General features: G+C 43.8%; 1 protein-coding gene across 5 annotated transcripts; it reads right to left on the reverse strand.

Moving 5' to 3' along the window:
• Positions 1–3,011: 3,011 nt before the first annotated feature.
• On the reverse strand, positions 3,012–205,519 carry nrp1a (neuropilin 1a). Of its 5 annotated transcripts, none has more exons than XM_080212130.1 (18): positions 205,282–205,519; positions 204,660–205,073; positions 202,101–202,275; positions 153,367–153,548; positions 138,601–138,828; positions 100,740–100,895; positions 89,663–89,829; positions 75,682–75,840; positions 60,001–60,145; positions 56,402–56,733; positions 54,341–54,485; positions 48,815–48,907; positions 46,009–46,068; positions 14,336–14,506; positions 11,675–11,946; positions 10,470–10,566; positions 9,028–9,081; positions 3,012–6,104 (listed from the first exon to the last, which is right to left on the reverse strand). In XM_080212130.1, exons 2-18 carry the CDS (start codon positions 204,727–204,729, stop codon positions 5,818–5,820), a joined length of 2,793 nt encoding a protein of 930 aa, XP_080068256.1. In that variant the 5' UTR covers positions 204,730–205,073; positions 205,282–205,519; the 3' UTR covers positions 3,012–5,817. The 5 variants fall into 5 exon arrangements, with proteins under 5 accessions (XP_080068256.1, XP_080068272.1, XP_080068247.1 ...); XM_080212146.1 differs by having other exon boundaries at positions 48,836–48,907; positions 204,660–205,076; XM_080212121.1 differs by having other exon boundaries at positions 204,660–205,076.
• Positions 205,520–288,358: the final 82,839 nt, after the last annotated feature.

The following is a 288,358-nucleotide window of genomic DNA, read 5'->3' on the forward strand; positions in this document are numbered from 1 at the left end:
TCATAGCCCTGATTGTTGTGATGTGCCAAGTGCTAATCCGGATACTTTTTAAAGGATGTGAGGCAACTCTCCCTCCCAAGCACAGCATTCCTGACCATCACTGCCCTCTTGGTTAAAAAAAAGATTTTCCTCACATCCCCCCTAAATCTTCTGCCCCTCACCTTGAACCTATGTCCCCTCGTGACTGACCCTTCAACTAAGGGGAATAGCTTACTTATTAGTGTCGCAAGTAGGTTTATATTAACATTGCGATGAAGTTTTTGTGAAAATCCCCTCGTCGCCACACACTGGTGCCCGTTCTGGTACACTGAGAGAGAATTTAGCATGGCCAATGCACCTAACCAGCACATCTTTCGGACTGTGGGAGGAAACCGGAGTCACCCAAGCTGCAAATCGAACCTGGGTCCCTGTCGCTGTGAGGCAGCAGTGCTAATCACTGTGTCACCGTGCCACCCGAACAGTTGTTCCTTATCCACTCTGACCTTGTCTCTCATAATCTTGTACACTTCGGTCAGATTGCCCCTCAGTCTTCTCTGCTCTAACAAAAGCAATCCTCGGATGCTCAGTTTTGAACTGCTGGATCTGTTCTCAATCTCATCCCCTCTGCACAGTTGCAGTGCCACACGTGATGAAGGGTGTCCTCAGCATTAAAACTGGGTTGGATCTCCGCAGGGATTATGTGGTGGTGATTCTTAACAATATTATCATGGATTGTGTGTTTTTACAGCAGATAGGACCGAGGTTAAAAAAAGTTCCTTACTTTCAGCTGGTTCTCTCACCACCTGCACTGGCCTCAGTCTGGCAGATATGTCCTTCAGAAGTCAATCAGTTTGATAAGTAAAGGTGTTACTGGGTCAAACTTGGTAATGGTTATTGCAACCCCCATCCAGAATATAGTCTGTGCCCTTACTACTTACAGTACCTCTTTTAAATGGTGTACAACAGGGGGGGGAGGGTACGGATTCATCAGCTGAGATGGGGTGGGAGAGGGGCATGGGCGATGGGTGAATCAGTAGGAGGTTTCCTTGCTCATGTTTGACCAATCACCAATGAGAGAGAGTTCATGAGATCATTGCTGAGAACTCTTGGAGGGCCGAAGGGCCTGTTTCCTGTGCTGTACTGTTCTTTGTTCTCTTAAGACAACTCTCTCCCAACAGCCTATTGTGCTGGTGTGACAAAACATAGTAAGAAGCCTGACAACACCAGGTTTAAGTCTTACCGATTTATTTGATAGTAAACTCACAAGCTTTCAGGGTTTGCCCCTTCGTCCGGTGAGCAGGTAAACTGTGTTTACCCCAGTCCAACGCCAGCATCTCCACATAGTGACAAAACATAGTCAAGGATGTTGGTGGGAGTGTCTGGGACATTGGCTGTATGATTCAGTGAGTATGACTATACAAGATTGCTGCTTGACTAGTCTGTGGGAAAACTCCCCCAATTTTGGGGCAAGTTTCCGGATGATAGTGAGGAGGACTTTGCAGGATAGACTGGGCAGGCTTTGCCTTTGTTACATACAATGTTTAAGCAGGCAGTGAGTAGTCTGTCTGGTTTTATTCTTATTTGATTTTTTTCATGGTGGCTTGTTACAACTGAATGGCTTCTTAAATTATGTCAGAGGGCAGTTAAGAGTTCATTGATGTGGGTCTTGAATTACATATAGGCCAGACTGAGTAGGGATGACAGATTTGTGATTCAGGTTTTTAAGATCATGCTTCTTTTAAATTCATGGGATATGGGCATCGCTGGCTGGTTTAGCATTTATTGCCCAAACTTAATTGCCCCTTAAACTCAACGGTTCAGAGGACATATAAGAGTTAACCACACTACTATGGATCTGAAGTTACATGTAAGCTAGACTGGTAAGGATGGCAGATTTCCTTCCTTAAAGGGCATTAGTGAGCCAGCAGGGTTTTTATGACAATTGACAGTGGTTTCATGGCCACCATTTAAACTTTTAATTCCAGCTTTCTTTAGTGAATTCAAATTTCACTATCTGCCATGATGGGATTTGAATCTCACTCTGCTTCCCAATAAGTGCAATAACCCAGTGGCTTCAATTACTGATTTAGCATTTTATGACAGGCTTATTTAAATTCCCAGTCACCACGATGGGATCTGAACTCCTGGGATGATTAGTCGAGGGCCTCTGGATTACTAGTCTAAGTCGCACAACCACAATGTTACAGCAACCACAAATATTGCACACATTCAATGTGATTCTGATTAATTTGGGACTTTTTTTACGCTGGACATGCTGCAATGTGGATATATACATTGTGAACTACTTGTACCTAGCTTAGATTTGGGAACTTCTTGTTTTACCTGGATCTTCGTTTTTTTTATTCATTTGTGGGATACGGGGGTTGCTGGCTGGCCAGCATTTTATTGCCCATCCCTAGTTGCCCTTGGAGGGCAGTTGGAATTAATCACACTGCTGTGGTTCTGGAGCCACATGTAGGCCAGATCAGGTAAGGGCGGCAGATTTCCTTCCCTAAAGGACATTAGTAAACCAGACGTATTTTTCCGACAATGGCTTGATGGTCATCAGTAGATTTTTAATTCCAGATATATTGTTTTTTTACGAGGCTGCCGTTGCCTACATACTACCCTCTGCATTACTTTTTTTCCTCAATATTAAGCGCAATGTTTGGCTGCGTGTCTTCTCGAGCTGCTATTAAAATTCTTCTTGCATAAATTCATGGCAGCAAGCTCATAGTCAGCTGCCAATTCGCTTGTCAGCAATGGCCATTTGGAAGAAGCTGCCTAAACATAGTGAATGACTCCACTACTGTGTAGCAGAAGGGATAACCAATGGAAACAGCTGATGGTGTAATGGCCTCATTGTATTGGCAGTTAGCATTCTGCTCCTCCGCTTGACAATCTGGGCAAACAAACACTTTGTCAGCTGGGAATAACATTCCAGGAAATGCCCTCCAACTTATTCTACTTTCTGATTGTTCGAGATGTGCAGGATTGTTGTCGAAAGAGAAGAAATAAAAAAGCAGGCAGGCCATTGTGAAAACCCTTCTGTTTAATACACAGCATAGAAATATATACATATCACAGATCTTCCTTCGATAAAATACAAACAAATATGAAAATTACAAAGAAAGAGAGGATGCTTCAACTTTTTTGTAAGGTGGTTTCAACTGTTTTACACCCAAACTTTCTCAGGAGTGCGTCTCCATATTTTCATTCAGACTGCCCAGACATTTTTGCCCAAACTTGAGTAGAAAAGGCTTATGGTGTGGGAACATCACTGTGGACCTTTACTTCAAAACTCATTGTTGGAATGTCTACTAAGATACAGAATGGCTTTGAGCTTTCAAATCAGTGCTAACTTACTGTAAGTCTTACATTCCATGGGACATTGAATTAAGTGCATTCCATTTCGGCATTTTATATGCAAATTATTTTGAGGTTGTAGTTACAAATGAAATATAAATGGATGTCTGAATTTTGCTAAATCGATGGAAATCCTTGGAGCCATTTCCTGTCCATTCACATAATAGTATCTCCCATTAATTTAATGTTCCTTGCTAACTTTCTGCTGAGCACAATCAGCTTAGGCAGGATTTTGCCCCCGGCCTACTTTTAAGCCACAGGGTCATGCGCTAGAAGCCTACACATGCTGAGCTCCCAGTTTCAGTGATACCATTCTAGGCTATTGCAAGATGGAGAAGAAGCAGTTTCCCACAGGGACCTTTATGACTACATTACGGAGGCTGGTTTAGCCCTGTCTCCGAATTGTGTTTTTTTGCTTTCACTCACTGAATTGCGAAAGAGGGAGAGACAGCGAGGAAACTGTATTGAGTCCCAGCTCTCTTGCCATAGATCAGTCGGGTAAGCCACCAATGGTGGGCCAGACGAAAGGGGCAGCAAATCTACCATGTTCCACAAAGGTCCCTAAACTGTTTTACAAATCCTACAGAATGCTACCTGAATACTGCTTTCAGTCATAAATAATAAATTATTCAGTTTTCCCATTTTCAAAACTTGACGCCATACATCTCACTCTGGATCATGCCTTCCGCCTAGGATAAGCTAACAGTATAAAGCGACTTATAACCTTAAAAACCTTCCTTAGCAACACACCAGGAATTTTGTTATAAATTCCTGTTGCAGAAATGCTGTCTGCAATCACACAAAACAAACTGAGTTATTCATTTGAATCTGCAGTGCTCCATAATAACGAGTTTAAAAATACACAATATTCACAAATGCATTTTCAGATTCCTTCAACATTGGTTGAGAAATGGAACATTGAAAATCTAATTGATTTACGTGCTGATTTTGGGTTCATTACAGCTCCCCTGTTTATTGATAATTGGGATGTGGAGATGCTGGTGTTGGGGTAAGCACAGTAAGAAGTCTCACAACACCAGGTTAAAAGTCCAACAGGTTTATTTGGCAGCAAACGCTACCAAACATTTGCTACCAAATAAACCTGTTGGACTTTAACTTGGTGTTGTGAGACTTCTTACTGCAGATAATTGGTACAGCGACATCTCCCGTTGCTTATCTATTTAAGTTGGGACTTGGGTGCTAATGTCACATACCATGAACTCTGACCCTGCTGGACTATCAGGAAATGCTGAATAAACAGGAATTGCCAATGTTGGGAATTCGCAAGGTCGTTAATGGTTCATTCAGGATATTATGGGACACTGCAGCTCACGAGTAGACTGTACTCCGAGCTCCCCCCACAACAAACCACAAATAGAGTACTGTAGGAAAAGATTAAATTTAATTGAATCTTTGGAAGGCAGTAGTCATAGATTTGAGTACAAGATACAACACAACAGTGTGAATTGTCTAGGCTTTCTGTGTCTCAAGAATACAAACATTTTTGAGTTAAGGCTTTTTTTTCTCTTCATTTTTCAAAGCAACAACTTACTCAAGCAATAACGCCAATAAAAAACTTTTAGGAAAAAACGATGCAGAAGAGAAACTCTCACAGCGATACAAAACCTGAAACAATACCATACAAGAAACATGTCGACCATATAATTCTAAATATCTTTTAATAATTCTCCAATAACAAAACTTTTTTTTTCCTTTTTTGTTTAAAACTGATATTGCATAAACAGAAATAATGTCAAATCAAATCTGTCTCTAACACTGTTCTCCCAGCTCACTCTTCTAACAGAGAAGGAAAAAAAAATCAACTTCATATAGCGCGTATTTCAGTGCAAGCAATTGTTAATCCATGCCACAGGTCTGAAGCCAGTCACAATGTTATCAGCATACAGACAAGTTGCCCTCTGTAGCATGTTATCAAATCATATCATTTATCCTTGTTATAAAGGTCACGGCCCCCTCAGTGTCCAATGTGGCTTTATGCTAATTGCTCTCCAAGCAGGAAGGGGGGGGGAAATCAAAATACTGTATACTCAAAGTATAAAATCTGGACTAATATACAAAAACATAGGTTTTTAAAGCCCTTTGGAAACATATTTTATGAAGCTAAGTCATTATACAAATAGAATGATACAAATTTATAACTCTTTACAGAAAAACGATAAATACTTGTAAAATGATCTCACTTGGTCTCAACACCAGCATTTGTTTATTTAAAACTTTAATTTAAAAATTAAAAAGCATACTGTACATAATTCATTTTTTTTACATAGCATCCCATTTGATTGCTTTAACAGTTGCTCCTGAGAAAAGCTTGGCTCAGTCACAGACCAGCATTATCCAGAGCTCTTCTTGTCTTTCCTAAGACAAACAATTACAAAAAAAAACCTCAAAAGATTTCCACAGTTTCAGGTATTCTTCCGCAGTCATTTAAAACCCCTCGAGAGTGCTTCGTCCTCATGCCTCGGAGTATGTGTTCTGTGAGTTCAGTTTGTCCTTTTTCAGTTTTACTCCATCCACAAGTTCGAAGTTGTAGCTCTCGAGGGCAGATAGGTTCCTGTCGGCCAGAGCGCTGTGCCAACAGGCACAGTACAGGACAACCCCGCAGATGGCCCCCAGGATAACTCCCAGTGCGCTCATAGCGATGATGGTAATGAGGATAGGGTCAAGGGTCTTCAGTACATTTCCAGGACCTGCAGAATTCTCATAGAAGGTTTTGTCAGTGGCCTCCTTGGGTTCCACAGCTGAAGTGAAAAAAAAACAAATACACTCGTAACCTTTTCGAAGCAGAAGTCTTTTGGGTTATTCAGAATTTGGATGGCATGGGAATGATGGATGGCGTGGCGTGGAAAAGGCTTGGGAGAGAAGGGGATGGTGTGCGATGGGAATGGCATGGGATGGGAGGGAATGGTGTGAGATGGGAGGAATGGGAGGGTTGGAGAGATGATGCAAATTTGACTGCAAATATTTTGTAAATCTCCTCCAGTGATACGGAACTAAATGGTCAAACCTCTGGAGTACAGCAATTCATCAGAGATGCAGTTCCCTTTATTTTTCTCTGCTCTTTTGTCGAGATAATTTGAAGGTGTTGGAAAACTTGGTATCAGTAACAAACTCAGCAGGGTCAGGTACAGCACAGGCTGGATACAGGGTCAGATACAGCACAGGCTGGGTACAGGGTCAGGTACAGCACAGGCTGGATACAGGGTCAGGTACAGCACAGGCTGGGTACAGGGTCAGGTACAGCACAGGCTGGATACAGGGTCAGATACAGCACCGGCTGGATACAGGGTCAGGTACAGCACAGGCTGGATACAGGGTCAGGTACAGCACAGGCTGGATACAGGGTCAGGTACAGCACAGGCTGGATACAGGGTCAGATACAGCACCGGCTGGATACAGGGTCAGGTACAGCACAGGCTGGATACAGGGTCAGGTACAGCACAGGCTGGATACAGGGTCAGGTACAGCACAGGCTGGATACAGGGTCAGATACAGCACAGGCTGGATACAGGGACAGGTACAGCACAGGCTGGATACAGGGTCAGGTACAGCACAGGCTGGATACACAGGTACAGCACAGGCTGGATACAGGGTCAGGTACAGCACAGGCTGGGTACAGGGTCAGGTACAGCACAGGCTGGATACAGGGTCAGGTACAGCACAGGCTGGGTACAGGGTCAGGTACAGCACAGGCTGGATACAGGGTCAGGTACAGCACAGGCTGGATACAGGGTCAGATACAGCACAGGCTGGATACAGGGTCAGATACAGCACAGGCTGGATACAGGGTCAGGTACAGCACAGGCTGGATACAGGGTCAGGTACAGCACAGGCTGGATACAGGGTCAGATACAGCACAGGTTGGATACAGGGTCAGGTACAGCACAGGCTGGATACAGGGTCAGGTACAGCACAGGCTGGATACAGGGTCAGGTACAGCACAGGCTGGATACAGGGTCAGATACAGCACAGGCTGGATACAGGGTCAGATACAGCACAGGTTGGATACAGGGTCAGATACAGCACAGGCTGGATACAGGGTCAGGTACAGCACAGGCTGGATACAGGGTCAGATACAGCACAGGCTGGATACAGGGTCAGGTACAGCACAGGCTGGACGCAGAGTGAAATCCCACCTGCTCCACAAATCTGCTTTAAACTCTAACCACAAAAGAGATGCCTATTGCTGCATCACTGAAGCAGGTTCCATTTCCCACACCAACCTCACTATTTGAGCAGGATGCATGTTAAAATTTGATAAAGCCAGTTTTGAGTGCAGGCCCACAACCATCCACTTGAGAGTTCCAAAGCTCATTTCCTGAATGCTCCTTACGGACAGAGCCACGTTGGGGTGGATTTCAAATAGACCATGATATTTCCCAGTCTCTGGATGTAGTGACAATGTAAATCAATGACGTTTCCTCTACTCAACACCTCCATCCCAGCGAAATGATAAATATAGGAACATTTAAGGCACTGAGTCTATCCCACCATCTTTTTCAATTTGTTCAGCAATGTTCAAAGGGAAATCTATTAAAACACTGAAGGAAAATTGCTCATGTTTGTTTACGATGCCTATTGCACATAATATTAAGATAAGACCCTCCCCACAGCAGCAGGCCCCAGCCATGTTAAAATGGTGTGTAACTGCCGCAGTCAATTGCTGATAGAAGCATAACTTGTCTTATTGCAAACTACTTTCACAACATGTATATTAACTTCAAGCATTTTCCACATTTCTTTTTCTTGAGGACGTATTAAAATTGCAACATCCAAAAAGAATCCAGCCTTTGAACAAAGTTGTGTGAAATGGAGTTGGAGATTTGGTATACTCAAACAGATTGGCAGAACAAGCTTGAGGGGCAAAAGGGCCTGCAATTCTTCCTATGATTCTTTGAAGGAATGATTGAGCACGTCCTTCTATTTCTGGTGGCATGGCATGGTGGTACAGTGGTAAGCACTGCTGCCTCACAGTGCCAGAGTCCCGGGTTCAATTCCCAGCTTGGGTCACTGTCTGTGTGTGGAATTTGCACATTCTCCCCATGTCTGCGTGGGTTTGCTCCAGGTGCTCCGCTTTCCTCCCACAATCTGAAAGATGTGCTGGTTAGGTGCATTGACCCGAACAGGTGCCGGAGTGTGGCGACTAGGGGAATTTTACAGTAACTTCATTGTAGTGTCAATGTAGGTCTTACTTGTGACTAATAAATAAACTTTTACTTATTCTTCTGTCAGGATTGCTCTAATTACTGCTTTCCCAGCCTCCTCTCCAAAAGTGGAAATGCTATTCCCAGGATAGGTGCTGGGTCATTAAGTGGGGACAGAATTTGTACACGCTTAACAGGAATCCTAATGACTTGGATTTCCCTTCTATGTACCCAGCACAATTGATTCTTTATTGCTAGTTGCAATGTTTCTCTACCCAATTGACTAACTTGCCCGAAGCTCTGAGACGTAGTGTTGGATTTTTTTTCCAGGATTAATTTCCTGTAACTAATGTTATGGTTGACAAGCTTAAAAAAATGTAGCTGGCCAAGTGTTGAGGGACATTTAAAGCCATTTTCTAAGCACCAGCACAGATCTTCATCTTGCAGTGCCTGTGGCTTCGGGTAATAAACATGGCAATGCTCCGTTTCACTTGCTCCAGCAACTGATAAAGGGACTTACCAGTGGGAAAGATTGATGTGGAACCAACCAGATCTGGAAAGGCATCACTGGGAGCTATAGAAAGTTAAAAATACCACATCAGCACAAGCAAGGTCTGCTGAAAGTTTCATGCCCTGAATTTCTTCCCGGCAAGAACACTGTATAAAGATTGCTAATCATATTTCAGCACAAATTATGATATTGAAAAAGGTCCCAGTAGCACTGCTTTCTAGTAGCTAATGGAGCAGCAGTTGGGTTTTTTATGCAGTCCAAGGACAGTCTACCTAATCACCAACTCAGCTCCGTCAATTGAATGTCCTGCATAAATACCCACTGATCTGCAAAGGTCAGCGTCAAAACTTCTCAATATTCGTCCAGACTCACATCTAAACCAGTCAAGTCTGACCTACTGTCCTCCATTCTTATGTTCTTCATCCTCATAGCTGAGGATTACTGACTTCCAAGCCGCATTCATCCCTATCATCTTTCAATCCTGATCCCAGCCAGATACCTTGATGAGGTTAATCAACAACTTCAAAGCACTATTCTCAGTTTTCTGGATCAAGCAGAGTGGGTCGCTCCCCCTCCCCCTTTAGGTCAGACGTTAAGTTGTGATACTGTCGCTATGTCAGGCGGCAGGAGTTCCTCATAGTAATGTGAATGAGGAATGGTGGGAGTACGGTGGGCACTGTTACACATGACAGTCATTTAACATGGGAAGCGATGGCCTATTGGTTTTATCGCTAGCTTATTAATCCAGTGTTCTGGGGACCTGGGTTTGAATCCCGCAATTGTGGAATATCTGGAATTAAGAATCTACTGATGACCATGAAACCATTGCCAATTGTCGGAAAAACCCATCTGGTTCACTAATGTCTGTTAGGGAAGGAAACTTGCCGTTCTTACCCAGTCTGGCCTATATGTGATTCCTGAGCCATAGCAATGTGGTTGATTCTCAACTGCCCTCTGAAATGACCTACCAATCCATTTAGTTTAAGGGCAACTAGGTATGGGCAATAAAAGCTGGTCCAGCCAGCGACACCCATGTCCCACAAATGAATTTTAAAAAAATGCCACAGTACTTCAGACTAATCAGGGAAGGAGAAACTCCAAGTAGAACTTTTCCTTCTATTATGTACAGACAATACTGAAGGCTATTGTTGCTGATAAATGAAGTGAGTCTATGAGATTACATTTAATGAAGCCTGGAGTATACTCCTTGACCCACCACTGACCCTGACCCTCTCGTGCAGTGGGCAGATTATTGGAAAATCATTGCCCAGCATGTTCCTTGTGTTGTAATGAATGAACGAATGGAAAACTGCAGACCAGGCGCACTGATTTGCCATTAAGCTGCCCAGTCAGTGCAGGGCTCTGACAGCGGTGAATGGCCTGGCTGGAGTTTGCCTTAGTGAGCACTAAGGTATGTAGACCAGTGGAACAAAATGTTGCAGGAAACTTACCCATGCAATCACCTGCATTGTGGGTGCTCTGTATCTCCACATCGTGCACTGCCACATCTCCCCGCATTCCTTTTCCAACCATTACTTCCAAGCCCACCTTTCGAAACAAAAGGTTTTCCATTAACCACCTGAGCAACACATGTGTCACAGTCACCTTGTCATAAATTCTTTCTAAAACCAAACAGTCAAATTCAAACATCATTGTATGTGATCATGGAGAACTCCAGCAAAATGTTACTCTCATTCTGGAAAGTGAGCAAGTCGAAAAACCTGGGCAGCATTTTAATATTCCAGCTTCTGTTATTCAAATCTGAACAGGCTGTGTTCTGACAGGCTGATTCCTGGAACTTCCCTGTTGGGATCACATATCCCCCTGCTCTTTCCAATTCACCTTAGTAAGTGGTTAGTCACAGTCCAAAAACAGGACCATCGACATCTCTCTCCATTGAAGAGAGAGAGAGATAATTGCTTATAACATGAAGGGCATCACTCCACAAGTGTGGGGCAAGGCAGGGAGGCAGGGTCTCCATGAATTACCACAGCCTTTTAGAACCATAAAATCCCAGCAGTGCAGAAGGAGGCCATTCAGCCCATCCAGTCTGCACCGACTCTCCAAAATAGGATCCCACCCAAGCCCTTTCTCGTAAACCCATATGTTTACCTGGCTCATCCCCCTAACTTACACATCTTGGGACACCAAAGAGCAATTTAGCATGGTCAATCCACTTAACCTGCACATCTTTGGACTGTGGGAGTAAACTGGAGGAAACCCATGCAGACGTGGGGAGAAAGTATAAACGCCACACTGTCTTTTAACTTAATTCTTTTTCATTCGTATTTTGCACTTCTGTTTTAAAAGTTAGCAACATAGTACTGACTTTGGAATTTAGTCCATGTATCTAAACCCTGTGTAAGAAAAATAAATTCTTTTCTAATCCTTGTTAATTTTCCACTTGTAAATCACATTTTTAAATGAAATAACCTTCTGATATCTACACTTCAGTGTTTGATCTGGATCATGTTCCCTCTCAATCAGGATTATTCCAGTGACGGCAAGTTTGTTTTCCTGATAGTCTCCTCATAACTTAAGAGTTTTGACCTATACACGTCCGCACTTGGTGACGTGTTGGCTGCGTCATTCAAACATATTTAAATATATATATTTAAAATTATTGCTTTATGCTTTAACAAGCACTTGAAGTTACCTGATAGATGCCTAATGATTGAGGAAGGAGGACTCGACCTTCTTGCCAATGGTTGCCCTGTGGTCCATTCATGGTCCAAAGGACCTCAGGTTTGAAATTACCAAATAGCTTTCTCTGAATCACATTGAGACTGCTGCCGTGGGTTCCCCGGATTTGGTACCAAAAGACCAGGCAACGGCCGGAATCAGAAGGTAGCAATGAAGGGCTCCACAGTTGTGCAACTTGTCCTTCTCTTTGTCCAAATATTTCAGTATAAATAAAATGGTCTTTTCCTGCAAAGAATTAATATTTTTATTAATTCTTTCAAACGTCCGCCATGCAGAAGAGAAAAAATATTTCCACTGTACCAGCTATCCTATCTGTTACTGTGTCCACACCCATTTAAAGTCTTGACCTGATGTTGTAGCTAACTCCTTGATCTTCAAAATTCCAGGGCACTGGACATTTATTGATCTCAAGATGTTCACTATTCAAAACCAGATGAATTTTGCTATTGTCTTCCCAGTTGAGATCAGGGGCTGGGATTCTCCGATCTTGCCTGTGCCCACCCTGTTGCAAATGAGAACGGAGAACTTGGCACTGCAGCCAAAACTCCATTCACTTCAGTGGCACCGGAGAATCCAGCTGAGGATAAAGACGGAGATTTGTCGGTGAAGATAAAGCAGTGATTAAAGCTGACACCTTCATCGGTGTGAAGCAGCCAGTCACATTTCACAACGTTTATTTGTCACAAGTAGGCTTACATTAACACTGCAATGAAGTTAGAGTGAAAATCCCCCAGTTGTCACACTTGGCACCTGTTTGGGTACACCGAGGGAGAATTTAGCATAGCCAATACACCTTACCAGCACGTCTTTTGGACTGTGGGAGGAAACTGGAGCATCCGGAGGAAACCCACTCAGACACAGGGAGAACGTGCAGACTCCACACAGACAGTGATCCAAGCCGGGAATCGAACCTGGTCCCCGGCACTGTGAAGCAGCAGTGCTAACCACTGTGCCACCGTGCCACCCACTGAACCACTGATGCACTGATGTGGCCCAAGATAACGACCTTTACAATGCTGAAAATGCTAAGAAATACAATTCACTGAGCAATTGGAATGCTGCAGTTATCTGGATTTTGCAAAAGAGAATGTTTTCATGATATGTTGTGTCTCATGTAACGTTCTTTACAGATTGTGAAGAGAAACAGGTATCTTAAAAGTTCCCCAAAGCTCAAGCTTATTTGGGCATTCTTGTGAAGCAGCAGCCAGCAAGTTGCATTCATATAGTTAACATAGCAAACATATTAACACAGTAAAAATATCCTAAAGTGCTTCACAGGAATGTTACGGTTAGGGTTAATCTGACACCGAGCCGCAAAAAGAGATGTTTGACTAGAGTCCAAAAGCTTGGTCAAAGTGCTGGTTTTAAGGAGTATCTTAAAGGGGGAAAATGAGATAGAGAGACAGAGAGGTTTCATGTGTGAATTCCAGAGCTTGGGGTCTAGGCAGCTGAAACCATGCCTGCCTAGTGATGCAGCAATTAAAACCCGGAATGTGCAAGAGGCTAGAATTGGGGCGGTACAGAGACACAGTAATTAACTCTGCTATCTCTCAGCACTAGGGACCCGGGTTCAATTCCCAGCTTGGGTCCCTGTCTGTGTGGAATCTGCATGTTCTCCCTGTGTCTGTGTGGGTTTGGTCCGGTTTCCGCCCACAGTTGTGTTGGTTAGTACTAAATTATCCCTCAGTTTAGCCGAACAGGCACCAGAATGTGGTGACTAGGGGATTTTCACAGTAACTTCACTGCAGTGAGAATGTAAGCCTACTTGTGATTAATAAATAATTAGAGGAGCACAGATGTATTGCATGTTGTAGGGCTGAGTCATAGGCCCTGATTTTACTGGTGTGGCTGCCTGAGGCTTGTAAGATCGTGCCTGAGGCCACAGGGAATGCCGTTTTGTGAGCCTTGCCCGCCCTGGTTTTGGGGCCGTGCCGGTAACATCAGGATCATTGAGTCATTGAGGTTTCCAGCATGGAACCATGGAACCAGGGGGTGCAAACCATGCAGAGGTCCATTGAGCTTAGGTGGGATTTTCTGGTTTTGGAGTGAGCAAGACCAGGATATCCTGCCTTTGGTGTGAATAAGGTCACAGATTGCAGAACTTGGATGATTCCAAGTTTATGTTGGGTTGGAAGGTGGGAAGCCAAGTAGTACAGGATTAGAATAATCAAGTCGAGAGGTGACAAGAGAGGCATGGATGAGGGTTGCAGCAGCAAATAAGCTAATGTTTCTTCAGAAGGAACACTCCAAATGCAGACAATAAAATTACAACAAAACTTACTCCAACTTATAACTCAAAGAAAAGGTTTAATAAAGAAACTTCATTACTTCAAACTTGGAGCCTCGCCCAATCCAGGTTCCCCACAATTCCCAACAGGTTCTTATTTATAGGAAATCAGCTGATGGTCACATCATTCTGTAATTGGTTCCACGGTTTACTGGATCAGCTGACCCTCACAGCTTGTTACTATTGGCCACATTACAAGATTGTCACCGGTTAGATTGTAACAGCTGAGAGAGCGCTGAACATAAACCCGAGAGGAGTTTTGTGATAGTGAAATAAAATGGCATTAGATGGAACATGGCGGACAGAACGTCACCCCACAGGCCTTACCCATTGTGTAATTTCCTGCCGGCCCTGTACTGGCGGATTCCCCTTTTGCCGAATGCACTTTCCACTGAAATTCTGAGGATTTGTTGGGGTGCCATTCGCAGAAACTCTTCAGGACAACACTCCCAAACTTACAGTTGAAACCGGGTGTCTCATTGAAGGGGTCGAAGTCACCTGCAATACAGACAGTTCATGCAGTTGAAGGAGGTAGGTATCAGTGTATAGGGTCACACTATGAAGAGAACGCAGGCTATTTGATACCTGATCTGCAGCCAATGTTATATAGCTTCCCGAGGATCCTAGCAAGCATCGGTATGATTTCATTCACACAGCTCAGTCGAGAATGAGCAAGATTTCTGCCTACTCACAGTGAGGAGGGCTGCGTGTCTTTAATGTCAAGTGTAGCCATGGCAACCACAAATAGATCTGTAGCCCGATTTCAACATTATAGGTTTTTCGTTGCCACGATGTTGTCTTTCCCTGAAAGTTTTAACTTGCCTTTTCCTTCTGTTGAGGCAGCCTATCCGGATGACGTGAGTGAGATTTTCCCTCCATGGCTACAGATGTTGAGACGGGACAGGCTGATTGTAATAGCGAGTGCATGGAGGGCTTGTTGTGACAGGCTGGAATATCGTATCACACACAAGGACGTCCACAGTCAATTCATGATACAGTTGCAGTTATCCAAGAATTAATGTGTTCTACGCCCAGTGACAAAGCAAGAAAGTGTGAGGTGATACATTTTGGTAGGAAGAATGAACCCAAGCAAAATGGTCCAATTCTAAAGGAGTACAAGAACAGCCCTGAGGGGTGCTTGTACACAAATCTTTGAAGGCAGGAGGATTGGCTAACAACACAGTTAATAAAGCATGTTGGATCCTGGACTTCACCAGTCACAAGAGGACTGAGTCTTAATTTCCCAAAAACAAGTGGATTCAGATCAGACCAGAGATGAAAACTCAAAAAATCAGAAGCACAAACTGAAGCCATCTTTTTCTGATTTTAATGGTGGCGGAACAAGGGGACGGGAAAACCAAATGATTTGCAGTAGAGGGATTGGTCATTTAAATGTCTGTAATAAGGCAGAAGTCCTTTCACCAAATTCCCTTTATTTACAATTCCAACTGCAGTGCACAGAGGAACTGACAGTCCCGGTTAAATACAAGAAAAAGACTCCCTGACTGGCCCATCAATTAACTCCTTAATCAGGGAGTTCATATTCCAAGAGGCTAACCTCAATGGCCTAATTAGAATATCATAATGAGGTGGCAAGCCCTCATTTTAACAACTGTTCTGATTTTACTTCATGGTGCTGGCTTTGCCAAACTTCAAGATGGCAGATGAAAGGAGGCAGGAGGGGCTGATTTCATGAGGTAGGTGCTTTTGCTTATGGACTAGCTGGACCAGGAATGCTCCCCCTCACCCCATTCCCACCCAATCCGGAAAACACCCTCCCTGCTCTGGCTGCCTCCCTCGCTACTCTATCATCCGGCATCCCCAACAACCATTGCGCGGCGGGGGGGCAAGTGGCATAGTGGTATTGTTGCTGGACTAGTAATCCAGAGACCCAGATTCAAATCCCACCATGGCAGATGGTGAAATTTGAATTTGATGTTAAAAAATCTATAATTAAAAGTCTACTGATGAACATGCAACCTTTGCCAATTGCAATAAAAGCCCATCTGGTTTATTAATGTCCTTTAGGGAAGGAAATCTGTTGTCCTTACCTGGACTAGCGTGACTCCAGAGCCACAGTAATGTGGTTGACCCTCAACTATCCTCAGGGATGGTCAGTAAGTGCTGGCCCAGCCAGCAACACCCACGTCCCATGAATGAATTTCAAAAATCCAACCCCTGACCACCACTGGATGACCTTCACCTCCCACCGCTCCATCTATGGCAAGAACACGTCCCTGGGAATGGAAACAACTACTAAACGACCATCTCTGTGGTTGAGGAACTCCTCCCCTCTGCAAGGAAAATACTCCCCACAACCCCGTGATTGGACCATTCTTCCGCCATCTCTCCCACCAGCACCCTCACACTCCTAAACCGACCTATCCGCTGGCCAGCCCCGCGCTGTCGGAGTTCTCCCCTGACTGACCTCCAGCCTAGCAATATATGTGTGGGTAATAAACGGATCAAATTTAAAGATGGTCTGGCCAGCAGGACATTTAGGAAAACCACATTTCTGCCCAGGCTTCCTCTCCAGTTCCGAGCCAAAATCATGGAGTTCAAAAGCCAGGAGGTTATGGGAAATCCAACTGAAACTCCAGTTTGGCTCCAGGTGGAAATGGTTGCCAATTCTGGCTGCCAGGCTTTAAGAAGGAAATGAAACTACAGAAGATATTTACTAGAATGAATTCGGAGATGGGGGATTACAGTTACGTGAAGCTGGGGTTCTTTTTCGAGCAGAGAAGGCCAAGAGGAGATTTCATGGATTCATTTCGAATCATGAAGAGTTAGGTAGAGCAAATAAAGTGAAACTATTTCCAGTGGCTGAAGGGTTAGTGACCAGAAGACACGGATTTAAGGAGATTAGCAAAACAAAACAGAGGCGATAATGCAAAAAACTTTTTAAAGCAGCATGTTGTTAGGATTTAGAACACATTGCCTGATGCGATGTGGATACATGTTCAACAGTAACCTTTGACACCATTTGAGTAGACTATTCCAATTCTCTTCCCTTGCCTAGTGGTGCACTAAGGCGGACTTTTGCTTGTTTCCATCACTAATAATTCTCAGAGCAAGTAGCTAGTCTGTCACCAGATGTCTATAATTTGAGGGGTGCCACTCCACATCAAGTACAGCTATCCAGGACACTCTCCCGCTCATAGCACCAGCCATTGGCGTGTTGAGAAGAGTTTGCAGGCTGACACGCAACATGCTTAGCTGTACTATGAATGCACCTTCCTTGACCATCGAGTCATGGGGTAAGATTCAAACCTGCTGCTTCTGGCTCAGAGGTAGGGACACTACGCATTGCGTCACAAGACCTTCTTGGGTACACTGCAGTACTATCAATGGACCGGATTTTCCAATCTTGCCCATGGCTGGAATTCTCCAGTCCCGCTGCAGTGAACAAAGATCTGGCTGAGCACCAAATTCTCTGTTCTTGCTGGCACCGGCAGTGAGGCTGTAAAATTCTGCCAAATATCTGACACAGAAAAAAACTGAAGGGCCCTGAGGACAGTGGGGCTCTCTTTGAAAGAGCCAGCACAGGTTTGTTGGCCCCAATGGCCTCCTTCTGAGCTATACTATTCAATGAGTCCATATTGTACAATCAACAAAATTCTTCAAAGATAACTTAACGAAAAATGAAATGAGGCCAGGGAATTATTACATTTTTCTTTAACTATTTATGAAATTGCCTCTTGGGGGTGATGATTAACTTAGCTTCAAATGCCACTGATGTTAATTCATTCCAGATTCTAATAACCATTCGTGTGAAACAAAATCATCTGCAAACCTCCCCCTTAATGCTTTTAATGCTGAGCTTACATTTATCTGGCCCCATTATTGATTTACTGATCAGCGATAAAAATATCTTTCACTTTTTATGTTCAAGCCCTGTCAAAACTTTGATTAGATCTCCCTTGGCCTTCTCTCCTTTGGTGATTACAGCTCCTCACAATCTCTCTGGGCTGTCGGTGTTAACAGTGAAAGGATCGCTTGACAGTTTCCTGTAGTGCAGACTCATAAATCTGGGCCAATTTGCTGAGGGATCTCTAGGAAAATAGTGCCTATGAAGAGCTGGATGAGAATTCCTTTGCCCAGTCTGTATAACAATATTATGCATGTTGGTGAAGAAGACTTTCACTCTTCAGTGTTACTTGCACAAACTTTTAAATTTAGGGATGGGTTTACTGATTTTTTTCCTTTGATTTTACACCTGGTGAAACTGTAGACATAAAAGTCTCGCTGATGGTGGATTGGAAAGAATCACAGTCATAGAGATAAACAGCATGGAAACAGGCCCTTCAGCCCAACTCATCGATGTTAACCAAGTTTCCTAAACTGACCTAGTCCTATTTGCCTGCCTTTGGCCCATATCCCTCTAAACCTCCGATCCATGTACCTGTACGTGTAAAGGAGTCGGGAAAACAGAAGGGAGAATGCCCTCCGCCAGCTGCAGAATGCCACCAGCCAGGTGCAGAATTCCCTCTGCCAGGTGAAGAATGCCCCTTGCTAGGTGCAGATGCTACCAGTCAGGTGTAGAATGCCCCCCACCAGTGTGCAGATGCTATTAGCTCAGGTGCAGAATGCCCCCAGCCAGGTAGAGAATGCCCCCAGCCAGGTGGAGTATACCCCCAGCCAGGTAGAGAATGCCCCCAGCCAGGTGGAGTATACCCCCAGCCAGGTGGAGTATACCCCCAGCCAGGTAGAGAATGCCCCCAGCCAGGTGGAGTATACCCCCAGCCAGGTAGAGAATGCCCCCAGCCAGGTGGAGTATACCCCCAGCCAGGTAGAGAATGCCCCCAGCCAGGTGGAGTATACCCCCAGCCAGGTAGAGAATGCCCCCAGCCAGGTGGAGTATACGCCTTGCCAGGTGCAGACAATACCAGCCTCCCTGGAAAAAGTTTGGTGGTGAAAGGAGCTAGACGCTCCATGACACATAGAATGGTTACAGCACAGAAGGAGGCCATTCGGCCTGTCATGAATGTGCCAGCTCACTATTACAGCAATTCAGCTGTTTTCACTGTCCTCCACCTTGTCTCCAGAACCTCAAAACTCTTTCTTCCTCAGGTAACGAGATTTTCCAGCATTTCTGTTGTTGTTATATGTATGTGTATGTATGTTGTCTTCTATTGCAGGGTCAAACTTCTGTCAGGCAAATGATCCAGTTATCACAAACTAATTCAAGAATATTTTTTAAGCATTCTATTGCATAATTAACAATAAACATAGAAATATAGAAAATAGGAGCAGGAGGAGGCCATTTGGCCGCCATTCATCATGATCATGGCTGATCGTCCAACTCAATAGCCTAGTCCTGCTTTCTCCCTATAACCCTTGATCCCATTCGCCCCAAGTGCAAAATCCAACCGCCTCTTGAATACATTCAATGTTTTGGCATCAACTACTTCCTGTGGTAATGAATTCCACAGGCTCACCAGTCTTTGGGTGAAGAAATGTCTCCCTCATCTCTATCCTAAATGGTCTACCCTGAATCCTCAGACTGTGACCCCCGGTTCTGGACTCCCCCACCCTCAGGAACATCCTCTCTGCATCTATCCTGTCTAGTCCTGTTAGAATTTTATAAATCTCTATGAGATCCCTCCCCCTCATTTGTCTGAACTCCAGTGAAAACAATCCTAATCTAGTCAACCTCTCTTCAAACAGTAGTCCTGCCACCCCGGAATCAGCCTGGTAAACCTTTGTTGCACTCCCTCGCGAGCGAGAACATCCTAAAGAAATGTATCGGGGGTTTCTGCTTGGTTCCATTGGTTATTTCAGCACTCAATATCTGAGGTTGGGATATTTTAAGCACAAACTGCATTCCATGCAACTCCTGTTTGTGCTTCCCATTCCCCTAATTTTTTAAATATCTCGCTAGAGACAGGGCCTGCCCACAAAACTGGTCACATGCCATGAGTGAACCAGCATTGAGAGTTGCCACTGATTAGTCTCATTTCCAGGCCTCGGTGGAAGTTTCCAAAAATTAAGCTGGGTTCTTTCAGGGACAGGAACATTATACATTTGGAAAGGCTTTGAATGACTTTTTTTATAAAAGTATTTACCTAGGGAACCGATTAGTGAAAGCCAATCTAACTAAAATTAGTATATTTAAAAAAAAGTAATGTTCAGTCCTCTGAAATCAGGTCACTCACACGGTGTTGGATTGGCACAGTGATTTAAGATGCCATTTCCTTGCAATAGACCCATTTTCAGCCGCATTAAGTTGAAGCATTTTATAAAAGTGACATTTTAAAATGTTGCCTGATTGCTTTAGATCATGACGTGTATGGCACAAAATACATTTAAATCTGAGTGAGGACCTGGGGGGGGGGGCGAAGAGGGGAGAAACGTCAGAGCAGACGGGATTTGTGTCCCCCTCCGCCCACCTGGTCAAGCCATGTGCAGGGAAGGCCAGAATTTGACCCCAGGCCAGGGGAAGGGTTTCCCCTCCATCCCAATGGAGCTCCACCTGAGATTTTGTTCCATTGTTTTCACTACGGTGAAGCCTGCTGAGGGAGTCTATGTTTGAGTTGGTTGCTGAGATTTCAGCTCTCTGAAATGCTGGCCCTCTGATTGGGCCTGTAACATTGAAAGGTCACCCACCATCTTTGACTGGATGGTTAAGGAGGCAGCCAAGAAGGATACCACCTTGGAGGAAGATTGCTGAGCTGGTCTTACTGCTGGCAAGTATGGATTCAGGACATCCATTTGGTTGCGAGTCCTGTAACACGTGGGAAAAACAAGACTGATCCAAAGAATTGCTACTCCAATGCTCTCAATCCCCTGATGTTAGTATAGATGCACACTTGAGTGAAAATACACCCAGCTTTTCTTCTTTCGGAGGGTCAAGAATACTCTTCCTCCAAAGGCATTGGAAGCAGAGGGCGGAATCTTATGACGTTCATGCTGATGGGATTTTCTGGTCCTGCTACAGTGACCGGTGATTTGGCTAGGCGCCAAATTCTTCACCCCTGCTGCACCGACAGCAGGGCGTGAATGGCCGTTAGGATTCTTTTTGAATATTTTTAAGGCAAAGCTAGATAGATTCTTGATTAGTAAGAGGGTGAAAGGTTATCGGGGGCAGAGTGGGGATGTGGAGTTCAGATTACAATCAAATCAACCGTGCGCTAATTGAATGGTAGGGCAGGCTCGAAGGGATGATTGGCCTACTCCTGCCCTTAGTTTGTATGTACGTCGGTTTACTGAGTCCGTGGGGAACAGAAAGGTGCCAGGGCCTTGCTTTAATATGGAGGAAGCAGATGGTGTTACACCTGGGCACCGACACACGTTGGAGTTCATTTTTTTGCCATTAGCTTTAATGTCAGGCACAGAGTTGATTAGGGATCACTGTCTGTGTTTCTATCGCCTTCACAGCAGCAGCTCTGATAGAGAAAAATGTGAGACTTAGGAGACTGACTCAAGCCAAGTATCCTGCAGTGATTGCACTGCGGTACAATTAAAAAGAATGGATTAAGAAAGGATATGGGATTAACCCAGTTTCTTTTTACCCGTGCTTCCATGGAATGTGGGAATTACTGGTGAGACCAGTATTTGTTGCCCATCCCTATTTGCCGTTGAACTGAGTAGCTTGCTAGCCACTTTAGAAAGCAATTAAGTGTCAAGCACATTTTGTTTGGGTCTGGAGTCAGGTCTAGGCTGGACCAGGCAAGGATGGCAGATTTCTTGCCCCGAAGACATTAGTGAATCAGATAGGGTTTTTTTCAAAATAAGTTTCACTGTCGCCATTACTGAAACAAGCTTTCAATTCTAGATTTATTCGTTGAATTTAAATTCCACCAGCTCTCAGGGTGGGGTTTAAACCCTGGGAATGCTAACGTCTCCAGAGCATTAGCCTGGCCTGCTTGATTACCAGGCCAGTGGCGTTACCCCGACATCACTATTTCACCCTGTGTCGTGTTCAGTGAGCTGGTGTAGGCGTGAAGGGCTGAATGGCCTCCTTCTGTGCTGCAAATTCTACTGAGGTACTCTATCAGTTGGGCCAGTAACCGGAAAAATATGTAGGCTCAATGACTGGAGTGTGCACCAGGGAGGCCTGGACCTCTCTGAGGCTTGGCTCTTATTTAAGTAGAGTTGGTGAGCTGATCACCAAAATGAGACATTTTGGTGTGCGGCCGACTGGATTTGTGCCAGCGCAAATTCCAACAGCAATTCCAACAGGCGGGAGCAGAGAGAGTCACTATTGAGTTGGGTGAGGGGTGGGGTGAGGCATTGGTGGAGGAGATGCTTGGTGATGGTTAAAGCTGGAGCAGTCTTACCCCAGATTTGCTTCTTTGTGGAATACCGATCACTATAATTAATTGTAAATAATTGCTGCACCTCACTTTGAAGCCCACCACTTACACTCATGGAATTGCAGCGGGCAGGACACAAACCATTGCAACGGTCTGTTGACCTCGGGCAGGATTTTCCGATATTGAAGCTCGTGCAGCTGGAAAATCCTAACTCATCCACGTCAACCAGTTTTGCTCAACTGAATTATTCCTATTTGCCTGCATTTGACCCATTTCCTTCTGAACCTTTTCTATCCGTGTATCTGTCCAATTGTATTTTAAATGTTGTAATTGTGCCCGCCTCTACCACCTCCTCTGGCAATTCATTCCACAGTAAGGAGTCTGACAACACCAGGTTTAAGGGTTGTTGTCAGACTTCTTACTGTGTTTACCCCAGTCCAACGCCGGCATCTCCACATCAATTCATTCCACATACACACCACTATCTGTGTGAAAAAATTGCCTCTTGGGTCCCTTTTAAATCTTTCCCCTCTCACCTTAAACCTATACCCTCTAGTTTTGGACTCCCCTACCCTGGGGAAAAGACCTTGGCTACTCACCTTATCTATGCCCCTCATGATTTTACAAACCTCTATAAGATCACCCCTCATCCCCCTACGCTCCAGGGATATTAACCTCCTGGCCAGCAAGCTTTGGGGAGCAGAGTATATGATTCTTGCAATAAATTGTGAGACAGACACAACAGGACCTGAATGTAGCTGCATCCACGAAGATCTTGCTTGGTTTAAGGGATGCCTCAGCTGCCTATTAAACCAGCGACAGGGTAGGTGCTGAGGGGGCAAGAAATCAGTGAGTGATAAGTCTATTGCCCTGTGCATTAATCCCTGTACCCATCTACCCACTACTCTCCTAGTTTTTGTTGGGTTGTGGGAGTTACTCGCAATCAGCCCCTTACCCTTCATCACATCCATTCCAGCCAGACAGTGCCCTTTATCTCAAGATAATTAATGTACTTCACTTGATGGAATATTGCTCCTCCAGAAAGCTGCTGTTCAAATTACCAGAAATTTCTGGAAACTTATGCCATAAGAGATATATTTAACTTAAAAAGCATTAAATTATTTCCATCAGAAGCTGCCAACTGCAAAACAATTTAGTGTGCATTCACCTCCAAATTCAACCCATTAAAAAGTGAAGGATCTCTGATATCATCTGTACTTTAATAGATTTTTCCCCTTAAACAAGTAATAGATTATTTTTAATGCACCATTAATACAATATAAAAGTTGACTTGCATCAAAATCAATTTGAAAGTTGGATATTTCTTCGTATTTTATTTTAAATGTCATTCATTTCCAGTGAGATATATATATATATAAAATATACGCCAATGCTATAATTAAGAAAGTCTGACAACGTCTCAATTTTCTCAGAGGTTAAGGAAATTTGGCATATCCGCTACGATTCTCACCGATTTTTACAGATCCCCATAGGAAGCATCCATTCTGGATGTATCACAGCTTGGTATGGCTCCTGCTTTGGCCAAGACCGCAAACAATTACAAAGGGTTGTGACGTAACCCAGTACATCAGGCAAACCAACCTCTCATCCATTGACTCTGCCTACACTCCCAGCTGCCTCGGAAAAACAGTCAGCATAATCAAGGGCCACACTCACCCTGGATATATTCTTCTCCACCTTCTTCCGTTGGGAAAAAGATACAAAAATCTGAGATCACCTATCAGCTGACTCGAGAATAGCTTCTTCCCCACTGAACCATGAATAGGTCTCCCAAATATTAAGCTGATCTTTCTCTACACCCTAGCTATGACTGTAACACTATGTCCTGCATTCTCTCCATATGCTTTGTCTTCACAGTGTGGAAGAAACAATACTTTTCACATTATATCAATACATATAATAATAATAAATCAAATCAAATTAAGTATATTAGGGACAGTCCAATATCTTAGAAATAGAACATAGAACACAGAACACTACAGCACTAACAGGCTCTTCAGCCCACAAGTATTGTATCCCTACCTACCAGGCCTATCTATAACCCCCAATCCCATTAAATCTGTAAGCAGAGTCTTTTTAGGGCATAAGATGAAATGACAAATGGAAAGTAGTCAGTTGGAAGACTAATCCTGTTACAGGAATTGGCAATTCCTCTCACTTGGCTGTAATACTGTAAAGGAAGTGTCCCAATGGGGTTGGGTGGTCCGTGCTGAGCAAAGTATGGGAATCTTCATGGTACTCTTTAGATTTTAACCGAATAAACTTATGCAGCGCACAATCCCTAAACCTTGGCTAATGCCTAACTGCTCCCACTCTCACAGGACACAGGGTAAGCAGGGAGAGAGTCTCTACAACTTGCCTTTCAGACATTGCTGTGTGGGGGATCTGCTGAAAATACTGATACATTCCTGGCCAAGCCCTGGCCTAACTTCCCAAAAAACAACCATTAGTTACCCAAAAGATAACAATGGTGTCACGGCGAACGTTGTTTTTATTGGTACACTGTGCGGCTAAGTCAACAAACATAGAAATCTGATGACAGAAAGACAGAAAGCTAGTGACCTCCTCACCCCTGAGATCCCACTGGGGAGCCATCAAGTCGCTGGACCGTAATTTGTAAACTTATGCCCTATCTGGTGAAAGTGTGCACCTCGTATCAGGTAAATGGGAACATGGTATGAACTTCTCAATGGCTTGATTTGGACATTCCTAAACAAGCTGTCTTGTGTCAGAAAAACATGCCGCATACTTATTTTACATCAAATATTCCACACTGAACAACAAAGTAGCAGATTCAAGGTTTTCCCTTTATTTCTATTTGTATCCCAAATTCTCTTTTTTAAAAAAGTTTTTACTCCATCCTTAAAGTTACAAAGGCAATGCTCAGAGTGGACCAGGCAAATCCAGATACATTCCTTGCTCACTCCAAATTCAAATTCAAAATCCAACTGAATCCAATTCACAATCCCCATAAGAGAAACAAACAAGATCCAAACTGACAAGATAAGGCACCTTGGGCTTGATCCAATCAATGCTTGATCATAGGTTGAGAATGTTCATTTTTTGATTTGATTTATTATTGACACATATATTGGGACACGGTGAAAAGTATTGTTTCCTGGGTGCAATACATAGAATCATAGAATCCCTGCAGTGCAGAAAGAGGCCATTCGGCCCATTGAGTCTGCACTGACCACAATCCCACCAAGGCCCTATTTTTGTAACCCCATATATTTACTCTGCTAATCCCCCCCGATACTGGGGTAAATTTAACAATGGCCAATCAACTCAATCCACACATCTTTAGACTGTAGGGAGAAACTGGAGCACCCAGAGGAAACTCATACAGACATGGGGAGAATGTGCCAAATCCACATGGACGGTGACCCAAGGCCGGAGTAGGAAAGGACATGGTGCAGGATATAAAGAGTTTAAAAGAGTTAGAGTACTGTTTTAAAAGCATAGAACAAGAGTAAAACATAGATTAAGAGGGTATACTATGGGGCAGCTTGCAAGAAGTGGCCACGCTCCTGCGCCATCTTGGATTATGCATTTTTGATACTTAAGAAATGCCAATTGTGTTTGTAGGGCAGTGGAAGTGGAGGGCTCTTTAAGATGTTGCTGACTGCCTTAAATAGAGGACAGAGGGAATATCACACAAACTTGTCTGCCTGTGTGCATCACAGATGCTAATTTCTATATTTACATCCTTTGGCACAAAGGATATTTCCAACTCCTGATCATAATTGCCATCAACACCTTGAAGAAAATTACCATGAAAAATGTGTAATTCATATTCAAAAATACCTACTAATTAAAAAATGAGACTTTTTTCACCAAATGTGTTGAGGATTGCATATGTGTTGTTTGAGCGACCATAGGGGCGGGGTGGCACAGTGGTTAGCACTGCTGCCCCTCACAGCGCCAAGAACCCGGCTTTGATTCCTGGCTTGGGTGATTGTCTGTGTGACGTTTGCACATTCTTCTTGTGTCTGTGTGGGTTTCCTCCGGGTGCTCCAGTTTCCTCCCACACTCCAAAGATGTGCCGGTTAGGTGGATTGGCCATGCTAAATTGACCCTTAGTGTACCCGAACAGGCGCCGGAGTGTGGCGACTAGGGGATTTTCAGTGTATCTTCACTGCAGTGTTAATGTAAGCCTACTTGTGACACTAGTAAACTTTAAAAAATGCCATCCTCGTCCTTGGGGAAGTGCAGCCCTCTCTCCCTGTACACTTGGGGGCAGTGGAGAGCTGGAATACAAGTCACTTGTCTAAGGCTCCTGGTAAAAGAATGTGAATCAACTCTAGTCTGCACTTGCACATTTCAATAAGTGGTTGTTTCTAGACATATGGGGTAGACTACTTTGCACTGCTGGTGAGCCTTGTCGAATTGTAAAAGTGCCTTCAGTATTGCTTTCATCTCACCAACCACACAGTTGCTGCTTCCATCACAACAGCACCTAATAGCAAAGATTTGAAAAATAACTTGCAGCTCTGAAAAGAGGGTTTCTTGAACACAAGGATTCACGGAACCGCAGCTATTCTGATTTTCACTTCAGAAAGTGGAGTTCAGGCAGTCGCTGCCCTCCTGTCATGAACAGATAGCCTTTGTACTTGTTGGTTCAAGCAGCTTTCTGCGACTCGCAAACAAAAAAGCCTCTTGACCATGGCCTGACCCAAGATTGGAAGCAGAATCCTTGGGACATGCTGCAATGCTTTGAAACTAACTCCCGCCCCCGCCCTCAAAGAAAAGGTCACTTCTGGCCAACACTCGGGTCATCCGCAGCTTGGTCAATGACTCGCTTTCATTTAGCAGATGGTTTGAGAGGTTTAAAGGCAGCCAGTTCTTATTTTATCTGATTGTAAACTGAGGGTCTATGTCTCTGCCAGAAGTGATGAAAAGTACACGATTGTCACGGAATGAGCTTTTTTGGCACTCCAATGTAATAACTAGAATCACATTTTGCACTGGACTGTTCCAGGAACCAAGCTGAAACTCCCTCGAGGTACACTGATACCCCTTTCATGACTTTACCTCAGTTATTAAAGGGGTAGTGGATGCTGGGTCTGTCACTGTGAGTTTGACTCAATATTCCATTGTTTTATAACCCTGAAAGAGATCTTGCCAGGGGCAATGGTCTATCCTTCAAAATAATCTCATTTACACCTCTCACTATTTACAAGGTTATAGAACATTAGGACAGGACTGCAGCTCCTCTCTGAAGCACTTTTCATCCATCTTGGGACAGTAAGGAAACAATTTACCATGGCCAACCCACCCAACCTGCACATCTTCAAACTGTGGAAGGAAACCAGAGCACCCGAAAGAAACCCGGGCAGACACGGGGAGAATGTGCAAACTCCACACAGACAGTGACCCAAGCCGGGAATTGAACCTGTCTCTCTGGCACCGTGAAGCAGCAGTGCTAACCACTGTACCACTTCTAACAAGCTGATCTTTTAACATTTAGTTCGATTCTATCTGGACCCTGAAGTTTAACAGAGGAAGGCTGTTTTTTATTTTCCTCAGCCATGGAACTGTCAGATAAAGTGGAGACTCCAGCTGCTGGGTTCACTTTGAATTCAATAGGATGCCCATTTACTTCAATGTTTGCATTTCAACACCGGTTTTTATTTTCCTTTATTCCTCCGAGGAAGGTGACTTGCTAGATGTCAAGGTCCTGAATTTCTTGAATGGAGGTTCCTTTAAGAGATTCCTCCTTCTGTCTTGTAAGCACAGATTTTCTGGAGTGGCAGACCCTGACCACTGTAAAGTGGCCTACCTTGCCACGCCCAAGGCACTTCACAGTTTAGATAGGGCATTCTTCGCACCTCTGGGCCTCCTTCCAGTTACAGTGAGGACATTGGAAAAATGATGGTTGGTGCTTTTCAGGGTTGGTGACTGTTCAGGGTTAGTGTCTGTTCAGGGTTGGTGTCTGTTCAGGGTTGGTTTCTGTTCAGGGTTGGTTTCTGTTCAGGGTTGGTGTCTGATCCAATCTTTGAATCATCTGGTCAGTTGTACAGCTTTACTTAAAGTTAAATCTTTCTGAGATTGTCAAAAAAAGATAGGTTTTCATCCAAAACACCATCTCTGAGCAGGTCATCTTTTAATGTTCCACATTCACAATTGTCAGTTAGGCAGTACAACTCATTGATGAGTCAATCTCTTCACCCTATTTTTTAACTGTGTTGTTTATATTTTGTGTTCTTTATTGCAATTTTTTTTACGGAGACTGAATTCTGAGTTAAATGTTTTAGTGACATTCTTGTAGGCGGATGACTCTTCGTTTACTACCTGTCTAGCCAGCACATCATCTGCGATGCTCCAAACAGCATAGAAAAGTGTTCGCTTGATTGCTGTTATTATTACAAACAGGACCTGAAGCTCTCGATACTTTGGAATGATTCTGGTTGCAGCCATTACTCACTGGGTCAAGGTTCCATTTTCCCATGCTGCTTGTCACTGACCTGCCTGCATTATTTGGTCATATCTGCTGTGATTGCAGGTTGGCTTCAATGTCCCTCAGTCGCTGCTCTGAATGTTTGCTGGGATCTCCTGAAGTTTTCTCCAATGTTTTGATTCGCTGTAGCTCACGGTTGCCACCATCTGTTATTGTGAGTTTGACTCAAAATTCCTTGACTTGTTACTCTAGAGAGATCTTGCTGGAGGCAATGGTCTTCATTCGACATACCTTTATTTACATCACCTACTATTTCCAAAATAATGGAACAACAGGACATAGCTAGAGCTCCTCTCTGAGGTGCTTCTGACCTATCTTCCCCAATGGCCATCACTGTGACATAGCTCTTTATCCGCACGCTCAGTGACTATCAGTACAGATAACCCTTTACATCTTTTGATTATTATTATTAGATATACATCCTCCTACATTGGGTTCACTGGCTTTCAGTACATTGTCAGCTTTACAGATATGACTTTACTGGAATGGATGAAACTTTACAACGCAAGGGAGTTACTGAAGGAGTTGGGATGGGCAATCTGTTCCTTCCATTGTAAGGGCTGAAATGACATATATAAGTGTGCGCATTTAAAATGTCTCTCTCTTAAAAGACATTAATCTATTTGAAGGTATTTATTACTAATGCTGCACAGCACAATCTCAAATGTCTGCTAGGATCGACTTGTATTTTTTATTAAGCTTTTCAATGAACTTTCTTCAGCAGCGAAGAAAACATCAGGAGCCTAACCATCAGTCCAGCCTGTACCTTGACCTTATCATGCTGCCTATTAGGCTCCAAACTCGCAAAACAAATGTAGCGAGTGTATTTATTAAACTTTCCAAATAACAAGAGGAACGTGACATTTTCAACTTGATTGAATCTGCTGATAGAACTTTGAAGCAAATGTAATAACATAAAGCATTATGCTTCCTTTCCACATAAAAAATTGTATCTCTTAATACAAACTCAGCACTGCAGCTCCTTGGTGCGGTTGGCAAGGGCCTCAGAAAATTGATCTTTTAAAGATGTAACTCTGCTGGGAAAGGAGTGACGAATACGTGGTGTTCCCATGTGTAGTAAATCACATACTGAAGTATATTTGTTGCTTTTTGAAATATCAAACATAACCTTTTGTTATCCTTCTTTACAGTACATTACAGTGCAGGAGAAGGCCATTCAGCCTATCATGTCTGTGCCACTCCCTTTTAAAAATTATTTATCCAATCAGCTTCCTCCACCTTTTTGGATCCAGAACATTCCAGGTCCTGACAACTCTTGTGTTGGAAGCATTCTCTTCATCTTCCTGACAGATATTTTGCCCCATCAATGGCCTTCATTTTATGGCCTGTCAGGCAGCAAGGTGGCACAGTGGTTAGCACTGCTGCCTCACAGTGCCAGGGATCCGGGTTCGATTCCTGGTCAGGGTCACTTTCTCCGTGGAGTCTGCACATTCTCCCCATGTCTGTGTGGGTTTCCTCTGGGTACTCCACTTCCCTCCCACAGTCTGAAAGACATGCTGGCTAGATGCATTGGCCATGCTAAATTCTCCCTCAATGTACCCGAACAGGGTCTGGAGTGTGGTGACTGGGGGATTTTCACAGTAACTTCATTGCAGTGTTAAAGTAAGCCTACTTGTGACTAATAAGTAAACTCTTACATACTTTATGATGGTTATTAAGACTATTTTCGAGAGAGACAGTAGATTTTCTCCAATCTAGTTCATCAAAACCTCGCATCAGCTTGAAAACCTCAATCACTTCTTCACCAACTATTTTCCAAGAACAGTCCTAACATTTCCAACCTGTCCTCATATCTGAAATCCCTCATTCCTGTGAACATCCTGGCAAATCTCTGCAGAGGCCTTTACATCTTTCCTCAAACTTGGTGCTCAAAATTGTTCACAACACTCCACTTGAAGCCTAACTGGTGATTTACAAAGTTTTAAGAAGGTGTCTTATGTTCTATATTTTGTGCCAGTCTTGGTGGTTGAAACTTCATGACCCAATTTCTTTCATTCTAAAACTCCTAAATCAAGGAAGAAAATCAACCTTCTACTCATTTATTATCCAGATCTTTCTTTCCTGTTTAGGAGTTGGGTAGTGGTAATGTCATTGGACTAGTAATCAAGGGCTAAAGGAAATTACCGCGGATGCTGGAGCCTGAATCAAAAACAGAAAATGCTGGAAAATCTCAGTAGGTCTGACAGCATCTGTGGAGTGAGAATAGAGCCAACATTCTGAGTCTGGGCGATCCTTCATCAGAGCTGGGTCTGAGCTCTGATGAAGGGTCACCCAAACTCAGAATGTTAACTCTATCCTTTCTCCACAGATGTTGTCAGACCTGCTGAGATTTTCCAAGCATTTTCTGTTTTTGTGTTAGCAATCCAGAATTCCAAGCTAATGTGCTGGGGACTTGGGTTCAAGTTTTACCATGGGAACTGGTTGATTTAAATTTAATTACTAAATCTGGAATTGAAAGCTAGGCTCAGCAATGGTGACCATGAAACTGTAAAAGCCCAACTGGCTCATGAATGCCCTTTGAGGAAGGAAATCTGCCCTCTTTAGCTGGTCTGGCCTACAAGTGGCTCCAGCTCCATAGCAATGTGGTTGAATCTTAATTGCCCTCTGAAATGGCCTAGCAAGCCACTCAGTTTAAGAGCAATTAGGAACAGGTGATAAATACAGGCTGTGCCAAGAATGCTCACATCTCATCTGCCAATTTTTTGTCTAGTTACCTACCTCATCTTTATCACTTGCAAACTCTTAATATCCTCCTCACAACTTGCTTTCCTGCCAATCTTTGCATTGTCAGCAAATATAGTTGGTCCCTTCATCCAAGTCACTGATCTTGTGGCATTCCACTTATTACACTCTGCCAAGTTGAAAGCAACCCATTTATCCAGATTCTGTTTCCTGTTAGTCTGCCAATCCTCTATCCACACTAACATATTGCTCCAACACTTTGAGTCCTTATTTTGGGTAGTAACCTTTTATGTGGCATCTTATCAAATGCCTTTTAGAAATGCACTTCAATTATTGGGGGTTCCTCTTTATCCACTCTGGATTAAACTGGATGTTTTCTCTTTCTTTCAGTAAGCACAGTTATGTTACCAGTCCCATCCAGGAACACAATACATGTCCCTACTAATTCTAGCGCAGAAGCCAACTAATAAAATGCCATGGTGGTGATACTCAGGTTTAAGTGAATGGAATACAATTGAAGAGATTTACAAGTGGGACAGAAGTATCCAATTCATTTTGGATGACAACTTTCAAGTAAGTACATTTCTTCAAATCAGCTGGGTGGCACTGTAACATAGTGGTTAGCACTGCTGTTTCATATTGCCAGGAACCTGGGTTCGATTCCCGGCTTGGGTCATTGTCTGTGTGGAGTTTCTATGTTCTCCCCATGTCTGCATGAATTTCCTCTGGGTGCACTGGTTTCGTCCCACGTTCTGAAAGATGTGCTGGTTAGGTGCATTGGCCGAAACAGGTGCTGGGCTGTGGTGACCAGGGGGATTTCACAGTAACTTCATTGCAATGTTAATGTAAGTCTTATTTCTGATTAAATAAACTTTAATTTACTTTTTAATCAGTAAAACTGGGCAGAACCTTCCATTCTGGAGTCTAAGTTTGGTGGCAGGAATGTAAGTGGACGTGATTTCCACTGGGGCGGGACGGGGTTGGTTGGTACGGTTGATTACTCGCAATCTTGCCCCGTTAAATATGTATTCGCGAGGAGGTCGCTGATCCTCACAGCTGGGGCAAACAGGAAGTCGCTATCCCTGCCGCTATCACATGGGTTGAAGGTTCTGGCACCATTTTTCAAGAGCAAGCGGACAGCTTGCACTATCTCTCCCATCTTTGCCTGGGCCACTGCTCTACTCTTCCCCACTAGCCCTTCCTCCTTCCCTTGGTCATCCTCCAAGCAACTGACACTGCCACCACCCACCCGGTCTCAAGCACAGGCTGGCATTTACAGAGACTGCTGAAATAGGACAATATAGCGGAAACTCGCTGTTAATCATGACAGAAGTCACCCTTGCCAGGAGCAGTTGTAAAAGTGAACGTTCTAATTTCTTGCTGGTGGGGAACTGAATTTGAAGGGGGAGCTTAATTCCATGGAGGCGACCTTTTAATGAGCACACATGACATGCTGTTGCATGTAGAAGTGACTCTATTCCTCAGTAACTATTTAAACTTGTCTGTAAAGGCTTAATTGCTAAATCTCACCCCGCCATTGGAAAACAGATTTTACGTTTTAATTTATTTATTAGTATCACAATTGGCTTACATTAACACGGCAATGAAGTTACTGCGAAAATCCCCTGGTCGCCACACTTCAGCACCTGTTCGGGTACACTGAGGAAGAATTTAGCATGGCCAATCCACCTAACCAGCACGTCTTTTGGCATGTGGAGAGAAAACTGAAGCACCCAGAGGAAACCAATGCAGACACGGGGAGAACGTGCAGACTCCACACAGATGGTGATCCAAGCTGGGAATTGAACCTGGGTCCCTGGCGCTGTAAGGCAGCAGTGCTAACCACTGTGCCTCTGTGCTGCCCCTATGGCCATTCAAACAAAACATATGCAGTCTTCAGCACATTGGTGAAAAAAGTCTCATTTTTTAATTAGTAGGTATTTTTGAATATGAATTACACATTTTTCATGGTAATTTTCTTCAAGGTGTTGATGGCAATTATGATCAGGAGTTGGAAAAATCCTTTGTGCCAAAGGATGTAAATGTAGAAATTAGCATCTGTGATACACACAGGCAGACAGGTTTGTGTGATATTCCCTCTGTCCTCTATTTAAGTAACATCTTAAAAAGCCCTCCACTTCCGCTGTCTTACAAACACGATTGGCATTTCTTAAGTATCAAAAATGCATAATCTAAGATAGTGCAGGAGCAAGGCACTTCTTGTTAGCTGTCCCCAGCCTATTGTCTAATTCTATCTTTTACTCTCATTCTATGCTTTTAAAATTGTACTCAAACTCCTTTTATTCTGCACCCTCTCCTTTCCTACTCTATGAATGATATGCTTTATCTATATAGCACGCAAGAAACAATACTGTTCACTATATCCAAGCCAGGAATCTACCTAGGTCTCTGGCACTGTGAGGCAGTAGTGCTAACCACTGTGCCACCATGCCACCAATTTTGGGCCTTCTGCTAAATTAAGTTCCCTCCAGTTCCAGTTTTATAAGGAAATTTGGAAGATATGGAAAACCTGGGCAAATGCAGCTGAATTCCTTCAAATGAAGGAGGAGACGCTCTTTATCAATTAATACTGAACAGGAATGGATTAAATTAGGGTGTTCTTTCAATTGGTGTCATCAATATCAACGCATGTCATGGGTAGCATTTAATCTTTGCAAAGTTACAGAGCTGATCAAGAAGAGAACAATGAGTTAAAACAAAGAGATGGAAATGGTGATAAGTGCTACTTTTAAACCAGATAGTGGTAGCAGCTCATTGTGAAGTGCATTCTTGTGAGCGTTCTACTATTACTATGTCAATGTTTACTTTTCATCCCAAGGTCACCTGTGCTGTACCCTTGCCAGACCTTTACAAACAAATTCTTCGACAATGAACTGAGTTGGCTCGAATTACTGGCTGCATTCCGTCACGAGGGCCAGAAACGTGAGCAACACACACCATGAAAGGGATCCATTGGAGAAGCTTGTGTAAATCATTCAAACGGCACATAAAATGGCACAGGAAGGAAACACAGGCAGACACACATCCAGCATTGTACAATCAATGGTATGGTGCAATGAATAATGTAAAGCGCTGGATGATTCTGCCCTTCTTTACACACTCAGGTGTTGTATTTGGTGGTGAGCTATGTGCAGCCAGTATTTGAGATATAAAAATACAACAAGCTTCACTGTGAATAGAAACAATCTCATGATATCTTATATCATACGTAAGGATGGATGAATGATTTGCTGTATAGGAACCACATGACGAACTGGACTGGAATCCATAACCTGCAGCTCTCCCGAGATAAGGACTGTAATATTTTGGTATCCATTATAATCAACCGCTTGACAGAAGGGCCCAGTAAAGGGGGTGGCTGGGTGGATCCCTGATATCTTCTCCTCATGTCAGTAATCGGTTAAGGGAGCAGTTGAGTTCTCTGGACTCGTGACCCCCTCCCTCTGGCCTTGTGAGCTTGTCCCACCAGTCATGGAGGTGTCATGGAGGTTGTGGATGGGTGCTTCCTGCCACTCATAGAATACACTCAGAGTATGGCAGGCAATCCTGGTCGCCACATTATAAAAAGGATATCGAGACACTGGCGAAGATGCAGAGAGGATTTAACGAGGATGATACCAGAAAAGTGAGGGTGCACATATCTGGAAAGAACTCACCAGCTGGGTCTCTTCTCTCTTAAAATTACAAAAGCTTTTGGCAGAATGGATAGAGAGACAATGTTTCCCCTGGTGGGGAAGAGCCATACACGGATAGAGACCATCAATATAAAATAGTAATAAAGCAATCCAACAGGGAATTCAGAAGAAATTTCTTCACCCAAGAGTCTGGAACCCACTATCACTGCGAGCGGTTGAAAAGCGGAATTCTTCAACCTTCCCATGGTCTCTTCCTCACGGTATGAGGAAGTATGCCATTGGCCGGTGGTGGGATCTCTTGGGCCCTGGCTACCAGTTTACCATTGACTGCAACCCAATCTGCCGGGAACTACTCGGAAACCCACATTGGCAGGACCAGCAGATCCTGTTGTTGGAAAGTTCCAGCTGAAGTGTATTGCATGGGTATACTTAAGGGGAAGTTAGACAAGCATACGAGGGAGAAGGGGATAAGTGGTTACACTGGAAGCATGTAGAAGGAGGATCAAGTGGAATGTAACTGGTTGGGCTGACCAGACTGTTTCTATGTGATATATCCCAAGTAATACAATGCAGCACAGTCTAGGCTAGTGCAATACCAGTTGAAGCAATGCTGTTTGTCTTAACAACAGATTCAAACATGTGAAAGTTGCCCTCACCATGCTCGACAGCACGCATTGCTTTCTACAGTCTGACAACATTCAAACAGTGGCCCATATTTTCTAGCTCTTTGTGCTGGCAGGGTCGTCTCGTCCTGGTGATTGCCACCCCTGCTGTTTGTTTCTAGGTGGCGGAGGACGCAGGACATGTAAAACCCAACAGACTTTGGCAGGGCTGGAGGATCCTACCGCTGGTGAATAGCAGGCCACCCCTGCCCCAGAACATATGCCAGAGGGGCAGCTGGAAAATCCGGCGTATTGTGTTTGTGTTTCTTCATCCTTGTTGCATTTAAACAATGATATTCTATTATTTTGCGCTCTTTGGGCAAGTTCTCCCAGACTCAGCGGGCTGAATGGCTTCCTTCTGTGCTGTACTATTCCATGATTCTATGATTAATAAGCCTACAGTGAAGAAATGGGCTGCACCACCGAATGGAACTGAAAGCTAACAGAGCCCCACAGAGCTCTCTCCAGCATTTGGGACGTGAGTGTCGGATGATGTTTAGGAATCGTAAGGAATCCTGCCATGATTTATAAACAAGGTTTCGAAAATGCCACAGTGATTTAACAGCTGAAAATGATTATCTTAGATAACGGTTTTCTATCACTGAGCAACAGCTGCTGAAGATGCTTCTAGTGTTGATGGGGAACAAAGATTCGAGTTCAGTGTGCATTTAATCAGTCCAATCTGTTTGAAAGACTCCATGGGCGATTATACTACTGCTGGCCCAACTTACCAGTTTGATGTGAGAGATAAGAGCGAGTCTGACGCTCTTCTCCTGCCTCTCAACAGGTCGTAAAGAGGAACATTCCTTCCCCCATTATTCCTGAGAGGAGATACTGTCCCGGTTATTTTCAGTAAGAGGAATTGCATACTCCGCCGCCAGACCTTATCTGGGTGCAAGGAAGAGGAAGCCAGATGACCTGCTCCTAATTCTTATGTTCTAACTGTGGCAACTGTATCAATTCAGGGTCACAATGTCACCTCTTCCCTATATCAAAAACCTAACTTTTCAGGTTACACCCATCGGCCCTGCTTCAATTCATTCCCTGTCTCGGTTGCGTACAAAGCCTAACTTTTATACACAACATTATAATCACTCCCTCCTACTTCAGAGCTGTAACCTTTTTTTTCCCCTTTATTCATTTTAAGGGAAATGAGCATTGTTGGCTGGTTCATTTATTGCCCGTCCCTAAATACCCTCCATTTCTGAGAGCCAGCCACATTGCTGTAGCTTTGCAGTTACAGACTAGGTAAAGATGGCAGATTTCATTCCTTCCTGGGCATTAGTAAACCAGAGAGGTTTTTACAACAACTGGTTTCATGGTCACCTTAATTCCAGATTTTTACTGAACTCAAATTTCATCAGCTACCAAGGTAGGATTTGAACCCAGAGCCCTGGATCTTGTCTTAGGTCTCTGGATTGTAAGTCTAGTGACTATACCACTACACCATTGCCTCGCTTACAAACCTGAATCATTTGCTGAGCCTCTCCTTCCTGCTCCCATTCTAATCACTTTCCTACTGATTTTGTTTTTTTATTATTGTGTAGGAGGGGAAAAGCCACAGAGGGAGCAAAGAAAAACAAACTGGCTATTTTTGTTGACTGCCCTCCCAGGACCAATGGAAACAAATATTCCACCTCTTTGAGAGGGAAGATGCAGTAGGGATGGCACACTCAGCAAATTCAGTGCTGCTGACTGAGATGGCAAGATGAATGATAGGAATGGCAAGCTTATTGATAAATCAGCAGGAAAGAAATGTGTTCCCATTATTTTTTAGTCAAAGCTAAAAGCTAATTGCATACTGCCTTTCCATTTAATATAGACTTGACAGGAAGTGAATGATAGTTTGGGAGGTTTTTTTTACATCAATAGAGTCAATGTAAAGTCGGTTGGATTGTAAAACAGGGACAGTTTCTGGTTGGGTGTGTTAGTTTAACATTACTCCATGGCATTGCTTTAGATATATATATCTGCAGGTAGCATTGTAATTACAATAAATTTTTTTTAATTCATTCTTGGAACATGGGCATCGCTGGCTGGGCCTGCATTTATTGCCCATCCCTAGTTGCCCTTGAATCAAGTGGCTTGCTAGGCCTTTTCACAGGGCAGTTGAGAGTCAACCACATTGCTGTGGCTCTGGAGTCACATGTAGGCCAAACAAAGTAAGGACAGCAGCTTTCCTTCTCTAAAAATACATTAATAAACCAGATGGGGTTTTCTGACAATTGACAATGATTTCATGGTCATCAGCAAATTCTTAATTCCAGATTTTTTAAAAAATTGAATTCAAAGGCCACCATTTGTCATGGTGGGATCTGAACCCAAATGCCCAGAACATTTGCTGAGTTTCTGAATTGATGATCTAGTGATAATACCAGTAAGTCATTACCTCCCCCTGCAATTCAGGAGCAGAATTTGATGTATGCAATGAGCGAGTTAGCCTACTGGCTGAAATGCTGGGAGTCTTCTCTCAGGAAAGGCTACCACATAACTGAGTACTGGCAGATTTTATATGGAATCAAGGATGGTGAGCTTGGAAGTTCTGCCCACCAAGAGTTGCCAGCCAATTAGAGGCTGACAACTCTTCATTGCTCAGCAGCACCACTGGGAGATAGTGGCTGTTGCTGGTAATGCATCCATCTGAGGCCCAGGATCATTGAGGAATGCAGGTAATAGGTGAATACTGGTGGGAGTTGGGTAATGGGGGAGAGGGGTTTAGGGACCAGCAGAAAGGGAAAATGAGTGTCTCTCAGGATCCACACTCCCACCCCGCAACCCTCTCCCACATTCCCAATGCTGGGTCTCTTGATCAGGCATTGCATGCTTGATGGACAATGGACAACCCCCACCTTCCCCTTTTGAAGCCCATAGGTAATCCTAGACAGGTTTGCATTTCAGGTTTTGTATAGCACGTTAATGCCAGCAGTGGTGGGATGAAGTCTTTAAGTGAATATTAATTGTCCACTTAAGGGCTTCAAATGGTGGCAGGAGGGTAGGCCGTCCACAGGCCTTCCTGCCACAGACTTCATTGTGGTGGATGCAGGAAGGCGGTGGAGTCCCCATCTGTCACTCTGAACCTCCCCCAAATCCCCCGACTAAAGGCTGTGCTGTCACCAAACCTGCCACAAGAAACACCCCATGTGTTTGTATGAACAGTGGTACCTGGGCATGTGGCCCTAGGGTGACTTAACTCTGTGACTTAGCACTGTGACCCTCTAGAAACTGACTGATGCCTCTGGTAATACAGCAAAGAGAGGAATCTGATATCAGATAATGAAGATTTGCATAATAATAACTGTCAGTAACTGCTATCCTGAAGTCCTTGAGCTTCTCTTTTCAGGCTGACAGTACAGAGAGAAAGCATGAAAGAGATTCCACAGAAAACATTGGCAAGTAATCCACGTATTAGAAAATGTGAGTTTTCCAAAGACCACTCTTATATTGTTCCAAGGATTTTGACTTCAATTGACTTAACTTTGTGCAGTGATCATACTTCATATCTACTGCACTGATATTCACACTATTCAATGCAACTGAATGGGGATCCAGATAGTGAGATACATATAAATGTAAAACCTAAGAGCAGAGATCAGCCATTTGGATCCTTGTCCCTGCTCCGCCATTCAATAAGATCATGGCTGATCCCTCAAATCTACTTTCTTGTCTGCTCCCTATACACTTTGACCTCCTTGTCAATCAAGGATTATCTACATCAGCCTTAAAAATATTCAATGACCCACCTAGCATCCACTGCTTCCTGGGGGAGAGAATTCCTCAGACAACGTTCCAAGAGAAAAAAAATCCTCATCTTCATCTTTATTTTTATCTCTCCCACTAGGGAAAACATTCTTTCAGCATCCATCCTGTCAAGTCCCCTCAGCATCTTATGTTTCAAAAAGAACACCTCTCATTCTTCTTCTAAATTCCAACGGATACAGATCCAACTTGTTAAATCTTTTCTCCTAAGATATTCCTCCCATCCCAGGAATCAGTTAAGTGAACCTTCTTTGAACTGCTTCTAATGTAATTATGTTTTTTCTTAAGTAAGGAGATCAAAACTGTTTACAGTACTTTAGATATGGTCTCACCAGTGATCTTTACAATTGTAACAAAGCTTCCCCACTTTTATATTCCATTCCCCTTGCAATGAACAACCACATTTAAGTTGTCTTCTACAGTGAAGACAGGCACACCTGTATTTCCTTATTTTCCATTATTAATTGCCCAGACTGGATTTTTAGAGTGCCAAAACTCATTTCAGTTACTCTTTTCCTTTTTAAATACCTGTCAAACCTCTTACTCTCTGTTTTTGTAATTCCTGATGTGGAGATGCTGGTGTTGGACTGGGGTAAACACAGTAAGAAGTCTGACAACACCAGGTTTAAGTCCAACCGATTTATTTGATAGTAAACTCACAAGCTTACTCCATTACAAGAGAACTCCATTCACCTGACGAAGGGGCAAACCCCAAAAGCTTGTGAGTTTATGATCAAATAAATCGGTTGGACTTAAACCTGGTGTTGTCAGACTTCTTACTTTGTAATTCCTGCCAACTTTCGCTCATACTCTAAATTTCTCCCATCTCCTTTTGTGGTCACTCTTTGCTGGTTTACATATTCTGTCCAATCTTCTGATCTGCCACCAATCTTGGCATAACTATATGCTTTTTCTTTCAATCTGACTCTTTCTTTAATTCCTAATTCCACTGATGGTGCGTTCTTCCCTGAAAGTCTTTCTTCCTCACTGGACTGTATCTTTGCTGAGTGTTAGAAATATCTCCTTAAGTGTCTTCCACTGCATCTCTACTGAAGCATTCTTCAACCTAATTTCCCAACTCACTTTAGCCAGCTCTGTCCTCATACTCTCACAGTTGTCTTTATTTAAATTTAAAACACTTGTTTTAAACCCACATTTCTCTCCATCAGATTGAATGCGGAAATCGATCATGTTATGATGACTGAAAGGATCCTTCACCATGAGGTTATATTGCTACTGTATAATTTTGTATGGAATTGATGAACTTGGGTCTGATTCTCCTCCATTGCTGATCAGTGTGTTATAGTTGTTACGTACACTGCAATTCAAATAGACCTATTGTTACAGTGAAATTTGAAGGATGATTGCTGTTATTTTCATTGCAGAGTTGTGGGAACACCAGTAACTCCAGCTTCCTTAACTCACATCATGCAAGCAATTTTAGCTGACAAACTGCTGAACTGTATCATCACCGGCCTCTCTTGACATTACTTGATATTCAACACAAACGCACACTCACTATAGCCCGTCACTTATCCAGGGCAAGAGCCCATAGCTCCTTAGGAGGTGGCAACAAATTGGTTGCCTTCCGAAAACATTGGTGCCTGTTGCTGTTATTCATCTTTGAGCAGTGCAGATCAGGACTATGTGAAATAGGCTCACCGTTCGAGTTGTATTGTTACTGAAGATACACAATGTCCATAGTCACATTTGTCTGAAAGCTTTCTATTGATTCCTCGGGCTGGCTGTCATTTTTGTGATGGAGAACAGCAACGACAGCCTTTTGTTGCATTGGACAAGGTGAGTTGTAGTGATTCAGCTCAATGGCAAAAAATTGTCGGTGCATCTGATGCTCAGCCGTTTAAATTGGCAGCTCAGGTAAGATTTATTTCTCATTAAAGCTAACACTTCAGGACTGCTGACAGTGACAAAAACACAACCCTAGTATTGCTCTGTGACCAGTTTAATTGTGGTTCACAGAGTCAGAAATGTGTATTAATATCAAATTAGAAAGATAGCATCTCTACACTGCTGATGGAGGCCATTCAGCCCATCGACTCTGCATTGAATCTCCAAAGGAGTATCTTACCCAGGCCCATCCTGTTCCCATGACCCCCGGAATTTACTATGACTACTCCACCAAACCTACTCATCTTTGGACAAAAGGGGGCAATTTAGCCAATCCACCTAAAATGCACAACCCTGCACTGTGGGGGGGAAACCAGGCACCCAGAGGAAACCCACACAGACATGGAGAGAACATGCAAACTCCAAACAGCCGATCACCCAAGGCCAGAGTCGAACCCAGGTCCCTGGTGCTCGTGGTGCTAACCACTGTGCTACACATAAATATAGATCTGAAAATGTCTGCAAGTTCTTGACTGCTGTGACCATGGTGCAGTTTAATTTGGATGATTCACTGTTGCTTTGAGTACAAGCAGTTCCATTCATTAAATCTGGGTATTTTTATAGCTTATCATTCTATTGCAGTATTTATTTAAAAAATACCCTAGTTAGTGTATTCTTCCATGACACACTACAGTGTCAAAACACACAGATTAGGAAGCAACCATGCAAGTTCTTGCAGACATTTATTGCGTTGGGGCTCGCAGAACTGATCTCTCTGTGGAGTTGCTCAAATTATACCCCTCATGCCAGAGGTCAGCTTTGAGTCTTTTCAGGGGAGCGTTTCCGATGACAGCTTTATATTTTGGAATTATATTTCTTGCCACCTGCAGAGACACCAACTGCCTTGGAATTTATCCTAATGTTGCACTACTTGTATTAGAAGCTTGCAGTTCTGGTCTGCATTTGGCGAAATCAGTGGTAGATATTATACATAGCTTCAGAAGATGTGAAATTTCACACAATTTGCACACAGCCACTCCCTCTGTTTTGGATAAACTGGGTAAAGGTAACACCCAAAACTAGGGAAACAGTGCATAACATGGACATTGCTTAACCACATAAGACCTTTATCATCTGTGTGGTTACTCAAATTAAAATGAGGTTGCGGGAAGTGCCATAGAAACTATTTTGGACGTAAAATAAATTCTGAAATTTCCAAATCTGGGTTTCTCTTTAACCATGTTGTCTAATACCAGGGTCACCAACTGCTCTGGGTTATCTGTGGCTGTGCTGGTGTTATGAACTGGCAGCATCAGAGCGGGTTGCATGGTGCTGTCACCCCCCCCATCCCATACCCACAGTTTGCGACCCCCTGCCTCCCACTTGCGGATCAGCAGCCTCCACTCCCACCCTTATCAGTTCACCAGCACCGTCGCTGCCCCCCCATCATTCTCCCCCACCACTGAATCACCAGCACCTCCCCAATTTTTACAGGTTTGGCAGCATCTGCCACCACCCCCACCTCCCGTGCCCCCCTCCCAGTCGAAACATTCCGTGTTGGTCACCTTGCTTGGTACTTCCTCGGAGAACTCTAACAAATGAGCCATTTCTCTTTCACAACGCCATGTTGACTCTGCCCGATTGGGTTAAGATTTTCAATGTGCCCTGCAATGACCTCCTTAAAAAAAGATTCCAGCATTTTCCCTGTGACAAACGTTAAGCTCACCCGGCCTGTAGTTTCCCTATTTCTGTCTCCCTCCTTTCTTGACTAGAGGAGTTACACTCACTTTTTTTCAGTCTGAGCCTTCCATAATCTAGGAGAATTTTGGAAAATTAAAATCTACTGTCTCAGCATCCGCTTCTTTGAAGACTCGCAAATGGAGTCCATCAGGATCTGTGGCTGTTGCTGTTTTTGCAAAGCCAGCAGTGGAACCCTTCGCCTTTGGGCAGCAGCTTCTCTATTTCCATCTTCAATCGCGTAACTTCCTCTCACCCGAAGCTGCTGCTAGGGTGAATGCTATTAGACTGGCTGTCAACTTGTTGGGTCACACCAGTGCTGTGGATTGCTGGCACACAAAGCTGCACCCAGCTGGCAGCAACCCCACAGTCAAAAAGGCCAGGTTCACTAGGAATCGGCAGTTGAGAAGACTTGTGTGCTTTTTAAAAACGGAATCTTTCCAGGCAGGGTCCGTAAATAATCCTACAGGCCTACTTTGGGCTTGCACTGGCTGCGTGAGGTCACTGCGCTGCTGACTAGTGGTGCCGAGTGCAGCACAGGACCAACATGCAGCAGCTAAAGGAGCACTGCCTCCATTTAAATTCAATGGCTGGAATTTTACCACCTCGCCTGCCCCGAGGCTGCAGAACAGAATTCTCCGTTGGCCTAGCGGGATTTTACGAGCCTCGCCCGAGCAAAGTCATAATTAAAGGCACATAGACCCATTTCATTTGGAATAATAATACTCTGCACCAAAGAACTAATGATCACTGCAATGTCTTTAAGAGCTTCAAAAATAGGTTGAAATTTGAAGCTCACAACAGCTTCATTAGCAGTCCCTGCAAATGCAAGATCCTGTTTTTTGAATCACTCAACATAGAATCCCTTCAGGAGGCCATTTGGCCCATTAAGTTTGCACCAACCACAATCCCACACAGACCCTATTCCTGTAACTCCACATATTTACCCTGCTAATCCCCCTGACACTAGGGTCAATTTATCACGGCCAATCAACCTAACTCGCCCAGTTTTTGGGCTGTGGGAGGAAACGAGAGCACCCGGAGGAAACCCACGCAGGCGTGGGGAGAATGTGCAAACTCTACGCAGACAGTGACCCAAGGCCAGGATTGAACCTGGGTCCCCGGTGCTGTGAGGCAGCAGTGCTAACTGCTGTGCTGCGCACCGCCCGAATTGTGTTTCTCTTCATTCTGTTAGACACCCTTCCCATTCACTAACACTCAGCAACAACAGCCTGACGCACTGACAAACGGTTCACTGGCTTTTTCACTGCCCTGAGGTTCACAGGTGAGCCAAAAGTATAAGAAATAGCCGAACTTTGCTCAACAGCAAATTAACATAGAACACTACAGCACAAACAGGCCCTTCAGTCCACAAGTTGCGCCGATCATGTCCCTACCTACCAGGCCTATCTATAACCCTCAATCCCATTAAATCCCATGTACTCATCCAGAAGCCTCTTAAAAGACCCCAACGAGTTCGCCTCCACCACCACCGACGGCAGCCGATTCCACTCACTCACCACCCTCTCAGTGAAAAACTTACCCCTGACATCTAACTTACCCCTAACAATAGACCGTTCGGCAGCCACTGATATTGGATATGTTCAGAAATGTTTCTGTATGTAGATATCAGATAAATCAGCCAGACCAACATTATGTGAAATTATTGTAAAGATTGAATTCAATACAATCTGTTTATCTGTTTGCGCCAACGTGACGTAAAGTCCACATATCACATGGATGTAAATGTGTCAATCGACAGCTTTCAGGGAGAGTGACATTTCCACACACTGACATGTGCTCTCAGGCAGTAAGAACAGCAAAGATTTAGTCTTCCATAATTTCTCTTCCTTGAAGCCTGGCTAAGGACACGTGAAAGTCGTGTAATATTTTAATAGCAAGTTTGAGTTTCCGACTGGAGTTGAATCTGTTACCATAGTAACATGAATCTCGTTATTCTACCAGCAGAGCTCTTCAGGTCTTCTGCTCCTTCCTACGTCTATAAATAGATCTGTGAAAGGGAGTCGCCAACTTAGTCCCTGGGGGGATTACTTCCCAGAGGTCGAAATTAAGCTAAGTTCATTGCTGGGGCGGGGCAAGGAGATCTTTTCTCAGCCTTTGACCCACCCTGTACCTACCCTGCGGGTGTTTGATGTGGACACTGATTGCCCATAACTGACAAGAGTTGACCCTTGCACCGGAGTATTTTTTCCTGGGGTCACTCCTGCTCCATTGTTGGAACCACTACTGAAGTGCGGTGGAATCTCTGTTCACACTTGCAAACCTGGTCTCTGCCAAACCTCCGGTGAGTTCATTTCCCCCTACCTCGGCAGAGCAGCCAGCATAATTAAGGACACCCCATGCACCCCGGACATTCTCTCTTCCACCTTCTTCCGTCAGGAAAAAGATACAAAAGTCCGAGGTCACGTACCAACTGACTCAAGAGCAGCTTCTTCCCTGCTGCCATCAGACTCTTGAACGGACCTACCTTGCACTAAGCTGATCTTTCTCTACACCCTAGCTATGACTTCAACACTACATTCTGCGCTCTCTCCTTTCCTTCTCTATGAACAGTATGTTTTGTCTGTATAGTGCGCAGGAAACAATACAGTGACAATAATAAATCAAATCAAATCAATAACACAGCAGGAAATTTGACCACCAAATCCTGAAGATTTTATTTCTCAGCAGATGTGTCATGAGTCTGCAATATCTAATAAATCTTCTTTCAGTCCCACGGGATATTTTTGGAGCCTTCTGCTGTGCCCTTCTCAATTTGTTATCATATTCTTCAAAACATCACCCTCTTAATACTTGTATCTAAGAAGCTGCTGAAACCTCTCCCCTTCCCACCACACACCTATTATAAAGCACTTAAACTTTGAGCAGACATGCTCCATACCTGGGAACCGCGGCATTTCAGGTAATGTTGGTTCCTCTGTCCTTGGAGCAATGTTACCACCTGCGGACCAGGAATAAGGTCAGAAATTAGTTGGAGAGAATGCGTGTGGGGTTTGGGACCATGGCTTATCACCTCCAGTCTGTAGTACCTGATTCTAATGAGCATACAACGCCAATGATGGCTGTCCTGTTAGTGCAAATTAAGGATTGCCATGGAAATGAATTCTGAATACTTGCAGTATCCATTCTAAAATTAGTTAACAATTCAATATCTACTTCTAATTTGATGGACTAGTCTCATATATAGGAACAAACACTGGCTAACAGATGGAATATAGATTTATGAAACTGGGTAGGGGAATAATTAAATGGGGGAGGATGGAGGGGGATTCTTTTTGGGAGTAAAAATTGAATAGTTTTTACAACTCACATAGGTTTGATTTATCATATTGTGTTAGGTAAGATGATCAACAGCTAAAAAGGGAAAGCCTTAAAACCCTACCTACTGTTTAATGTTTATTTGAATCCAAAGTAGGAGGATAAGATAATTCCAATGTTCTACATATGTACATTACAAAACATTTACTCATATTGGAGGCAAAATGTCACTCAGTTAATTTGCACGTGATACAAAATGGCAGCTTCTCAGAGGCTGCGACTTCCTTCAACTATCAAGATCCCGCTGAAGAACTTTTAAAAAGCCCCTTTGTTTCTCTACCTCCTGTTAGAATGATATTTTTAAAGTTCTGAGGCTTCTAAGACAAAACAGTAAATTGCCGGAATGTATTCCATATTGTGAATATTGACCATAGAATTGCCTGGCAGCTCACTGGAGATTTGTAAACCTGCGGCAAATAACACCACAAGCGAGTTGGTTCTGCCGCCACACAGCACCGCTGTCAGCTGCCGGATTACCACTAACCCTGCCGGCAAAAATGATACCTTCAAAATTGCAGCACTGGAGAACAAAGAAAGAAATCCACCCCAGCTTCTGTCAGTCTGCATTTCACAGATGAGGACAGATTTTTTTGCCCAGCAGCCAAGGACGCTGTTTAAAAAAAAGCTCTTGGATATCAACGCGAAAGGTGTCCATTGCACAGGTCGTAGACCCAGAGCCATAACTGGAGGAGAGAAAAATCAAATCGGTCAGCATTCCCACTCCTGATTGTTATCCACAAGTCCTCATCTCTTCTTAAAGATCTGCTCATACCTGACAGAAATGCTAACACAGACAACCTGCAACTGTTGTGCTGTATGATAAGGGGCATAAAAACAGGGCACAGTCTGACACAACTGGGACAAAGGCAGGTCAGAGATCTCATAAAACTGACACTGATTCTTGCTGGAAGTACAAACTAGGATATGAATAAAGAACGAACTGTCTTGTCAGAGTTACAGTAAGAAGTCACACAATGCCAGGTTAAAGTCTAATAGATTTATTTGGAATCAGGAGCTTTTGAAGTGCTGCTCCTTCATCAGGTGACTCTGTGATGAGTGACTCGCCCGATGAAGGAGCAAGCTCGTAATTCCAAATAAACCTGTTGGACTTTAACCTGGTGTTGTGAGACTTCTTGCTGTGCCCACTCCAAGCCAATGCCGGCATCTCCACATCTTGTCAGAGTTAATCAAGCTTCATGGTCCAAACAGAGGTTTTTAAAAATTCTTTTCATGGGGGACGTGACTGTCACTGGAAAGAAGAGCATTTGTCGCTTATCCCTGACTATCCTCGAGAAGGTGAGGGAGGGTCACCTTCTTCAACTGCTGCAGTCCACCAGTGAACATTGCAGACATCAGTGCAAGTTAGGGAGGGGATTTCTCCACACACACTGAGTTTTAAAGAAGCTGATAGCTTGCCTTTGATGTGACATGGGGAATTTTGAAAAGGGCGGATGTGTAAGGGAAGGAGTGGGAAGGCAAGTGCTGGCACAGGAGATGTAGGTGAGATTTGGTGTAGGCGGGATTTTTGCTGCTCGACTGTAAATCAAGGTTCCTGATCAGGTGGCAAATGCACGTGGTGGAGTTAAAATTCCCCAGTGTGCAGAGAAAACCAAGCAGGTCCAACAGTTAGAATTCCGCCCCCCCCACGAGTCGGACCATGTTGCTTCAGGACAGAGATCTGGGCAGCACGGTGCCGCAGAGATTAGCACTGTTGCCTCACACAGCCAGAGACTCGGGTCAATTCCAGCCTCGCTCACTGTCTGTGTGGAGCCTGCACATTCTCCCCGTGTCTGCATGGATTTCCTCTGGGTGCCCCGGTTTTCTCCCACAGTTCAAAGATGTGCAGGCTAGGTTGATTTGCTGTGCTAAATTGCCCTCAGGGGGATTAGAAGGGAAGATACATGGGGTTACAGGGATAGGGCTTGGGTGGGATTGTTGTTGGTGCAGGCTCGATGGGCTGAGTGGCCTCTTGCTGCAATGTTAGGATTCTATAATGATTCTACAATGATCTGAGTCAAAACTCCAAATGGAATTTGGACTCATTCAGAAATGCAGGTTTCCACAAAGCATTCATAATTCGAGCCATACATTGATTGTAAGCCTGTACCAAGTGCGCCTCTGTCGGTTTATTGCTTGTTTATTTATTCTTCTGAAGTGGTGCTGCAGTTCCTAATATGGAAGAACGAGCACGAAAGGATTAGTCCCAATTAGTGGAAGGAAGGTGTTGATAGCAACAGATTTGTAAGGATAAGCTGTTTATTAGTTGGATGACAGACGTGCGTTTTAGTGATTTTTGGCTCATTAACAGCAGAGAACACAGGAAGCAAGTGAGAAAGGTTACAGTTGTGGTGTTAGGAGGATTTATGCACCTGTAAAGTCGAGGCCATCACCTGTTCCGCTGTGGCAGTTTCCAAACTCCTCGTCACATTCATCTGAATCCAAAGTGGGAGGGGATGTCGGGACTGGAATCAGAAAACAGAAGTAATGAGAATTTGCAACACTTGCAACGCTTCTGCTATCTCTAGAAGCATACATTATGCATAGACCATTTTAATTATCAACTAAGACAACCTTGAGCATTTTCAACATTTGCTTTTCGCTTTCCTCCTCTTCTGCAGGGCAGGATTACAGTTTCACCTCACCTAAGGTAGCATTTATTTATGTGTGATTCTTCAGGGTAAAGTGCTGGCAGGAGCTAAGGAGCATTATCACCGAACCCTGTCTTCCGCTTACCAATGCCCACGTCAAGCGAGGAACTGTGATTTATTTTCTTAATGCAAAGGCTCTAAAATAACTGCAAGCAGCGGCTGAGTAGTCACATCCTTGCCTCTCAGTCAGAGTCAGGGGTTTGTGTCCCGCTCCCAGAGACGTAAGCACAAGAAAGCTACCAGTCCAGTGTGGTATCAAGTGAGTGTCGAACTGCTGGTGGTCTCCTCTTTCAGGTGAGACATTAAACCGAGGCCCCATCTGCTTCTTCAACAGACGTAAAAGTTCCCAATTCACCATTCCAAAGAACCATAGAATACAATATCCCTACTGTGCAGAAGGAGGCCATTCAGCCCATTGAGCCTGCACTGACAACAATCCCACCCATGCCCTATTCCCACATATTTACCCCACTAATTTCCGAGACAGTAAGGGACAATTTAGCATGGCCAGTTCACCTAACCTGCACATCTTTGGAGTTTGGGAGGAAACTGGAGCACCCGGAGGAAACCCACATTGACACGGGGAGAATGTGCAAACTCCACACAGAAAGTGACCCGAGGCTGGAATCGAACCCAGGTCCATAGAGCTGTGAGGCAATAGCGCTAACTACTGTGCCATCGTGTCGCCCACCGAAGGGCAGGAGTGTTACCCGAGGTGCCCTGGGCAAAACATATGCCTCAACTAACATAACTAAATAAGCAAATTATCTGGTCCTTATCACATTGCTGTTAGTGGCAGCTTGCTGTGTAAAAATTGGCTGCCACACTTCCTACATTACAACAACTAAATGGGGCAGGCACAGTGGCACAGTGGTTTGCACTGCTGCCAGGGACCCGAGTTTGATTGCCAGCTTGGGTGACTACCTGCATGCAGTTTGCATTTTCTCCCCGTGTCTGCCTGGGTTTCCTCTGGGTGCTCTGGTTTCCTCCCGCAGTACAAAGAGGTGTGGATTAGGTGGATTGACCGTGCTAAATTCCCCTTAGTGTGAGGGAGACTAGCAGGGTAAATATATGGTGTTATGGGGATACGGCCTGGGTGGGATTGTTGTCAGTGGAGGCTCGATGGGCCAAATGGCCTCCTACTGCACTGTAGAGATTCTATGATTCTAAATAAAGCACTTTAGGACGCTCTGCGTTTGTGAAACGTGTGATATAAGTGCAAGTTCTTTCCTTTATTTGAATTGAAGCTTTTCACTGCCACCTGGCTGAGATCAGCTGACCCACCATCAACCAGAGATTGTATCTGGGACCTCCCAAGTCTGCAAGGTTCAGCTACTCAATGGACAAACCCACTGTGCCATCAGTGCAACCTCCAATGGGATTTTCTGATCATGGGTTCAATGAGGGTGGTCATTCCTGTTTGAACTTAAGCTTTCAGCAAATACCTGGGGTGTGCTATCGTTTCCGGCTCTGAAAGCCATTCAGAATGAGATCGGCATTGCTTCGCCGAATGTAAATGTGCCACTTGTTCGGAAGCAGCACCTATCAACATTTCACACCTGAGAACTTGTTTAGAGAGGGTATAATAGACTGTGTAGACAGCTTTGACTGTTGAGGGTTAAATTATACTTGCCTGCTGAAATATCAGAAATATGTCAACATGACTCACTGTGGATAAGGTTTTCGCAGAATGAACCATATGGTAAAAGGATAGAGTAAATGCATTAATATCATACTGTTATTTTACTGTTTAATGTTTTCATAATTGCCGGTGTTAATATGCTCATTAAATAGGCCAACGAACTGTGCCTGGGTGACAGTCACACTACTTTCCCCAACGGAACATGTTGCAACTAAAACTCTCTGACACCGTCTCACTCGAGTTAAGTCTCCAAAGGAAAGGATCCTCAAGTGGTTTGAATTACACAATTATTCCAGCAATGCACAGCTCGGCAGAGTGAGAGTGGTTGTAAGAAAGTTCCTCACGAGGGATGTGTTCTGATACCAGATGGGATTTGAAACGTGGAATCTATGGGTGAAAATCTGCCACAGTACTGCATCGATGATGTTAAACCATCAATTAATGTGGCTGCAGTGATTTCTCAAAATATTCGTGGAAAAGATGCAGAACACTCAGCTGCTGTGCACCTGACCTACTTTTATTGTTTTCTCATCGCATCGCACAGCGTTTTCATGAGTCATGAGGCGCTGACAGCTGGAATAACAGTACCTGAGTTCAACTTTACTTTTGGCTCGATTTCTACTGGCAGTGTGGGACACTCCAGGAACTCCAATCTAATTGATTGGCTGATTAGAGTTGCTGATAAGATTAATCTTAAACACCATGGTGAGCGCAGACTGGTCTAAATCAGTCCCTTAGAACGGCACTGGGTGACTCAGTATCAACACTGCTACAAATCCTATGCCCCCCTCCACTCCCATTCCCCTTGCAAAGGATGGCATATAATCGCCTTCGGTAGTGTGTCTGCATCATATATTCAAATCTTCAAACATCTGGAAACATTTGGATGCTTGTGGGTTGCAGATCTCTGTCTTGCACTGACTCAACACTGACATTTCAATGTGCTCAACTGGGGAATTTGTTTGTATATTTTACATTCCTGCTTTTACTACGAATGGAAATGTGCAAGGACAATTTAGTTAAACAGTCCAGTGACATGTTATATAGCTGGGATTGCACAGAGATCCTCATTTAGATACACACACAATGCTACACTGAGTATTCACGAGAATAATACCAGGAATTAGAGTTTAAAAAGCAAAAGAAACGGAGAACACTGTTTGTGATCTCAGGAAATTCTAAAGTGCTTTATAACCAAACATGGACTTTTGAAGTGTTGTCACAGTAGCAGTGTCAGAAATGCAGCAGCCAATTTGTGAAATGAATGAACTGATGTTCGCTGAGGGATGATTCTTGGCCAGGCCTCTGGGAGAACGTCCCTGCTCTTCTCTGAATAGTGCAATATAATCAATTAGACCTACACAAGAGGGCCTTAGTTTAACATCCCATTCAAAAGCCTGCACCTCAGACACTAAACCAGTCCTCCAGTACTGAACTGAATTACTGTCAGCTTAATATTCTTTGTTCCTGTCATCAGAGTGGGACTTTGAAGCTACAGTCTTTTGAAGTGGCACAGTGCCACAGTGGTTAGCACTGCTGCCTCGCAGCGCAAGGGCCCCGGGTTCAATTCAGGCCTCCTCTGTGTGGAGTTTGCATATTCTCCCCGCGTCTGAGTGGGTTCCCTCCGGGTGCTCCGATTTCCTCCTACAGTCCAAAGATGTGCAGGTTAGGTTGGTTGGCCACGATAAATTGACCCTTGTGTCAGGGGGATTAGCAGGGGAAATATGTGGTCTTATAGGACAGGGCCTGGATGGGATTGTGGTCGATGCAGACTCCTCCTGCACTGTAGGGATTCTATGATTCTATGACTCAGAGGTGAGAATGCAACTATGACGCTAAGGTGAACATGTATCAACTGACTCAAGAGCAGCTTCTTCCCTGCTGCCATCAGACTTTTGAATGGTCTGATCACATATTAAACTGATCTTTTTCCTCATTCTACCTGTAACTGAAACGCTACATCCTGCTCTCTCTCCTTTTCTTCTCCCCTTTGTACTCTATGTACGGTATGCTTTGTCTGTATAGCCCATGAAACAATACTTTTCACTGTATCCCATGTGACAATAATAAAGCAATTCAATCAAAATAGCTACAAAGAAAGGTTGTAGTTATGCAGAGAAGGTTAAAGGACATCTAATAGAGATTTTCAGAATTACGAAAGTTTTTTGAATAAATAGTGAAGTATAGTTTTTACTGAATGGTAAAGTGTAATGAGGGCATACTACAAGGTCATTAGATCCTCATGATCCTTTGTGGACTACGATGACTGATTTGCTTTATTATTTACTAGAAGAATGAATGGGGAACATCATATCTAATCTTGAATGTGAATGAACAGAATTCATATTTGTTAATTATGGGGAATGAAGCAACAGACATAAGATAATCACTGATACGTTTTGGGTATCTCTGCTGATATCTTTAGAAGCATAGGTTCATTTAGCCAGCTTTGTGAGTTACAAAAGCCTTTTTAATGACTGTGCTCATTGACTGTGTGCAGTCCAGTGGGGTAATATCACAATTTGTCAATTAGCATATAAATGTTATTATAATGAAGGCATCAACCCAATGTTTCTGAATAGATTAGCGCCTTTGCTAGCATCGTGTCCACGAGAATTCCATACAAATGAATGAATATTTTTGTGACATAATATTGCGTAAGTGCAATCTTGTGTGTTAAGTGAGGTGACTCACAAAGGAACTGGTGAATGTTTTTCTTTACTGTTGATATACAAACATATTTTAGTCAATGTTTGATAAATTACAGCCAGGATTCTCTGATCTCATTCGTCCTGCCATCATTTCTAGTGAGAAAGGAATACTCTATTGCGGTGGGACTGGAAAATCCCAGCTGCGGGCAAGGCCAGAGAATTCCGACTGACATCTTCTGCTGCTGAAGCTGTCTCATTGTTGTAAATTATTCTACTATTAGGGTGGAAGTATCAATTACAAGGGGGCACAGGGTCAAGGTGAGTGGGGGAAAGTTTAAGGGAGATGTGCGGGAGAGGTTTCTCACACAGAGAGGGTTGGGTACCTGGAACATGCTGCCAGAGGAGGGGGTGGAAGCAGGCACATTAGCAACATTAAGAGGCATCTGGATACATGAATAGGGAGGGAATAGAGGATACAGATCGAGTAAGGGCAGAAAGTTTTCTTTTTAGTTTAGTTAATACATTATGATCGGCAAAGTCTTGGAGGGTCAAAGGATCTGTTCCTGTGCTGTACTTTTCTTTGTTCTTTAATAAGACCAGAAAGTGCATGTATGTCAGATATTGCATTTCAAATATCCTCTAATCTATTTATAAGATTTATACAGATGCCAGTACCACAATATTGGAACCACTAAAATACATCTACTGAAATATATGACCTCCAGGCAAACTTTCCGATGACCAATGGAGCACCTGTCCTGTCGAAGGTAAATTACTAGCTTTCAGTCCTTACTGATACACAAGAAAAGTAAATGAAGATTTAACAGTGAGTGGAACTTTCGATTTCAAGTGTTTCATCTTGTTTCAATCCCCCAGTCCACCCCCCCAGGGGCAATTCCTGCTGATGGATACACTCGGCAATGAAGCCACGGAGCATTTTAAAATTCTCTGTACCTTCAATCTCACAGCCGAGCAGCTCCATACGTAGTCCTAACCCAGCTGCCGATGCTCTCTCCGGGTAGATACGAACGTATCTTGTTAACAATGGGTCAAATTTCCGAATTTCTGGCGTATCATAGTTGGTATTTCCTTCAAATGTCTAGACAATACGGAAAAGAGTTCTCAGACATCAGTCGAATCCATTAACAGAAAGGCACATCAGAGACAAAATATGCTCATTTCTCAAATGAAAATATAATGAGCTACATCTGCATTATCTGCATTACATTTTCATAACTTAGCAGCATTGGTAATTACAATATTGCTCCCAATTTTCATAAGTTGACAGAATGAACATAATTCTGGAATTATGTACAACAGATGCTGACATTATTCAATAAATCTTGCGCAATCCGAACATTGGACTTTTCGACAAAAATCCAACAGAAAATTGAGAAGTGAGTACGGACATGCAGTGGAAAAGCCATACATCAAAGGCAAATTCTTATTTCTTAGCAACAGCTGCAAGTCAGCAAAAGTGTTGCCAAAGATTTCACTTAAAAATTCAAATCTAAAAATGGTTGCCACCAATTTAGAAGCAAAACATGAACAATCCAACTGAAAAGTGCTATGTTATGTGCCTGCTTTACATCCAAAAACATGATGCAAATTTCCATCCTTATTTGTGGTGACTTTGGATGATTTATTAAATTGTCATTAAAAAATCAGACATGACCTATTTCCACATCACTATGAATTTGGTAAGTAATCACACCAAGCATTTACAATATCGTATATATTGTGTTGAAATTGGCATTATTTAATTGCATTTCCAGGTGGAATAGTGATGGCAATTTCTGACTCAAATTTAAATGCTGAGCTGCAATCATTTTTCTACACTGTTTCCTTTGGTGTTATTTTCTCAGGTTTTCCCTAGTCATTATTTATACCGTGGTGACAGAAACGTGACACCCATCGGCAACTGCTGGAGTCAAGTGCAAGAGTCGAGCTACCCTAACCCTAACCCTACTGGAGTCAAGTGGAGGGAGTCAAGTGCAAGAGTTGAGCTACAACATGGTGAGACCTGGCCACATGTGTAAAAATAAGGAAATCACACTAATTCCCGACCAAATAACTCCAGGTCCCACTCAACATTGACGGCTTCACGATGGCATGTGGGCGACATTGTGTCACAATGGTTAGAGCTGCTGCGTCACAGCGCCAGGGACCCGGGTTCGATTCTCAGCTTGGGTCACTGTCTGTGCAGAGTCTGCATGTTCTCCCCATGTCTGTGTGGGTTTCCTCCAGGAACTCTGGTTTCCTCCCACAGTCCGAAAGACATGCTGGTTAGGTGTATTGGCCACGCTAAATTCTCCCTCAGTGTGCCTGAACAGGTGCTGGAGTGTGGCGACTAGGGGATTTTCACAGTAACTTCATTGCAGTGTTAATGTAAGCCTACTTGTGACGCTAATAAATGAAAAGAAAGAAAAAGGATGGTCTTTCCATGAGTTGCATGTTTGGAAGCATTTTTTTCCCCAATTTGTTTATGAATATGTGATACGTGAATGCAAATTTTATTGAAATACACCATTGTACGATTTATCCTTGATGAGAAGGATTTGGAGTGTTCCTGTTTCCCCAAACAAAGATTCTCCAGATGCTCTTTCATGAAGGGAATCTTTGCATTCTAATTGGTATGGCGTCTTCCGTTTTGCCAAACAAAGAGGCACTTTGCATTTTAAGTGCAATCCGCAAGGACAAAATGTTGACTTTGTGTGGGAGCAGTGTTCTGTTGCAGGGAAAATTTGAGATGAACATATTCTGACTGGGACGAGGAAAGGACAGTAATTTATTTTTAATGTGGACGTGTTCCTCATTTTATATGTTGAGAACATGGCAAATGTGACCCGGGGCTCTTGGCACAGTGCTGCCTATGTGTGCTTGCTTTCTGACTGTGAAAGCACTTGAGATGTTAATGTTAGTGGCAGCATGATGGCACATGCTGGAACCTGGTGCCTTACTTTCATTTCAAAGAGGAATCATCACATCGAAAGGCTGTGATCACAGTCTACTTGCCTTCGGTTTCGAGCTGCCAGGATTTGTCACCAACTTCCAGTCTGATCCATTCGTGCTGTAGCCCAGCTTGAATCTCCGCATGAACACTTTATTGTCCCTCTGCTTCACCCCCTGGATGATCACGCTCCGCACCTCTTTCTCCGCTCCCAGGTCGATCTGTATCCATTCGTTATTATAAGACTGGGGGCTCGGTTTTAAGGCCCAGCCTGCTCGACTGGTGAGAAGCCGAGCATGTTCGGGACCCCAGTAGCGGTCCATGGAGGTCGAGGCTGTGATCTGATTATCAGTGATGAGGCCGGACACCATCCCCAGCATTCCGGAGCAGGGATAATCTGCAGGACAAAGATAAATGGCCGTTAGAGAGGAAGGGGGTCATATTTCATTATAAAGTTAATTACAACGTGGAAAAATAATCAATAGCTGTACAGCATGAAAACTCAAGCCTAGGTGGGACTGTTGTTGCTGCGGGCTGGATGGGCTGAATGGCCTCCTTCTGCACTGCAGAGATTTTAAGATTTGATGAAATGAGGCAGACCGCAGCCTTATTGGTGAGTAGCAGAATGACACATGCAGCTGGAGAATTCTGCGGCATTGTATTACTACCCACCACTTGTCAGAAAGCTAAAGTATGAAGCCCTTCAAATGCGATAATGCAATTAATCACAGCAAGAACGTCTTGGTATTTTGATCTTCTTCAAGGCATCTCATCTTTAGTTCTGGTTTGCTGCGTGGGCCATATTCTTTGATTTAGAGGGGTGCTTTTATTCTCAGACAGTAATTGGTCGATCGCATGCTTGTGCAATCTGCTGCCTTTCACGTTCAGACATTAACTGCTTCACAGCACCTTTCATTAGCGTTGGTGGGCTTTCTGTTAACTTTTGAGGTAGAGGTGCTCTCTATTAACTTTTCAGAAGGGCCAAGATCCAAAGGGCGATGGCCACCCTTTTACCTCCTCTCTTGGTGCAGGTGGCACAGTGGTTAGCACTGCTGCCTCACAGCGCAGGGTTCGATTCCCGGCTTGGGTCACTGCCTGTGCGGAGTCTGCATGTTCTCCCCATGTCTGCATGTGATGCGGTTTCCTCTGGGGGCTCCAGTCTCCTCCCCACATGCCGAAAGACGTGCTGATTAGATGCATTGGCCATGCTAAATTCTCTCAGTGTACCCAACCAGGCGCCGGAGTGTGGCGACTAGGGGATTTTTACAGTAACTTCACTGCAGTGTGAATGTAAGCCTACTTGTGACACTAATAAATAAACATTCAAACTTTTTTAACTTTAAAAAACTTCCCTTGTTGTTTGAGGCTCAAAACACTCCTTCCAGGCGAAGCAGCAATTTACCTGCATTTCTTTCAATTCCGCCTATTGAGTTCACTGCTCAGCTCACCATGGGGTCTTCTCGACATTGGTGAGACTAAACACAGACTGGGTGACTGCTTTGCATAACACCCCCGTTCATTCCGCAAGCATGATCCCAGGTTCCCGATTGCTTGCCATTTGAATTCACCACCTTGCTCTCACCCTCACACTCCTGCCCGCCACCTGCTGCGGTGAAGCTCAACACCATCTGGGGGAGCGACACCTTGTCTTCTGATGTACGCAGCCTTCTAGACTGAACATGGAGCTCAACAGATCACAAACTCATGTTTTCGCTTTCAGTTGGAGCTGCAGGTTATTCTGTCATCCACACTCACTCTGGACAAAAGGTTGCTGTAGTAATTACTTCACTTTCCCTTGTTGTAAGGTAAATTCTCACCGTCCAAATATGCCTGTTCCACACTCTCCCCCCCCCACCACATCAATCATTCTTTCAGCACCTGTTTGACATTTCCAATTTTTCTGTGCAGCCTAATCTCCATGGAACTCATTTAAGGCCATATTCCAATGTCCACATTTCCATGGACAACCAGTCTTGCCTGTAATTTCAGAGAGGTTGAATTGTCATGACGATTCTCCTGCTGGCATTGACTGAGGGAGAAACAATAGAATCCCCAGTCTTTTCACTAATTCAGGAAGGCCACCCCTGAATGTCAAAGAGTCTTCATATGTGCGGAACTCCGCACGCTTGCGTACATTTAGTGCTCTCAGGCTCACATTGGGAGTTCTTTTTGAGTTACAGATTTTAAAACAAAAACTTTTTAAGCTCCTCTCAGCTTTGGTGAAACTGTCAGATTTAGCTTCATTAGCACGTCTTAGACACATGACACATGTACATCTGGCAGAGGGGGTAGATTTCCAAGCCAATAGGCCAGGCTGGATTCAAATCTGTAACCTAAGATAGAAACAGATTGCATTTATATCACTAATCTCAGGATTAGTGAAGTATTTTTTGGTGCATAGTCATGTCTGTAATGAAGAGAAATGTGGCATCCAATTTGTGCAGCTGGAGCTCCCACCAACAGCAGTGAGGTTACCAGGACAGTGGGGGAAGTCTTTCCATGTGGCTCTTGATAATCCCCCAGGCAGTGATCTAACTTATAATGGTCTTAGCTGGATCAGTGATGGAAAGCTTACTGGCGCAATGTGTGGCATTTCTTAGTTAAACTCCAGCAGTGCCGTGGGCCATACTTGGAGCTCCCAAAGCCTTGGCTCTGCTACCCTGCTCCCAAACTCTGCGGGTGAGGTAACTGGGGTATGTCCAATTGGACTGCACAGTGTGAGCTCTGTGTTGCCAAACTGAAGTTCCACAATTGTATAAGGGGATGGTAGCATCATGGACATGTTATTGAGCAATTAGTCCAGAAGCCTAGGCTACTGTTCTGGAGCCTGTCTAGCAAGGAAGTTAACAGCATGTAATACACCAGTCTGGAATTTTGTTTTATTCATTCATGGGACATGGGCGTCGCTGGTTGGACCAGCATTTATTGCCCATCCCTAGATGCCCTTGGAGGGCAGTTGAGAGTCAGCTACATTGCTGGAGTCACATATAGGCCAGATCAGATAAGGATGGCAGATTTCTTTCCTGAAAGGACATTAGCAAACCAGATGGATTCTTCCAACAAGCGACAATGATTTCATGATCATCAGTAGATTCCTAATTCCAGATATTTTTTATTGAACTCAAATTCACCAGCTGCCATGGTGGAATTCGAACCCGGGTCCCCAGAACATTAGCTGAATTTCTAGATTTAGTAGTCTAGCAATAATACCACGAGGCCATCACCTCCCCTAAAGTCATTAACAATGACTGCTGTAAAAAACCCATCTGGTTCACTAAAGTGTTTTAGGGAAGGAAATCTGCTGTCCTGACCTATAGTCTAGCCTACAGGTGATTCCAGATCCACAACAATGTAGTTGCTTTGTAACTGCCCTCTGAACTAGCCTAGCAAACCACTCAGTTATTGGTAGCTCACTATCACTCTCTAGAGGGCAGATAAGAATGGACAATGAATACTGGCTTTGCCAAGATTGAATATAATTTTGTTTCCAATTTCTCAATAACGTCTTTCAGGGGCTCTTTAAACATAGTGAACATTTTCTCCTCCTTTAGCACGTATTCAACTGGCCAAAAATGAGGTTACAGACAAGAAAACAGTTAACTCTTTATCGGTTTATCTGAGTGAACAAACTATAAAGTTAGCTTTCTCATAAGTTGATCTTTACCTGTAATCTTGCATCCATATAGTTCGAACCGAAGTGCAATACCTCCTTTCCATGACTGTGGTCGTATGCGAACGTATCGTGTTAGGATTGTCTGAGGAAACTGCCTTATAACGGTGTCTTTGGGATTGCTGTTACCTTGAAATATCTGTAAACGGGAAAGACAAACATCACAAAGTGTACAGGTAAGACAGGTTGCTTATTCTTCAAAATGTCTTTGTCCTGATCTCCGATGCAGAATGTTAAGGACATGACTCCAACACTGCTTTCAGCATCAACAACCTTCTGGTGTCTGACTGTTGGATTAACATTTTAGCCAAGCCTGTTCCAAGCCAACATTTATACTTTCCAGTAGGAATCACTTGCTTATAACCAGGAGCAGGAATCCTAGTCACCTTTGCTCCACTCTGCTCCAAAATAGGAAAGTCAAATTGCAGAGCTCTTAGCATTGATCTTGACTGACTTCCAATAACTCACCAGAGAATAGGATTGGGTACTACGAGGTTTATAACTCTGAGGTTTATACGATTGTGATGTTATGGGACAATGTCTTAAGGAATAAGGAAGGGCGATATGTACTGATGACCCTTGAGAATAAGTCTGGGTGGTTTGGTTGCTGAAGATCAAAGGGAGGACCAGATTGTGTTGCTGGGGTGATGTTTAAGGTGCTCATGTTTCGAGACAATGGCAACAGTGTTTGGGCTCGCAATGGGCAGACTGTTGGCGGAATTTTCCATTCTGCCCACCACGGAAACTGTAGCGGGCAAGGGGCGGATATGGAAGGTCCGTCGAGCTTGGGTGGGATTTTACGGTATTGGGGCGAGCACAGCCGGAAAATCCTGCCATATCTTCCAAAATTCCGGAAAGGTGTTGAAAGCATTGGGTTGTAAACAGTTGTGCTGTAAACTGTCATTTTCCTCTAAGATGAATGAGAGTTGTGTTCAATAATTCAATCATAATTATAGAATCTAATAGAAGGATAGAATCCCTACAGTACAGAAGGAGGCCATTTGGCATTTCTACCTGAATACAATGTTTCATATGCCATGGGGGAGAGTGCAAAGGAAGCTATTTTTCATATCAGGTTACAAGTTTCCGACAAACCAACGAATATTAGGATAGGCAGCAGATTTGATATGGTAGCAGAGAGGCTACTAGCTTTATGAACTATCACAGCCAGACACAGGAGAAAGGTAGTCTTTCATCGAGGAGATGAATCCTGCAGCTATCTAAGGATTCCAGGACATTTGTCCTGACAGGGTTAGAGGCGCTGAATAACAGGTTTTACTACTGACAGTAGATTTAGAAAGGCTCCAAGAACTAAAAAAAGCTCTTGGAGGTAGTCACTCGACTTACTATTTGACAAAATGGATAAGTGCAAACATACTGGAAGCTGAGAGCAATCACAGAATCCTACAGTGCAGGAGCTGGCCATTCAACCCATCAAGTCTGCAGTGACCACACTCCCACCCAGGCCTGATCCTCGTAACCCCATGCATTTACCCTAGCTAGTTCCCCTGACACTAAGGGGCAATTTAGCATGGCCAATCCACCAAACCCGCACATCTTTGGACTGCAGGAGAAAACCAGAGCACCTGGAGAAAACCCACACAGACACGGGGAGAATGTGCAAACTCCACACAGACAGTGACCCAACCTGGGAATCGAACCCAGGTCCCTGGCGCTGTGAGGCAGCAGTGCTAACCACTGTGCCACCATGTCGCCCACAGCAACTGTGGACTCTTTACTCTAAGGACTGTAATTCCACAGAGAGTATAATGTGTTTTAAATGCAAAAGGGAACATCCCTTTCTCAAGGTGCCTACAAAATGAGACCATTTTAATTTTAACTTGCTGCCAGCAGGAATTATTGCTGTCTATTCTGTACGGCGATGTGATTACGACAGACATTCTCACTGCTTCTCAAACTGGGCCCCTGAGAAGAACGCCCTTCAAAGCACTACACTACTCTCTGATCATCTCCATTTTTCAGTCCAAATGTACCTCGACTCGTACTGCAATCTGACATTGTGGATGGAGATCTACTGAAGTCTACCCTGAGGCAAATTGATCTTTCTTTTGAGGTATTTAACAGTCAGCAGTAAGAAATTAGATCTTAATCAGTCATCACTAAAACCGATTTTGAATCTTAAGTCTCCAGAGGGGAGAACGCTGTTTAGGACAAAAATAGTTTCTTTATGTAATCAGCGCTGAGGATTCTCAATGTTTCCCATGTCTTTTAGTGTGCTGTTGAAGTGTGATTACTTCAGGATATAGTGCGCGCTATCTTGAAGCTGTATCAGCTGTGGCGGAACTCAAATCCCAGGATGGATAAAGATCTCTATTTATAGTTAATTGTGTTCCTGCGGAGACGTGCGAGGAACTCCAACCCAGTCGAAGATTTACTTTAGCTTCTCCATACAGCTGTTAATGACACTAGGGTAGGGCTGCAGTATGCATTTAATAAAGCGGTCACAGTCGCATCAATAGGGTGCATGTTTTTTTTATAAGTTAGACCAGCTAATAATCTTCCTTTTCCCATTAAAGAAACAATCCAGTTGATGGGGAGGTGTTGGCGTGGTGGTATTATCACTGGACTGGTAATCCAAAGAACCAGGGTGGTACTCTGGGGACTGGATCCCACCACAGTAGATGGTGAAATCTGAATTCAATAAAATCTGGAATTAAAAGTCTACTGATGACCAGGAAACCATTGTCGATTGTTGTGAAGAAACCCAACAGGTTCACTAACGTCCTTTAGGGAAGAAAAGCTGTTATCTTTACCTGGTTTGGTCTAGATGTGACTCCAAACCCACAGCAATGTGGTTGACTCTTAAATGCCCTCAGGATTTGGCAATACATGTTGGCCCAGCCAGCAACACCCACATCCCATGAACGAATAAAAATAAAATGGGGCAGAATTTTACATCCCTTGGGGTTGGGGTTGTTGGAGGGTGGTGGCTATAACATTCTTCAGATGGCCTTCCCACTAGACTCTTGCCAGGCCCAACTTGTCAGCCATTTCACAGAGGGACAAGCAAGATCCAGGCCTTGTCCCAATTGAGGCTTTTAAGTAAACACGTAAGGACCATTTCCAACTCTGCCTCTATTTTCTGGCTGGTGGGAAGGATTCAGGAGCAGGGGGACGCCTGATCAGGCATTGCTGAGAAGATGGTTGGGGGGAGGGGTTGGGGGTGTGTCTCCATAAACAAACTCCTTTCAACATCGGTCATTCCCACCCTTCCTACAAAAGGTCTAGCCTTAGTGGGTGCTTCCTCCCACCCATCGTCTCCACCAACACTCCCAAAACCCCTCTTCCCGTCCCTCTACGCATCACCTCCTCTTCCAGCCCTGAGATTCCCACACTTCCCTGGCCCTGGAATCTTGGGACTTCAGATGCTTGGGGACTGCCTGCAGTTCCAGTCCTCTCCACTGCAGCTTCTGGCGCTGCCGAGTCTAGAGAGCTGCTGGCCAATCAGATTGGCTACTAGCTCTCTGAGGCGGGACTTTCTCCCGGGTGAGGGACCATCCCATCCCCAGTCAATTGACGCTTATTGGAGCGAGGAGTGGCTGCAGGACAGGCAATACCAGCGGTGTTGGAATCGCGGTGTGGAAGCCCCACTGTCGGAAAAATCCTGGTCATGAAGTTATTAAAGTAACTCCAAAATTAAAATATATCACACGCACAGTGATGACATACATATCAGACATGCAGGTCATACACTCATAGAATCTCTACAGCACAGGAGAGGCCATATGGTCCATTGTGTCTGCATCAACTCTCTGATCTTACCCAGGCCCTCTCCCCACCCTATACCCATAACCCCACACAGTTACCACGGCCATTCTGTCTAACTTACACATCTTGAGACACTAAGAATTCTACTGCTTCACCCACCCCAATTCTGGTCACAGAACAGAAATCTCCCTTGGCCTCGGACGGGATTGTATGATCTCACCCAAGCGAAGTCATAACAAGGGGCAATTTAGCATGGCCAATCCACCCAACCCGCACATCTTTGGAGTGTGGGGGGGAAGCTGGAGCAATTGGAGGAAACCCACACAGACACGGGAAGAATGTACAGACTCCACACAGACAGTCACCCGAGGCTGGAATTGAACCCAGGGCCCCTGGCGCTGTGAGGTAGCAGTGCTAACCACTGTGTCATATGCTGCCCATAGCAACGGCGCCTAACATGGGACACAAACCCACGACCCTGAGATGAAGAGTGTCATGCTGTTGCTCAATGATGCTACTAGGATTATGACTTTCCAAAGCTCATGTTTGTTTGAGTTATATGATGACAATATATTCATAATATTAACAACAGACAAAAAAAATTCAGATTGATCTTCCCAATCGAAAGGAACCACAAAAAGACCGAACAATTGAAGAAATGTCAAAAGAATTAATAAGTGAATACCCCAGGGGAGTACACTGTTTCTCTGCCAACCACAAACCCATGGGATTGAGACTGTATCCAACGGCTGCTACATTGCTTCACAATGAAAATGCAATCAAATCTTTCATTGAAAGCGCTGGAAATACTCCATCTTTGACTAGAAACGTTAAATGTGTTTCTCTTTCCACAAATGCTTGCTGGATATTACTGTTTCTGTTTTTATTTCAGATTTCCAGCTTCCACAGTATTTTGCTTTTCAAATCAGTCACTGCACAGGACATTTTTATGCTGAATTATAGCGAGTGCCACTTTCCGGAGAAGAGTAACATCGTGGCTAATTTATGGACTCTTCCTGATACCAGGCCTGCAATTTGAGTTCAAGTCCAAATCTGGAAGTAAACATCTGGCATCAGTAAAAGTGATGGTGAAGCTGTTCTGATAGTTGAGAAGATCTAATTTAATATCCTTCTAGGGGCCTGAATGTGCCATCCTTAACTTCTTATAGGTGACAGTGCCACCGATTGGTGCGGGAAGGGACATTTTCAATCAACTCTTCAACTGTGTATCTATAACGGCAGCTGATAGTCTCCAGCCCTCCCCCCCAATACCCAGCAGTAAAACCCATGAGTGAACCATTATTGATGGGAGAACAGCAATGAGCAATCAAATGGATAAGAAGCAACAAAGCCTGTGGCCCCGAGCTCCTCAAAGCTGATGACGGGGAGGCTTTTGTTCACATCAAGACTCCATACGCTGACCTTACAGAAGATAGAGCGACACAGTGGCATAGTGGTTAGCACTGTTGCCCCACAGCAGCAGGTTCAATTCCAGCCTGGGGTCACTCTGTGCGGAGACTGCACGTTCTCTCCATGTCTGCGTGGGTTTCCTCAGGTGTCTGCCCACAGTCCAAAGACGTGCGGGTTACATTGATTGGCCATGCAAATTCGACCCTCGTGTCAGGGGATTAGCAGGGTAAATATGTGGGGTTATGGGAATAAGGCCTGGGTGGGATTGTGGTCAGTGCAAACTTGATGGGCTGAATGGCCTCCTTCTGCACTGTAGGGATTCTGTGATCTGGGAGGAAAAATAACTCACTCCTCGCACGGACAGAAGGCTATCAGGAATGCAACAATTATAACTAACTTTAAGAAGGAAGATAAACCAGGCTGTGGAACTATCAAGGTATTTTCCTCTTGTCCTTGGCAGGGAAAAGCCTGATATGTATTCTCCTGCATTGTATTCTCCTGAGTCACCCACTTCCTGTTAGTAAGGAAATCCTCTCAGAGACGCTGCATGCCTTTAGACCTTCCAGATAAACCTCTGACATGGTTTGTTGCCAAATAATCCAGGAAAAATGTTGAGAATTCTGGCCTTGGGTGACTGTCTACGTGGAGTTTGCACATTCTCCCTGTGCCTCTGTGGGTTTCCTCCGGGTCCTCCAGTTTCCTCCCACATTCCAAAGATGTGCCAGTTAAGTGGATTGGCCATTCTAAATTGACCCTAAATTATCCCAAGATATACAGGTTAGTGGGTAAATACGTGGGGTTGTGGGGTAAGCCTGGATAAGAGTCACTGCAGATTCGATGGGCTGAATGGCCTCCTTCTGCACTGTAGGGATTCTACGAACAACATCATGTTGCATTCATTGACTTAACCAAAGCGTTTAACACAGTAAATCATGAGGCTCTGAGGATTGTGTGCCAAAGCTTTGCATGCCAAGGAAACTCCACAATCCTACAACTGCTTCATGATGATCTAACTGCCTTGAATTGGATGCCTTGAAAATTTCCAGCCGGGTCCAGCAGGGCTGTGTGATAGTCTCCAGATTAGTTACAATTTAGCTGCCTATTCATCTCATCAGAGATCAAATGCCTTCTGGTGTGAGTATTAAAATACCATCTAATGAAAAACACTTCTACCATGGTCATCTCCATATCAAAACTAGCCATTGATGTACATGATCTACAGTTGGCGGGTGACTGCAGTGTTGTAGCCCATTCTGCACCAGATTTGAAAGTCACTCTCGATCTCTTCAATTCTGCAAACAAGAAACTCAGCCTGTCCTTGAATGTTGCCAAAGTAAACCTCTTTTGTCAACTCGTACCTGGTCAGCCAAACATTCCTCCTCCAGGAGAGGCTGTGGAACGTGCTGAGTATTTCCCGTACCTTGGCAGTCACCTGTCTCGAAAGGCCTCCATTGACTGAGGAGATCCAACACTCGATCCGCAGCACCACCTCAGTGTTTTACAAACTGCGGCAGTGAGTGATTGACAACAAAGATCTCTGCAAGGCAACAAAGGTCCTAGCGTACAAAGCAGTTGTCAGCACCACATTCTCATACTGCAGTGAGACCTGGATTGCAGCAACACATCAGAATACAAAGAACAAAGAAAGTTACATCAGAGGAACAGGCCCTTTGACCTCCAAGCCTGCAATGACTATGCTGCCCATCTGAATTAAAACCTCCTACCTTTCCAGCAATCATATCCCTCTACTCCCATCCCATTCATTTATTTATGAAGACAACCTTTAAAAGTCACTATCATATCTGCTTCCACTACCTCCCCCAGCAGCGAGTTCCAGGTGCTCACCACCCTTTGTGTAAAAAAATTTGCCTCGTACATCTCCTTTAATCCTTGCCCCTTGCACCTTAAACCAATGCCCTCTAGTAATTGACTCCTCCACCCTGGGAAAAAGCTTCTGACTATCCACTCTGTCCATGTCCCTCATAATCTTGTAGACTTCAGTACTCGAGAAATCCCTTCACATTGCCTCCTCCATATCCTCTAGATCCAATGGGAGAAGCATTGAACAAATGCTTGTGCCCTTCCCCAGCTTTATACAAAACTCTTGAAAAACCTATGTTGATGGACTGAACACCATGTCCAAATGACTGAAAGGTAGTTCTCCAGCAGGTCCTGTTTTCTCAACTTTCAAAAGGACAGTCTTCCAAAAAAAAACCTCAAAGATCATTTAAAGCTCCTCTTTCCCGTATTCCTCAGCAGGTATCATGATTGTCAAGTCAAGAGAATGTCATCCGCACTTCATAACAGATTGCTGCACCCAGGGATTGTTTGAAACAATTACAATTTCATATTGATGTGTTGGAAAACAATTCAAACTGATTAAATCTGTCCCATTGAGTTTTCGCACACAATAAAGCAATTCCAAGTCCCTCATGAAAGTTGTTAACACCCAAGAGTGCACAACAAGGCTTCTTAAACAGGTTGAAGACACATTTTGGTCATAATTCGCTTATTACTTAACAGAACATTTCAGTTGAGACTATCTTTCACTTAATTACATTTAAGTTAAGGGTTTACAGGTGGCACGAGTTTATTCAACCAAAAGGATTTGCGATTAATCTCTTTAATGATCCACATTAGAGCCTCAGATTATTTTACATGTGTTAATGCCTCTGTTAAAACAGCAAACAGAGGAACGCCATGTGAATGCTTAAACACCCGCTGACTAATATTGGCAACAGTCATTTCCAGGTATATATTGTAGAAATGCAATCAGCTTTAAATGAGGATGTTGCTCTGTCGCAAACATTCCTTGTTAATGTATTTGTGTTCTCATACTTCGAAAGCTGATGGATTCTCAGGTTGTGAGAATCTGAGAGTGAGAGTGAATAACTCCTGGGAATTAAACTGATTGAATGCTCTTTGCTGAAGACCAGAATGACAGAATTCCAGACTTAAAAAATCCAAACCTTATCAGGGGCCCATCAGTAAGGCAGTGCTCCTATAATGCACATTTGCGACACAGCGTAACAAGATACTGACCAGTTAAACAATTTTAGTGTGAATTCTGGACCTCTCCGTATTCGCATCTCTGGAGTATAAGAACTTGTAGCTCCACAAGTCTTGTCAAAATATATGTTTAAACTTGTTAAATTCTTCCTTGATTGTCTGACATCTGGACCCCATTCCTAGCCCCGTGGCTTTCTCTTTCAAGTCATGTTTGGTCTCTGGAGGCTGGATTTTAAATCATGCGGTGCTGGTGGGCACTGAGAGACCCAAAGGACCAACGCACCACCAGTAAAAGATTCGTTTGAACTGGTCTCCGTACTAGGGAACAGCTTTTGTTAAACCGGTCTGCTATTTTTTGAGAGTTTAAAAAAAAATCTCGTGTCTGCCAACACGGTGAGCCAAAAGGACAGAAAATCAGAATAGTCTTTCCCCATTCTGTCTTGCAAGTACTGTCCAGGCCTCAGTTATTCCAGAGTCTTTCATTTAATTATAAAATTAATATACTATTAGAATTCTCCTGGTGCTGTGCATAGGTTTAACATTACAAGGAGCTCAGGAGTCAATGAACTAATATCTTCCTGATATGGCTGGACAAGGGGAAACGATGGCCTGGTAGCATTATTGCTAGACTATTAATCCAGAAACTCAGCTAATGTTCTGGAGACCCAGGTTCGATCCCGCCACAGATGGTGGAATTTGAATTCAATGAAAAATATCTGGAATTAAGAATCTAATGGTGACCATGAAGTCATTGTCAATTGTCAGAAAAAACCCATCTGATTTACTGATGTCCTTGAAGGAAGGAAATCTGCTGTCCGGTCTGGCTCACACAAGACTCCAGAGCAAAGTGGTTGACTCTCAACTGCCCTCTGAAATAGAGGGCAGTTAGGAATGGGCAATAAATGCTGGCCAGCCAGCAGCGGCACACATGTCCCACATAAAAAATAATTACCTCAGCTGGATGTGCAGCCTTCACTGTGGTGTTTAGATTATCACAAATCTTTGACAAAGTCATTGACATGAATCCTAAGATAAAGAATCTATTTTCTCATCTCTCTGATGTTTAATGACTGGCTAAAGCATCTAGAGACGACACAAAAAAGATTGTGCCTTTAACACAGCAATACACCGTAAGGTGCTCCAAAGGAGCAACGACCAAAGAAGATTTGACATCACACATGAGGTTAGGTGACCAAATGCTTGCTTGCGGAGGGAGGTTTTAAGCAGTATCTTAGAAGAGAGACATCTTAGTAGAGATGGAGAGGATTAAGGAAGGAATTTCAGAGCTTAAGGCTGAAGCAGCTGAAGGTAAAGCCACTGATCATGAAGGAAAGGAATTTGATGATGCACAAGAGGCCAGAATTAAAAGAGAATTTATAGAGTGTTTCTTACTCTTAATCACAAACGGATAGGGCCTCTTCAAACCTTATATAATTCAGCAGGTTTCTGAACTGTTTCTCTGATTGGCCTGTTCTAAAAACATTGGCAAATTCCAAAGGCTAATAATTATACTGGTCAACAATTCAAGTCTTTCTTGATTTGGAATCAGGGATGAACAGTGTGTTAATGGCTCAGAGGGAGAGATGGCTGACAAGGTATTTTAGTCTTCCAGCTAGGTGGTATTTAATACTCATACTAGAGGGCAATTGGTCTTTGATGGGGTAAATAGGCACTGTCAGGTAGATTGTGAATAGTATGGGGGGCTATCACACAACATTGTTTGACCCCAGTCTAGATTTTAAAGGTGCCTGTTTCAGATCTCCCACTCACAAAGGCTGCAGTCATAAAGCAATTACCGGTTTGTGATGAAGTTTCTTGGACATTGAAATCTCTGGAGCACAATCTGCAAAGCCTCATAATTTACCATGTCAAATGCTTTGGTCAGGCCGATGCATTATAGAATACTACAGTGCAGAAAGAGGCCATTCGGCCCGTCGCGTCTGCACTGACCCACAATCCCACCTAGCCCCTATCCCCGTAGCCTCACATATTTACCCTAGCAAGTCCCCTTGACACTAAAGGCCAATTTAGCATGGTCAATCAACCTAACCCGCGCATCTTTGAACTGTGGGAGGAAACTGGAACATCTGGAGGAAACCCATGCAGACACGAGTAGAACGTGCAGACTCCACACAGACAGTGACTCAAGTTGGGAATCGAACCTGAGTCCCTGGTGCTGTGAGGCATCAGTGCTAACCACTGTGCCACTGTGCTGCCCTAATGTTGTTTTTGGCATTTTTCTTTGGATTTATCTGGCAACAAAGACCACGTCAGAAGTTCCACTGGAAGATTTGAAGTCACACTATGTCTCAAGGAGGATTTTCTCAGCCGCAAGAAGTAGGTGAGTTTGGAGATGTGTCAGGATTTCCCCTACTCTGGGCAAGAGGAATATACCTTGATAATTTCCATAACGTGATTTATCTCCCTTTTTAAACAGAGTTAGAATTGTTGCATTCCTGAACTTGAGGGAAAGGGTAAGTTCTCTCTCCTCCCAGGTATGGGAGTGCATGGAATCATGATGTCAACAAAATCCCACCAGCTTTGAAGACCATACCCTGATGGCCAACTCTCTCAAGAGACCACCACTAATGAAGAGATCCAACACCAGATCAACTGCAGCAGTTCAGCCCTCTACAAATGAAAGCAATGAGTGTTTGACAGTAAAAACTTCCACAAAGCAACTAAACATAGAACATAGAACATAGAACATTACAGCGCAGAACAGGCCCTTTGGCCCACGATGTTGCGCCGACCAGCTTTTAAAAAAAAACACTAACCCACTAATCTAAACCAATCCCATTTCGTCCATAAACCTATCCACAGATCTCTTAAATGCCCCCAAACTAGGCGCATTTACAACTGCAGCTGGCAGGGCATTCCAGTCCCTCACCACCCTCTGGGTAAAGAACCTACCCCTAGTGTAGGGGTAGAACCTAAAGCCCTAGTGTATACAGCAGTTGTTATCACCATGCTCTTGTATGTATTGAGACCTGACGTCTGTATTAGCCACACATCAGAGCTTGAGGTTATACAATCCCTATGGTACAGAAGGAGACCATTCAGCCCATTGCGTCCATACTGACCACATTCCCATCCAGGTCCTATTCTTGTCACTCCCACACATTTACCCCACTGATCCCCCTGACACTAGGGTCAATTAGTATGGCCAATCAACCTAACCTGCACATCTTTAGACTGTGGGAATAAACCGGAGCATTCGGAGGAAACCTGTGCAGATATGGGGCGAAGGTGCAAACTACACACAGACAGTAACCAAGGCCGGAATTGAACCTGGGTCCCTGGTGCTGTGAGGCAGCAATGCTAACCACTGTGCCACCATTGTATCAATTCCTCTGTCACATTCTTTGGGTTTAATGATCAAGCAAATGACAGTGCCCTTTTTGAAACCAACTCCACAAGCATTCAAACAAAACTCATGTGAAAATCAATTACCATGGATTGGACACTGTGTCCAGATGGCAAAATAGGTCCTGTTTTCTCAATCCTCAAGTGGTCAACGCTCCAGAGGAAGACAAAGAGAGACTTCGAAGATGCTCTGAAGCTCTCTTGGAAGTACAGCAGCATTGATCTTAATGAGTAGGAGGAGCTTACTGCCAATCATTCAAAGTCGATCAAGCTGCAATATTTTTTGAGTCATAACGTCTCAGTGAAGAGGTCGAGTGATGAGGGAGAAGGAAAGAAAAGGAAGCAAATCCCACATTCTGGACCCCATTACCTTGTGAGGCATGCTGCCCCATTGGACCAAAGATCTACAGGCTGACAACTGGTCAGTTCAGTCACATGACAGCCCATGGCATAAACCTGAGTCCCCGAGTAGACTCCATCCTCCCATCCAGGGACAGCTACTGATGACATAGATTTCAGCATAAAATTCTGAACTGATTATTAAAACCACTGCAATTTTTGATTACCTTCCAGGCTGAGGATTTGTATAATCAGTGGTATCATTTCAAAATTTTCTATCGCGTTCGTGCATAAATAGAAATGTGACTAATCTCGACAAGTAGGGAAAGTAAAATTTAAGGATGATCTTGTGTGGGAAGAATGGCAGGGTAGCCACTGCACATTATTGGAAGTGGGGATCATTTGCTTTTGGATGGACAGGGATTTATCCAAATGTATACTGAGCAGATTAATCTCACCACCATTCAGATAGAATGTTCCCGATGGTGGGGGAGTCCAGAATGAGGGATTAAAGTTTGAAGATCAGGGGTAAACATTTTATGACTGAGATGAAGAGAAATTTCTTCACCCAGAGGGTGGTGAATGTGTGGAATTTACTACTGCAGAATGTAGTTGAGGCCAAAATATTGTGTGATTTCAAGAAGAAATTAGATATAGCTCTTGGGGCTAAAGGGATCAAGGGATATGGGGAGAAGGGGGATCAGAATATTGATTTTGAGGATCAGTCGTGATCAAAATGAATGGTGGAACAGGCCCAAAGGGCCAAATGGCATCCTTCTGCTTCTATTTTTTGCGTTTCACTCTCGGCTTCTCCTGTGTTGCTAATTTACCAGATTGTTATCTGAAATCTGAAATGGATAAGCAAAAATTTCCTCCAATGATATATTGGAAAGGCTGAAGCTACTATTTCAGTTTCCACTCCAATCTTTCTTCCTTAGACTGTAAGACCGTAAGATACAGGAAGAGAATTAGGTAATTTGGCCCGTTCACTCTGTTCCGCCATTCAATAATGGCTGATAAGTTAGCTGCTGACTTCATCCATTTCCCTGGCAACACTCTCCAGATTAAACTGATCTTTTGGCAATCTTGTTGTCACATTTGATCCTGAGGTGGCCTTCTGACTTCATTACTTAAGACTGTCTATTTCCATCTCTGTAACATCATCCGACTTCATCCCCATCACAACTGATCTGCTGCTGAAACCCTGATTCATGTCTTTTCTCCCTCTAGACTTGACTATTCTGACACCCTGGCTGGTCTCCCACCATCTACTCTCCACAAACTTGAGCTCATCCATAACCCTGCTGTCCATGTCTAAACTCACAACAAGTCTCATTTCCTATCATTCCTGTGCTCACTGGCCCACATTGACTCCTGACTTTTTTTTTAACAAATCCTCCTTTGGCCTTACCCCTCCCTACCTCTGTAACCTCCTCCAGTCTCACAACCTTTTGAGATATCAGTGCTCCTCTAATTCTGGCATCTTGTGCATTTACAATTTTAATTGACATTAATCTGGAGTTCTCAGGAACTCGAGTTCGACTCCCGGCTTGGAAGACTGTCTGTGTGGAGTTTGCATGTTCTTCCCTATCTGCATGGGTTTCCTCCAGGTGCTCTGGTTTCCTCCCACAGTCTGAAAGATTAGGTGCATTGACCCAAACAGGCACCAGAATGTGGCGACTAGAGGATTTTTGCAGTAACTTCATTGCAGTATTAATGTAAGCCTTTCTTGTGACTAATAAATAAATTTTAACTTTAACCTCTCTGGCTTAGGAGGCACTGGAGGCGAGATCGTTGAATACTTTTAAGGCAGACATTGATAGATTCTTGTCCAGCAAGGGAATCTAAGATTATCAGGGGGTAGATGGGAATGTGGAAAAGAACAGTCATGCCCTTATTGAATAGTGGAACCAGGATCGAGGGGCCAACTGGCTGACTTCTGCTCCTATTTTGCATATTAGTGTATCCAGTGGCACAGTGGTTAGCACTGCTGCCTCACAGCTGCAGGGACCTGGGTCCGATTCCCAGCTTGAGTCACTGTCCGTGTGGAGTTTGCACATTCCCCTGTGACTACATGGGTTTCCTCCGGGTGCTCCAGTTTCCTCCCACAGTCCTAGATGTGCAGGTTAGGTGGATTGGCCATGCTAAATTGCTCTTTAGTGTCAGGGGAACTAGCTAGGATAAATGCATGGGGTTATGGGGATAGGGCCTGGATGGGATTGTGGCTGGTGCAGATTCAATGGGCTGAATGGCCTTCTTCTGCAATGTATGATTCTATGATCATTGGTGGCCATGTCTTCAGTTGCCTAGGTTCCAACCACTGGAATTCCCTTCCTACTCTTTCCCATTTTGTTACCTCCCATTCCAGCTTTTGGTCGACTGACCTCACATTTCCCTACGTGGGGAAGTGTCATGCTTTGTTTTATAAGCTCTTTGGAAGTCATAGAAATCCTACAGCGCAGAAAGAGGCCATTCGGCCCATCGAGTCTGCACCAACCACAATCCCACCCACACCCGACTCCCACATCCCATCATATTTTCCCCACTAATCTACACATCTCAGGCCACTAAGGGGAAATGTTAGCATGGCCAATCAACCAAACCCGCACATCTTTGGACTGTGGGAGGAAACCCACGCAGACACAAGGAGAATGTGCAAATTCCATACAGACAGTGACCCAAGCCGGGAATCGAACCCAGGTCCCTGGAGCTGTGAAGCAGCAGTGCTAACCACTGTGCTACCGTGCCACCCATTATGCGAAGGATGCTTTATGAATAAAGGTTGTTGTTGCTGCCAATGGACTACTGAAGATAATAAATGAAGACTAGCATTAGAGGAGTGTGATCTTTTCATTCCTATTGACAGGAAGGTTAATTATATGAGGTGTTTTTTTTTTGTGGCATTTTGTGCCAAATATTTACTGACCTTATATTTCAAAAAGTACACGGCAAAAGAATACCATTGATACCAAAAAATACAATCCACTCAACCGTGAATAACTTTTGTGCTTTTACCATGAGGCCTCAGTTGTCTGGATGACGGATGGTAAGTTAATCCATTTATTTGATGCAAGTCGCTTTTTTGTATACCATTAACTAAAAAGAATCACATATTTAGGATACGATCTTAACAGCCATTCACGCCCCATTGCTGCTGAAAGTGAGGACGGAGGATTTGGCACCCAGCCAAATCACCGCTCACCGCAGCAGGACCAGAAAATCCCGTCGGCATGAACAGCTGGAAAATTTCACCCTTAAATAGATGACATTTTCCAATATAGGAATCTGCAGAATTTTAGCCTCCAGTAAGTCAGATTTAACTTCTAACTATGGAGATCAATTTTAACTTGGAGTAGCAATTTGTGCTACTTTCGCAAACATGCAAAAAGAAACAATTGTGCCTTCAGTTCAAAGGAACAAACGAGTTGATGAACTGCACAGCGGCACAGTGGTTAGCACTGCTGCCTCACAGAGCCAGGGACCCAGGGTCAATCCCAGCCTCGGGTGACCGCCTGTGTGGAGATGGCACGTTCTCCCCTTCTCTGCGCAGGTTATCTCTAGGTGCTCTGCTTTCTCTGCTCTCCCACACTCCGAAGTTGTGTGGGTTAGGTGCATTGGCCATGCTAAATTGCCCCTTAATGTCAGGGAGATTAGCAGGTTAAGTATGTGGGGTTATAGGGATCGGGCCTGGGTGGGATTGTTGGTGCAATCTCAACGGGCCGAATGTAGAGATTCTAACAACTTTCATATCCAGCACTTATTTTTTTAAAGGAGCACTTGTGGTGACATATTTATAATAAAAGATTGTTTTAAGCAATGTACCTTTGGTTGTTTATTCTTTTCTTTCACAGTTATCCAGTCTTCGCCATTGGAGCTGACATCTACTTTGTAGGTTTCGACGTAATACTCCCGCTGTGTTTCTTTGGAGATGGCTCCTTGCGTTGCTATGGCAGAGACATGCTGCAGGAATCCCAGATCCACCTACAGCAAGCAAAAGCAGCCGCAGCTTGTTAAAGATTCCCAGAACTTGTTACATTACACAGCAGCGCTGGTCATCTGGTGAAGAAAACATATTCTTACGGTGCAAACTCTCATTAATGTTTCCAAGCAGGCGAGTGAGATTATAAATATTAAAACTAAAGTTTGTCTGGTGATTCAGTGATGAGTTTCTCACTCATGTGTGTTTGCTACAGTGCGTGCATAGGGCGAAAATGCAGTGAGTTACCGTTCACTGTTTATGCGCTGTTTGTCTCTGTAATGGAATTCATTCACTAGAAGCTCTGGTTTATTTATTCATGGATTCGCTATTCACTTGATTGTCAGTTCTGTGAGCTCCTGAGGATCTGACATTAATGTGCCATCCATTTAACCTTCCCAGATTACCTAAACAAGGAGGCCCTCAAGACTTTCAGCTGGAGTGAAGCTTACCTGTGCATCTGGCTCAACTAAAGCTGCAGCAATATATGAACTCAAAAGAATTTCTGGCCAAACCTTTGGGTAGAAATCCTCCCATTAAAATCATTTAGCTCCAGAGTTGAACCGTAGAATCCCTACAGTGCAGAAGGAGGCCATTCAGCCCATCAAGTCTGTACCAAGAACTACTTGTCCAGCCTCTCCCCTGCACCCTATCCCATAATCCCATGCATTTACCACGGCTAATCCACCTAACCAACACATCTTTGGACGCTAAGGGAAAATTTTGCATAGCCAATCCACCTAACCCGCACATCTTTGGAGTGTAGGAGGAAACCGGGGCACGTGGAGGAAACCCATGCAAACACGGGGAGAATATGCAAACTCCACACAGTCACCAAGGCTGGAATCAAACCTAGAGCCCTGGTGCTGTGCGGCAGCAGTGCTAACCACAGTGTCACTAGAACAAAGAAAAGTACAGCACAGGAACAGGCCCTTGGCCCTCCAAGCCTGTGACGATCACGATGCTCTAACTAAATTAAAAACAAACTTCTGTCCTTATTTGGTCCAAATCCCTTTATTCCCTCCCTATTCGTCTACTCATCCAGATACATCTTAAATGTTGTTAATGTGCCTGCTTCTATCACCTCCTCTGGCAGTGCGTTCCAGGCACACACCAGTCTGTGTGTGAAAAATATATCCCGCACGTCTCCCTTAAACTTTCTCCCCTCACCTTGAATCTGTGCCCCTTGTAATTGACACTTCCATCCTAGGAAAAAGCTCTGACCATCCACCCTGTCTATGCTCTCATAATTTTGTAGAAGTCTATCAGGTCTCCCCTTAGCCTTCGTCTTTCCAGTGAAAACAATCCTAGTTTATTCAATCTCTCCTCATAGTCAACACCCTTGAGACCAGGCAACATCCTGGTGAACTTTCTCTGCACTCTCTCCAAAGTTTCCACTGGTAGTGTGGTGACCAGAATTGCAGGCAATACTCCAAATGCGGCCTAACCAAGGTTTTATAATAATTGCAACGTGATTTCCCAACTCTTATACTTAATGCTCTAGTTGATGAAGGCAAGCATGCCACATGCCTTCTTAAATCACCTCATGGTCTTTGTCACTTTTTAGATGCCAAGACCTATCATGTGCATCCTTTTAACTAAGCTTACAATTTCCCTTGTCGTTCACGGTTCCCGAATCCTGCCATTAATTTTTGTGGGGATATGCCTGTCCTGCACTTCAAGCGTGTCTCTGTGTGTCTCTTTAGATGATCAAAGGAACTCCATAATACCAAATGCTGCAGAGAAGTCTACTCCTAATCAGCTCTCCTGGTAGGAAAGAACAATGTAGAGGAATTTGGCCATGGGGAGCTCCAAACAAGGTCACGAGGAACAATTATTAAAAACAAATCTTTTCATTTATTCACCATCTCCAACAATATTCTACACTTCATTTGCCTTTCGCATTGCCCAAGCGTACAATACTACATAAAGTTCCAATTAATATAGCATTAGGAAAATGCAGTTGACATTTGGCCTGAGAAGCAGTTCAGTGGGAGTCTTGCCTATGTGTGCAAGTCACACATCTGGTCATCATTTGGATTCACATACGAGGGAAATGAAACATAAATGCTACTGCCCTTTGCAGAGTTCAGGCTGCGACATATTGTTAACTACCTGGATTGCAGAAGGCCACACAGCTGAGAAACGCAATGCAGAAGATGCACCATTTCCTCTGGACCTCAACTACTGTGAGACAGGGGAGCTGAATTGTAAATGTGATATAACAGGAGCTAATAAAGATATTTATGGTTAGGCCAAGCAGATAATCCATCATTTTGACACAGTAGGTACTGAGCTAAAGATTTTTTTATGCATTGACGTCTCACAGTACTTAATTTTCATACAGTCACACAGTATGAGTTGGACTCTATTTGCTTTGAGAATTTTTGGAAGGATTTCTTCTTGCATGCTGAGTTTTGATTTTAGATCTGTCGTCAGTTCAAAAGGTAAGTCTGAAAATTAAAACGGGGAAGGTCATGCAAGGAACGAAATCAACTGGAGCATTGTTAGTATTGTCTGGATCATTTATTCTAGCTTAATTCTTAATGACCACAGCCAAACACGTAAATGCATTATTTTTTCAGCTGGGTAGGTGGATGAATAGGTCACAGTCTCCTCTTTGACTTCTGACCCCTGTGTGCTATTCCAAAATGCAACAAATAGGAGTTGAATTTACTAAGGAAATTTGTCCTCTAGGCTATTCACTCAGTGGTTGGGTAATGAGGGACAACACAGATGGCTAGAGGATTAGAGTGGAATTATCACCTCAGTGGGGAATCTCTGACAACATTTGAAGACTCCAATGACATTCATTGCCTCTCCCTACTTAGCCTGAAATGTCCACAGTTCCCGTGTTGTCCACACCCCTGCACCACTGCTGTTCTCAAACTGTTGGGGAAAAGGACAAGAACAGACCTTTAGACAGCACCCACTGATGCTCACCCTTAGAACAGAAGACAGGTCATGGTGCTCATCTTACATGTGGAGCTTCGTAGATGTAAACCCAAGCTCTAACGTGCCACCATGTAGCAGACATTTCTGTCTCATATTTCCATTGTTTCACAAAAAAATTAACACAGAGGTCCCTGGCTTCCTTGTGTCAGTATTTCTCGAGGTAAAACTTTTGTTCATGTGTAGCCGTTTTAAGTCTCAGCATGAGGATTTCCAGAGAACTGTTCTAATCCCAGCCCAGCTGGGGCTTGAGGTCAATGCAACACTTCAGTGTTCAGTTTTTATCTGGCTTCCTTTGGATTCAACTGGACTATCAGACGGAGTTTGATATTGCAGTCGCTATTCAGGAAGCGCTTCCTTGGTTGAAGGAATTGGAAGGAACTTGTGGGTGGGGGGATGGTGAGTGGGAAATAACTGGCCCCATAGAAATAGAATCAAAAGGAGGAGGCCAGAAGAAGGAAGCACTGAAGGAGGCCATACAGCCCTTTGAAGGGGCTATCCAATTAATCCCATACCACTGTTCTTTCCCCACTGAATTACTGAATCTGTTCCCACCACCCTTTCAGGCAAAACATTTCAGATTAGAAAAACTCACTTGATTAAAAAATATCTACTTCTCTGTCCTGGTTTCTTATGCCAATGCTGATGCGTTGCTTTGAATTTAGAAAGTCACATCTGTTACAAATGGTGAATTTAATACTCTCCCCTGTGGTGAGCTTGGTGGTGTGAGTGGGGCGGAGGCATGATTTAATCAGTTGAGTGATGGGAACCCTGCTGCCTTCGCTCCTTTGCTATGGTTAAGTCTGTGACAGGAAGACCCGTGTTCGGCCTACTTGCTCCATCACGGATTGAGGCCTGTAAGGGGATAACGGCACTCTGTGCCTGATTGAGCGATATGGCAACAGCCAGCCTCCCGCCCTTGTTGCCAACCCAACTCCAGCCTTTCCCCCAGGACCCTAACCCATGAACATAGGTGACCACTGCAGCTTGTCTGAAAGAAAATAAGGGACACTTTAACTGCTGGGCGGCTGAATTGCTGGAGACTGTGAGGGCAATGTCCTGTCAGGAACCATGAGAACAAGGCAATAGCCTAGTGGTATTATCTCTAGACTATTAATCCAAAAACTCAGCTAATGTTCTGAGGACCCAGGTTCAAATCATGGCAGGTGGTGGAATTTAAATTCAATAAAAAATATGTGGAATTAAAATTCTATTGTCGATTGTCGGCAAAACCCTAATGTCCTTTAGGAAGGAAATCTGCTGTCCTTACCTGGTCTGGCCCACGTGTGACTCCAGAACCACAGTAACGTGGTTGACTCTCAACTGTCCTTGGGCAAGTAGGGATGGGCAATAAATACTGGCCAGGCAGCGACGCCCCTGTCCCATGAATGAGTTTAAAAAAAACACATTGCAATGTGATGTAGCTGTGTAGGGAAAAGGGGTGACTGGGAAAGTCTATTTCTTCCAAACCTCCATTGTTGTGGGGAAACAAGATTCATCTGGATGTCAGAACATAGCAACTTGGGATTTCCTCAAGATTCCAGTTTCCTGCCCTGTGAAATCCTTCCAGCTGTATCAAATTCCTGCACAGGGCTTAGCTCATCTTCCATTCTTAAAGATCTGACATTGCTTTTGTGCTGCCTGGATATAGAAGCTATCATATATCAAACCCTTAACATTAGTCTTTATCTTTCACTTATCATAAGCCTGCCATTGATGTCTGTAGACTTTTGAATAACTTCAAAGAATGTCATTGTTCTGTGAGACTCCAGTCCGAAGAGCATTACACAATACCCCAAGTAGTTTTGTGATAGTCTATTTAAAGAAAGGGGTATTAAGCATATTGGGGTAGTCGCAATGCTCACTTCTGGGCTTACAAAAAAATCCAAAAAGGACCCAATTTCAGGGTTCCACACTTTATTAGCACCTAAATTACAGGTCATGTTGGTGTAGGCAACTTTGCAGGCATTTTGAGCAACCACTAAAAGCAGGCCTCTGTTGTATGGGGTGGCATGGTGACACAGTGGTTAGCACCGCTGCCTCACAGTGCCTGTGATCTGGGTTCGATTCCCGGCTTGGGTCACCGTCTGTGTGGAATCTACACATTCTCTCTGTGTCTGGGCACGTTTCCTCCAAGTGCTCCGGTTTCCTCCCAAGATGGGCTGGTTAGCTGCACTGCCCATGCTAAATTCTCCCTCAGTGTACCTGAACAGGTGCTGGAGAGTGGTGACTGGAGGATTTTCGCAGTAACGTGTTCGCAGTGTTAATGTAAGCCTATTTGTGACACTAATAAATAAACTTTAACCTTTAATTAGGGACCCTTCTAAATTACCATAAATGGAACAGGTGCCGAGCCTGTCCCACTCAAAACCTTCCGATGCGATGCCAGTGAAAGTCATGCTATTGAAAGAAAAATTTAATTTAGAATGTTAGATCCATAGAATCCTCAATGCAGGAGGAGGCCATTCAGTCTGCACTGACCACAATCCCACCCAGGCCCTATTCCCATAGCCCCGTGCATTTACCCAAGCTAGTCCCCCTGATACTAAGGGACAATTTAGTAAGGCCAATCCACGCAACTCGCACACCTTTGAACTGTGAAAGGGAGCCGGAGCACCCAGAGGAATCCCTCACAGACACGGGGAAAATGTGAAAACTCCACACAGACAGTAACCCAAGTGGGTCCCTGGAGCTATTTGGTAGCAGTGCTAACCATTGTGGCACTGTGCCACCCAGGTAAAGGATGCTGATTAAATGTAAACCCACAGCACATTGTGGCCAAGACTAAAAACATGCAGGTTCCAGGTAGGCATTTGTATTCAAAAATAAGTTGGAAGGACTTACATCCCCTCCGAAGATGATCTCGTAACTGCACTGACACCATTAGAGTGGAAGGGCACATTCCCTCTGATCAATGTGCTATCAACATCCGTCATCTAGCAGCAGCAAGCTACTTCTTTGAAGCTCCACAACATTCAGTGCATTTCTAAAAATTACTTGAGTAGGGAAAATGTATTTGTTGCACACAATTTAGGGATCTTTTTCTTCAAAAATACAACCCAGGCGAGCTGGGAAAAGGAAGATGTTCTCTTTTAGGTTTTTTCAGATGAAAGGAAGCGTGTTGGGTCCACTGATTTACATTTGTTACATGAAAGGGCATTGTGTCCATGAAATGATTCATCAAGATGATGTTACAATGTTTCTGGGTAAAACTCACTATCTCAGCTGCAATACACGAGTATGTTCACCCCACAGACTACAGCCGATTAAGAAGGCAGCTTATCCCTATTTTCTCAACACCAACAAATGCCATCCTTTCCTTACAACACCCCCACCAAGAACTAATTTTTAAGAATAATTTAAGTGACAGTGATATGTTTGGATGTGATCTATGTGCACAGATTGTGGCAGGGCAGTTTGAATCAGTGGTTAAAAAAATGTATAAGGAGTCCTGGGCTTTACAGAGTGCAAAAGGTAGTTAGCCCTGCTACCTCACAGCTCCAGGAACCCAGGCTCGATTCTGGCCTTGGGTGACTGTCTGTATGGAGTTTGCACATTCTCTCCCTGTCTGTGTGGGTTTCATCTGGGTGCTCCAGTTTCCCCCCACATTTCAAAGATGGGGAGATCAGGTGGATTTCAAACATAGAATCTTACAGTGCAGAAGGAGGCCATTCACCCCATCGAGTCTGCACCAACCACAATCCCACACAGGCTCTATCCCCATTATCCCATAATCCCATGCATTTACCCAAGCTAATCCCCCTGACACTAAGGGGCAATTTTAACATGGCCAATCCACCTAAGCTGCACGTCGTTGGACCGTGGGAGGAAACCGGAGCACCCAGAGGAAACCCACGCAGACACGGGGAGAATGTGTAAACGCCACACAGAGAGTGACCCAAGCCGGGAATCGAACCTAGGTCCCTGGCACTGTAAGGCAGCAGTGCTAATCACTGTGCCATCTTGCTGCCCTGCCCTGGTCATGCTAAGTTGCTCCTACGGGTCCAAAGATGTGTTGTTTAAATGGATTGGCCAGGGTAAATTGCCGCTTGGTGCCCCAAGATGTATAGGTCAGGTGGGCTAGCCATGTTAAATTGCCCCTTAGTGTCCAAAGATGTGCAGGTTAAGTGGAACAGCCATGATCAATGCATGGAGTTACATGGAAAGGTTAGGCTATGGGCCTTGGTTGAGTGCCCTTTCAGAGGGTCAGTACAGATTTGATGGGCTAAAAGGCCTCCTTCTGCACTGTAGGATTCTATGAAAAGTAAAAGTAAAGTTTATTTACTAATTAATCACAAGTAGGCTTCATTCACACTGCAACAAAGTTACTATGAAAATCCCCTCGTCGCCACACTCTGGCCCCTGGTCGGATACACTGAGGGAGAATTTAGTTTGGTTAATCCACCTAAGCAGCACATCTTTGGACTGTGGGAGGAAACCAGAGCACACGGAGGAAACCCACGCAGGCACAGGGAGAACATGCAAACTCCACACAGACAGTGATCCAAAGCCGGGAATTGAACCCTGGTGCTGTGAGGTAGCACTGTAAAAAAAAGGAAGATCCAAAGATAAACATTTAGAAAACACTAGTTTCACCAATCTCAGCACCATATTTTAAGAAAGGCTGCAAAGGCATCAGAGAGATGGCAGAAAAGATTTATGAGTACAGCTCCAGGAATGAGGGACTTCAGTTATTTGGCTGGATTGGCATTGTTCTCCCTCAACAAGATTGTGAGGAGATTTGATAGAAGTGATCAAAATCATTAGCAATCTTGGCAGAGTAGATAAAGACAAATCGCTCCAATTGTCAGAGGGATTGGGAGCTGTAGGGTGATTGGCAAAAGCACCAAAGGTGACATTTTTGTCATTCAGCAAGTGTTCTGGTCAGCACGTGATAGGAAAGATGTGATAGCCATGGAAAGGGTGCAGAGGAGATTCATCAAGATGGACTGGAGTGTTTCACCTCTGAGGACAGGCTGGTTAGGCTGAGATTGTTTTCCTTCGAGCAGAGAAGGTGGGGACCTCATTGAGATATATAAAATCATGAGGGACATAGATAGGGGAAATGGGAAGAAACCTTTCCTCTTTGCGGAGGGGTCAGTAATCATGGGCATAGATTTAAGGTAAGGAGCAGGAGATTTAGAGGGGATTTGAGGAAAAATGTTTTTACCTGCAGGGTGGTAAGAATCTGGAACTCACTGCCTGTAGGTTGATAGAGGTTAGAACCTTCACAACACTTAGATGAGCACTTGAAATGTCATAGCATACAAAGCTATGGATGGAGTGCTGGAAAATGGGTTTGGAATAGATAGGTGCTTAATGGCCCCACAGAAATAATGGGCTAAAAGGCTGCTTTCTGTGCTGTAAAATCTATGGCCACTTCACCTGTCCTGATTCCAGGGTGAGAGATGTTCCCAGAAATCCCTGTTGGCCATGGGCAGGATTTTACGATCTTGCAGGAGCGAGGCTGTAAAATCCCGCCCTGTGACTATGGTTAGGATCTGGAATGCAGTCCCTGAGAGAGTGACAAAGGCAGATTCAACTGTGGCTTCCAAGAGTGTATTGGACAAGTACTGAATGATATTAAAAAAAGAGTAGGGTTTATGGGGACAGGGAGCTAGTACAGATACAACAAGTTGAATGGCCTCCTTCTGTGCTGTGACCATTCTATGATTATCTATGTGTTTTTAACAAATTTGAAAAAGTGTTGTCGAAAAGTTTTTCCACAAAGATGGTCTCCCAACATGACATGGATGGAAGGATGTGGTTCACCATCGCATGCCTTGAACGTATTAATAATGGGAAAAGACTTAACAAAGTAAAAAGTTAATTTTACAAAACACTGAATAAGTGGCTGATTGTAATGAAATGCTAATCCTCTGGCATGTCAAAAATGGCCTCAAATCAGAATCAATATAGAATAATTCAGTAATGAATTTCATGTTTACCTTTCCTTGGGCCTCCAGTTAAGGATTAATGATAATGGTGTTTTAAATTATAAAGTCAATACAAAAAGCAGAATTAGACCTGAAACTAAAAACAGATGTGGGATCTCTTACCCCTGACAGCTGATTTGTTCTGGGGATTAGTCCTGACTGTGACATTACAGCTATTACCAACCTTCCGTCTTTGCAATACTTTTGAGTAAGAATGCATTTGTTTCTCTCTGTGAAATTCGTTGGCACGGTTTAAAACAATGATCAATATATTCACAGAGAGGGAATAATTCTGATAACTGCACTGTTTCTAATGCCAAAACAGTGATTTAAGGGGCTACTGTCTACCCCAGTGGGAAGATTCAGAAGAGGCTGAGTTTTTGGAGCAGTCGCAACAGCCTCCCAGAAAACCTCACTGCCATTAGAGAATCATAGAATCCTACAGTGCAGAAAGAGGCCATTAGGCCCATCGAGTCTGCACCAACCACAATCCCACCCAGGCCCTATCCCCATATCCCCACATATTTACCCACCAATCCCTCTAACCTATGCATCCCAGGACACTAAGGGGCAATTTAGAATGCCAATCAACCTAGCCCACACATCTTTGGACGATGGGAGGAAACCGAAGCACCTGGAGGAAACCCAAGCAGACACGGGGAGAATGTGCAAACTCCACACAGACAGTGTGGACCCATCGTGTCACACTGATCTCGAGAGTGAATTCACGAGGGCAACAGAAATTGTGAATTGATCCAAATCTTTTTTTTTTATCATTACAGTGCAACTGAGGCCAGGCTACAATGACAAATGTGATGGCAGACACCGTCACTGGAATTCTACCACTTCGCCCACCACAGAATCGGAGCGGGTGAGGGGCAGACAATGGAAACATCCATTGACCTCGGGCGAGGCCGTAACATCCTGCCCCTTTTCTACAGTGTATTTGATTTGATTTATTATTGTCACACGTATTGGTATACAGTGAAAAGTATTGTTTCTTGTGGCTTAACAAAGCATACTGTTCATTGAGTATATAGGGCAGAAGGAAAGGAGAGAATGCAGAATGTAATGTTACAGTCATAGCTAAGGTGCAGGGAAAGATCAACTTAATATAAGATAGGTCCAATCAAAATGGAAGGGTCATTGTGCTCATACAGGTTAGGTGTGAATTTTCAAGGGGTGGAGGGATTCTCCCAAATGGCTAGAATCATAAAATCCCTACAGTGCAGAAGGAGGCCATTCGGCCCATCAAATCTGCACCAACCACAATCCCACCCAGGCCCTACTTCCATAACCCCACATATTTACACTGCTGATCCCCCTGAAACTAGGGTCCATTTAGCATGGCCAATCAACCTAACTTGCACATCCTTGGACTGTGGTCTGTCCCCACAGACATGGGGAGAACACGTAAACTGCACACGGACAGTGACCCAAGGCGGGAATCGAACCCGGGTCTCTGGTGCCGTGAGGCAGCAGTGCTAACCACTGTGGCACCGTGCCACCCACTAACATAACCTCGCTAAGATAACCTCATCACAGGAGCTGGAGAAAGCCCAGGATAATGGCGTTGACAGGGTCTTTGCAATTTCTGTTGCCTTCATGAATTCACTCTTGTGGTTGGTATGGCAGTGAGGGTTTTGTGAGAGGCTGTTGCTGACTGCTCCTAAAATTCAGCGTTGACAGGATCTTCACTATTTTTCGACAGTTTTCATGGTTATGCTCCATAGCTATGGCAGATGATCAGAAGAACTCCTCCGTAAGAAAATTCACCCTCGCTCTACTGTGATACTGACACCTGGAAGTTTCCCAGCAACACGTTAGCTCTTCTCTGTCAAACTGAAAGATTTTCAGACTGAAAACCCCCAGCAGAAATAATGTCTCTTCTTTACCAAAAGCAGAAAGGTACTGTGTTACCTTCAGTCACTGGATTACTCTTCACTGCACAATTTATTTAAAAAACTGTTAGGATTTCAGCCTCTAACTGTGGCTTGTCATGTACATATAATCACGCTCGCTTCTAAGCAGTGAAACTTGTTAATCCACCTCACGCCTCAAGCTCATTACAGCTGCCGTTCATTACAAAGGTGTCACTCAAAAATACCATAGCAAAAACATCATTGTCTTCCTCACTCTGTCTTGATGCGGGCCAATAGCCCCCTTCTCGAATCAGTGTTGTTCTGTAATCAATATCATTTTGCACTTCACATTACAACACGGACACGTGATTTGGCCCAACAGTTTGTGTCAGTGTTTATCCTTCATACCAGCCAATAATTCTATTTATATTTACCCAACCTGTTCTTGTATCTGATCCATTAACTGCACACCCACCTACCCCATCTGATTTTTGAATGTTGGCATTTTTGTCTTAACCACTGATCCTGCAAACAGCCTGTTTCTTGCTAAATTCTCTCTTCCCACCCATTTTTAACTCCACTTGTTGTCATCCTCCTTATTTGACACCCTTAATCTGTCCTAATAATCTCCTGTCTGAAGCTCCCAATAAGCTCACGGACACTACATTCAATGCATTACGCATTGACCATGTCGGTTTCCTCTTCAAAACAATTCTGTAGGGTTTGCCATGCAAGATGGTGATGTTTAAAATCTGTGCAGGCTACATCTATCAGTGTGGTGATTTCATAAGATTCAAAGTTATGTTAAATGGTAAAATGAAAGCACTGATGTTAACCAGGGATTGGGGAATGAATAAAATGGGCTGCTGATTCAATATGACCCTCACAAAGTCATGGGGAGATGGTGATGTGATCTTAATGTCACTGGGCTAGTAATCCAGGTTCCTGGGCTAATCCTCTGGGGCATGGGTTCAAATCCCACCCTGGCAGCTAAATTCAATGAATAAGTCAGCAGTATTAAGCTAGTCTCAGTAACGGTAACCATTTATTTATTATTATTGATTGCTGTTAAAAACCCATTTGGTTCATGTCAATATGGGAAGGAAATCTGCCATCTTTACCTGGTCTGGCCTACATGTGATTGGAGAACCACAGCATCATGGTTGACTCTTGACTGCCCTCTGAAATCAGCTAGCAAGCTTCTCAGTTCGAGGGCAATTAGGGATGGCAACTAACATTGATCTTGCCAGTGACAGCCACATCCCATGTAAGAATAAGGAAGTCAAAATGAGGGCCAATGTGTGTTCTGATGAGAGGTTCAACTTTATTTCTCTCTTCACAGTTGCTGCCTGACCTGTTGGATATTTCCAGCATTTTCTGTTCTTATTTTGACTTTGCCACCAGGACCTGATCAAGGAGCACTTCACAGAATTGTTACGAAGCAGAAGGAGACCATTTGGTCCATCATGTCTTCACCAGCCCTCCAAGCAAGCATCATGACTTAGTACCATTCCTCCACCTTTTCCCCATCCCCTACACATTGATTCTATTCAGGGGAGGCGATGACCTAGTGATATTACCGCTAGACTATTAATCTGGAAATTCAGCTAATGTTCTGGGGACCCGAGTTCGAATCCCGTCACAGCAGATGGTGGAATTTGAATTCAATAAAAAATATCTGGAATTGACAATCCACTGTTAACCATGAAACCATTGTCAATTGTTGGGAAAAAAAACCATCTGGTTCACTAATGTTCTTTAGGGAAGGAAATCAGTTGTCCTTACCCAATCTGGCCTATATGTGACTCCAGAGTCACAGCAATGTGGTTGACTCTCAACTACCCTCCAAGAGAATCCAGAGATGGGCAATAAATGCTGGCCAGCCAGTGACACCCATGTCCCATGAATGAATTAAAGAAGTGTAATCATCTAATGCTCCCTTGAATGCCTCGATGGAAGCTGCCTCCACCACACTTCCAGGCAGAGCGTTCTAGATCATAGAACCATAGAACATTACAGCACAGAAACAGGCCCTTCTTGTCTGTGCTGAACCATTTTTCTGCCTAGTCCCACTGATCTGCACCTGAACCATATCCCTCCACACCCCTCTCATCCATGTACCTGACCAAGTTTTTCTTAAATGTTAAAAGTGAGCCCACACTTACCACTTTACCTGGCAGCTCATTTCACAATCTCGCCACTCTCTGTGAAGAACTGCCTCCCTAATATTCCCTTTAAACATTTCCCCCTCTACACTTAACCCATGTCCTCTAGTTTTTTTCTCCCCTAGCCTCAGTGGAAAAAGGCTGCTTGCATTCACTCTATCTATACCCATCATAATTTTATACACTTACTATGTGAAAAAGTTTTTTTTTTGCCATCACGTTTGTTTGATGCAGACTTTGAGGTGCCCTTCACATTCCCCAACACAATGAACACAAATTTTACCCAGTTAAACAAATTTTTAAAAAAAACATGGAACAGGTAACAATGTGGAAATATATTGCATTTTGTCAGGAGGTTGACTGAAAAGGGAACTTTATCAGAAATTTTCCATTGGCCCCTGTTTTGCGACTGCTATAGGAGGAAATTACCAGCTCAGAAGATTTGTTTGATGTTCAGATTGAAGAAACACACACAGAAGCAAGAGTAGGCCACCAGGTCCTTCAAGCCTGCCCACCATTCAATAAAATCATGGCTGATTCTTAACGGCCTCAACTCCTTTTCTGTCCCATTTCCCCATACCCTTCTATTCCTCAATCTATCAAATATATAGCCATCTCTGCTTTGAATACTTCTAGGTCCAGCCTCCACTACCCGTTGGGACAGAGAATTCCTGAGATTCAGCATCCTCTGCAAGAAGAAATTTCTCCGCACCTCAGTTTTAGATGGTTGGCTCTTTATCTTGTAGCCATGTGCTCTTATTCCAGACTCTCGCACTGATGTTCTGTGTTGCATATTTTTGTATATTACTCTATAGTGGAAACTTGAAACGTCTTTGCAACCACAAGGCTTCTTAATGACTGCAATTCACTAATGACAGTGTGAGCAAAATGAAATCTCAGCATAATGTTTACCTGTATCCATTGCTTGCTGGAGTCAGTAGACGGTGTCCATGCATTTTCTGGGTGATTTAGTCTTGATCTTTCTGGGGACCAGTTGTAATTATAATTGCTGGAACTCAAAATTTGGTCTGTGCGAATCTTGCCCGATTCCATGCCAAGTGATTCATTACACTGAAAGCCTAGTTACGAAAAACAGAGACAGGTAAGAGTACCTGAAATCCCAATGCCCTACAACTGGCAATGTCTGAAAACTGGATGCTTTTTCCCCACGCGCTGCAGCAAGCCTTGACCCCAATCAACTCAGCTCAGCAATGTCTGTATTTTGATTAGTATCACACGTAGGCTTACATTAACACTGCAATGAAGTTACTGTGAGAATCCCCAAGTCGCCACACTCCAGTGTCTGAGGGAGAATTTAGCATGGCCGATGCATCTAACCAGCACGTCTTTTGGACTGTGGGAAGAAAGGAGCACCCAGGGGAAACCCACGCAGATACGGGGACAATGTACAGACTCCACACAGACAGTGGCCCAAGCCAGGAATCGAACCTGGGTCCCTGTTGCTGTGAGGCAGCAATGCCAACCACTGTGCCACCGTGCTGCCTGTACTGGCCAAGTACTGATTGGCTTTGAGCTCCTGACTTCCTGTATTCCAGTGAACCTTGACCCCACCTAACCCAGTGCAGATGTGGCACAGGCAGTTGAATTCACACAGGAAGGACTAATGACTCTTGTAGAATCCCATGATGTTGAATATATGACTACCTATTGTTCTTGGGAACAACACAATAGCCTATCCTGGCTACAGTGCTGCGTATTGAGTTTTGAAGCATAAATCAAACATTACACTTACTATCCAAGATTTAGTTTAGCGGACATTGTTTGCTTTCTTACAGCTGGTCCAAGTCAGTTCAAAGAGAGCTATTAAAGAGAGCTGTGCAATCTTGCATGAATTGAAAAAACAAATAGATTGCTGTTACAACAAAAAGGTATTTTTAACATTATTGAAATTTGTTTGATCTTTTCTCATTTCAAGCAGGGTGCACTGATGGAGGGAAGTTGGGGAGGCATGAAAGAGTTATCCAATCCAATATGTAAGATGTGAAGTAGTATTAGCAGCAACATAGAACATAGAACATTATAGCGCAGTACAGGCCCTTTGGCCCTTGATGTTGCGCTGACCTGTGAAAACCAATCTAAAGCCCATCTAAACTACACCATTCCAATATCATCCACATGTTTATCCAATGACAATTTAAACGCCCTTAATGTTGGCGAGTCCACTGCTATTGCAGGAAGGGCATTCCACGCCCTTACTACTCTCTGAGTAAAGAACCTATACTGTCCTATATCTATCACCCCTCAATTTAAAGCTATATCCCCTCGAGCTAGCCATAACCATCCAAGGAAAAAGGCTCTCACTATCCACCCTATCTAATCCTCTGATCATCTTGTATGCCTCTATTACCATTATCTAATGTATGCTGCGGTCATATCAGCTGGTTTTCCTGTGTGTCCTATTCACTGAATTAAGATGTTCTGATTTTTTTCTCCCCTGAAAACCAGCAAGTTCTAAAATCTGACATGGATTCTATTCCTTTGGAAGCCAGGCTTATAGTGCTCTACTGTGTTACAAACTGTTTCATTGCAGTTTTCCAGTGGGACGAACAGGTTATCATTTTCAAAGGCTGGACACAGGCACAATGGGGAGAATCACCTTCTTCTGTTCTGTTTGGTCTCGTCTCGGGAACCAATTGTTCGATTCAGATTTTTTTGTGAAAATGCTCAAGCAAGTTTTTGAATGGAATTATCATGTTCCACCCTCAGTTTTCTCCACTCCTCCTGTTGTGCTGACTTCAGCACAGGTACAATTCCACAAACTTTCTTCTGGCACCCATTCCTGACTTCAGAGACTAGCAAATAAATAGATTAATCCCAGTTTAAATAGACTGGGTTTGTACTCCTTGGAGTTTAGAAGGATGAGGGGGGATCTTATAGAGATGTGTAAGATAATGAAGGGGATGGATAGGGTAGAGGTAGAGAGATTCTTCCCGCTCAGAAAGGATAGCAGGACTAGAGGGCACAGCCTCAAGATGGGGAGCGAGGGGGTGGGGGGGGGTGCGGTTTAGAACGGAGTTGAGGAGGAACTTCTCCCCTCAAAGGGTGGTGAATCTCTGGAATTCTCTGCCCATTGAAGTGGTGGAGGCTACCTCGCTAAATATATTTAAGTCACGGGTAGTTAGATTTCTGATAGACAAGGGAATTAAGGGTTATGGGGAGAAAGTGGGAAAGTGGAACTGATCCACTTCAGATCAGCCACGATCTTATTGAACGGCGGGGCAGGCTCGAAGGGCTAGATGGCCTACTCCTGCTCCTATTTCTTATGTTCTTATGGCCACCAAATCTTTCAATGCTGCCTCCACTCCACCAGGAACACATGGTAATTTGGTTGGGATACTGTAACAAGGTTTCATTCTTTTCATGGGTGTGAACATTGCTGACAAGGCCAGCATTTGTTGGTCATCCCTAATTGCCCTTGACCTGAGTGACTTACTAAGCCATTTCAGAGGGTAGTTAGTAGTCAACCATATTGCTGTGGATCTGGAGTCACATGTAGGCCAGACTAGGTAAGGACAGCAGATTTCCTTCCCTAAGGAACATTAGTGAACCAGATGAGTTTTTACAACCATTGACAATAATCTTACGGTCACCATTATTGAGACTAGTTTTATATTCCAGAATTGTTAATTGAGGTTAAATTCCACCAGCTGATGTGCTGAGATTTGTACCCAGAACATTAGCCTGGGTCTCTGGATTACTGTTCTGTGACATTACCACAATGCTACCATCTCCCCACTACCTCTGGACTTCTGATAAAGTCAAGTTGTTGGAGTGGGAACAGCTCCGAGCAAGATCCAAGCCAATGGGTTTTGAATGTTCACTTATCGGGATATTCACAGATAAGCTTGTTCACATCTAACATTCCTATGTACATCTTCCAGCAAGTGGCTGCTTTCAACCTCTTGGACCTTTTTGTAGTTTTAAACTTATATAAAACTCTTCTGTTGATATCCTAATTCACATCAAATCCTATTAAGCCATCTTTCTTATGCTTGCGGATCCACACCGGCTCCCAATCTAGCGAAATATCAATGTTAGAATCTGTCTTTTGGGCACCTCCCATTATCTTCATCCTATCTTCAGCAGCTACACTTTCAGCTGTCGAGGTCCTAAGCTCTGGTAAGGCAATGGCCTAGTGGTATTACTTGTAGACAATTAATCCAGAAACTCAGCTAATATTCTGGGGGCCTGGGTTTGAATCCCGCCATGGCAGATGGTGGAATCTTAATTCAATAAAAAAAATTTGGAATTAAAAATCTACTGATGACCATGAAACCATTGACGGAAAATCCCACCTGGCTCACTAATGTCCTTTAGGGAAGGAAATCTGCCATCCTTACCTGGTCTGACCTCCATGTGATTCCAGAGACACGAGGATTGGGCAATAAAACCTGGCCAACCAGTGGCAGCCATATCCCATGAATTAATTAAACAAAACCGCCTTAAACTTGTCCGCCTCTCCACCCCGCTCTCCTCTTTTAAGATGCTTCCCTAAGGCTTCACTTTTTGACCAAGCTTTTGCCCAAATGGCCATTCCTCTGGGACCTGTATTTACTTTTGAATCGATTATGCTCCTTGTGAAGTGCCTTGGGATGTTTCATTGGGTTAAAACTGCAATCCAAGTTGAAGCTATTAGCATTCTGGATAGCAGGAACTTTGGGTGACTTTCCATTCCTTAGCTGAGGGACTTATAGAAGCCACTGCAGCACAAATGTTCCTGACCCGACTGAGGTCGGTCAACATGGTGTTCTGGCAAAAGGGCATCAATTCATGTCTCCAACTTAGACTCTGTGGGTGGAATTTTCCCACCGCGCCTGCCACAGGAATCGTAACTGGCGGAACAAGACCATGCAGAGGTCCGCTGACCTCGGGTGGGAATTTCCGGACTTGCAGTGAGTGGAGCCGGGAAATCCCACCCAATGACTCTATTTTGGATGAGCTCTTTAAATGTCATAATATTCAAGGAAATGGGACAAGTGCGAGAAAATGGGATTAGCGTATCTTTAGTGGTAGATATTGTCGCTGCAGATTCGATGGTCCAACAGGTCTTTTCCACATTGTACGATTCTACGAAGTGTTAACTCTGCGGGGCAAAGGGGACGGGGTCCTTTGGTCTCCCTGTGGAGTGTTTCTCACAGTGGGAGGCAGTACGTCATTCACCGCACTGTTGATGAACAGAGGGATCGTGTTGATGGACAGAGGGATCTAGGTGTATGCGTACATAGATCCCTGAAAGTTGGGAATCAAGTAGATAAGGTTGTTAGGAAGGCATACGGTGTCTTGGCGTTTATTGGTAGGGGGATTGAATTTAGGAGTCGCAGCGTCATGTTGCAACTGTACACAACTCTGGTGCTTCCGCACTTGGAGTATTGTGTGCAGTTCTGGTCCCCACATTATAGGAAGGATGTGGAGGCTTTGGAGAGGGTGCAGAGAAGGTTTACCAGGATGTTTCCTGGTATGGAGGGGAGGTCCTATGAGGGGAGACTGAGGGATTTGGGGTTGTTTTCGTTAGAAAGAAGGCGGCTAAGAGGGGATCTTATTGAAACATATAAGATGATTAGAGGTTTAGATAGGGTGGACAGTGATAGCCTTTTTCCTCGGATGGAGAAAGCCAGCACGAGGGGGCATAGCTTTAAATTAAGCGGTGGTAGATATAGGACGGATGTCAGGGGTAGGTTCTTTACCCAGAGGGTGGTGAGGGACTGGAATGCCCTGCCTGCTGCAGTTGTAAATGCGCCTAGTTTGGGGGTGTTTAAGAGATCCGTGGATAGGTTTATGGATGGAAAGGGTTTGGTTTAGGTTAGAGGGTCATTGCTTTTTTAATTGGTCGGCGCAACATCGTGGGCCGAAGGGCCTGTTCTGCGCTGTAATGTTCTATGTTCTATGTTGGCGAGGTTTTCTGGTCCAGCCACTGTCAATGGGATTTTGCATTGATTTCACCCCACACCGTCAGGAAACCCGTGGTGAGGATGGACCCTGGGAGAGACCAGAACATCCCGCTGACATGAACAGCTGGAGAATTCTAGTTTCTGTTTCTCTCTCCACAGATTTTGCCAGGCTTGCTGAATTTTTCCAGCGCCTGCAGCCATCACATTCTGGAGACTAAAGCCACATTCCTACTGGGTTCAGTTCTACATTAACCAACTGAAAGGTTATTTTCCTTTCAACACTACTTAATCCTTTCAGAAGTAAGGTAATATTGTCCTGAGGAATTAGAAATAAGGCCCAAATGTCGACTGAAGTGATGGAAAAGGGGAAACACTCTTTTCTTCACATACATCTCAAAGCTTTGTTTAGAAATTAGTGTGTGCCTTAGTGTTTCTGAGATTATCTGTGGAAGTGATAGCATTTCCACAGAAAAGGGATACTGAGGCTTGAAATGGCGAACTTGGTGCACACACAGTATTGTCAGCAGTAATACCGGACACTCAGTATTGTCAGCAGTCATACCAGACACATAATATTATCAGCAGTAATACCAAACACACAGTATTGTCAGCAGTAATACTGGGCACACAATGTTGTCGGCAGTAATACCGGACACACAGTACTGTCATCAGTAATACCGGGCACACAGTACTGTCAGCAGTAATACCGGGCACACAATGTTGTCATCAGTAATACCGGGCACACAATGTTGTCAGCAGTAATACCGGGCACACAATATTGTCAGCAGTAATACCGGGCACACAGTATTGTCAGCAGTAATACTGGGCACACAGTATTGTCAGCAGTAATACTGGGCACACAATATTGTCAGCAGTAATACTGGGCACACAATATTGTCAGCAGTAATACTGGGCACACAATATTGTCAGCAGTAATACCGGGCACACAATATTGTCAGCAGTAATACTGGGCACACAATATTGTCAGCAGTAATACTGGGCACACAATATTGTCAGCAGTAATACTGGGCACACAATATTGTCAGCAGTAATACCGGGCACACAGTATTGTCAGCAGTAATACCGGGCACACAGTATTGTCAGCAGTAATACCGGGCACGCAATATTGTCAGCAGTAATACCGGGCACGCAATATTGTCAGCAGTAATACCGGGCACGCAATATTGTCAGCAGTAATACCGGGCACACAGTATTGTCAGCAGTAATACCGGGCACACAGTATTGTCAGCAGTAATACCGGGCACACAGTATTGTCAGCAGTAATACCGGGCACGCAATATTGTCAGCAGTAATACCGGGCACGCAATATTGTCAGCAGTAATACCGGGCACACAGTATTGTCAGCAGTAATACCGGGCACACAGTATTGTCAGCAGTAATACCGGGCACACAGTATTGTCAGCAGTAATACCGGGCACACAGTATTGTCAGCAGTAATACCGGGCACACAGTATTGTCAACAGTAATACCGGGCACACAATATTGTCAGCAGTAATACCGGGCACACAATATTGTCAGCAGTAATACCGGGCACACAATATTGTCAGCAGTAATACCGGGCACACAATATTGTCAGCAGTAATACCGGGCACACAATATTGTCAGCAGTAATACTGGGCACACAATATTGTCAGCAGTAATACCGGGCACACAGTATTGTCAGCAGTAATACCGGACACTCAATATTGTCAGCAGTAATACCGGTTTTGAGTCTCCCAGTCTTTTTAGCTGTTAATGTTATAGCTCCCCAGAAACATTCTTTCCTGGTTGCCTTGCCAATCATCAGTAGTTCTTTCTGCACCTTTCCCTACACTGAGACGTGAAAAGCGTTTCACAGAGACCAGCAGAACGGCAGAAACAGATGGCGTTGATGGTGCTTGGTAGCCTCATGCAATAAAATAACCAGCAACGCTCTTTGTTCTGATCAGAGAAGCATCAGAGAAATCAAACAGAAAGAATTAAAGGATAAATGTTTAAATCCTCTGCGTGGTGTTACATTGGAACCCTTTTAACAATATTGAGAATGACACTGCCCCAGGTACACATTTAAACTGTCAGGCCCAGCAGTATATAATTGTCAGACATTTCGACTTGCACATCAGAAACGGCTGCTTATACAATTTGCACCATTTCTGTCATTTCGACATGATCCATTGTGTCGCCAGCAGTCAGGACTACTTCCTGGTCGACGGTGCTAAAAGCTTTCACTTTAATTTTTGTTCAATAAAACTCATAATTAACGCTGTCAGAATCTGAAAATTTGACTTTGAATTCCGGCCTAAGCTGAATCTGGCCTGCATTAAGAGGCTTTTTGTCAAATCTCCCCAGGGACACTGGATGGAAAGCAGCCTGATGAAGGCCAGGAATGCAGACAGTTACAGTACTGCCCAAATGAGCCATGACCATTGTCATAAATGTCAATGCAATCACAACAGATCACCCTCAGAGAGTTCCTTTAAGTGGACTGAAAAAAAAATACCCAAGGTGCATTGCCAAGTCAATGCTAAGTTGCCAGAATCGGTATCTTGCAGATGAGATCTTAAATTGAGGCCCCGACTGCATGTTCGGGGAGATGCAAAAAGATTTAATTGCAGGAAATCAGGTTAACATTTCTCCCTCAGTGGACAGCAGCAGAAATGGAATAATTGGTCATCCATCTCATGCGCTACTTGTAGAAGTCTACTTCTTGCTAATTAACTGCAATGCCTTCCTGTATGACTGGAACAAAAACAGCAAGTGTTGGAAAAGCTAAGCAGGCCTGACAGTATCGGTGAAGAGGGAAACAGAGTTAACGCTTCAACTCTAATACAACTCTTCTTCTGAAAGTGGACTGGATACTAGGGTGGGATACTGATCCCACCAACAGTGACCATGTGCCCCCATCGTCCCCAAGCTGTGGAGGGTGCAAACACTGGGAAACCCTGTTAAGAGTGGCGGGACCAGAAGATTCTGCTGTTAGCCAATTGGGCCGCCTCTGCTGTTGCAAAACACATCATGTGGGGGTGGGGGTCGGGGGGGTGGGGGGGGGGGGGTGGTGGGCAGAAAATCCCACCCACGGTCTTTAAAACTAATTTATTGGCTCTTAATCACTTTGCATGGTCCATACAATGTTCTATAATTGCAAATTCCCTCTTACAGTACCATACACACAAAACACAAGGACAAGTTACCTGATGTCTACCATGTGCTTCCACATCATGGTGGACTCAAATTCTCTGAAATTAAATATCCACAATTGCTCTTGCGTTGATAAACCCTATATACAATGGTGTAAAATACAGTAAAAAACCTCCCTCTCTTCATATTATGTATATTGTATACACACACACCTTCCCATGTAACACAGAAACTCAAAAACATCCACAAGATGTCCACTTGGTTTCCAAGAGCGGGGTTAAGGTTGTCCCTAGCATTGAATCCTTCCTAAGTCTCTCGATCTCTCCACCTCCCTGTTCTCCTTTAAGATCTTCCTTAAAAGCTGCCTCTTTGACCAAGCTTCTGTCCATCTGTTCGAATATCACTTTCATTGGCTTAGTATCAAATTAGATTCACAGAGCCATAGGCCTGAATTTTCATGCAGACAGAGAGGCAAAGGCCCAGATCCTGATGTCTGCCCCTTAAACATGGCCTCCACTATTTTAATGGGAAGGGGTGTATTGGAGGTATGTTTTAATTTGCACAAAGGCAACTACTCATACAAATCAGTGGTTACCTTCACTTGTATGATTTTGGTGAGGTCGGGGGTCTAAAATCTGTCGTGTGCAGATTAGACCTGGTAGGAAGAAGTAAACTCCTACAAGTAGTGCATGAGATGGATGACCAATTATTCTGAACCTTTTGGATTCATTTGGATAGTTAGGGTACCTTTTGGAGAAGTGAGGTAGTCCTTGGGATATTGAATCGCAAAAACCCAGTCTGCGGATGCAGCAGGTGATCAAGAAGGCGAATGGAATAGAGGGGGATAGAATATAAAAGCAGGGAGGTCTTGCTGCAACTGTACAGGGTACTGGTGAGGCCGCAGCTGGAGTAGTGTGTGCAGTTTTGGTTGCCACATTTGCAGAAGGATATTTTGGCCTTGGAGGGAGTGCAGAGGAGGTTCACTAAGCTGATACCGGAGATGAGGGGGTTAGCCTATGAGGAGAGATTAAATAGACTAGGTCTGTACTCATTGGAGTTTAGAAGGATGAGGGGGGGATCTTATAGAGACGTATAAGATAATGAAGGGGATGGATAGGGTAGAGGTAGAGAGATTCTTCCCGCTCAGAAAGGATAGCAGGACTAGAGGGCACAGCCTCAAGATAAAGGTGGGGCAGTTTAGATCAGAGTTGAGGAGGAACTTCTTCACTCAAAGGGTGGTGAATCTCTGGAATTCTCTGCCCGTTGAAGTGGTGGAGGCTACCTCGCTAAATATATTTAAGTCACAGGTAAATAGGTTTCTGATAGACAGGGGAATTAAGGGTTAGGGGGAGAAAGCGGGAAAGTGGAACTGATCCACTTCAGGTCAGCCATGATCTTATTGAATGGCAGGGCAGGCTCGAAGGGTTAGATGGCCTACTCCTGCTCCTATTTCTTATGTTCCTATATACCTTTGGGGAAGGTCAGCTGCCCCTTGCTTCCCTTTGGGAGAAGTAACATACCTTTTGGGACAGGTCAGGTGACCGTTGGGATTTACAGTTGTAGACATGAATGTGAGTGCATTTATTTACTGAAGCTATCAAAGCTGTCAAGGACCTGTTAAACTGTCAAATAACTGTTAAAGGTCATTGGGGCTATCAAAGAATTCAACTCTGCTGGGCTTTATTGTTTTTACAAATGTGTGGAATTTTTAAAAATTGGTGCTTGCTAATTTAATTTGTTGACATAAGACTAAGGATTATCATTATAGGATTTGTGCTGCATGACTGATTTTACAACCTCACATTATCACAGTGGGGTGCACGCTAAATGAGAAGCTTGACTTGACAGCTTGAGGTTGTTGTTGAATTGAAATGTTTGCTGAGATTAGATCCTTAAGTGAAATATTCAGTTTTAAAAGATATTAACTGCAGTAACTTCAACGTATTGTATGTTTTTTTAATTAGTAAGTGTGTTTGGTTTAAATAGTGACATCATCAATCAACAATTTTCTTTTATGTCAGCATGGCTCCTGAGGTTTGCCCATTGTGGATATGAGGGAGTGAATTGGCATGGAGGGGGTAAGGCCAAAAGGTGGTTAGGGAGGAGTAGGGGTTGGCACTAAGTTGGCATATGGGCTAGAAAGAGCTGTGAAGAAGGGTGGGAGACCTGGGGTGGCATGGGAGTATGAGGGGCCATATGTGGGTCGAGATACATATGGATAATAGCGGCCATGTGGGTAAGTAACTGGGCATACGTGGCACTGGGACCTATGGAGATCTACGGGGGTGGGTACAGGCATAGGTTGGCATGAGGGGTGTGGGAGTTCATGGGGGGTGGATACAGGAAGTTAGGTTCGCATGGAGCATATGGGGGCTGAAAGAGGCATTGGTTAACATGGAGGATACAGGGAGTGTGCACGGGGTGTGTGGGAAGTGAGGGCTGTTTTTTATTTTATTAATTAAAGTGCCAATGCTCTGAGACAGCCTTTCTGCCCAGTCCAACTCTGCAGGGAATCCCGGCACCCTGGAACAGAAATTCCAACTTCTGGGGCCCTTTCTTATGGGTTGTGTTTGCGGAACCGAAAAACCTCCTGATTCTGAAGGAGTGAAAATTCAGGACGAAGAGTTATTTCCAGCACAGAAAGGCGTCACTGTAATGACGCTCCTGTGATGCATATGAAGTTACGTTCCTATATTGGAAGTGCTAACTAAAAGTTTAGAAAAGCTATTGCATTTTATTTCACCTTTCCTTCTATGTTTCTGATAACATACAGCTTAGTTTTCTCTGTGAAAAATGTTGCTGAACGTGGGTGTATGTACATCTCCCAGAATCAACATCACAGGAGCACTTCCTTGTCAATAGAATTCAACGCATCGAGAGAGTGACATCTTCTGACTCAAACCACCCAAATGGTGTATGTTAATCAAGTCATTCATACTTACTTTCTAAGGAATTCTTCTGGATAATGGAATAGTTTGCCGAGAAGCCATCCCTAGCGATGGCAGTGTCAGTGTGCAGCGTCAGGGACAGAATGCCGGTGATTGATCGGATGCGTTCAGGAGCGTACGGACCACAGAAACGTCCAACGTGAAGACCAACTGAAATAGAGGGAGAAAAAACACCAGGATAAATCCGTATTCAGATTCTAAATGCGAGCTTCCTTTGTTGGGTGGGTGGACAGTGGCAGCATTATGCATGCAACAACAACATTCATTTGCATGGTTAACAATCTTTATCTCACAGGGATGGGAGTAGGCCATTCAGCCCATCAAGCCTGCTCCATCATTCAGTATGATCGTGGCTGATCAGACACTTCAATGCTTTTTATACATGCTGTCCTCATTACCCGTTACGTTATTATTAAAAAGAACAGTACAGCACAGGAACAGGTCTTTTGGTCTACCAAATCTGTGTCGACACAGATGCCTCTCTAATATTTTCTTGTCTCTACGCGGCCCATATCCCTCTATTCCCTGCCTATTCACGTATCTACCCAGATGTCTGCTTCCACCACCTCCTCTGGCAGTCTGTTCCAGGCATTTACCACCCTTTGTGTGTAAAACCTGCCCCTTACATCTCTTCTAAACTTTCCCCCTCTCACGTTCAACCTATGCCCCCAAGTAATTGACCCATCAACCCAGGAAAGAGACTCTGACTATCCACACTATCCAAGCCTGCCATAACTTTGTAAACCTCTATCAGGTTCCCCCCTCATCCTCCGACGCTCCAATGAAAATAATCCAAGTTTGTTCAACCTTTCTTCTTGGTCCATGTCCTCCAAACCAGGCAACATCCTGGTAAATCTCTTCTGCACCCTTTCCAATGCATCAACATCCTTCCGGTAGTGTGGCGACCAGAAGTCTATCTATCTCTACCTCAAACATACCCAATGACTGAACTTCCAGGTCAGTGTTTTACAAATCCATTTCCCCTCACCCTTCTCTAACCCCATCAGCACATTATCCTATTCTTGTTTCCCTCATGCTTATCTAGCTTCATTTTGAACACATTTATGCTATTCATCTCAACTATTCCATGTAGTAACACATTCTATTTTCACTGTTTAAAAACAAACGGTTGCCCACTTCATCACAGAATCCCCACAGCGCAGAAAAGGCCATCTGGCCCATTGAGTCTGCACCAAATCTCTGACAGAGCATCCTACCCCCCCCTCCCCCCACCCCATAACCCCCTGCGAACCCCCCCCTAACCTCACAGGACACAATGAGGAACAACTTAGTCTGGCCAATCCATCAAAGCTACATATCTTTGGACCGTGGGAGGAAATTGGAGCACCCGGACGAAAGCCACACGGATGCAGGGAGAACCTACAAACTCCACACAGCTAGTCAGCCAAGACTGGAATGGAACCCGCGTCCCTAGCATTGGCAAGCTGCAACGCTCACCACTGTGCCACCGTGCCGCCTATTAAAATGGAGACGAGGCAAAATGTTTTCACTCCGAGGGTTGTGAGTCTTTGGAACTCTTCCTGAAAACGTGGTAGAAGCCGAGTCTTTGAATAGTTGAAGGAGGGGGGAGGGACCTGATAGAGGTTCACAAAATTATGACAGGCTTGGGTAGAGTGGATAGTCAGAGTCTTTTTCCCAGGGTCGAAGAGTCAACAACTCGACGGCGTAGGTTGAAAGCGAGAGGGGAAATGTTTAAAAGATTCTTGGCAAGTCAGGAGGGTGGGATGATAAGTTATTGAGGGTAGGCAGGATGCAGATTTGAGGTTGCGATCAGATCAGTTGAACTTATTAAATGGCCAATTATCATACAATCCTACAGTGCAGAAGGAGGCCATTCAGCTCGTCGAGTTTGCACCAATCACAATCCCATCCAAGTCCTATCCGCATAATCTTATGCATTTACCCTAGCTAGTCCCCCTAACACTTAGGGGCAATTTAGTATTGCCAATCCACCTAACCCGCATATCTTTGGACTGTGGGAGCACCCAGAGGAAACCCACGCAGCCACGGGGGGAATGTGCAAACTTCACACTGCCAGGAGTCGAACCCAGGTCTCTCGTACTGCGAGGCAGCGGTGCTAACCATTGTGCCACCATGCCACCCGCGTGCTCCTTGCTCATACATTTGTATAAACCACTATGTGGGTAAAGAAGTTTCTCCAGAATTCCTTACTGGATTTATTAATGACAATCCTCAAGGTCCATTATTCCCATTTTATCCACGACTGGAAACATCTCTCTCTATATATATTCCATCAAATATTTTCATAATCTTAGAGAACTCTATCATGTCACCCTTCAATCATTGCCTTTCTGGAGAGAAGGAAAACTCCAACCTGTGCAGTCTTTTTGCAATGACTCTTAATAGAATAATATTCTGTTCCAGTCTTGCGGTTTTATCATCTAAGATGAAGAATTGAAGTGTCCAAAATAGCCTCAAGGGGGTGGATATAAACGTCAGAAGGTATATTTGATATTGAGTAAAGCTGAGATAAAGTCTCCTAGATCCATTAACACAACAGTTGAAAAGAGGGAAAGAGTACAAAGAAATATTTGGAGCTGATACCAGGTCTGTCTTTTCAAAGATTATAGGTTGCAGGAGAGAAAGCAAAGCAAGAATAGTAAGGAGGTTGCAGAGTTTTGAAATAATGGGAAGTAATAACTTAGAGGAGAAGATTGTACAATGCGTCTTCTGCCAGGAATTTGCTCAAGGATCCTCTCATTTTGGCATTTATAATGAAGGTTTCCACTGAAGTTATTATAGTGGAGCGGGAGAAGCTCCAAAAGAATTAACCCTATTTGACCTTTACACAGTGAGAGCACAGGCAAGACCTCTGGCTGGAGATAGTGCAGTGTACCAATGGCACCACAGGATAAGAGTTTAGGTTCAAGTTCCCTCAGTCAACGACCTGTCTGGTCATTAATGGGGAGCGACTGAGCTGAGACAAGACACATGCCCTCAGAGAAAGCAGCAAAGTCCAGGGCCTCTCGAACGTTCACCTCAGCAGACTGTTCAGAGGCATGTTGACAGAAGTCTGCGAGCATATCACCTCCCCATTAGTCCACCACCCCAGCTACTCTCCCCCTCCCACCACACACCCTACCTCCTTAAAGTCAGAAACCAGGGGGGACAGCAAGAGGAGGAAAACAAGAGTTGTGGGCAGGAAGAAAATAACTAACAACATAAGGGCCAGGAGAAATAAACACCCTGGAAATAATCATTTATTTCCAGAACTCCTCCCAGAATTGCAGAGATATGAACTGTGTCAGGAATGAGAAGTGAGAAAGAGCAGAAGCATTGAACTCTCTGACACGTAAACCCCAATGCAATATATTTGTGGATGCTGTTTCACGGACTATGATTTTCCAGTTGGTAGCATGGATACAAAGATGACTAAACTATTCTTTTTGTTTTGTCTGCTATAAAGAGGGAGACTAAAAGGCTCGGGCACTTTTGGAGAATTCTTCCTGACCTGCAGGGTTATAAAGTGTAAACCGCGTCGGAAAGGGCAGCATCAGTACACATGACGCGGGCGACTTTTAAGACCCAAGAGAAGCCATGTCACATCAGAGCTGAAGGCTGCCAGAGAAAAGCTCCAAACAACAAAGCTGCCTTGGAGATTCAGAGCTGCAGAAAAAACAAACACCAATCGTTCTGGTCACGTACTGTTCTGCTTGAAAAGCCTGAAAGTTTATTAAAACACTTTTACAATCTCTTTGAATTCTAATCCTTCCCTCCTCCTTTAACCAGTAAAAAGGATTTAGATTAAAGATTCCTTGGTGGCATTCAGTTTTTAAATGAAGGTCATTGTAATGTCTTGCTCGGGTTAGGGGGCTCATTAAGTAAACCCAGGGTGTGTGCGTGGGTATGCGTTGATTCATTTCTCCCTAAAGCATGTTGAGTGACTGAGGGTGAGCCAGACAGTGACGAGGAATGATAATGTGTAAGATTGTGCACACATTGCTGCCCTAAATTGGCCTTACGCATTCTAAGCAGGTGGTAAATACCACAGCAGAAACAGTGAAGCATATAAACTGATGTTTGTAAAAACTAGCACGTGATCACTTAGCGTGTTCCTATGACATTCCTTCCCCCAGTATTTTAATAGTGGTTAACCCCCATTTATTTTGACGTGGCGATGCCAGCACTGGACAGGGGTGGGCATGGTAGGAGTCTCACAACACCAGGTTAAAGTCCAACAGGTTGATTTGGAATCACGATTTATTTTCAAAAGGGCTAAAACAGCTCACTAAAGGATTCAAAGTCAGTATGAAGAAAAACTGGCTGATGATTTGCCACCAACCATGTCACACCATCTCACAAAGTCAACATCTCCCACCCTCCCCACCCACAACCCCTTTAATATTTAACCAGTTTATTAGCTGCCAACTTGGTTGCTTGAATGGCATTTTTCCTTTAAAACACACCGCGGTTTCCCTTTGCTGTGCAATGCTACGTACGCACGGTAGCACGGGTAAGACATCGCACACAATGCGGTGAGGGCCAGATCCTGGTTGTGATGAATGCCATCTTGTTTTCATTGTCAAGACCTTGTCGGAAAAATAAGATTCCTATCCCGCAGCTGCTAAAAAAGCAGCAGTTCTGTAAACAACACCAGGAGAACATTGACGGGAGAACTGCTAGACTAACCAGTAACCAGCTACTCCTGGCATTATTATACATTTGAGGTTATAGCAGCAGCCTGTGGGGAAATCCTACACCACTACTAGCAGAGTGTAAGTCGTAACTATTTGCTTTTATTACACTCTTGGGCTACATCTAACAAGATTTCTTCAGGCAATACATAGCATTGATTGTCTGCAACTTCTATTGTAAGACTGTGCATTGGGCTGAAGATATTACCATAATCATCAGATTTCTTTCCATATTAAAATAGCACTGCTTATCTTGCTTTTCTGAGGTTCTGCTGATTGGGATGATTCTTATTATCAGCTTATTTGCATCAATTAGTCATTTGGTACCCTATATTTCTTTTTAATTTCTCCTCAATCACAATATTCTCATATACAACTAAGAATGTGAATCATATTAAAATTTTCTAACCCTCTAGCTTTATGTGAGAAGATACAATCCCAGGATCCCTTGGTGACTGCCAATGAAACCTATTCATTGCTGCTCCTTTGCATATCTTAGTGCAGTCATTGTTGTACAACTGCAGGAGAGCAAAGTGTTTCAAGAAATGCCTTTAACATAAAAAAAACATTCCAAGGCAGCTTACAGAGAGGGTGAAACAAACAGGACCAAGGAATAAATGGAGTTAATATGCAAGTGTCTGAAGTGATGACAGAGCGATGAATGAAACACTGGGGCTTTAGTTCGATGGCTGTCGTTTTCTAACTGTCGGCAGCACGGTGGCACAGCAGTCAGCAATGCTGCCTCACAGCTTCAGAGACCTGGGTTTGATTCCCGGCTTAGGTCACACTCTGTATGGAGTTTGCATGTTCTCCCCATGTGTGCGTGGGTTTCCTCCAGGTGCTCTGGTTTCCTCCCACCATCCAAAGATGTGTTGGTTAGTTGCATTGACCATGCTAAATTGTCCCTTAGCGTCCTGGGACGCATAGGTTAGAGGGATTAGTCGGATAAATAATGTGGGGTTATGGGGATAGGGCCAAGCTGGGATTGTTGTCGGTGCAAACTCGATGGGCCAAAGGGCTTCCTTCTGCACTGTAGGGTTTCTAACTCAAGTACTTATATTTCTTATACTAGGCAGCAGGAATTTATCTGCCTGCTGTAGCTACAGACATAGCCTGACATAATGGACAAAATTTAATTCCAACCTTGGATGCAGTCTGGGAAGTGAATTGAGAGGAAAGGCAAGGGGTGAAACACCATAACCTTCCTGACACCTCCTCGAATCAGTCAAGGGTGGGGAAGAGATGGCCTTTCCACCCAGAGGCCAATTAATGCGCTTCTACCTTTAATGGAAGTCACCATGGAAAAGATGGCTGCCTCCTCATGTGCTCCATTCTGATCGGGCAACCTGCAATGTAGCGAGTGACCCTCTCGTGACCGGGATGGCCTCTTTCCCCCAGCTGCTCCCCTCAGAGAGATGCCCTCCTGTCCTCAACAAAGACACTACCCTATCCTTGCCGGGATCCACTCGACAGGTCCTGGTGAGCCCCACATGCTGACCTCTAGGCAGTGGCCTGCCTCCACTATTGTTGCCAGGTTGGGTGCAGTAGTAGCAGTGGCCACCACTCCCAGTGGCGCTGCTGCTGGAACTGAAGAGCTGCCAGCCCTCCAACTGGCCAACTGTTCTTGGGGGCGGGATCTTTGATCTGAAGGAGACAGGCTCCCCGATGCCAAGCAATTCATCAGTTGGTGGGCACACAGTTGTCTGAAATCCCCCAGAGAAATGACAGGAGCAGAGCTTCCCCAGAACACATCCCCATCCTGCCCCCAAGGCGACCCCCACTGACCTTCCGGCTGATGAACAGAGCCATTGTTGAGACCAATATATTAAACCCATTACTGAGAGCTTTATCTTCACAGGTTCTGTCATAATAGGCCACAGAATAGGACTCAATGCTCACACATGCATCGACTTTTTGCTTGGTTCAGTTTTTGTTTCATTAATGGTACATTTGTGAATTCCTGGTTACACTTAATTCCAGGAAGTACTGTTTTCAGTGATATTTAAAGAGGCTGATTCTGGATAAATTGGTTGTGATGCCTGTTACAGTGACACGTCAAGTTCACATGCAAGTAATAGTTGCTTAGGCAGGCTATCAGGCGATGCGTGGGACCTATAGAACTAAACGCAGCATGAATCGCTTCCTTCAGGAGAGTTTGGAGGAAATGGCAGGCGGGGGGGGTTGCGGGTGACATTCACTCAGGGCTACAATGGCCTTACTGCAGATCGTACATCTCGTCCTGCGCTCCTTCAATTGCCTCGAGCGTCAGCGCAGACAGCAGACCTGGTTTTAATTCCTACACGTGTTGGGTAATATGCCCTGTATTATCAAGATAAGAGACTGCAATTAGGAGTGACAGCCTTAACCCACTGTCAGACGGTGCATGGTGTCAATCTAAGACACCAACGCAGCTCCCGGCTCATGTGTCTCAGGCACTCCTCGGGGGTCCCTCAGGGGTTCCATAAACCAGTCCCAGGAACGATAAATTAGGAATCCACTATAAAAGATGTGGATTTGAAAGCATTACCGAGGAAGCTATCCCCTGCAATAAGTGTCAGCGCAATTAGACATATGTAATGATGTAAGCCCCAGAGAGGGTTCTGTACCAGGAGTGGCCCATAAAATATGCATCTACGTTTTTTATTACCCAGGAAGCTGCCTTCTGCAAGAAGAGAATATAGAAAGAAAAGGCAACAAGAGGGTTTGTTCCAATCCCCTTTGCGCTGGCGATAGCAATGGCTGCATAAATCCAGCCTATAATTGCCAACATCAACTCACTGGCCCTGCAACTGCTGAGAGCGCACAGTCGGTGGATATTCCAACTAGACTTATCGGGCTATTGATGCTGTTACAAATCCCGAGGGCTCGGTCATTATCTTAGGAACATGAGGACAAGAGTGCGCCATTCAAATCCTCGAACCTGTTCCATCACTCGGTTAGATCATGGGTTATTTGTATCCTATCTGCATTTACCCACTTTGGTTCTGGAACAGTTAGTACCCTTGCCTAGTGACCATGGGTGTCATAGAATCCTATAGTGTGGAAGGAACCCATTTGGCCTATTGACTCTGCGCCAACAACAATCCCATCCAGGCCCCATCCCCAAAATCTCATGTTTTCCCCTAGCGAGTCTCCCTAACACTAAGGAGCAATTTAGCACGGTCAATCCACCTAACCTGCACATCTTCAGACTGTGGGAGGAAACCAGACCACCCAGAGGAATCCCATGCAGACACAGGGAGAGCAGGCAGACTCCATACACACAGTGACTCGAGGTCAGAATTGAACCCAGGTCGCTGATGCTAACCCCTGGCAGCAGTGCTAACCATTGTGCCACCATGCCATCCTTCCTTGCCTCTAAAGGTGTGATGGCGGTGCCTGTCGCGAATGTCCAGAGGGAGATTCGAACAGTGGATAGAAGATGAGGTTTTTTTCAGAACAAAAGAAGGATGGTGACATTTCTTCAATTTCCTGAATTATGATTAATATTTCCGCTTGGAATTAATTGATACTCTCATTGGAGCTTTTAGAAATTGCATTTGATGTTTGGTTTCGACAGGTAAGGAATCTGCTTGACCTAAAATCTGTCCCCTGTGCGGAATTCTGGGATAGTCCAGGAACAGCTCCGGAGAACACAACCCTCCCCCAACATTTGGCATTTCTCAGAGGAAACTATGCAGATTTACACTCAGCTCCAAGCTCCTGAAACCTACCAACCTACCCCCTACCCCTGTTGGCCCTTACCCTACCCCAAGAATTTCGAGCCCATTGGCATTCACTATCCAAACTTTATTCTGCCTTTAGACTAATTCCCAAACAAAGAAATCTTTACTTATAGTCATTGGAGTATTGCTGAAACAAGGGGCATGTCAAAGCTTTTCATCTTGTACTCACCAGGACGCTGCACAAGAATAGCAGTATAAAGAAAAAAAACAACAATTAATATTGCATAAAAACAGAATGCTGATTGGAATCTATGCCAATCAATCAACATTCACCTTCCATGCAGTATAAATTGTTGTTTTCCCCTTATATTGCTATTCTTGCGAAGTGTCCTGGTGAGTGAAAGACAAAAAGCTTCAACATTTTTTTTTTCAGAAATTTTTACTCCTGGGCATGTTTTCACACAGGAAGTGGTTCCAAGGCAGTACAATGCAAACTGTCAAGCAGTTCTACTGGTAACTATTAAAATAATGCAAATCAGCTGGGATTTGGAGTATTTTGCTTGGCATTTCATAGAATCAATCATAGAATCATAGAACCCTACAGTGCAGAAAGAGGCCCTTCAGCCCATCAAGTCTGCACCGAACACAATCCCACCCAGGCCCAACCCCCATATCCCTACATATTATACCCACTAATCCCTCTAACCTACGCATTCCTGGACACTAAGGGGCAATTTCTTAGCATGGCCAATCAACCTAACCCACACATCTTTGGACTGTGGGAGGAAACCGGAGTACCCAGAGGAAACCCATGCAGACATGCGTATGAGCAGACATGACAGTAAGAGTTTTTACAAATATGTAAAGAAGAGGAGGCTGGCTAGAGTGAATGTTGGACCCTTAGAGGATGAAAGGGAGGATTTAGTGGTGGGAGACGAGGAAATGGCTGAGGCCTTAAATAAGTTTTTTGCCTCGGTCTTCACGGAGGTGGATGCAATTAGTTTGCCGGATATTAAAGATAGAAGGATGGTAGGAGTTGAGGACTGAATGCGATTACTGTCACCAGAGAGGTAGTGCCTGATGGACTAACGGGGCTGATGGTGGACAAGTCCCCAGGACCGGATGGAATGCATCCCAGGGTTCTGAAGGAAATGGCAGAGGTGATAGTAGATGCCTTAGTGATTACTTACCAAAATTCACTGGATTCCGGGGAAGTGCTGGAAGATTGGAAAACGGCTAATGTTATGCCACTGTTTAAAAAAGGTAGCAGACAAAAGGCAGGGAATTATAGGCCGGTTAGTTAAACGTCTGTAGTTGGAAAAATGCTTGAATCCGTCATCAAAGAAGAAATAGCGATGCACCTAGAAAGGAATGGTTTGATAGAGCAGACGCAGCACAGATTCATTAAGGGGAAGTCATGTTTGACGAATTTATTGGAATTCTGTGAGGATGTGACTAGTGCAGTAGACAGAGGGGAACCGGTGGATGTGGTGTTTCTAGATTTTCAAAAGGCGTTTGATAAGGTGCCGCACAAAAGGTTGCTTCAGAAGGTTAGGATGCACGGAGTTGGGGGTAAGGTGTTAGCGTGGATAGAGGATTGGTTGTCTAATAGGAAGCAGAGAGTTGGTATCAATGGGTGCTATTCTGATTGGCGGTTGGTGACTAGTGGAGTGCCCCAGGGATCGGCGCTAGGGCCTCAGCTATTTACCATTTATATAGATGATCTGGAGGAGGGGGCTGAGTGTAGGGTGACGAAATTTGCTGATGACACGAAGATGAGTGGAAAAGCAAATTGCGCGGAGGGTGCGGAAAGTCTGCAGAGGGATCTAGATAGGCTGAGCGAGTGGGCGAGGACCTGGCAGATGGAGTACAATGTTAGCAAGTGTGAGGTTATCCACTTTGGCAGAAATAATAGTAGGAGGGATTACTATTTAAAGGGCGAAAAGCTGCAGCATGCTACGGTGCAGAGGGACCTGGGGGTCCTTGTGCATGAGTCACAAAAACCCAGTCTGCAGGTGCAGCAGGTGGTCAGGAAGGCAAATGGTATGCTGGCATTTATAGTGAGGAGGATAGAATATAAAAGCAGGGAGGTCTTGCTGCAGCTGTACAGGGCACTGGTGAGGCCGCAGCTGGAGTACTGTGTGCAGTTTTGGTTGCCGCACTTGCACAAGGATATTTTGGCCTTGGAGGGAGTGCAGAGGAAGTTCACTAGGCTGATACTGGAGATGAGAGGGTTGGACTATGAAGAGAGACTAAATAGACTGGGTCTGTACTCGTTGGAGTTCAGAAGGATGAGGGGGGATCTTATAGAGACGTATAAGATAATGAAAGGGATGGATAGGGTAGAGGTAGAGAGATTCTTCCCGCTTAGAAAGGACAGCAGGACTAGAGGGCACAGCCTCAAGATAAGGCGGGGGGGGCAGTTTAGATCGGAGTTGAGGAGGAACTTCTTCACTCAAAGGGTGGTGAATCTCTGGAATTCTCTGCCCGTTGAAGTGGTGGAGGCTACCTCGCTAAATATATTTAAGTCACGCAGAGATAGGTTTTTGACGGAAAAGGGAATTAAAAGGTTATGGGGAGAAAGCAGGAAAGCGGAACCGATCCACTTCAGATCAGCCATGATCTTATTGAATGGCGGGGCAGGCTCGAAGGGCTAGATGGCCTACTCCTGCTCCTATTTCTTATGTTCTTATGAGGACAATGTGCAAACTCCCCACAGACAGTGACCCAAGCCGGGAATTGAACCCAGGACCCTGGAGCTGTGAAGCAGCAGTGTCAACCACTGTGCTACCGTGCCGCCCCGATTCATAATTATAAAGTATGAAATAAAGTAAGTGCTCAAGTGAAAAACAAATCTAGTCATCGGCAATTTTATAAATATGGACTCTGTTGTCTATGTTTTTGAAATACATCAACATGCAACTGCCAAATGCAACACATGATTTCAATGAAGCATTTTCCTCTTGTTTGGTTATGTCCAATGCAAGTTTTTTATTCAGAAATTGCTGCTAACAGTTTTTCTTTTTAATCGCTCTTTTGCAATTACTCTTTTCACATGGTTCCCATCCTACCCAATCTGAAACACATTGACTACAAAGGCATCTTTTTGAACCTTAACAAATCCTCCGGTTTTCTAGGCCATCATGTGAAAGTATGCATGGAAACTGCAATATTAACAGGAATGTTTCTGAGTGAGGAAAGGGCTTAAGACTAAAAATAACTGTGACAACACAGTATTTTGGAATGGAGAGGATTATTGAGCTATCTTACCTACTCCTCCTAACCATCCATCAGGTTTCTTAGCCTTGATTTTGTGAAATAATAGCTTTATATCCTCGGCTGGAGAAGTACAAAAAAGATTTATGAGGTCAATGCCAGAACGATGATGTTATGGCTATCAGGAAAGACTGAACAGGTTGGGCTCTTTAGGAGACGATGTGACCTAATAGAGGCCTTTAAAATTGTGAAGGCAATTGATGAGTTGGGCTTCATAAAGAGTTTCCACTTGTGAGTGAATCAAAGGCTAGGAGCCATAAATATAAAGGAGTCATTATATATCTAACAAGGAATTCAGGAGAAACTTCTTTAGCAACAACACGTCGCACTGACACAGGTCCAAGTAGGGTGATATCAGGGCATCTGGTCAAAAATTCCATCAGAGGTAGATTGTAAGGAGGAAAGGTGATGGTGAGGTTTAGAGAGGGAATTCCAGAGCTTAGCATCCAGGCAGCTGAAGGTGTGCTAAAATTGGGAGGCTTTTTTCACTCACTTATGGGACATGGGTGTCGCTGGCTGGGCCAGCATTTATTGCCCATGCCTCGTGCCCATGAACTGAATGGCTTGCGAGGCCATTTCAGAGGCCAATTGAGGGTCAACCACATTACTGTGGCTCTGGAGTCACATGTAAGCCAGGCCAGGTCAAGATGGCAGATTTCCTTCCCTAAAGGACATTAATGAACCAGATGGATTTTTCCAACATTGGGCTCATGTTCGTCAGTAGATTCTTAATTCCAGACATTTTTTATTGAATTCAAAATCCACCATTTGCTGTGGCGGGATTCGAACCTGGATCCCCAGAACATTAGCTGAGTTTCTGGATTAATAGTCTAGTGATAATACCATTATAATACCGGATACCGGAGTTGAGGGGGTTGAGCTATGAGGAGAGGCTGAATAAACTAGGCTTGTACTCGTTAGAGTTTAGAAGAATGAGGGGAGATCTCATTGAGACGTATAAGATGATGAATGGGATGGATAGGATAGAGGTGGAGAGACTCTTCCCGCTCAAAAAAGACAGTAGGACTAGGGGGCACAGCCTCAAGATAAAGGGGGGCCGGTTCAGAACGGAGTTGAGGAGGAACTTCTTCACTCAAAGGGTGGTGAATCTCTGGAATTCTCTGCCCGTTGAAGTGGTGGAGGCTGCCTCGCTAAATATTTTTAAGAAGCGGGTTGATGGGTTTTTGATAAGAGAGGGGATTAAGGGTTATGGGGAGAGGGCGGGAAAGTGGAACTGAGCCACGACAGATCAGCCATGATCTTATTGAATGGCGGGGCAGGCTCGAAGGGCCAGATGGCCTACTCCTGCTCCTATTTCTTATGTTCTTATGTTCTTATGTACCATGGGGCCATCAACCTCCCCATGCTGAAGAAGCCAGATTTAGAGAAATACAGATATAATCGAGGGTTTTAAAACGCTTTTGAAATATGGCTGAGTGGACCCACTTTTTCTTGTGGCTCCCACTCAGTTGCTTACCCTTTATTGTAGTAGAGTGTTCCACTGAAGCAGGAATGCCTAACTATTCTGCAGTTTCAGGAGACTGCCCGCCACCCTCAACTGAAGGGGGAACCCCTGTCTCGATGCCTGATCAGGGCTCGCTTCCTGGAAAATGGAGACTTTAATCGCTGTCCCACCAGCGGTGGGTTTGGGACCTGAAAACAGCGCCAAGTCTGAGGGGAAAATGTAGCTTGAACGGTCTGATTCAGGATTCCTGAAACAACTTTGACACTTCTATTCGAGGAAAAGGAGGATAACTGTAACTTTCAGAAGGAACGTAAGAAAGGCAACATTGGAGGGAAGTCCCATTTTACAGCCTGCTAATTTTCCTTTCCTGCAGCCTCGACGATGTGACTCCATATAACAGATAAAGTACCTACAGTGCAGAATGAGGCCATTTGGCCTATTGAACAGCAATTTCACCCAGCCCCCATCCCCGCAACCCCACACATTAATCTTATAATCCTCGCGACATCCCCCTAACACGAAGGGGCAATTTCGCATGGCCAATCAAACTAAGCTGCACATTTTTACAATGTGGGAGAAAACCAGAGCACCCGGAGGAAACCCGCACAGACAGTGACCCAAGGCTGGAATTGAACCTGGGTCCCTGGCGCTAAGAGGTATCAGTGCTAACCACTGTGCCGCCGTGCCACCCACAAATATCTGCTCCCGGTGAGATATATCCACACACCTCTGACACCTTGCTGACTGTGGGCTGACGACGGCGGTATATAGACGGTAATGGCAAGAAGTGGTGAGGTTGAACGGGGATTATCGGTTATAGAACAGGCTCCTCTAAAAATGGGATTCTGAGGAAGAAGGAGTTTTACTGCAGTTTCTACAATACAAGATTAAATTTTGTTTTTGGAATTATTTAAAGACTCTGTGCTGGCCAAGCAAAAGAAAGCTTAAGTTTGAAAGAGGAACACGGAGAAGAGAGCTCCATGAGAAGACGTGATGTATTTTATCTCCTCGATCAGCTCTCCTATCACCAGGATAAACAGTAATTATTAATGACTGGAAAGTGTAATTATAATGAGGAAATGATTGCTGATGAGCTCCAGAATGTAGCCCCTGGTTCTTTGCACGTCTCTAATAATAAAAGCTTCTCTACTGTACATTTGGCTAATCTTCAAGTCTGTAGAAAAACAGCACCGTTTAACCTTGAAAGGCTTGCATGGTACTTAACCTCGTTAGAACTTTTGAAGTCTTTTCATTCTGGCTACATGAATAGACTTTTAATGATTTTCTCCACCGTTGCCATTGAGCGGGGCATATTTACCACATTGCATTCAATGGGAAACATGCTGAATATTACCTGCTGAAAGGGTGTTGTTTTTAATTTACTGGCCTGGCTGAAGTCCTATACCAGGATTTGTGAGAAATAGTTCATTCAAGCTTGTTGTGAAACATAGAGCTAAGCATGGGATTTCCCTGTTGGGCTTCCCCTGATCAGCTGTCGGGATATCAGAGAACTATTATGATCAGAGAAAACCCCATTTGCATAAAGAACAAAAAAATGCACAGCACAGGAACAGGCCCTTCAGCCCTCCAAGCCCCGACTGATCATGATGCCCAACTCAACTAAAAAAAAACCATCTGCCCTTACTCTAACCATGTCCTTATATTCCCTCCCCATTCATTTACCCATCCAGATGCCTCTTAAATGTTGCTAATATGCCTGCTTCCATCACATCCTCTGGCAGTGCATTCCAGGCACCCACCACACTCTACGTGAAAACTTCCCCTGCACATCTCCCATAAACTTTCCCCTCTCACCCTGAACCTGTGCTCCCTTGTGATTGACACGTCCACCCTAGGAAAAAGCCTCTGACTGTCCACCCTATCTATACCCCTCATACGTTTGTAGACCTCCAAGAGGACTGCCCTCAGCCTCCATCCTCTTAGTCAACAGCCTTGAGACCAGTCAACATCCTGGTGAACCTTTGGAGTGATCTCGCTCCAAAGCTTCCACATCCTTCTGGTAGTGTGGTGACCAAAATTGCATGCAATTCTCCAAATGCGGCCTAACCAAGGTTTTATATAGCTACACATGTATCTGGAGTTTCTGCTGATCTGCTAACACTACAGAGGCCAATCGAGAGAAAGCAAGGCATTTCCTGGAGTTTATCTGAAGCCTGTGGATGTTTGGTATTACAGTAAGTGTTGTCAAATGGTATCTACATAGTAAACCCACTGATCTTAAGCTCCCATTAGGAAGCTGCACTCAGATGAACAATCAGCACCACAGTATTATAGCGCTCGTGTGAGTGACTCACCCCTTCTTCTATGAACTCAGACTGAGGGTGTGGAAGCCAAGAACTTGCCCTGTATTTAATACTGTAATAAGTTTCTTTTCACAGCCACTTCATGACCTGTGTGGTCAGCTTTATCACCACGTGAGTTTTGGGTGAGTGAGAGGCAAGCGCTGATCTTCTGGGACACATTGTTGGTCTGAGGAATTGGATGGTCTCCTACGGGATGCTTGGAGTCAGTGGTCTAGTCAGTATTTAAAAAACTCTGTGACCCGCCTGAACGAGTACGGCACTGCAGTAACTGAAGACTGCATGTCAAAGAAGCAAATCCATGTACTCCCCACCCGGAATCCTGGATGAACAGGGATATCCACTGCTTGCTGAAGTCCAGGTTTGAGGCCTTCAAGTCAGGTAACCCTGATCTATACCAGAAAACCAGACACAGTCTAAGGAGATCAATCAAAGATGTCAAAAGACAGTACTGGACCAAACTAGAGTCCCAGGCTAGACACACCAACCCCTGCCGACTATGGCAAGATCTGCAAGAAATAACAGGCTACAAGATAACGGCATATAAAATTGCCGGCTCCAACCCACCCTTCCCTGGTGAGCTCCATGCATTCTACACCTGTTTCGAGCAAGAGGTCAGCGAGAGCATGCCCTGCACCCTGGAAGCCCTGGATGAACCTGTATCTGGGGTCACCAATGCAATGTCACAGCAGCTTTATCGAAGGTCAACCCAACACTAAGGGGCAATTTCGCATGGCCAATCAATCTAACCCACACATTTTTATATTGTGGGAGAAAACCAGGGCACCTGGAGGAAACCCACACAGACAGTGACCCAAGGCTGGAATAGAACCCTGCGCTGTGAGGCATCAGTGCGGAAAGCAACTAGCCCAGATGGGGTACCTGGACAAATACTCCGATCCTGCGCTGATCGGCTGGCGGAAGTATTCACAGGAATCTTCAAGCTCTCTTTGCAACAATCTAAGTCCCCTATCTGCTTCAAGAAGACAGCCATCATTCCAGTACCAAAGAAGAACCAAGCAGCGTGCCTTAATGATTATCGGCTGATGACTCTGACATCCATCATTATGAAGTACTTCAAAAGGTTAATCATGGCATGAATCAATTCCAGCCTCCCGGAATACCTGGATCCACTGCAGTTTGCCTACTGGTCCACAGCTGATGCCACCTCCCTGGCCCTGCACTCAAGGATGGAGTTTAATGCGGAAAAGTGTGAGGTAATTCACTTTGATAGGAATAGCAGATGTGTCGAGTATAGGGCTAACAGTAGGACTCTGAATAGTGTGGATGAACAGAGGGATCTAGGTGTATGTGTACATAGATCCCTGAAAGTTGGGAATCAAGTAGATAGGGTTGTTAGGAAGGCATACGGTGTCTTGGCGTTTATTGGTAGGGGGATTGAATTTAAGAGCCACAGCGTCATGTTGCAACTGTACACAACTCTGGTGCGGCCGCACTTGGAGTATTGTGTGCAGTTCTGGTCCCCACATTATAGGAAGGATGTGGAGGCTTTGGAGAGGGTGCAGAGGAGGTTTACCAGGATGTTGCCTGGTATGGAGGGGAGGTCCTATGAGGAGAGACTGAGGGATTTGAGGTTGTTTTCATTAGAAAGAAGGCGGCTGCGAGGGGACCTTATTGAAACATATAAGATGATCAGAGGTTTGGATAGGGTGGACAGTGATAGCCTTTTTCCTCAGATGGAGAAAGCTAGCACGAGGGGGCATAGCTTTAAATTAAGGGGTGGTAGTTATAGGACGGATGTCAGGGGCAGGTTCTTTACCCAGAGGGTGGTGAAGGATTGGAATGCCCTGCCTGCTGCAGTTGTGGATGCGCCTAGTTTGGGGGCGTTTAAGAGATCCGTGGATAGGTTTATGGATGGAAAGGGATTGGTTTAGGTTAGAGGGTCATTGTTTTTTAACTGGTCGGCGCAACATCGTGGGCCGAAGGGCCTGTTCTGCGCTGTAATGTTCTATGTTCTATGTTCAACCCTGGAATACTTATATAGCAAAGACACCAATGTCAGACTCCTATTTATTGACTTCAACTTCATTATTCCTACAAAACTCATCCCCAAATTCTGTGGCCTGGGCTTCGGCACCTCCCTCTGTGACTGGATCCTGAACTTCCTAATGCACAGACTGCAATCAGTAAGGATAGGCAACAACATCTCCACGATCATCCTCACCACAGTGCCCCACAAGGCTGTATTCTCAGCCTCCTATTATACTCCTTACATACCCATGACTGGGGGCCAAATTCCCTTCCAATTCCATTTTCAGGTTTGCTGATGACACCACAGTAGTGGGTCGGATCTCAAACAATGGCAAGACAGAGTACAGGAATGAGATGCAGAGTCTGGTGAACTGGTGCGGCAACAATAATCTCTCCCTCAAAGTCAACAAAACGAAAGAGATTGTCATTGATTTCAGGAAGCGTAAAGGAGAACACGTCCTTGTCTACATCAATGGGGAGAAGTAGAAAGGGTCAAGAACTTCAAGTTTTTAGGTGTCCAGATCACCAACAACCTATCCTGGCCCCCTCATGCCGACACTATAGTTAAGAAAGCCCATCAATGCCTCTACTTTCTCAGAAGACGAAGGAAATTTGGCATGTCAACCACGACTCTCACCAACATTTGCAGATGTACCATAGAAAGCATTCTTTCTGGTTGCACCGCAGGTTGGAATGATTCCTGCTTTGCCCATGACTGCAAGAAACTACAAAAAGTCGTGAATGTAGCCCAATCCATCACGCAAACCAACCTCCCATCCATTGATTTTGACTACACTTTCAACTGCCTCAGAAAAGCAGTCAGCATAATTAAGGACATCACGCACCCCAGACATCCTCTCTCCCACCTTCTTCCTTCAGGAAAATGATACAAAGGTCTGGGGTCACGTACCAACCGACTGAAGAACAGCTTCTTCCCTGCTGCTGTCAGACTTTTGAATGGACTTACCTTGCATTAAGCTGCCCCTTCTCTACACCCTAGCTATGACTGTAACACTACATTCCGCACCCTCTCATTTCCTTCTTTATTAACCACATGCTTTGTCCGCATAGCACGCAAGAAACAATACTTTTCATTGTGTGCTAATACATGTGGCAATAATAAATCAAATCAAATCAAATCAAAACTTAAAAGCCGCTGGCCCAATTTCCACCTTGAAAGGGCAGAATGAGAGTGAAGAGCAGCTGCTAGTAGGTGAAGATTGGGTTGCTAAGGGCTGTCCATCCACTTGCACACATGGAGGTGGCAGTGGCATAGTGGTATTGCCACTGGACTAGTAGTCCAGAGAGGCAGAGCAAGATCTGGGGATTGGGGTTCAAATCCTGCCATGGTGGATGGTGAAATTTGAATTCAATAAAAAACCTGGAATTAAAAGTCAAACGGTGACCATGAAACCATTGTTGATTGTCAGGAAAACCCATCTGGTTCACTAATGTCCTTTAGGGAAGGAAATCTGCTGTCCTTATCTGATCTGGCCTTCACGTGCCTCCAGGTCTATAGCAATGTTCCTGACGGTAAAATGTCCTCTGAAATGGAGGGCAGTTAGGGACAGGCAATAAATGCTGGCCCAGCCAGCGACACTCCCATCCTATAAATGAATCAAAGGAAGTAAGGGGCGAGGAGTTTCCTGGAGGGTCTCACAGGAGAGAAGGATGCATTGGGAGCCCATGAGTTTCTGAGCATGAGCTGGAGGAGAACACTTTGCCTTCCAGGCCAGCAGAGGAACATTTTCCACTTAACTAGGAGGGTCTGCTCTCTTCTCACCAGCTGCTGACCCGCTTTACTCCAACGGGAAGCCTTGGCCATTTGCCAACACCAGCCTCAGTTATAATGCCACCAGAGTATTTTCCACATCATGGTCCCCCCCGATTTAACACTTATTCATGAGACCCCTGAATCTGAGGGTTGGGCACATACCCACCACCAATATTATCAGCATCTACTGTTCACCCACTCTGTTCCTGCCAATGGGATGAGTTTAAATTCTACTCCTGTTTTGTGAGTGACATATTAAACTAAGTGGTTCAGTTGAATGTCAAAGAAGGGCATGAAGCTTTTCCATCGTCTTTGTGAATATTAGTCCCTCAACCAATAGCACTTAAAGCAAATTAATTGGCCTATATTTATTTCCAACGCTCAGTGCACCACATTATCTATATTAAACTTCATTCATTACTGATTGGCCCAAGTTCAAATCCTGTCAGAGTTTCCTTGTCAATTCCTTTTGGTTCCTCTATGCCCACTGCCTCCTAGCTTGCTGCCTGTGAAATTAACTTCAACATACTTGCCATTGGAAGAGGTCCAGTGCAGACACTTGGGGCTCCTCCCCTTCCTTCTCATCGCCCAGTCATGAAGTTATCATAGAAATTATAGAAACCCTACAGTGCAGAAGGAGGTCATTCAGCCCAATGTGTCTTCATTGACAACAATCCCACCCCAGGCTCTATCCCTGTAACCCCACACATTTACCCGCTAATCCCTTTAACATATACTTCCCAAGACACTAAGGGGCAATTTAGCATGGCCAAGCTACTAATCCGCAAATCATTTGACTGTGGGAGGAAACTGGAGCACCCAGAGGAAACCCACGCAGACACAAGAAGAATATGCAAACTCCATACAAACAGTCACCCAAGCTGTGAGGCAGCAGTGTTAACCACTGTGCCATCGTGCCACCCGTCTATGTTTACATTTTACCCTTGATACCTATCAAGCTTAGATATCTTCAACCTCTCTTTACAACAATCTGAGGTCCCTATCTGCTTCAAGAAAATGACCATCACCCCGGTATTAAAGAAATGACTATCATCTGGTGGCTCTGACATCCACCATTATGAAGTGCTTCGAAAGGCTAGTCATGGCACGAATCAATTCTAGCCTCCCAGATTGCCTGGATGGATTCACTACAGTTTGCCTATTGCCACAACAGGTCCACAATAGATGCCATCTCCCTGACCCTAGAAACAACTCTGGAACACCTAGATAACAAGGACACCTATTTATCGACTACACCATTATTCCCACAAAACTCGTCTCCAGGGTCTCGGCACCTCCCTCTGCAATTGGATCCTGAACTTCCTAACTCACAGACCACAATCAGTAAGGATAGGCACAACACCTCCTCCACAATCATCCTCAATACCAGTGCCCCACAAGGTTGTGTTTTCAGCCTCCAACTATACTCTTTATATATCTTTAACTGTGCTGCCAAATTTCCTTCCAACTTGATTTTCAAGTTTGCTGATGACATCACCATAGTGGATCTCAAACAATGATGAGACACTGAACAGGAAAGAGATAGAGAATCTGGTGAACTAGTGTGGCAACAATAACCTTTCCCTCAATGTTAACAAAATGAAGCAGGTAGTCATCGACCTCAGGAAGCATTGTGGAGGACATGCTCCTGTCTACATCAGTGGGGATGAAGTAGAAATAAATGGTCAAGAGCTTCAAGTTTCTAGGTGTCCAGATCACCAACAACCTGTCCTGGTCCCTCCATGCTGATGCTATTGTTAAGAAAGCTCACGAATGCCTCTACTTTCTCAGAAGACTAAGGAAATTTGGCATGTCCACTGCGACTCTCACCAACATTTGCCAATGCACCATTGAAAGCATTCTTTCTGATTGTATCACAGCATGGTATGGCTCTGCCCAAGACCACAAGGAACTACAAAGGGTCATGAATGAAGCCCCAGTCCATCACTCAAACCAGCCTCCAAGCAATCGACATTGCCTATACTCCCTGCTGCCTCAGAAAAACAGCAAGCACAATTAAGGAGTCCGCGCACCCCAGACATTCTCTCTTCCACCTTCTTCTGTCGGAAAAAGGATACAAAAGTCTGAGGTCAGGTACCAACCGACTCAAGAACAGCATCTTCTGCTGCATCTGACCTTTGAACGGACCTACCTCACATTAAGTTGATCTTTCTCTACACCCTAGCTATGACTGTAACGCTACATTCTGTGCTCTCTCCTTTCCTTCTCTATGTACAGTCCATATAGGGCGCAAGAAACAATACTTTTCACTGTATATCAATACATGTGACAATAATAAGTCAAATCAAATCAAATCAAATGATGTCTTGAGAGCTCTCACAACATTTGAAGACAGTGCCACGATCCAGTTCCGACAGCTACTTTCATTTCAGTTTTTTTGTATTAAACTTTCATGTCTTGGCCAAATGAGCCTATGCAAAATGGACCCAGCATTTAAGCTGGGAGGCTTTTTGCCAATAAGTGAAACAAGGTCTGCACTGTAATCATTTTCAAATTGAAGGAAAACAATGTCATACATATCAGACAGCATCTTGTTACTCAACTATGGTACATGGCGATATCATCTCCCGACATACGTCTGTGACAGACCATATCAAAGTAAGCTACTCGGACAATGCTGGATGTGTTATTAATGCATGCACTTCGAAGGCATGACAAAAATGCAATGGGTGCTTGAAAACAGGATCTGTCTTGACGCTTTTGGCAGGCAACCTGCAAAAACAAAAAGACCCCGACATCCTTTCAAGTAAGGTCATCCAAATAACTTTGAAATCACAAGCAGCTTTATCAGAAATTAAGATCCTGCCTTCACACACACAAAAAAAACAACTACCCCCTTTCTCCTCATAGGCTTTGAAAGAAAGAAGGATTTTTTTTAGTCTGAGCCAGAAAGGGCACACAATGTCATGGCATTGCCATAAGCTTTCTTCTCAAAATAAAGCTGAGTGGTACAAAAATACAGTGCTGCTGCACACTGTACAGTGTCACTGGTCATGTCTTATTGCTCAATGCTGTCTTGGCGAAAGTCACATCATTTTTGACAAATGGATCTAAAGGCTGTTGGAATGAGATGTTACATTGGACCACCAGAGTAGTTAAAGTCTTGTTGTTTCCGAAAGCAATATCTTCTTTAGAATCATACTGTGCAGAAGGAGGCCATTTGGCCCATTGAGTCTGCACCAAACACAAGCACAGCTCCTATCCCCACAACCCCATGCATTTACCCCACCTGACACTATGGGGCAATTTAGCATGGCCAATCCACCTAACATGCACATCTCTGGATTGTGAGAGGAAACCAGCGCACCTGGAGGAAACCCATGCAGACACAGGGAGAATGTGCAAACACCGCACAGAGAGTGACCCAAGCTGGGAATCGAAGCCAAGTCCCTCGTGCTGTGAGGCAGCAGTGCTAACCGCTGTGCCGTTCTTTGAACAATCTGGGAAACATAGGCTGGAATTCTCCGCTCTCACTCACCCTGCTGCTGCTGCCAGCGAGAACGAAGGTTTGGGCGCTCAGCTAAATCTCCATTCACTACAGCAGGACCAGAAAATTCCAGCTATGGGTGAGGTCAGAAAATCCGGCATTAGTTAAAGTGAAGTCTGAAACTGGGCTTGCATCAAAATAAAATGAAGCACACTTAGCCTAGTCATTGTTTAAAATAATCAAATGTATGGTTCATCAGGGTATCGCCTGGTCTCGAGGGTGATGGTTATGAGGAGAGGTTGAATAAACTAGGATTGTTTTCACTGGAAAGATGGAGGTTGAGCGGAGGGAGACCTGATAGAGGTCTACAAAATTATGAGCGGCATAGACAGGGTGGATAGTCAGGGGCTTTCTCCCAGGGTGGATGTGTCAATTACAAGGGAGCACAGGTTCAAGGTGAGAGGGGGAAAGTTTAAGGGTGATGTGAGGGGGAGGTTTTTCATGCAGAGAGGGGTGGGTGCCTGGTACACGCTATGAGAGGAGAAGGTGGAAGCAGGCACATTAGCAACATTTAAGAGGCATTTGGATGCGTACATGAATAGAGAGGGAATAGAGGGATACGGAGCGTGTTTTTTTAGCTTAGTTAGGGTATCATGATTGGCGTATGCTTGAAGAGCTGAAGGCCTTTTCTTGTGCTGTACTTTTTTTTTGTATCAGTTATACTCAATCACTGATTGTTCACATTGGCTAAAGTCCTCTCTGCGCACTTAAGTTACAATGTTTTGTCTGCAGCGGCGTAGATTCTATTCTATGTTTTAACTTATTGTTTCATTATTTTTTCATTTTCAAATTTAAATATTCATTTCTTCATGGATTAACATTGCTATTATACATATATATTCTAGAACAGAGATGGCAATATTAATCAGGCCAACAATTACAAAAAATTAAAAAAGGAGTTTTTCGCATGCACGAAATGTAGAAAACTGCACGCTTTTAGACCGTTTTAAACGAACAAGGGTTAAAGCTGGAAGTTGCCTTGTTTGCAGGCCCTCGTCTGGTTTGACTTTTCTAAGTCAAGATGCAGAAGGTTTGTCTGAAGCACTGACTGAATTATACTTGGGTCAAAGTATTTGAGGCCTGGACAAAGTATGAAGATCCGCCCATACGGGCCAAATAGTCACTTGGGCTGGATTGCAGAAGGTGGCTGGGGCACATGGAGTTGTACTGCAGTAAACATTAGTGCTTTGAGGAGAAGTGTGAGAAGGTACAGTGGATGTTTCCAGAAGTATAGAGGTCTAATAACGGCAGCACAATTGTTAACACTGCTGCCTCACAGCTCTATGGACCCAGGTTTGATTCTTGACTTGGGTCACTGTCTGTGCTGAGCTTGCACATTCTCCCTGTGTCTGCGTGGGTTTCCTCCAGGTGCTTCAGTTTCCTCCCACAGTCCATGAAACGTGTAGCTTAAGCGCACTGGCCGTGCTTAATACTCCCTCAGTGTACTCAAATAGGTGCTGGAGTTTGGTGGCTGGGGGATTTTCACAGTAACTTCATTGCAGTGTGAATGGAAGCCTACCTGTGACACCAATAAATAAACTTTAAACTTATTGGGCTGAAAATTAATTTTGTTTTGCTCTGAGTAAAGTGAGTCTAAAGAGACACATGTTATGCAGCCCCCCCCTCCACCTCTCAGCCCCTTATACAAAGGAGTGAGCAATATGTTCAGATAAGTGAATTAAATGAACCAGCTGTCCCATCCAGAGCCCTGAATATGGTCTATAATGGATTGAAAACGTGCTCTGTAACATTAGTTAATGCATTCACATGACACTCCTTTGCCATTTATTCTAAAATTAATTAATTATACAAAATACAGACTACTAGGTCTGCATGGGTTAATGACAAATGAAAAGCAATAAAATACAATAAGAATGTATTAGTAGGGACAAGCCATGAGAAGACACTAACCTACCTCACTCGCACTAATCAATTGTGGTCAAGCTGACAACCTCCTGCGCATCCCATAAAACTGAGTACTGCTGTAAATTTCGACTCCATTTTCCATGGCAGGAGTCATGGGGCAATGCCTTTTGTCCCACTGACTTGGTGGTAACTAAAGTGGGTTTGTGTCCGGCATTAGATCAGAGCTCATAATGCGGAGGGGGGGACCTAACGTGATCCAAATTGGAAAATCCTGATCGAATATTCATGAAGAATATGCAATTGCCAATTCGCAGCACAGATGTTTGCCAATCAGTCACGGCGCTGCTGCAGCTTGGTTTTCTAACCTGAGGGCCTGAATTTCCTCTGGTTTTTTTTTTCAGAAGGAAAAATCAGTAGAACGCTTGTTTTTCTCCACAATCAATGGAAAGTGCAAATTTGAAACATGCAATTTCTGAGGAAGCGATTTCATCAGCCGGTCATTAATCAGAGGGAAAGAAACCAGGGGCATTCTTTCACTTTTCGTTAAAAAAAAGATTTCACTCCCCCAATGAGAATTTCCATAGCAACAATCAATCAGTAGCAGACCAGTAGCTCTGATCACTTCCTATTAGGAAAATGTGATCCTCGGTCAGAATCTGACATGCAGTCACACAGCAGCAGTGGTAATCAGCTCCCTCCAGTGATTTTGCACTCACTTTTTGAGTAGCATGACCCCCTTCTTCGCAAGTAGGTTTGTTTCACTGTAGCAAGCAGAAAGCCAAAATTATTTGCAATTATTTCAGTGACGGGCAGACAGTTTAACTGCTCTCGCACAGCGGTTAGCACTACCGCCCCACAGCGCCAGGGACCCGGGTTCAGTTCCCAGCTTGGGTCACTGTCTGTGCCGAATCTGCACGTTCTCCCCATGTCCGCGCGCATTTCCTCCGGGTGCTCCGGTTTCCTCCCACAGTCCGAAAGACGTGCTGGTTAGATGCATTGGCCATGCTAAATTCTCCCTCAGTGTATCAGAACAGGCGCCAGAGTGTAGGGGATTTTCACAGTCACTTCATTGCAGTGTTAATGTAAGCCTACTTGTGAGTAATCAAGAAACTTGGTCAAAGAGGTTGGGTTTTCCTTATGTTGAAAACAATAGGTGAGATTCTCAGGCCTCCCAGCCGCATATTTCCCGGAGGTGAGAGTCAGCATGTTGATTCCTAGCGGCTGGATTCTTTGGTCCGGTTGCTGTCAATGGGAATTCTCACTGACTTCACCGCATGCTGGTGGGAAACCCGGGGGCGGGGGTGCGCTGCCGGCGGTCCTGCTGGACTGAACAGCCAGAGAATTTGGCCAACATTTCGCTACGATCACCATAGTCTTCAGGAATATTGGGCTGTCTCCTTTGCTCGCTGATTAATGGATAGGCCGCATGTCCCCACAATACGCAACAAAGTATCACGATATCTCACACAAGTGCTATTACAGAATTATATTTTAACTAAGATACTGTTGGAGATAGTTTGAAGAAAAAAAAGTGAATAATCCTAAACCTCGTAAGCCACTGGACCAAAATATCAAACAATTGCAATTGCACTTTAATACAGCAAAACAACGGGGGTTCTTCACTTCACATTATAAGGAATGTTCTGCTGCCTGGAATACCTCACTCCAGGGGCTCTCGGCTTCACTGAGCGACATTAGAAGATAATAGAACATAAGACGAGGACCGTTACTCCTGATTTTAAAATGGAATCTCAATTTAATGCAGCTCTGCGCTTTCTCAGAAACCCAGGAAGCTGTCAATCTATCATAATTGATTATTGCAAGTGAGCTAGGTTAAAGTCTTTTAATGGGTTGTCCCATGTCAATCTTTTTTTATTACATTCTGTAGCTTTCCTGTGGTTTCAAACCATTCTGTCCTTATACTGTAATCTGTACTCAGCGACACTGCATTAGTTTTAATTGAAGCAATCTTTGTAGAACCTTCAGTTTTTAATGCTGACTACCTGTGTTAATTGATGCTTTCATAACAGGATGGTAAACTTGCATCAACAAACGTATGAACCCCTTAAAGAACAGGACTGAGTGAAAGAAAGAGAGATCGTCATCCAGTTCATCCTCCTGATTAATTCTTTGTTCTACCCTTCATCTGCCAAGATGCTAGTTGAATATATTTGCTAAATCTACGTTGGGTGGTGAAGACAGATATCAGGAAATATTTCTTTAGACAGAGGATGGCCGCGAGCCTTAAGTAGCTATCAACAAGGGTCTGTCATGTCAAGACACTTGACCTAAATTGAGAAACATTTTCGATGCCACAATGGGGAGATGTTCTGCTATATGTACAGGAAGCATGCAATCAAATGGGCTCAGGAGCCCTCTTAATCCTAGTGTAATGGTTCAGAAATAATTAAGCCAAGGGAATTTAGTCACTTTGCGCAGGATTTGATGGCCACGCTTCCTCCCAAAACCTGAAAATGCTGCCCGGGGTCAACGGACATTTGCATGGTCAGCTGCCCTCCCCCCATTCCTCCCCCACCCCGCTCCCGTCCACCATGATTCCCGTGCCGGGCGTGATGGGAAAATTCCACCCTCTACCTCTTAACTCCTCAACTCACTGACATCCAATGCACGCACCCAAGAGCAAGATGTTCTTCCAAATTCGACTGGAACTCATTTTACATGTGATTCAGCTATTGCAGTATCTCTTCAATGGCCCTTTGGCTAGCTGCACTCTCACTGGGTGTTGGACAGTGGGATTAGAATGGGTGGCAACTTTTTTCAGTCAGCATGTACACGATGGGCTGAATGGCCTCTTTTGGTGCCACAAGTGATTAATATTTACACTAAGCAATAACAGCTCCCAACAGTGAGCCCTACTGGAAACCGCTTTCCATTCACAAAAACATCTGCTGGTCATTCCCCCTTGTTTTCTGTCACTGGGCCAATTTTGGATCCAATTTACTACATTCCCCTGTCTCCTATGGGAGTTATTTTTCTGACCAGTTTGTCATGAGATCTTGTCAAAAACCTACTTAGAATCGAAGGAGACCACTTCTAATGCACTATCCTCAAATATCCTCTTTGTTCCTTCCTCAAAATATTCAATTAAGTTAATAAAGCATGACTTTCCCTGAACAAAAGCATGCTGACCATCTTGGATTAATCCATGCCTAAGTGGCAGTTTATCCTGATCTCACAATTGAGTCGAATAATCTGTCCACTACCAAAGACAGACTGACCAGTTTGTAAATATTTGGCTTATCCTTTGCATCCTTTTCAAACATTGGTACAGAGACAGAGTTCAAATCCTTACTTAAATCTAGTGAGGATTGAAAAATGATCCTATGGGCATCTATTTCCTCCTTAGCTTCCTTTAACAGCCTGGGACAGAATCCATCCGGCTCTGGAGATTTATCCATCTTCAAGAATGTCCGTCCCTCCAGCACTTCCTCTCTCATGCTTATTTCATTGAATATTTCACACTCTTCCTCATTAACTAGAATGTCTGCACCATCTCTCTCCCTTCTGAAGACACAGTTGAAATGTTCATTAAAAACCCTGCCCACACCTTCTGCATCAACACTTGTTACCTCGTACATCCCAGATAGACTCTACCTTTTCTTTTGTTATCCTCTCACTGTTAATGTTTTTTAAGTTTATTTATTTGTATCACAAGCAGACTTACATTAACACTGCAATGAGGTTACTGTGAAAATCTGACACCTGTTCGGGGACACAGAGAGAATTTAGCATGGCCAATGCACCTAACTAATGTCTTTCAGACTGTGGGAGGAAACCAGAGCACCTGGAGGAAACCCACGTACATACAGGGAGAACATGCATACAGACAGTGACCTCAGCCAGGAATCGAACCCAGGTCCCCAACGCTGTGAGGCAGTAGTGCTAACCACTGTGCCACTGTGCTGCTCCTTTATTGTATCCTCTCTTTGCTTTCCTGATTTCATTTTTTACTTCACCCCTGTATTTTCTACACACTGTAGGCTTTCTAACATTTTTGTGACTGTCATAAGTTTCCTTTTTCTGCTTTATCTTACACTGATGCTTCTAAATAACCAAGGAGCTGTAGATTTGTCAGTGTCACCCCTTTTCTTTGTGGGACATTTCTACTGCTCCTGTAGAATCTCGTTCTTGAAAGCTTCCCGCTGGTCTGTCACTGATTTCCCCTCCCCATCCACCTATACCAGATCATCTCTCCGATTTCTAAAACTTGTCCTTTCCCAATTTAGAACTTTTACTGTGGCTTTAGCTTTATCCTATCCTTTAATTTTGCTAAATCTAACCTTATTATGGTCACTATAGGTGGATTGACCATGTTAAATTGCCCCTTACCTAATTAGTCATGGGAATTACATGGGATTTTGCCAATAGAGTGGAGGGGAAGGCCTGGGTGAGATGCCCTTTCACAGAATCGGTAGACTCGATGGGCCGAATGACCTCTTTCTGCACTGAAGGGATTCTCTGGTTCTATCTCCAAAATGGTCACCCACTGCTGCCTCATGCATCTGCCTGGCTTCATTTCCCAAGACTAAATCTAGAATTGCGCACCTTCACACATGCTGGCTAAAAAAGCTCTCATGAATGCAGTTTAAGAACTTTCTGCCCTCTGTGTATTTCATACTATTTGTATCCCAGTTGTAATTAGCATCGTTAAAGTCCCAAACGATTACTAACCTTTACTTTTGCATTCTCTGAAATTTGCCTACATATTTACTCTTTAATCTCCCCCCATCACTATTCTGGGGGCCCGCAGTCCACTCCTAATAGTGTTGCTGACCCTTTTTATCTCTGAGCTCAACCCATATGGCCTCAACCCATATGGTGATTTACATAAGCACATAAGAACATAAGAAATAGGAGCAGGAGTAGGCCATCTAGCCCTTCAAGCCTGCCCAGCCATTCAATAAGATCATGGCTGGTCTGAAGTGGATCAGTTCCACTTTCCCGCTTTCTCCCCATAACCCTTAATTCCCTTGTCTATCAGAAATTTATCTACCCGTAATTATATTCAACGAAGTAGCCTCCACCACTTCAATGGGCAGAGAATTCCAAAGATTCACCACCCTTTGAGTGAAGAAGTTCTTCCTCAACTCCGTTCTAGACTGCCCGCCCCCTTATTTTGAGGCTGTGCCCTCTAGTTCTGTTTTCCTTTCTAAGCGGAACATTTATTTAGTATATCATCCCTCTTCACAGCTGTACTTGATTGTTTAACCAATAACGCACCCCCAGCCATCCTTTTAGCTACCTCTGAACACCACTTGGGCCTCACATGGCCCAAGACTGGAAAATCCCACCCGAGGTCAACGGACCTTCCCATTGTCCATTCCTCGTCTACTCCAATTCCCTGGCAGGCGAAGCGAGGCAGTAGAATTTCAGCACCAATATCCAGGGATGTTGAGCTGCTAATTTTATCAACGTGCAAATCCTTCCAATATGTCTCCCGGTTAGCCAAAACCTGCAGAAGGCAACAGTAACCCAATGCAGCACCTTACCAAGCATAACCCACCAGGGACCAACACATGGAAGTCCATGTTTGCCAATGTTCTCTAATGGTGCCTAAGAAAGAGTGAGAGAAAGAGAGTGTGCTCTTGGGGATGTACTTCACACAGTTCCATGAGACAACTTCAGGAATGTTACTGGGGCCAATTCACTTATCAACTGTTGATGTTATTCATCAGTGTTCCAACCTTTTCCCCAGCAACAGAACATTAAATCATGGTGACAGAGAACAAAGAATATAATGGCATTGATGTGATCCATTTTATTCCACTGAAAGCAACATAAAACATAGAGAAAGGCCCAACCAACCCTTCAGACATGTTCCCATCACAGACCATGTACAGCCCATTCGATCATGGACTCTACTCTGTCTATTTCATCTCCTGAGAACAGACTCCCTGAGAAATGTTTTCTCCGGCTCTAAAAGAAAATGAAAGAAAAGAAAATGACAGAATATCCATTCTATCTTACATCCTACATTATTTATCATTAATCCGAGACTGCCTGGCTTCCTTAGGATGACATCTCCACACTCACAAATGCACAGAAACAGTTGCGACTCACAGGGGGTTTGCTTTCAGACATCATTTATAAGATGATGCTTTCCATACTGATTCCTTCAGATGCGGAGTGCAGCATGATTTCTGAAAGTGATTATTATTGAAGCAGCAAATCCAAACCTGACAAAAACATTTTCTACGCTTTCCATAATTGATGGCTTGCAATGCATTAACAAGGCTGTAGATATAGCTGTGTTCAGGAGTTTGGATTACCTCATAAACTGTGAAAACAATCACTTAAAAGTCATCGAGTTGCTGAGATTATGTTACACATGTGTAAATCCATGATCTAAACCAGCTGTTAGTATGCACAATAAATTTCGTTTACTTTCGTGAAATTTTAATCAGGTTTCAATAAGGAGTATTGAGGGTAAGCAGCTTTTACAATAGGTACGTTATTGTAACCAAGTAACAATTCATTAACATATCTCCGCCTTTATCATCCGATCCTTCTAACACACTTGCCACTCAACAACAGCATTTATTTACATAGCCACCTTCAGTGTAATAAAACATCCCAAAGCACTACAAGGAAACATTATCAAACAACATTTGACACCCATACATGTAAACCAAAAACTTTATGGGTGGCACGGTGGCACAATGGTTAGCACTGCTGCCTCACAGCGCCAGGGACCCGGCTTGGGTCACTGTCTGTGTGGAGTCTGCACATTTTCCCTGTGTCTGCGTGGGTCTCCTCTGGGTGCTCCAGTTTCCTCCCACAGTCCAAAAGACATACTGATTAGGTGCACTGACCATGATAAATTCTTCCTCAATGTAGTCGAACAGGCGCCAGAGTGTGGGAATTAGGGGATTTTCACAGTAACTTCATTGCAGAGTTAATGTAAGCCTGCTTGTGACACTAATAAATAAACTTGGTCAAAGAGGTTGGGTTTTTAAGAGTGTCTTAAAGGAAGAAAGAGAGGTGAAGAGGTAGGCAATTCTAGAGCTTGAAGACATGACCACGAACTTTGGAACTTTGGCTCAAGAAGCCAAAATTGAAGAAGTGGAGATGCCTCAGAGGGTTTTAGGCCTGGAAAAGATTACAAATGTGTGGAATGGTCACGGAGAGAATTGAAAATAAGGAAGAAATTTTAAAATTGATGCTTGATTAATCAGGAATCGATATTGATCAGCGACCACAGGGTGAAAGGACTTTGGTTCGAATAAGGACGTGGACAGCAGAGATTTGGATGATCTTAAGTTTATGGGAGGATAGTACATGAGAAACTGGCCTGGAGCGTGCTGGAATTATCAAGGCTTGAGTTAATAAAAGTATGGATGAGGATTTCAGCAGCAGGGGAGTTGAGGTTGGGGGTGGGGGGTGGGGGGAGTTGAAGAAGGGCAATGTTACAGAATGTTACAGAGATGGAAATAGACAATGATGGTGTGGACATACAGTCAAATATGAAACAGATGTAACAAACAGTCTGGATCAGCCTCAGTTGCCAGGGAAAGGGATGGATTCAATGAAAAGGATGCAAAGTTTGGGACAGGGACTTATAATAATGGCTTCAGTCTTTCCAATAATTGCTCATCCGGTCCAGGATGTCAGAAAATTTAAGAGACAGTTGAAGCGTCAAGAAAGTTCGTGGTGGAGTAGAGGATAACAGTAGTGCTGCTAACCAAGAATATTAATGTTATGTTGAGTTAAATTATCAATGCAAAAATGGTATGATACCTCAGAAAACAATTAACGGTTCAATTCTGAGATCAGTCAGTCTGTTGTCGTGCCCGGCGGGATGTGTCGTAGAAGAGGTAACAAAGAAAATGAAGGTCAATATATTTGTGTTTAGGAATGCCAATCAGGTAATATTTCCTGAATATATTTCCAAGGTAACTAGGATTTCAATAAACATGCAGCACACTGTAGGAGATAAGCAATGAATCAAACACTTTTGTCAAATTACCTTTCTGAAACTAACCGGGAGATAATTTATTTTGGGTCCAGACAATTATTAAAATGCAAAATCAAATTTGAGTCTGCAAATAAAACCAAATAGCAATTTTTGTCACCATCAGCTGTCCTTGGCCTTACTTAGCATCGGGCACACGGTTTCAGGAGTGCAACAATCTAGCCAACTTGATGGGAAACATTTGACTTGAAATGTATCCCAGTAACAGTAATAGAAAGATAGAAAATAACTGCAAGAGTAGGTCATTCGGCCCTTTTTTAAGATGCGGGTTGATGGGTTTTTGATAAGAGAGGGGATTAAGGGTTATGGGGAGAGGGCAGGAATGTGGAACTGAGCCACGACAGATCAGCCATGATCTTGTTGAGTGGCGGGGCAGGCTCGAAGGGCTGGATGGCCTACTCCTGCTCCTATTTCTTATGTTCTTATGTCTGCATCACCATTCAATATGATCATAGTTAACCATGCGCTTTCAGTATCCCACTCCAACTTCCCTCCCTACCTCTTGATCCCTTTAGCCAAGAGGGCCATGTCCAACTCCCTCTTGAACATATCTAACAAATTGGCCCCAGTAGCTTTCTGTGGTAGAGAATTCCACAGGTTCACCACTCTCTGAATGAAGAAGATCTTCTTCATCTCAGTTCTGAATGGCTTACCCCTTATTCTTACCCCTCCTAGTTGTGGGCTTCCCCAACATCGGGAACATTCTTCCCGCGTCTAGCCTGTCCAGTCCCATCAGGATGTTTCTATGAGATTCCCCCTCATTCTTCTAAATTCCAGTGAGTACAAACCCAGTCAAGCCAGTCTCTCTTTATATGTCAATCCTGACATACTAGGAATCAATCAAGCTGTCTTTGATACTTCCCCACACATAGGTCAAGTTTATTTATTTATTTATTGCTTAGTGCCACAAGTAAGGCTTACATTAACACTGTAATGAAGTTACTGTGAAATTCCCCTAGTTGCCACAGCCCGGCACCTGTTCGGGTCAATGCATCTAACCAGTGGGCAGTAATTCAATGGATGACCAGGTCTAATGTTATCAAACACTGCCTTGTAACTGTGGTTTACTTATTCAGCCCAATTTGGGAGTTAATTATCACGCCAAAGTATAGATGTGTGTTTTAATTCGTATGAGAAATATATTAATTTGCTGCCGTTTGCTGCAGTTTCTGGCATCTCCAGATAAAGATACAAATATCTTTGCAATTTAATGACTACAAATAATTGTCGTACGTAAAGTAAATTACTTCACAGTTATTTTTAGAAAGGCAATTTTACAGAATTGTTTGATACACTGCTTATCTTCTACGAAGGACCGTACATTTACTGCAGTTGTGGTAATCCTAGAAATGTCCGCAAAATAGGTTCTGGAAAAATATATCTGATTGGTGTCCCCGCGTAATGATATTCTGACCTTCATTTTCTTTGCTGTTTCCCAGAGTTACTGCTTTTTGCCATTTTAGATGATGAACCCGTGTTACAGTCGCAGAATCGAAAGCAGAATTTAAGGGGTGAATGAATGCTTCTCAGATTGGCAACATGTGAACAGCACTGAGTCCAAGGTATTTGCACTGGGATCTTTCTGTTTTCCCATTTTTATAAATGATCTGGATATAGGTATGGCACAGAGGTCAGCACTGCTGCCTCACAACGCCAGAGACCTGCGTTCGATTCCCGGCTCGGCTCACCAGCCGTGTGGAGTTTGCACATTCTCCCCGTGTCTGCGTGGGTTTTCTCCAGGTGCTCTGTTTCCTCCCATGGTCCAAAAGACGTGCTGGTTAGCTGCATTGGCCATGCTAAATTCTCCCTCAGTGTAACTGAACAGGGGTTGGTGTGAGGCGACTAGGGGATTTTCACAGTAACTTCATTGCAGTGTTAATGTAAGACTACTTGAGACCCTAATAAATAAATAAATAGAGAAAAATTCATTGACACCAAGTTAAGAGGCAAAGAAAATCTTAAGGAAAAATGTAAGGGGGCGGAGAGGTGGTAGAGCGGGTCGGTGCAATTACACATTTTGGGAAGAGGTACAGTGAAAGTAATTATCCCTGGAATGGAAAAGGCAAAGTAGGGAAAGAGAGATATCTAGAGGTGCCCGGATATTTACAAATATTAATGCAGGCAGTAATATCATAAAGAGCATTCAAAATTCTGGATTTGGTCCAGAGGGGCACTGAACATAAATGTGATGCCGGATGTGGTTCGGTCACTTTCAATCACTATGTGCAGGTCTCTGTATTCCATTATTACACGCCAAGGAAAGATTTACCAGAATTAATCCAGGACGGGAGATTACGGTCTGAAAAAAAAGGCTTGAAATATCGTAGTTCGCTTCTTTTTGAACCAAGATGGTTATGGGGAGGGGAGGGGAGGGGAGCTGTTTAAATTAATGAAAGGTTTTGAGTGAGTAAATAATTGGAAAATGATTTGCACTGGTTGGTGAATCAGTAACAAAGATTTCCTATTGATGTACAACAAAGGGAGTTCAAAGCAATTATTTCACACTGAGGATTATTAGAACATGAACAAGTGGCTGCTGACGCTCGGGTTCTAACATCGTTTAATAGGCAATTGGATACTTATTTTTTTCAACAGGAAGTGTATGGAGAATATGGGAGAGGACAGGGAAATAATAGATTCAAATAGATAGCTTTGGATGGAGGGATAGTGGCAGCGCAGCAGTTAGTGATGAGCCCAATCTCTTTCTTTGATAATTTCTGTAATATTTAAGGCTTTAAATCGCTGTATTGGGACACAGAAGAGGACTGGATAAAAGCAAATTACTGCGGCTGCTGGAATCTGAAATCCGAAGAGAAAATGCTGGAAAATCTCAGTAAGTCTGATAGCATCCGAAAGGAGAGAAAAGGAGCCCCAGCAGGGTACGATTGTTTTTCAGTTGGTGACATAGCTCAGCAGCAGAGGGTATGCTTCAGCGGCATGAGGACCTGGGTTCAAATCCCAGTATCCACACTTCAACACTGTTTTGGGGCGGCACAATGGTGAGCACTGCTGCCTCACAGCACCAGGGACCCGGGTTCGATTCTCAGCTTGGGTCACTGTCTGTGTGGAGTTTGTACATTCTCCCTTGCCTGCAGGGGTTCCCGCTGGGTGCTCTGGTTTTCTCCCACAGTCCAAAGACGTGCTGGTTAATTGAATGGTTATGCTAAATTGCCACTTACTGTCAGGGAGATTAACAGGGTGAATATATGGGGATAAGGGCTGGGTGGGATTGTGGTTGGTGCAGACTCGATGGGCTGAATGGCCTCCCTCTGCACTGTAGGATTCTATGATTCTCTGAAAAGAGCTGACGTTTCGAGTCCAGATAACCCTTTGTCAAAGCTTTGGCAAAGGGTCACCTGGATTTGAAACATCAGCCTTTTTTTCTCCTTATAGATGCTGCCAGACCTTTTGAGATTTTCCAGAATTTTCTCACTGCCATCGCGCCCCCCTCCCCCCCACCCCCGCTACTCCACCCCACCTCCCAGCTTTTCGACCCTAGAATTTTCAGGCTTAAAACCAACGCTTTATGGCAACACTGAATCACAGCTAACTGATTTCACGGGTGAGATTTTCCAGCCATCCCTTCCCCAAAACCATAAAATTCTGCCCAAGGTCAATGTATCTCTTCATGGTCTGCCTCCGGTCTGCTACAATTCCCATGATGGGCGGGACGGGATAGGAAAATCCACCCCCCCTCACAACCTCTCATACGTCTTCTTTATTTATTTACCCTTTACTCCACTTGGGTCACTGTTTGGACGCTCTTCCCTTGTCTGCGTGGGTTTCCTCCGGGTGCTGCGCTTTTCTCCCACAGTCTGAAAGACGTGCTGGTTAGATGCATAGGCCATAAATTCTCCCTCAGTGTACCCAAATAGGCCCCGGAGTGTGGTGACTAGGGGATTTTCACAGTAACTTCGTTACAGTATGAATATAAGCCTGCTTGCGACTAAGAAATAAACTTTAACCTAACCTTCCTTTTCCTCCATCTTCTTCCGATCCTAGCATCTCGTCTATGCCCAATTCGTTTGCCCCCCCCCCCCCCCCCCCCACCTGTGGTGGCCATACCTCCAGCACTTTATACACTAAGCTTTAAAATGCACTGGCCACTGCACCCACCACATTCTCACTGCCCCCACTGCCACTACCTCGCACCAGTTTCTTGGCCTCTCTGTCTCTCTCCTCCTTTGAGACTCCACTTAAAGCTGTCATTGACCATGCTTGGTGGTCTGGTGGGTAACTGTAATAGCTCCGACTTTAGCTCAGTATCAATTTTTGCCTGGTTACACTTCTTTGAAGACTTGGGGTGGTTTAATACTTTTTAAGAAGCTATCTAAATGGAAGCTGCTGTTGCAACCTTGTTCAGGTCTTGCTCTCTCACCTGGGTTTCTTGATGTTAAAATGCAAAATGGTTTGGAGGTAATGAGCTGGCAGCATTATGATGAAAAGAATAGTTGATTTTAACTACAGATGACTCTTGCTGTTCCTCAAAATTTCCATTCATTTAAACAATCATTAATGTTCTGTGGAATTAAATCAGTTTCAGACACTGCTCAAAGCTCCAGCACAGTAACAAAGTAATAACCAACTGCATGTTTTTGTTTGAGCCTAATTGTTGCATTAAAGCGATAAGTCAAAAAATGTAATAAGTTTTTCTGGTCTGGGTGTTCGCACAGGTTATGAATGAGTTGTGTTACATTCCAGTTAATATCCCGTGTTATTCTCTTTAACAACATCATAATTATAACTTGCCATAAATATGTCCTTCAGTATGAGGGAGGTGATGGCGTAGTGGTATTTTCGCTGGAACCAGAGACCCAGGGTATCCAGGATCAAATCGCACCATGGCAGATGGTGAAATTTGAATTCAAGAAAAATCCAGAATTAAAGGACCGGATTTTCCAGTCACGCTCGCCCCAAAACCAGAAGCTCCCGGACATTTGCATGGTCTGCCTACCCTCCCCCCGCCCGTTACAATTCCCAGGAAAATTCTTCCAATAAAGTCTAATGAAACAATTGTCAGTTGTTGTAAAATAATCCATCTGGTTCACTAATGTCCTTTAGGGAAGGAAATCTACCATCCTTACCCGGACTGGCCTACATGTGACTCCAGAGCTACAGCAATGTGGCTGGCTCTTAAATGTCCTCAGGGATGGGCAATAAATGCTGGCCCAACCAACAATGCGCACATCCCATGAACAAATAGAAAAAAAGTTCAATAGCTGATCAGTGCACTGTTAACTAAACGGCCACAACTGCATTTCCCATATAAACTGCGGTAAAACATATAACTTCAGGGAAAAAATATTGTTCCTTTCTTACCTCCTGGAAAACCATCCCAGACTTCTAGTCTGTCAAAGCGACATAACGTTCCATCCCGTACACCATCATCTGGTTCCAGGTCAAAGCTTGCAAAATCCAGAAGAATCTCTGCCGTTGCTGGTGCAAATATCATGTAGGTGCATTCCAAATTATTTGGATATTTATCAGGAAATCCAGGCGATTTTATCTCTGCACTTTCTGCAGTGAAGTTCTTCGAACATTCTGGTCCTGAAAAGACAGAACAGTGGATTAATTATCGATCAAACCTGCAGAGCAAGAACTGAATATGTGGTTTGGGGTGCGGGGGGGGGGGGGGGGGGGGTGCGCGGTGGGGACTGAGGGGGTGGCAACCATTGTTTATCAAAGAAAGTCTCAGCCCTATAATCTCCTGTGTTCTGTCTTTCGGGGTTAACATGTGAATTGAGTTGTCCCATTCTAGCATTCTCTCCTCTCCCTCTTAAACAAAAATCAATCAGTGCTCTACAAAGTGTGGCTCTTGGTACTCCCTGCTCTCAAAGTCTGACTCTCTCTTCCGAAAATATCATCTAAGCACCTCTGGGACATGTATATATGGCTCCTGTGCTGACCAAGACCGCAAGAAACTACAAAGAGTTGTGAACATAGCCCACTCCATCACGCAAACCATCTACACTTCCCATTTCCTCAGAAAAGCAGGCAGCATAATCAAGGATCCCAGGCGTACTCTTTTCCATCATCTTCTGTTGGGAAAAGGATAAAGTCTGAGAAAACATACCAGCCGACTCAAGAGCAGCTTCCTCACGGCTGCCATCAGACTTCTGAATGGATCCACCAAATATTAAATTGATCTTTCTCTGCAGACTAGCTATGACTGTAACATTACATTCTGCACCCTCTCCTTTCTTTCTCCCCTATGTACTCTATGTGCAGCATGCTTTGTCTGTGTAGCCTGCAAGGAACAATATTTTTTACTGTATCGCAATATATTGACAATAATAAATCAAATCAAATCAAAACAAATCATCGGCAAGGGCAAGTGAAGCTTAAACATTGGAAAGGAATAAGTGGATTGGATTCCATCTCAAAGCTCTGCTCCAAATGAGACCCTGAAGAAACTGCCATATGGAAGGCCAGGACCTATATTGGCCAGGATCTGAAGCTCTCCCATAGCAATCTCATGGATTATAATGCGAATACTCTTGAAGGGCTTTGGATTTCTGGACCTGTCCATCAGGATGTGGGTAGGCAACATGAGTTGTATAAGTATGTATATCGGTTGGGGTTAACTTTCACTCCAACCATGATTATTTGATGCACATGTGTTGGCCTTTCCTTGTGCATCTGCAATTCTTTCTTTTCCCCTTATGTTGCATGGTTACAGTCTTGAATATCATTGACATGCCTATCAATGGTATTTAAAAAAAGCTATTGGCAGTGTTTTCATCCACATAACTGTTGCCACATGTAAGAATTAACAGCCTTGCTGGAAAACAGGCAGCAAGTGGTGATCTGCGGCATTGAATCAGTAGGTATTGCAGATAAAAATAGGGGAGTCAGGAGACTCTATACAACCAGCCTTGGACTAGTACATGTACATGGGATAAGTGCAATAAGCCAAATACCTGATAATTGTGCCAGCCCTTCATTAATTGGAGTACATTATGATCATGTAGAGACCAATTCAGCCTTCTTGCTGAACAATAATTGTGGCCTTTGACACAACAGCCTCTTTCTTAAGATTTAATAGCTTGGCTTTATGTGACTTCCAGCACTAAATATAATGGCATTCCAGATACTGCGCCGTGAAAGGAATAGGTACGTGCATGGTCTAGGAATTTCAGCTACCCACTGGAGAAGCCAGTAATTGTACCTTTCCTGTTGTTAATTTAAATTTTAAAGAAGTTTTTTTTTATGTGAGAATGGCAGTATTTTACTAACACCAGTGGGATGCACAAGCCTCTACGAGCTGAGGGAGTCCTGGCATATGTTTCCACAGGGAGTGATTCTGTTTGTACACCAGATGCGACCTATGGTGCACTCATACACAGGGTGGAAGAGTTAATGCATACAACATGTGCCTGTCACTGGGATACAGGTCGAACTGTGTTGACACAGGTGTTGCCATAAAGTGTTGCAATGAAACGAACTGATAGATTGCAGTAGTTAGTGCGAGTTTGGCGCACATGCATGTATTTTTCCTTTCTTTTTCTAAGCAGCATTGGAAAGGAAAGGCTTCATACGGACCTATAATGCTTCATCATTTTTCTCAGAAATAGCTCAGAGAGCCATTAAATCTCTGAAGCTTGAAAGGAGGCTTTTAAATAAAAACATTCCAGAGATTTACGTCAGCCATTTCGAGTAGAAAGAAGAGCCGCAACAATAAGGAGATGAAGGTCTTTTGCGAATGTACATGCCAGCGATCCCAACTAATGCTGGCCTTTCATATTAACCAAGCAATGACCATGGTGCAGTGCCTTTCTTATTTGATGGATTTACAATTGCTTTTGCCAGTGCTGCCAGGTTCCCTGGGCATGAGGAAAGTCACTGCTTGAACATGACTCTGTGACGCACATGCTAACGTCCACATATTTAAGAACATAAGAACATAAGAAATAGGAGCAGGAGTAGGCCATCTAGCCCTTCAATAAGATCATGGCTGCTCTGTCGTGGCTCAGTTCCACATTCCCGCCCTCTCCCCATAACCCTTAATCCCCTCTCTTATCAAAAACCCATCAACCCGCGTCTTAAAAATATTTAGCAAGGCAGCCTCCACCACCTCAACGGGCACAGAATTCCACAGATTCACCACCCTTTGAGTGAAGAAGTTCTTCCTCAACTCCGTTCTAAACCGCCCCCCCTTTATCTTGAGGCTGTGCCCCCTAGTCCTACTTAAGGAGAGGTATACTTGCATTGGAGGTAGTTCGGAGAAAGTTCGCTAGGCCGATTCCTGGGAAGATGGGGTTGTATTGTGAGGAAAGATTGAGCAGATTGTGTGGGGTTCAGCACCCACCCCAAAGCACTGGAGAAGTATCGCCAGTAATGCCTTTGCAGGATCCTCCCAATCCCGTGGCAAAGGGAGGGTAATCCAGTCTCAGCATCCTGTCCCAAGCCAATATATCCAGCATTGGGGTGCTAATCACCCAAAACAAACTCCCCCAGACACGACACATTGTTTGTATGCCTGATGCCAGATTTTCAAACAAAAAACTGCTCTACTCAGAACTTAGTCATGGCAGGAGGTTCCCGGGAGGAGGGTGGAAATGCTTTGGAGATCAAAGCATCTCTGAGGAGGTCAAACATCCTTGCTGAATTTCAGGAGTCCCTGGATTGTTACCGGCCAAAAGGGAGAAGGTTCAGTGAGCAAGGCAGCACTCTCGAGAGAGAGCTCGGCGAGCGCACACAGAGGTAAATTCAAAGCATCAGAGACAGCTCACAAACTTCCAGCCAACACTCCTACCCAAAGGCAGCTTTTAAATAAAAACATGCCAGGGATTTACATCAGCCAATCACCAGCTGCCCCACATGTGAAGCAGAGCCTGGAGATTTTGTGTTGGACTCATCAGTGACCCCGGATCCCATCGAACATGAAGCAAGTCAACCTCGTTCCTGAGGGGATGCTGAGGAAGGGGGGGAGTTTAGAAGAATGTGAGGCGATGTTGTTGAACTATAGGAGATTCTGAGTGGGCATTACAGGGTAAATGCTGAGAGAATGTTTCCCCTGATGTGGAATCTAGAGCTCGATGGTACAGTTGGGAATAAGAGGTCTACTATTTAAGACAGAGATGAGGAGGAATTTTTTCTCCCAAGGAGTTGTTAACCTTTGGAATTCTCTATCCCAGAAAGCAACGGAAGGTGGATCATTGAATATTTTTGAGGCTGAGTTAGACAGATTTGTGATCTCTCCGGGAATTAAGAGAACTGGGGGCGTGGTGGGCATAGAAAGAAAGTGAAGTTGAGGCCATGATCAGATCAGTGAGGGCGCCACGGTGGCACAGTGGTTAGCACTGCTGCCTCTCAGTGCCTGGGACCTGGGTTTGATACCTGGTTTGGGTCACGGTCAGTGCAGAGTCTGCATGCTCTCCCCATGTCGGTGTAGGTTTCCTCCGGGTGTTCCGGTTTCCTCCCTCACTCCAAAAGGCAGCTGGCTAGGCGCATTGGCCGTGCTAAATTCTCCCTCAATGTACCCAAACAAATGCCAGACTGTGGCAACTAGAGGACTTTCACTGTAACTTCATTGCAGTGTTAATGTAAGCCTACTTGTGACACTAATAAATAAACTTCAAATGATCTTGTTGAATGGCAGAGCAGGCTCAAGGGGCTGAATGGCCTATACCTTCTCCTATTTCTTATGTTCCTATGTGCACAGCTGCTGTCACTGGATGACAGTCTAGAACTGGGCACGAATTAGGACCATAGAATCCCTACAATGCAGAATGAGGCCATTCATCCCATCGAGTCTGCACCAACAACAATCCTAACCAGACCCTATCCCTGTAACCCCACATACAGTGCGGCTAATCTCCCTAACACCAAGGGGCAAATTGGCATGGCTAATCCACCTAACCAGCACGTCTTTCAGACTGCGGGAGGAAACCGGAGCACCCGGGGGGAAATCCATGCAGATACCGAGAGATCGTGCAGACTCTGCACAGACGGTGACCCAAGCTGGGAATCGAATCCAGGTCCCTGGTACTGTGAGGCAGCAGTGCTAACCACTGTGCTATTGTGCCCCTTTACTACCTCGTGGCATTGAGGTTACCTAAAGAGCTGGGATTGAGCCTGAGGCCTCCTTGCTCTGGTTGACACAATTACACAGCATACAGCAGATTTGTCAGATGCACTATCGTGGAGCTGAGATTTGTTTCCAAACATGTTTTGGATGCATCGCGCAGTGCCAAACATAATGTGATAATTAAATGCAGTTGGTTATCATTTTTCATTCTTGCTGGAGTTAATTATCATGTTCCGATGCTGTGAAATGAGCAAGAACACCAATAGAATAAATTACAATATCAACAAAACATCCATCAACATGGGTAAAACCTAAAACCTGTGGAAAATGGCTTCTGTGTGGGATGCCACAGGTCATTAGAGCTGTGACACTCTGTGACACAGAAAGATGGGATATTGGGAATGCTCCTACTCTGCTCCATACCTATGCCACCAATCTCAACTATTGTGAGGAGGCGCTGAAGGGTGATTTACTGCTTTCTTTCAGCTGGGAAGGGAAAACCGGAAACATGCTCAGTATCAGGTACTCTTACTAATTTCTGAGGAGCTGGCAACACAGCAGATGTGATTTTACCTCACTGATGTGCCAACCCATTGCCAACACGCTGATCAACATTCTCGAGTGTGATACTCGCCTGGATGAGAGCAGCCACTACAGCACTCAAGATGATCAGTCCTCTTCCAGTTCACACGATCAGCCCCTATGTGAGTGGATTGGGATCTACATTTCTCATGCACAGTGCTCATGTGTATCCTAAGGGGAGTGCAGCTCACTGACTCAGTGACTACTTTAACCTCCCATCCCTTGCAGCCTCTGCCATCAAGAAAGCAAAACAGGAATGTCATGGGAACACCATCATATTCCCCTCCAGATCACTGATGTGTGGGCATTGTCGCTGTGTCAATATCTTGAAATTTCCTACCTAGTATAACTGTGGGGGTACTATTGCCACAAGGACCACAGTGGTTGAATGCAAAAGCCCAGCTCCTTCTCAAGGCAACTAAGGGTGGGAAATGAGTGCAATCTCAGCAACATCATCTGCATCCTGAGAGCAAATCAAATCAAATAGCTGGTGGCGCTACTTAAGGCAGCAGATCTGATCGTCCTTGGAAACAGGAAACTTTCTGTTTAGAATGAGGATGCGTGCCTGAGTGTTAACTTGTTTACTAGCTCACAGACGTTGCCTGACGTGACCTGAGTCTTTCCAATGTTTCTTGTGCATTGCTAAAAGAATTGAGCTAACCGTATTAACAGAGCAGAGCTCGTGGCTTACCCTGTATGTAGAATCATAGAATCCCTACAGAGCAACAGGAGGCCATTCAGCCCATCAAGCCTGCACCAACAACAATCCCACCCAGGTCCTATTCCTGTAACCCTACATATTTACCTGCTAATCCCTCTGACACTAAGGGGCAATTTAGCATGGCCAATCTTTGGACTGTGGGAGGAAACCCATGCAGACACGGGGAGAATGTCCAAACTCCACATGGACAGTCAGCCAAGGCTGGAATTGAACCCAGATCCCTATTGCTGTGAGGCAGCAGTGCTAACCACTGTTGCATCGTGTCGCCCTTCAATCCTCAAAAACTGTCTCAATGTAGAATAGGAGACAGGAACAGCATAGGTACCTACTTCCTTGTTCATTTGGCTGGGAATGGTGTGTGGCAAAAGAAAACCCCAGAGAGGAGAAGGGAAATAAACAGAGGGGTTCTCATCCTAAAGTAAAACAGTTGGCCTGTTAGCTGAGGCGATAGGTCAACCAGTGCTGACTTAAGTTTTCAATAACAGAAATTAAAGTGTCACTTCAATCACCTTCTACACAACTGCACAAAGTTTATTCCAATTTTAACTGCAATTCCAAGCCTATGGCCACAAATGGAAGATTATTTAATCCTGCTGTAATAAGGATTTCCACATAGTCTGCATGCAGTATGTCTATTATAGCCATTTGGAACAAATATTTTAACTCTCTGAAGCAGATTCAGTCATGGCTTTCGAAAGGGAATAGGGTAAGCAGCTGAAAAGGAAACATTTGCAGGGCTAAGGGAAAGGGCAGGCAAGTGGGACAATCTGAGCATCTCAGGCAGAAAGCGTGGCAGGTCAATCATTTTAGAAGTTACAGCTAATGTTGATATGTTTCTGTACAAGATTTCAAAGTCACGAGGAATCCAGACAGAGGAGATGAGGTTTCCATTGGAGGAACGCAGTGCATCGAGTTAAGGCACCTGGCAAAAGAGGCAGAGGTGACATGAGGAAAACACTTCTTTGTAACCCAGAGATTGACTAAAATCTGGAATACTCTACCTAAGAAGGCACTGGGGCAGATCCAACCACAGCTTTCAAGAGGAAATTGGTTAGGTCCTGAAGAGGAAATATTTGCAGGGCTACAGGGAATGGGCGAGTGAGTGACACTATCTGAAAATAAAGCAGACATTGTCATAACAGGACTCCTTCAGTGCTGTTACCTATAAGATTCCCCAGCTGAATTGTGCATGTTAATGTGGTAAACACCGCAAACTGCCAGATCCAAGTGGAGAGGATCTCCAAGAAGATTGCGCATATCGACGCAGACATCATGTTTTTACAAAGATGCAAGAAAGCAGACAAGATACCGAACTGTGTTTACCCCAGTCCAACGCCAGCATCTCCACATCATGTTAATGTGCCCATAGGTGATGAATGCATGGGTGATTTTTCTCATTGAGAATGTGTATAGATGATATACCTCAGTACAGGTAAATAAAGCATACTTGCACAGATAGGAAATGAGTGTATGGGTTATGTCACAGTTAGGAGGTTTATAAGATTATGACGTGGGTGGGCTTTTCTGGCCACGCTCATCCCAAGACCGGAAAATCCCGCCCGAGGTCAATGGACCTTTGCAATGGTTGTGTCCCACCCGCTATGATTTCCATGGCAGGCAGGACGGTAAAAATTCATACCCTGTGTCTTTAAACATAGGTTAAAATGAAAGGGTCACGCTCTGCCTGACAGCAAGCCTAGCTTCATCATGTGACTGGACCATCAAGGCTCTGGAAACATGGGCGGCTGTGATCAAAGCAAACAGATTTGTAACAGGGCAGGAGGAAACAGAGAAGAACAGAACAACAGTTGGTGTGGTTAGCAGAGAGAAGAGACTGCCAGGTCTTTGTGAGCTATCAAAGGCGGATGCGGGAGGGAGATAACCTCTCTTCGAAGAGACACATTCCACAGCCATCTAAGGAATCCGGGAGATTTGTCCCAGTGTGGCCAAGGGGAAGAAGATTGTTTGGAACAGGTTTTGCTGCTGCTGGTGGATTTAGGAACCTCTTCAAAAACTGAGGGAACCACCTGGAAAGTCAGTCAAAGTTACTGCTCAGTGGAACAGGAAAACGCAAACTCAGTGGAAGCTGGAAATGTCAATGAACTGTTTGCCAAAAGGTTTGTAATTTCATAGACTGTGCAGTCAGTATAAAAGGGGAACATTCCTTTCTGTAGTTTAAAATATGCATTGTCTCCAAAGAAAAAATAACTTCACTTGTTACAGCAGAAGCTTGAAAACTTGAAATCTTATCCGTCATTCTTTCGGTTATTAACTAAAAGTTCAAATTTATTTGGAACTGTTATTGTTCTCTGCAGGGATTTTAACAGTTGCATTCCATAACTTTGCGGTTTAAGATCATAGAATCATACAGTGCAGAGGAGGCCCTTCAGCCCATCAAGTCTTTACTAACATCTGAAATCCCACCAGTCCCATCGACCAGCACTTGGTCCATAGCCCTGAATGTTATGATGCACCAAGTGTTCATCCAGTTACTTTCTAAAGGATGTGGAGTAACCTGCCTCTACCACCCTCACAGGCAGTGCATTTCAGATTGTCACCACCCTCTAAGTAAAAAAGCTTTTCCTCACATCCCCCTAAACTTCCTGCCCCTCACTTTGAACAGATGTCCCCTCGTGACTGACCCTACAACGAAGGGGAGAAGCTGCTCCTTATCCATTCTATCTGTGCCTCTAATATCTTGTATACCCTGATCAGGTAGCCCCCCCCCCCCCCACCCCCCCATCTTCTCTGCTCCAATGAAAACAACCTAAGCCTATGAAACCTCTCTTCATAACTTGGCAGCATCCTAGTGAATCACCTCTGCACCCCCTCCAGTGCAATCACATCCTTCCTATAATGTGGTTATCCAGAACTGCAACCATACTCTAGCTGTGGCCTCACCAGAGTTTGGTACAACTGCAACATGACTTCCCTGCTTTTGTAATCTATGCCTCGATGGATAAAGGCAAGTTCCCATATGCCTTTTTCACCACCCTACCAACATGCCCTTCTGCTTTCAGAGATCTGTGGACTAACCTGCCAAGGTTCCTTTGTTCCACAGAACTTCCTAGTGTCCACTGAATAGGTAGATAAAGGTGATGAACGTATGTGTTTATAAAGTGAAAATGTAAGCATGAGGTATGTTATACAATGTACTGTGGCACTGGTTATGTATATAAAGTAAGGTTTGTATATACAGGAAAGAATGGATTCTTAGTTTATGTATGCCTAAATGATGTATCTTGATAATGGTGACATCCATAAAGCGATAACTGCCCACTTTGACAGATTTTCAAATTAAATGGCATAACTCTCAAAGCAAGTAAATTACATTCAGAACTATTGACCAGTAATTTTAGATAATTGGGAAGAAATTACAGAGATTAGCTGCCCAGAGAACAAATGTGATTTGTTCTAATTGACAATACTCAAAGAGAAAGCTTATAGTATTATTGAATTAATATTAAACTTTCCACTTACACTCTGACTAAATAAATCTTGACATGTAATATGCATTGACAGTATTCTCTCCCCGCATTGTTATTACTGCAATAGAAGTCATATCTCCAGGTGTCACAAAATCAAATTAAGACCAAGATTAACTTTTAGCAGTTTAAAGGGGACTTCTTTCATTTAGCCTTCAAAAAACTTGACAGTCAATCTTGCCCTTTGAACTGTAAAACCCTGATTAAAAAAAAGAGCTTTTGTCTGCATGTTAACAGCGTGTACAATCACTGTGACTTCCAAAATGTGTCTGCCCTCCTTTACACTTAACCCGCAGCCCTTTTCAATGGAATGGCATTCAGCTGCAGGCTGCCATTTATCGCCCTGCACACTGTGCCTAGGTCATTTAATAATAAGCATCTCAGTCAATCACCCATCCAAAAATAGCCCCGGCCATTATCTAATTTTCACGTGTGCATCGAGTACTTGATGTGAGCGAATTAGCATGGTTGTCCATGTGTATATAGCTAAGGGAGGAGAACAATCAGGTATGACTGACAGTCCAATAAACAGATAACTAAGGGAAAAGCATACGAGAATTAAAGGGTTTTCTGCCTGGTTAGCTTCCAGCAGAGTTGATCGGTCAAGGAAGGAATACTCCATTCACTCACTTAAAAAATGTGATGATCGCGGAGGAAGTCTGGATTAAGCATGCAAGAAGAAATATCATAGCCATTAAGCAACATAATCACAAGTGCCCATGAGATCAATGCAGCCATAGGTTTGATGCCCCAGCCTTTGCTAAACTAGTTGATTTCAACCAGTGAAGCAATTACGATTTGTTCGATTCTCTTCAAAAAGGGAGGGAAAAACAATCAAAGTAAAAGTAGTTTATTAGTCACAAGTAGGCTTACATTAGCACTGCAATGAAGTTACTGCAAAGATCCCCTAGTCACCACACTCTGGCGCCTGTTTGGGAACACTAAGGGAGAAATTAGCATGGCCAATGCACCTAACCCGCACATTTTTTGGACTGTGGGAGGAAACCAGACCGCCTGGAGAAAACCCACTCAGACACATGGAGAATGTGCTAACTCCACACAGACAGCGACCTACAAAAGATCTTGAATGTAGCCCAATCTGTCAGGCAAACCAGTCTCAGCAAAGCAGCCAGCATAATTAAGGACCCCATGCACCCTGGACATTCTCTCTTCCACCTTCTTCCTTCGGGAAAAGGATACAAAAGTCTGAGGTCATGTATCAACCGATTCAAGAACAGCTTCTCTGCTGCTGTCAGACTTTTGAATGGATTTACCTTGCATTAAGTTGATCTTTTTCTACACTGTGGCTACAACTGTAATTATATTCACATTCTGCAATCTCTTGTTTCCTTCTCTATGAACATTATGTTTTGTTCGTACAGAGCACAAGAAACAGTGTTTTTCACTGTATGCTAATACATGTGACAGTAATAAATCAAACCAAATCAACCCAAACCAGGAATCGAACCCGGGTCCCTGGTGCTGTGAGACAGCAATGCTGTCATCATGCTGCCCCAGAAAGATTCCCAGTCTTGATCACCATCTTGTGATGCTTTACGGTGTCAGTTGTGGCTCAGTTTCAACCTGCTCACCTTCTGAATCTGTGGGCTCAAGAGCAGCCCCTAGAAAACCTAGGCTCCAGTGCAATGCTGAGGGAGTGCTGCACGGCAGGGCCTTTTGAGTCTGGGTGAGCCTTCCTCGGAGCTGAAGGCAAAGAAAACAGGATTCCAGCTCTATTCAGGAAACTCAGCTCTGACAAAGGGTCATCCAGACTTGAAACGTTGGCTTTATTTTTTTTCTCCACAGCTGCTGTCAGAGCTGCTGAGATTACCCAGCATTTTCTGATAAAACTCTGATTCTGTTTAGTGAGTGAATTCCATGAGGAAATAGCTGCTGCTGGTAACTTTGATGAATTGCTACCTCCAAACCCGGACGGTGTACATCCACTGTCTGTCTCCTCTATGTGTCAGAGTTACATACTCTGCAAGCACAAGAAGGGGGTGGCTCGAGATATAAATTAGGCTGACAGTTCACTGCCGTACTCAAGAGCAGCTGTATTGTCAGAAGTGCCTCCTTTTGGAGGAAACCTTAAACTGAGGTCTTGTCTGCCTGGTGAAACGTAAACCACTTGGAGAAGAGGACGCAGTTTTCCCAGAGTCCTGGTCAACGTTCCTCCTTTAACCAGCATTACTCCTTGTTATCTCTGAGACTAGTGGGGATAAATTTTCCCATTCCTCCCGCTTCGGGAACAGTAGGGAATGAGGGGCAGACCAGGGAAAGGTCCATTGACCTCGGGCAGGATTTTCCGGTTTCGGGGCCAGAAAATTCCACTGGGGATGTGCACAAATCTTTTTGGATCCACAATCGAAGAAAACTGAATCTTTCTCGATGGACGATTGCCTTACTGTAATCAAGTTTTGACTCTTGAACCTGACATCGTTCGCTATTGGATTTTGAGTCAAAAAGCATTTGGAAAGCAAACTATTGTCTTCACAACTGGGACAAAAAAACATTTAAGAGAACCATTATTACTCGGAAACCAGCTCCCCCCTTCCCTCCCCCCCACATCCTCGCAATTCAGTTCGAGCATTTCATGTTAATTTATATGAGGTGGTAAAAATGGCTGGAGTTAGTCTTTACATCGTCATTTTCAATGAGCTTTAACAAGCAGCACAGTACAGGCCTCTATGGGGCCACCTCCATGGTAACCAAAATGGTGCTTTCATCCAAATGATTCTATTAAGCAAACCATTAAAGTATATCTGTGCTCAACACAATTCTTCGAAACTTGTCCTTTAATGTGCTGGAAGTAAAGTCATTAACCCATCTTTGACAGCAAAGGTTTGATTCAAGGGACTATAACTGCTCTGCTGAACTCATTAAGGCTGAAACAACTGTACAGCAGCAAGAGCAGCAACATTTTATCGGAGACCATGCCGACTTTTAAATCTGTTTATGAGAAATTCCAGAACACAGAACCATGCGGTTAATGATCTGCAAACAGAAATCAGACTATTGTTTTTGAGGGTTGGAGTTAATTGAATTGTGGTTTGGTTCCTGCCATCAGTGGAAAAGACTTGGGCTAAAAGCAGTCCCTTCAAGCTCTACTTCATTTTATTTCGCTCACCTCAGGATTCAGGCAGATTTGAGTAGGGTTTAGTGCTGAATGTACAAAGATTGAGAGTCATCTCGTGTGTTCTTGCTGTACACAGTGTGATGATGTAATAGGCACCTTAGATATCTCCTACTAATTAGCAGTACCCCCACACATAAATGGAATGACTTTGTGTTCGAGCACAGCAAATACTTCTGTTTACTGGAGAATTGTTAATTGGCACATACTGCAAGTAGATGTTTATCAAGAAATTAAGAGAAGTTTGTTGCGTTGGCACATTTTCAGTAATTTTTCAAATCCAATCTAGGTACCAAAACAGATTCCACACGAATATGAACAGAGAGGAAAGGAAAAGGGTCATTAGTCTTATAGATGCATCACCGTTTCTATTTCCTTCGTAATTCAGAGCATATTGAAAATCCGCCTTTTCTGACTTTTTGTTTTAGCTTCAGTACTTGTATATATTTTTAAACAAGGTTCATAACACCACAGGAGGTAATCTGTGCTGGCTTGATTTGATTTATTATTGTCACACGTATTGGGATACAAAGAAAAGTATTGTTTCTTCCATGCTATACAAGCAAAGCATATCATTCATAGAGTATATGGGGCAGAAGGAAAGGAGAGAGTGCGCAATGTTACAGTCATAGCTAAGGTGAAGAGAAAGGTCAATTTAATATAAGTTAGGCCTTGATGGCAGCAGGGAAGATACTGTTCTTGAGTTGGGTGGTGCGTGATCTCAGAATTTTGTATCTTTTCCCTGTTGGAAGAAGGTGGAAAAGAGTATGTCCAGGGTGTGTGAGGTCCATGATTACACTGGTTGCTTTTCCAAGGCAGCAGGAAGTGTAAATGGAGTCAATGGACTGGTAAACTATAATGGTAACTTCCAGCTGACCAATTGCAATTTTAAAGATCAATCAATCGAGAGTAGATAGGGTAATGGCATTGAGGTCACAATCAGAACAACCATGATTTAACTGAATGGGTGAGCAGGCTTAAGGGCCGAATGGCCAACTCCTGCCCCTAATTTGTATGTGTGTAAGTCATTTATCATTTCAGTTAAATTTGCATGCGCTTTACTAGAATTACATGATTTGTAAAGAATTACTTTGAACATTATCGGTTCGCAGAGAGAGTTCCTGTCTGTAGGAAATAGCAGCAGTTTCTTGAGGCCTGTCAAGGTGAATGTGCAAACTGAAAAGGGAACTGTGCCAAGAAGTGAAGGTTTAGCTGCATGAGTGCCCATTAAAATTCCTCGGGCACTTTTGATCAATCACAGATGTTGTGTGAATGAGGACTTGAGGTTCTTGCACAGGGCCCAAGAGCAATCTCATCTTGCTCTTGCTTTGGCAACAACGCACATTGCACTGCTGTTTGAACAGACTGAGACGAAAAGATTGAAAAGTTAGACTGAAAGCCAAATCCTCCACAAATCCATTATTTTTCATTTCACCTTCGTATTGATCAATGCAAATAGATGCCTGCCAAAACATACGCTTTTGGAATTAGACTTATTGAATTTCCACTGAAAGTAAGAGTGCAAACAGTAAGTGTGCAGACTGTAAGAATGCAAACAATAAGTGTGCGGACAGTAAGTGTGCGGACAGTAAGTGTGCGGACAGTAAGTGTGCGGACAGTAAGTGTGCGGACAGTAAGTGTGCGGACAGTAAGTGTGCGGACAGTAAGTGTGCAGATAGTCAGTGTGCAGATAGTAAGAGTGCAGATAGTAAGAGTGCAGATAGTAAGAGTGCAGATAGTAAGTGTGCAGATAGTAAGAGTGCAGATAGTAAGTGTGCAGACTGTAAGTGTGCGGACTGTAAGAGTGCGAACAGTAAATGTGCAGTCAATAAGTGTATGGACAGTAAGAGTGCGGACTGTAAGCGGGCGGACTGTAAGTGTGCAGACAGTGAGTGTGCAGACAGTGAGTGTGCAGACAGTGAGTGTGCAGACAGTGAGTGTGCAGACAGTGAGTGTGCAGACAGTGAGTCTGCGAACAGTAAGTCTATGGACAGTAAGTGTGCGAGCTCCATAAGATATTTCTAACAGATGGCACAGATTTCATTACAACTGTGAATCATTGAGTCCAATTGTAAAATTCTGAGATGCATTGCAAAACCAATGGGAATAGTGTGACAAAGACAGAGCAACCAACCTGTTTTGAAGACCTCATAGCGAATGGAGAAGCCAGCTCCATGAGTTTCATAATCAGACACGAACTTTACATATAACAGTGGTCCTGTGGAGATCTGTGGAGAGGGGGCAATCTTGCCGCAGAATTTTCCCAGTAGTGCTGCCTTCTCATCTCCACCATCGTGTACCTCCACATAATCATACCTGAGAGAAAATAAAGGAATTTATTTAGAAGGTATTTTGTTAACGGATACAAGAAACTTTTTTTTTCTTTTTTGTTCCACACACTTAATGTGTGGATGCGTGAATTATTACAGGCCAAAATCGCAACAGGTATTGAAAGGTCAACCCGTTGGTGCAACTCGGTAAATGCCACATTTATAAGCCACCCATCTATTCTTCATGTGTAAGCTTGGACTTCGGGTGTTCTGAGCATCACAACTGAACCAACCTGAATGTAGCCCTGTCCATCACGCAAACCAACCTCCCATCTATTGACTCCATCGTGTAATCAGGGACTCCACGCACCATGGACATACTCTCTTCCACCTTCTTCCAACAGGAAAAAGGTACAAAAGTCTAAGGTCACGCGCCATCTGACTCAAGAACAGCTTCTTCCCTGCTGCCATCAGACTTTTGAATGGACCTACCTCACATTAAGTTGATCCTTCTCTACATCCTAGCTATGACTGTAACACTACAATCTGCATCTTCTTCTTTCCTTGTCCCCTATGTACAGTATGTTTTGACTGTATGGCACACAAGAAACACTATTGTTTTCTGTAACCCAATACATGTGACAATATAAATCAAATAAAAATACCGGGCATTCATTTGGACATACATTCTAGCAAGGGTAAATGCATGCAACAAGTGTTGGGGTACTGAGTCCAGCAGGCCTGGAAGGTCACAGGTTCATAGAATCATAGATTCATTGCAATGCAGAAGGAGGCCATGTGGCCCATTGAGTCTGCACCAATTCTCCAAAATAGCACCTTACCCAAGCCTGCCTCCCCGCCCTATCCACGTAACCCTACGCATTTACCCCACTAATCTCCCTAACCTACTCTTCTTTGGACAATAACGGGCAATTGAGCATGGCCAATCCACCTAACCTGCACATCTTTGGAGTTTGAGAAGAAACCGGTGCACCCGGGGATAACGCAAGCAGACACAGGGAGAAAGTGCAAACTCCTCACCGACAATGACTCAAGGCTGGAATTGAACCTGGGTCCTTGGCGCTGTGAGGCAGCAGTGTTAACCATTGTGCCACCCTAAAGGTTCTTTTAGTTGTGCTGAGTTCCGATAGAGCAATGAGGCACATCACTGGATCCTAATCTGGAGCAGGAACCTTTTCCAGTTTTCTTTTCCCTCCCATCCCCAAGGACACTGAGGACAATTACATTCCCCACACCTTCAGCAAGCTGAGATTGGTTATCCCAGGACAGACCAAGGCCCTTGCCTTTATGGGTCAGAATTACCCCAACATTGCACGTTAGAGAGAGAGCCCAAGGTGACAAATTTTCTTATAGATTTTTCTGTCATTGATTGAGATGATCTAATTAAACTCTACATAACAGTGGCCATCTGTGCTCCTGCCTCAGACCAGCTGCTGCCAAAACCTTCAGCCGTATATTTGTCACCTCCAGATTTAACCACTTCAATGTTCTCTTGGCCAGCCTCCCGTCGTTCACCTCCCATATGTTAGAATGTAACTGGTGATAACATTGGAGCTGTTATAATGTGACCAATGGTAATAAGCTGTAAGGGGCAATTGACCCAGTAAACCATGTAACCAATGACAGAATGATGTGGTGATCAGCTGACTCAGTATAAATAAGAACCTGTTGGGAATTGTTAAATTGTTTGGAATGGCCTAGGGTGAGGCGTCAAGTTTGGAGTAATGCAGTTTCTTTATTAAACCTTTTCTTTGATTTATAAGTTGGAGTAAGTTTTGTCTACACTGGAAGGGTTTCTTCTGGATCAACACCATATACTTCAGTTCATTCAAAGCTCTGCTGTGCAAATCCTAACTCACACTAAGTCCCATTTACCCAACCCTCTGTGATCCTTAACCTCCACTGCCTCCCACTCTCCCAGTGGCTGCGACGGAATCTACATAGGAGTAGGCACTGCACTTCAAGGTAATTCAATGTGAGGTCCTTTCTGACAGATGTAATCAAGGCTTTCACTAATCTGTGTCGCCACTAAATTCCCATCCATCAACTCAGGAATGACAATCAGGTCCAAGATACAGGGCGGAATTTTACCAGCTTGCCCTGCCCATCGATGGGTAGAGTGAGCCAGTAAAATCGCGCAAGAGCTGAGAAATCGGGATCGTAACCAGTATCCCGGCTCTCATGAGCTTACAGGAGCCGGAGTTCCGGCAAGAGGCTGAAGAAGTTATTATAATGTTTATTAGCGCGTGTTTAGTGAGCCCAGCGCTCCACCTCCAGGCTCGCTTACCTTTGTGGTCTCGCCAGGAAAGGTTCTCTCTGGCGAGGAAAATACCTGCTCCGCATGAACGGGGATCAGTCATGTTGGCCTTGCCAGTAGAACGGGAGGCAATTAAGGACCCCTGGAAAGGCCGAGGGCAATGGGATGTGCCCCTTATACAATGCCCCTTGTGGCAGTGTTAGCTTGGCACCCTGGCACTACTCAAGGGGCACCTTGGCATTGCCCAGTGGGCAGTGCCAGAGGGCGAGGCACATGGGGTGAGGCCTTTTGGGGGTGGGTACTTTTGGTAGGGCCTGAATGGGGCATGACTTATGGGGCAAACCATGGATGGGGTGGGGCCTGAAAGGGTCCCTCCATGATTGCACCAGCCTGCAATTGGTATGGGGAGGGAGGGAGAGGCCGCTGCACACTCTGTATTTGATCAGTGAGGTAAGGGAGGGGGAGCCCGCTGCTTTTTGACAGGCGATTGGTGGGGTGAGGGAGAGGGGTCCTGCCACATACATTGACTGCGATCGATGGGCGGGTCCGATTGGTCTGGGTGGTGTGGGGGTTCGGGGGGTGGGCAGAGTGGCAGAGGCTACATTTCCAGGCAGTGGGAAGGATCATGATCATGATTAAGTCCCGCCCACTGCTTGTAGCAGCTAGAAATGGTCTAACCAATGTTTTCATGCACTACGTGCAGAGGATTAGATGTAAACACTCGCCCAAAAAAACAGATCTGCAACTCTCCCATTTTTACACCAGCTGGACACTTGGAGTTATTCTTGTAAAATTCATCCCACAGACTCCCAGCATCACCTGAACCTGAAGAAGGTTGAACATCATTTAAATTTCCATTTCTATTACGAGTATTATTAATTATGGTCATTTCTGTACTATACTTTCAATGTTAATTGAAATAAACTGACCAGCTATTACACTGTACTGTAAAGGCTTTTTCTCTATTCTAACCTTACAAACTCATGTTTTACACCAAGTAATAAGCATCCATATCAAAATAACCCAGCGTATTGTGAATATGTATGGCTTTGTGCTATTCAAGAGGTGGCTGGATATAGCACTTGGGGCAAATCAAAGGTTATGGGGAAAAAGCAGGATTAGGCAACTGAGTTAGATGGTCAGCCATGATCGTAACGAATGTCGAAGCAGGCTCAAAGGACCACATGGCCTCCTCCTGTTCTTATCGTCTATGTTTCTGTGTGTGTGTGTGTGTGTGTGTGTGTGTGAGAGACAGAGATATTTGTGTGTGTGTGTGTGTGTGTGTGTGTGTGTGTGTGTGAGAGAGAGAGATATTTGTGAGTGTGTGTAAGAGAGATATTTGTATGTGTGTGTGTGTAAGAGAGATATTTGTGTGTGTGTGTAAGAGAGATATTTGTGTATGTGTGAGAGAGAGATATTTGTGTGTGTGTGTGTGAGAGATATTTGAGTGTGTGTGAGAGAGAGAGATATTTGTGTGTGTGTAAGAGAGATATTTGTGTGTGCGTGTGTGTGTGTGTCAGAGATATTTGTGGTTGTGTGTGTGTGTGTGTGTATTTATCTATGCGCATGTATTTGAGCGTGTACATATATTTCTGAGTTTGTATATATTTATGTGTGTTTGTACTTGTATGTCCATGTATTTGTATGTGCATGTGTATTCCCCTCTCTACACAACAGTGATCGCCAACAACCTGTCCTAGCCCCTTCCACACTCATGCTACGGTTAAGAAAGCCCAGCAATGCCTCTACGTCTTCAGAAAGCAAAGGAAATTCAGCATATCCACTACGACTCTCACCAATTTTTACAGATGCAACATAGAAAGTATAGAAAAAACAGTATGTTTTGTCAGTACAAGAAACAATCCATTTCACTCTATTCCAATACATGTGAGAATAATAAATCAATTCAATTCAATTCAATTGTGGTCTGAATCTTATGGAGGTGATGGTCAGGGGTGGAGGGGAGAGTTCTTCCCACCACCAAACTGACTCTGGGGGAGGGCAATCGAGTTTGGCCTGTATGTTTTGGATTTTGAATGTATGTGTTTTTGTGTGTGGGTATATATGTATCTATTTGTGTGCATGTGTATGTGTGTGTTTCTGTGTGTGTATGTGTTTCTGTGTGTGTTTATTTTTGTGAGTATATATGTATCTATTTGTGTGTGTTTCTGTGTGCGTGTGTGTATGTGTGTCTAGATGTGAGTATATGTGTGTCTATTTGTGTTTGTATTTGTATGTGTTTTGGTATGTATGTTTTTACATAGAACACAGAACACTACAGCACAAACAGGCCCTTCGGCCCACAAGCTGTGCCGATCATATCCATACCTACCACGCCTATCTATAACCCTCAATCCCATTAAATCCCATGTACTCATCACTTCTGTGTGCACGTGTGTATATTGTTTTTGTGTGTATGCATTTTTTTCTCTATTTGTCCATGATATGCGGGCCAATTGGCTTTTGTGTATCTGTGTCTATTTGTGTGTGTATATATCTATTTGCACATTTAGTGTGCGTGTGTTAGTGTGTGCACAGATTTGCCTGTGTATTCGCACACTTAAGAAAAGGAAATGTTATTTTTCTGTTGAATTATGTAAGCCAACTTATCAAACTGAACTTGAGGAATGTAACCTTACCTAGTGGGAGCGCATTTTTGGTTTTTGAAAATGTTTGTTCTATTCATGGAGAGTAAATTATGAAAAGGCGCCCAAATTCCTGATACGCACTGCTGGTGGTGTGGTTCCGTGCTGGGAGCAAAACCTTCCACACGCAGCCCTATAACATAGGCCGGGGAAATAGTGACTTCTGTAGCTTAATAGTAATAGAGTGTCAACATTAAGCTGATGTTTTCCAGTCACATACTAACAGCTCTGAGCAATTACTGTTGTGTATTGACAGAAGGAACAGCAACATATATACAGCAGAAAAGCCTGATATTGAATTTGGGAAAAAAAAACAGTAAAGTGCTGTCCTAATGACTGTCACTTGATGCTATCTTATCTGATTTGCTTTGGCACTTCTTGGCACCTTAGAACATCAGCGACTATTTAAAAATCAGCAGTAGGTACACTCTGCAAAGTTGTGCACAAATGAAGGAGACCTGAAAAAAAAGGAAAAGCAGACTCAGATCTCTCATTTTTTGATATATCGCCTCCCTTCACACACTCACACATACGGTTTTCCCCTTTGGGGGATAGTGAATGAAGGTGCTGGAAGGATTCCCAAGCGGATTATCAGCCCATTGAACAATCTGTTGAATGCTCCTTCCGTGGCCCAAAAGTCTTGGATTGGACTTGAACCTGGACCTCTTCTGGTCCAGAGGTAGGGACCACGAGATTCCCTTACTTCCTCAGCAGTCTTGAAGTATGTCAATAGAATCGTAGAATAGTGCAGAAGGAGGCCATTCGGCCCACCAATCTGCTTTGACCAGAGTCCCACCCAGATCTCTATCCCCACCCATTACCCTGCTAATCCCCCTGACACTAGTTCAATTTATCATGGCCAATCAACTTAACCTGCACACCTTTGGACTGTGGGAGGAAACCGGAGCACCCAGAGGAAGCCCATGCAGACATGAGGACAATGTGCAAACTCCACACAAACAGTGACTCAAGGGCGGAATTAAACCTGGGTCCCTGTTGCTGTGAGGCAGCAGTGCTAACCACTGTGCCATTGTGCCACCCCAAATAGAAATAGAGAAAAGAAAATCAAAAGTGAGCTGCATGGAAGAGTGCTGCAGTTTATTACTACAGTATGGCACTGGTATAATCAGCATAAAGGAACCAAAACTCTAAAATTAGTGGATCATTTATCTGTATAGTGCTGTTGTTTAAGAGATCACACAAAAGGTATGTTATAGCTGGGTGTGCAAAGCTTATTTATTTGTATTGCAAGTAGGCTTACATTAACACTGCAATGAAGTTAATGCAAAAACCCCTTAGTCGCCACACTCCGGCACCTGTTCGGGTACACTGTGGGAGAATTTAGCATGACCAATGCATCTAACCAGCATATCTTTCGGACTGTGGGAGGAAACTGGAGCACCCGGAGGAAGTGCACACAGACACAGGGAGAACGTGCAAACTCCACACTGTCAGTCACGCAAGCCAGGAATCGAATGATGTTCGGTGGTGCTGTGAGGCAGCGGTGCTAATCACTGTGCCACCGTGCCATCCTAAGGACTGAGCTGTGGAGTGTTGGCTATAATTTCTTGTTTGAAAGGGGAGTTATTATATCAAATGTCATGACACATCAGAGGGTGTGAGAGTGAGGATTTAATATGCTATATAACACGACAGATTGCTGAGGATTTGCCACAAGCTTAGAACACGACCGCAAGATTCGAGTGACTGGTAGACCTCACAAGTCGTTTTCTCACAGAGATCTGCAACCCCTCAGCTGTATCACAGCCTTGTGGCATCTACTGTGTAAATAACATGCACACGATCAAAACAATTTTGAACAACACTCAATTTGCTTGCTGGTTAAACTGCCCCCGGGATTGTTGAGCAAGACAATCGGTTAATTTGAATGCTACAAATAAATAGTCACTTCCTGTCACATGGTATTAAAAGTACCAAAGAAAGTCAGTAGCAGCAGCTGGAGATGGAGATAAGTAAAAGTAAACTCAACAGAAGCATGGAATGCTCGCTATTAATGACAGTAATTGGTGGTGGCAAGAGGAGATAAAGACTCATGCTGCAGAATTATTGCAGAAAAGAGAGAGACATTTTTATAGTGCTTTTCACAACCTGGGGGCATCCCAAAGCACTTTCAAGCCCACAAAATGCTTTTGAAGTGTTATCACTGTTATAATATAGGAACCATGGCAGAGGAAAGTGATGGCCTCGTGGTATTAATTCAGAAACTCAACTAATGTTCTGGGGACCCCGGTTTGAATCCCGCCATGACAGATAATGGAATTTAAATTCAATTAAAGATATCTGAAATTAAGAATCCATTGATGACCATGAAATCACTGTCAGAAAAGCCCGGCTGGTTCACTAATGCCCTTTAGGGAAGGAGATCTGCCATCCTTACCCGGTCTGGCCTACACGTGACTCCAGAGCCACAGCAATATGGTTGACTCTCAACTGCACTCAGGCAACAATGGGTGGGCAATGAATGCTGGCCAGCCAGCAACGCCCATGTCCCATGAATGCATGAAAAAACTTTTACACTGAAAAATCCCACAAATATCAATGTGATAATTGATCATTGAACATATTTTTATGATGTTGATTGACAGGTAAATATTGGGCAGGACACTGTGGATAACTCCCCTGTTCCTCTTCCAGAAACCACCATGGCTTCTTTTACATCCACCTCTGTCATGGTGTGTCCAGGGTCTATATGAGGTTCTATGGGGTTTGCCTATCCTCCCAATATAAGCTCTTGAGACAGCAGTTTGTTCAAATGACTCTTTCTTAACAACCACTATGTAGAAACTGGGAACTCTGCAAGAGGTTGGAAATTCCCCCACCAGGTCTTTGTTACTCAATCATGTGATGTTACACCACCCGTCACATCAGCACTATGTACTCTGGAAATGCCCCTTTTACTTGACATCTCCCAAAGTCTTTATCCCTAACATACTTACATCTTCCTACATTTCCTCTCAAGGTCTCAGGTTGTACAGAGTTAGTTTCTGAGGAGCCTTGACCAATCTCCCTGATCTTGTTGTAATCTCTTTCCAAAGTCCAGGATTTTTTTTATTCATTCGCAACATGGCATCAGTGGCTGACCAGCATTTATTGCCCATCCCTAGTTGTCCTTGGAAGGCAGTTGAAAATCAACCACATTGTTGTGGCTCTGGAGTCATATGTAGGCCAGACTGGGTAAGGATGGCAGATTTCCTTCCCTAAAGGACATTAGTGAACCAGACTAATGTTTTTCCGACAATCAACAACGGTTTCATATCCATCAATAAATTCTTAATTCCAGATTTTTTTATTGAATTCAAATTCCACCACCTGCCACACTCTGTACTCTCCTTTCTGTCAGTGTGAGTGTTCTCCAGGGTGGCTGTGGAGATTTGCCTGACTTTCTTGACCTTTCACTTCAGAATCTGAGCAGTAAGCCCAAGTTTCCGTTGGCTTTCTTCCCAAGGGTACCCTGGTACCCTGGTCCATTCCAATCCCTTATGATCTCAGTTGTTGGTTCATTCGATGTGCCTTCTCTATGTTGACCTCATACCCCTTCTCTCTCCCTGGGCCTTAGCACTATGTGCTCTATACTTCTGGTGAAATATTTCTGGGGCGACACAGTGGCATAGTGGTTAGCGCTGCTGCCTCACGGGCCAGGGACCTGGGTTCGATTCCTGACTTAGGTCACTATCTGTGTGGAGTTTGCATATTCTCCCTGTTTCTGCATAGGTTTCCCCCCACATTCTGAAAGATGTGCTGGTTAGGTGCATTGATCCGAACAGGTACCGGAGTGTGGCGACTTGGGGAATTTCACAGTAACTTCATGGCAGTGTTACTGTAAGCCTTACTTGTGACTAATAAAAAAACGTTAAATGTATGAATCTCTTTGTTTCTCTGTTGTTCCTCACATTGTTTTATCCTCTTGGTTGTTTGTGGTGATGCTGGGTTTAATTTCTGAGGCAGAGATAAAAGATATGTTCTCAAGCTCTCTCCCATCAATAACTCAGATGGTGAGATACCATCTTGTGGTGGTAAGGTTTGGTCACTCAGAAAAAGCTCGATTAAAGTCTTCAATCCTCCTCAGAAAATCCTTGATGGCTCATACATCTTTCTTTGTTTTCCTCATAAGGATAATGGGCTGAATTGGTTACGTGAACAAATCCACATTCCTTTGCAAAATTTTGGAATAACTCATCAGCAAATTGTGACTCACTTCCCGACACTACAATATTCGGAATGCCCTGTGTTATATAAATTCTCTTCAGTGATTGAATGACTGCTTCTGTGATGCTACGTAGTCTGTTTACCTCAATCTACCTTGTGTAGTCATCAGTGACAATGAGGAATGTTTTCCCTTAAAATTAAATACACCTTGACGGAAAAGTAGACAGTGATAGTGGTTCTTTCTGATCTTGGCTGCTTACAGCACATGTAAGACAATGTGAAATCATCTACTTGATAGAATGAGCAATGCTTGGCCATCAGACTGATTGCTGGACCCTTGCACAACACTTTGCGATACCCAAGGGACTGTGGTTAAGTTTTTGAAGAATGTCAAGCAGAAATGCTCTTGTTATTCTGTTATTGAAGATTATGCAATCTTCAATGACTGGGCAGTTCAAAGAATGGGTGTAATACTGGATTATGGGAGATGTAGCCCAGCCATCCTTCCAGACAATATTCTCTTCTCTGGAGACAATCATCTTGCTGTTGACTTGTTTTATTTCCTGTAAATTTTCTTATCATAGCTGTTAAGTGCTGAGTAATTAAGGCTGTATATGCTTCCACCTCCTCAATGAAGCATGAATCCTCTTGTTTAGTTGCTCCTGATAGTACCCGTGACAATGTTCTGCTATCGTTTGATACTTCCCTTGTATGTACTCTGTTAATGAGTCTTATCTCATTAAACTTAATCTGAACCATTAGATTCAGGGTGGCATCTTTGAAAACTTTTTTATGTTCAGACGAGTGACTAGCGCCTTATGATATGTTTCAATTTTGAACGGCAATTGCATAATGTAGTCTATGAATTTTTCACACGTCCATTTTTCTGCCAATGTTCCTTTCTCAATTGCGGCATATCTTTGTTCTGTTACTGATAATATCCTTGAGGCATATTAAATTGGTCTAGGTTTAATGTCTCTCTGCACTTGAAATAACATTATCTCCAGACCTGTTTACAATCCATCTGCTGTAACTAGGAAGGGTAATTCTGGGTTCTAATACTTTCATAGGTAATAAAAAATGTTTAATTTTTCAAAAAGCACTTTGTGATTTTACTTCCTCTCTTGCAGATCACCTATTCCCTTTGAAAAAAAACACAGCTGTCAATCAGGCTTGGAGTCTTTGTAAACATTGCAGTTGGGGTACTTGAGATGCATTCAAGCGTGAAGAAAAAGATAAATAAACACGGCTGACTGGAGGCTGAGTAGAAATCCAGTAAGCTGTCAATGAATATATTGGGACTGAGTGCACAGCTGTGGAGAAGAGAATCTTCAACCCCACCTCCTCACCGCCCCCCCCACCCCCAGCAGTGAAATGGCATCTCCTCTCTCTCAGAGAACTTCAAAGATGTCTGCTCACACCTGCAGCTCCTGAGAGAGAGAAAGAGAAAACCTTGCTGCAACATGCAGTGCTGCAGTGATTTAAAAGCCTGCCAGGAAACCATGGGGCATGGAGATTAACCTGGTCACTTCAAACTTTTCACAGCTGACAGGCAGGAATGAAAGTGTTGATCACAGAGCTGCCTAAAATCACCGTGTCTGGGGTGATCTTCAGGCCTGCCTGGATTAGAAGGATCGGAAGGTGCAATCCAGCCATGGGACCCCCATCCTTCCTGCACTCCGAGCTCATCTGACATACAGGACTCTTCCGCTGCAGCCTTGCAATGGCAGAGGGCACATGGGCATGGGACTTACTTCTTTGACCCTCCCCTCGAGGCCCAAGGCACCAGGCCAGGGCATCAGTGCCAGGATGTGAGTGCTCGACCTACCCCAGGTCTTGGAGACAGGAGACCAAAATACCCAGCTTTCAAGATTTCGAGATTGTGAAAGCACGACAGCCAGTTCTCAAATTCAGCGGAGAATTCCTCTTCAGTTCCCCTCAGGAGATTGGGTGCATGGATACTCCTTCCCTGGTGCCATCTCCCTGAATCAACCAGGATGTTCATACCATGCAACAGAAGTTTCCCAGACTGAAGGTGAGCCCACACTGAGGAAACTTCCCTCTCGATTGACAGGATTCTCTTCTCTCCTTCATCCATTGTCTTTAGGATATCTTGCAGTTCATCAACGTGAGCACCAATAGTCTGTGCCGGGAAGCCGAGACTGCCATTCACAATATTTACTCATAGTGGCAGCCATCCCCTCCATGCCAAAAGCGTCACTGAAGCAAGGGCCCGCTCACCAGCTAACCGCCTGGATCCAGGGCTCATCAATCTTAATGCAATAAATGGGGCGAAGGAAGCAGAGGCAACACTAAGTCCATTACAGAAAACCTACAGTGCAAAATGAGGCCACTCGGCCCATCAAGTTTGCGCCAACAACAATCCCACCCAGGCCCTATCCCTGTAACTCCATGTATTTACCCTACTGATCCCCCGACACTAAGGAGCAATTTAGTACGACGAGTCAACCTAACCCGCTGATCTTTTGGATTGTGGGAGGAAGCCGCAGCACCCAGAGGAAACCCACACAGACACAGGGAGAACGTGCAGGCTCCACACAGACAGTGACCCAAGCCAGGAATCGGACCCAGTTCCCTGGCGCTGTGGGGCCACAGTGCTAATCACTGTGCCACCGTGCTGCATAGATTATATACATCAGGATCAATTAATTACAGGTCGTGCGTCAGGATAAAAAACAGATTGAAAAATGAGTAGCACCAGAGCTTGCAAAAACTGCCACTCCCATGCCTTCATCACGTGATCTGCCCCCTCCCCAACCCCACCCCCACCCCACTCCCCGCTCTCACCCCCCCAACTCCCCCGCCTCCAACCCTCCTGATTTATCTTTAAATTTGGCTAGGCCTGTGGAAAACCTGCTCTTCCACGTTTCTCAACTTCCAATCAGCTCCCTGTTCCCGTTCCACCTCAGCTGAGTTAATAAACAGCCGCTGCACAAGTCTCTGACCCATGTCTAGTAGAGGCTCTGGATACTTCTCCAAACATGAGACATGAGGACGTTGTGAGTGAGGTGGAAGAGTTAGGAATTGGAAAGGTGAGGTCTAACTGATTAATGTGTCCTGGTAGCTAACCACACGGGTATTGATGACATTAGTCTGGGAGCCCATTGCCTGAATGCTTTCTCAGCAGGGAAGTGTGAAGGACAAGTGCGCAGGAAGATTGGAGAGGATGTATATAATGCAAACATACTCTCTGCAATACCTTTTCCAATATCATTTCTGCAAACCATTTTATAAATAGCATAATACAAGCTTTGAAGAAATTGCCCAACGATATTTACAAAGCAGTTAGAAGCAACTTAGCTGTATGTCCCAATTCGGAAAAATAAAATTGGCTTTGAAAAAATAATGCTCTTTTCTTATGATGACAGATAACTATCATTCGGAAGTACGCAAATGTTCATATCCTGCAAACGCCAGAGGTCATGAACAAAACTATATTATTTTGTTCGACAATGATTCCATGGGGGTCAATTTGCTCAATGCACTGGCTGTGTTTTGATTAATGAGAGTTCATCATTTTCCTGGTGCACTTGCAGGAATACACAAGGTTACCCCTAGTGCATTTGCTGGAGATTGCACGCATTCCAAAGTGAATGGCTCTCAGGATACATCTGCAATAATGGTACTGAAGCACTTGTTAATTATTGTAATGGGCACGTAAGTGCATCTGGCCAGTTACGGAGTGCACGCGTTGGGAGCGCTGGCGGAAGGAGCCAGTTGCAGGAAGGCCCGATTCACCGAGAGGACTTGGTTATTGATGGGATGAGGCAAATGCACAGATGCCTGCTCCACCTCTGAGTGGCAGCGGCTCCATACGGGCATGTCTGACAGACATGGCAGGTGATCGCAGGAAAGAGAATTTCAAACAAAGCGGCGAAGGTGACTGTCAGTTCCCTCACATGGAAATATGTGGTCTGACTGACAATTATCTCGCAATGTTTCAAATGATTAACCAAGGAGGTTGTGAGTGTTAGCAGGTCTGAATGCTTTGACAAGGACTATTGCAAACCCAATTTTATCCATGAACATGCTGAAAATGGAGCATGAAGGAACAGGCAATGAAAGTATTTGAGAACAGAGCAACAAAATCACATGCACAAAGTGGCAGCAAGTGAATAGAATCACAGAACATAGAATACCGACAGTACAAAGGAGGCCATTTGGCCCATCGAATCTGTACCAACCACAATCCCACACAGGCCCTATTCCCACAACCCCACATATTTACCCTGTTAATCCCCCTGACACTAGCATGGCCAATCCATCTAACCCACACATCTTTGGACTGGGAGAGGAAACCGGAGCACCCGGAGGAAACCATGGGGAGAATGTGCAAACTCCACACAGACAGTGACCCAAGGCCGAATTGAACCTGGTTCCCTGGTGCTGTGAGGCAGCAGTGAGAACCATGGTGCCACCATGCCACCCCAAAATAGGACCCATGGTAATTCCTAATATTTTAAATAATGAACATTCTTAAACCTTAAAATGCTCACTCCATTTTTTTCTCATTGCAGCTGAAGATCAAGGGTGGAATTTTCCCTATCCCGCCTGCCACGGGGATCGTAGGGAGCGATACAATGACCATGCAAAGGTTCATTGACCTCGGGTGGGATTTCCCAGCCTTGGGGTAGGTGTGGCTGGAAGATCCCACCCCAAGCATCAGATCAAGCCCAAATAGGGATGCAAAGCCTTATCTTGTCAGCTTAGATTTTGTCTACCTCTCTTGTGGGGACCGTGAAGTGTTTTCCGTTGGATTTTGAATGTGGTTTCTAGAGCCAAGCAAGGATTGGATTGAGTTTGTCCAGTCCATCCCAAGCATTGGCTTTGTAATTTTTAGGATGGAGTAAAAAATTAAAAAAGCATATTTGACATCTTACTTTTTTTGTCAGCAAATTCACAATGAGCAACCTTCCTGCTTCTACGTGAATACTCTCACTGAGGAAGACGGCTTTTAGCAGGTGCCAATGTGAAAGAATGATTGTGGTATGTATCTAAAAGCCCTTAGATAAATAGAGACCATAGCCCAAAAATATGCAGGTTAGATGGCATGGCCTTGCTAAATTGTCTCTTGGTGTCCCAAGTTGTATAAGTAAGGTGAATGATGAGTTATAGAGTCATAGAATCATAGAGGTTTAGAGCATGGAAATAGGCCCTTCAGCCCAACTTGTCCATGGCGCCCTTTTTTTTAAAGCTCCTAAGCAAATCTCAATTGCCCATATTTGGCCCACATCCCTCTATACCCATCGTACCCATGTAACTATCTAAATGCTTTTTAAAAGATAAAATTGTACCTGCCTCGACTACTACCTCTAGCAGCTTGTTCCAGACACTCACCACCCTCTGTGTGAAAAAGCTGCCCCTCTGGACACTTTTGTATCATATCCCTCCCCTCTCACCTTAAACCTATGCCCTCTAAATTTAGACTCCCCTACCTTTGGGAAAAGATATTGACTATATACCTTGTCTATGTCCTTCATTATTTTATAGACCTCTATAAGGTCACCCCTCAGCCTCCTACGCTCCAGAGAAAAGAGTCCCAGTCTATTCAGCCTCTCCTTATAACACAATCCATCAAGTTCCAGTAGCATCCTAGTAAATCTTTTCTGCACTCCTTCTAGTTTAATAATATCCTTTCTATAATAGGGTGACCAGAATTGCACACAATATTTCAAGTGTGGCCTTACCAATGTCTTGTACAACTTCAACAAGACATCCCAACTCCTGTATTCAATGTTCTGACCAATGAAACCAAGCGTGCCGAATGCCTTCTTCACCACTCTATCCACCCGTGACTCCACTTGCAAGGAGCTATGAACACATGTACCCCTAGATCTCTTTGTTCTGTAAATCTCCCCAACACCCTACCATTAACTGAATAAGTCCTGCCCTGGTTCAATCTACCAAAATGCATCACCTTGCATTTGTCTAAATTAAACTCCATCTGCCATTCTTCAGCCCACTGGCCCAATTGACCAAGATCCAGTTGCAATTGGAGGTAACTTTCTTCACTGTCCACTATGCACCAATCATGGTGTCAGCTGCAAACTTACTAACCATGTCCCCTATATTCTCAGCCAAATCATTAATATAAACGACAAACAACAGTGGGCTCAGCACTGATCCCTGAGGCACACCACTAGTCACAGGCCTCCAGTTTGAAAAACAACTCTCTACAATCACTCTCTGGCTTCTGTCAAGAAGCCAATTTTGTATCCATTTAGATACCTCATCCTAGATCCCGTGAGATTTAACTGTATGTAACAACCTACATGCCATACCTTGTCAAAGGCCTTGCTTAAATCCATGTAGACAACATCAACTGCACTGTCCTCATCTATCTTCTTGGCTACCCCTTCAAAAAACTCAATTAAACTTGTGCGATATGATTTTCCACGCACAAAACCATGCTGACTGTCCCTAATCAGTCCTTGCATCTCTAAATGCCTGTAGATCCTGTCCTTCAAAATACCTTCCAACAACTTACCTACCACTGATGTGAGGCTCACTGGCTTGTAGTTCCCAGGCTTTTCCCTACAGCCCTTTTTAAACAAAGGCACAACATTTGCCACTCTCCAATCTTCAGGCACTTCACCCATGACTATCAATGATTCAATATCTCAGCTAGAAGACCTGCAATTTCCTCCCTAGTCTCTCACAACATCCTGGGATACACTTTATCAGGCCCTGGGGATTCATCTACCTTGATGCGCTTTAAGACTTCCAGCACGTCCTTCTCTGTAATACGTACACTCCTCAAGACATCACTATTTATTTCCCCAAGTTCCCTAACATCCATGCTTTTCTCAACAGTAAATACTGATGAGAAATATTCATTTAGGATCTCATATATCTCTCATGAATCCGCACATACATGACCTTGTTGATCCTTAAGAGGCCCTCCTCTCTCCCATGTTATTCTTTTGCCCTTTATGTATTTGTAGAAGCTCTTTGGATTCTTCTTTGCCTTATCTGGCAAAACAATTTCATGTCCCCTTTTTGCCCTCCTGATTTCTCTTTTAACTCTATTCCTACACTCTCTATACTCTTCAAGAGATTCACTTGATCCCAGCTGCCAATGCATATCATGGGCCTCTTTCTTCTTCTTGACCAGGGTCTCAATATCCCGAGTCATCCGGGGTTCCCGATTTCTGCCAGCCTTGCCCTTCACTCTAAGAGTAATGTGTTTACCCTGAACCCTGGTTAACACACTCCTGAAAGCATGCCACTTACCCGACGTCCCAGACGGGTTATGGGCACTGGGCGGGCGGGGCATGTTCTGAACGAGATGCTGAGTCAGTGCAGATTCGATGGGCTGAAAGGCCTCCTACTGCACTGCAGGGATTCTATTCTGCAGGCTGGAAGGCTGAGCAGGAATTGGGAATGCTGAAGTTACAAAGTTGTGCGCAGGTGATCACACATGCTCATTCTGTATCAGAAATTCTTATTTTCACTTATCTAAATACAATGCTTATGCTCGGTTGTCATGGCAATAACAAGCATTAACAATTCCCATGAGCTGATTCTACACTGTATCTCATAAGTCGCCTGTTAGATGCTCCACACGATATTCGGTTCCACTGGCTTCGATGGAATTGACTATCAGGCAGAGCGTATAATGGCCGGCAAAAGCAATTCTGCCTGCACTGCGCCCCCTACCAAGTTTAATTTCACACCACTGAAATCCAAAAAGGATGAAACGCTTTCTTCAGTAATGATGCAATCACTACAGCACCCTGACTCAGCTGAAGCAAGCACTGGGTCAGTCTTACGCACAAATTTAAGGAGCGAACTGATCCGTGGATGATGATAAAGCAAGTAGCTCGTGGAGAAGATCTGTTTTCTTTGCAAGTCCAAGTGTTATCAGGGTCACATCTCCTGCTGGGTCCCCCCATGAATTTGACTTCAAGGGACCAATGATGAAGCAGAGAGCTCAACATGAGTGACAACTAGTGAACAAAGCACTTGACTCATGCGATAGAAGCTGTTCTGGATATAGGTGAAGACTGAGCAATGTCAGAAACTGGCATTGTGCAGTATAAGACAGTCAAAATCTAAAGGTGACAACTGAGCCATCAAGACTACCTTTCCATCAGGGTAAAATCACCTCTGCTTCGATAATACCTCAATTTTTCTTTTAAGTTAATTTTTGGGATGTGGGCCTGGCTGGCTAGGCCACCATTTGTTGCCCATCCCTAATTACTCTTGAGCTGAGTGGTTTGCTTGGCCATTTTGGAGGGTATTTAAGAATCACTTTGACCGTAAGATCTTTCACTTTATTGTGTAAATGCTCATGTTACAGCAATACTGGAATAGCATGGTGAGGGGAGCAGGTAACTCTGATGCACTTCAGCACTAACAATGGGGTGTTGTCAGGACCCATTCACCGGAATTCTCTCACCCCATCCATCACGGAATCAGAGCAGGCAAGAGAAAGGCAATGGAAATGTCCATTAGACCTTGTATGTGATTTTCCAGTCTCGCTTGAGGGAGGCCGTAAAACCCCACCCATTGTCTTTGCTGTTTTCATAGAAATCCTACAGTGCAGAAGGAAGCCATTCAGCCCATCAAGGCTGCACCAACAACAATCCCACTCAGAGTCTATCCCCATAATCCATTTGCCCTGCTAATCACCCTGACACTAAGGGACAACTTAACATGGCTAATCCACCTAACCCACACATCTTTGGACTGTGGGAGCAAACTGGAGGAAACCCACACAGGTACAGGGAAAAGGTGCAAACTCCACACAGACAGCGACCCAAGTCAGGAATCAAACCCGGGTCCCTGGCACTGCGAGGCAGCAGTGTTAACCACTGTGCCACTGGAGTGAACTGAACCAGCTACATACTGGAGTGATGGTCAATTCATCCAGTCAGCATTTTTGGTTGACAAGTCACGCAAACACTTTCAGCCGCACTGGGCTCCAGCATGCTGGAATTTGGGAATATAAAGTTGGGATTCTCCCTCTCCTATTATTCATCTGGTTACCCACCACTGACTTGTGCAAAAAACAGCCACCTGTATTTGATTCTGCGCCTGATTCTTATTGTCTCATCGCTCAATTCTTGGCTCCCTGTACTCAAATTAAAACTTGTCACCATCTTAAAATCCTTGAAGTGCTTTGTCCCACATTATCACTGCAGCTGTTTTCAAACTTCAACCGCCTCCTTGAACCTTTCAACATTCTGACTCTGGCCTTGTACGTGGTTTCCACTCTCTTATCCTTCACCCTCTACCATCAGCTGCCTTGACTCTGGACCTCCCCACTTAGCAGAAATGGAATAAATAAGCTACTTAACAGGCTGCCCAGGTTTCAGTGACAGTGACCTTAAACTAATGCCAAACAGGCCTTCTGCAGCACTGCACATCTGGTATTAATCCCCATAACACAATGTCAAATCTTTATCCTGTACCCTCACTGACAGATGTTTATCAAAACACGAGCTCACTGTTTTAAAAAAAAGCTTTCTCATGGAGAATGCCACATAAGTATGAAGCTACTGATATAAGTAATTTGCTGAATAACTCACTACCTCCACTAAAAATAACCTTCAACATCTGTCTTATAACAGTGTGTATTTCTGGTACCAGAACATCCTATTTATTCCCTTTTCAGCCCTGTCAGTGCACTTTTTGCTTGAGAACAAAAGAAGTTTTTAAACATAGAAACTAGAAGCAGGAATAGGCCATTTGGCCCTTCGAGCTTACTCCACCATTCATTTTGATCATGGTTGATCATTGAATTCAATATCCTGAACCGTACGGCCACCACCGCCCCCCATATCCCTTAATCCCTTCAGCCCCAACAGCTATATCTAATTTATTCTTGAAATCAGACAATGTTTTGGCCTCAACTACATTCTGTCGTTGTGAATTCCACAGATTCACCACCCTCTTGCTGAAGAAATTTCTCCTCATCTCAGTTCTAAAAGGTTTACCCCTCGCTCTCAAACTATGACCAGTAGTTCTGGACTCCCCCACCACTCTTTCTGAATCTACTCTGTCTAGCCCTGTTAGAAATTTAAAGGCAGATTATAAATAAACAGGATACAATTTAGTCGAAAATGAAGAAAACGAAACAGAATTGTTTTGCGCCTGGCGCGTGAATGTCGTTTACCACCTGAAGCAAAATAAGGAGGGGTTTCTGCACTAAATTGTAGCCCCCACATAAAAACAAGAAGTAGAAAGTTTCATTACTAAACTCCACTCACGATATGTTACGTATGATAATGAGTAGCTTCTGGTCTGTTTAACATTGTAATTCAATCTCCGCCATTTTGGTGACCTTCATAAAATTGCTTGAGCTTTGCTCTCGTGGTTTATGATGTCATCGGAACTCCTTGATTAAATTACTGTCTTGTAACTCAGAGCCAGCCGTCTATTATCCTGTGTGTAACATCGGGGTGACTGTGCACAATTCCTGCTTCCAGCAGCTTAGCTTAATAGTCATCCACAAGCAACTATAATGGAAAGTGCACTTTCAGTCTGTCTGCAATTATAAAACGAAGGTGCAGTTTCCTTCCAAGTTAGAATAAGATTGAAAACAATAGCTCGCAGCTACTTTATTCATTGTCGATGACTAACACTACTGAATATAACTTTTACAGTCCAATTATATCCAGGCATGCACGATACCTGCTGCGTTGCTATGGAAAACATGTCTTCACTTTTCACCAAGATACCACCAGAGAAATCACAATTTGGAATAAAAGAAGCTGCAAGAATAAGGCAGAGTCATAAAGTGCTGTGTGTTAGCACAAAATTGCAGAAATTTTACAATGCAGATTCAGTGCATTGAATGCACAATGAATCCCGATATTAGCCCATGCTATCTTGACTGAAGAATGTTCCCACCAGTAGAGAAGGAAGGTGAAAGAGTGTAGCTTAGTGATCGCGACTTCAGAAAATCATGAAATGACGTATCTCAGAAGGAAGTCATTCCGCCCCTTGTTTTGGAGCTTGCACCTTGCAGGAGCTCTCTCATCCCCTTAGCTTGCTAAACATTTTCCCTTCAAGTATTTATCTAATTCCTGTTCAAAGGCTTTCAGCATTCTTTCGAGTAGCACATTCCTGATCATAACAACACTTTATTTCATTTATTTTTAGTGTCACACGTAGGCTTTCATTAACACTGCAATGAAGTTAATGTGAAAATCCCCTAGTAACCACACTCTGGTGCCTGTTCAGGTACACTGAGAATTCAGCATGGCCAATGTACCTAACCAGCACATCTTTCGGACTGCGAGGGGAAACCGGAACACGTGGAGGAAACCCACACAGACACGGTGAGAATGTGCAGACTCCGCACAGACAGTGACCCAAGCTGGGAATCAAGCCCATGTCCCTGGTACTGTGAGGCAGCAGTGCTAACCACTGTGCCACCATGCTCCAGTCAATGAATGTTACCATGCAACTCCTTACTTACATCATTTGGATGTCCCCCGATTAAGGTATTTCCTGAATAACCTTTTCAATTGATGAAAACTGTTGACTTTATATCCTAAACCGAGAATGACAGACATGGATTTTCTTCAACTTCCCAAACTTAAAGCACACCAATGATAGGTGAACAAGTCCTATGTCAAGCTTTCAGTGATGCTACATCAGCAGCCAGGATGTTATGGTGGACTTGTTAAAATGGCACCAGGCATTTTTGCAGGTTCTGCCACACTCACCAGGCAATGAGCACAGGGAGGTTACCGTGTTCTCAAGGACTGTACTGGAAGAAAGACAGATGCCGAGCTGTGCCATCTGTGATAGGGCCATTTTGGGTCCTTTACAACCTACTTATGATAGATTATTTCAGATCCGAGATCTTAGATTGCTCTTAAGAATGGATCCCAATTTCCCATAGCTTGAAGACTGTATAACCTAGCCTTAAGCGGTGGTGACATATCATTGCTGGGATAAATTTGGGAAAGCGATATCCTGATTAGTCTGCTGAAGCCCAATTGTCATCTTTCTTTAGCTTTAAATTCTATTAATTGTGAAGTAAAACAGGGTTTCGTATCACGTCATGTTTAATGTAAAAAGCTGAGGATGTCTGCCCCTGAACTACTCAAGAAAATAACTCAATGATTTATCCTCTTATGATGTTCGCATCCATGTAGTTTATTTCTTCCATTGTGAGTTAGAGGTTGGGATATCTATAATTTGAGTTATAAGGTTCAACTACCAATATATTTCTTATCTGACCAATGATATGATTAGATTTCGGTGATTCTGAGATTTTCTGGAAGAAAGGTTAGCTTTTAGGAAGCCATTGTTCAGCTTTTGTTATTTTTCTAGGCCAGCATGTGTGATTTTGAGTGTACCCAGACCTTGATTTCCTCTTCCATAGCTAAAGTAAATTCCAAAAGTTGATCAATGAACAAGCTCTACAAAAGGTCGTGAACGAAGTCCAGTCCATCATTCAAACCACTCTCCCATCCATTGGCTCTGTCTACACTTCCCGCTGCCTCGGCGAAGCAGTCAGCATAATTAAGGACCCCACGCACCCCGGACATTCTCTCCTCCACCTTCTTCCGTCAGGAAAAAGGTACAAAAGTCTGAGGACACGTACCAACCAACTCAAGAACAGCTTCTTCTCTGCTGCTGTCAGACTTTTGAATGGATCTACTTCGCACTAAGTTGATCTTTCACTACACCCTAGCTATGACTGTAATACTACATTCTACACACTCTCTTACCCTTCTCTATATATGGTATGCTTTGTTTGTAGTACGCAGAGAACAATACTTTTCACTGCATATAACACATATGACAATAATAAATCAAATCAAATCAAATTAAATCAAATCTTCCTGACCTAAGTTAACCTTTCATTAGTTTTAGCTTGAACCACCTGCCGTAGACTTTAGTTGAACAACTGTCCCAAATTTAACTATTGTACATGATGTGATACCTTTGCAAAATAACTTTCCAGCTACGAGCAAAAACAGTTCAATTTTCCCTAATCTCTCTCAATTATTTGACTATTTAACTTGGGTGTACTATTTCTATTTTAGGAAAAAGCCTTGTGGGTAAAACTGTGAAAGTAATATTAATGCATATAAAGTGTTTCAAAACGCTTTACATCCCTTGTGCTAGAAGTAGAGATCACTGAATATTTTTGGTTGCACTGAGAACGCTTATTTGGGCAGTTTCTTCAGCTGAGCTAACTACAATAGTTTTCTAGCTCCATCTAGTACATGGAATGTACAAACATTGATGCAACCAAAATTAGTGATGAATTTAGGATATTGAGATGGGCAGCTTGAGTTGGGAAATTGACTGCTCAGTAACCTGGATCATGCGATTTCTGCTCTGGTGGTGGGGGAGGGGTGTGGTGCCTGTGGGGTAGAGTGGGGTCACTGAACATGAACATCCACTGCAGTGGGCTGGTGAGAAGCCTTTCTAGGTTCTCCGGGACTTCATCCCAGTTATTTCAGAAGTTGTTAGGTCCTCCAGCTCTCAGTCCCTTATACCCACACCCCCCCAACCTCCTTGGCCTGTCGCACTCTCCATGCCAACTCATGCCCCCACCTGCCCCCATGGCCTGTCGTATTCTCCAGGCCAACTCATAATCATACCCACCCCATGGCCCCTCATATTGTCCATGCCCTCTCAATGCCAACTAATGCCCCAACTCATCTTCATCCCCACAGTGCCTCATACACTCCATACCACCTCCACTGCCATTCATCTAATAATCACCTAAGCAGCCATGTGCCGACAAGAAAAAATAAACTTCTAATAATCTAATACAGTTCTCACAGTATTAGATCACACTTGATAATGAAAAATCTCCCATTCATAAACTCCATTCAAAGCTTTTAACCTTTTCAAGCAGTTAATCTCTTGTAAAGACAAAAACTTATTTTCAGTTGCCACATCAAAAACATCTAATCCTTTAATAGCTTCTTTAAGCTGCCAATCAAACTATAAACTCAGAATTGACTACTGAGATAATTATAGATTTTGACACTCTGTCAAGTATTTGTAACAATAGTTCTTGGGAAAATGTTAACAAAGAAATCTATTGAAACTGCCAACCAACACTAACTTACGCCTGTCAATCAAATTCAGATCAGCCATGATCTTATTGAATGGCGGGGCAGGCTCGAAGGGCTAGATGGCCTACTCCTGTTCCTATTTCTTATGTTCTTAAATTAGTCAAGCAGAGTGTTTTTTTTAACCTTCATTAACAATTGCAGTCTTTCCTCTGGTCGAGAGCACAGGAGCATTTAAAAATTTTTGGATCATGAGTTTTACAGACCTTACCCACCCATCAAGAGCATTTAGGTTTACTCCTGCACTCCAGGTTAAAGCCCTTGGACCAACCAAAATGGTATCTGTTTGAATTCAGCACTGAGTTTAAATGGCCCTGCTAAGTTTGGGTTTCCCGCCCATGTGAATCATAACCTATTCCCCCCTTTCTCTATGTGCAAAAGTGGGATCTGTCGGAAATACAGGCAGCCCTTCTACATCTGGGATCCCCTCCTCTGCCACTTTAAAGGTCTGAGATGTATTGAATATTTTGTTGGAGCACAGTACACTTTCAAGCCACATCCCTGCCAAACTTTGTCCTACCATCACTAAAAACCTGGCTACATTTTTCCCACTCCCTCTCTCCTCAACTTTCCATTCTCTTCCTCTTCCCTTTCCTCTCCCTCCCTCCCGACCAATCTGTATTCGCTCCCAGTCCACCACTTCTCGCTGCTTTCCCCCATTCTCTCCTATCTGTCTCCGTCCATTACTTTTTTCTCCTCTCTCCACCAGTGTCCAACATACACACACACATTGTAAGTTATATATAGATCTTTCTCTATATATATCCCCATATGCTCTACCCTGAGCACCTGATGGAAAGACGTTGAAAGACTTGTTGAATTATTTATGAAATGGTGAACGGCGGCTACACAAATCAGAATTGCCCGGGCTTCACTCACGTGGGCTAAATTCCATATTCTATGACTTCTCACTGTGCATCTCCTGCAGAGGCTGAAACATTAATGCGCTATGGTTGAAACAAGACAACACCATTATAAAGTACCTGCATTGCTGTAAATATCACCAAATGACTCAAAAACAAAACATGAAAGAAAACAGGAAGAGAAGGAACATTTATTGGCCTGCTCCACCTTTGCTCAAATAGCGACAGACCGCTTCACTTAATAATTCAACTGTGGCGCAGTCACTTGACATTTTCCTACCCTTTTGATCTTATTCTTTGCTTTTTTTGTGTGTTATTTGCCTCCGCAGGGTGCCCTGCCCTGCAGGGTAAAGGTCAGGCATCGCTGCTAATAGTTTTGAAACCTGCACAACCACATTCAAATGAAAAGTCAGTGGGGGGGGTGCCCAGGTGCTGACGGAAATACAAAAGGTATGGAAAACTTCTTTAATTGATGTGGTCTAATCCATAAAGTCGGGCCAAGAAGCCAAAAGCTCTCTGACTCCTATTGGAACAGTTTTCTGATACATCACCATCACACAGTGACAGTGCAGCTGATCACTTGAACAGCAAGCAACTGCGGAATTGGGAGCTGGATCAGTTTGCTGCAAAGTCAACTAAATATTCCAGTTATGCTCCAGTTAAAATTCCACGGTGAAGCAACTCAAAGGGTTTGGGTGCAGGACAAAAATAGGACCACTCTTCAAAGCAAGAAACCATTCTAACTTGAAAGCTAAGCTTGTAAGATAACCCAAAACCCCAGCAATAATGATACTACAAAAGGCACAACCCCATCATTGCCATTTAGTTATTTTTTTTCACCTGGAACACTGAGGGGCAATTTAGCAGTCAATCAATCAATCTAATCCCCACAAATTTGAACTGTGGGAGGAAATCAGGGTACCCAGAGGAAACCCACACAGACACGGGGAGAATGCGCAAGCTCCACACGGACAGTGACCCAAGCTGGGAATTGAACCCAGGTCCTCGACTGGATTAGGCATGGAACGCAATCAATAGGCTCCGTGAAGATTGATCTTGTTTGGACTTTCTCAGCATTTCCCTCTAATAAAATGGACTTGGGAGGGCAGGAGGTAACTGTGGGAGTCGCGGGGGGGGGGGGGGGTGGCAGCAGAGGTGGGTAATAAGTTGCAAATGCATAAATATTATAAGTGTTGTCAGACGCATTCCCATTTAGCAGCACATTAATTAATTATTGCTGATGATGTAGGTTGAAAATTAACACCAGGTAATACACCTATTAGTAATTCCTAGCTGCCATCATCAGCAAAATAAATGGGAATGATTAAATAAGTTACAGTAGAATAATGCCACAATTATCAGTTGGTAAAAAGCAGCTGGCTTAGCTTGATGCAAGATTAATTCTCTTCGAGAGTCAAGTATAACAATGGATTGCACGCTTCAGATAAATAGCTTAGTGGAAAGCAATAATTAGATACTTCTCTAAGTGGAAGAGATAAAACCTGCCTAGGATCATAAGAAATAGGAGCAGGAGAGGGCTACTTAGCTCATCCAGCCAGTCCTGCCATTAATAAGATAATAGAACCATAGAATGCCCACAGTACAGAAAGAGGCCATTCAGCTCATCAAGTCTGCACTGACTCTCCGAAAGAAACGTAGAAAATAGTGAAGTAGACCATTCGGCCCTTCGAGCCTGCACCATCATTCAACCTGATCATGGCTGACCATGTACTTTCAGTATCCTACTCCCACTTTCTCTCCATACCCCATCCTGCCTTTAGCCAGTGCACCCAGGTCCACTACCCTATCCCCACTTAACATGGCTAAACCGCCTAACCTACACAACTTTGGACACTAAGGATTAATTTAACATGACCAATCAGCCTAACCTGTACACCTTTGACAATAGGAGGACCCAAAAGAAACCCACACAGACACAGGGACAACATGCAACCTCCACACAGACAGTGACCTGAGGCCAGAATTGAACCCAGGTCCCTGGTGCTGTGAGGCAGCAGTGCTAACCACTGTGTCCCCCACGATTGATCTGATTGCAGCCTTAATTCCACTTCCCTGTCTGCCCCCATCTCTCACCAATCAAAAGTCTGTCTAACTCAGCCTTGAATACATTCAATGAGCCAGCCTCTACTGCTCTCTATGGAAGAGAATTCTAAAGACTAACCACCCTCTGAGAGAAGAAATTCCTCCTCATCTCTGTTTTAAATGGGAGAAAGCCCTTACTTTGAAATTGTGCCCCCCTACTTAAAGACCCTCGCCATATGAGAAACATCCTCTCAGCATCTACCATGTCAAGTCAAGTCCCCACAGGACCATGATATATGTCAATAAGAATGCCTCTCACTCTTCTGAACTCCAATGGCTATAGTTCCAACTAACTCAGCCATTCCTTTTATTTTAGATAATCATCTCAAATCATCTTGTCAGACAGCCAGAGATAGCCATTGGAAAATGACTCTGAAATGTTCAATTATTCTGCTACCTATCCCTTTCTCAAATGAAAGAGTGTCAACCCCAAATATCTGTTCTTTGATACATTGGGCAGAATGTTATGGCCCATTGTGATAGGGACAGGACCGGGAAATGCACCAAGCCATTCAAACATCCGTTGACTTCAGCAGGACTGGAAAATACCCCCCTCTCCCCACAAGCCATGGGAAGGCCTGTAAAATTCCATCCATTCTATTGTTTGAGTATGATAACATTTTTGGCTTGATGATCTTACACCAGTTCACTGATTACATTCCAGTCCTCCGAACCAATCATTAATTCAATCTAACATCCCCATTCATTATTGAAACTGTTTGTTTGAAAACAATATTGCCACCTTACCTCAAAGGCAATAAACATTTATAAAATACTTGTGGACATAACATTTGTACATCTCCCTTCTACAGTTTATCACAGAAAAATGTCCCAAGGCAATTTACAGCCATGGAAAGAATAACAATGGATGCTGAATTTAAAAAGTGTTCAGAGTGGAAAACCAGATTCTTGTGCAAAGAGCTGGGGTTTACGATGGGCTTTGAAGGAGAAGGGGAAGCTGCGGAACTGGCGGGGGTTAGAGCGAGTGCTCCCGAACTTGGGTTTAGCAAACTGAAGGCATGTCTACCGATGGTGGTGAGGCAAAGGAAGAGGCAAATACACAAGAAACTGGAATTAAAGTAATAAAATGGTTGGGATGGAATTTGTAAGATGCACAGAGAGGAAAGGAGGGGAAACATCACAGAGGAACTTAGACCTCATCTCTGGGATACTCATTCATGCCTTTGTTTCTTCCAATCCAACATGTCTAATATTCCAAACCTAACCTTCAACTTTTCCAAATTATTTACAACAAAAACTAGTATTTCAGATCCATGACCTTTCCTTAGAGCTCAGCATCCTGAAACGTTAACTCTGCTTCTCTCTCCACTGACGCTGTCTCACCTGCTGAGTATTATCAGTATTTTGTTGTTTTTTATTTCAGATTTCCAGTATCCACAGTATTTTGCTTCTCCAATTTAGTTATTTAGTTTACATAAACGATCAACTAGAAATCAACAAATAAAAGTATGGAACAGCATACACACAATGTGAGTCGTAGAATCCCTACAGCACAGAAGGAGGTAACTCAGCCCATCGAACTTGCACCGACAACAATTCCACCCAAGTTCTGTTCCCGTAATCCCTTGTATGTGCCCTGTTAATCCCCTGACACTAAGGGGCAATTCACCATGACCAATCCACCTAACCCGCACATCTTTGGAGTGTAGGAAGAAACCGGGGCACCTGGAGGAAACCTACGCAGACACGGGGAGAACGTACAAACTCCACATCGTCACCCAAGCTGGGAATCAAACCCAGGTCCCTGGTGCTGTGAGGCAGCTGTGCTAACCACTGTTCCACTGTGCTGCCCAGCACTGATCTACAAATATAAAACTAAAGACTTCCCAGGCACAGCAGAGTTACCTTGTGTAAAGAAACTACAATTGTTGAATGGAGACCAAGGCCCAAACTCTCCAACCCTTCTCTCCCTGCAACCACTGTCGGCGAGAATGGAGATGTTGGCGCTCAGCCAAACCTCCGTTTGCTGCAGCGGGACTGGAGAATCCTAGCTGTGGATGAGGTTGGAGAATTCCAGCCTTCAAGACATGCACTCTCTTTATGCACAATCATTAAAGGCACCAAAGGATGGAACGAGAGGGAACAGCAGAGTATTAAAATTATCAGCCAGTATGGTCTGAGAAACGCTAATATCACCACGATGATCGGAAATGCTGAACATTTTCTCCCAATCCAAGAGAATGAGGAAAGGTTAGTCAGCCTTAGAGTCCATTCTGAAAGCCTATGCACGAGCTTGTACTGCGATTCACTCTTCACAGTAATGTCCTGAGGGAGACAGAAAAATATAACCATCACCCCCCCTCTCCCACCACCCCAAAGAAGGAAACTGTGAAATTCAATGTACCACCAAAGATAAAAGGACAAACATTCCATCATTTCAGTCAACTCCATTTATGTGATCAGCTGCGATCCACAGGTCCCATAGTCCCTGCTATGTTCCTGGCAAAGAGAGCTCAATAACCATTACAATAACACAATTGTTTCTGTGCTTTTCTCTAATTTGTCTACATATTACTTGCTGTCTCCATCCTAATTGTTTAGCAGTCTATAATAAACTCCTAATAGAGTATATTCAGGAATAGATTCACTTTCTTCACAATCCCCTATATCATCTTTACATTATTGTGCTGTGATTGGAGTGACGGTTAATACCGACACCCCTTTTTCCTTTCCACTCTATTCCTGTCTTTACTAAAGCTTTTAGTCACCTGGCCTACTATGTCCGTCTTTGGCTCAGTGCCACTTTTCTTTCCCCAGTTACACTCTTGGGAAGTGCCTTGTTAAAGTTTATTTATTAGGCTTACATTAAACCTAATAGATAGGCTTACATTAAGACTGCAATGAAAGCACTGTGAAAAATACCCTAGTCATCACATTCCATCGCCTGTTCAGGAAAATTTAGCATGGCCAGTGCACCTAACCTGCCCATCTTTGGAGTATGGGAGGAAACTGGAGCACCTGGAGATAATCCACACAGACATGGGGAGAATGTGCAAACTCCGCACAGACAGCAACCCAAGGCAGGACTTGAACCCAGTCTCTGCCGTTGTGAGGCAGCAGTGCTAACCACCGTGCCACCCCTACACTGTTTGGGACATGTCACTATGTTAAGACTGTTACATAAATACAAGTTGCTGTTGTTGTGTTGGATAATTAAACGTGAGCCTCAAGTATTTATGGCTCACAAATAAAATGGCTTCAAATGTCTCTGAAAAACTATTGAAAATAAATCCTAGATCATCAGACGCCTGTTTTCCTCTGCCTCAAGTGACAAGTTTGATACTCTTTCAGTGCACAGATCGCAGGTTATGCTACTTTACAGTCATTCTCAAAAGGAGCACATGAACCTCATATATTTTCCTCTTTCAACAGCTAGCTTCTTCTTACTTCAAAAATGTGTTCAAGAGTCAGAATATTCTCTACAGTTGCAAGTAACATTTTCTTATTTTGCAACATTGTCCTGCAGTCCTTTACCAGAATTTTCTGACAGAAAGTGAGAGGGATCAGAGGGATGCTTTGACAGGCTGTAGCACATGAAAAAGTTGGGAACGTGCAGAGCTGGATATCCTTGTGCGTGATAGTGTCTGGTGGAACTGCCTGCAGTTTGCATTTTTGCTGTGCAGGCTGAGAGCTTGCAATAATGATCATCATCGGGGTCGTTAAGAGCCAATTCAACTGATAAAAAAAAGGCTGAGACAACTTGAAAATCAGCCAAATTCTAAATTAATGCTGGAAGTAATTCTGAACGGGTGGTTTGGTGCCGGCTTTCACAAGAAACATTTGCGTTTGTTGAAACGTTTGCCGGTGTGGTATTGATTACTTTGTGTAAACAGGTTCCAAGTGCAACAGTTGAAAAAACAGGAGATGTTACTACTGTACAAACAGCAGAGATGTAGCTGAATCAATTATCTTCCTCTATCTTAAGTGCAATGTCTGATATTTCTCCCTGATATATGCCGGGAATTGCATATCTAATCTGTAATTGGCACCGCTTACCATTAGCCACCAGACTGATAATGCCATTAACTGCAAACACTTACATGGCAACATAGGAATTAACAATCATTCTAAGTTGCAAACTCAGTTGCTCAAAAATGTATACTAAGTGCTCAAATAACACATCTGTCGGAGGAATTTCCTCAGACCTGCCCTCACTTCACCACCACAGTTTCACGGGATGTAAGGCATGGGAAAGGGTTCTCGTTGCACTCTCCAGCAAAATTATGGGCAGAATTTTACAGCCCCTACCGCCGGTAGGATTTTCCACTTCCGCCAGAGTCAATGGAACTTTGAACGGTTTGCCACATCTTATGGCCCCGCTCCCACCAAAGGGACTATAAAATTACAGCTCTGGAATGTTCGTGTTTATGAGGAGATTCATAGCTGTTTTCTTAAAGTGGAGTCACAATGAGTTGAAGTGTAACATTATGACATTACTGGTTATTGACAGATAAGGTACCACATCCAGTGCTGTTGGGCAAAACAGAATATTTCCAGATAACCCCGCCTTCTTCTCCAGCTCACAAAGTTTGATTGACCTCTTTTATCCTATAATGAGAAGTCTTCAACATCAAGGACGATGTATGTAGCAGCATCGTCAATTTCTCTATGTTCACTATTGCTAGTGAAATTCCAAGCACGTTCTAAATAAAGAAGTGGTGTGCAAGCTGGCAGTCCAGTCACTTGCTGGTGCAATTCTTAATATTTAAACAATGGTAGCTATTTGATAACTGGGAAGGAAGGGAATATTTTGCTTTAAATGCCAGAGGAATTGGTAGATGAGAGCCTGTTAGCTAAGCCCTTTCTCAAATTGAGAGCCTGAGAAACTTTGTATACATAGAATCATAGAATCTGTACAGTGCAGAAGGCGGCCATTTGGCCCATCGAGTCTGCACCAACCACAATCCCACCCAGGCCCTATCCCTGTAACCCCAAATATTTACCCTGCTAATCCCCTCACACTAGGGTCAATTTACCATGGCCAAACAATCTAACCCACACATCTTTGGGCTGTGGGAGCAAACCTGAAGGCAACCCACGCAGACACTGGGAGAATGTGCTCCACGCAGACAGCGACCCAAAGCCGGAATTGAATCCAGGTCCCTAGTGTTGTGAGGCAGCAGTGCTAACCACTGTGCCACTGCATTGCCCGGTGTACATACAAATGATGTATGTTTTGTAGCCCAGCAACATTCATGTCACTCTTGGCAACTTGAGGTCTGGTATTTCCAGCCCATTGTGCCCTCTCTCTGGAATACCTCTAACTTCATTTTTTAGAGCACATTACAGCCATTACCGGTCCTGAAATGTTTATTATTGACCTGATAGCAGTAACAACACCCTTAAGGCTGGAAAGACCCTAATGGCCAAAGAAGATTATGTTATTCATCATTCTCCTCAATGCTATCTTTGTATTTTCCTTGCTCTGTCATGCTTTATATTGCAGGACCAGAGTTTCATTGGAGGTATTCATCTTTCTTGAAGTTTCTTGCTTTACTGCTACAGTTTAGGTGAATTGACCATGCTAAATTGACCCTTAGGGCGTGATTTTACCATTTTCATTCTAAGTGCCGAATCTGGGCATATTGCAGGTCCGACTTAGAAATCTGTTTTCAGGCGCTCCCCCCATACACAGACAGCCATCTCCAGTCTTATTCGCGCTGTGGGTGGGGCTTAGCGTGGCCGAAATGATCGGAGCTCTGAACTGTGCATGCGCCAGTTGGTAAAAAAATTTGAAAAAGCACACCAGTGTCAGATCGCTGCCGGGCCGCAGAAAGCAGAGAAAGCAACCCGGGTATGAAAAGCAGGAGCGATGATGCACACACACATCATGTACCCCTTATCCACCCACTCACTACCCACACACATCACTGTCCCCCTTATCTACTCACCCTGCTACCCACCCACATCACTGTCCCCCTTATCCACCCCCTCACTAACCACACACATCACTGCCCCCCTTATAAGAACATAAGAAGTAGGTGCAGGAGTAGGCCATCTAGCCCTTCGAGCCTGCCCCACCATTCAATAAGATCATGGCTGATCTGAAGTGTCTCAGTTCCACATTCCCACCCTCTCCCCATAACCCTTAATCCCCTCTCTTATCAAAAACCTATCTACCCGTGTCTTAAAAATATTTAGCGAGGTAGCCTCCACCACTTCAACGGGCAGAGAATTCCAGAGATTCACCACCCTTTGAGTGAAGAAGTTCCTCCTCAACTCCGTTCTAAACCGCCCCCCCTTTATCTTGAGGCTGTGCCCTCTAGTCCTACTGTCCTTTCTGAGCGGGAAGAGCCTCTCCACCTCTATCCTATCCATCCCATTCATCATCTTATACGTCTCAATGAGATCTCCCCTCATTCTTCTAAACTTTAACGAGTACAAGCCTAGTTTATTCAGCTTCTCCTCATAGCTCAACCCCCTCAACTCCGGTATCAGCCTAGTAAACCTCCTCTGCACTCCCTCCAAGGCCAAAATATCCTTGCGTAAGTGCGGCGCCCAAAACTGCACACAGTACTCCAGCTGCGGCCTCACCAATGCCCTATACAGCTGCAGCAAGACCTCCCTACTTTTATATTCAATCCCCCTCGCTATGAAGGCCAGCATCCCATTCGCCTTCCTGACCACCTGCTGCACCTGCAAGCTGGGTTTTTGCAACTCATGCACAAGGACCCCGAGGTCCCTCTGCACCGTAGCCTGCTGCAGTTTTTCGCCATGTAAGTAGTATCCACTCACCCCGCTACCCACCCACATCACTGCCCCCCTTATCCACCCCCCCCCACTACTCACACACATCACTGCCCCCCTTATCCATCTCCCATTACCCAGACTGATTGCACCCCTGCCCCCCTCCACTCCCCACCTATCACCTGAAGAGTGGCAGCGGACTGCCCCTGCCCCCCCACCAGAGATCCATCTGCACCCCCCCCCCACCCCCCCGCCACCAGTGAGCGATCGGGCCTCCTTCCACTACCCCGCCCCCCCCCACAAGATACATCTTACCTGCCACCCCCCTTCCCCATCCCCAGACAACAATCTGGCCTCACTCCCCCCCCCACTCCTGAAAACAAACTGGCCTCACTTTCCCCCTCACAGAATGGTCTGGCCTCACTCCCCCTCCCCTCCAGAGATACATCTGGCCTGCCTCTTCCTCCCCCCCCACCACGAGACAACGATCCACGCTCCCCCCTCCGCGCTTCCCCCTCCGCGCTCCCCCCTGCCCGAGATACATCTGACTCGCCTCCTCCTCCTCCTCCTCCCCCCCCAACCAGAGGATGATCTGACCCGCCTGCCTCCCCCCCTCACCCCGATCTGAGTCAGAGAGCTGTTGGAAGCTCTGAACGCGCTCTTCAGAAGCTGGAGCGCCCCATTCAGATTTTTATTCAGCAGGTCTATTACGGCGCGGTTCCGAATTGGCAAACACAGTGGTAAAGGGGGAAATGCTGATAGAGTTGGGCGGGCAGTTCATTAATTCAATTTAAATGCATGCAAGTGCATTTAAATCGCCGATGCGCCCGTTTTGCGCGTGAAGCGGATCGCCGCCATTCCCGGGTTTCGGTAAAGTGGCAATCTGTGCGGACGTGGGTGCGGATCGCGATAATGGCCTCTCACCTGATCTTGCCACATTTTCTCACCCCTGAGGCAATGGTAAAATAGGGTCCTGAATATCAGGGGGATTATCAAGGTAAATACATGGATTGTCAGAGTAAATACATAGTGTTGTGGGGATACAGGCCGGGTGGGATTGTTGTCATGCAGGCTCGATGGGCTGAATGGCCTTCTCTTGCACTATAGGGATTCTATGATACATCCGGCTATTTCATACTTTCTCACAGAGCTGATCACTGCCCTACTGTGCAGAGTTAAGTTCATTATTGACCCTAGAATGATGTATTAATGCATTAGTCCAAATTATCCCTTGACCAATGTAATCCAATTAGAAGTAATTTCTGTCCATCTGACTGGCAAATCCAGCAGTTCTAGACAACTTTTCAGTCGGGGATAATGAAAAATAAATGTTAGCTCAGTAGTGTATTGGATTGTAAACTGTCAACTTTTTTGATAGACTTGGCCATTGAATTCACTGCGAGTACCTGCTGTTCAGTTTCTTGTATGTTACGTCCACATTAAGCACATTTTATGTCAACAGAAACACAAAATAATACCAGCAACGGAAACTTGAGCTCATCCCTAAATCCCTGTTGTCTAATTCCTAACTTGCATTCATCTATCATCCCTTTGCTCGCCAACTTATATTGGTTTCTAGTCTGGTAATGCCTCAATTTTAAAATTCTCACTCCTGCTTTCGTATCCGCCTATGGCTGATCACTGTAATCTTCCTCAGCCCTACAACCCTGCAATATCTCTGTGCTCCCCCATTCCAGCCCCAATTCTTTGCAAGAGTGGCTATGCCTTCAACTGCCTGGACTCTTAAGCTCTGGAATTCCCTTCATAAAACTTGCTGCTTCTCTACATTTCTCACCTCACTTAAGGTTCGCCTTACAAATCTCTTTAGCCAAGCTAACAATCAGTCAGTCAGCTACATTAATATCGCCTCGTGAGGCTCTGTGTCAAATTTTATTTGGTAATGTGAAATGCTTTTGATGTTTTACTACATAAAAGGTGCTATATAAATTCAAACCATTGTTGCTGAAGTCGTAGATATGCACTGGGGTGGATCTCTTTCCAAAGGGGATATTAATGTGAGAGAATCCAAAGTAGCTGGACAATTGTGTGCATGTGCATGCACGTGAGTCCTTGTGTGTGTGTGTGTGTGTGCCTATGTGTGAGTTTGTGTGCGCATACAATGGGAAAGATACAATTAACTATATTAACAGTGTAATCTTTGATTTCATTCTTTCTAAATGACCTGGCTTTAAATAAAAGTCAAATTAATTGGATTGACCAATAACACAAGCTTAAGAAGATAATGCTTCGTGAACACATTTACTTAAATAATTTGTTTACCCAAGGTCAAGGTTGCCTTCTCTATGATTTATTCCACTGGGCTAACCTGGTGAAATTCCTTCCAAGCCCAATGAAGCTCTTAGATTTCTAATTCAGGCCTGAGCTGCGGCCCTGAGAATCAGCCCTGCTTCGACCAGTTTGGTTCAAGGAGACAACAGTGTCAAATTCTAAATGCGGCATTTATAGGTTGTTAACCTCAGGTGAATGGGGCGATTCCCTTGAAGGATGTGCAGTCATGCGTCAGCTTACTTTCAAAAGGCCAACATCCCAGGCAAAGCTAATGGAATGCTAACTGTAGCACTTTCGTTTGATTTATGGCTAAATCCAATATCACACCCAACTAGCAAAGCTGATAAAGCCTAGGTTAGTGTTTACTGAAAGAGCCCAATTTTTAGCCTATCTTTATAGTTAACAAAGTAACTTTTGGTCTGAGGTATCAGACAGTAACACATCTAAATGAGATTGTGCTTTAAAAAAATGTTCTAATTCTTATATATTTATAGATACAGTGGGGTTTTCACTTGTGGGTGTTATGTAAGTAACAACCAATTCTAAAACAAAGCAGCAGTATTTAAACACAGATAAACTCAAACCATCTTTAGGACAAGAAGAAACTGCAGAACTAATTCATAACATGGGGCGTTAACGTAGAAGAGTCTGACATTGTTCTTTTTTTCACCTCAGTGGAATTGATAAACCACTTATTTTATACCAAATGAATCCAACACAATGTAATTTCAAAGTCCTGCCACATGTTTTTATATTTTTGTTTTAAAAACACTGAGTATTAAGAGCATATTTGAAGCAACTGACAGACCTATTGAACCTGACTGTGAAAGGAGCTGAATTAATATATTCAGCAGAGAGTGAAACACTCCAGTTTAATGACTCGATTACCCCATGCTGTATTACTAAACGCACATTGGATTTGCATGATAACGATGCTGAATCCAATGTCAATTTGGAATATTAAATTCAATCGTTCTGTTTGTACTTTGAGGTTGAGGCTATATTATGCCATTTCAAGGAGCTGTCAAGAATGACTCACAACTAACAGGGCCAATTTATACTGTTGGGTACAAAAAGAACTCCCACTCCCATCACTTTGAGAGAGCACCGCACGTTTTTACACGCATGCACAAAAACTGAAGCTGGTGACCAATAAGGTTTAAATGTTTTACATAAGAACATAAGAAATAGGAGCAGGAGTAGGCCAACTAGCCCTTCGAGCCTGCCCCGCCATTCAATGAGAGAGGCTGAATAAATTAGGCTTGTACTCGTTAGAGTTTAGAAGAATGAGGGGAGATCTCATTGAGACGTATAAGATGATGAATGGGATGGATAGGATAGACGTGGAGAGACTCTTCCCGCTCAGAAAGGATAGTAGGACTAGGGGGCACAGCCTCAAGATAAAGGGGGGGCGGTTTAGAACAGAGTTGAGGAGGAACTTCTTCACTCAAAGGGTGGTGAATCTCTGGAATTCTCTGCCCGTTGAAGTGGTGGAGGCTGCCTCGCTAAATATTTTTAAGACGTGGGTTGATGGGTTTTTGATAAGCGAGGGGATTAAGGGTTATGTGGAGAGGGCGGGAATGTGGAGCTGAGCCAAGACAGATCAGCCATGATCTTATTAGGGTACAGTTAAGCACCGGCGATAAACGTGGGCAATGTGCTATATCCGTCCCAGGGATATTGCACTCCAGATCCAGACCAGGGCTGTCCCTCTTGGCTACTTCATACCACTGTCAGATTGACATCAGATTGTGGGTGAACCACATATCAAATTCAATCAAAACTCAAATCAAAGCGAGATTTTAACTGAACGTCAAGAGTTCATTTCCTTCAGATTAATTCCAGCTTCCTCCCCCAGACATCTGCTTAGGTTGCACCAAAACCACACAGAGGCATAGTGTTCTGCTTGATCTAGACCTCAGCTTGAAATACTACATCCTACTTCTCGTCAAGTCTAGTCACTGGCACCACAGCAATATCTCCTGTCCTAACTCCGACCATATTCCTCCCATCGTCACTGACATCTTTGCCCAGAATTAACACCATTTCTCCAGTGCTATCCTTCCTGACCTCCCACCCTTCATCAACTGCAACATTCTCAAAGTTCAGCAACCTGTGACCACTCTAAGGGCTGAATGTAACAGTCACGATGGTGGACCCATCCACTGGCAACCTGGCCATGGCCATTTCTAGATGCACTGATGTGATTAACAAAAACAACCAAGCAGTCTGCTGCCTTGCAGTGGTCTTCCTGGGTAGCACGGGCAGACGGTCCCAGAGGCTGGTAGCTATCCTATAGCAACAGCACCACTGAGAGTGTTCACCACTGCAGGTACTACAGTAGGGCCAGGAGATAGAACAGCCACAGAGCCCTGGAATCTGGACATATGGCACGAGTTCATTGAGGCCCCTTTCAGAGTACAGAAATGGGGGAGGTTTCTCCCCTTTGGTGGCTACAGATGTCTCTCCCCTAGGGAGGGACATCCCTAGCCACCAAAGGGTCCCCTTCATTGGCACAGCGTGTCAAAAAGGAGGAACCCACCATCAGACTGCTGGCATCCTTTCCAGGGTATACCCAGCAGCTGGCCCATACGGTGTGGCCTACATTTTGTTGCTGGTATAATCCCAGAAAACACGGGAGCTGAGGGTCAGAACGTGGTCACTTAGGAGCCCTGATTAGCCTCTGAAAGGGTAGGCCCTCCTCAACCCTTTGTGCCCCAGGCTTAATTGGGGGAGCCGGGAACGTGACAGGCTCTCAACCCTGACCCTTACTGCCTTATTATATGACCACTCCCTCCTCCCAGCCCACTCCCAAAATGGGGCACATTCAATTCCTCCCAATGTCTCTTTTACCCATTACTCCCGTTCTTGCTGACCTTTATTCCCTCCCTGTCATCCAACACATTCAATTGAAAACCAAAACTGAAAATGTCGGAAACCCACAGCATGTCCATTAACTTGTCTGTTATCTTCTCCACAGGGGTTGGCCAACCTACTGTGTGCTTTCAGCATTTTCTGTTTGTTTCATACTTCTAGCAGCTACAACATTTTTCTTTGTGCATTAAATTTAGCATTTTCAGCCTTTCCTTCAAATGCTGTAAGATCAAACCCCACTGTATGCATGGTCTTAGACCACCCACACATACCCTTCTGTCCTCCACCCTGGTCTTCCATACATCTCACTTTACCCCAATATTCGAAGAAGAACCTTTACTCTATTTCAGCCCCATGTTTCATCCCAAAATCCTATCACCTCTCCAATTTTGTTTCTACCTCTAAAACCTTCTCAAAACCTATATTTTAATCAAGGTTGGACACCTTTCTGAACTCTGAACAATCTGTCCTGGTGTTCCCATGCCAGCACATTTAAGAAAGCTCACCAACGTCTCTCATTTCTCAGAAGACTAAGGATATTTGGCATGTCAGCTACGACTCGCACCAATCTTTTCAGATGAACCATATAAAGCATTCTTTCTGGTTCTATCGCAGCTTGGTATGGCTCCAGCTCAGCCCAAGACTGCAAGAAACTACAAAAGGTTGTGAATGTAGCTCAATCCATTACGCAAACCAACCTCCCATCCATTGACTCTGTCTACACTTCCCGCTGCCTCGGCAAAGCAGCCAGCATAATTAAGGACCCTACACACCCCGGACATTCTCTCTTCCACCTTCTTCCGTCGGGAAAATGATACTAAAGTCTGAGTTCACGTATCAACCGTCTATAGAACAGCTTCTTCTCTGCTGCCATCAGACTTTTGAATGGACCTACCTCGCATTAAGTTGATTTTTTTTTACACCCTAGCTATGACTGTAACACTACATTCTGCACTCTCGTTTCCTCTTCTATAAATGGTCAGTATAGCATGCAAGAAACGATACTTTTCACTGTATATTAATACGTGTGACAATAATAAGTCAAATCAAATTAAAAATTAAATGTTGCAAACTGGCTCCACATCTGCTTCCTTGCTTCTTTTATCCATTTTTTTTTCTTTTCCATATGTCAGGCACTTGAGACATCTGACTGACCTTACTCCTGAACTTAATCTGCCATAGATATAGCCATCACCTTCCTGAATATTTCTGCCCTCCTGTTGTTAAGCCATGCCTCTATACATCTGCTTACCTTAGTCACAATGTCCGAGGGGGTAGACAGAACATATGTGACTTGAATAACACATAAGAAGAAGAGGAAAGCATTGAACTAAATACCCAATCATTCCACAAGTCTACTGAAAGTACTTTAACTTTATTGCACTGTCTGATTAAGTGGTTCAACTGAGCATGTTTCACGGGTGTCTCACTGACCAAACTACAATATTCCAAAAACATCCATATAAGTGTTAAAGATTTTTAAAAAAAAAACCATTTTCCTTACATATGTATAAAACAGGAAACGTTCTTTAGAAATGAAATTATTTTACTATATATTCATCTCCGTTTACTGTTCACAAAGAATCCATTCACTTGTCCTGACTTTCTTTTACCTATTCCCTACATGTGGATTGAGTTCTTCCATGAATTTTTGTCTTGACATTTTTTTTTACTTTATTGCTCCCCAACTGAGGACATTTGATCCTAATTGTAACAATGCATCTTGGTTTCTCGAGTTTCCTTGTTCTGCGGCAGTGGAAATCACAATATTTATGATAGGTGCATGTCAAAGTCAAGGAAAGGCTGATATAAATTGGCAGGGCAAAGTTGAAGTCATTTACTCTAGTCTCATGTGGTCCAGTCTTGTTCTGAGTTTCAAATGTAAGAGGGCTGCCTACAAAGAAAAGGTTTGCATCTCGGTAACACCTTTCACAACCTTGTGAGACTCAAAACATTTTACAGCCAATTACAACTTGTAGTCACTGTTGTAATGTTGATAATGTCAATTTTTCAAAAAGCAATGGAATAATCACCAGATAATCACTCTCCTTTTTAGTGATGCTGATCAAAGGATAAACATTGGCCAAGACACTGGGTGTAACTTTCCTAAAATAGAATCGTGTGATCTTTCACATCCACTTGAGAGAGCGCACAGGGTGGGATTTTACAGCCTCGCTCGAGCAAGACTGGAAATTCCCGTCCAAGGTTGACGGACATTTCGGCTGTCCATCCCTCACCCGTTCCGAATCCATGGTGGGCGAGGCAGTAAAATTCCATGCTTGGTTTAACATTGCTGTGGATCTGGAGTCACATACACCAAACTAAGTAAGAATGGCAGATTCCCTTTTCTAAAGGACATCAGTGAACCAACTGGGCTTTTACGAATATTGACGACAGTTTCGTGGTCGCCATTACTCAGACCAGCTTTAATTCCATATTCATCAGCTGCCATGGTGGGATTTGAACTCATGTTTCCAGGGTAATAGCGTGGATCTTTGTGATTACTAATCCAGCGGGACTGTCACTACGTCAACATCTCTCCCTTAAACTCGACAAATTTATCAATGATCTTTGAGATATAACAAACAAGGTGATTAAATAGGATCATGTAGGTGCAGTGTATTTGGATTTCCAAGAGACAGAGATTAGGGGGATTAGTAGAGTAGATGCCTGGGGTTATAGGGATAGGGTGGGTGGTGGGCTTGAGTCTCTGTCAGAGAATTGGTACAGACTTGATGGGCCAAATGGCCTCCTTCTGCACTGTAGGGATTCTATTCTATTCAATAAGATGTCACAGAAAAGCTTACTGCATGAAATAAAAGCACCTAATATTGTTGGTGATAAATTAACATGAATAGGTGATTCACTAACCAACGATTTTTGGGATGAAGGTGTTGTCTTATGAGGAAAGAACATAGAATATTACAGCACAGTACAGGCCCTTCGGCCTTCAATGTTGCGCTGACCAGTGGCACCAATCTAAGGTTAAGGTTTGACCTATACTCACTGGAGTCTTGAAGAATGATCTATGATATGATTAAAATGTATAAGATCCTGAGGAGGGATTGACAGGGTAGATATCAGGAGGGTGGTTCCTCTCATTGCAGAGTCTAGAGCTAGGGGACACCACTGAAAAATAAAGGGTTAAAATGGAGATGAGAAGGAATTTCCTTTCTCAAGAGGATTGTTAGCTTTAAAATTGTTTTCCACAGAGAACAGTGCAAATTGGGTCATAGAGTATACGCAAGGCTGAACTCGACAGATTACTGTTTTGTAAATGAGTTCAGCGTTATGGGGGCAGGCAAGAAAGTTGATTTGATTTGATTTATTATTGTCACATGTATTAGCATACAGTGAAAAGTACTGTAACTTATGCACTATACAGACAAAGCATATCATACATAGAGAAGGAAAGGAAGTGCAGACTCTAGTGTTACTGTCATAGCTAGGGTGTAGAGAAAGATCAACTTAATACTAAGTACGTCCATTCAAAAGTCTGATGGCAGCAGGGAAGAAGCTGTTTTTGAATCGGATGGTATGTGACCTCAGACTTTGGTATCTTTTTCCTGGCGGGAGAAGGAGAAAGAGAGAATGTCTGGGGTGCGTGGGATCCTTGATTATGCTGGTTGCTTTTCCAAGGCAGTGGGAAGTGTAGACAGAATCATGGATAGGAGGATGGATTGTGTGATAAGACTGGGCTTAGTTCATGACCCTTTGTACTTCCTTGGGGACTTGGACAGGGCAGGAGCTGTGACACAACCAGAAAGAATGCTTTCTATAGTGCATCTGTAAAAGTTGGTGGGAGTTGTAGCTGACATGCCAAATTTACTTAGCTCCTGAGATAGTAAAGACATTGTTGAGCTTTCTTAACTATAGTGTTGGCATGGAGGGGCTAGGACAGGTTGTTGGTGATCTGGACACCCAGAAACTTGAATATTTTGACCATTTCCGCTTCATCCCCATTGACGTTAATAGGGGCATGTCTTCCACTACACTTCCTGAAGTCAATAAACAACTCCCTCATTTTGTTGACATTGAGGGAGAGATTATTGTCATCACACCAGTTCCCGAGATTCTCTATCTCTTTCCCATACTCCGTCTCATCATTGTTTGAGATCCACTGTTTGAGTTAAGGCAACAATCAGATCAGCCATGGTAAAGCAGACTCAATGGGCCAAAAGGCCTGCGTTTGCTCCTATTTCCTATGTTCTTGTCTTCTTTTGGCCAATGTTAAGGCAGCAACTGCAGTGAGAGGATGCCACAATGGGTGGGCATCCTCGATGAGACTTCAGGGAGATGGGGGGTGGGGGGGCTAGTGTTTTGCTGCCAGGCTGTGGAAGTCGGTGGATGGGGGGGTAGTTGCATAGAGCACCAGCAATGCTATTGCCATATAGGCAGCCATTGCTGCTGGGAAGCCTTCAATGGGGAATGGAGTGCCTATAAATAGGGATGCCTGGAGCACACAGGAAGACTGCCAAGTTTGGCTGGACAGTCTCCCCATGTTATGGCAGGTCACCCTAACATGGGCAAACTTCACTCGGAGGTGGGAAGTGGCTCTTAATTGGCCACTTAAGCAGCCACTCAATAGGTGGTTGATTGGCCATCTCTCCTGCCGCTGGCAATATGACCCGGCAGTGGGCACTCCTTCAGACGTCTTCCCCTGACACTTTTCCAGCTGTCTCAGTTCCAACCATTCGAAAGAATGGAGCAGAATAAAATTACTCCACATGTTCTCATTGGTTACTTCAACAGCATGAACTATCTGCACCAATAACTGAGAAAGATTTGAGTGTTTTTGAGGACACAAGATCACTCCCCCAGCATTGAAGGATCCAACAGTTGCAAGAAGGAAGCAGGGGATTTGACTTTGGGTTGACCAAAGATTATCCAAATACACATCAGGATTGACATTGGTTTAAGGTTATCTCAGTTCAGTTGAACTTACAAATACAGAACACTTTGTGACTAACTCCATTGGAATCCTCCCTCTTGTGTGCCTTTTGTTTACATCTGTTTACCCAGATTTTTACAATGTTTCTCTGTGTGATACTTTGACTAATTTTTTTACTGAATACAATGTTCTGATCATCTGATGTCTGACCGACTTTAACCAGTGTCGTCAAAGATCAGCTCACAGAAACAGAGTGCAGAAGAGGTCTTTTGACCCACTAAGTCTGTACCAACACGGTAGAAACACCTAAACTCCCACCTAATCCCTCCAGCCAGCACTTGGCCCATATCCTTGAATGTTATGATGTACCAAGGGCTCATCCAGGAAGTTTTTAAAGTGCCTAGACGAGCACATCATAACACCACCCTCCAACGCAGCACATTCCACACTGTCACCATTCTCTGGGTAATAGTGTTTTTCCTCATATCCCCCCCAAACCTCCTGTGCCTCACTTTGAACCTCTGTCCCTTATGACTGACCCTTTCACTAATGAGAATAGCTGCTTCTTATCCATGTCTTTCGTAACCTTGTACACCTCGGTCAGGTAGCCCCTCAGTTTTCTCTGCTCCAACAAAAACAACCTAAGCCTATCCAACCTTTGTTCAAAATTAAATGTTCCTTCCCAGGCAACATCCTGGTGCACGTCCTCGGCACCCCCTCCAGTGCAATCATATCCTGCCTATAATGTGGCAACCAGGACTGCACACAGTATTCTAGCTGTGACCTCACCAAAGCTCAGATCATATTGCTGATTGTGGGTCTTCCTGTGCACTTTTGGGGCACCCCAAGAGCCTGAAAGTCACTAAACAAATGCACATTCATTCTAATTTCCATTCTTCTTAATCTTTGGTTTCACTGGCAAATATATCTTCGTCTGTGCATACTAGGAGTTTCAAAACATGCTTCAGAATTCCAAAGTAAGTAACAGAAGGGATACCTTCAACCTACATGTTCCAGGACCAGTCAATCAGGTGGATTTATGGCAAGAAGAGAACATAATTGAGGGAGGACTTTGGCTCACATTGATCTGCCAGTCAATAATATCTTGGATAGAGATGGCATATCAACCTTAAAGTTTATTTTAATAGTTTATTTTATTAGTGTCACAAGTAGGCTTACGATAACACTGCAACGAAGTTGCTGTGAAAATCCCCTGGTCACCACACTCCGGTGCCTGTTCGGGGGGGAGAACTTAGCAGGGCCAATGCACCTAACTAGCACATCTTTTGGACTGTGGGGGGAAACCGGACCACTTGGAGTACAGCCTGCAAACAGGGGAAGAATGTGCAGTCTCCGCACAGACAGTGATCCAAGCCAGGAATCGAACCCGGGTCCCGAGCGCTGTGAGGCAGCAGTGCTAACCAATGTGCCACCGTACTGCCCAGTCCCTCACAGAAGTGCCAACGTCCCTCATAAAAGCAGCTGTATTAACACATAGGGCTGAATAAGCTGGTTTATTAAGGATATTAAGGTGGTTGTCAGATAGCAAGCAGTCTTGCACAAAACCTTCCATGATACTGGAGGCTGCTGTATTACTAATGTAGAAATTTGATGTTCGACAGCAATAGAAGAGATAATACTGTGTACCAGAAATGATGGCAAAGTATCAAGGGTTCGGCACCTAGCATGATTAGGTTGGAGAAACTCAAGTAATTGCAGCTGTATCTGAATATTTCAAACCATATGGTATGATGTGTGTATTGTGGTCAGAAGGAATGCACCAAAGATTTCATGTTTTTAATAAAGGTTATTCAGCTGATGAGGAATTTATAGTGTCTGCCCAGCACTATAAAATAAGGGTTCAAACTTATTTTCTTACTTCATTAATAATCAACTAGTAGTTATGGTCACTTTAGCATCAAGTGGGCTCGTACCTCTCAATGGAATGCTGCAACTATGTCAATGTTCTGTGACAGTAACCAGATAGCTGAGTCACAAAGAACTACAATATTCTAGAGCACCATTGATGATTGGCCAGCTAGCATCAGCATCGTTAGTGGCTTGAACCACGTTAGGGTGGGGGTAGGGTGGATTTTTGCTGTTTAGGTCCAGATCACCCTGCAGGCAAATGAATGACCCAGTGGGTTGGGTGGTTCTAGCTAGATAAGCAACATTAGTGCACTGATAAGCTATGCTGTTTTATCTGGCTAGACTCAACAGCACCCTGTCCACACACTTAATGTTTCTTAAGCTCTGCTTGGTGCCAAGCTTTCGTTAGTTTTTGGCACAATAATTTATTTCTTCCCCTTACGGGAAAGAACATTCACGCCATGCCAGGTTCAATAATGCAATTGTGAATTTCAAGTTGGCTTGGTTTTGAGATTCCACTGTACAAAAATAAAATGCAATGAAATCAACAAGATTATGAGGGACATGGACAAAGTGGGTAGTTAGAAGCTTTTTCCCAGGGTGGAAGAGTCAATAACTAGGGGGCATGGGTGTAAGGTGCGAGGGGCAAGGTTTAAAGGAGATGTACGAGGCAAATTTTTTACACAGTGGGTGGTGAGTGCCTGGAACTCGCTGCCAGGGGAAGTAATGGAAGCAGACATGATAGTGCTTTGAAGGGGCTTCTGGACAAATATATGAATAGGATGGGAATAGAGATATGTGGTCCCCAGAAGGGTAGCGGGTTTTAATTCAGACAGGCAGCATGGTCAGTGCAGACTTGGAGGGCCAAAGGGCCTGTTCTTGTGCTATAATTTTCTTTGTTCTTTGGTGCCCAATTTACCTAATACTTGAATGACTGTATTTTAAAAATGTTTTCTGAATGATTGTCACACATGCTTTTCCATTCAGCTTTTTCAAATTTTGCTTTCAACGTTACCAACCACAAGCAAAATATACAACAGACCCCTGTGAACTTCTGAGTGTAATTTTCAGATTTTTTTGGTGCCTTTCAATCATTTCCTTTTTACTTAGTGGGAGATATTTTCTATGCAAGGAAATTTCTTTATAGCAAGGGTAATACCTGAACTGCTCCCAGATTCCTCAAAACAAATAAATACCATGTCGGTTTGAATGCCAGCAATCTTTTTCTGCTCAAATATTTGTGTTAATTGGGAAACGAAAGTCAAATAGGAGAGTGGCACAGTGGGCACAGAGGTTAGCACTGCTGTCTCACAGTGCCAGGGACCCAAGTTTGATTCCCAGCTTGGGCCACTGTGTGGAGTCTACATGTTCTCCCCATGTCTGCATGGGTCTCCTCCGAATGGTCCGGTTTCTTCCCACAGTCTGAAAGACATGCTGGTTAGGTGCATTAGCCATGCTCAATTCTCCCTCAGCGTATCCAAACAGGCGCCAGAGTGTAGCGACTTGGCGATTTTCACAGGAACTTCACCAGTGTTAATGTAAGTTTACTTGCGACACTAATAGATAAATAAATAGCTGAGCTTTGCGTAAAGGGGTAAATCAGGAAGTACTAATTAGATATTGGCAAACTTGGGTTTTAAAAGCCTGAGGGCATTGCAGTGTTAACGTAAGCCTATTTGTGACACTAATAAATAAACTTTAAACAGCTGAATAAAGAAAAACTACAATTCGGGTCTGGGATGGGGTGCGCAGTGCGGGGAAGGATAAACAATCCACCATTTGAAAGGCATGCGCAAGAATCAAAGCATCCTTTACGGTGCAGAAGGAGGCCATTTGGCCCATTGAGTCTGCACCGAGACGAGAACAATCACACCCAGATCCTACCCCTGTAACTCCATGTATTTAACCTGCTAGTGCCCCTGACACTAAGCATCAATTTAGCATGGCCAATCCACTTAATCCTAATAACAGTAGGAGACTGCGTAATAATATTTAATTTCAAAATAGTGCAAGATACACAGGGGAGGAAAACTATGTGGAATCTCAATGAAATATTTAACATGACATGACATTTTTCGAAGGCATTAAAAACATAGAAGAGAGTGGCAGTACTCAGCCATTCACCCGTTTTGCTGCTTCGCAGCTATTGAATTATACATTCATCATCCAAACAAATCACTTTAAACTTTCTTGTTCAGAGCCAGGATTTCTCATTTCAATCAGTTCCTTTGGCCAATACACAGTATGAATAGTACCGCAATAATCATTTTCTGATTTGCCTCCTGACAGTCCAGTGCATTCTATGACTGATCACACTGCAAAATGTAGAATTGTTTCTATCAGTAATGCAAGTAATATATACCATCAAAGGCAAGAAAATCAATTGAATCAAATTTTCTTAAAGGCTTCTCAGCTAAATTGGAAAATATTGTTTTGACAGGGGTACTCTCCCTCGAAACACACAGAAAGAACAGAAAATCTTACTGCTCTGAATTCAAATTTCACAGACACACAGCTTTACATAGATAGAAAAGTGCAATCAGAATGTTACTCCGCAATATTAGAAGTACAACTTTAATTGTAAGGCTGATCTTAAATTGCTACGATGGACAGTGAAAGCTTAAATAATTAAACAAAGTATAATTTGAAATGTAGCAGGAATTTATACCATTCATATTCAAGAGTAAAACAGTGAGGTAAAGGGGCAGGTGCTGTGTGGATTTTATCAGTAAACATTACTGCAACGGGGAGGGGAGGGGAGGGGGCGCTAAATAAGGAATGAATGACAAAATGACTAAAACTCCAAACATCTCAGACAACACTCATTATGTGGCAGGAAAAACTAAAACACCACTCTGTCAGCTTCTGAAGTGGCCCATTGTACAACATACTTCCTGTAAGTAGCGAGCATATTATAAATGTATTAAATGACAAATTTAAAAGCATAAACTGTCAAAGTGCTATTTTAACCTGTGCTGAGGTATTACAAAAATACATTGTCACAGCTCACTCAGATCCATATCCTGTGCGACTGATGTGCCTAATACGCATGACAACTACACTCATCAGGGTTTGGCAACTTTTTCAGATGCCAGCGATTCTGAGTGCAAACACATTTACATATACATTCGTTCATGAAATTCCTGCTGAATAACGTCTAGAGGCAGAGTTGTTAATATAAACGAGGTGGAAATGGATTCCAACATTTAAGGGTGTCTATATGAAGGATGACGCCCCTCTATTGTGTAATATGTTAGATGAAGGTGGAGGATTATTGCAGTTCATTTTCCATTTCAAGTAGCTGAACAGCAAAGTGGAAACAGTTGCTGCCTCCACATTACACAGAAACTGGTTTGTTTGTAATATTTATGATGATCAGCTGTGGTGTGAGGCTCCATCAAAATCGTGTTCTCATTATCGGAGTTACAAATAAGCCAATTACAATGACACGATGCTCACTCCCACCGCCTGCTTGGGAAATCACTTGTTTTTTTTTGCCTAATCGTGACATTGTTTTCAACTATCAGGGAGTACACTGGTTATTTTAGCAATAGCTAAACCATCCTTATCGATACCCGGGTGATTATAACAGAAAGCAGCAGTCGATAAGCCCGATAAAAATAGAGACAATGCGAGAGCAGACACGGGTATTTGCAATGTCTGCATTCCTTTGTAAAGTGGAAAGGGACATTAGGCGTTTCTTATAGAAATAAGGGACTTGTCCACCACCCACCCACCTTCCCCTATACTCCCTCAGCAAGCACCAGTAAATATCTTGCAGCCACTAGAGGTCAGTGCACATAAATTAGACCCTGTTTCCAATCTCACTGACTTACTTGCAGTCTCGGTCCTCCAGATCAAAGTGAGGATTGAAATTGATCATTATTCGTTGGGAAGCTTCGGGGGCTTGGATCACCCAGGCACAGCTTTCCCGGGGGTAGTAAGAGTTCGGATATCCGGGGGAGTTCAGGTAGCCAGGACTGGTGATACGTATAGTTTCCCCACATCGATCTGCAGAAAGACAAATCGCACACCCAATAAACCAAACTCATGAATGTTTTCTTCTCCCTCTGTCGCTGTACACTTTGACATCTGCGTCTCAGTATAAGGATACAACCGTTCCGTGCAGGAATATAAGGTCCGCCAATTCTCATGTCAAACACTTGGGTCAGAATCTATTTCATAAAATAACTTGGCTAGATTTGAAACTGCATATGTTTTATTTGATTCAGACACGGTGGGGGGGGGGGGGGAGGGGGTAGACAGTTCATGTTTTCTAGACACACAATGGGGATGACACATCCATATTTGCTTCAGACTATGACTGATTCATAATCCTGATCACTCGCTAGTTGTGGCGGGGAATCCGTTACCAAAGCATAGTGAGGGAGGGGATTCTGGAGATGTAACGTTTGAAAACAAAAAGTGGCTCTCTCAGTATATGGAATTCACGAGCTCGTTTTCCTGCGTGATTTAAGGTGTTTAGATGGGGGTTTTTTTTTTGACCCACTGATTAATTTGAGTTGTTGCAGGGTCACGATAAGAAAGCGGTTTGCTTTGAGCCTCCCCCCCCTCCTCCCCATACACACAATTGCTGTAGAACAGCGCCGAGGTCAGTCTGGACTGACTGGTCAAGGGGTCGCCTTCTGTCAAATCCCACTACACAGCAGATAAAGAGTTTTAAAAGATAGGGAGGGCATTCCTCGGTCGTCTCCAGTCCCAAAAGGTAAAATCAGCCAGACCAAAGAAATGAGAGTAATGGACCCACAGTCAGTTGAGTGGAACTCCTGGTGAAATGCAGCGGGAGGGTAAGGAGACGGAGCGGACTTCCACCTCTCTACCTTTCCCCGCTTGGAAAAAGCAAGTGGCACCGCTAGAGACAACGATTGTTAAAGATGAAATATTTTATATTAGTATATATTTACACCTTCTCCGGCGTTTAATAACACGGTGGAATAATTTCCTGCAAAACTTTAAGACACCAATTAATTTGTTTGACAATGTTTTATCTCCCCTGACCTCCACCCTTTTTCACACCTTGCTGACTATTTTCTCCCCAGTTTTGAAGCCCCCTCCCATGTATCTGGTTCTGCTGCTCCCTCTCTGTCAGTGGGGTACAGGGTAAATAATATTTCAGTGCTGGGATTGTCAATAGTTATTTATCAACAACGGGAAAGCCCGGAGGAATTGGCAGTGTCCAACTGGAGACCCACCCGCGCCCCTGGGCAAGGGAGGCCCGGGTAAATGAATGAATGAAGGTGCCTGCGATAGAGGGCTCTGCTCCTTCCTTCTCCCGGAGACAGGGTTTCACAAAACATTGACGAGCGCTTCATGGTGTGGCCGGGCTTATGGCGAGCAGATAAGAAGGAGCCGCAGTGTCTTCATTCCCGGATCACTGCTGTCACTGAGGCTATGGTTCAAATTAACAGCGGCGCCCGACAGCAACAGCTGAGTGTTGCGATACAGATCTCAGTCCCTCTCCCTTTTAAAATCCCAGGCTAGACTGGGTTTGTGTATTTTGAAGAAGTGTCTCCCCCCCACCCAACCCCCGGCCCTATAATAACTCTTTGATTTGAATAGTGCCAAGCCCGTCTCTGGTCCACTATTCTTTATTATTAGCGAGATGCTCTCTCTCTGAGTTAAAGTTTAAAGGAACCGCTTGTTGATGTGCCCTGCCCGCCGTTACGGCCAATATTACTGAGAGGGGTAAGGCACTGGCACTCCAGCGCTGGCTAACTTAAGGTTGGTCGGCGTCCCAGCGCCAGTAAAGCACTAGCCCACTCTAACAGGAACAGACACAGGGACAATATCCTCGCCTGTGGAGGATATTGCACTGTTGCATATATTCTGGCTGTGCAGTACCATAATCACACTTTCACCCTCCGTGTATTCTCTGTGCGAATTGACACTTCTCCCAGGGTCAGCTTTCTCCCAGTTACAGCGAATATTGACACCCTGCGCTCCCCGCCACTTGTTCAGGATCCGCTGTCTACATGGATCGGTGGCAAACTTCACTCCTTATAAATTGACACTTCCCTCCTTGTCCCTCTCTCTGGGAAAGTCTGCTAGGCGCTTCAGATAAATCCCACCCCAGCCTTGAGCTGTTGTGTCTCTGACTGTAACCAACCCCACTACCCCCCCCCCCCCACACACAAAAAATCATAACAAACACGAATAACCATCCCCGAGATGAACCAGTTTTCGGAACAAGGTTTGCTTCAGTACGCGCTGGTGTGAGTTCCCTCGCCCATTCCGCCCACCCCCCCGCTCCACCAGACTCCCTCCGCCCAGGCTGCTATCTCCTGGCTCAGCTGGCTGGGGGCTGAAGGTGTGCTTGGGGAAGGGGAGAGTCACACTTCTCACTGACATTGCAATAGACTGGGGTGTTAACTCACCGTTCCTGTGCGCCCTGGATAGCCCGACAACCACGGCCAGAATGTAGAGAGAGAGCCGGTGTTTCCCCATGGTGCAGGAGAGTCCCCAAGACAACAGCCAGCAGAGAAGGGGGAAGGAAGGAGAACGGCGAGAGGGTCCAACTAACAACACACAAAAAAAAGGGCAGTCCCAGACTTCAGCGGAATTGGTTACTTTGGGGGGACCTGGGCGATCTGCATCCTCATCGTTTAGCTGCGATTTCCTCTCGCCGCTTGCGGATACACTGTTCCTGTTGCAATGTGTGGCGTTGCCATTTCCTAAAAAAATCCCGAGCCAATAAAAGCTTTCCACAGGCTCGACACACACACACACACACAAACAGAGTGGGAGACTCCTCACTGCCGATCACAACAAAAAAAAACCTCACCGACTCTCTGCTGGGAGAAACAAACAAGAGGTTGCCATTAAATATTTTTCAACAAAAATCCACAAAAGATTTTAAACAATCTGTAAGTTCGAGGCAGGAAACAAACAAACAACATTCTGCTCACGGTCACACTGATAACAGAGACTGGAGCGATTCGCCTCCAGTAGAGGTAATAGAAATACCTGGAAATAACCTCAGTAAAAAGGCTCATGTACCTATGATCCGAGTCGCTCTCCAGTCTCCAGTTCTGCACTCATGAATGGATATTAATTGACTCTAGTGGCTCAGGCTCCCTATTAAGTGCACTCTCACAGGGGAAGGAAGATTGGCGTAACTCTATCAGTCTAACAGTGCAGGTCTGGAAATGGACACAGGGAGAGGTGGGGAATCGCTCCAAGTGATGACGGCGTTAAGTCACTCAAAACATTCCTGTGTCTGTCTTCATGCAACTGAGTTCGGGGTGGCGGGGGTGGGGGTGTGGAATAAAGTGGAATTAAGCCTCCTCGGTTCGTTCAGTCTGTCAGCGAGGAGCCACTCTAGTCAGCCACACTGAACGGGGAAGAAAACGCCCAGGCTTCGGCAGCCAAGCAAACTCTTCAATTTGAAATAAATAGTTCAGTCAATGAGTGAGCAGAAAAGCGCCGGCAGAGTTCCCCATACACACACACACACACACAGCCGCCCAGAACAGTGCAACTGGTCCCGGGTATATCAGCAGTTTGACGGAGAGAACACTTCTTTGCAAAAAAAAGGGCTCGTCACACCCTGACTGTTTTTTTCAGACAGAATCAGTGTGGAAGACTGCCAAAAGAATTGGCTGCATGATTTTCATTTCCCAGTTATATATATAGTTATATAGCTGTGAAAAAACTTCTTGTACAAAACGTTGTATTAGTGTTTTCGCAAGCTTCGCACTATTACTGTGCACACTTCACATATACACTATCACTGTGCACAATTCTCATATACATTATTACTGTGCACACCTCATATATACACTTTACTAGTCATAATTCACATATACACTATTACCGTGCACAATTCACACATACACTATTACTGTGCACTCCTACACTGTTGTTCACACTCAAGAATTACTGAGTACAGATCACATGCAGAGAATTACTGAGTACAGATCACATACAGAGAATTACTATGTAAAAACTGCACAGTATTACTGTGCACATTCACACACACACTATTCCTGTGCACACTTCACTCATACTACTCCTGTGCACATTTCACACATTCACACAAATACTGTGCATACTTCACACATGGAGAACAGCAGTGTACACATCACACTCACAGAATTACCATGTAAAATTTGCCCACACCATGTTACTGCGCATACTTCACATTCATAGCATCAGTTTGCACACTTTGGAACATAGGAATTAGGAGCAGAAGTAGGCAAATTCAGCCCTTCAAGCTTGCTCCGCCATTTAATCAGATCATGGCTGATCTCTCCCTAGTTTCAAATCCATCTCCCCGTATCCCTCTTTCCCTTGTTTTCTTAGAAGTATGTTTTCACACACACTTCACACACATACACTCACACACACACAGAATTACTGTGTGCACATCACAGGAATTGCCATGTAAAATTTGCATACGGGCAGAAAAAATCATAATCGTATCAAGCAGTATCAGCATGACTTCATGAAAGGGAAATCATGTCTGACTAATTTATTCGAGTTTGTCGAGGAAGTCTCAACCAGAGTGGGTAGAGGAAAATCAGTAGATGTGTTGCATTTGGACTTCCAGAAAATTTTCGACAAGGTATCCCACAAAAGGTTGTTATAAGAGCCCATAGTGTTGTAGGTAGTATATTGGCATGGACAGAAGAGAATAAAAAAATCATACTATGCAAAAGAGGCCCTTCAGCCCATCGGGTCTGCACTGACATGCAAAAAACATCTGAACTCCCACCTAATTCCATTTACCAGCACTTGGCCCATAGCCCTGAATGCTTTGATCTGCCAATTGCCTATGCAGGTATTTTTTAAAGGATGTGAGGCAACCCACCTCCACCACCCTCTTAGGCAGCTGCTCGTTATCCACTCAATCCATGTTCCTCATTATTTTGTACACCTCGATCAGGTCGCCCCTCAGTCTTCTCTGCTCCAACAAAAACAACCCAAGCCCATCCAAACTTTCTTCATAACTTAAAAATTCCATTCCAGGCAGCATCCTGGTGAATCTCCTCTGCACACCCTCCAGCGCAATCACATCCTTCCTGTAATGTGGCAACCAGAACTGCACACAGTATTCCAGCTGCGGCCTCAACAAAGTTCTATACAAATTTAACATGATTTCCCTGCCCAGGACTCATGCACTGCTGCCCTTCCAGCCACCCCAGAACTTCCCAGTGTCATTACATTTATTGAATACTTCCTTGTTAAATGACTCCTTCCAAATTGTACCACCTCACACTTCTATCGGTTAAGTTTTATCTTCCACTTACCTGCTCATTTGACCATCTCAACTATATCTGCTTATAGCCCAAGACACTCAGCCTCATGGTTAATCACCCATCCAATCTTCATGTCATCCACAAACTTACCAATCCTACTCCCCTGCCCCGCATCCCCCCCCACATGTTGTTTATATAAATGATGAATTATAGGAGACCCAACACAGATCAATGTGGTATGCCAATGGACACTGCCTTCCAGTATTCTGTCATCACACTCTGTCTCCTACAACTGAGCTAATTTTGAATCCACTTTATCAAATTGCCCTGTATCCTATTCGCTTTTACCTTCCTTATCAATTTCCCAAGTGGAACCTTGTCAAAGATTTTGCAGGAATCCATACAAACTGCATCAACTGCACCATCCTCATCTATACAACTGGTCAGCTCCTCAAAAAATTCAATCAAAACTGTTAGGCATGACCTCCCTCCAACAAAGCCATGCTGACTATCCCTGATTAAGCCTTGTCTCTCCTTCAGAATTTTCTCCAATACTTTCTCTACCATTGACGAGAAACTCACTGGTCTGTAGTTCTCTGGTTTATCTCTACAACCCTTCTTAAATAGTAGAACCACATTAGTTGCTCTCCAGTCCTCTGGCACCTCCTACGTGGTCAGAGAGGAATTAAAATTTGGGTCAGAACCCCTGAAATCTTCACCCTTGCCTCTCACAGCAGCTGGGACACACTTCATCTGGCCCTGGAGATTTGTCCATTTTCATGTCTGCCAACATTTCCAATACCATTCCTTCCCTATGCCAATTTGCACAAAAACCTCACAGTGGCTCTCCCTGAATTCCATGCCTTCATCCTCATTCTGTTGGGTGGAGACAGATGTGAAGTATTCATTTAACACTCTGCCAATGTTCTCTGGCTCCACCCACAAATTCTCCCCTTGTTCCCTAATGGGACCTACACTTTCCTTTGTTATCCTCTTCCCGTTGATATACTTGTAGAATATCTTGGGATTTTCCCTACTTTTACCGGCCAGAGCTTTCTCATGTCCCCTCTTTGCTTTCTTAAGCTTCACACTGCAATTTTGATAACCACTAATGCCTCCACTGATCTGCTCCCTTTGCACCTGCTAAAACCTTTCCTTTCCTTCTCTGAATACCACTGGTCATCCATGGTTCTCTGGGCTTGTCAGTCTTTCCTATTACCCAAGAGGGAACATGCTGGACTTATATCCTTCCTATTTCCTTTTTGAACATACCCCACTGCTCTTCTGTAGATTTCCTCGCTAGTAGCTGTTCCCAGACTATGTTGGCCAGATCTTGCGTTATTTTACTAAAATCCACTTCCCCAATCAAAATTTTTTTTTTGCAACTTGTCTAATTCTTTGTTCATAACAAGTTTGAATTGTATCATATTGTGACAGTGATCACTAAAATGCTCCTCCATCACCATCTCAACTACCTGTCCAGCTTAATTCCCCAGGAATGAGTCCAGTTTCACACAGTCTACACAGAACCGGAGGTGATGGCTTTGTGGCATTATTGCTAGACTATTAATTCAGAAATTCAACTAATGTTCTGGGGACACAGTTTCAAATCCCATGATAGCAGATGGTGGAATTTGAATTCAATAAAAAATATCTGGAATTAGAGCGGCATGGTGGCACAATGGTTAGTACCACTGCCTCACAGCTACAGGGGCTAGGGTTCAATTCCCAGTATGGGTACGTGTGGAGTTTGCACATTCTCCCCGTGTCTGCCTGGGTTTCCTCTGGGTGTTCCAGATTCCTCCCACAATCCAAAGATGTCCTCCCACAATCCAGGTTGGGTGCATAGGTCTTGCTAAATTGTCCCTTAGTGTCCTGGGATTTGTAGTTTAAAGGGATTAATGGGACAAATATGTGGGGTAACGGGGATAGGGCCTACGTGGGATTATCGGCAGTATAGACTCAGTGGGCCAAATGGCCTCCTTCTGCACTGTATGGATTCTATAAAGCCTAATAGTCAACCAAAAAGTCTGAAAGTAGGAGTGGTGCCACATGCAATTCATCTCAAGGTCAAAGAAGAATTAGTACAACTTGTTAACACTGGTGTGTTATAGTTGGTTACAATGAGTGGCTGGGTAACTCCCATTGTACCTGCCATGAAACCAGGTGGTTCAGTTCATATCTTTGGTGATTTTAAAACAACCATAAATCCAGTGTTGTGTGCTGATCAATATCCACTTCCTTTAGTTAAGGTTTATTTGCTGAGTTGTCAGTTGAGCAAAATTGATCTTTCACAAACATATTTACAGATGAATGCAGCTGTTGGATCTCAACCATTGCTTACCATCTTACTCATAAAGATCTTTTTCATGATAAAAGATTGTCTTTTGGAATAACATCTGCACCAGCCTTATTCCAAAGATTAAGATTCAGATTTGAAGTGTTCTCTCTGGTGTACAATGTTACCTGGATGACATTCTAATTACAAGATCCAGTGAACAGGATCACTTAAATAACTTAGAAACAACATTGGAACATCTTCAAGCATATGGTCTACATATCCAGAAAGAAAAGTATGACTTTTTCCATCAGTCCAGCATTAGGGTCACATTATTGATAGTAAAGACCTTCATAAAGCACCTAAAAGATGGAAGCTATTTTAGAAGCATCATGTCCAACAACGTGATGCAATTGAAAAATTCTTTTAAAACTTCAAGAGAGCAACATTCATTATCATGCCATGTGAATAGCACTTTGCTATCTTATAGCAATACTACTCATGCGACTATTCAAAGTTCATCTGCATTACTTCTCTTAAGGTGCATGTTGAGAACTATGTTTGATTTGTTACTACCTCCAGAAACTTAAAGTTTAGTTAGTAGGGTCACAAGCAGGCTTACATTCACACTGCTATGAAGATACTGTGAAAATTCCCTGTCGCCACCCTCTGACTCCCGTTCGGATACACTGAGGGAGAATTTAGCATGGCCAATGCACCTAATCAGCATGTCTTTTGGACTGTGGGAGGAAACCAGAGAACCTGGAGAAAACACTCACTGACACAGGGAGAACGTGTAGACTCCGCACAAACAGTGACCCAAGCCAGGAATCAAACCCAGCTCCCTGGCGCTTTGAGGCAGCAGTGCTAACCCGTGCCACCCATAAAGATTCAGATAATTTCAGAGTTAGTAGAGATTCAGTAACAATCTTAATTGGATGAGAATTGAAGGAAAAATAATGCTCATTTCAACAAGGAGATTAAATGTCAGTGCGTATCTATGCCACAAGTGAGAAATGGGTACCAGCCATAGTTTTAGCAAAAGCAGATCCAATTAGATGGTTCAAGTCAAACATGAACTAGTTTGGCAATGCCATGCTGACCAATTGTTGATATCTCAAAATGATTTCTCAGAGTCATCTCCTGAAATACTAACTTCTTTAGTCCTTAGTTTTGTGAATACTACCAAGGGAGACTTAATTGAATCTGAGTTTGCCTAATGATTGTGTCTATACTACTATACCACATGAGAATAATGTTGAATTATTCTAAGAGAAGTGTCCACTGAAGTTCCAAATCACACTGCTAGGTTCAAGGACAGCCAAATTCCAGGACATTGGATCCAATCAAAGGGAAATAGACGTCCTCCTGATTGACTTTCTTACCGACTGTGTGTAATGAGTAATGGTAAATAGTATTGTGTCTAGAGTATTACTGATTCTATGTATAAAATCATAGTAATTTGTTCTCACGACCACAGAAGTAAAGTGGGGGGGGGGGGGATGTTATATATTTAAGTGGTTGCATGATTGCTTTAAGAGCTGGTCACATAATTTGATGGTACTGTCAATGGGGTGTTTCACAGCTCCAGCTTTAGTTCCATTCTCTATACTTGCAACAGCTCCTGCAATAAACCCTTTGTTGTTATTTTGAATTTACGTATGCAAATGACATCTTTCTTTTTCTACAAAATCTACAGCCCCGAGCATAGGTAACACATTATAACATATACACATGATATTACTTTCACACTTCAAACAAACACTATTACTGTACACACACTATCACTGTGAACATTTCACAAACACAACATTACTGTGCACATTTCACACACACTAGTCATGATTCTCCCATTATGACCTGCATGGCCAGCCTTGAACAGGGATTTGCGCACACACCAGGATCACATGTGCATCTCCCAGAGTCAGAGAACAATCTCTGGTCAGACCATGCTGGAAACTGGCGGGAAGGCAGATAGGTAATTTGAATATTTTTTAACCGTATTTTAAATATGTTTATTAGTTCATTATCTATTTATTTATTTCAACGTTCAGGTCCCGATTGAATCTCCCATCCCGCCAGGAGACTTCATTCCTGCAAGGTTCAGACTGGTGCCCCCCCCCCTCCACATTCGGGGAACTAGCGGGAGACCCCACCAGAGTGAAGAGGGGGCAATTGGGGCTCCCCAGGGGGTTGGACAGTGGGGAGATGGTAACCCCAGGGCATGGGCACCCTGTAAATGCCAGCTTGTGTCCCATGGCATTGCCCAAAGGGCAAAGTGCCCGTGCCAAGGGGACACCTTGGCACTGCCCATGGGGTACTGGGCAGTGCCAAGGGAGTGGGACCTATTGCAGGTGGGGCCTAGAGGTGATCAGTGAGGGTAGGGGGATCCTGCTGCCACTCTGCAGACAGGATCAGTCTGGGATGGAGGGCAGCAATTTGGGTGGGTTGGGGGGTGATCTGCTGGGGGATTGCCTATGGGGAGGATCTGACCCCGGGAGGATCTGCCGGGGTGAGGGGGTGGGGGGACTGCCGCTGCTGGGGGCGGTGGGCTGGACATTGGGGTGCTCTGGGGCAGGGGGGTGGGGTCAGGGCTGGCCTGGGTATTGTCGGGCTGTGGGGTGGCTGGAAGGGCAGCAGTGCAGGGATCCCGGGCTGGCCAGCGATCGAGTTGGCAGCAAACAGGGAGACAGATCAGGACCAGTGTACATGTGCAGAGTTTCAAAACTGTCAGACTCTGGTGTGAATAGGCCCAACCCCCTGGGTTTTTAATGAGATTCTTGACTGGGACCTCTGCAGTGCACAGAGTACAGAGATTCAGGTGAGAAGCTGAACTGACAAAACAGTTGGGGTTTAGAACGGTTTTCCCACCAATTCAACACTTTTGAGAGAATCGCCCACACTGTACAATGCACACTTTATACATAAACACAATATTACAATGTAGACTTCTCAGTCACAGTATTACTTTGCATACACAGTATCATTGTGCACACTTTTCACATAGCATTACTGTACACGCTTAATGCAGTATTACTGTGCACATTTCACTCACAGTATTTGTGTACATATTTCACATACAGCATTACTGTACACACTTCACGCACATATTATTACAGTACACACTTAAAACAGTATATTTCTGTACATACTTCACACACAGTATTACTGCACACCCTTTGCATGCACAGAATTTCTGTGCACACATCACACACACATACACACAGAGTATTATGGTGCACACTTCACACACAGTATTCCTGTAAACGGTTTGCAAAAACACAGTATTACGGTGCACACTTCACACACAGTATTCCTGTAAACAGTGTGCAAAAATACAGTATTACTGTGCAAACACACACAATATTACAGCACTCATTTCCTACGCACACAGTAATACTGTAAACACTTCACAGGTCACACTATTACTGTGCACACTTCGAACAGTGACAGTGTTGCTGTAAACACTTCGCACAATCACACAGTATTACTGTACACACTTCGCACGGTCACACATTATTACTGTACACATTTCGCACACACAATCACGACACGCACTTCGCACAGTCACACAGTATTACTGTACACACTTGGCACAGTCACACATTATTACTATACACATTTCGCACGGTCACACAGAATTACTGCACACCTCACACACACAATTCTCTTTGCACCTCACAAACGTGCCACTTATGTGCACATTTCACACACAAGGTTTTATTGCACTGGTCCAGATTGCGGAATTCTTGAGCAACATCTCTGAGGCAGTTACGTGCTCAGGTAGCCTGGAATTAGCTGTGGGGTGGGCGGCTGGTTCAGCTCCACCGCTTGGTGGAGAGGCTCCGAGTCAGAGAGATGGGCGGGGGGGGGAATGGTGGTGGAGTGGAAGCAGCTTGGGGCTGGGGGTGTGGAGGCCGGGGGAGTGAGAGTAGCGAAACAGGCTGCTTTCAGCTAACTGCAAGCAGCAAGGGGCCAGTCCCACTCCTTTAACTCATGCTGATATCGTGTCTGAGGAGCAGTGGTAGAGCGTTAAGATCTTTTGGCAAACTATCTAACTTTTTCCCAAAATGTGACCCGATATTTACTCCGGGGGTGGGGAGACACAAACAGCTGGTTTCTACTCCAGAAACCCGGCGGAACTTTCAGTAGCAGCCAACAGGAGGTGCCCCACTGCAGTGTAAGACAGCCTGGATAATGGTGTATGTGTGTCTTACAGTCAAAATGCTGCTCCCTCACTATGTTGCTCAGTATCGGATCCTCTTTCTGCTGTGCGAAACACGTTTGAGAAATACACATGACGAGGGCTAGCACACCACTGTAGAATTGTCATTGAAATCTCACTCCAGCTCCTGAATCTTAGTCAACTCCTTCGCCAAGCATTTCCTGTCATCAAGAAAATGTGCCCAGCACTTTAATTTACAATTTTCTTAAATTCCTCCCGCATTTCTTCCAGGCCCGGGCACCCTGCAGCGTCTACTATATTATTATGTAAAATAGCAGATGTCTATCAGAAGTTGGTGCACAACCTCGGAATTGAAATGATACTGAACGCCCTTAATCGTGAAATAAATTTTCTCTGGTTCACCCAAAGGCTGAGTAGGTGAAAACATTTCCCGCAGTGATTCACCCTGACCAGGTGCAATTCCCAGCCACAAGCTGAATTCACTGCTCTCAGTGATGGTAGGGGCAGCAGGGAGTGGTAGAGTTAGTCTCGCTATCCCTGTAGAGGGATACCAGCCAGAGACTCCTATCACTCTGCAGTGATCCTTGTTGGAAAGAATTTGCAATGCCTCGTCTTGTCAGCTTGGATCCTGTTTGTACTTCTCATAAGGACCATGAATTGGATTCAATTTGAAACTGTGTTTTTAGATGGAATAAAAATTAATGTAAAAAATGATCTGGCTTGGCTGTAATGTCTTGTGGATGTTGCAATACACTACATTCTAGGCTTGGGCTCTTGGCTGGGGCACTAGGATGCAGTCAATTGCTGGTGAAATTGCTACAGAAGAGTAGAGATTTAAAAAAAATCCCAGTCTATCCATCCTCTCATTATAACTCTATAATTGCACATTCTCCTCGTGTCTGCATGGGTTTCCTCTGGGTGCTCCAGTTTCCTCCCACAGTCGAAAGATGTGCAGGTTAGGTTGATTGGCCATGCTAAAATTGCCCGTTAGTGTCCTGAGATGCCTAGGTTAGAGGGATTAGCAGGTAAATGTGTAGGGATATGGGGGTAGGGCCTGGGTGGGATTGTGGTTGGTGCAGATTCGATGGGCCAGATGGTCTCTTTCTGCACCGTAGGGTTTCTATGATTATATGAACACAAACCATCAAGCCCCTGTAGCATTCTAACAAATCTTTTCTGCACTAGTTCTAGTTTAATAATATCCTTTCTATAATAGGATGACCAGAACTGTACACAGTTGATGTGGAGTTCACAATGTTCCCAGGCACCTACTGACCTTACCCCTGTAGATGGTGAAAGATGTGGGTGTTGCTGTAGAAAAAGTCTTGGTAAGTCACTGCAGTGTGTCCTGTAGGCAACACTGTAGTCACTCTACACAATGGATGGGGCACTAATCAGGCAGACTTCTTAGTCCTAGCTGATCCTCTTGAGTGTTGCTGAAGCTATGCCGATCTAAACAGTAGCCGAAATTCAATCATCATAAAATCCCTACAGTGCAGAAAGAGGCCATCTGGCCAATGGAGTCTGCACTGATTCCCTGAAACAGCATCCCATCCAGCCCTCCTCCCCTTCCTATCCCTATACTTTTGCGCATTTAGCATGGCCAATCCACCCAACTATATTTGGACTGTGGGAAGAAACTGGAGCACCCGGAGGAAACCCACACAAGCACAGGGAGAGCATGGTAACCCCACACAGACAGTAACCCAAGACCATAATCGACCTAGCTCTCTGGCGCTATGGAACAGAGTATTCACCACTGTGCCACTGTGCCACTTCTGCATTCTCAGTGGTAGAGAGGTTTTGGGGAGCCAGGAGTTAAGTTGCATGTTGCACCACACCTGAAGTCTGACCAATAAATAAATACATCTCCACTTTCCAGTTATTTGTTACACACGCGAGTATTGAAACCCGACAGCTAATTTGTAACCATATGGAAATCATTCAGATTTATGTCCTTTACTAATGTCCTTTAGAAAAGGAAATCTGCCATCCTTACCTGGTCTGACCTACATGTGACAGAGCCACAGCAATCTGGTTGACTCACATCTGCCCTCCAAGGGGAACTAGGGGTGGGCAATAAATGCTAGCCAGCCAGCAATGTCCATGTCCCAACAAATGAATTTTAAAAAGATTGATCTAAGGATAGGTGATAGGCCATTTAGGACTTGAGATGATGAGACATTTCTTCAGAAGGTGGTGAACACTTAGAATTCTCTGCCACAGACCGCTGTGGAGACTGAGTTGCTGAATATATTTAAAAAATAGATTGCTAGGCACCAAAGGAGTCACAGGGTATGTTGAAAGAGGAATGTGGTGTTGAGATGGAATATTTGCCATGATCACATTGAACAGCAGTATAGGCTGGATGGGCCAAATTGCCTACTTCTGCTCCTAGTTTCTATTACTGCAAAAAAATTATGAAAGACAATGATCTCAATCTATTTCAAGATGTTCGGAAGTCAGACATCTGTGCAACATGACTTAAAAAACTAACTGATGTACTTCCACTTTTACTGTGTGAAAATGATTCCTTTATTTTTAGGAGTGGGTTGCCTAATGAGAACAAGTGAAACTGAATTAAACTTGCTCAAAAATTCCTGAAGTTCAGAATTTGGAACAAGCTGCTATGGCTGATAAATAACATAGCTGCCAATTAAAAAAAAGAATTTCTGCCCTTGCCTGGAGGAAGTGGTAACTGGTGAAGGTTGCTATGTAGCCAGAGATGGTGACAAATTTAATTTGTCTTTCTTGGGAATTTCAAAGGAAGTGCCAAATTAAATTTCTGCTAATTATTTAACATTCAATAGGATCATCAGAGGAAGCCAATGAAATATCAATATGTTTTTGTCTCTTCCCGTAACATTTCCATCAACGATTCTCCTGCCTTTATTTTTTTTACAATAGCCATTATCATTTAAATTGAAATGATAATGTGAACTTGTTCTTTACCTCTGTGTAATTAGCTTTGATTTTTCTGATTATATTTCATCTGGTTAGTTCAGTTAATGTGTGATTCGAGATTTCTACTGAACACTTTTGTCCAAAGTGTTTCTACCAAGATGTATCCAGTTAAATGTCACAGTATGGTTCTTTCATTTCTATAGTCTAACAATAAAAACGCTCTGAGCATTCAGAGTGATAAGGATGACTATTGTACACATCATATATTTATAGGCACACCGGTGACATAAAAAGTTGCAGGATAATTGACCCTGCTGATTCCTGGAAAGGCTTCAGGAAAATGTATTTGAGTCTAATAGACAAATCATAGATTTTCCATAGTCTAATGTACGTTCCAACAACTTGAGACTAAAAAGTGATGATTAACTCTACACTTAATATGCTTTGGATGGAATCAAAGGCTGGATAGGAGAAGGGTGAACATTTATTATTGGCAGTATTATGGAAATGTTGGCTCAATATAACATCTTGAACTGCAACAGGACAAATGCCTGCATTCTTTGCATTAACATCAAGGCTTTTCCTTAAGCAGCAGCAACTTTTGCCACGGTTCATGTGATAACCTCATGGAGAATGACAGCCATCTCTCATTGGTGATTGGAAAAGCACAGACTGGGAGAGCCACATACCCTTTTGCGTGGGTTTGCATTGTACAGTATTTAGGAACATTCAGTCTTGCACTGTGCCAAGCTAAGGTTCAGTATTCATGCCATCAGAAATGATTACCAATGATTGCCAGAATAATAAAATGATTTGATAAGTGCTGAAGGAACTGCACTGCCAAAAATATTTGGAGTTTTGCCCCTTGCTACACTGATGAGTGATGAGTCTTAGTGCAGGTGTTACATTCATTCATAAAATTGCTTTCTTAAATTATGGTGGTGTGAAATTTCATTTGCATCACAAACACAGTTTAGTGTCATCATACAGATATTAAATCACAGCCTAATTCTTTCATGCTTCACTACTAGCAAGAATTCAATAAGTAGCATTTGTGAAGAATAATTTGGTTAAGATGGATAGTCACAATCCTGGTCCAGTGAATATTCACAGTTGGAAACACAAGGAGCAGGGTTGATTGGAAAACACCCGACACAATCGGAAAAAGTGAATGACAATCATGACCACTTTCCAGTTCTCGCTGTTTATCTTTAACGTGAACAATCAATGTACATGCAACCTTCCTCCAATTACAATCAATTGCATACTCTTAACTTTGGATAAGCTGCCCTTGCCACACAGCCATCACTTTATGCTCTTAGTGCAGGATCAATACAGATAATAGTTAAACACTTTCTTATGAACTCTCTTGTCAATGTTGACTTTCTTAGGGATAATGGTTTTGGCTTGTTGTTCATTAAACGATTTGTAATTTGTTTTTGCTACAAATCCATTAAGAGAAGTGTCCATTCGTAACGGTTTTAATTTAAGCCCCATAAATGCTATAGTAGCCAAATCTCAATTGCCTTTTTATTTTGCTTATTCTTATGCGCTTATTGGAAATCAGGCAGAAAGTTACAACAACAAACTGTATTTGCATAGCATCTTCAACAGAGCAAAATGCTGCAAAATGCTTCACAGGAGTGCTAGCAGTCATAATTTGACACTGAGCCACAGAAGGCGATTTCCAGAGAAATGACTAAAAGCTTGCTCAAAGAGCCATGTTCTGTAGATCATCTGAAAAGTGGAGAGAGATGTATAGGCAGGAAATTACAGAGCTTTAGCATCAAGGCAGCCAACGGTTGCCCTATAAAAATCCAAGATGCACAAATTGCATAAATTAGACATACGTAGAGATCTTAAAGGCTTGTAGGGCTGGAGCAGGTCATAGAGATAGGGAGTGGAGGACCATAGAAGATTTGGAAACAAGGATGAGATTTTAAAATTGAGGCATTGCTGAGCTTGGAGCCAATGTAAGTCAGCAAGCACAGGGGTAATGGGTGAGTGAGACTTGGCATGAGTTAGGATACTGTGATGATACAGTGCTTTTAAGAAATACATGTATATCATGTCTCTTGTGAGCGGTATTTTAAGAATTCATTTCTGTTTTGCAGGGTGCCGATTTGTCTAGCAGAAATTGGTAATTAAGCACACAGAAACGTACTTACTTTAGATCTGAAGTGTTTGCTTTACGCTGAGCTAATGTATTTGAGTTTACTTGGGTCTCCCCTGGGGGTTTCAGTGCAGAGTTTAGATTAGGTTGATTGACCAGTGCAGAGTCATGCGCTTAATGGCATAAACTTGCAGGGATTAAACATTGTTTTAGTTACATTTTTAAAAATACAAACAGTTGCTGTTTGGACTGCCAAAAGAAGCAGATGTCTCTCTGTCTCTCTCTCTCTCCAGAGGTGTTCTGAAAACTCTAGGATGTTAACCTGAGACAAGCAAGAATGTTTGTTTTTCACTAACTAAATTTCAAGACAGGTTTAAGTCTATAAGAGGAATATTGCTTGAATTGGAACTCATAGGGATGAATTTTCCCATTCCGCCCAATGCAGGAATCAGAGTGGGTGAGAGATGGATCATGAAAAGGTTTGTTGACCTTGGGCAGGATTTCCCAGTTTTGGGGTGAGCGTGGCCAGAAAATTTCACCCATAGTGACATGTTATCACTTAAGAATTGAATCTTGGCATAGGGAAGTAATGGTGAAGTGGTATTGTCACTGGATTGGTGATCTAGAGATCCTGTATCTGGGACCCAGATTCAAATCCCATCACAGCAAGTATTGAAATGCGAATTCAATAAAAGTATGGAATTAAAAGTGTAGTGATGAATGTGAGACCATTGTTGTTTTGAGGGCAGTACAGTGCCCCGCAGCACCAGGGTCTCGGGTTTGATTCTAGCCTTGGGTGATTGTGTGGAATTTGCACATTCTCACTGAGACTGCGCGGATTTTGTCCCAGTGCTCCCACAGTCCAAAGATGTACAGGTTAGTTTGAATAGCCATGCTAAATTGCCCCAACATAAAAAAAGAAAATGCTGGAAAATCTCAGCAGGTCTGACAGCATTTGTGGAGACACAAGAGACTGGATGACCCTTCATCAGAGAAAGTGCCCCTTGGTGTCCCAGGATGTGTAGGTTAGGGGGATTAGTAGAGGGTAAATACATTGGGTTATAGGGATAGAGTCTGGGTAAGATTCTCTACTGGAGAGTTGGTGCAGACACAGTGGACCTAATGTTTTCTTTCTGTTCTGTAGGGATTCTATGATTTTTAAGTATTGTTTAGTTGTCAAATGTTAAGCTAATTCATTTGTTATAGTTAAACTATGCTGTTAAATAACATTTATTTTGCTAAAAGCTCCCTAGTTTGTCAGTAGAATTGTGCCTGGATTGAAACATCTTATCCTCATGCTAATGCCAAAATAGAAAATTTTTGGAGTTAGGCTGACTTCATCATATACCTTGGGGTTTATGGTCTGGTATTTTAACAATATAGGCAACAGAGCTGTGAGTGGGTTCAAGCTTACGTCGGGTAGAAGGCAGGAGACCAACCAGGAGACTATTGAAGTAATCATGTCTAGAGATGACAAAGGAACAGGTGAGGAATTTAGAGTCGGATCCATAGTAGTAGGGGCTAAGCTGGGCAATGTTAAAGAGGTGGACATAGATAGTCTTGGTAGTGAAACATATATGTGATTGGAAGCTCACCTTGAGTTCAAACAGAGCATCAAGGCTGGAATCCTCCGACCTCGCCTGAGGCTAGAATTCTCCAGTCCCGCTGCAATGAATAGAGATTTAGCTTGGCACCAAATTTTCCATTCTTGCTGGCAGCAGTAGCAGGGCATGCAAGACTGGAGAATTCCGACCCAAGGTTGTGAATGACAGAGTTCAACTTCAGACAGTTGCCGTGGAGAGAGTTGGCATTGGTAACGAAGGAACAGTTTGTGGCAGGAACTGAAAACAATGGTTTCAATTTCACTGAGGAGAATAGATTCAACCAAGAGTAATCCCATTTATCTGTAGAACAGAGAGGAATTGAAGGAGGATGGTGTGGTCAACCGTGTCAAAGGCAGCAAACAAATCAAAGAGGGGGGTAGTTTATCATAGTTACAGTCACATGGAATCTCCCTTGTGACTTTGATGAAGGCTATTTCAGTATTGCAGCAGGGTTGGAGGGAATAAAATATGGAATTGTACAAATGAAGGGTATTGGTAGAATGAAGGACGCAGTGGCGCAATGGTTAGCACTGCTGCCTTACTGCGCCAGGGACCTGGGTTCAATTTCAGCTTCGGGTAACAATCTGTGTGGAGTTTGCATGTTTTCCCCGTGTCTGCATGTGTTTCCACCGGGTGCTCTGGTTTCCTCCCACAGTCCAAAAATGTGCAAGTTAGGCTGATTGGCCATGCAAAATTGCACCTTAGTGTCAGGGGGATTAGCAGAGTAAATACTTAGGGTTATAGGGATAGGGCCTGGGTAGGACTGCTACTGATGCAGGCTTGATGGGCCAAGTGGCCTGCTTCTGCACTGTAGGGATTCTATGATTTGGGTCATGACAACATGTTCAGTGGCTTGGATTTTCCAGCCCTGCCTTGGCAGCTTCCCCAGTGGTGGGCATGGTGAACCATCCAAATGTCTGGTGAGTTCGGCAGGACTATCAACTGCCTTCTAAAGGAACTATGGACGGGCAATAAGTGCTGTCCAGCCAGAACACCCCTGTCCCACAAAGGAATGAAAAGGGTAAAATTCGAGGATTTCTTGAATTTCATTGTCGTGATGAATGAGGCCATTCATTCAGCTGCCTCCAGCTCTCATGTCAGCTATCCCTCTCAGCAATTTTTACAGATGCATCATCGGAAGCATTCTCTTTTATTGTATCACAGCTTGGTATGATTCCTGCTCTGCCCAAGACTGCAAGGAACCACAAAAGGTCATGAACGTAGCCCAATCCATCACACAAACCAGCCTCCCATCCATTGACTCTGTCTACACTTGCCACTACCTCGGCAAAGCAGCCAGCATAATTAAGGACCCCACACATCCCAGATATATTCTCTTCCACCTTCTTTCATCAGGAAAAAGATACAAAAGTCTGAGGTCACGTACCAAATTTGAAGGATTTCACTTCCCCAATCATAGAATCCCTTCAGTGCAGAAGGAAGCCACTCAGTCCATTGAGTCTGCACCATCAACAACCCCAGCCAGACCCTATCCCTGTAACCTGATGTTTATACCCTTTTAATCTTCCTGATAATGTGGGGCATTTTAGCATGGCCAATCACCTACCAACCGACTCAAGAACAGCCTGTTCCCTGTTGCGTCAGGCTTTTGAATGGACCTGCCTTGCGTTAAGTTGATCTTTCTCTACGCCCTAGCTATAACTGTAACACTTCATTCTGCACTCACTTGTTTCCTGTATAGCGCGCAAGAAACAATACTTTTCACTGTATGCTAATACATGTGAAAATAATAAAGCAAATTAAATCAAATCAAATTCAATGATCTCATATATTTTCCTAGATTCTCCAATGTGCTCGCTCCAACCTCATTTTATCCACGAGGGCCTCTCCTTCGACCTTATACCCAGCAAACTGCTGAGCGCCCGTTTCCCTTCCTGTCTCTGTGTTAGCTCCGTTCAGTTACACTGTCTCTCTCATCTTCAATACACTGCCATAGATAAATGAAGACAAATACAATTAAATGCAACATGACGTGCAATTGCTTCTGACTTGCTGTTTAGAAAGTATTGATATATTTTTGCGCTGTTGACTTTCAAAACTAGCCAGGATTTAATAAAAGAGATTCTATAGAAATTCTACAGGGATTTATTTTTGTTCCACTTAGGGATCAAGAAGAGATTTTCCACACCTTTCCTGTGGGATATTAAATAAATGGGGTAAAGTCCTTATTAGAGCCAATATTTGTACAGGGTTAAAAGGCCAATTCCCAATCTGCGCAGTTTAATGTTCTGATGGCTGCTTGTAATTTATCAATTGGATTTGCAGTTTACAATCCAAAAATAACCAGTTCTCATTTATGTATTGTATTCAGAGACTAGAGTAAACATCTTGGCATCGTTGAGCCACTGGGTGAAATTTCATGTAACTGACATGAGTCCCGCTCTTCAGTTGCATACAAGGTGGGGGTGGCTACCTGACTGAATTTAGAATGTAGAACCCTACAGTGCAGAAACAGGCCCTTCGGCCCATCAAGTCTGCACTGAACACAATCCCACCCAGGCTCTAACCCCATATCCCTACATATTATACCATTAATCCCTCTAACCTCTGCATCCCTGGACACTAAGGGGCAATTTTAGCATGGCCAATCAACCTAACCCGCACATCTTTGGACTGTGGGAGGAAACCCACACAGACACAAGGAGAATGTGCAAATGCCACGCAGACAGTGACCCGAGCCGGGAATCGAACCCAGGTCCCTGGAGCTGTGAAGCAGCAGTGCTAATCACTGTGCTATCATACCATTGCTGTCAGTCACTTCACTGACCAATGTCAAGATTTCCGACATCAACAGTGGAAATCCAATCAGAGACCGGCATTATTTTCTTTGACATCAGCACCACTGGGAGCGTGGCTGCTGCAGGGATCACTGCTGGATCCCTGGACTCCAGTAGGTGAGGGTGGTATGGAGCTCATGGGAAGTGGGACCTGTCTTCTTGTTATAATAATATAAAGACACTAATCACTCTTAAGGGATTGGGTAAACATACTGTGGGTTCATTTATTTAGAAGTGCGGCACAGTGGCACAGTGGTTAGCACTGATGCCTCACAGTGCCAGGGACCCAGATTCGATTCCTGGCTTGGGTGACTGTTTGTGTGGTGTTTGCACATTCTCCCCATGTCTGCGTGGATTTCCTCCAGGTGCTCTGGTTCCCTCCCACAGTCCAACAACGTGTGGGTTAGGTGGGTTGGCCATGATAAGTTGCCCCTTACTGTCAGGGGGGACAGGCTAGGGTAAATGCATCGGGTTATGGGGGTAGAGCCTGGCTGGGATTGTAGTCAGTGCAGACTCAATGGGCCGAATGACCTCCTTCTGCACTGTAGGATTCTATGACTAGGGACATTAAAACTGTTTTACAGAGGTAGAAAGTGTAAAGCAGTTGCAGCAGAGCTGTGTGTGTGCTCTGCTCGAAAACAAAAGTGAAACTAAGACTGGATCACATGACACACTTCTCTTCTAATGATCTAATTCTGCTATCCCTTGAAGACTTCTTAAAACAAGTTTCAGGAGAAGGGGTAACAAGATTGGAGGCAAGGACAGGAAGCTGGCTTTCAGTTTCTTCCTTCTTGATGCTACGTCCCTTGATTGGACATTAAGTACCTTGGGTGCTGAATGGTTAAACCGGTTGTCTGTCAATTCCCCCTGCTTAGTGACTAACCAGACACCAGTCAGAAGGCTTTGATAAAATCATGCTATTAGCAGTAAATTCCAATGGGCTCAGAGATAATTGGTGTCCATTGGGCCAATAATGTGTCTGACTGATACCTCTATCAAGAATGGGTGAGTTTTCCACAGAGGGCCCCTTTCTGCTTCTAACTCAATCTCAATGGGAGAGTGATGTATGGCCTTTCCCACAATGAAGTAAGTCCAGCAACCTTGTGTTCCATCATGACTGGCTGCATTAAATCCAATGCGTAGGATAGAAGGAGGCCAGAGGGTCCATTTCACCCATGCGTAATGTCAAGTCGTCCATCCAACCCATTCCCCCTTTTTATTCCTATACCCCTTGCTTAGAACCCCTACAACACAGAAGGAGGCAATTCAGCCCATCGGGTCTGCACCGATTCCCCAAATGAGCATTTTACCCATGCCCATAGCTGCACGTATTTACATGACTAAACCACCTAACTTGCACATCTTAGGACACTAAGGGGCAATTTAGCGTGGCCAATCCACCTAACCTGCACATCATTGGAGTGTGGGAGGAAACCGGAGCACCCAGAGGAAATCCACACAGACACGGGGAGAATGTGCAAACTCCATACAGATAGTGACCCGAGGCTGGAATTGAACTCAGGTCCCTGGTGCTGTGAGGCAGCAGTGCTAATCACTGTGCCACCATGATGCCCCTGATAAAGTTTGCTCTCCTCAAGTGTCTTTTGCAATAATGGATTGTCTGAGCAGCCGCTGCCTGTGAGTTCTTGGCCTCAAAGTTATGTAAAGCTGCAAAGGACAAGATTGACATCAAACTCATAGACCTCATCTGAATCTCTTCTATTTTCTTGGAAAGATAGCAATTCTCAGTTCACATGTCTAGCCGTTAACCTGATATTACCAGTGCCTGAAATGAATTTAGGTAATCGTCAGTAAAAATCTGGTGGATAACATACAGTTTAACCTATTCAAGTTGATGCCAACCTCTCTGTACAAGAGGCATTAAATAAAATAAATTATCCTTTAAACACAACATCACAATTCCATTTCTGTTAAAAGGCGCAAATAAGTTTAGTGTTCACACTACAAGATTTAATAAAGCATAAAACTCCCAGCAAAAACATTTCAGATCACTTCACCCCATTAAATGTAATGATAGTGATGGACAATTAGCCTCTCACCACATCTGCCTGTAGTCTTTTCTTGCTCATTTACTTTCATATTATATTTCTGCTTCTTGCCTTATCTCACATGGAACGTTTCTCCCTTTCCTCCGACTCTTACAATCTTTTAATCTGCAAATTGAGCAGACAGTGTGCAGTGTTTGCCGGGGGCGGAGGGGGAGGGGGTGGTGGGTGGGTGGTGTTTGGGGATGATGATTTTGCTGATTGATAAAGAGAGCCAGGCCGCACTGGAGAAATATCAAAGCTTGTCACATTTTTGATCTCAAGGAAAAGATGATTGGGGATGCAGAATTTATAAGTGCGGTATAATTAATTAACATAAGACAACATTCCCCGTTTGGATCAGAGATCGAATCTTTGCCACACATACATCAAAGATTGAGGGAGTGCCAAACAAAAAAAAACACTAAGAAGCAATTTAAAAAAAAGAGATTTTTCTGTCTCTTAAAAAAGCAGCTGATGCTTCTGTCAGCCAATTTTGACTTTACTGATTCAAGCAATTAATTTTTTGATCTTCTGATCTGAATGAAGTTTTTTTCATTCCTTTATTCTTTCATGGGATGTGGGCATCACTGGCAAATCCAGCATTTGTTGCCCATCCCACACTGCCCTCAAATTGAGTGACATTTTGAGAGTCAACCACATTGCTGTGGCTCTGGAGTCACATGTAGGCCAGGCCAGGTAAGGACGGCAGATTTCTTTCTGGCACGGTGGCACAATGGTTAGCACTGCTGCCTCACAATGCCAGGGACCCGGGTTCAATTCTGGCCTCGGGTGACTGTGTGGAGTCTGCATTTCTCTCCATGTCTGCGTGGGTTTCCTCCCACACTCCAAAGATGTGCATTGGCCATGATAAATTGGCCCTAGCGCCAGGGGGATTAGCGGGGTAAACGTGTGGAATAAGGCCTGGGTGGGATTGTGTTTGGTGCAGACCCGATGGGCTGAATGGCCTCCTTCTGCACTGTAGGGATTCTATGGTTCCCTAAAGAATATTAGTGAACAAGATGGGTTTTTACAACAATCGACAATGATTTCATGGTCACCAGTAGATTTTTAACTCTGGGGTGGGATTTTCCAGCTGCGCTTGCCTCAAAACTGGAAAATCCCACCCGAGGTCAATGGACCTTTCAGTGGTTCACCCCTCACCCACTCTGATTCCAGTGGTAGGCGGAATGGGAAAATTCACCCCTAGATTTTTAATGAATTCAAATTTTGTCATTTGCCAAGCTGGGATTTGAACCTGGGTGCCGAGAGTAGTTGCCTTGGTTCCTGGGTTACTAGTCCACTGACAATACCACTGAACCACCATGTCCACAATAATGTATTTAATGAGTGCTTTGATTAGGACAGATAAACATTAACCCTTCCAGTAAATGTACAAAAAAAGTGCTGTAACTTTATATTTTTGTACGTCATTTATCATTGCAAGCGTTTTTGAAGGAACCAAATCGGTTTAAATTCTCCTGTTGACTAAAGTGCAATTTTTGCCCAAATGTCGCCCTTTCAAATCAAACAGAAAATGCTGGTAGGGCTCAGCTGAGTGTTCGTATTAAAATAAAAAATGAGTTGAGGAATTACTCGCGGTCAAAATCTGATTCATTCTTTTGGACACAACTTTAGTCAGAATGCAATTCTGTTTGTGATAAATGCATTAGCACCTGTGCTAAAGCAGCAGAGGGACACCAAACACATCAAGCATTTATCCAATAATATGAGCAGTAATAATTTCTGAACTACAGTGTGGCACTGAGTGCAGGAATACTTGACTGAATTCTCCAGCAGTTACAGAGCATTAGCAACATATGTATAAAAGCAATTACTGAACTTACAAAGCTCTTATAAATTACACTGGTTATTTATTAATTCAATAGCGGAGCTGTAATACCAAACTGTCTCTCATTTATTTAAGGTTTTCATCTGTACCTTGTATATCCTTCCTGATTAGAACTCTCCCATTCCTTTCCCAGTCTCACTTTTATTCAGATTCCCTTTCCACATCAGAAGCGATTTACGATCATTTACTCCCTGCTTTATCTTTTTCATTTGGCCCCTGTCATGCTTTTATATTAAGCGCATAACAGATTTCTCACATTTCTCATGCACCTATCGACAGCATGCGCTTAGAAAGAGTACGCTCTATTCCAAAAAAGCTGTCCATTCTGATATATATTTAAGATATATATTCAATGTTTAAAGCTGCAAAAGAAGGGTCATTATTTTTAATCCAGGCTTTCGTCAGGGAATATCCTGGTTTTGGGAAAAGGGACCCTGTTTTAAAACACAGGCCCAAGACCATCAAGGACAAAACTTTTCAAATGCTAAACCCAAAACCAACCCCGCCCGAACGAGACTTTGGTCAGCTAATGGCCGGCTCCCAATTGGCCAGGGAGGCATTGACATCCGCCAGTCTGATGTGATCAAGAAGCTGATAGAGCCAATCAGAAGGCAGTTCACACGATCGGCAATATTTTATGGCCTCGCTCAAACCGATACCGGAAAGTTCTGTGGAGGTCAACGGACATTTCCCTTGCCCGCCCCTCGCCTGCTCCGGTTTTGGTGCGGTAGAATTCCGGCAATTGTGTAATATTCGGAATCAGGAGTTCCCATTGTTCTGCAATACCAGCTAAATGAGCGGTGGGAAACAAATTCATAGAATCATAGAATTCCTCCAGTACAGAAGGAGGCCATTTGGCCCATAGAGTCTGCACTGACAACAATCTCACTATCCCAGTGACCCCATGGATTTACCCTGCTAATCCTTCTAACACTAAGAGTTCAATTTAGCATGGCCAATCAACCTAACCCACAGATCTTTGGAGTGTGGGAGGAAACCGGAGCACTTAAAACCCACGCAGACATGGGGAGAATGTGCAAACTCCATACAGACAAGGCTGGAATTGAATCCGGGTCCCTAGCATTGTGAGTGCTAACCACTGTGACATCAATTTGAACAATGCTTTCTGTCCAGGGGCCAACAGTACAATTTTTGGAAACAAAAGGGAAAATACTGGAAAATCTGAGCAGGTCTGGTGGTATCTGTAAGGAGGGAAAAGAGCTGATGTTTCAAGTCCAGATGACCCTTTGTCAAAGCCCTTTGTTAAAGCCAAAACGTTGACAAAGATCATCTGGACTTGAAACGTCAGCTCTTTTCTCTCCTTACAGATGTTGCCAGACCTGTTGAGATTTTCCAGCATTTTCTCTTTTGGTTTCAGATTCCAGCATCCACAGTAATTTGTTTTTATTTAGTACAATTTTTAGTTTGTTTTCATCATCTGGGTTGACCAGGAAAAGGCAATATAGCTGGAGCAGCCTCTAACAGAAAGGGGTCGGGCAATGGGGTTGTGCAAAAGGAAGGAACATAAGATATACAGCTCGACACATTTGGTATCTCAGCACAGCATCTGGCTCTCTCTCTCTCTCCCTCTCCAACTGGAACCGAAGGAAGTCGCATACCCAGAAGAATGAGTGCGGCCCCGAGGACCTTGACCAGAGAGGACACCACAGGGTGAACATTTCATCTGTAGCCAGTAGAACTCAGTCCAATGCCTTGCATTTCCCAATCAAACCTTAGATAATTTCGAATGATTAACAGCCATGAGTAAGGGAAACTGGATGGGGTTTACAGTCATAGAGGTTTACAGCTTGGAAACAGCCCTTTGGCCCAACTTGCCCAAGCTGCCTTTTTTTTAAAAACCCCTAAACTAATCCCAATTGCCCGCATTTGGCCCATATCCCTCTATACCCATCATACCCATGTAACTATCTAAATGCTTTTTAAAAGATAAAACTGTACCCACCTCTACTACTACCACTGGCAGCTTAGTTCAGTGAAATCTGTTTGTTATTAGCCACATAAGAATGTTTAGCCTCAGTTCTGCCACATTTAGATTCATCATACCCAATAAACATGCCCTTAATATTCAAAACTTGAAACCTGTGTCGAATGCATTGTCCAGCAGCGTTCAGTGCGATACAGAAATATAAGCCCAGATCTTCGATTATAAATGAGTGAGTTGGGTCATGACAAGGAGTGGAAAGCATCAACATTGATGCAAACAGAAATTAACTCATTACATTTGTACATTATTTTTGTACCTGAACTGTGGGTGCATTTGTCCGCCCTAGTGCTCCAACTCACTGGATGCAGATCTTCACTGGAGTTAACCACAGATAGCCCTGCTGGGCAAATTTGCCAGCTACAGGCTTTGAGGGCCCTTCTTTTAGACTGCACCATCTTGATACAGAAGGCAGTAGGCTGGGCTGGATGGCTGAGAGATGACAGCAAGGGCACTGGTGGAGTGGCAGTGATCAGAGCATGAAAGGTGTCACCTTGAGAGCAGTTTTCTCGATTCCCAGGAGGCAGTTCCTAACAGGCCCAGTAACGTATAGAGAAGTTTCTGACTTGTCTGTACATTACTGGGCCTATTAGGAACTCAAGGATGGTATTGTATATTCAAGGCTGCAACTAATAGTCCATGCTCTCTTGGCTGTGACTTGTTTATTTTATCCTTCCCTTCATTTTATCTGGGCACATTGATTGATCTAAGAGCACATGAGACTGTTTAAAGTAATCTCTTCTGAGCCACTTAATGGAGTTAAGTATAAACTTGCATAGTTCAAGAATGGGATGGGGCTTAATCACTACGATGAGATTGAGGAGCTTTAGTGTACAGCCAATTTTCCCCATGTTTTTGCTGAGTGCTGTTCTGCTAATAGCGTTAAATGCCTTAATGAGGTCTGCTGGCATATGGAGATCATGTCCACAGTGTCTTTGAGTATCCTCAGTCTGGAAGTAGATGGAATTTTCAAGTTTGACCCTAGAGAAAGCCTTTGCCAATGATGCTAAGGAGTGAGATACATAGAAATATAACACAGAAAACAGAAGCAAGAATAGACCATTTGGCCCTTCAAGCCTGGCCCACCATTCATTTTGATCTTGACTGACCATGAAATTCAATATCCTGACCCTACCTTCTCCCCATATCCCTTGATCCCTTTATCCCCAAGAGCTATATCTATTTCTTCATGAAATCACACAATGTTTTGGCCTCAACTACTTTCTGTGGTAGTGAATTCCACACATTCACCATTCTGTGGGTGATGAAATTTCTCCTCACCTCAGTTCTAAAATGTTTAGCTCTTATCCTCAAATGATAGTTCCAGATGCTCCGGTAGTTGTTGCAGTCTCCTCAGGCTCCTTTGTTTTTGTAGAGTGTGATGAATTTTGCATCATCGATTTCCACTGGAATGGCGCCTACCTCCCAGTGGAGAAGAAGAAAGTCACAAAGGTGCAGCAATCGATGGGGCTTTCGGTGCTTGAGCAATTTGGCTTGAATTCCTTTCTGTTCACCAGTTGTCTATGACCTTCTTGACTTCAGATGGTGAGGATTCTTCATCTAACATAGGTGACAGGAAGCTGCAGGGGAGTGTCAAAGGCAGACTGGGAGATGTCCACATTCTGCCCACTGGGACATCTGTTTACTTCTGTCACTGAGTATGTCATCAATTGACTGAAACAGGGCTCTGCCTACACCTCCACTGTGTCCTCGCCCCAACTGTGCCCTCGCCCCTACTATGCCCTCGCCCCCACAGTGCCCTTGCCCCCACTGTTCGCTATCCTCCACTGTGCCCTCACCCCCACTGTTCGCTAAGCTCCACTGTGCCCTCACCCCCACTGTTCGCTAACCTCCACTGTGCCCTCGCCCCCACTGTGCCCTCACCCCCTCTGTTCGCTAAGCTCCACTGTGCCCTCACCCCCACTGTTCGCTAACCTCCACTGAGCCCTCACCCCCACTGTGCCCTCACCCCCACTTGCCCTCAACCCCACTGTTCGCGAGCCCCCACCTTTTGACATCTTCTTCACGATACTCTTGACCCATGCATCAGGAATGGAAGGAGTTTACTTGGCCACTAGATCAGATGACACATTTTACAATCTATCGAGACTGAAAACAAAGACAAAACACATCACATTCTGATTAGGGAACACCTTTACGCTGATGTTGCTGGGCTGGGCACCCACATGGAAACCAGATCCAAAGACTACCTCTCCAATGCCTGTAACTGGCTCTCCCTCACTACAAGCATCAAGAAAACCATGGTCACGGGACAAGGTGTTGTATCTCCAACTGATCACACTAAATAACATACCACTGGGAGTGGTTATCAAATTCTGCTTTCTTGGGTCCGCAGAAACACACAATCTGCCCCTTGATGCTAAAACTTGATGCAAGCATTAGGAAAGCAGCTATCAGATTTGTCCAACTCATGAGCTAGAATGGAATAACATCAAGCTGACTCTTAGGACAGGGCTAATGATTTAAAAGGCCTATGTTCTCAGGATCTTGCCACATGGCTTTGAAACATGGACAACTTACAGCTTTCTAAAAACGAGGCACAACTATTTCCATCTTCACCGTCTGTGGTGCATTGTGGGTATATTCTGACAGGACGGAATCCAGAATGTGGTGGTCTTCTCGGAGTTCCCAGGTTGGTCAGCACTCAGCAAGCTGAAGCAGCTTTGGGTTCACAGGGTGGAAAACAATCACATATATCCAAGGATTTTCTGTACAGACAGGTAACCAGAGGCAGAACACTGAAATCTCCACTTCAAGAATGTGTACAAATGTGATTATGGAGGTCCTAAAGATCGGCTATTGCACCTGAGATTCACTCGCTCTCAGAGGAAAATGGCAACACCTCCTGTGGGCTGGTGTGACCAGTGACCACAGCAGCTTGGCAACAGACATCAACACCAGAAAAAAACAACCACAATGAAATTTGGTAGCTTCTTGTATGACACTTATGGCAGAACCTATCACTCCAGTGTTGGCCTTCACAGCCAGTCATGAGCAAAGCTGTGACACATGAAGACATCCTATCTGAAATATAGCAGTTTGCTGCCAGTCCATCATCTTTCATAGATGGAAGGGGAGGCGATGGCCTCGTGGTATTATCGCTATTAATCCAGGAAGTCAGCTGATGTTTTAGGGACCCAGGTTCGAATCTGACTACGGCAAATGGTGGAACTTGAATTCAATTAGAAAAATGATATGGAATTAAAAATTTACTGAGGAACGCGAAACCATTGTCAATTGCCAGAAAAACCCATCTGGTTCACTAATGTCCTTTAGGGAAGGAAATCTGCCATCCTTACCTGGTCTAACCTACATGTGACTCCGCAGCAATGTGGTTGACTCTCAACTGCCCTCCAAGGGCAAACAGGAATGGGCAATAAATACTAGCCAGCCAGCAACGTCCATGTCCAATGAATGAATGAATGAAAATAAAAGGATCTGGGACGTTGTATGAAAGATGGCGCCTGAAATGAGATGGTCTAATGAAAGAGCTCATTTAAATGTTAGACATTACTGAACAGCAAACACCCATCTTGCCAAAGTTCAATCTACATACATTGGGTGCTTTAGCAATGACCTTTAACCCGGTTAATATCTAAAGTGATTTTATAAAGTATGCAATGAAGTCAGAAAATCATTCATCATCTCAGATTTGTGGCTAATTAGTCAAATTAATCAATAGGAGGCCCAGAGATGAATAATCCCCTCAATTTTTTTTTAAAAAGTGGACCATGTGAATTAATGGCTTCATGAAAGCATTAATTGTGTCTGTATTCATTCATAATGCATAGCAGGAGTTATCTTCTGAGAAAATAAAATGATCACCAACAGACATCCAGTCGCATTGAGACAGATAAATGGTATGGCTGTGAGAAAAAGAAAAATAGATGTTAACAGGCGAGAAAGAGAAATAAGTAAGACAGTGACTAAGCTTGAATATACTATACCATAAATTTATGTTGGAATCCTTAACAGGGCCCAGGGGGACTAGGATAAGTTGAAAAACAGAAAGCAATATAAAATGAAGAACTTCCATCACATCAGGCCAGACAGATGCTATTTAAATTTAAACTGTAGCTATCAAAATAAGCCAGATTCATATGGATCTTGTGAACTGCGTGAGTTTCCTAGCTTCTACACACATTGCTGTCTGGTTCAATCCCACTTTATAGTTCTAGATTGGATAGTCGTGTAAAATGGTAGAAGAGGAAAACAAGGTAGACCGGAGATAATGAGAAATAAGCAGGAAAAGAAATGAGAATGAGCTGTTTTGTTTTAACAAGAGAGAAGGACAGTATAGTATGCTCCAATGATCATCCCCATTAAAGCCCTGAAACTGTGCCCATATTAGCTTAAAATGCTTAACGTTATTTTTTTAAGCTCCTTTTTCCATTATTTTAACTGGAACTGACTGTAAATGGAGTGAAGCAGGCAGCAATGTGCGAAAATCCCGAAAACCTCATACAGTTCATGAGATCTACATGAATTTCACATACTTGGACGGCTAAAGTTTAAATTCAAGTCACATCCACTTTGTCTATTGTGATGTAAGCTCTTCAATTTTTTTTGTTCCAGGGCCATGGAATTTAAAGGCAGATTGAGACAAATGGGAAATAGATCTGGTGTGCAGACTTCAAATATGAACACAGGTTTCAGGTGAAGCTGCACAGTAGTGTAATTTCCTTGAGAGTTTCAGGACTCACATCTGTTAAAATAGAGATGAGTTCAAGGGGACTGGTTCATTTGTTTGGTTAAGTGAATCATCTCAAACATCTGACTTTCATCTCAGATTGGAATCAAAGCTGAAGAAAACAAAAAAAAATGAATTGTACTTATATAGCACCTTTCACAACCACTGGACTTTACAGCCAAAGATGTACTTTTAAAGTGTACACTAAGAAGTCTCACAACGTCTCATAAAATCCAACAGGTTTATTTGGAATCACAACCTTTCGGAGCACTGCCCCTTCATCAGGTGAGTCTCCGAAAGCTCGTGATTCCAAATAAACCTGCTATTGGACTTTAACCTGGTGTCGTGAGCCTTTTTACTGTTCCCACCCCAATCCAACACTGACATCTCCACATTTTGAAGTGTAGTCACTGTTGTAATGTAGGAAACTATTTTGCACACACCAAGTCCCTATTCATAGAATCATTACAATGCAGAAGGAGGTCATTCAGCCCATTGAGCCTACACCGACAACAATCCCACCCAGATCCTATCCCCATAATCCCACGTACTCACCTTCCAATCCCCTTAACCCTAAAGGGCAATCAACATGGCCAATCAACCTAACCCACACATCATCAGAGTGTGGAAGGAAACCAAAGCACCCAGTGGAAACCCAACGCAGACACGGGGAAAATGTACAACCTCTTCTCATACAGCGACCCAAGTCTGTTGAACCCGTGTCCCTGGAGCTGTAAGGCAGCAGTGCTAACCACTGTGCCATTGTCAAATAGCAATGTGATAATGACCTGATAAGCAGTTTTGTGATATTATTTGAAAGATAAATGTTGGCCAGGAATAATTCCTTTGACCTCATGAGAAACTATGCCCTGTGGGTTCTAACACATCCACCAGAAATGTAGATGGGGCTTTGGTTTAAAGATGGCACTGAGGTGTTAGCCTTGATTTTCATGCACAAGTCCTGGAGTGGTTTTTGAACCTCGAACCTTGTGACAGGAAGACAAGAATGCTGCAACAGAGCTACAGCTGACACAATGAACGCTTGAAAGCTTACCATCCCGTGATAAGTGCTCTGCTAAGTGTCAGGGATGTAGATAAGATCAAGACAATAATTTGGAGAGCCAAGAAAAACCTTGCTAAAGATTAAGATCAGAATTGGCAGATCCAGGACATATTTTAATTTTGGGTGAGTGGATAGTAAGGAATAACTGCTCTTGAAATAGCACTCCGATTATTTTAACTTCCAGTCCTCATTTCAGCTCTGCTAGTATTATGGGCCTTTAAAATGGCTACACTGGGTGTTAGTTGTGGAGAATTCGCATGCAAGAGTTACAATTAACTTTGGCTAATTTAAAGAACAACAAATCATCCAGGGAGGATCAGATTGGTTTGTAATTACTCAAAGAAAAGGGAGAAAAAAACTTGCCTACAATTCTACATCTCTCAAAGTTAATGATTAAAATGAAATAACGTCTACTGTTTGGATTAAAAAGATCCATTTTTAATCTTCCCAAGAAGAGAAACAGAAATGACGGTAATGCAGAAGAGTTTGACAGTCAGACAGAGTACTATAATTATATTTATTAATTATATAATTATAGCACTTCCTGTGACTGGCAAACTCTGCTGTACTATTCTTCTTGACAAAACTGAGGTGGCGTTGATGGAAAATTCCAAGGAAGAGCATGCTGACTTTTATCAGAACAAATTTTGCATCGCCTCATTGAGCAGATCAAAACATGGCAGTTACCAGAGGTGGTAAATCCTATTGACTTTCTGAGGTAATTTGATAGTGTGGGTAGAAATTCATGGTGACTAATGTAGGTAACATCATCAAGACTTGGTAGGAAGAATCACAGTGTATGATGGGATCAGCGATCCGACTGACTCAGCATCAGAACTGGTGTCAGGCAAGGCTGCATCTTGTCCCTGATGCTTTTTGGCATGGTGATTAATTTTGTGGTCGGATATTCACCTGGCAATTCAGACATTGAATGGAATCTAGGCTTTGCAGACGAGCCTGCCTCATGAACTAAAAAAAAGAATTAAGATGCGCAAAAAAGACAAGCAATCTGTTAGTCAAAAATGTTGGGTTATGCACCAATGATTCAAAAGCCCAGGTCATGAAAGATAATCTTGCACAAAGAACAGTGCAGCACAGGAACAGGTCCATCGGCCCACCAAGCCTGCACCAATCACATTGTCCTATCTGGACCAAATTTCTGTTCTCCGCCTGTTCGTGTGTCTATCCAGATAAGCGTTAAATGTTGCAAACGTGTCTGACTCAACCACCTCACCTGGCAGTGCATTCCAGGCCCCCACCACCCTCTGTGTAAAAAACTTACCCTGCAGGTCTCTACTGAAACTTGCCCCCTTTACCTTGAACTTGTACCCCTTGTAATTGTCATTCCTGCCCTGGGAAAAAGCTTCTAACAGTTCACCCTATCTATGCCCCTCTTTAATTTTATAAACTTCTATCAGGTCACCCCTCAGCCTCCATCTTTCCAGGGAAAACAATCCCAGTTTATTCAATCTCTCTTCATAGCTAATACCCTGCGTACCAGGTAACATCCTAGTAAACCTTTCCTGTACTCCCTCCAAAGCCTCCACGTCCTTCTGGTAGAGTGGTGACCAGAATTGGACACAGCATTCCAAATGTGGCCTAACCAATGCTTTATATAACTGTAACATAATTTGCCCACTTTTATACTCAATGTCCTGGTCAGTGAATGCAAACATGCCATTTGCTCTCTTCACTGCCTTTTCCACCTGTGCTGCCACTTTTAAGGATCTGTGGACTTGTATTCCCGGATCTCTCTGTGTATCTATGCTCCTGATGGTTCTGCCATTGATTTCATAGCTCCCATCTGAATTGGATCTACCAAAATGCATTACCCTATATTTGTCTGGATTAAATTCCATCTGCCATTTCTCCCCCTAATTTTTCAGCCTATCTATATCCTGCTGTATTCTCTGATAATCTTTATCACTATCCTCAACTCCAACAATCTTAGTATCATCCACAAACTTGCTAATCAGATCAGCTACATTTTCTTCTAAGTCATTTTATATATATTACAAACCACAGAGGTCCCAGCTCTGATCCCTGCAGAACATTACTAGTTACAGACCTCCATTCAAAAAAACACCCTTCCGCCACTACCCTCTGTCTTCCATGGCCAAACAAGTTTCAAATCCATCTTGCTAGTTTTCCCTTGTTCCTGTGTGTTTTAACCTTTTGCACCTGCCTGCCATGAGGGGCCTTGTCAAATGCTTTACTAAAATCAATGTAGGCAACATCCACAACCCTTCCCTCATCAATCATTTTTGTCACCTCTTCAAAAATCCCAGTCAAATTAGTGAGACATGACTTCCCTCGTATAAAACCATACCGTCTATTGCTGATAAGACCATTCAGCTCCAAATGTAGGTTGATCCTATCCCTAAGAATCTTCTCCAACAATTTCACTATCGCTGACATCAAGCTCACTGGCCTGTAACTACCCTAATTATCTTTGCTACCCTTCTGAAATAATGGTACAACACTGGCTATCCTCCAATCCTCTGGGACCTCACCTGTGGCCAATGAGGGAACAAAGATTTCTGTTAAAGGTCCAGCAATTTCCTCTCTTGTATCCCTCAGTTATCTTGGATTGATGCCATCTGGCCCTGGGGATTTGTTTATCTTAATGCTTTTTAATACGTCTAACACTTCCTCCCTTGTAATGATGACTAGCTCTAGAGGATTTACTTACTCCTCTGAGATGCCATTAATCAACGTGTCCCTCTCCTTTGTGAATACTGATGCAAAGATCTTATCCACTTCCTTTGGTTCTATGCATAATTTCCATCCTTTGTCCTCGAGCGGATCGGCTCTCTAGCTACCCTCTGGTTCCTAATATATATATAAAATGCGTTGGAATTCTCCTTAATCCTGCCTGCCAAGAACATTTTATGACCCTTCTGCCCTCCTAACTCCCTGTTTGAGTTCTTTTCTACTTTCCCTGTATTCTTTATCTGCTTCATCTGTTTTTAGTTGCCTAGACCTTATGTATGCATCCTTTTTCACTTTGGTTTGACTTGCAATTTCCCTGGTCATGCACGGTTCCCAAACCCTGCCCTTCCTGTCCGTCCTTTTCACAGGCTCATGCCCGTTGTGCACTCTGATCAACTTCTCCTTAAAAAGCTCCCACATGCCAGATGTAGATTTACCCTCCCAAACAATAGCCTCCAAATCCTGCCTAATCTGATTGTAGTTAGCCTTCTTCTAATTTAGCACCTTAACCGGAGGAAAGCAGTTGCCCTTTTCCATGAGTATCCGTAAACTTACAAAATTGTGGTCATTGTTCTCCATGCTTTCCCCCACTGCAACTTTGATGACCTGGCTCATTCCCTAGTACTAAGTCCAGTAGAGCCCCCTCTCTAGTTGGACTATCCACATATTGTTCCAAAAAACCTTCCTGGACATATTTAACAAATTCCTCACTGTCCAGACCCCTAGCCCTAAGGGATTTCCAGTCAACATGAGGAAAATTAAAGTCGCCCACTACAACAACTCCATTATTTCTACATCTGTCAGAATCTGCTTACATATCCGTTCTTCAGCTTTCCATGGGCTGTTGGGAGGCCTGTTGTATACACCCATCATAGTGATTGCCCCCTTCCTGCTTCTGAGTTCTACCCACAGTGTCTCGTTACATGACTTTTCCAAGGCATCCTCCCTCTTTACAACAGTAGAATGTTCCCTAACCAGTATTGCAATGCCCCCACTTTTTTTTCCTTCTGCTCTGTCTTGCCTAAAACACCCATATACCAGAAGATTTAACTGCCAGTCCTGTCCTTCTTTTAACCAGGACTCCATTACCACAATCACATCCGAATTCTGCACATGAATCAAGGCTCTAAGTTCACCTGTCTTACCTGTTATACTGTTTGTATTGAAGCAGATGCACTCCAGACCTTCAGACCCATTGACTTCAATCTCCTCCAGCCTGCTCTTCCTCTTAGCCAGTTTGGCCTTTCTCCCATGCTCATCCTAGTCTCTACATTTGCAGATCTACTATTCTGATTTCCATTCCCCTGCCACACCAGTTTAAACCCACCTGAATCATACGAGCAAACCTCCCAGCCAAGATATTGGTGTCCCTCCAATTTAGGTGTAACCCATCCTTCTTGTACAAGCCCCACTTTCCTGGAAGACATTCCAATGATCCACAAATCTGATGCCCTCCCTCCTGCACCAGTTCTTTAGCCACGTGTTCAGCTGCACTATCTTCCTCTTCCTAGTCTCACTAGTATGTGGCATGGGAAGTAACCCTGAGATTTCTACCCTAGAGGTCCTACTTTTTAATCTTCTACCTAACTCTCTAAATTACCGTTGCAAAATCTCGCTATTCCTTCTACCAGTGTCATTCGTGCCAATGTGGACAATGCCATCTGTCTGATTTCCCTCTCATTTTAGGATGCTTTGTACGCACTCAGCGACATCCAGGACACTGGTACCAGGGAGGCAAACTGCCATCCTGGAGTCCCTTTCGCAGCCACAGAAGCACCTATCTGTGCCCTTGGCTATTGAGTCTGGTGAATAAATAGCTCTGGAAAGTGAATTGCTGTACATTTTCACCTGCATAGCTAAGTGTGGTTCAAGGCTTGAAGACAGTTACGTGCAAATCAGGAGCAGGCTATTCAGTTCCTCAAGGCTGCTCTGCCATTCACTAAGAATACCTGAGTGTGGTCTGCCAATGTTGACTCCTTTATTGGTCATGAATTTATCCACCTCTGCCTGAAAAATATTCCTTGATCCTGCTTTCGCTACTCTCTGGGGAACAGAGTCCCAAAGGTTCACAACCCTCTGAGAGAAAACATTTCTCTTCATCTCTGTCTTAATGAGCAGATTCATTATTTTTAAGTTGTGCTCACGAGTTCTAGTCTCTCCCCCATGTGAAAGATCCTCTCAGCATCCACCCTCCCATCTTATTCATTTCAATAAGATCACCTCTCAATCTTCTAAACTGCAATGGATACAGGTCTAGCCATTCCAAACTTTCCTTGGAAGATAATGCCCCCATCCCAGATACCAGTTGAGCGAACATTCTCAGAACTGCTTCAGAAATATTTCACAGTACCGTAAATGCGGTTTCAGCAACACCCTTTACAACTGTAGCAAAACAACTTTGCTTTTATAGTCCATTCTCCTTGCAATCATCGCCTGCTGTACCAGCATAATATCTTTTCCTGATTCATGGACCAGGACACCCAGATCCCTCTGTACCTCAGAGTTCTGCAACCTCCCTCCTTCATGCCATTTTCCTATCCTTCCTGCTAAAGTGGACAAGATCACATTTTCCCACACTATACGCCATTTGCTAAAGTTATGAGCACTGACTTAACCTACTCATGCCCCTTTGCAGACCTCACAATCTCCTGGCCTCTCCCAGCAGCAGGATCTTCTAGTCCTTCCGACGGTGAACCCTGCCGTGGGTTTCCCGGTGGTGGCGTGTGCATAACATGGGAAGCCCCATTGACAGCAGCGGGAATAGAAAATCCTGCTGCTGATGGGCAGGCTACCTCCGCTGCCACAAAAAACACCGCGGGAGCATGCCAAAAATCCCACCCAATGTCCTCTTTACAATTTACTTTCTTAGCTATCTTTGTGTCACCGGCAATCTAGCAATCATACATCTGATCCCTTCATCCAAGTGATTGATACAAATTGAACATAGTTGAGGTCCCAATACTGAAACATGCAGCACTTCTGCCAACCTGAAAAAGATCCATTTATCCATTCCCTCTGCTTCCTGTTAGTTAGCCAATCCCCAATCCTATTCTATCCATCCCTGCATAATGAGCATCTAATCTTTGATGTTGCGCCTTCTGGAAATCTAAGTACATCTACAGGTTCCCTTCAATCCACATTCCTTTTTACTTTCTCAAAGAACTCTAATAAATGAGTCAAACATGATTTCCTTTTCACAATTAACGCTGAACCTGCTTGATTAATTGGGGTGACACATTGGCACACTGGTGCCTCACAATGCTAAGGACCTGGTGCGATTCCTGGCTTAGGTCACTGTCTGTGTGGAGTTCACACATTTTCCCTGTGTCTGCATGGGTTTCCTCCGTGTGCTCCAGTTTCCTTACACAGTCTGAAAGATGTGCTGGCTAAATGCATTGGTCATGCTAAATTCTCCCTCGGTGTACCTAAACAGGTGCCAGAGTGTGGCGACTAGGGGGTTTTCTGAGTAACTTCATTGCAATGTTAATGTAAGCCTACTTGTAACACTAATTTAAAAAAATGAAGACGCAATTTATCTGTTCAATTCTTCTGCTATTTACTTACTTTCTATACTAATTTCTCACTCTCTAAAGGACCAACACTCATTTAATTTACTCTTTGCCTTTTTAAATACCTGTACAAATTCTTACTCTGTTTTTATATTTCTTGATAATTTTCTCTCATAATCTAGTGTCTCACTCTAATTCAGTCTTTCTTCGCTGTTTTTTATATTCTGTCCAATCTTTTGTCTTGCCACTTATTTCTGAAGAGTTATACACTTTCTTTCTATTTGATACCATCTTTAATTTCTGTAGTTAACCATGGGTGGCGTGGCTTTCCTTTAGAGTTGTTCTTCCTTACTGCAACATATCTTTTCAGAGTATTCTGAAATATCTCCTGATCAAAATTCACATCAGAAAATTTGAATGGAGCTTTTCAAACACTTGTTTCGAATTGGATGTCAAATTTAAAACAAAATTGAGGATTGTTAGTGCAATATTCAGTCTATATTCCCATTAGATCAGAAATGTAACAGTCTAACAAAAGTACCCAAAAGAACTCAACAGCTTTCAGTTTATGCCTGCTTTAGTTCTTTAACATCAGATGGTTTAACAAAGTAAAGAATGGGAATGTACTTCATGGAGAACAGATCCTGGCTAAAAACATTCTGGGGGGGAGCTGGACCTATTTTCTAAGAATGTCTAACACAAGGGTCGGCATGGTGGCACAGCGGTTAGCACTGCTGCCTGATAATGTCAAGGACCCAGGTTCAATTCCGCCTCAGGTCTGTGTGGAGTTTGCATGATCTCTCTGTGTCTGCATGGGTTCCCTCCGATTGCTCCGGTTTCCCCAAAGATGAGTAGGTTAGGTGGATTGGCTATGGGAAATGTGTGAGGTTACGGGGATAGAGTGGAGTAGATGGCCTGGGTATGATTCTCTGTGAGAGAGTTGGTGCAGACTCAATGGGCTGAATGGCCTCTTTCTACACAGTAGGGATTCTATGATTCTGTGATGGATCCTGAAGCAAATGTAAAAATGGGAGCTCTGAAGAAAAGAGATTGAGTCACAATAACAAAGGGTGCAGCTGAAGGGCACTTTGAATCATATGATCTCTGGATACAAGCACAAGGTTGAATGAAACAGAAAAAGAGGAATAAAAACATAGAGTTGAATGATATTGACTGGTGTGTCTTATGCATCTCAGTAGCACAATTAGAGTAATCATGATTACTTAGTGTATTTATTTCTCTCCATTCCGCCATACCTGCCCCCCCACAAAGTTACAAAGTGTGCCCAGTTCAGAAATAGTTTGGGGATTGCTTCAGGCTCTCTGGCAATGGGGCTTTATTGGTAAAGTGCTCAGGGTGACTGCTTTTCTGATCTTTATTCCCACTCTTTTGTGGATGTGGTGAACTCATAACCTTCCTCCTCATGCACATTTTGCTGGAACGTGAAGTCATTGCACCCACTCTTTCTCCTTTGTAATTTTCTTTCTTATTTATTATTATTATATTTCTCATCTATCTTTCCGCTGATTTTCTGTATGTATCTTGTACATTGTTGCCATCACTTGCCCTTCCTGCATTTGTTTTCTCTCGCCTTTCGTTTCTGCTTTTTATTTTCTCAACATTGTTTCTCAAAGTACTTTTTGTTTCGGTTTCTGATTTTCTTCCTATTTGCACTCTGTCATGGTCCATATTTCTGAAAAAGAGAAATGAGCAAAGTATCAGAAGTGGGGAAAGACTGTGGGTAGCTTGGAAATCAAAACAGAGTGGCCAAATTGAACAATAAGTGGATGCTATGAAGCTTGTTGAGAGCTATTGAGCACTGTCTGACATTGTATTACCAGCAAAATGCAGCCTAGGAGAAAGAAATCCTGAGCCTGACAGCTGTGGAGCACAGTGAAAACTGAAGGCCAGTTTGGATGCTGTTTTCATCTTGGCTCATCATTTGTTATTGCTAAACTTACAACTGAAACATTGCCAGACAATGAGCTTGAATAGCCTTTTGTTGGACCACCCAGATGTGTATCGTCTTCTGGCAACTTCCTCCTCATAGTCAAAAACATGGTGTAAACATTTTTTAAAATTCATTCATGAGACATAGGTGTCACTGGCAGGCCAGCTTTTATCGTGATATGGAGATGCCGGCATTGGACTGGGGTAAACACAGTAAGAAGTCTCACAACACCAGGTTAAAGTCCAGCAGGTTTATTTGGTAGTGGTCACGGGCATTCGGCCTCCGATCTTTGGGTAAGCGCTCTCCAAGGCAGCCTTCACAACCCACGACAATGCAGAGTCAGTGAGCAGAGAATGATAGCCAAGTTCTGCACACATGAGGACGGCCTCAACTGGGATCTTGGGTTCATGTCACACTATTTGTAATCCCCATGACTTGCCTGGGCTTGCAACATCTCACTTACTGTTCTGTCTGGAGGCAATACACATCTCTTTAACTTATCTCCACTCACATTGTCTACACCTTTAAGACTTGATTATCTGTAAAGACTTGCATCCTAATCAGTATTCTGAAAACTGTGTGCCTTTATATGCCCTGATTGTGATTAGAACTCCACACTCACCCCGAAAGCTAGTGGCGTTTGCTACCAAATAAATCTCTTGGATTTTAACTTGGTGTTGTGAGACTTCTTACAGCATTTATCACCCATCCCTGGTTGCCTGAGGTCAGTGGAGAGTCAACCATGTTGCTGTGGCTCTGGAGTCACGTGTAGGCCAGACCAACTAAGGATGGCAGATTTCCTTCCCTAAAGGACATTAGGGGTAGAACTTAACATAAGCAAGGGTGCCAAAGAGTCAATAAAGAGTTTGGCTGCCTGCTGTACTCCTCATCCTGTCCCAATTGTTGATGAAGGGTAGGAATTTCTGGTCTCGCTCATCCTGAGAGTGGACATTCCTGCCAGAGGTCAACAGACCTTTCAATGTTCGGTCAAATTGTCCGTTCCATCCATCGCAATTCCTGCAGTGGGTGCAACTGGAAAACCTTTCACCAAATTTTGGCAGCTGAGATGCATAACTCAAAATAGTCATAGATGGATATGGCTATAAGGCTGCTGTAGCGGTGGGTGCAGCAGTGGTACTGTCTTGGAGAACTCTCCTAATTCAGTACCTTGCCTCATTGATTTTAGTTGATCTCAAGGAGTTAGGGTAAGATTTGACCTTGGTGTTCCTTACTCAGGATATGTTTAGAGATTGTGATAAATTAAAAATTAAGCAATCTAATAAATGGGAATTTGTTTAGGTGACAGAGTGACTTAGCTTTTTGAAATGCAAATTAGCCTAGCAATACCGATATTTATTTAAGTGAAGTGGATAGCAATAGGGCTTAGAATTTAAGTGCTTAAAGCACAGATTATAAAAGTTGAGAAGAGAAGGTGAGGTTGATTTCACACATACATTCCAGATGGGTGAGCTCATGTAAGAAATGTCGTTAGGAGGGACCTCTACAACAAGTAGTTCAGATAAGAAAAGATCAAAAGAAAAAGCAATATATCATTGACTATGAGAAGAGCTGAGTTGAGCTGAGCGGGGCTGGTCCAAGATCACAGCTACACATGATAAGAAGCTGTGTTCACTCCAAACAAGCCATTGCCTGAGGAATCTGGTTAGAACTGCCTGTTCTAAACCAGAAGCAAAAGGGACATAAGTGCACATGTGGTATCTATTGCTAGATTTTGCTTATGGTATTAAAATTCATGGGATGTCATTTAGGGAGATTTAACTCTGAATTTAGGAAAATAGATCAGTCTGAAACTGGATCAATTGAATGATGTTGTGTGTAACCATTGTTGTAGTTAAGTGTATGATTTTTGTTGCCTTTCTGATTGTGTGGTTACTGTTTAATAAACATTTATTCTGATTCACTGTTTCAACAAGACTGGAAGTTTACACACTGGTCTCCACACCTTCCCCACATTATACCAAATTGCAAGAAAATACAGTTAGTAACAACATTCCAAGTTTCCTTTTTGGGATTTGGAAAATCCCAGCATTTAACATCATCTGGGTTATTAACAGGGGGAAAAGGACAATCAGCCCTGAACACTGCTCTCATATTATGTAAAAGGGAGAAAGACCTGCATTTATACAGAGACTTTCTCAACCTCAAAAGCACTTCACAGCCAAAGATGCAATTCTTTTGTGCACTCCAAGCTCCCACAAATACCCATGAAATAAATTACCAGATCGACTGTTTCAGCTGGTGGTTGATGAACAAAATATTGGCCAAGATGCTGGCGAGAAGTCTTGTGCTATTCTTTGAATAATGCCACGGGATCTTCAACACCCATTGAGGGGGCAAATGAGGCTTCAACTTCACATTCCTTCTGCAATGTAGCACCTACAACAATGCAGCATTCCTTCAATACTCCACTGAGGTGACAGCTTTCATTATGGCCAGAATTTTACTGCCCCACCTGCCACGAGAATCGGAGCAAGTGAGAGGCGGATCATGGAAAGGTCAGTTGAACTCAGGTGGGATTTTACGGTTTCAGGATGAGCAAGGCCGTAAAATTCCACCCTGTACGTTTAAACCCCTGGAGTGAGACTTGAATCCACAACCTTCCGACTGACAGACGAAGGATTACCATTGAGGCACAACTGATACCATGGAAGTACTGATGTAACACTATATTGCTAAAAAAAGTTACCTTCCAGATGAAATATTAAGCTTAGGTTTTAGCTGCCTCTCTGAATGCAGAATATGGATCCTAATCTGGATTTTCGATTGTAATGCCAAAGGTAAAATTGGTGTGTTACCATTATGTGGAGATGCCGGTGTTGGAGTGGGGTGGACACAGTAAGAATTCTCACAACACCAGGTTAAAGTCCAACAGGTTTATTTGGAATCATGTTCTTTTGGAGCACTGCTCTTTCATCAGGTGAGTGGCTCACTTAACAGATGAAGAAGCAGTGCTCCAAAAGCTCGTGACTCCAAATAAACCTGTTGGACTTTAACCTGGTATTGTGAGAATTCTTACTGTGTTACCATTGACATTACATTGGATAGGTCTGTTTCTGAGCCGAAGCTATCTGGAAAAAGGTTTGGCTCTTGGCCTCCCTCAGTTGAATAACATGCAGTCATGGATTTAAGCCCACACACGAAAACTTGTCTTTTAGGCTCTGTGTCTAAGAATTGCCAAGAAATAGCATTCCATCACTCAGGAAAAGCAGGGAGACACAATTGGGTAAAGATTAAAAACAGTACAGCAGCTTATCACATGAATGGGTCCCCTGTGATATCTTTAAAATTCTAAATCTATAGTGTAAATTCCAGGTTATTGTTCAGCTTTCTCATTCACCGTCACTTCCGAATTCACTTTCTATTTCACTATACTCCGAAGAGAAAGCGGCAAGGTAAACTCTGATGCTGAATTTAAGATGAGAAATTGGAAATATTAAGTAACATGTTAGCAGTTTCAGGCAGGAGAAGATGTTTTTGGTTAATCTTGTCCATCTGTGCCCTGCATTCCTGTGATGTATTTCCAATAACTGGAAACGTGGGATTAAACATCTGGGCAGTATTTTCCGGTTGTTCACGCCCCGCTGCAAAGGAAGATGGAGAAGTTGGTATTCAGCCAAATCTCCCCTCACTGCAACAGGACCAGAAAATCTGCCAGCATGATTGGCCGGAAAAATAATGTTAAGTTTATTATTATTAACACTGGAATAAAGTTACCATGAAAATCCCCTAGTCGCCACACTTTTCGGATACACTGAGGGAGAATTTAGCATGGCCAATGCACCTAACCAGTCTTACAGACTGAGAGGTAATGAGTGCATCTGGTGGAAAGCCATGCAGACAGGAGGAGAACGTGCAGACTCCGCACAGACAGTGACCCAAGCCGGGAATCAAGTCCTGGTCCCCGGCACTGTGAGGCGGCAGCGCTAACCACCGTGTCACTGTGCTGCCGGATAGCTATGCAGCTCCTATTAGCTGCCTGAGTCACCGAATTCTGATGGGCTCAGGGATAATTGGCATAAATTGACTCATTGATGAATCTAACTGATATCCTGCCACGAGCAGTCGGGTTTCTCTCTCACCTCCAACTTCACTGTGCGAGGTTTCCCCACCACCAGAGGACTGATGCAGAGCTTCTCCTGTAATTAAGAGGGCCTGTCCACCATGCTTCCCTCCATGATGGGCTGGATTAAATTTAACCCATCTAAACTGGACCACCTTGAATCTTTACCTGAGACAGAGGAGCTTCCGCAAAAGGGCACAGGATTCTCATGAATAAATGGAGCCTGCACAATAAAACACACTAGGTACCTATTGTCAGTATGGACCCAATTGGCCAAAGGGCTTTCTCTGCATTGTATGACTCTCTGGGACAATCTTATTGGTTTGTCCTGCCGGCTGATCGGTGTGGTGGGCTGGTAAGATTGGTTGAGAAGCAAAAAAATCAGGTTCACATCCAGTTTTTCATCTTTTGTGATGTTACCAGCACTGATTTGCCAGCAAAATCCACTACACGCCCGTAAAGGGAGGTTAGAGCGCCTGTGCAATGGTGCCTCTAGAACCCAGCAGCCGACATCCTGGCGAGAATAGGCTCCACGCCTGCCCCTACTGGTGAGAATCACATCTGGGCTCTTCTTTTAAATTAAGTACCGTACAATTGTGACTGGGATCATGCACAAAAAAAATCAGTGCGATTCTCTCCTGTGTTCACGGTTGTTCAACACTTTGAAGGTCGCTGTCTCTGACTCTACAGGCAGGTTTTTCCAGCCACGCCTGACCCAGAACCGTAAAATCCCACCCGAGGTCCCCCCTGCACCCCTCCTCCCTCATGATTCCCATGGCGGGTGAGATGGGAAAATAAATGCATATGATTTCAGAATTATTCACAGTGCACTCAGGAAACACTATACTGCCCCAGATCATAACTTATTACCATCCATCCTCTTACTACTTCTGCATTTACGTTTCAGCCTTAAATAAATGAATGATTTGGAATACAGCAGTAACAACCGTGATAGTGAAAGAATTCTCAGATATGTAAGCCATCTGTTCCAGAAATAGCCTTCTGAAATGTGTGCCTTTAAATGTTTTTGATAGAGGAATATGTGATGTTGAATATAGGCAGATGTCATTGTGACCTCTGAACATGCAGACAGAGCTAATAATTGAGACTTGTTATTTGAATTATTGTGGAAAACCCATCGGGCCTCTGTATGAAAGGATCAGCTTCAGAGGAAGCAGAGGATTTCTGAGTAACTCGTTGTTGCTATACCTACCAGCTTTGTGCAAAGAGGAGCATTTCTGTTCTGTGCTGCAACAAGCCTTATTCTTTAAGTTATTGAGCAAACATGATTGTGTCTGCAATATGAAAACAGGTCGTGGGTGGAAAGTCAAGATGATTTAGAACTTTAGACAAAAAGAAAATCAGTTTTATGATCCCTAATTGTTTACGGATCGGAGCATGAAATGCTGTGTAATACAATCGATTGATTGATTCTATGTTCATGGATACATGGATAGACTTAATGAAAACATGGGGTAACTACTGTCTTGTTCCAATAACATCTGTGGGGGCTGCCCCCTCCACATTAGAATTATGAGAAATAGGCTACACTCAAGTATAGAGAGCCTTTTGTCTATTCTTAGTTACCTGGGCAATTTGAGGCAACAGTTATTATTAGATTCTAATAGACAAGCTTAAGCTGATATCAAAGGGTTAGGATGCGTGGGAATGTGGTGTCACTGGGGTGGTCTAGTAATATCTTTACTCTGGCATCTTAGCTGGATCTCGGAAGGAGGAAATTGTGTCAAACACCTCCCCTGTGCCCCATGCCTGGGTCAGGGCACGAAGAATCGAGATTGAGATAGTACAGCTGTGAATTATTTGGTGTTTTATAAAAGGAATGCACCGAGACTTGGATTTTTCTTCTGGCCATACTTCTCCTTTTGGGAGTATAACAGTACAGGCAGGCAGCCTGATTTCTGCTGCCAGCATATTTATCAAGTTAGGGAACGTAAGGAAAATGCATTTGTTTTTCTTCCATTAAAGGCAAATAGGAGGAACGTAGCTTGACAAACTCTTCCAGCCATTAGACTAATGAAATAAAACTCAATGCTGAGCAGTAAACGGGTTGTTTTAATGATGGCCCGCTTTCCGCTTGGCGTTTTGCTAGTTGAGAACTCGGGCTGTACATTCTCTAAATAGTGTGAGAGCTCTATCACTAATATCACGCTCTCATTCAGCAAGGCTCCATACCACTAGGGGACCATGAGAAAACCACTTCAGGTATGTACTAGTGACCAGTGTTATCTAAAACTAGATATAAATGAAGTGAAGTCCCTCCACGCTGACACTATAGTTAAGAAAGCCCACTAACATTTCTACTTTCTCAGGAAGCTAAGGAAATTCAGCATGTGCACTACGAAATCTCACCAATTTTTACAGATGAACCATAAGAAGCATCCTTTCTGGATGCACTACAGCTTGGTATACCTCCTGCTCTGCCCAAGACTGCAAGAAACTACAAAGAATTGTGAATTAGCCCAGTCCATCATGCAAACCAGCCTCCCATCCATTGACTCTGTCTACACTTCCTGCTGCCTCAGAAAAGCAGTCAGCATAATCAAGGACCCCACACATACAAACATTCTTTCTTTGTACTCGTTAGAGTTTAGAAGAACATAAGAACATAAGAACATAAGAAATAGGAGCAGGAGTAGGCCATCTAGCCCTTCGAGCCTGCCCCGCCATTCAATAAGATCATGGCTGATCTGTTGTGGCTCAGTTCCACTTTCCCGCCCTCTCCCCATAACCCTTAATCCCTTCTCTTATCAAAAACCCATCAACCCGCTTCTTAAAAATATTTAGCGAGGCAGCCTCCACCACTTCAACGGGCAGAGAATTCCAGAGATTCACCACCCTTTGAGTGAAGAAGTTCCTCCTCAACTCCGTTCTAAACCGCCTCCCCTTTATCTTGAGGCTGTGCCCCCTAGTCCTACTGTCTTTTTTGAGCGGGAAGAGTCTCTCCACCTCTATCCTATCCATCCCATTCATCATCTTATACGTCTCAATGAGATCTCCCCTCATTCTTCTAAACTCTAACGAGGAATGAGGGGAGATCTCATTGAGACGTATAAGATGATGAATGGGATGGATAGGGTAGAGGTGGAGAGACTCTTCCCGCTCAAAAAAGACAGTAGGACTAGGGGGCACAGCCTCAAGATAAAGGGGAGGTGGTTTAGAACGGAGTTGAGGAGGAACTTCTTCACTCAAAGGGTGGTGAGTCTCTGGAATTCTCTGCCCGTTGAAGTGGTGGAGGCTGCCTCGCTAAATATTTTTAAGAAGCGGGTTGATGGGTTCTTGATAAGAGAGGGGATTAAGGGTTATGGGGAGAGGGCGGGAAAGTGGAACTGAGCCACGACAGATCAGCCATGATCTTATTGAATGGCGGGGCAGGCTCGAAGGGCTAGATGGCCTACTCCTGCTCCTATTTCTTATGTTCTTATGTTCTTATGTTCTCCCATCGGGAAAAAGATACACAAGTCTGAGATCACATACTAACTGACCCAAAGAACAGCTTCTTCTCTGCTGCCATCAGACCTTTGAATGGACCTATGTTATATTAAGCTAAACTTTCTCTACACCCTCACTGCGACAGTACACTACATTCTGCAACCTCTCCTTTCCTTCTCCCCTCTGTACTCTATGAATGGTATGTTTTGTCTGCACGCATGCAAGAAACAATACTTTTCACTGTACCCCAATACATGATGACAACAAGAAATCAAATCAGATCAAAATCAAATCAACAAAGTAGGTCACTCAGCAGATTCTCGCATCCGAATATTTTCTGAAGTTTTGCCTTCATTACCCTACCCTGAAGTCCTTGATCAACTGTTTTTTCTGTCAAGAGCATCCTCACATCAGTCTTAAATTTCTCTGAAATAGATTTTTAAAATCTATATTCTATCTGCTTTATTAGACACCTCCAGTTAGTTTGAAAGAATCAGGGCAGAAGACACGGGTTCTATCATTTTCTAACAAAAGCTGAAGTGATTTTGTTTGTATTGACACATTTAGATATTAAAAAAATTATGAAGCTCTACAATGAGAGTCAAAAAAATTGACTTGCTGTTCGTGTCAGAGGAAGGATCAATTCGAACTAGGCCATATTAGGATATGTATTCTGGTTGCTATGGTGAGTAGTAGTGCTAGAGTGAACCGGGTGTACGAGGACTTGGAAATCCTCAGATCAACTTAACTCAATCTGTGCTACTTCAATGCTGAGTGCAATTTTCCAGTGGGGTTTTTGACTGACTTAAAGTGGTAGTGTCAAAAATAAGTCATGGCTTCAACTAAACACAACAATGTATTTAAATTGAAGCTCAGCACAACTTCTTATGATGAGAAGGCCTGGGGGTCTTCTTCATCCAGCAAGAATAAATCTAAGGAAAGCCTGCTGACTGGTTGACATCTTAAAAGGATCTGAGGGAAGGTGGCTGTTATGAAAAATCTTTCCTGACTTTACCGTTTGCTTGTTTAAGTGTTGTTTTGATGATTTAATTTGATCGGCATTTAATGGAAGAAATAAAATCTCTTTTAAAAATTAATTGTGTTGTGTTTGGAACTTAAAATAAACCGAATTGTTTGGTAATTCATTGAAAAGCTGATGGTAAAGGAAGGCTTTACAAGATTTCAGCAGAACAGGGGAGAATTGAAAAATGAGGAATTTGAATGAGAAGCTTAGAGTCATATACTGGAATTTAACCGCCTCGCCCACCTGTGGCTCGTAAGATCACACCCAAGGCCAATTGAGAATGCCATTCTGGAGCCTTTCCCTCCCCAATTCCGGGACAGGTGTACCAGTAAAATTCTGGCCATAAAGTCATAGAGTAATCCAGCACAGAAACAGGCCCTTTGGCCCAACTGGTCCATGCCAACTATGGTGGCCTCCCAGTTAGTCACAATTGCCCACTTTGGCCCATATTCCTCTAATCCTTATACAATACAAGCACTCAGTGGTGGCGACCAGAATAAGGATCCGTTATAAACATGGCTGGCCATGTATTCCTGGTAAAGGGTGAAATTCGATCAAAGTATAAGGCGTTTGTTTGTGCAGGCCCTGTTTTAACATAGAAGGTGTGCCATAAAATGGAGTTAACTTTTCTACTCTCCTTGTACAAGAAAGTCTTGTGGGTTGCACTTCTGCCTCCTAGCCCGGAGTCCTGATGCCAGAGGAACAGATACACATGTTTAAGTAGAGAGCATGGGGCTACCTAATTGGACCATCCCTAAGTTAATTTGAGTTCTTTTACTTGTTGGTACGCAGAAGAGGTACCTGTTGAGTCCCCTTCCATCCCCTATGGGTACCACAGGGGCTGGGGTGCATTATCGACCCTTATAATCATATTTTGATTTAATGTTTTAAGTTTCCTTTGGATTTTGGTTTCTGTTTGGGCCGTTCCCCCCCCCCCGCTTCCTTTTTGGGGGGCTACCCCCCTTAATTTGTCCCTAAGTTACTTTGAGTTGGTTTTTACTCGTTTAGCTCACAAGAACTACCTAATTGGACCATCAATTTGGGCCCTTAATATTCAAGCAAGCCAACCTCAATTACCAATTAAAATCATTACTGCCCCTTCAAGCTATTGGCTGCTGGTGACCTTTTCCAAGAAGAATTCTTGCCATGGGGCAGCTGAAAGTCTGCCTTGTACACCAGTAGATGCAAGAAGAGAAACAACAACAATAACCTTTCTTATATGTGAACTGAAACAGGAAGTTGTAACAAGATACTTGCCCCAAAATGCATCTCAGTTAAACCTGAAAGGAAAGGTAAATACTGCAGATGTTGGAAATTGAAAGTAGAAAATACAGGAAAGATTCAAAAGGTGACATTTGTGTAAAGTTGAAGATAGGGCAAACATTTCTACACTTATGACCCTTTGTCAAAAAAGCTTTATCCTATCCTCACCTTTCCTCTATCAGGATGAACTATATAATAAGAGTATCTAAACCAGTCGAAAGTGGAAATACTGGCTGAATGCTCTCCTTCCCACAACACAGGAGTGAAGCCCAACGGTGCTGTATCCAAAGCAGGTCTGCACTTGCTTAATTTTAAGGATTTGATAGTACTTTTCAAATGCAGTTTATTTTATTTACTCAACCTAAGACAGATATACTCTTATTGCCTTTTCACTTGCCCGGTGAGGAGGGGAGGCAAGACCCGAGGGTCTCGCGCTTCTGGTTGGAAGTGCCTGCTCCACGGACAGTGGCATGTGGGGTATACCTGCCACAGCATAATGCAGGTATCCTAAGGCGAGCTCAGGAATACCAGAATGAAGCCTCACAGCTCCAGGGACCCGGGTTCAATTCCGACCTTGGTTGGTTGTAGAGCTTGCATGTTCTCCCCATGTGTGCATGGGTTTGCTCTGGTTTCCTCTCACAGTCTCAAGATGCGCAGGTTAGATGCATTTGACATGCTAAATTGCCCCTTAGTGTCCCAAGGTTTGAAGGTTAGGTAGATTAGCGGGGTTACAGGGATCGAGCGGGAGAGAGGACCTGGGTAAGATTCTTTGTCAAAGAGTTGGTGCACACTCAATGGGCCAAATGGCCTTTTCTGCAACGTAGGGATTCTATGATTCTGTGAATCTATGATCCTATGGCTGTGTGCACACATTTCAACTCTGCCCATTCTGTATCTGAAAGAGATTCCATTCCCTCAACGACCATGGAGCAGAAAGGCAAAAAAGCTCACCCAATCTTGATTTTCAGTGTGAATGCAGACTAGGATCATTTCTATGGCCTCATGACTTTTTGGGTTTTAAGCGGGAGGTGTCAGAAAAGTTACCATAGGGATAACTGGCTTTTCGTGAGTTTTCAAGAGGCAGTTAAATATAGCATCTGGGGCAAAAGGGATTAAAGGATATGGGGGTGAAGATAGGACCAGACTATCGAGTTGGATGATCAGCCACGATCATAGTGAATGGCGGAGCAGACTTGAAGGGCTGAATGGCCTACTCCTGCTCCTATTTTCTATGTTTCCGTGTTTCTACAATATAGTTGTACTATATACCACAGAGGTTTCCTCTCTCCTTATGTCCAAGTCAGTGTCCTCTATTACAGTTCATGCCAGGCATGTTTTTGTAACTGGTAAACTGCTTAACACATTTATTTATGAGTAGAATTAGAGCCACTCTTGAAGACTGTGATGGAGTGCCGAGTCTGGGGACAAGTTAATAAGGAGTTAATCAAATACAAAGTCAGACAAGACCCAACGAGCGCTTGCTGAATTTGAGAGGAAGCATGCCGCAGGAAGAGAATGGGCTTGATTGAAAACAGAATATAATTTTTGTAAGAATTACATAAACATACACTCCAGAGCTTAATTTGTTCCATACATCACGGCTAGACAAACAGGACTGAGGGAGAATCGGCAGTTCAATAACATTTATCTTCAGAATTCTACTTTGATCTCAGAGCGTTTGGTAACTCTCAACAGCTCAATCTGATAGTATTACTGAGTGAATATAGCAATTTACACAATAATCGGATAGGGTACAGTCTGGAAAATCCAATTCATGGCTCATATGAATAGTTAACAGGAAGACTTCGTGTAGAATTAAAGAGCCATTGATTTAAATGGCACAGGAGGAGGTCACTCACTGACTCACTGAAAGAACTATCTACTTAAGCTCATTCCTCCAGCTTTTCTTCATGTCCTTTCAAGATTTTCTTTTCCAAATATTTATCTACTTCTCTTCTAAAAGCTGTTACAGATTTGGTTTCCATGACTATTTTTAGTAGGTCATTCCATGCCTTAATAACCTCCTGTATAAAAACATTTATCTTAATCTATCCCTTCATTCTTTTCACAATGATCTTAACTTCATGCCCGTTAGTTATTGCCTGGTGAAAAGACTATTTCCTCCTCCACACATGAAAACTCTTCAGTATTTTGTTCACGTTTATTATATCTGCTCTTAACATTCTCCATTTTTATTGTCCAAAAGGCAGGAAGCTGGTCTCTTTACGGGGGCTATCAGTTTCTGTGGAGGTTCAAAATGGCATCTCTGACGTGTGTGCTCTTTTGAGATGAACAGTGGCACAATGGCTATCACTGCTGCCTCATAGCACCAGGGACCCAGATTCAATTCCAGGCTTGGGTTACTTTCTGTGTAGAGTTTGCACATTCTCTTCATGTCTGCATGGGTTTCCTCTGGGTGCTCTGGTTTCCTCCCACTATCCAAAGATGTGCTGGGTAGGTGGATTGACCAAGCTAAATTGCACCTTCATGTCAGGGGGACAAGCTAAGGTGAATGAATGGGATTGTGGCAGTAGGATGTCATTGTTATAACAGAAAGGAGGGGCAAAATTGGCAGCTCAATATCCCTGATAATAGAGTCTTTAGACATGATAGAGTGAGAGATAAAAAAGTAGGGGAGTAGCATTAATAGCTAAAGATCCAGCTATGAGAAGCGATGCCAGACAAAACAGATCAACAAATGAGGCTTTATGGGAGGAGTTTAGAAATAAAAAGGGGCAGTCACACTACTGGGAGTATACTACAGACCCCTAAATAATGAAAGAGAGATAGAAGAACAAATATGAAGGCATATTTCTGTCTGTAATAACAAAAAGGCAATAATAATAGGAGACTTTAACTATCCCAATATCAATTAGGATTCAAAGAATACAATGGGTGTACAGATACTGAAGCAGTCCATGTTCAAATGCAACAAGATCTGGACAATATCCAGGTTTGGGCTGACAAGTGGCAAGTAACATTCACTCCACACAAATGCCAGGCAATGACCATCACCAATAAGAGATACTCTAACAACCACCCCCTTGGCATTCAGTGGTGTAATCATCATTGAATCTCCCATTGTCAACATCCTTGGGGTTACCACCGACCAGAAACTCAACTGGACTCACCACACAAACACAGTGGCTGGCCACAAGAGCAGGTCAGAAGCTAGGAAATCTGCGCAAGTAACTCATCACCTGACTCCCCAAAGTCTATCCACCATCTACAAGACACAAGTCAGGAGTGTGATGGAATGTTCCCCACTTGTCTGGATGGGTGCAGCTCCAACAACACTCAAGAAGCTTAACACCATCCAGAACAAAGCAGTCCACTTGATTGGCACCAAATCTACAAACATTCAATCCCTCCACCACCTATGCTCAGTAGTAGCAACATGTACTATCTACAAGATGCACTGCAGCAATTTACCAGAGGTCCTCAGACAGCACCTTTCAAATCCATGACCACTTCTATCTAGAAGGACAAGGGCAGCAGATGACACCACCTGCAAATTCCCTTCCAAGCCACTCACCATCCTGGCTTGAAAATATATCGCCATTCCTTTGCAGTAGCTGGGTATAAATCCTGGAATTCGCTCCCTAATGGCATTGTGGGTCAACCCACTAGGCTGTAGCGATTCAAGAAGGCGGCTCATCACCACTTCCTCAAGGGCAACTAGGGATGGGCAATAAATGTTGGTCTAGCCAGTAGCACCCACTCTCTGTGAAACAATTAAAGTAAATGATAAAATAAGGATTTGTTCAGACAAATCTGCCACTTGCTGCTGTCATAACTGCAACCTCTGAGCAGGGCAGCCCTGTCAATGGCTGAGAGTGTACCTTGGGGCTGAATGTTTATGCATCTGGTCCCTTCTGGGCTGAAGCTGGAGACAATTGTGAGCTATTCCCAGTTTGCCAGCCACTGCTGTTTAAGGAAATTGCTGAGGCATCCCATTTGAAAACAGCTAACTACATTTTAGCATCTATTGACAGAGACTAGTTGGGGGAGGAAGCATGTGGCTTCATGAAGATTGCAGGACTTCATTGCAGAATGGAATGGGTGGCACAATGGCACAGTGGTTAGTGCTGCTGCCTCACAGCTCCAGGGACTTGGGTTCAATTCCGACCTTGGTTGACTGTGTAGAGCTTGCACATTCTCCCCATTCCAGTTTTCTCCCACAGTCTCAAGATGTACAGGTTAGGTGGATTGGCCGTGCTAAATTGTCTCTTTGTGTCCCAAGATATGAAAGTTAGGTGGATTAGTGGGGTTACAGAGATAGAGCGGAAGCAAGGATTTGGGTAAGATTCTTTGTTAGAGAGGTGGTGCAGACTCGATGGGCCAAGTGGAAAGGAGAGGGTGCAGATTGTAGTGTTCTGGTCACAGCCAGCCTCCCAATGGATGCAGGAGATATCTCTCCTCTTTTCCAGTTCCTCCACCGTGTGCAATGCTGGAAAACCTCAGAGTTTGTGTTCTCCCATGTTACACCATTCCTCACTGCTACCCAGGTCAAACCCAGTTCTTGCCTGACTGCCAGCAGCAGTTCCAACATCTTGACCTTCAAGAGATGCAGGCTAGCTTTAAGCAGTGCTAGCTAGCTTTACATGATGCCTGAAGTTATGCTTTTGGAATAGCTACTGCTATGTGCAGGACAATGAACAGTGAGGTCAGTGCTGGTTATATACTGCAATCATTGAAATAAGCAGGCAGGAACAATTTGGAGTGAGGAAGGAGGCTGAACTGATCCACATTAATGCTGCCCCTCCTAACTCCACAAAATAACTTTAACATTTACCTTCATCCACTTATTCCACTGATCAAAGCACAAGTCCTCCTGTAAGTCACAGAATCATGGAATCTTTAGAGTATCGAAGCAGGCCATTCAGCCCATCGAGCTTGTACCAACAACAATCCCACCTTGGCCTCACCCCATACTCTCTCATATTTGCCCTAGCTAGTCCCCCTGATACCAAGGGGCAGTTTAACATGGTCAACCAACCTCACCCGCACACTTTTGGACTGTGGGAGGAAACCGGAGAACCTGAAGGAAATTCACGCAGATCCGGGCAGAATGTGCAAATGTGCAAACTCCAAAGTGTTAAAGTTGCACTGGGGACCTGTGGACAGTGGTGGTGAAGCAGTAAAGTAGCCATTGTCCTCATTTTTACTCCATGTCAGCAACTTGTCCATCAGGTATACATGTAGGAGTGTTCCCTTAACACTCTACAAATCCGCTACTTGCTGAATCTGGAAATTTCATAGAATCATAGAATCCCTACAGTGCAGAAGGAGGACATTCAGCCCATCAGGTCTGTACTTACCACAATCCCAACCAGCCCCTATTTCCATAGCCCCACGTATTTACCCTGCTTGTCCTCCTGACAATAAGGGGACAATTGCATAGCCAATCCATCTAACCCGCACATCTTTGGACTGTGAGAGGGAACTGCAGCACCCGGAGGAAATGCCCACAGACACGGGGCGAATGTGCAGACTTCGCACAGATAGTGACCCAAGCCAGGAATCAAACCCAGGTCCATTGCGCTGTGAGGCAGCAGTGCTAACCACAGTGCTACCGCACCACCCTTTGAATGATAAGCATTGAATTCTACAACAGTAAAGAAATTGAGTTGCTATTTTTTCCTTCTGAAGAAGAGATAAGTATAATCCTTAAGTCAGTGCACAAGCAACTGCATTGGCAGTGGCTTGAGTGAACATAGAACATAGAACATAGAACATAGAACATAGAACATTACAGCGCAGAACAGGCCCTTCGGCCCACGATGTTGCGCCGACCAGTTACAAAAACAATGACCCACTAGCCTATACCAATCCCTTTTCGTCCATAAACCTATCCAGAGATCTCTTAAACGCCCCCAAACTAGACGCATTTACAACTGCAGCAGGCAGGGCATACCAATCCCTCACCACCCGTTGGGTAAAGAACCTACCCCTGACATCCGTCCTGTAGCTACCCCCCCTTAATTTAAAGCCATGCCCCCTCGTGCTAGCTTTCTCCATCCGAGGAAAAAGGCCATCACTATCCACCCTATCTAAACCTCTAATCATCTTATATGTTTCAATAAGATCCCCTCTTAGCCGCCTTCTTTCCAACGAAAACAACCCTAAATCCCTCAGTCTCTCCTCATAGGACCTCCCCACCATACCAGGCAACATCCTAGTAAACCTCCTCTGCACCCTCTCCAACGCCTCCACATCCTTCTTGTAATGCGGGGACCAGAACTGCACACAGTACTCCAAGTGCGGCCGCACTAGAGTAGTGTACAGTTGCAACATTACACTGCGACTCCTAAATTCAATCCCCCTACCAATAAACGCCAAGACACCGTATGCCTTCTTAACAACCTTATCTACTTGATTCCCAACTTTCAGGGATCTATGTACACACACACCTAGATCCCTCTGTTCATCCACACTATTCAAAGTCCTCCCGTTAGCCCTATACTCGACACATCTGTTGCTCCTACCAAAGTGAATTACCTCACACTTCTCCGCATTAAATTCCATCCGCCACCTCTCGGCCCAGCTCTGCAACCTATCTAAGTCTTCCTGCAGACTATGACACCCTTCCTCACAATCTACCACACCTCCAACTTTGGTGTCATCAGCAAATTTACTAATCCACCCAACTATACCCTCATCCAGATCATTAATAAAAATTACAAACAACAGTGGCCCCAAAACAGATCCCTGAGGCACACCACTCGTAACTGTACTCCATGATGAATATTTACCATCCACCACCCTCTGTCTCCTATCTGATCTTTTCTGCTGTCTGGCGTGAGAAGGTATGAGGTGAAGATATTGCGAAGAGAAATATTGGAAAGAAATAAAAAGAGAACATGCTTGCAATTATTGTAATGGAGATGCATCTTTGTAGCATCCGTAGCATTCCTAGGGGCTGCTCCATGGTGAACTGAGGCTTTCTGCAGCACGTGCAATGTAAATGAGATTGTCCCATTAGAGCAGCAGTCAGAATTTATGTAAGTGTCTTTGACTTAATGCTGCCTCGGGCACAGTCTCATCCAAGCAAAGTCATTCCAGTTTTTTTTTTATTTATGTTCCCTGTCTTAAAGATAAAAGAACTTGTTTGTCGAAGACTACGTTCTTTCACCCACTGACCCACTTTCTGAGCTGAGAATGAATGTCAAGACTCTAATAACATGTCCTTAGATTCTGAAATGCCAATGCCTGCAGATAACCTGGAGGTTTTATGTCTCCCAAAATTAACTCCTTTTCCAAAGGATGGGAAAGTCCTTAGGAATATATCAGAAAGTCAAAAATGCAGAATTTAAGCACTTATGCCTTTGATACCACCACTAAGTTAATAATTTGCTTTTGTTTGGTGGAATAGTTACATTTATATAGCACCGCATCACATGTTTCAGGGATATTTCATCATCCATAACATATGGGAGTTCAGTATGTTGTCAAGAGTTGTGAAAAAGTAAGATAAAACAAAATTAAATGGGGATCGAATAAAATAACAAGGGGGATTGATAAGAGCCGCTTTCTGAAGGGCTGTTTTGATATGCAAATTAGCATTCCAGTGAAAAAGTCCAGTGTGATTGGAGAAAACAATGGGGTCCAGAAGACATGAATTCAAACTGATAAATAAGGGGATTGGCTAAAAGCCAGGGGGTCCACAGGGTGAGCAACATCAAAGGGAAAGAATGAAATATCCACAGTACAATAACTGGAGAAAGATACAAAGTACAAACAGCTACCATCACAGCCACACTCAGCTGTAGAAAACAATCTCCCCTGAAAATAAGTTATTGCCGTAAGGGCAGCTGATTAGAATTCAAAACTTAGAGAAAATTATGTCATTCCTGAAAGGGGAGAGTGGCACAGTGGTTAGCATTGCTGCCTTTCAGTACCAGGGACCCACATTCAATTCCGGCCTTGGGTGATTGTTTGTGTGTGCAGGTTAAGTGGATTAACCATGATAAGTGCTTGGGGTTATGGGGATAGTGCAGGGGGATTTGGGCCTGAGTAAGATGCTCTTTCAGAGAGTCAGTGCAGACTTGATAGAACTTACAGTGTAGCAGGAGGTCATTTGGCTCCTTGAGTCTGCACCGACGACAGCCCCACCCATGTCCCATCCCCTGCAATCTCTCACATTTACCCTCCTAATCCCCCGACACTAAGGGGCAATTTAGCATGACCAATCAAGCTAACCCGGACAGTTTTGGCCTGTGGGAGGAAACTGGAGCACCCGAAGGAAGTCACGGGGAGAATGTGCAATCTCCACATAGGCAGTCACCCAAGGCTAGAATTGAACCCGTATCAGTGGGGCTGTGAAGCAGTAGTGCTAACCACTGTGCCATTATGTCACCCTGATGGGCTGAATGGCCTCCTATCTGCACTGTAGGGATTCTATGGAAACTGAAAAAATAACCTGTGGGTGGCAATGATCTGGTGGCTTTAATTCATACAGTTATATAATATCGGATGTTGTTAGGAAAAAGGTTTGTTCCAGAATTCAGGAAATGTAGATAGTTAAGAACAAAGTGATAGCTTCACGTAATATTGTGTGTATAGCCATCAGTGTAGCTAAGCGTATTATAGTCCTTCTCATTGTGTGTTTTTCTTTTAAGTTAATAAATATTCCTTACTAATTGATCACAAACTGATTTGACTATTCCTTTCTGATTTGCATACCTTTTCTCACATTTTATCAAATTTAAAATAGACAGGATGAAGAACCAATGTTCTAAGTAACCGTTCTGGTTTTTGGGACACTCTTGCATTTGACATCAGTGGTGTTCTTAACAGTCGTGCAGCCATTGTTCTTATGAACGCAATTAGAGCAGCCATCTTGGTGCTGCAGAACTCCACAAATGGTTTTGATACGGGGAGGTGATGGCCTAGTGGTATTGTCATTAGACTATTAAGCCTGAAACTCAGTTATTGTCCTGCGGACCTGGGTTCAAATCCCACCATGGCAGACAGTGGAATTTGAATTCAATAAAAGATATCTGGAATTAAGAATCCACTAATGACGATGAAATAATTGTTGATTGTCGTAAAAACCTATCTGGTTCACTAATACCCTTTAGGGAAGGAAATCTGCTGTTTTTATCTGGTCTGGCCTTCATGTGACTCCAGAGCCAAAGCAATGTAGTTGAATCTCAACTGCCCATGGGCAAGTAGAGACGGGCAATAAATGCTGGACAGCCAGTGATGGCCATGCCCCACAAATTAATAAAAGAAAATCTCTTAAAGGCACGTTACAACATTCCCTTTTCCTTTTTAAGATACTTTCATTCCCCCTTCTAAAGAAGTATAATTACTCACAATATATGTTCATGTTTAGTTATAATTGTATAAGTACATAATACTGAGGAACCTGGGTATCTCTAAAGTGTAAAGGTAATCTCCTGGTACACCAAGATTTTGTGACAGTAATCTTATTTGCTCACAGTGATTGGTGGGATTGTCATTCCTGGATGTTCTTCCTGGTTGCATCCAGGCTCTTAACCTTGATGCAACATGGCTGTACTGTTGTTGAGGTCATGGAATGGATCAGATTTATCCTTGGTTATGCCTCACCATTGAGCCTTTGTGCGTAATGACTTCATCAGACATTGGTTCTGAACAAATACTTGTCATCTTTGGTGGCTGCCATGTACCTTGGATGTGAAGCTGTTGTCCCAACTGTAAACTTGGCAATTCTATGCCTCTATTCATGTACAATGCATATCTTCTGTTATAGTTTTCAAAGATACTCTTTTGTTTCTGAGGGACTAGAATAGGTAAGAGTGGGTAGAATGGTACGTGCTAGTGTGCCAAACATGAGCTGGGCCTATGACTGAATAGTCACACTCAAAGATGTTAATCTCAGATGCAACATTGCAATGTATAGAGAACTTCTTTGGTCTGTTTACATTTGAGAATTAGGGATTTCGCTATGTGTATCATTTGTTCAGCTAGGCCATTAGATCTAAGGTAATGAGGAGTAGTAGTGTGATCAATATTTCACTTTTGGCTCATACCCTGAAGTCACTTGCCAATAATTTTTTTTATTCATTCATGGGACATGGACGTCATTGGATGGCCAGTATTCATTGCCCACCTTTAGTTGTCCTTGGAAAGCAGTTGAGAGTCAACCACATTGCTGTGGGTCTGGAGTCACATGTAGTCCAGACTGGGTAAGGACGGCAGATTTCCTTCCTTAAAATGACACTTGTGAACCAGATGGGTTTTTATAACAATGGACAATGGTTTCATTGTCATCAGTAAATTCTTGATTCCAAATATTTTTTATTGAATTCAAATTCCACCATATGCCGGGTGGATTTATTTGAACCCTGGTCCACAGAACATTAGTTGAGTTTCTGGATTAATAGTCTAGCCATTATACCATTAGGCCATCGTCCCCCCAATTACAGACGTTATCCATGACGATATCTCTAGGTACACAAAATAAACTGAAAATAGCACTTAAGAGTGTGGACATTAGCTGTGTTTGATGAATTATGCAATTGTCAAATAATGAAGTACTAGATAAATTGTTGATGATGACAATGATGACACAGTCATTGCCATAAACATGAAAAAGGTTGGAAATGATTTTCAGGCCAAGGATGGGGAGGAACTTTATGTGGTAACAATGCTGCTTTGTGGTGACTTACCATATGCTTGTGACATGCTTCGCACTTCCTGATGATGAGTTTTCATACCTAGTCAACAGAGAGCTCAAAAAGACGTGGGTGAAAACTCTATCATCCAAATGGGGTGCAAAATGTAGTTAACTCTTGACTCTTTTCTGCGAAATGCACTGACCAGTAACCATGCTTCGCACCAAGCCTCAAGAAGATTTGTGCACCAAAAAAGCTCAAATTTAACTGTTCTACTGTGGGTATTTTGTAAGGACAATGCATCAAAACTATATTTTAAACATGAATCAAGGCCTGGTCTCAATGATCCAACATTTTTTATGACAGGTGGTTAAGCTTCACCAATCTGTGTGCTCTATACTCTTCTAATGATGCCAACTTGCTCCATTTTGTCTAGTTTGACCTTCAACTTGCCTTATATGTGGATGCTGCACTTACGTCTGTTGCCAGCTCTTTACTTGAGCACCAGCTCATCTTTCTGCCTCCAAAGCTTTACTTCACAGTCACCACGCTATGTTTTAATACTCTCCAATGCTACATATTTGTTGTGCTATAACAAAATGTTGGGGGTCTTCCCATACCATGTGACATGTTGTAAGACCATTCACCATACCTGTGCTTAATTTTACATAATGTGGAGATGCCAGTGTTGGACTGGGGTAAACACAGTAAGAAGTCTCACAACACCACTAGCCACTAGATTTAGAACGTTGTACCTTCGTCAGATGAGAGGGGAGTTCTGATCACAAATAGGCATATAAAGGCATACACAGTTTACAGAATACTGATTAGAATGTGAGTCTTTACAGCTAATCAGCTAATCAAGTCTTAAAGATGCAGACAATGTGAGTGGAGATAGCATTAAGCATAGGTTAATAAGATGTGTGTTGTCTCCAGACAAGACAGTAAGTGAGATGTTGCAAGTCCAGGCAAGTCATGGGGCTTACAGATAGTGTGACATGAACCCAAGATCTCGGTTGAGGCCGTCCTCATGTGTGCAGAACTTGGCTATCAGTCTCTGCTCAGCGACTCTGTGCTGTCGTTTGTCGTGAAGGCCGCCTTGGAGAACGTTTACCTGAAGATCTGAGGCCGAATGCCCATGACCACTGAAGTGTTGGCCAACAGAAAGGGAACAGTCTTGCCTGGTGATTGTCAAGCAGTGTTCATTCATCTGTTGTTGTAACGTCTGCATTGTCTCCCCAGTGTACCACGCTTGTATCAATGTATCATGTACCGATGTACCATACCACACCTCGATTAGCTGATTAGCTGTAAAGACTCTCATTCTAATCAGTATTCTATAAACTATGTGTAAACTGTGTGTGCCCTGTTTGTGTTCAGAACTCCCCACTCACCTGATGAAGAAATAGCGTTCCGAAAGCTAGTGGCATTTGCTATCAAATAAACCTTTTGGACATAAACCTGGTGTTGTGAGACTTCTTACTTAATTTTGCAGCCATGTGTTTGACTACTGGTCAACAGAATGATATGTTATTATAATGATATAAAACATTGGAATTATTTATTGTGCAAAACAGAAGGCATTAACCAGTAATAAGGGATTGGGTAAACATGTTGTGTGGTCATTTATTAAGACTAGATGCACATGTACAAATACATATTTGTAGGTATAAAGTTTAAAGATAACAGAGCTGTGCGTGTGTGCTCTGCTAAAAGCAAAAGTAAAACTTAGACTTAGAATCCCTACAGAGCAGCAGGAGGTCTTTCAGTCCATTGAGCCTGCACTAACAACAATCCCACCCAAGTCCTATCTCCACAACTCTACATATTTACCCTGCTAATCCCCCCAGGGGGCACTTATGGATAATTTAGCATGGCCAATCCACCTAATCTGCTTATCTTTGGAGTGTGGGAGGAACCTGGAGTACCCGAAGGAAACCCACGCATGGGGGGAACATACAAATTCCACACAGACAGTGACCTGAAGCTAGAATTGAAGCCATGTTCCTGGTGCTGTGAGGCAGCAGTGCTAACCCACTGTGTCACCGTGCTGCCAGGAATTGAACCTGGGTCCCTGGCGCTGTGAGGCAGCAGGGCTAACCCACTGTGTCACCATGCCACCAGGAATCAAACCCAATTCCCTGGCGCTGTGAGGCAGCAGTGCTAATCCACTGTGTCACTGTGCTGCTGGGAATCGAACCCAGCTCCCTGGCGCTGTGAGGCAGCAGTGCTAATCCACTGTGTCACTGTGCTGCTGGGAATCGAACCCAGGTCCCTGGCGCTGTGAGACAGCAGTGCTAATCCACTGTGTCACCGTGCTGCTGGGAATCGAACCCAGGTCCCTGGCGCTGTGAGGCAGCAGTGCTAACCCACTGTGTCACCGTGCTGCTGGGAATCGAACCCAGATCCCTGGCGCTGTGAGGCAGCAGTGCTAACCCACTGTGTCACCGTGCTGCTGGGAATCGAACCCAGGTCCCTGGCGCTGTGAGGCAGCAGTGCTAATCATTGTGCAGCCTTGATCAATGACACATTTCCCTTCTAGTGATGTCTTCTGTTATCCCTTAAAGGCATTATATAACAGATCACAGACCCTGTTGAGGGGCTGAGCCAATCCGGCCGGGGAATATTTGATGTCCAGCCCTGGGAACAGCCAATGTATAATGCTGAACCACAGGGCTCTTTGTATGCAGGGTGTTTGGTGAACCAGTGATTCCTGACCCAAAAGCAGTGCTGCAAAGGTACTTACCTCCTCGGTGAAGCTGTCCTTTCTTTGCTTTAGTTGATTTATTATTGTCACATGTATTGGGACACAGTGAAAAAGAAAGGCGAAAGAGAACATGTCCAGGGTGCATGGGATCCTTGATTGTGTTGGCTGGCTGCTTTCCGAAGGCAGCGGGAAGTGTAGACGGACTCAATGGATGAGAGGCTGGCCTGTGTAATGGACTGGGCTATGTTCACAACCCTTTTTAGTTTCTTGAGGTCTTGGTGAGAGCAGGAGGCATACCAAGCTGCGATATATCTGGAAAGGATGCTTTCTGTGCTGCAGCTGTAAAAATTGGTAAGTGTCTTCGTGGACATGCCGAATTTTCTTCTCCTTCTGAGAAAATAGAGGCTTTGGTGGGCTTTCTTAACTATAGCGTCCAGGTGTTGGGGATCTGAACACCTAGAAACTTGAAGCTCTTGATTATGAGGCCTGGGATAACCAGGGCTCGCTGTAACATCGCCAAGCAGGTTAAATCAGAGGCTGCCAGCCTCATTAAAATATTTAAATTGTTAACCCGCATGCAAGGGAATGGAGGTCAATGGGTTGGAGGTAGTTTGGGATCAGGTTTCAGGTTTGTAAAACTTCACCATCTGACTGCAACACCAACCCATTCATTTTCAGATGTTAGAATTCAGTCCATTTTGTCTGTGCCTTTATGTTCAGTTGTCTTTGTTCATGCTGAATTTTAACAACCCACGGTATTGATAATAGGCCAAGAGGAAGCATGATTCAGACAAAGTGATGCCAGTCCTTCCCTTCATTGTGTGCTGTGTTGTTGTCTGGTTTCAAATTGATAAATTGCACTTAACCAAGGCAACACAACTTGAGTGACAGGCAGTCAAAGGGCTTGAACTTGTGACATTTCAGTTCAGAGCTAAGTGCTCAATTATTGTGAGGTCCTAAGTGCATCGCTTTGCTTCGTAAGACCCAGAAAGCTTGGATTATTTATCAATAAGGTCTAAATACAGAGCATGCACAGACTAGCCTGTCTGAAATATCAGCTGAAATGAGAATCTGTCGATGTATCGTATCCATCTTAGAATGTTTTCTTAAAAAATCATTGCCTTTTGTGTTTTTAGACATTTACCTGATGATAAAGGATGTGTATTACTTCAGAGAACTATTAATAATGACAATCTTATTGACATTTATCATATTATACTTCAAGCAGATAAAAATATTATTGTTAAATACTTAGTTAGGCAAAGCCATAGATCAGAGTGGGGAATGAATTCACAAAATTGTATTACTCCATTATGGATGCTTGAAAGCAAATTAAATGTTTTGGAAAATTCTAATCAATTAACCCAATTAGAGAGACATTAATGTTACAATGTGCTGCTGTACAGCACCAAGACAAGCCATTAAAATCAACCCTATCGTTACACCACAGCTTGTCTTTACCCAGACATGTTCCTCCTTAGGAGATGGATGAAGCTGTTGGTAATTGGTTCCTGCTCCCAAACACTTATGCACGCGTCCATTCTTAGACACCATTCATGGCGGTGGGATGTTCCCATCCCGCTGCAGTGAACGGAGATTTGGCTAGCCGCCAAATTTGCCGACCCTCGCTGCAGCGGGACCGTGGCGTGAACGGCCAGTAAGATTGCGCCCAAAGGCTGGAGTTCTCTGACCTTGCCTGCAGCTGGGATTGTCCAGCCCTGCTGCAGTAAATGGAGATTTGGCAGAGCGCCAAGTTCTCTATTCTCGCTGGCAGCAATGGCGAAGCGAATGAGACCCAGCCTAAACCTAATAAAGAAAAAGGGGCAAAAAAAAACCCGACTTGCATTTACATAGCACTATTCACAGCTTCAGGATGTCCCATTATTGCCATTGACATATTTCTGAAGTGCAGTCTCTGTTATAAGATTGGAAATATGGCAGCCAATTTATGCACAGTCGGAATTCACAAACAGCATGGAGATAATGGCCAGATCATCTGTGTTAGTGATGGGGATTGAAGGATAACTGTTGGCCAGGACACAAGGGAAAGGCATGACAACCAAAGGGTGACACGTCTGACTGTGCAGCCCTCCCTCTGCATTACACTGAAGTGTCAGCCTGGTTTCTGTGACAAAGGCAAACCCTCTGCCTCAGAGGCGCGAGTGTTACCAACTGAGACACAGCTGACACCTAGTTAATTTAGTAGCTCAATGATTACTTCAGTTAATAACAAAGACAATCAGCTCTGTATTACTGAAGGCAGAATCGATTGAAAAATCCACTACCGGTTTGTCACCTGAATGTACTTGCCAATATTTGTGAAGTGCAGTGTATTTTAATATGTTGGGGAGCTGCTGACTAGTCTCGGTGTTGGGCACCTATGGTGCTACCTGCTGCCACAAATTCAATCATTTCCAAATGTAACTTATGGTGTTCACACATCAAAGGGTTACAGCTGTGAAATAGGACTGTTCAAAGACACAAGTGTTGAATAGTTCCATTTCGCTAAATGACAAGAACAGAGGGACTGTTTAAAAGAACTCTTACATAACATAGGGCCAGGTTTGCATGGTGAAGGTTAAAGGATCTGGGTGTTCTGCAGTCTGTGTTTGATGGGCGACACGGTGGCAGAGTGGTTAGCACTATTGCCTCACAGAGCCAGGGACCCAGGGTTCAATTGCGGCCTTGGATGACTGTGTAGAGTTTGCACATTCTCTCCCGTGTCTGCATGGGTTTCCTCTGGGTGCTCCGGTTACCTTCCACAGTCCAAAGATGGTTGATTGGCCATGCTAAATTGCCCCTTAGTGTCAGGGTGAATAGGATAAATATGTAGGGCTATGGGGATAGAGCCTGGATGGGATTGTTGTTGGTGCAGGCTTGATGGGCCAAAAGGCCTCCTTCTGCACTGTAGGAATTCTATGATTCTTTATTCTATAAGTGTTGTTGAACACATCAGTTCATAGAATCATAGAATCCTACAGTGCAGAAGGAGGCCATTCCGCTCATCGAGTCTGCATCAACAACAATCCCATCCAGGCTCTATCCCCCACACTGATATCAAGGGAACAGGCAAATGATTTGCACTGTCCCCCATGGCAAGCAATATCCTTTCTAGGAACAAACACCTCCGTTTGTTGAAGAATATTGAGTATCTAAAAAGCAGAGCAGAAAATAGTAAGAACGTCTGAGATCTTCATTCCTGAGTGAACCTCTTGTGTTATTTTGTACTCTCGCACGAGAAGCCTTTGGAATTCTATGGAGTGAAATTGTAGCTGGAATTTACAGAACAAAAAGCTAAGATGATATTTGGCTGCTGACTCTACATTACTTCTGGATGGTTAAATCAGGAAGCAGTAGGTTGCCTGCTGAGAAATACATTATTAATGTTTGATGGATTTTATTTCATGCCATTTCAGAACTCATATTCAACACAGTAGCTTTCTAAGACATTTTTTTTCCTTCGTGCAGTTTAAATGATCATCAATTTATAAGGTTGCAAAACGCCTTTGTTAGATTTTTCATCTTCAGTGCAAATATCCTTTTATTATAAATTTCATACACATTATCTTTGAACAAATAAAATAATTTGAAATTAGCCTACTGGTGAGGAATGATGCATTTCCATTGTGGACTGGGAGACAGGATGATCTGAGATCTTTCTGCAAAATATGATTGTATATAGGACACAAAAGGAAATTGCTTCAAACTGGGAAATTCTTATTAATTCTTTATTTTCTCCGTACAAACTTCAGGTTAATATTAACAAGTGTCTAAAAGGAGGGGGGGGTGGGGAACCATTTTATGCCGTGTTCTGGTTTAACCCCATGAACAAGCAGATAATAAAAAATGTAGGCTTCTTTTCAATCACGTCTCATTACTGAAAGCATGTTTCATGGCAGGCTTAACATCTAAAGCAACAATCACATCACAAGGTAGCTTTGGACAAAGAAGGACCATATCTCAGAGCGTCTACCCTACCATCATCACATCACAACATCGCACTGTTACTTAAATAAGTTTAATGTTCCGACCCCGGTCTTCCTTCCTGGCAGTCTGTTCCAGCTGTTGTTCGCCCTCCGTGTAAGGAATCACCCTCTGTGTAAAGAGGGTAATAATTTACAGCTGTTAAGTCTGTGTCCGTACTCCACTGTGCAACTTTATTTTCCCCTCAGCAGTCTGCTCCACAAGAACTGATTCACTGTGCACATGCAAATAGAGCTCTTTCCATCAAAGTGTTTCGGACCTTCAATTAAGAACACAAGACCATAGGAGTGAGACAAGGGCATTCAGGTCACCCAGCTTGCTCTGTCATTCAAGCCTTACATCAAGCCACAATTGGTGAAGATCTTCTTTCAATGAAAACCAAGAATAATGCCCATTTTTCATCGCAGTTAATGAGTTGTTAAGAAAAGCACCAGGAAATAGGCATTTACTAAGAATGCGGTCCATTAGGAATGATGAAAAATAAAGATCAGTTACCTAAAATGGTAATTGTTAACAACTCTTCAGCAGCTGACCAGCCACCTACTTGACATAAATATCAAAAAACAAATTTTATATTATTGTGCAAATATTAAAATAAAATTAAGAAAATCCCAATATACAATCAGGCAATATGAGTTACAAAATAGCGCCTTTCATCTTCAACGGAGCTTGAAAAGAAAGAGGAGACACTCATGTCAGCTGCCTGCAATCCTTTTGCATAGCTTTTCAATATAAAGCAATATGTAATTAGAGCTTAGCCTTAACATAATCCTTCCATAACCTAAAGAAAGTTCGTATCAATTGCTGCAATATTTCTCCACATCCATTAAGTTTAAAGAGCAAAAATATCATCTCTTTTCTCAGCCCAGAGGCTGTTGTATTTTTCAATTGTTTACAGGGGTGTAGGCATCATTGGCAAGGTCAGTATTTTATTGTCCAACTTTAATAGGCCTTGAGAAGGTGCTGGTGAGTGGCCACCTTGAATTGTTGTGATCAAGGTACATCCACAGTGCTGTGGGTGAGGAAGTTCCATCTTGACAGTGATGATGAAGAAATGACGATATATTTCCCAATTAGGATGGAGGGATGATCATTCCATGCACCCTTTGCCTCTGATTTGTTTGGTTTGGTTTGGTTTGTTTCCCCTGTTAAGGAACCATACCCTGCGGGGTCAAGGAAAGGAAACTTCAAATTTTGCATCTAGGAATTTTCAAGAAAAGGTAGTTAATTTCAAGGGTTCTGTCCAGAAAGAAGAACACCAATCAAAAGGTCACGTGGGCTATCAAGGCTTCAAACTGACACTGCCGTCCTCAGTAAGAGACACCATCTTACGGAGGGCAGTTGAAAGATCCAGCCAGCAATATACCTTCCCCTGAAAAAGAAAGACTGACAGTGACCCTCATTCCTTCACATCTATTTTACCAACTAAAATGGGATCTTCTCCCCCTTATTCCTATTAACTCCAGTTTTGTTAGGGTCCCTTGATATTACATACAGTCGAATGCAGACTTGATGTCAAGGGCAGTCGTTTTCCCCTCACCTCTGGCATTCAGCTCTTTTGTCTATGTTTGAACCAAGGCTGCACTGACGGCAGGAGCGGAGTGGCCCTGGCAGGTTATTGTTAAGAAAGTACCACTTGATTGTACTGTTGATTATCCCTCCCAATACTTCACTGATGATCGAAAATAGATTGACAGTAACTGGCCGGGTTGGATTTGTCCTGCTTTTTGTGTCCAGGACAATTCTGGCCAATTTTCTGTATTGCTGCCTGGTGCCAGTATTGTGGTTGGAAGGTAACAGCTTGGGTGAAGATGTGGCAGTTCTGAAGGACAAGACTTCAATACTATTGCCAGAATGTTGTCAGGGCCCATAACATTTGCAGTATCCAGTGCCTTCAGGCATTTGTTGACATAACGTGGAGTGACTCAAACTTGCTTAAGACTGGCATCTGTGATTCCGAGATGGATCATCCACTGGACACTTCTGGCTGAAGATTGCTGCGAAGACTTCAGCCTTATTTTTTGCACAAATGTGCTGGGCTCCTCCATCATTGGGGATGGGGATGTTTGTGAAGCCTCCTCCTCCAGCAAGTTGTTTAATTATCCATCATCATTCATGGCTGGATATGGCAGGACTGTAGAACTTAGATCTGATCCGTTGGCTGTGGGGTTGCTGAACTCTGTCTATCACTTGCTGTTTATGCTGTTTGGCATGCAAGTAGTCCATGTTTTTATTGGTAGGGGGATTGAATTTAGGAGTCGCAGCGTCATGTTGCAACTGTACACAACTCTGGTGCGGCCGCACTTGGAGTACTGTGTGCAGTTCTGGTCCCCACATTATAGGAAGGATGTGGAGGCTTTGGAGAGGGTGCAGAGGAGGTTTACCAGGATGTTGCCTGGTATGGAGGGGAGGTCCTATGAGGAGAGGCTGAGGGATTTGGGGTTGTTTTCGCTGGAAAGAAGGCGGCTAAGAGGGGATCTTATTGAAACATATAAGATGATTAGAGGTTTAGATAGGGTGGATAGTAATAGCCTTTTTCCTCTGATGGAGAAATCTAGCACGAGGGGGCATGGCTTTAAATTAAGGGGTGGTAGTTATAGGACAGATGTCAGGGGTAGGTTCTTTACCCAGAGGGTGGTGAGGGATTGGAATGCCCTGCCTGCTGCAGTTGTAAATGCACCTAGTTTGGGGGCGTTTAAGAGATCCGTGGATAGATTTATGGACGAGAAGGGATTGGTTTAGGTTAGTGGGTCATTGTTTTGTAACTGGTCGGCGCAACATCGTGGGCCGAAGGGCCTGTTCTGCGCTGTAATGTTCTATGTTCTATGTTCTATGTTGTAGCTTCACCAGATTGACACTCATTTTTAGACACTCCAGATGTTGCTTCTAGCATGCCTGCTTGCACTCCTCATTGAACCAGGGTTAATCCCCTGGCTTGGTGGTAATGGTAGAATGGGAGATATGCTGGGCCATGAGGTTATAGGTTGCGGTTGAGTACAATTCTGTCGCTGCTGATGTGCCTCATGGATGTCCAGTTTTGAGTTGCTAGGTCACTTTGAATTCTATCCCTTTTAGCATGGGGATAGTGTCACACAATAGATGGAGGGAATCCTCAATGTGAAGACAGGACTTTGCCTCCACAATGACTGTGTGGTGGTCACTCCTTCCAATATTATCATGGATAGATGCATCTGTGGCAGCCATGTTGGTGAGGATGAGGTCAAATATGTTTTTCCCTCTTGTTTGCCAGAGGCCAAGTCTAGCAGCTATACCTTTTAGAAACCGGCCAGCTTAATTTATGATGGTACTACCAAGTCACTCTTGGTAATAGATATTCTGATCCCTTGCCCACTCCTCAAAGTCTCGTCCAAGTGGTGTTCAACATGGAGGGGTACTGATTCATCAGCTGACAATATTTGATAATCAGCTGGAGGTTTCCTTACCCATGTTTAACTTACTGCCATGAGACTTTATTGAGTCCAGATGTTCAGGACTTCCAGCGCAACTCCCTCCTGTGTACCACTGTACCCCCAGCTCCACTGATATGGAATGGTGATGATGGTGCCTGGGACATTATCTGTTAAGTATGATTATATCAAACCATTGTTATCCCATTTTGGCAAATGTTAGTAAAGATTTTGCAGGGTGGACGAGGCTGAGTTTGCCGTTGCCGTTTCTGGGACTGGGTTTGCCGTTGCCATTTCCAGGGCTGGGTTTGCCACTGTTGTTCCTGGTGCCTAGGTCCATGTGGTTTCATTCTTTTTTGTTCCATTTGTAGTGATTGAATACAACTGAGGCCATTTCAGAGAGCATTTAAAAGTCAACGACATTGGTGTAAGACTACAGGTTTCCTTCCCTGAAGGACATTAGTGAACCAGATGAGTTTTTACGACAAGAATTTCATGATCATCATTAGACTTCTTTAATTCCATTTATTTTATTGAGTTTTTAAATTCCACTACATGTCATGGTGGGATTCGAACCCTTGTCCCCAGAGCATTATCCTGAGTATCTGGATTGCTAGTCAAGCAACAATACCACTACGTCACTGCCACACCTGAACACTCAAATCCCAGGGGCGGACAAAGAAAACAGGTTCAAAGATACTCCCCATCTTGAAGTGCTACAACATTAATGACTGAGAGGAGCTTGCTATTAATCACTCAAAATAGCAATAATTTGTCCATTGCGTCACACTTTGAGTCACATGTCTCAATGGTGAGGCAGGGCAAAGGCAGAGAAGGAAAGGAAAGGAAGCAAATCTTGCACTCTGCATCCCTCTACCCATGTGTCCGAAAATCTGTGAGTTGAGAATTGGCCTAGTCAGTGACATGAAGATCCATGGCAGAAACATGCAACATTGAGTAGCCCTCAAATTGAGGGACAGCAAAACATGGGCATTGTCAATCCAGGTGATGGAGGTCATGGGTTTAGAAGATGCTGCTGAAGGAGGCTTGGTGAGCTGCTGCATTATGTTATGGATGGGACACATGGGAAGCCATGGAATACCCGTGGTAGAGGGTGCGAATGATTATGTTGATGGATGGGTGCTAATCACACAGGTTGTTTTGTCTTGGATGGTGTCAAGATGTTTGAGCTGCACTTGTCCAAGCTATCTTATCCTGTGAAAGAAAATTACGCTGATGCTATGTAAATAGAAATCATAGAATCTGTACAGTGTAAAGGAGGCCATTATGTCCATCAGGTCAGGTCTGCCCTATTCCTGTAACCCCATGTATTGGCTAATCCCCCTAACCTTGGGACGCTAAGGGACAATTTATCATGGCCAATCCACCTAACCTGCCCACCCCTGGACTGTGGGAGGAAACTGGAGCAGCCGGAGGAAACCCATGTAGACATGGGATGAATGTGCAAACTCCACACAAACAATGACCCAAGACTGGAATTGAACCCAGGTCTCTGGCGCTGTGAGGCAGCAGTGCTAACCACTGTGCCACCACGCCAGCTGTAAATCATCGATGTGGTTTGCATCTTGCTTTGCATTATTATCAGCTGCCAAAACATTTCTGTGCTTTCTTGATGGTTTCAGCTCGTTAGTTCATAAGCATTATTTTTATAGGGGGATACTTCTTAATGAACGTAGGGAGAAAAACAGTTAATTATTGAATAGGTCAAAGGTCTTGAATTGGAGCTTCGAATCCTTTTCCATTGAATTCAATGGGGGGACAGGTAATGGTAATCCGTGATCAAGGAGAAAATAGCGAGGCATCTTGAGGAGAATTGTTTGGTAGACCAGACACAGGACGGTTTCGTTAAGGGGAAGTCGTGTCTGACGAATTTATTGGAGTTCTATGAGGATGTGTCTAGGGCGGTGGATAGAGGAGAGCCGGTGGATGTGGTGTTTCTTGATTTTCAGAAGGCATTTGACAAGGTGCCTCACAAGAGGTTATTACAGAAGGTCAGGGGGCATGGAGTTGGGGGTAGGGTGTTAGCGTGGATAGAGGATTGGCTGTCAAATAGGAGGCAGAGAGTGGGGGTCAATGGGTGCTATTCGGATTGGCGGTTGGTGACTAGTGGAGTGCCCCAGGGGTCGGTGCTGGGACCTCAGCTATTTACCATTTATATAGATGATCTGGAGGAGGGAACCGAGTGTATGGTGTCGAAATTTGCTGATGACACCAAGATTGGTGGAATGGCAAATTGTGCGGAGGGTGTGGAGAGTCTGCAGAAGGATCTAGATAGGCTGGGCGAATGGGCCAGGAACTGGCAAATGGAATTTAATGTTGGCAAATGTGAGGTTGTCCACTTTGGTAGGAATAATGGTAGGAAGGACTATTACTTACGTGGCGAAAAACTGCAGCATGCGACGGTGCAGAGGGACCTCGGGGTCCTTGTGCATGAGTCACAAAAACCCAGCTTGCAGGTGCAGCAGGTGGTCAGGAAGGCGAATGGGATGCTGGCCTTCATCGCGAGGGGGATTGAATATAAAAGTAGGGAGGTCTTGCTGCAGCTGTATAGGGCACTGGTGAGGCCGCAGCTGGAGTACTGTGTGCAGTTTTGGTCGCCGCACTTACGCAAGGATATTTTGGTCTTGGAAGGAGTGCAGAGGAGGTTTACTAGGCTGATTCCGGAGTTGAGGGGGTTGAACTATGAGGAGAGGCTGAATAAACTAGGCTTGTACTCGTTAGAGTTTAGAAGAATGAGGGGAGATCTCATTGAGGCGTATAAGATGTTGAATGGGATGGATAGGATAGAGGTGGAGAGGCTCTTCCCGCTCAGAAAGGACAGTAGGACTAGAGGGCACAGCCTCAAGATAAAGGGGGTGCGGTTTAGAACGGAGTTGAGGAGGAACTTCTTCACTCAAAGGGTGGTGAATCTCTGGAATTCTCTGCCCGTTGAAGTGGTGGAGGCTGCCTCACTAAATATTTTTAAGACGCGGGTTGATAGGTTTTTGATAGGCAAGGGGATTAAGGGTTATGGGGAGAGGGCGGGAATGTGGAACTGAGCCACGACAGATCAGCCATGATCTTATTGAATGGCGGGGCAGGCTCGAGGGGCTGGATGGCCTACTCCTGCTCCTATTTCTTATGTTCTTATGTAATGCTCTGGGTGATATGAAAATCCACAAAAATCAAGAGAAACATGGTGCAGTAGAGTTATTAAATTAACCAACGTAACGTGAAACTGCTCAAGCCTACTTCCAACTCAAATGAAATATCAGTAAGAATGGTACATTGAAACCACTTGTATTAGCAAGGACTGCAGAACTCATATTAATTCTGGATGCATGCTGCCCGAGGCTTTGTGCATGAGAAATTCACTCACTGTCTATAACCTTTAATAAATGACAATTTTCTATAATATGTACTTTTCAAAAGAGGAGAGGTCAATGAATATCTTTAGGCCATTTAGATTTTGAGCACCTGACAGTCACTTTTATACCAATTAAATTATTAAAAAATCGTGTCAATTTAACCAGTTAAATACCAAACGTTGTCTGCAACTTCTGGTTACTGTCATGTATGGGGCAGTGCGACTTTTTTTCACCAAAGGCAGGCAAAGCGTCATCAAAGTGGGCGGCGGATGGCCAAAGAGCTCAGGGATGCTTCCCAAAGATCCTAAGATTGGAGTAACCATTCCGTGGAATTGCCATGCATGGAATTCAGAGTACAAGACAGACCATTCAACCCAACTAATCGCAGGTTGCATTAATCTCCATACGAGCCTCCTCTCACCCTAATTCATCTCACTCTATCACCGTGTCCTCCTGTGCTTTTCTGTGTGCAAGAAACACTTGCGCTTCCCTTTAAATGCCTCCATTTTGTTTTCCCCAAGGTCTCTATGTTGTAATGAATTTTGCATTCTTCTAGCCTTCTTAAGCTTGGTGTGGCTCCTGTTCTGACCGAGATGCAAGAAACTACAAAGGGTTGTGAACGAAGCCCAGTCCATCACACAAACCAGCCCCCCCCCTAACCATTGACTCCGCCTACCCTTCCCACTGCCTCGGAAAAGCAGCCAGTGTAATCAAGAACCCCACGCACTCCAGACATACTCTCTTCCAACTTTCCACTGTTGGGAAAAAGACACAAACATCTGAGATCACTTACCAACTGACTCAAGGACATTTTCTTCCTAGCTGCCATCAGACATTTGAATGGACTTACATTATATTCAGTTGATCTTTCTCTACACCCTAGCCACAACTGTAACAATACATTCTGCACTCTCTCCTGTCTTTCTCCCCTGTGTACTCCATGAACAGCATGCTTTGTCTGTATGGCACGCAGGAAACAATACTTCTCACTGCATCCCGATACATGCAACAATAATAAAGCAAATCAAATCAAATCATTCTCTACATAAAGAAATTTCTCTTTTTTCTATTTATTAGTAGTTATTCCATATTTATAGCTGGTAATATTGGACTCCCCTCCCCCATCATATGAAAATATCTATTTTTCGACCGCACTCACCCCGAAACTGGAAAATCCTGCCCGAGGTCAACAGACCTTTCCACGCCCGTCCCTCACCCACTATAATTCCTGTGGTGTGTGGAATGGGAAAATGTGCTCCTATGTCTACCTTGTGGAATCTCTATATAAGTTTAAAGTGGGGATACCACATGGACTGCAGCAGTTCAAGAAGGTGACTCTTCTTTTCAAGGGCAGTTACGGATGGGCAATAAATGCCAGCAATGCCCACATCCTTTAAAAAAGGTTAATATCAGGTCACCTCTCCATTTTCTGTTTTGTAGAGAGAAGATTCCAACTTATCAGCCTACCGCACTCATTCTTCTCATTCCTTTTTAGCGAGCTTGATGTCTAGCATGTGTGTAAATATCTATATCCATGTCTAAGGCGTTCTAATCCAAATTGCTGAGTAATCCACAGAGATGGAAGGCTGCTATGGAATAGGATAAAATTCAAAACACCTGAAGCAGGAACGGAAGCAGCTTTAAACCCGCTCAGGTGAGATTAGGTTAGTCATCTAAATATTTTAATGAGGTTACCAGTCTTCGTTTTAAGTCATTTTATTTTTCACTGTGTCATCCGCGGTTCAGTTGGGAGCACTGACCTCTACATCAGCAGTTAGTGCTTAGAAGTTATAGCCTGGGACTCAAGCATGAAAAAATCAAGGCTGACACATCCGTATTGTACTGAGGTGGTGCTGCACTGCCAAGGGTGGCGTCTTTCAGATGGGCATTTAAACTGAGGCCTTGTCAGCCCTCTCAGATTAATGTAAAAAGTGCCCTGGCACCCTTTTGAAGAGAGGGAGCGATTAAAGAACAAGGAACAAAGAAAGTTACAGCCCTGTGGCCCTCCAAGCCTGCACCAACCATGCTGCCCAACTGAACTAAACCTCCCTACCCTTCTGGGGACCATATCCCTCTATTCACATCCTGTTCATGTATTTGACAAAATGTCTCTTAGAAGTCACTATTGTACCTGCTTTCACTACTGCCCCTGGCAGCGAGTTCCAGGCACCCACCACTCTCTATGTGAAAAAAGTGCCTCATACATTGTTGATCCTCTATCTATCGTACATACACCTATCCCTGATGTCGTGGCCATCTTCAATCAACATCACACAATAAAACAGTTATCTTCTGACTGTTGTATTGCGGATTGTGGCAATCAGTTTGCCGTGTGCAAATTGGCTGCTAGGTTTCCTACATTACAACGGTCACTACACTTGGGCTGTAAAGTGCTTTGGGATATCCTTCGTGTCATGAAAGATGCTGTATAAATGTAAGTCTTCCCTTTATTATTTGCTCTTTTTTATATTTCTTCTGATGTGTTTAAATAGCACCCTCCTTTTCCATTCTTTTGGCCCAAAGTGGACCAATTCACATTTCCCAAAGCTGACAGGAAAATGTTTACTGGGCATTCAGGAAACCCTTCATTCTTCTCTGCAAAACTATCCACTGCATGGAACAAGCCCCTGGGTTAAAATCCCAGCGACGGAGAGTGATGGGTGACCTTTTAAAAGTAAAATATGATGATAAGCAGAATGGAAAAAAGTAAAGCCAGGAATGGAACATAGAAAAAGGAGGCCCTTCAGTGCCTCAAGCCTCCATTTAATTGCATCATGGCTGACCTGTATCTCAAATCCGTTTACCTGCATTAGTGCACGCTCCTTAGTTAACAGCAATTTATCGGTCTCTCTGAAATTGTCCAAGGTCCACAACCCCTTACGGCAAAGGTTTACCCGTTCCTTTTTGTATGGCGAAAAGCCTTCTGATCTCCCTCCTAAATGGCCTATTTCAAATTTTGAGGTTATGCCTGTTCATGAGCCTCCTCTCCAGGGAAATAAATTCACTGCGGCTGAAATTCTCCGGCTATTCACACCTCACCGCCGCTGCCAGTGAGAATGGAGAATTTGGCGCTCAGCCAAATCACTGCAGCAGAACTGGAGAATCCCAGCCATGGGCGAGGTCAAAGAATCTGGCCCTGTGTCTACCCTATCAGTTAGATCACCCCTCAATCTTCACTGAAGGAGCTACAGACCTGTCCTTATAATTTAACCCTGTAAGAACCGGTATCATTAGTTAAATCGTGAAAGTAATACGTGGAACACCAGCTCAACTGCTAAAAAGCAACTTCATGACTGGTTCCTGAAACGTCTCTTTCTTGTACTGAGTGATCAGTCGGCAGAATAGTCTTTTGGATGTGGAAGCAAAATTCGTGGAATCTCTTCAGAAAGAAACAATTGCTAAAATGTGAGAATGTGGAGCCTGGTTGGGTAATGGGAGGTGGGCTGAACAGCCTTCCCCATCCACGCTTATCTTGCATGTTTAAGTGTTAGATGGAAAATAACAGAAAATGCTGCAAATTTCAGCAGGTCTGGCAACATCAGTGGATGGAGCAACAATTATTGCCACAGATTGTTGATCTGGATGTTTTTATTTTGATTGGATGAATCTGTCTTCTTTATTCTCGTGGCCCTGGTTTTAAGGGTGAAGGGGAAGGGAGACTAGTATTGTGTACATAGCTGATGGCAAACTTAGGGTAATCAAGATCACGGAGACTTTGCCAGTCTTAACAGATACTTACATTTTCTTGATGATCCAGTCAGATCTTCTTGGCCAGTGGACATTTTATTTAAAGTTTATTTATTAGTGTCACAAGTAGGCTTAGTAAGTAGTCTCACAATATCAGGTTAAAGTCCAACAGGTTTATTTGGTATTACGAGCATTCGGAGCGCTGCTCCTTCATCAGGCCTAAGGCACTCACCTGATGAGGGAGCGCGCTCCGAAATCTCGTGCTACCAAACACACCTGTTGGACTTTAACTGGGTGTTGTGAGATTATTTAATGTGCCTCTCCCAGTCCAATGCTGGCAACTCCACATCAGAAGTTAACACTGCAATGAAGTTACTGTGAAAATCCCCTAGTCGCCACAATCCAGCGCCTGTTTGGGTACACCGAGGGAGTATTTAACTTGGCCAATGCCGCTAACCAGCACACCTTTCGGACTGTGGGAGAAAACAGGAACACCTGGAGGAAGCCCACACAGCCACAGAGAGAATGTGCAGACTCCGCACAGGCAGTAACCCCGAGCCAGGAATCGAATCCGGTCCCTGGCACCGTGAGGCAGTAGTACTAACTCCTGTGCCACCATGCCACCCATATGAAGGAATAAGCTGGCAGGAAACTGCCGCCAGGGACCCTTAAGCTGTGTGCCCAGCAGTCAGCTAAGTGGTGGGCCGGTGATAAGAAGCTGTCCCCAGATGTGATTGAAGGAAGGTCAGGTGGTTAGAGGCAAGGCAGGTCCAGGATTTCCATTATATTACTGGGTGCCGATTAGGCATATCTCATTGAAACTTACAGAATACTGAAAGGTCTGGACAGAGTGGACACAGGGAAGATGTTTCTATTAGTAAGAGAGACTAGGACCTGAGGGCACAGCCTCAGAGTAAAGGGCCCACCCTTTAGAACAGAGATGGGAAGGAATTTCTTCAGCCAGAGATTGGTGAATCTATGGAATTTGTTGCCACAGAAGGCTGTGGAGTCCAGGTTATTGAGTATATTTAAGACAAAGTTAGGTAAGTTCTTGATTGGTGAGGGGATCAAAGGTTATAGAGGAAAGGCAAGAGAATGGGGCTGAGAAACCTATCAACCATGATTGAATGGTGGAGCAGACTCGGTGGGCCAAATGGCCTATATCTTAGCGATCACAGAAACCCTATTGTGGAGAAGGAGGCCATTCAACCCATCAAGTCTGCACCGACAACAGTTCCGCCCCAGGGCCTATCCCCACAGCCCCACATATTTACCCTACTCAGCTATTTACCATTTATATAGATGATCTGGAGGAGGGAACCGAGTTAGGGTGTCGAAATTTGCTGATGACACCAAGATTGGTGGAACGGCAAATTGCGCGGAGGGTGTGGAGAGTCTGCAGAAGGATCTAGATAGGCTGGGCGAATGGGCCAAGAACTGGCAAATGGAATTTAATGTTGGCAAGTGTGAGGTGGTCCACTTTGGTAGGAATAATGGTAGGAAGGACTATTACTTACGGGGCGAAAAACTGCAGCAAGCAACGGTGCAGAGGGACCTTGGGGTCCTTGTGCATGAGTCGCAAAAACCCAGCCTGCAGGTGCAGCAGGTGGTCAGGAAGGCGAATGGGATGCTGGCCTTCAAAGCGAGGGGGATTGAATATAAAAGTAGGGAGGTCTTGCTGCAGCTGTATAGGGCATTGGTGAGGCCGCAGCTGGAGTACTGTGTGCAGTTTTGGGCGCCGCACCTGCACAAAGATATTTTGGCCTTGGAGGGAGTGCAGAGGAGGTTTACTAGGCTGATACTGGAGTTGAGGGGGTTGAGCTATGAGGAGAGGCTGAATAAACTAGGCTTGTACTCGTTAGAGTTTAGAAGAATGAGGGGAGATCTCATTGAGACGTATAAGATGATGAATGGGATGGATAGGATAGAGGTGGAGAGACTCTTCCCGCTCAGAAAGGACAGTAGGACTAGGGGACACAGCCTCAGGATAAAGGGGGGACGGTTTAGAACGGAGTTGAGGAGGAACTTCTTCACTCAAAGGGTGGTGAATCTCTGGAATTCTCTGCCCGTTGAGGTGGTGGAGGCTGCCTCACTAAATATTTTTAAGACGTGGGTTGATGGGTTTTTGATAAGCAAGGGGATTAAGGGTTATGGGGAGAGGGCGGGAATGTGGAACTGAGACACGACAGATCAGCCGTGATCTTATTGAATGGCAGGGCAGGCTTGAAGGGCTAGATGGCCTACTCCTGCTCCTATTTCTTATGTTCTTATGTTATCTACACATCCCAGGACACTATGGACAAATTAGCATGGTCAATCAACCTGACCCGCACATCTTTGGGCTATGGGAGGAAACTGGAGTACCTGGATGAAACCCATGCAAACACGGGGAGAATTTGCAAACTCCACACAGACAAACTCCACACAAGCTGAGAATCAAATCCAGCTCCCTGGCGCTGTGAGGCAGCAGTGCTAACCACTGTGCCATCATGTGTTCCCTTAACTGCAAGACACAAGGGGAAGATGGAGGGATCAGAGGGTTAAGAATCTGCCCTCAATATAACAGTCTGCCACTCAACCAATTTCCACTCGGTTGGGGAGGAGGTTGCAAATTAAAACTAAGCCTGCCTTCTCTTTGGTCTCTGGTCTTGTCATGTCAAAACCCAGTCCCCAAGTCTCCAGTAAAGGCATTCTTAGGCAACAACAAGACAGCCTGGCAACAATTCACTTTCTGAATTGCCTTCCCTTTGCTCGGGGATGTACTGACTCCTTTCAAGGGACACATTTAAAACCACTAATTCAGGAGAATGTGAGTCTGAATCTGTGACCGCCCCCCCCGCCCCCCCCAATGTGGGACTATGGAACGGTTTGTCAAGCCAAGCAACCAATCTCACATCCTATTGTTTTTCACAATTTCCTCAGGCCCGCTTCCACTTTATTAGAAATAAAAATCATAAATATATTATTTCAAATTACATTTCCACTATTCTTTTCCCAGTTGAACTGCTTTTAAAACATTATTGTCAACATTTATCGCTTCAACATTTTAGTTTATGAGGTACTTTTCCCAGCATTAATCACTTTTCTCCATTTATTGCGGTGTACATATGTTATTGTGGTCCTTCGAGGCTTGATTCAACATAAAATAAATTAGCATATCCCCCTCTTCCTAGGGCAGCATTAATAAACATTTATATGCTAGAAGTTGCATGTAAGTGAATTAAAAAAAAAACTCCACGCATTCATTAATTCAGCCCTTAGCTTCCAATTAGGAAGGAATTCCTTGGTTAGATCCGATATATGCCTCGAGCCTCCTTCTGCAAAGCAGCACCATATTTGTACATCAGAAAAGCAGACTTAGCTCTAAATCAAAACAATTATTTTTGGTGGGGGGTGTGGATGGTGTGTTCAATTCAAACAGCATTTAGGCATGGAATAAATTTCCGCACAGTCCCCGGATATTCAATTTGACCTAGTTTTTTTTTATTAAAGAAGTTCTTCCCTTTATAAGTCTTTACAAGTGACAGGCTCATATAAGCTAGTTTCTTGGACAAATTGTGTACAAGCTTTTTTAAAATCTTGAACGTGTTTAATGAGCATTAAACTTCAGCTTTACGCGAGGTGACAGCTTGACTGCAAAGTTAAAAGACGAGGAGTAGAACGAAACTGAGTGAGGAGAACCAAGAGAAACAGAAAGCAAAAAGAGTGTGACCTCAGTCCAAATCACTTGTTAATCCAGAAACCGTATTCATCACAAGATATCCACAGATCTTCAAAACTCAGCTGGGAGAACTTAGAGATTCTGCTTGTTATCAGTTCCAGGCATTTGTGTTTGAAATAAAGCGAAGAATAGAATCTGAAAGGTAATAGACACAATAGCAAAAAAGTAATTGCCTAGTTGTGCCTTGATAAGCAAAGGTACTTCATAGCAAAGAAAACACGAGGCACTGAGTTGAATTTTACCAGTCCCCGGGAGACAGACTGGGAGGCGGGGGAGCAGTAAAATGGTGGCACGGTAGAACAGTGGTTAGCACTGTTGTCGCACAGCACCAGGGACCTGGGTTCAATTCCGGCCTTGGATGACTATCTGTGTGGGGTCTGCAGGCTCTCTCTGTGTCTTCCTATGGATGCTCCAGTTTCCTCTCACAGTCCAAAAGTCTGCAGGTTGGATGGACTGTCTATGCTAAATTGCCCCTTAGTGTCCAAAGGTTTGGTGGCGGTGCCCGGGATTATGGAGACAGGGCAAAGGGATGGGCCTGGGTAGGATGTTCTTTGAAAGAGTGGGTGCAATTTTGATGGGCCGAAGGGACTCCTTCTTCAGTGTAGGGATTTTATAGTTCGAGGACAGCAGATAGCATTGGAAAGGAAAGACAAGGTCGTGCATTTTCAGACCTGGCCTGCAGGTGGGATTCTCTGGTCCCGTTTCAATGAATGGAGATTTGGCTGAGTCCCAGTTTCTCCATTCTCACTGACAGCAGTAGTGGAGTGTGCGAGGCCAGCGAATTCCGGCCAATGTGTTCCTACTTGTCATGGGATATTATCAAAGACAGGAATGGCAGTGGTTCAGCTACCTGCCAACCACCGGAGATGGGTGGCCAATTCAGGTAATTAATTAGTCTATTGGCAGCCAATGTATGAGCCCTGTTGGGGACTATCTAGCCTTGAAAATACACCTACTCCTACGATCCCCCCCCCCCCCACCTCCTCCACTGCTGTGTAGTGAGGCAGTGAGCCTCCTAGAAGCTTTTGCATGAGGACATCCTCCGTGAAGATTCCAAAGACCAGGGAGGGATTCAAGGGCAGCAATGGCTGTTTCCACAGGTATATATTCAGGAGGATTAGGGAAGGAAAAATATTGGGGAAATTGACAGTATTGCACAAGTATTGTTATTGCTTAGACATGAATGACACTCAAAGACTGAGGTTGGGATTTTCTTGTCTCACCTCTGGCAGGAAAGGGAATTCCTGCCAATGGACTCTTGGCTGCCTCACCTGTCCTGCCAGCAATGGCTCCTGGGCAGGGCAGGGAAATCCGGCCTGAATCTATATAGAACTATAGAATCCCTACAGTGCAGAAGGTGATTATCCAACCCAGGCCCACAACTCCTCTCCCACCCTATCCTGGTCATCCTGCACATTTAGGTGGCTAATCCACCTAATCTACACATCTTTGGTTGCTAAGGAGCGATTTAGCTTGGTTAATCCATCCCCTAACAGGAGGAATGATAGGACATTCAAAACTAAAGCTCCTTGGAGGACATAGGAAATGGAGGTTAGAATAAACAGGAAAAGAAGGTTCGAGATAAATGTCATACACAGATTGCATTTGAAAACTAAGCAGAATACAGGGTTTGCCAGGGAGAATTGAAAAAAGCAAATAGGAAGGGCAAGAGAGAATATAAGGAATGAGTAGCAGGTACCGTAATCAAGAATCAAAAAGATTTTGTTAGCATATAAAAAGGTAAAACAATTGTTAAGGGAATGGTGGAGTTATTTTAGGACAAAAAAATGAAGTCTTCCTCTGGAAACAGATGGCATGACTGAAGTACAGAGTGACAACTTTGCAATTTTTTTTATTTGTTCATAGAATATGGGCGTCAGTGGCATTTATTACCCATCCCTGAGGGATTTAAGGGTCAACCTCATTGCTTTGGATCTTGAGTCACGTAGTCAGCCAGACCAAGTAAGGACAGCAGATTTCCTTCCCTAAAGGACATTAGTGAACCATATGGGTTTTTACAACAATCAACAATGGCTTTATGTTTATCATTAATTCCAGATTTTTATTGAATTCAAATGTTATCATCCGCCGTGGTGGGATTTGAATCCAGGTCCCCAGAGCATTACGCTGGGTCCCTGAATTACTAGTCCAGTGACAATACCACTATGCCACTGCCTCCCTTAGATCTGAAGATCTGTTTTCACAAAAGAAGAGGACAAAGTTAATGTTATAAGACAGAAGAAGGGATGCTGTAGAGATATAAATAAGGTAAAAATCAATGAAATCCAGGTTGGCATTATTCAAAGTTAACAAGTCACCCATTCCAAGTGGGATGTATCCTACCTGGTTGAGAGAAGCTAGGGTAAAGACAGAAGAAGCTTAGATCACCTTCTTGGTTATAGAAGTGGTGTCCGGGTATGGAGGATTGGAAATTGTTGTGCTCCTGTTCAAAAAAGAAGAGAGAGATAAACCTGGTACCAATAATGAATCGAAGTCAGTGGCTGGGAAATAGCCATGATCTTATTGAATGGCGGGGCAGGCTCGAAGGGCTATATGGCCTACTCCTGCTCCTATTTCTTATGTTCTTACGTTCTTAAATAACCCTCACTGAAGAATAGAAAATGTTCATGTGGAGAAGCATGGGTTAATAAGGGACAGCCAGCATAGATTTGTTAAAGGCTGACAAATATGATTGAGTTATTTCATACAGTGACAGAGAGGATTGATGAAGGTGGTGTAGTCGATATTGCCCTTCTGGTATTTATCAAGGAACATACATATTCGGTAAATAGAAACACAAGTTGCTAAAGGAATAGCAATAACTTGGGTAATTGGAAAAGGCAAAGGGAAAAGAGGAGAAATGGTGAATGGATTTTTTTGACTAGTGTTACAAATGTTGGACTTCATTCAGTGTTCTAACAATCTTCTTTAATTCATGGTAAAACTGAATATTCTGGAGAGTATGGGAATTGCTTGGAAACAAGCTCATGTGACCATATACCAAATCTTCTGGAGACAACACCACGTGACCTGCTTTTTATGGAGATAAAAACTCAAATTGAAACTTTATTTGAAGCCAGATGTAAGTTTTAATAATTGGGCACAGAGGAAGAGATAGCTGATCTTTCTGCTGCCCAGACTCAGTGACTCAGAGGCAATCAAAGAGAAAAAGATCTGGGGGAGATGACCAAAAGTAAGTACTGCTCTGCCAGGCAGAAGGACTGCTTTTGGGTTAATCAACAAGATGAGTGCTGATGAGCTCAGAGAAACACAATGTTCAGAGAAACACAGGTTGTGGAAGGTTAAAGACCAAAGAGTTGGCAGAGGATGCCTTGCTGCTGGAAGTCCATTTGATTATGCTCGGAAGTTTGAGTGAAAAGGATTTTGTTTAAAAAGACACTGGAAAATTCACCTTGGTTGGGCAGGGAAAAAATGACCCTGCTAAAGCCAGGAAGAGTTCAGGGTTTTTAAACACAAGACCCACTTCTGCTGAGAACACAGTATAATGCATAAACATGGCTTGGAGAATTCAGCTGTGTTAAGACGCTAACAAGGAATACATTTCCTTTTGTTTAGTGTATTAGATGCCTACTATGAAATGTTTAGTCAACACTGATTTTAGTTACTTTGTAGAAGTCTTAAAATGTGAAATCTTGCTTTGCAATTCCTTTGTGTTAGTCATGGGGAAATTCAAACCTCCTTTTAAAAGTTATTGTTTTCTCCAGGCATCCTAACATTGGAGAGAATTATGTAGTAGGGACTCCCAGACTTTGATATTGGGACCATTGCTCATTTCATTACATGTGAATGACCTGGATCTGTGCATGCAAAGTACAATTTCACAGTTTGCAG

The sequence above is a fragment of the Carcharhinus amblyrhynchos genome, chromosome 2 (genome assembly GCF_965287045.1).
Source record: "Carcharhinus amblyrhynchos chromosome 2, sCarAmb.v2.hapA, whole genome shotgun sequence".
NCBI classification, from domain to species: domain Eukaryota; kingdom Metazoa; phylum Chordata; class Chondrichthyes; order Carcharhiniformes; family Carcharhinidae; genus Carcharhinus; species Carcharhinus amblyrhynchos.

What these genes read in the sequence shown, in the direction of transcription:
- nrp1a (XM_080212130.1), bottom strand. Translation starts at nt 204,729, where the DNA reads ATGGGGAAACACCGGCTCTCTCTCTACATTCTGGCCGTGGTTGTCGGG. An exon ending in CCAGAAGAATTCCTTAGAAA is followed by an intron (nt 89,830 to 100,739) that starts GTAAGTATGAAT and finishes TTTCGTAACTAG; the next exon opens with GCTTTCAGTGTAATGAATCA. An exon ending in ATATGGATGCAAGATTACAG is followed by an intron (nt 56,734 to 60,000) that starts GTAAAGATCAAC and finishes TTTGTCCTGCAG; the next exon opens with ATTATCCCTGCTCCGGAATG.